The sequence below is a fragment of the Odontesthes bonariensis genome, chromosome 8 (genome assembly GCF_027942865.1).
Source record: "Odontesthes bonariensis isolate fOdoBon6 chromosome 8, fOdoBon6.hap1, whole genome shotgun sequence".
Classification (NCBI taxonomy): domain Eukaryota; kingdom Metazoa; phylum Chordata; class Actinopteri; order Atheriniformes; family Atherinopsidae; genus Odontesthes; species Odontesthes bonariensis.
Window position 1 is genome coordinate 17,288,900 of NC_134513.1, and position 288,358 is coordinate 17,577,257.

General features: G+C 39.4%; 3 protein-coding genes and 2 long non-coding RNA genes across 9 annotated transcripts; 4 read left to right on the forward strand and 1 right to left on the reverse strand.

Annotated features, from left to right (window-relative positions):
* Positions 1 to 4,971: 4,971 nt before the first annotated feature.
* On the forward strand, positions 4,972 to 32,833 carry podxl (podocalyxin-like). Of its 3 annotated transcripts, none has more exons than XM_075471970.1 (8): positions 4,972 to 5,417; positions 21,834 to 22,421; positions 24,537 to 24,751; positions 24,858 to 24,881; positions 27,252 to 27,384; positions 27,476 to 27,519; positions 27,610 to 27,729; positions 30,276 to 32,833. In XM_075471970.1, the coding sequence occupies exons 1-8, from the start codon at positions 5,375 to 5,377 to the stop codon at positions 30,462 to 30,464; spliced, it is 1,356 nt and encodes a 451-aa protein (XP_075328085.1). In that variant the 5' UTR covers positions 4,972 to 5,374; the 3' UTR covers positions 30,465 to 32,833. The 3 variants fall into 3 exon arrangements, with proteins under 3 accessions (XP_075328085.1, XP_075328087.1, XP_075328084.1); XM_075471972.1 differs by having other exon boundaries at positions 24,549 to 24,751; positions 30,273 to 32,833; XM_075471969.1 differs by having other exon boundaries at positions 4,973 to 5,417; positions 30,273 to 32,833.
* A 5,913-nt stretch (positions 32,834 to 38,746) lies between these two features.
* mkln1 (muskelin 1, intracellular mediator containing kelch motifs) lies at positions 38,747 to 68,247 on the reverse strand. 2 transcript variants are annotated; one of them, XM_075471968.1, is made up of 18 exons: positions 68,143 to 68,247; positions 67,065 to 67,134; positions 62,104 to 62,246; positions 60,763 to 60,851; positions 60,534 to 60,643; positions 57,380 to 57,572; positions 56,475 to 56,552; positions 56,112 to 56,177; positions 52,476 to 52,588; positions 51,849 to 52,061; positions 51,454 to 51,675; positions 50,073 to 50,202; positions 45,831 to 45,978; positions 44,879 to 44,993; positions 44,397 to 44,536; positions 42,185 to 42,287; positions 41,746 to 41,800; positions 38,747 to 39,628 (listed from the first exon to the last, which is right to left on the reverse strand). In XM_075471968.1, exons 1-18 carry the CDS (start codon positions 68,220 to 68,222, stop codon positions 39,507 to 39,509), a joined length of 2,190 nt encoding a protein of 729 aa, XP_075328083.1. In that variant the 5' UTR covers positions 68,223 to 68,247; the 3' UTR covers positions 38,747 to 39,506. The 2 variants fall into 2 exon arrangements, with proteins under 2 accessions (XP_075328083.1, XP_075328082.1); XM_075471967.1 differs by having other exon boundaries at positions 56,436 to 56,552.
* Positions 68,248 to 79,918: 11,671 nt separating this feature from the next.
* Positions 79,919 to 149,038, forward strand: LOC142385428 (uncharacterized). 2 transcript variants are annotated; one of them, XR_012770178.1, is made up of 4 exons: positions 79,919 to 80,292; positions 124,331 to 124,417; positions 147,410 to 147,636; positions 148,692 to 149,038. It is a non-coding gene; the product is annotated as an uncharacterized LOC142385428 (long non-coding RNA). The 2 variants fall into 2 exon arrangements; XR_012770177.1 differs by having other exon boundaries at positions 147,410 to 149,038.
* Positions 149,039 to 149,115: 77 nt separating this feature from the next.
* LOC142385429 (uncharacterized) lies at positions 149,116 to 152,136 on the forward strand. The gene is made up of 2 exons (XR_012770179.1): positions 149,116 to 149,646; positions 152,069 to 152,136. It is a non-coding gene; the product is annotated as an uncharacterized LOC142385429 (long non-coding RNA).
* A 44,658-nt stretch (positions 152,137 to 196,794) lies between these two features.
* net1 (neuroepithelial cell transforming 1) lies at positions 196,795 to 204,099 on the forward strand. The gene is made up of 9 exons (XM_075471973.1): positions 196,795 to 197,106; positions 199,861 to 199,968; positions 200,068 to 200,232; positions 200,749 to 200,811; positions 201,047 to 201,220; positions 201,326 to 201,583; positions 201,696 to 201,866; positions 202,109 to 202,295; positions 202,392 to 204,099. Exons 1-9 carry the CDS (start codon positions 197,014 to 197,016, stop codon positions 202,832 to 202,834), a joined length of 1,662 nt encoding a protein of 553 aa, XP_075328088.1. The 5' UTR covers positions 196,795 to 197,013; the 3' UTR covers positions 202,835 to 204,099.
* Positions 204,100 to 288,358: the final 84,259 nt, after the last annotated feature.

Consider the following 288,358-nt stretch of genomic DNA (forward strand, 5'->3'; position numbering starts at 1 on the left):
CCGGTTTGAGTCCTGCATCGGACGGCCCTTTGCTGCATGTCGTTCCCCCTCTCTCTGCCCCCTGCTTCCTGTCTCTCTGAACTTTCCTCTCCATTAAAGGCACAAAAGCCCACCCAAAATGTTTTTAATTTATTGTTTTTAATTAAAAAAATACGTTAATGCGCGATAAAATATTTATCGGCGTTAAATAATTAATATGTTAACGCGATAATAATGAGTTAACTTGCCCAGCCCTAAATAATAATTATAATGATAATGATATTAAGGGACGTATCAGGTACAGTGTGAATGATGGACAGGGGACGAAGATGTGATAGTCGATTTAGGTTTTATACTCTTTATGCCCTCAATACACCTCTTAGAAAAAAGGATGTAGGGAATGCTCCCCTTGCCAGTGTGACCCGGACACAGCTCAGCATAGGAGAAGAAAATAAAAGAGAGCATAACCAATCTAAATGTGTCAAAATGAGTTTGTTACCTGCATTTACGTGTATTTTTTAACTGATTATAAACAATGAAGAGAACACACAACAACATAGCTTTTGATAATAGTATGTGATGTTCTCCATCAATCATAAGATTTAATGAATCCAGAAATATATTTGTGTAGACAGCATTTACATGTGCAAAAGAAAATACCATTACTTGATCATGATCTCAAGTATCCTGTGAGAATCTGCTCTGCAAAATCAACAACAAGCTAGATCTCAGCTGGTTTATTTGAGATTTGGGGTGACATTGTTCAAATGAGATTTTCTTACGTGACATGGGATTCATTTTCTTTCCCAATGAAACTTTCACCAACGCTGCCTGAGCCAAAACTGCCCAAAAAATGACTCTCAGTTATAGATTGAAGTGCTCAGCAATACACAAAAAAATGTTTAAATGATTACAGGAGCATTTCTTAAAGTTGAGTCCACATTATTGCCCAGCACGACTTCATGGAGCTATGAGGGTAGTGTACAAATCCTTTCTATAAAATTCAACATTCTGGGGCTAATTATCACTGGAGTATTGCCCCTAAAAGTGACTACTACTGCATTTAAACCCTTTTTAAAATGAAAGATGTTGATGATAGCTGCATAAACGATGGTTTTGAAACACAAGATCTTTTTCATATAATAATGGAGTAGAACAATTTTTAACTGAAAACAACATGCAGATGTTTCACAGACTGATCTGTAAAGTAATACAAATATCTTTGTGCACGTCATTTGGAAATATTTATTTAAAAGTTAATAGAATGTGGGCTTGAGAAAAACAGTGGGAGGGACCTCTACTGTATGTATACACCCACGACAGAAGTATGAATGATCCAAATGAACATGTTCACAAACTGCGGTCACGAGATCACTGAGCAAAACTTTGACAGATCTGCCATTCAACCATAACTAATGACTTCATGATCATGTCTTTGAAGTCATGAGACTGAGGTCTCCAAAGCTTTTTAATAATGACTCCAAACTGTTCCAGTAGCAGGAAACACCCACGAAAAACTTCCACACCCTCGATCTTATCTCTTCTGACTATTTTTCCCCAGACTTCCCATCAACAAGAAGGGCAGTTTGAATTACGTCCCTGGAAACACAATGGCAGTCTGACGATTACAAAATCTTTGTTAAAAAGTGTGCATGTTTATAGCTGTTTTATAAAGCTTTTACAGAGGGATGTGGATGAGATTTAGTTACTCCCTCTCACTAAAAAGAGTCTTGGAGCCCAATCAATGGAGGCAAAGTAAAAGTGCACTGAAAGTAATTCCTATGGAAAATTATGAATATCCGTTGTCATGCCTACAAGGAACAAATGCAACTTTGTGGTTTCTGCTGGGCAGCAATCCTGCCAAACTGCCTGACTTTAATCCAAAGTGGAACACAATATCAGCTGGATCCATGTCTATTTCTAGTGTTAATGAAACTGTCATTGGAGGCTGATGTAAAAGGAACCAATGAATATTAATCACTTTGAACTCGTGCCGCACAAAATGCATGTAGAGTGACCGTCACAACTAGCCTGTCTATCTGTACAGTCATTTGAGAAACAGGAGTACATCCTCTTCCAATTCTAACTTAACTTAAAATGAACAACAGCACTGATACTTTACACAATGTTATAATATTTCTAACAAACAGTAGGTGTTGTAGATGAATGTGACTTATAGTGTAAATGTGCTTTTAGTGGTCATCTAGAATACAAAATGGCTTAGTGCAGTCATTTACCATTTAAGATGTATATGGGAAGCTTTATACGTGAGGAGAAGAATTTTTTATTCTTAATGCTGGGAAGCCAAAAGTGGAGAAATATGGTCTCTCTGCATTTTGGATTGAGAGAATTTTTGGGACAACCCAAAAATGAAGAATTACAGTAGTCAAATCTTTAAGTAACGTGAGCATAAGCATGTACTTGTGTTTCTGCATCACTCTGAGACAAGATATTGCTAATTGTGGCAATATTACGGATATGAAAGAAAGACAGATCCTGGTAAAAAAAAATAAAAATAACACCATGGTTTTCTAAGGGTAGTACTGGAAGCCAATGTAATGCTATTTCGAATAACTATGTAACGGTGTCTTCCCGACGCGCTGGGGTATAAAACAACAACTTCAGTTCTGTCTGTTCAGAGTCGTTTAGGTCTTTGTCTTTAAGACATGCTTCCTGTCTAACCAACTGATTTGTTTAATATGGTTTCATAGATAAGTATACCCGAGTGATAGAGCATAGTAATACAAATTTTAGTCCATGTTGTATAAAAATATTGCCTAATTGCAAGCATGTACAAAGTGAAAAAAATCGGACCAAGCACAAAACCCTGCTGATCTCCTCGACTATCTCTGGTGCAGGGGTGGAAAGTAACGAATTACATTTACTCACGTTACTGTAATTGAGTACTTTTCATGAGTAATTTGTAATTTTCTGAGTAATTTTTACTTTTATTCGAGTACATTTTGACCCAAGTACTTATACTTTGCTACATTTGAAACCCCTCACGTTACCGAGTAAAACAAATATTGATGGTGAAAAATGAAATGCGGGCGGAAATTTAAACAGCTGTCCCGGAACTGAAAGTCAATTGCGTGACCTTGCCTTGCGCGCGCCCTTTCCATTGTTAAATAATCTGGTGTGGTGGATCTGGTAGGCTACCTGCGCTTTGGAAGATGGCTGTTGCTAACCTAGACGTGGAGACTTTGGAGGAGGAAAGGTCCGAAGACGAAGAGGATACACATTCTGGAGGAGACGGAAGCCAGAAAAACCCGTGGCCAAATTTAGAAAAATTATTCGTTTTCAAACGCACGAAAGGCAATACTGTTATTATGCAGTACAAGATGTGCAATTTTGAGATGGGTAATTTTACTTTTACTCTGAGTAGAATTTAGGCAAAGTAAAGATACTTTTACTTAAAGCAATACTATGTAACATTTCTACCTTAAAATAACAGCTTGAAAAAAATTGTGGGGCTAGAATGAGTTTTAATATTACGATTGGCCTGTCTCCTATGCCCTTCAAGGGGTCTGAGTTGGAAAAACTGCGCTATGTAACTTTGCTGGACCGGCCCGGGAGCTGAGCGGAAGTACTTCGACTTGCTTTCTGGCACACCTACCGCAAAAACAAATAGATCCCTCTCACACTCCCAGGTACATTTGATTACTCTTACCTTCTCGGTCGACATAGCTTGCACCTTCTGACTCCTCGCCGGTTCGTCAACAAACGTGAAACGTGAAAGTGAAAGGGTGTTGTATTTACGACAGTGTAACCGTACATTACCTCCAAGCCTGTAGGGGGAGCTCCATAATGGGCTTTTTGAGAAGTTACATAGTATTGATATAATTACAATTTTTCAGTACTCTTTCCACCTCTGCTCTGGTGTAAGAGGAAGACTCATCGTTAAGGACAGTTAAGGACAGGCCAAGTGGGAAAATGATGTCTGTCAGATGGAGATGGAGAAAGTTTGGGTGTCTCGTTTGTAATCGTTGCCCAATGAAATGCGATTTGAACAGGGCTTGATTATTGTGACTGAAGTCTAGGCAAAAAGTTGGCTGTGTTCGAAACTGCATACTTCTCCTACTACTCCTACTACTCATACTGACTTTTTTTCCCGAATGCATACTAGATTCGCCGAAATGTTGGGTATGCATCATGAGGTTACTACTCATACTCAAACTACCCAAGATGCGGTGTAACGTGACGTCGCCGATCGTCATTTCCTGTCAAAACGGCAGTTTCAAGCTAGCTACAACGAGGGTAGGTTCACTTCTTGTTTTCAAAACAAAAGCACTGATTGTATCGTAATGGCTTTCCCTATGATAAAAGGCAACGGGTATTTTATTTTGTGACAATAACCGGAGGTTTGTTGCTCACTGCGGCTAGCTTTAGTAGCACCGAATTCGTCGGAACAAAATGGTAAATAGCCGGTATTTTGTCAGATTTTCAACATGTTGGGGATCTAAACGACTACTTTCTCGCCTGAAAATGTTTTAAATGTTGCTAAAGTTTACAGAGTTTAGAGCTTAAGTGAAACCAGCTTCAGGCCGACTGATTTCGGCTCAGGCAGGAGCGAAATGCATTGTGGGTAAACGCTCTGCATACTGTCTGATCGATGAGTATGCCATATGCAAGTATGTAGTATGCAGTTTCGAACACAGCCATAGTTCTAAAGCTCCATAGGGCACCCGAAAGCTAAATTATAAACTTCCGCCTCTGTTTGTTTTAAACTGTTGAAATCCAGATGGACAGAAGTTAGCTTAAAGACCCGCTGACTGTGTCATTCAAAGCAAGTCTTTCCTGAGATCAAACAACATCAGTCCTGATGTGACTTCATCCTTGAGTCACGGACCATTTTAGAAATGAATCAAAACTAAGGGAACACATTGTCTCATGGCTTCCTTTGTTATTCAAACTGTCCCAGCAGCAGTGAGTCCAGAGCGATGGGATTGGACTGGTCAGGGTCTGCCCCTGCGTTCTCATGATAAGGGAGGCAGGGGCAGTGCTACTGCTCTGCAAACAGCTGAACCCTTTGCAGGAGAGAGACGGGACTGACTGAGCACAATACAGCACGGACCCACTGTGGGAGAGAGACTGAGGAACAACAGTGCAGCCAAGGAGACCACAGAAACACTCTTGCCCCAAATCCCCAACTCTGCACAGACAGAGGAGAGAAAGAAGGCACAGAGACCGACAAAAGCATTCTTTGCTTTCAGTCTAGAAGAAAAAGGAAAGAAAAAAAAAAAACAATACATGGGCGGGATCATTTACTCTTAGATACAAAATCAAGACGAAAGCGTGAAATCAGTAAAACATCTCCCAATACAAATTGAGGGATTAAAGTGCTTCACTGCATGAAGGATAAATCCGTCTTGGAGAAGAAACAAGCAGAAACAGGATGAGAGCGACTCTGAGGATCACGTGGCTGCTACTTTCACTAGGTGAGGACTGTTTATGTCAAACACACGCACCTGGGATGAGAAACGCTATTTATTTGCTACTCTTGTTATTCAGCTGCTGGTGAGAATAATTGTGTATTTTTTTGCATTCTATCAGGTGAAATGTTCCCTAGTCTTTCTAAAAAGCTCACATGCAATGAAGTACATGTGTTCGTCTGTATCTGTACGTGTGCATCAGTTCTGAGAGGCAATGTTACTGAGGTAGAATGTGTGAGATGCAGCAACAGCTGTGCACAGATCTGAGGGAAAATACTGGATTGATTGATTGATTGATTTCTTTCTTTTTGTCAGCTTAGGGTGGTATCTTTTTATTTAGATAAACCGAGCTCATGTCGATGCGAAAGCAAAGCTTCCTGAAGTTAAATTCACCTTAAACAGATCTAAGTATAGCACTACTGCACGAATGTAAAAATCCTCAATTCAAATTCCCAATTTTGATGCCTCTCGATTGCTTTTTTGTTCTACAAAACTAACTAATAACTCTAAACTAGTGCTAGTGCAGGAGCACATTTCAAGGTAAATATACTTATTCTGCTGGTGAATGATAAATTACACATTTTTGTTGTTCATGCTCTGTTTTGTGTTGAATGGACTGGAATAGATTGTATAGTTTTCCCATCGTATGTTGTGTTAATATTGAGATAATAAAGAAAAAAATGCAATGATGTAACTGGTTGAGAATGCTGGGTGGGTTTCATTAAGAAATTTGGGGGTCTGAGGAGGGAGAGATGGGGCTGTCTAATCGTGCACCCTAATGGAAAAAGTTTTGAGAATTTCAATGACAGGGGCATTATTTGATAAGAAATCATTTTGTTTGATGAGTTTAAGAATAAATCCCTCAGATTTTGCAGTATCTTTCATTTTTGCTACTCAAAGTCTTGCATTTTAGATGTGCTATGCTTTATGTCTTGTCTCTGAAATTCTGAGTTTATAGTTGTAGCATGTTGTTAAAGTCATGTGTTATGGAAACAAACGGAAAAAAAACATACATATGAAAGTTAGTTTCAGTTTAATGCTGAAATTACAAGCAGCACAGTATGTTTCACACATTGTTTTGCATAGAAAAAAAGCACAAAATCCTTTCCGTTAAGAATAATGAACATTTACAGTTTAAGCTGAGCACAAATGCGGAATAGATACGGTGGCAAATCATTTTGCCGAATAAATGAATTGACAAATGAAATAAAAACATGTCAAAAGATCACAGTGCATGATTGATGGGGAAAAAAAATCTGGGAAAGAGCAAGTTCAGAAAATATCTAACCGAGTTAAAGCCAATTTGAATCGTTTTTTTTCCCCTCTTGGTGCCTTAAACTGTGTTAAAACAAATTTGTATATACCTTCAGCATCCGACATCCCATCTGCTTTCTCTCTTTGCCACTGTTCAGGATTCAGAGCTGAAATTTCTCTCCACAATCCCACAGCTGAGGGCTTTCAAATGCACCCCCCCTCCCTCCAAATACACACTGACATGCACGCACATAGTCAGCCAAGAGCTTTGCCCAGAGACATAAGCAGCCTGAATAATGAAGTGCACCCCCCCCCCCCCAACCCCCCCCCCCCCACACACACACACACACACACACACACACACACACTCTCCTCAATGGTTGAAAGGCAAAGAAAGTGTTTTTCTTTAATTATGCACCTGCTGTTCTCTCCCCAACTGCAGAAGGTGGATTCAGAGAGGAGGCCTTTATTTTTTGAGCGTGTGAAATAACATATGAAACAGCCCCACAAATTCCCTCTGAAGGTGGTCAGCACTTTCTTCTAAAAAACACAAGCCTCCCATGTTTCTGTGCGTGTGAATGCACATCTGTGCCTGTTTGTTTAACACTGTGATCCACGTTAACCAACCACAACACGATTATGAGGGAGTTTGCATTGTTTACTGTGTGTTCTATATCATTTTATTTTTCAAATTAACCTAAAAAATATTTCGGGTTCCCATTTTCTAAAAAGATTTTTGTTCTTTTTTTTTTTTTTGACATTATGGGTTTAGTCTGGGAAAAAGTGCAGTGGTGCAGATCCCGTATTCAATCCATCAAAAGACCACACGAAACCTGTTGATTATTTCTTAGAGGCTCAAAGATGCAAATGCTTAATGTTTATTTCAGCACAAAGGCATCTTATCTTACTCGGCGTTTTTTAAAAATTTTGTCTGAGCAGTTTTGTAAAATGCACAGAAAACACACGGCATTCAGTCTGCACCACTTTGCTTTGAACATTTTGGTTGTTCACATCATACATCCATCTCGAAAAACGCTCTGCAGGTATTTGCATAGATTAAAGATGACAAGTAGGTTCAAAGTACACTGTAACGAATTGCTGTATATTTACAACAGTATCCGACTGTATTTTACAATAATTGTTAAACACTGTTGAATATTCATCCCTCACATGTAAATTAACAGTTAAATCAGCCATTTAACAATAACAGTAGATAACTGTAATTTAACAGCATAAAACAGTATTTGGAATGAATTGCTGTCCAAATCCAAAATACGTTATTATACTGTTGAATAAATAACGGTAGATGCGCTGTAAAATTACTAAAACAGTGGCTGTGTTCGAAACTGCATACTACATCCTTGCATACGGCATACTGATCGATCAGACAGTATGCAGAGCGTTTACCCACAATGCATTTCGCTCCTGCCCGAGCCGAAATCAGCCGGCCTGAAGCTGGTTTCGCTTAAGCTCTAAACTCTGTAAACTTTAGCAACATTTGAAACATTTTCAGGCGAGAAAGTAGTCGTTTAGATCCCCAACGTGTTGAAAATCTGACAAAATACCGGCTATTTACAATTTTGTTACGACGAATTCGGCGCTACTAAAGCTAGCCGCAGTGAGCAACGCACTTCCGGTTATTTTCACAAAATAAAATACCCGTTGCCTTTTATCATAGGGAAAGCCATTAGGATACAATTGGTGCTTTTGTTTTGAAAACAGGAAGTGAACCTACCCTCGTTGTAGCTAGCTTGTAGTTGCCGTTTTGACAGGAAATGACGATCGGCGACGTCACGTTACGTTGCATCTTGGGTAGTTTCAGTATGAGTAGTAACCTCATGATGCATGCCCAAGATTTCAGCGAATCTAGTATGCATTCGGGAACTTTAAAAAAGTTTAAGTTAGTAGGAGTAGTAGGAGTAGTAGGTGAAGTAGGCGGTTTCGAACACAGCCACAGTTATCCTACCGTCATGTTGTGTAATCCAAAAAACGGTAATATACTGTTAAAATAAAAAACAGTAGTTGCACTGTAAAATAAGTCATTTCACAGGGAAATTCTTTACAGTGTAGCCTCAAATCAATTCCACAAATTGTGCAACTGAACTAATAAAGGTGACGTCACCTTTTATGATGAATAAATCAGATGCAACCTGGAGTTTAGGAGGAGGGTAGTGTCATTACTTATCAGTACCCTCCAGGACTTCCTAACCTCAACACAGACCGTTTTTTCTTAAATGTCTGCTGGTTCACAACTTGTACATTTCCTGCAAGATCACAGGCGGTTGAGGTTCCTGACCCGTCCGGACATCAGCGGCTGGGGGAGACTCTGACGTGTGGTGCCTGCAATGGCCAGTGCATGGGAGAGAAAGGAGAAACAATAGAGGGGGGAAAAACTTTATCAACATCCTGGCCCTCCAGGAGGGCGTGGTGGCAGAAGACGGCCTCATTTTTTATTTTAGACTCAGAATGCTGTTTACAAAGACTTCCACACTATTTCAAAGAGGGTTCACTCAGGGATCAGGATCTATTTTTTTTTTCAGACTTAAAAATGATTGTGTTAAAATTACGTCTGAAGTCATGCCATGATTCTTGTTCCAGAAAAACCAAAAAGGAATGCTGATGATTTTAACCTTTCCTTGAGTCATTACTGCAGTTTCCAGTGAACTTTGAGTTCACCCAATACAGTACGCTATTTTTTGATTGTGCTGCCGACACGTGCTGTCGTCCCACAATGCAATGGACAAAGCTGAAACTGGGTTTCACACAGAGCACATATTCAGGTTGATGCATTTATTTGTGGTATCTAATAAAAAATGTTTATCATGTGTAAAAACTTCTTAACATAAAGTTCCACTTGACCTAAGAATTCTTTCCAGACGTTTGAACTGCATCCAAAGTTGTTTTTTTTTTTCATTTCTTAAGGATTTGGTCGATAGAATATGGAGTTTGGTTTTGGTTGTATGTCTCTTTTTTTACTTTTTTCTCCTTCTGGGTTTTTTTGTCCCCGTGTTACAGCACTGAATGATAACATTTGGATGCCAATGCTTTTGTAAATCATCAACAAATTTCAAAATGATTCGCAGCTTGAAAATATTTGGACGTCTTAAGTAAGTTTGGATCATCTGCAAATTAATTTTGCAAAGTTCTAAAATCAACTGAACTGGAAAAAAATCAAAGTCTTACCAAGTATATTTGTCTAATTTCTAGTCAAAATATCTCATTACACTTAATATAAGACACAACTGCCTAACAAGTACTATTTCAGGCAGATATAGGGACTTGTTTGAAGACAATACATCTGGAATATCTTGTTAAATGAAAAAGTCTTGAAAACAAATTGTTTTGAGTCGGATTTCATATGAAACAAGCTTTTTTTGATATTTGAAGAGGTTTTTAAGCTAATTTCAAGATCACTTTTATCTCAAAAGTCCCAAATATCACATCTTATTTCAAGAAACCTTGACAAGCCGATTTTCACTAGTTCCACTGGCAGATTTTTTGGCTTATTTCAAGCAAAAACATCTTGTATTTGTTGTTTTTCTTGCTTATTTTTGGAGGGGCATTTTTTCCAGTGTGTAACCAGTTTGTTGGAACTTTGCTTATTTTTTAGATGTTAAAAGAGCTAAAGAGGTTGAAATACACAACTGTTTTTCCTTTGTGTCTGACTTCGAAGCCGTTTTACTGCGTAAAAAGAAAAAGTAAAAGATCACCAGCAAAGCCCTTCTTAGTCATAACACTTGGTTTTAAAACTTCAACCTTGAAAATCAAATAATATGCTCCCTATGAGGTACGATATGAGGAACTGTGTTTACTGTCCAGAGGTGATTGATCTTGTTTTTAAAGGCTAAGCATGGCTGGCAAACGGACACGTAAAGTTTCCTTTAGGGAGGAACCTCTGCTATTTACAAAACTTAGTATTTCATCACTGTCCAGAGCTTCAAACCAAGTCACTTGCCTTCACCTCTATTGTAACCCTGTACTCCCTCCATCCACCCAGCATGCCATGCTCCACACCCAGGTGTCCATTAATCAGTGCCGTGGCTGGTACTGTCATGGACCTACACTCACCTCCTCCCACTTGTTTTTTGCCTGTCTTCACATTTTCCTCCTGTCTCAGCACTCATTTCATCTGCCCCCTCACTTCTCAACCTTCAGAAAACACACCATACCGCTGTTCCATTAGTTATATAAAAAAAAAAGTGCATCTGTGCCCCCCCCCCCCCCCCCCCCCCCCATTCCCTTAAGGGATTGGTTTGGCTCTCATCCCTTAGGCATATTACACAGATACACTTTTTTTCTACTATTATTTAGTAGTTTTTTCTATAGCATATCAATACCATCAAATTTCCATTATCTATTATCATGTTTATTTTTTTTAATGATCATATTTGTATCATAATGAAACAATACAAAATGGTACCATTCATTTGTAGGTGTAGTTTCTTGAAGATGAAGCCACATACAGGATATCCCGCTCGGACCCAGAGGAAAAAAATACTTTAATTATTTATTTTTTATTTTTTAACCCCTTGTCCTGTCCAGCATTATGGCAGCAGAATTGTAATCTGAATACCGTTTATGCCAAACACATTTGCTATGCCAAGGGAAGCTTTATGAATGTAAAACGTTAATTCTAAGAAACATGCCTCAGTACTTTTTCATCATATGTCTCTTGTAGTGGGCATCTGGTGCTACTTAATCCCAGAATATAATGATTTAATATTGTATAGTTTCATTTGAACTTTTTGGTATCTGGGGGGCAAGAGGGTATCAGCGGGGGGTCGACTTGGACCCCCTGTTGCATGTTTCACTCATGACATGATGTGCAGAGAAGGCGGATCATTCCCTTCTTGAAAATGCATTATGCAACAGTGATCATTAATTGGTATTTGGCATGTCGTTAGTCACTTTACGGTCATGTTTGTGATTTGTTCACGAGCCATCTGTAAGACTTTTGATTCTGTGTGATTATTTGGTGAGGATGTGGCCGCTTGAAAAAAAAAAAAAGTCAATGTTTTGTCTCATAGATACTGAAGTAAACAGTGGTGGAATAAGTCTAGAACTGAGATTAATCGTAATAAGACAGTCAGTACTCTTCCATAGTATTTGTTCAATCGTGTTTTTTTTTCTCATCTCACTTAGGTGCATATCAGGCCATAAATTGACTAAGAAGCCCATCCCATGATAGCTATGGAGACACACAAGGTAGCAAAATCCACAGCCTGAACTGGTAGTCAGCCCTGATAGTTTGTCGAAAAGCGTTGGAAATCTTTACAAATTGAAAGCAGGTTCCACTGAATAACTGATAACTGATTGAGTGGGCTTTTTAATCAAAGGGACTCTCGCTTGATTTATCTCTTATTCCGTATAGAGATAATATATGATTTGCAGCTGCCCAGTGGTATGAATGGGAGAGATGGAGTGGGGTGTTGGACGTGGGGAAGGGAGGGGAGTGACACCACTTTAACATTGAACTTTTAACATTGAACTGTGTGACTTACAGCTTGTATAAACATACATACCAGTCTGGTTTCCAAGGGTAGGGAGTGTGTTGTTTGTAGATAATGTCTCAGTGTGTGTGAGTTCAGTCATTTCCATGTGGAAGCTAGATTTATAGCATCTCGAACCCCTCTTCACTTTCTCTCCCCCCCCCCCCATTCCTTCTCTCTCCACCCTTTCGCTTGCCTCACTTTTATTCTGGCAAGTGCTTTTACATTCACGGCTCCTCACCTCCCGCCGCTGAAGCTCACATTGTAAAGCAAGTATACCTCCCTTCCCATTCTCATCCACCAACCCCCCAGCGACCCACCACAGAGAGAAAGTTTAAATGCCTCTCTCTATAAAGGGAACTGGGGGCAGCCCTAAAGAGGCCCCCCCGTCTTCTGCGTGAGTTTGCATTTAGGGAGAAGCGCATCCTTGCGTGGCCACACGTGGGCCCAGGGAGGCCTTTGTGTGGCGTGCCACCAAGCTAACGGGGCACCCATGTCCCCGCAGTGCACTGGAGCAGCTACAATTATTTATTTACTCTCTTTTGTTTGGCATACGCATTTTCTTTTCAAGCAAAAACGTCTTGTATTTGTTGTTTTTCTTACTTATTTTTGGAGGGGCATTTTTTTCCAGTGTGCCACAGGAACAATTGTCACTCTTTGCGAGCACCATTTTCAAACTTTTGCCTTTCATGCCCATTTTATTCAGCTGGCGAGAAAAGGTGCAAGCCGGTTTTAGTCAAACGAGCTTGAGAATAAACGAGGAAAAGAAGTCGTAATTGTAAGGATAAAGCAGTGAATTCAAATAAATAAAAACTCAACAAAAAGATACACGTCAGCTCAAATAATTACACCTCCACCTTGATGCACAAGCATCAAGGAAGACCTCCAATTTTCAATTGGTGTGACTACAGCTGAAGCACACTTCTTTTCACCGTGGTTCGTGTACTGTAGCTCAAACCTGCTCTTCAGACAGATTTGCAACACTGAGTCAGTTGACTCATTTGCACCCTGCAACTGACTTCCCGCTGTTTTAGAATGCAGCAGAAATTCAAACAATTATGGTCTGAGGGAGGGAATCACTTGGGTCCTTAAAGGGGGCCTTGGAATAAGCAAAAGTGAATACTTTAGCTGGAAATATGAATTTCTTTTGCCATATTTTGCTAAATTTACTCCCAAAAAGTTAAAAGATTATTGTGATATTGTCAGGTTCGTCTCTGAAAATGTTGTAGAGTCGTCACCTTATTCTATTCTCTGAGATTACGTGTGATCATATTAATGAAATCGGTAACTCTGTTAAGATTAGAAGACTTTCGTTGTCATAATTGTTATCATGTCATCACAGTGTTAAATAGATGGTGTAGGTAATGGAGCGGTCGTGGTTAACAAGTTTAAAGCAGTAAATTGAGTTAAAACTGGGTTAAAGTCAGATGTTTTGTTGATCCATCCATCAGTGCTCACACCATCCTTTTTGGAGATTCTGTGGCTCATTTTTGCTGGTTTGTTGTTTTTTTTCATGCTTTTGCTCTCACCACCCGACTTCCCCCTTGGTTCACTTAGTTTTTAATGGCACCACTGGACCAGAGTCGATGTCATTTTTACTGAAACTTTATGCATAATCATACTTTTGCCGGTTATTGTTGAAATAGTGTTGTTTTGTAAGTAGAAACTAAAATTACATTTAACCTCCTGAACTGAAATGCTAAAGGATGATTTATTTTTCGACCAGGGCTTTTCAAATTCTGAGATGGTAAGCCTCTCCTCAGATAAAAGACACTCGCTGTACCTTTTCTCTTTCGCTAAAATTTCCAGAATTCCATCCTTTGAAAGGTCTGTTTTTAAAAGAAACTGGTGTTTCAAAGCATGTACAGGAGAACTTCCACCTTCCAAAGTGCCGGAAGGTTATGAAATCTTTTGATGACAAATGGAATCATAATTTCCTCACTTTCATTCACCGAGCCTCTCCTGAAGTTGTTTGGAGTCCCTTGGGAGGCCAGCCTTGCACTCAGATAGCAGTATTTGCTCAGTGCCTAAAACAGACCTGCTACCTTCCTTTTTTTAGCTGAACTTTTTTCCCAGTTCTCTCCATGTTGAAATCTGTTGGGTCTTGTTCCTTTTCAACATTTTCACAGGGTGACCAGTCTCCTGTGCCCACACTGCCTGGGTCACACTTTAAAAGCAGATTAAAAGCAGTCTCTTACGGGCAGACAAATCTGAGGGTATATACACTCTCAGAAAATAAAGTACAGAATTGAACCTTTAGGGGTACGATGGCTTGTCACTGGGGCAGTACCCTCAGAAGGTATAGTTTTGTACCCTTGTGGTTTGTACCTTACAGAGACCAATCTTGTACCTCTGGTGGCAATCTTGTACCCTTATACTGAAGTAGCCTAACACAGACTGTCTATTGCACCCCAGCATGTGGAAAAAAAGGTACATATATGTACCTTTTACCACTTGAGTACATATATGTACCTTTTGGACCCTCAAAAAGGTACATATATGTACCTTTAGGTCAAATAATTAACCCTAGGGGGTAAATTAGTATAGATTATACCTCAGGGGACAAAAAAGGACTCATACTGTACCCCTATTTCACTTGAAATGGTCTATTTCTTACTAGTGCCTCTAAACTCTGCTCTGTAAAGCACAAACTGCATCCCATCCTCCCTCCCCATCTATTGTTGAGCAATGTTTTTGCCCAAAGAAGCATGTTATAGGGCCACCCATGCATGGGCCATGACAATTATCTGCCATTTTCTCGAATGAACAGATCTCTGATGGACGTAATAGAACAACACTTTGGTTTAAAGGCAGTCAATGAAAGATTTTCACCAATGATAGAGGAGTCATCCAACAACAGTTTGACTGCTTGCCCTTCCACATGTCAAAAAATAGCAAAACACTAAACCCTACATTGTCCTGGAGTCTGAATGATACTCGATGTATGGAATATGACTTTGGGAGTAAATGAGCTGATAGCTGTGTCTGTGTCAGAGGAGCTTTTTTTCCCCCCCAACCATACTGCCCCATAGAGACGTGTTTGAGTCCTTACAAACAAAAGGAGTAAATAAATACATATACCAATATAATTTAGGGCTGGGCGAGTTAACTCGTTGTTATCGCGTTAACGCATTAATTATTTAACGCTGACAAATATTTTATCGTGCATTAGCGCAGGTTTTATTATTTATCTTATTATTGTAAAAGTTGCTCACAGGCTTTTATTTTGTAAAAGTCTGTTGCTGTCTGCTGCAGAACCAGAAAAGAAAGTAATCGGCAGATCCACCAAACATGGAGAAGGGTACAGAACTTTTAATCGGCCATTTTCATTTTAAAGTTCTTCCAGACGGCGGAGTCGACAGAACCAAAGTCATCTGTAAACACTGCCAAGTTGAATTGTCTTCTCAGCGTAGTAGTTCCAGTCTAAAATATCACTTAAAGGCAAAACACACAACTGATAGCAGCAAGTCATTCAAGGAAACAGACAGTGGAGCGAGGCTTCTACATAAAAACTACAGAAAGATGCTGATGTTAAAAGTGTGTTTGCACAACAAATGTTATGACACTTTCATTCATATGGCAGCACATTTAAAATAAAACTAAATACTAAAAGCTATACACTTCTTTTGAATTCATTTTTGGATTTTGCGTACTAATGCGATTAATCGCGATTAATCGTGGAAATCATGTGATTAATTAGATTCAAATTTTTAATCGTTGCCCAGCCATAATATAATTATAAATGACTAGGTACACATTATCATGAAAATCAGTGTCATGGAATTCAAAGAATATAAAGTCACAGTCCCACGCATGCTGTAGGACTGACAGGTAATATGTAGCTTTCGGTGGAACTGTTTGTTGTTTTAGAGACTTCTGGAGCACAGGTTTCCTCACAACCAAAAAATATTGACACTGGTCAAAGCTATAAATCAAACAAAGTCCCACATCAACTGAGATGTTTCCTGTCACTGAAGGGAGCTGAGAGGTAAGAAGAAGAGCCAGGGAATTGAGGAAAAAGTCAGTTCTCACACCCTCTGCTGTTTGACCCTCGCTGGGTACACCGGAGCACTAACAGGGTCCACACTCTGCTGTAGCATGCAATCAGCTGGCAGGAATGAGATCTACACATTCAGACTCATGGAGGTAGGAAGCAGACCGAGGTCAGGGAGTACAGAGAGCTGCGAGCCAAGAGGCTTTTATAAAGCAGGAAATATTTGAGGCAGACTGAGGCACTATTTTTTGCTTTCTGAATGTGCATAGCAAACAGTAACAGAAATTCCCCTCGTGAACTTGTGTATTCATTATACTGGAATGTACATAATTCACAAACATCTTCGGAAGCAGCATATTTCACATTCAACACTTAGTGATAATGAATTTAACTGTTTCATGGTCTTGGCCCCTTTAAGTGGCCGCAATGTTTGATGACGTTTTGTGTTTGGTTTAGCCATATTGTCAGCGATATTGAAGTTTTTACCTGTTCTGGACCTTGAATAAACAGCACAGTCAAGCGTGTGCATTCTGTGGAAAATCGCACCTTTCTGGTCTTTTCAATTTCCCACAATGCTTCATTTGATTACATATTAGTATAGTTACTTGTATTTTGTTTTGATTAGGACACTGTTATATTCTTTTTGTGATATCTAATTCCCACCATGGCATGATTTCACAAATAACCACCTGTTTGTTTTTTTTTTATTTTTATTTATTGACTCATTTCAATTTACGCGTCAATCGGTCACTATTGCACTGGAAAAAAATCAAAGTCTTACCAAGTATATTTGTCTCATTTCTAGTCAAAATATCTCATTACACTTAATATAAGACACAACTGCCTAACAAGCACTATTTCAGCCTGATATAGGGACTTGTTGGAAGACAATACATCCGGAATATCTTGTTAAATAAAAAAGTCTTGAAAACAAATTGTTTTGAGTCACATATCACATGAAACAAGCTTTTTGTTTTTACATTTGACGAGGTTTTTAAGCTAATTTCAAGATCACTTTTATCTCAAAAGTCCCAAATATCACATCTTATTTCAAGATATCTTGACAAGCCGATTTTCACTAGTTCCATTGGCAGATTTTTTTTGCTTATTTCAAGCAAAAACGTCTTGTATTTGTTGTTTTTCTTAATATTTTAGGAGGGGCATTTTTTCCAGTGTGCTCTACAACGCTGTAGATGAATATTGTAATATAGTAACATTTTATTCTGTTTTATTCTACATGGGCACATAATTTGCAATCAAAAGCTCTTAAAAATAAACAGTCCTTTCAGTCTAAGTATATGTTTAGAAAGAACAGTCAGTGAGTCCTGTGACATCTTTTACAGAAAACATATTTCTGTAAAAACTTACATTTCTAAGTGTCTCTGAACAAGATACTTAACTGTGAATGCTCACACCAGCATAGTAAAAAGGTCGCTAACTTTGACTGATGTGTGAATTTGTGTCAGGATGAGGATGAAATAATTGTAAAGCACTATAGACCATGATCTAAAAATGCCACCCTTTTATCTGCGTGCACCAAGAGTCAACTTCGTCTGTTTTTACCTTATTATGGCTAATGAATTAGCAAACTGTTGGCTGCTTAGACATAGAGTAAAATTTGCTATCCTTTGCAATCACGTTTAAAGATTTCCCTTTTAATTTTGTTACTCATTGCGAAATATCCAGCTTTTTAACAGCCCCATATGTGTCTGTGTTCATTAGCTAGTTGCTAACAGACGCAAAACTAGAGAGTTCCTCCATTTCAACTTTGTTTTTATATTGAGAACATTTTTATTCTTATTTTATCTTAGCAACTTTTGATAATGCTTCATCTGTAGAACTGGAGAGAACTGAGTTTAAGGTACTTATTTGGAAAAGGTGTTTCAATCTCCCCAAAATGCCACCTCCATCCTGTGTTTTTTTTTTTTTTTTTTTTTTTTTGCATATTTATTTTATATGATCTTATTCTATTTCATTTTTAATCCATTTTATTTTACTGCTCTTTTCAAATGAAAACGGGTGCTTTGTCTGCTATTAGATGCTGGCTAGGCAGTGAAGGGTGGGTACATGATAAAAAAAAAAAGGAAAATTAAGAAAAAATATAATTTGTAGACAAAATAAATCAGGGCCATTAGAGTTAACCAAAAGTGTAAAGTTGTGAGGTGAAACAAAAAGAGTGACCCGGAGGCTCAAGAGTTCATTTTGTGTACATTTGTCACTGCCAATGACGCTTTCCAACATTTGACCTATTGTTAAAAGAAAATATTGATATTGAAGAGCAGTTTTAAATGAGTTTAGAAATAGAAAAAATACTTTATTTATCCCCCAATGGGAGGAATTCAAATTTGACCAGGTTTACCAAGTCTCTGTAGATGTAGGAGTAGAAAAACACAGTATACCATAAGTTTCTTTGACAAAGTACAGCACCAGTACTGCAGATAGTATGCATGTGTGTTTAAATCTGTTTTTCTGGCAGATGTGTGGCAAGGAATGTGTGGGTGAGGTAAAAACAGCCTTGGTACTGATAAGAGCAGGGCTCTACGTGTGCTGTCGCCCGCTAAGAAACAGATGCATCAGTGACAGCTCGTGTCAGGCGAGGTCATGCCAAACCAGACATTGCATCTTGGAGTTCATGTATATACATACTTTTAAAAAGCAATTTTTTGCGAATGTATCTCGCATTTCTGGGTCAGTTGTTATTCGGATAGGAGCACAAAACAATCCAAATTTCTGGGAAGCCATGATACAAGTTGGAAGAACAAGATATGTAAGAATATCAGGGTACAAAAGGATTATCAAAAAGTAAAGTAAAACACATTTGAATACTTTGCTTAATAAAAGGGGCTCATCTGAGTGATGAACCTTCACACTCTTACTCTCTTAGTAATAGTATTGAGGGCAGCAGGCTGACGGCTGATAATTCATGTTTGTTAGAGACAGAGACAAAGCAGGCATGGCTCCACCAGCCTCCCCTTAAGCAGAACAGAGTTCTTATCTGCTAGTGCTGAATTCACATGCAATGCAAATTATGAATCTGATGGGAGGTTACTTGAAATCTTACTTCTCACATGTTCAAAATTTTTGATTCAAGCACATTTCATGTATTATCCTTTTTCTTGGCCCAAGCTTTTGAGGGTTTCTTTTATATCAGACAAAAAAAAGAAAAAGCAGTGTCAAGGATTTTTGGAAATATGTTTAACATAAATTGTTGTGAGTATTTATGAATTCAATGGCTGAATTTTTCCCCCCATGTTTTCATGTTAATTTTAGTTATGTACTAACAAATTTGCATCACCAACATGTGAAACTCCACACAGAAAGGCTCCCCTTCCACTGAGATTCAAATTGGGAACCACCTTCCTCTGGGCTAATCTTGAATTCATGTGTGTGTCACATACAAAGTAAATCGGTGAATGTGGCATGTAGTGTTAAAGCGCTTTGAGTGGTAAACTAGACTAGAAAAGCGCTATACAACTACAGTCCATTTACCATGTTTACGCAAACATTAGACACTTAAGAATTGGATGTGAAGAGGTATTAAATTATATTAATGAAATGTCATTTAGGATGGCTACGTCTGGGTAATGTGTCAGCTCACATGTACAACATGCTCAAGGGGTGGGGTCAGGCTATTGTTTTCAAGCCATTGAGTCTAGAGAGGATTGTTCATGGGGCACTCAAAACAGGCTGCAGTCATGGGTGTGGTGCCATCAAGTTCATTGTGTGCAGCATCCTGTCCTGCTCGTTATAAATAGAGAAACAGAAGAAGATGGAGAGTTGGGGCTACAGCTTATGGCTGTCTCAACGGCATGAAATCCAGGTGCAGAGATTGCATAGGTCACACCGCAGGGCTTTTGCATTACAGTCCACCTACAGACCCTAAAACAATTATCATCCAATGTGCAGTTTCAATATTCTAGCGTTTAATGTTTTGATATTGCCGTCCTACTACATGCCCGCTGGACCCTGTTCCTACTAATCTATTCCAGTCCATAGCTCCTACTGTAACTGCAGCGGTCACACATGTGATTAATGCTTCACTGACATCGGGCACATTTCCTACCACATTCAAGCAAGCTCGGGTTACATGGCCGCTCAAGAAACCTTCCCTCCCTCCAACTCACGTGGAGAACTATCGTCTGGTCTCTCTTCTGCCGTTTCTGTCTAAAACCATTGAAAGGGCGGTCTTTAAGCAGGTGATTACCTCTCACAACACAACCTCCTTGATCCAAACCAATCGGAGTTTAAAAGTGGACACTCCACTGAAACGGCTCTGTTGGCTGTGACAGAAGCCTTAAAAGAAGCCAGAGCAACAGCAAAATCATCAGTACTTATCCTGCTTGACTTATCGGCTGCGTTTGACACTGTCAACCATTGTATCCTTTTGTCCGTACTCTCCAGCATGGGCATCACAGGGAGAGCACACTCCTGGTTTGAATCATACCTCACTGGTCGGTCATTCAAAGTATCTTGGCTTGCTCCCACTTCTGCAGCGCAACACCTCGCCACAGGGGTCCCCCAAGGTTCCGTACTGGGACCTCTTCTCTTTGCCATATACACCACCTCACTGGGCCAGATCATCCGATCACATGGCTTCTCATACCAATGTTATGCTGACGATACCCAGCTCTATCTGTCATTCCCACCTGACGACCGCATGGTCTCATCACGAATCTCAGACTGTCTCTCTGACATATCGAAATGCATGAGAGCCCATCACCTGCAACTAAACCTCTCTAAAACTGAACTGCTTGTCTTCCCAGCCAAACCAACCATACACCACAGCAAGTGCATCCAAACTGAATCCCTATCTCTTGCTCCATCAAAGGTAGCTAGAAACTTGGGTGTCATGATTGATGACCAACTAACCTTTAAAGATCATGTTGCCTCCATTGCTGGATCGTGCCGCTTCGCATTGCCAAACATAAGAAAGATCAGGCCATCAAGAAACTCTTGAAGACCCAGCTCTTCAGAGAGCATCTCCTACCCTAACACTTATCCTGTACTTCCCTACCCCCTCTACTGCACTTTCTCTTTCTGTATTTCCCTCTATGCCTGCACTCTATCTCTACACTGTCAGCCATGTCACCTCTGACAGAGCTGACGAGTGGTTTCCTTCTATGTAGCTTATTGTTAGCTTTGATGTTATATCCTCATTTGTAAGTCGCTTTGGATAAAAGCGTCTGCTAAATGCATAAACATAAACATAAACATATTGAGATCTGCAGACGCAGAATTGTTTCCAGGAAAAATATTCAATAAACCAATATACATTTCATGTACCAAAAAGCAGAATGACAATGGTAGCATTTGCTGTGACTGATGGACATCGTAGCATTTACCTAGAAAGGTTTCAAACTGTTTTGTTGGAAGATTAAAATAGAAATTCAAGTAAATGATGGGGTGACATTCTTTAGACGACCAGAGACTCCTGTTAGCACTACCCCCATTTGATCAATGAAAAAAATGGCTCTTGTAGATTTTAAACTTTAAGATTTTTCATAAATATTTCAAATCAGTTTTATGATTTAATATTTTCCTTTGGGATTAATAGAGTCTTTACATTTAATTCAATTTTCATTTGAGTTGATGTTGAGTTTAAGAGGCTGTCTTTGCCATTGTTTAGTTTGTTCTCATCTCTCCTTCTTATCTGTGTGCTTATGGTCATGTTTTTTGTCTTTCTAGGCTTCCTGTTTGATAGCATCCATTCACAGAATGACACTGTTGCTATTGCCTTGACAACAGTCACGTCATCACCACCTCATAGCACAAGTGTAACTATTCCTAATGGGGTCAATTCAGACACAACAACTGGAGCAACACCTGTTGCAGCAACTACTATTGTTAGCACACCAAAGCTGGAACAAACAAAGCCAACTACTGCAGCCAGCGTGTTCACCACTCCACCATCAAGGACAACTGTGGCAAACAAGGAAGACCTGAGTGCATCGCACTCAACCATTGGTGGAAATTACCAACAAATTCCTTCTGCTACTACTGGTGGCCATCATTCTTTGACAAAAAAGGATTCTACTACTGCTAGTGCCAGCAAAGTAATCACAGACCACACACCACAGGCTACAACAGCAGCACTGGAATCTGTACCCACTAAAGCCCCTATGCCGTCTGTTACGCCACCAAAACACAATGGCAATTATGGGATTAATGATAATATAACCACAGTGGCTTCAACACTTACCCCTTCAATACAGCAAACAACCAGTAATTTCATCTCTACCGTTTCACCGACAAGCCAAGGAGATATCAAAACAGGTAAAGATTGTTCTTTGTCCACTCTATCTCCTGTATTCCATCATGAAAATAAGACTCAAGTAGCTGTGATTTGAACTTTTCCCACCTTTATTGCTTGGTAGCTTTTTGTATGTGTCTTGATAAGTAGAGTAATCTTTTTGTGGCCCTATGTGCAAAATGACTCACCGAAGCTTGGTTGCCAGGTCTATGGTTTTCTCGTAGAAGTGGACTACTTTTAAAGTGGCTAATTGAGTTTTATTTGTTCCCTGATCAAGTAGACTGTTTACTGTATCTTACATTTAAAATCACGTGAATAATATTAATCAATAATGCAAATGAAACCATTAACATACAGCAAATCCTACCTAGATGTCTATAGATCTTATACCTGTAGACAAACAAGATACCTACTTACAAATATAACGTGACCTGCTCCAATGCCCTCTGCTGACTTACACTTGGCTATTGAGTGCAACTTTGTAGCTAGCTCAAAAGGACTGACATGTTTTAAACAGTTTTCGGTTAAAGCCAGCATGCGCATTTATAAGATCAGTTTATGATCTATTTCTCGCGCTACCTTTTTTCCATGCCATCTGTGTGTTCTCACCAACAAAAGATTGGGATGATCAGATCAAAAAATACTTAAGATGACGACTTGGCAGAGTTTTATGAATATGGACAAAACCAAGCCACTATGGAGCACCATGACTTTGGCTGTCTGTACTGCTGCCTCTGCTCTATTTCATCAAAATCTCTTTACACAGACCCAGGGGTCTTCAACGTTTTTCAGGCCAGGGACCCCCAAACTGATGGAGAGTTGGAGCAGGGACCCCCCTACTATTTATATGGCATACAATTGTGTTTTATATTTAACGGGGCCTAGTGCCGTGTATAAACATGGCTACTCTGTTATTGTACATTCAATACTAAGCTATTCAAATAATACACAGGTTAATATATTCATGTTTTTATTTTAAACATGTGCAAGGTACAGGATGGCCGTGCCTCTGCCATTTATAAACAAACAAAGTGAATCCTCAAACCATCTGTGGATGGCACACGTTTGCACAAAATTTGTGAGAAAAAACTGTTTGAAAAAAAAAAGAAATGTTAAAAATAGTCTAATCAACCAAAGATTTCGCGACCCCCCTGCAGTACCTCTGCAGACCCCCTGTTGAAGACCTCTGCACTATGCAATTTGAGACAAAAAAAAGAGATGAATGTTATGAAACCACTCCTGCTGCATAATTAATCTCTCCATCATTTTGACAAACTGATATGCAAATTTCTGTCATGCAGTTCTTTATAGTCAAAGAACATATTTTTCACATTTTTGCCAGTCACGTTGCAATTTGATTGCAACTGCTACCGAATCATGATATGTTATAATTCCAATGAGATATCTAAAAATCAAATTTTGACTTTTCACAATTCTCGCTCTAGTTATCTCAGAGTCCCCTCTATTATCTTTGAATAACTCGAATTAGGTTTAACTAGATATTCTGGAACTGGAGTTATGACTACTCAAATCAATGCTGATATCTTTCATTTCCATGAAGTCCAAGACCAAATGTCATTACAGATATCTTGAACTAGAGCATAGGCTAGACAAACTGTTGTTGTAAATATCTATTGTTATTTCCAAGCTACAACAAGTGGGATGCAGGAGAGGTGGTTTGATTTTCAAACATGCTATGGCATGGCTGTCACTTTACCATTTTACCACCATATCAGAGCAGCCTGAGTCAAAATTTCAAGTTTGACGGGCTTTTTAGTGCTGTAGAACATGCACAGCGGAAGCGTCAGTACATTGCTCGGAAGGTTAGATTTGACCCTCTGTTTTAACTGTGATTGAAAAAACTTTTCATTGATCATTAAAAAACAAACATAAAAAAAAAAAAAAATAGCAAGTTTTTTTTCGAAAAGTCTTGGTTTAAAAGTCAAGCATAAGGTTAAGCATAGCCAATTTTTATTTAGCTTTTATCTCGAAGTGTCGCTGGACTAATTATTGCAGTATTGATTAAAGAAGTAGCTTATAACAGCACACCTTAACATGTCAAGCAATGGTCTCTATGAGGCTGATTGGCTTAGAGGGATCTGTATAAAAATAAACAATCATGTCATTCCTGATTAAAGGTATTTCGGCAGGTCCCACAACAACCCCTAAGTTGACTCCATCTTTAACCTCGAAGCCGTCTGTGATCCCAGGGACTGTAACCCCCAACCAGCCCAAGACAGGACCAACCACTGGAGAGCCTTCACATACCAAAGTTGAAGCTACTTCTCTGCCAAACATCAGCACCCCTACCACCGTCACAACCACCACGATGGCTCAGTTAAACAGTTTTTCGGTAAGAAATACTATCATGTTTGTCTGCCTTTACTTTTTGCAGTAACATTAAGAGACACCACAAATGAATCGTGTTTGATATACTTTTTTTTTTTTCCCTTTTGCAGTATTCTTTACAAAGTGGGCAAGAGGTAAGAGTTTGTCTTATTTAAAGGTGTGTATCTTTAAATCTTTAGAAAGCATTTGTACTTGCACCTACACACACAAGCGAAAATACAAAAAATTCTGGTTTTGACCCTCATCCAACCTTTGCTGTTGTCCTGTCGAAGGATGGCCAGCCCACAACCTTTCAACTCCTTTCTTTGGTGATACTTGGTGTTTGCATACTTGATACGACAAAACCAAGGCACAATAATGCAACATACAACTAGGCTGGCCCTCTACTTTAGACTGTTGTTTTTTTTTTTTTTTTTACGTCATTGTGCTACTTGATGTAGTAAGAATGGGTAATTGTACTTAGGCATGCTACAGACCATTATACCAAATCTTGTTGTAAGCAAGTGCAAGTGAATGGAAAACTCACAGCCCGAGACTACACACCCTCACTGGGTAATGTGAATCACAAGGTATCCCTTCCCTAAAACACAGTACTGTGCATAATTCTAGAGACATGTTATTTTGAAATATGCAACTACTAATGGATATATAGTATACGAGGCAAAAACACTGTTGTGACAAGCTTGAAAGTCAATATTTGGTATAAGCACAACAACACAGTCTACACCTTTTTCGACTAGCTTTCTTATAGTTCCTTGAAGTAGTCTTCAGGAATAGTTCTCCAGGCATCTTCTTAAGATGGCTGCCATTTTTAAACGATAAACAGCCCACCGTGCTGAGCTGTGCCAAGTTTTCAGCTTTCAGCATCTTATTGGAGTAAGAACACTATTTTCTGTCTGTCTGTTTTGCATTTTTTTGTCAATTTCACTAAAGGAATGGGGATACGTTGCTTTTGTTACAAGTGCAGACAGATACAATTTAAAATGTGTTCTTTGTAACTAAGTAAAATTTTATTTGTGTCGCCCCTTTCAAAATAAATGTCACGAAGTGTTTCACAATAACATTCTAGAACATAAAAACAAAACAAAAATGTTGTTAGGTGTAGACACAACACTGGTTCATCCCTTGAGTTGAAGTGCTTTTTTATTCTTGAATGATTCATTGGTCAGTGTATTGTGGTGGAACAAACAAACAAACAAAAAACATATTAATAGCCTAATCATCAGGCACAAGAAATGGACCAAAAATGAGTGAAAAGGCAGCCAATGTCTACAGAACTTTGAAAGACATTTAAAAAGCCTGGAGAACTACTGTAAAGACCACTTTAAAAGATTACAAGAAAGTCTGGCAGCAATGAAGCAAAAAAATAAACAACAAGGGGTGTCTAAAGAGAGTATACACTGATTGATCATAGGTTTTTACTTCTAAATGGAACCATGATTACAAAATTAACACAATGCTGTAATTGATAAGATGCAAAACTAGTGACTGAAACCATACCTCACAAGTGAAATATTGCTTATTATGTAGATGTTTGGTGCTGGGCCATTAGGGTATACCCTTCTGGGAAGTTATCTGTTACACAAGCTTAAAGGGATAGTTCGCCTCTTTTCGCATGAAGCTGTATGACATCCCATATTAGCAATATCATTTATGAACATTGACTTACCCCCCGCTGGGTCCTGTGAGCTGAGTTCCAGCCTCGTTTTGGCGTTGATGAAGGTAGTCTGGCTAGTTGGCTATGCTTTATTTTTGTGCCCCCAGCCAACTAGCCGGACTACCTTCGTCAACGCCAAAACGAGGCTGGAACTCGGCTCACAGGACGCAGCGGGGGGTAAGTCAATGTTCATAAATGATATTGCTAATATGGGATGTCATACAGCTTTATGTCAAAAGAGGCGAACTATCCCTTTAAGATCAAGTCCAGGAGCCAAAAGCATTCATGGTACATGTCTGGTTTTAACAAATGAAAATTGCTTAATTGGAAGGGATCCTTTGTAAATGTCTTTTGAGCTTTACTTTTGGCCTGTCTATAACCTAAGAGCTCACTGGCAATTATTCCCATTTTAAAACATGAAAATATTAATCTGACAATAATTTAGGGGGGGGGGGGGGGGCAGATCTTATCACAGGACAAGGGTCTAGTGAATTTCTAAGCATTTGGACTCTGAAGAAGAAAAAAAAAAGAAAAAAAATCAAGGATTCCAATGTTAGGGTGGAAAAACTGTCTTAGTGGAATCTTTTCCTGCCTTTCACTAGTTTCCTTTGTTCCCACACCTCTTTTATACACCCGCCCTCCTCTATGACTGCCTACGCAGTCTTCGATAATACATAAGAAATAATCAACACATTATCGTACAGGAAGAATTCACCCCCGGTTCAACCTTCCAGTCCTCAGTCTGGAAATGGAGCAGAAGCATTTCCTCTTGTATTAAAAAAAAAGAAGAAAGAAAATACATTACTTTTGAGCACAGGTATTTAAAGATGCATAATTTTGCCCTCAGACACAGGAAGAGAAAGAGCTGGTGAAGTTGTGCAAGCATCTAATGTCAAACTGGCAAGATGGAACCTGCCATCTGACATGGCAGCAACACAATAGCAAAGTACAATTTGTCAGTGTGGAGATAAATGGCACAGGTAAAGCAGCCTACACCATTTAGGAAGTAACAGTTCTCTGGTTAAATAACATTTCATTCTGCAAACACGTTTATTCTGATGTATCTGACAGTGAAGGCCAGCCTTGCAACCCAGTATTATGAAGAAATCACCAAGGTAAGGACTTGTACAGTTTACGAATATCATGTTTCAGGATTTGTGCAACAGGTCCGTTAGTGATAAGCTTCTCGTTTTGTCCATTTGTAGAAACCAACAGACAACAAAACCCTGATAGCTATCCTGGCCTCCTGTGGAGCCCTGCTCATTATGATTGTCATCCTTGCCGTCTGTGCCTCGCACCACCGCAAGCCGTTTAATGAGAACCAGGTAGGCGGACTTTCCTCATTCAGCAAAAAGGCACTATATTTTCTGTTGGGAATGCTTCAAAGTAAAAAAAACCCATTGCTGCAGCTTATTAACCTTGTTGACATAGTCCTTGTTTCCAATATAATTTCTATTATTATTAATGTGTAGCTCCAGTGATGGCAGTTTTCAGCAGTTTGCTACTTTTTTATTTTATTTTTTTATTATTTTTTGGGGCTTTTATGCCTTTAATGGACAGGACAGTTCAAGAGAGACAGGAAGCAGGGGGCAGAGAGAGGGGGAAAGACATGCAGCAAAGGGCCGTCCGATGCGGGATTCGAACCACGCAATTTGCTACTTTAAAATTTGAATAGAATTTAATCTAATATCACTTTATTATTTCTGATTGTTCTTTGAGTCACTTTCTCTGATGCAGTTTGCACACTCTAACACTTATATATAACATCTTGCTGCAAAAACTGAAGAACCTAAGATTGCTCAATAAGAAGAATATTCTCAGTCTCTTCTTGTACACAGGCTCAGCATTCCTGGTTCACTATCTGTAGTCCTGCACCACCTCCGCTTCCTCTCCCAGGAGGGAAACTGACAGTTGTTTCTTTTGTCTTGTTTACATTCAAGATTAGGTAATTGTTCCTACACCGTGCCAAAACGTGGTCCAGCAGTTCCCTGCACAAAGCCTCTTGTTACGCTTGATAAACCCAACAACTGCCGCGTCACCAGAGTATTTCTGGAAATGACAGGACTCTGAGTTGTATTGAAAGTCTGTACGGAGTGAAGACAAACAGAGGTATTAGTCCTCCATGGTGCTACTGTGCTGCTGACCACCTTCTCAGATACAAAAACTGTGCTCTGTTTGTCTTTTAGTTAATAATCCAATTGATTGTGGAGGCTTCCACCTCTATTTTCTCTAACTTCTTGCTTCACAGTACAGACACAATTGTATTTAAAGCACGGGAAAAAAAAAAATCAAAGAACATGATCCTCACAGTGCTGTCTGTTTTGTTTAGATGAGACTGGGTGTGGGTTTTCAAATTTGTATTTACTGTATCATATATATTTCACGATATGATACATCCATCCATCCATTTTCTATAGCCCCTGAATCCGTCGGTCGGGTCACAGGGGGGCTGGAGCCTATCCCAGCGCTCATCGGGCGAGAGGCGGGGTACACCCTGGACAAGCCGCCAGTCGATATGATATATATATATATATATATATATATATATATATATACGTAACATACAATGTATTCAAATAACATATCTCAAAGTTTGATTCAGACAAGCTTCTGTAAGAATGACTAGTAAATCAACTTTTCACTTACCATAATAATGAAGACAAAGTTGTCCATTACTTTGTCTAGAGACAAATTTGGTTAAGTTCTATGAGTTGGGATCATTTTATGACAAAAGATCATCCTCAGTTGGAGTTGTTAAACATCATTGGGTCATAAACTGAGATGATTGATAGAATGGGTAGAATAGTTATTTAGTTCAGTTCAATAGATTTCAATTTTATATAATCTATTGATTTTGGGGCTATTTACACATGGCTGCATGATGCTGTGGTGGTTTGCACCATCGATTCTCTCTGGGTACTCAGGCTTCCATTCACCGCCCAAAACATGCATGTTAGGTTAATTGGTGACTCTAAACTGACCCTAGGAGTGGATGCAAGCGTACATGGTTGTTTGTCTCGTTTGCCTCTGTGTGGCCCTGTGATGAATTGGAGAAATGTACAGGCTCCATCCCCCCCCCCGCAACCCTGAATTGGATTAAGTATGTATAGAAAATGGATAAACGGTTGGCTATTTCCAAAGACAGAAACACAGCTACTCTACAGTTGGATAAGAAAAAAAAAACTTCCTTTTATGAGTAATAAACCTCCAGTAGAACCAGATTAACAGGGGGTGAGCATCTGCCTCAACAAGTTGGTTTGAAGCACATAGCAAGGAAGAAAAAAATGGCTCGAGAAGTCTTTCTTTTTATTAGATCTCATTTAGAGGGGCCTTAAAAAGAAAGAAAACTCAAAAATATTGTCTGATAATTAGTTTTTTTCTATTCATATATATTTATATTATATTCGTTATGTTCATTACTTCAAAAGTAAGCACTACTCTGCAACCAGGATAGACAGGCTGCCTGTCACCCTGCTTCACCTCGATTTACTGTACTTCAGATAAAGCTATATTCATTTGGCTCAAGGTCAGTAGAAGTTGGCAATTCTCACAAAGCAAAGTCGTTACAAACAAAGTGTATTTGTTCTGTGAACTCAAAAAACTGGACCTGGCGACATAACACAATGGTTAAAATGCCTCTTTCTAAACTTTTTGACTGTGTTCTCGGCATCAAATGGTTTATATTTTGTAAATGAATACGAGTACGTCGGTGAAGAGTGAAGACACTGAAAAATTTGATTGATTTTTTGCAAATTTTCTTAAAATGCTCTTTTGCTGGGCCAGAATTTTGCAAATTTTGTAGCCCGCGTTCCAACTCGTGCAAGTTTTCTGAAACGTTTTAGAGACGTTATCCTCTTCGTCTCCACAGCAGCACTTGACGGAGGAACTACACACGGTGGAGAATGGATACCATGACAACCCCACTCTGGAGGTGATGGAGGTGCAGCCGGAGATGCAGGAAAAAAAGCTCGCGCTGAACGGCGAGTTCAACGACAGCTGGATTGTTCCCATCGACAACCTGATGAAGGACAGCCCCGATGAAGAGGACACCCACCTGTAGGACGGGGCAACATCCACACCAAAAAACCAACAAAACAATCCCCACAGTCATCTTTAAACTTCTTACTAAACCCACTTCACCCACAGAAGACTATACCACATAGAAATACAGCTTAGAGAACAGACCAGATGCCAAATAAATCTTTAGGACCTGCTCTGTTTAATGTATTTCTGCTGTTGTTTGGCACAACAGTCAAATACAGCGACCTGTTTGGCGATAATCTACTAAGTCAATCACCGATGCGTTTATATTTGATATGTATGACTATATCATTTATTACATCTATACTTCAAACTCAGAAAGTGCCTGAAGAGTATTGCACCTATTATTTTACTGCACTCAAGAAAGATTTGGATAGAGGCACCTGTAAATAGTAGTACTAGTAGTGCTTCATTCCAGATGCGAGCAAGGAGGGAGCCAGGTAATCTTGCAAATTGATCCTTTTTGCAGAATCATTTTATCTAGAGAAACAGAGGTGATATCAACTGCCTCAGAAGCCCTAGAATTACTTACTTAGGCAGAAGGCTTCAGGATGCTTTAAAAAAAAACCATCCAGGATATTTTTAAAATGGCTGCACTGCACATCTAATAAGGATGCTTCTTGTGACAAATGGGTTAACAAGAACACAGGAAATGATGAGCTAGTATTTAAAATGCAACATACTGACACAGACATGTGCAGAAAAGAAGTATTTCATGTGGTTGTCATGCTCGTTGGATGTGTTCATTAGATTAATATGTCAGCCAGGATCAGACACTTCACCTTTTACCTTTCATTTAACAAAGGGGATTTCATTTTGGCTGTCCAGTCAGGGAAATATCACTAATATTTCTTTAAAAAAAAAATACATAGATCACACCTTTTTGCAGGATAAAACGTCTTCAATTAGCATAAAGTTGCATTTTCAACCAGAGACCCATTTCTCACAACCAGTTTGTGAACTCACAAGGATCACAATCTGTGACAGCACTGTGAATCCTGCAGGTTTGTGCGGTCCACGCATATAAATGCTGTGCTTTAAAAACAAAACTAATATTCTTTATAATGAAAATATACATATATATCGATATGATATTCAAGAAAATAACACCACTGCTCAATTCAGTGTGAGCAAACTTTAGATAAAGATGCGGAAATGGCATTTACTTCTCTACTTGCACTACTGTCACATTGAATCGGAGCACATCCGGTTCATTTTCATAACATGTTCATGATAGGTTACCTAGTGTTGATGTTGAAAGCATTAATGTATAAGGAACAACTTCCTCCAGAACTCAAAGATCACACCTGCTTCTTTAAATAAAACCTTTTTTTCTGTTCAACATTAAAAAAAACTGTCATACAGTTCAGAAGTCAGGGAAATAAACTCTTAAACACTTAATTTACATTCAGCAAGGTCTCACAGCTACTATGAATTCAAAGGAGGGTAAATGAAACCGTTTGCAGTCGCAGGTTTTAATAGTTCTAATAGTTTCGACAGATTCTTTTTCAGTGTAACACATCACTCGGGAAATTTTGCAGCAACAATGAGATGCCGTTCCTGATCTGTGAGATAAATATGTTCAAGGACTACAACAACTAACAGAATGTAGTTGGCAACAACTACTTTCCGCATCTGGACAATACTTAAGTTGTGTAGCTTCCATGATGAATTTGAGAATAGTGGTGGCAGAGACGTATGACAAATTCACAATATCCATCTTTTACATAACCATTTATTAACTAAAACAACAAGGTGTGTAGGTAGTTGTTTGAAGGAGCACTGTACAAGATGAAGAATACTTGCTTTAGAAAAAAAGCTTTTACTTTCTCTCGTATTAATAGTCAATTAATTGAGAAAAATGATTGACAGGTTATCAAAACCAGTAATTAGCTGTAGTCTTATTATAGCCATGTTTCAATGCAACAAACTGGACACAAAGGGACTTCTAATGGTTTATTGTGTAATTGTAATTACCACTTGTACCACAGTTGCTGCTGCAGAGGAGTCTCAGTGTGGTGACGCCAGGTTTTCAGTTTTAAATTTGCAGAAGTTACCTGCGACCCATAAAACTGCGATGGACGCTTCCAACAGCCAACTCCTTCCTCTCCCAGGCTGGCTGAGACGCGGAACATCTGAGAGTCAACTCGTGTTTTAGTCTCGTTGTCCTGCACAATGTCATTATCAGTGATGGGGGGGGGGGGGGGGGAATAAAATCAATAGAGTAACAGAACAATAACAAGTTCTAAACACTTGGGACAATGAATAACACTGGAAATGTTTTCTGAAAGCAACAAAAATCTAACACTTTCCTGAGTCAAGGTGCCAAAAGGTGCTCCTGTTGGCTGGTCATTGAAAAGAAAAGAAAAAAACAAAACAAAAAACAAACAAACAAAAAAAAAAACAAGAAACCCACTGGATTGAAGTGTTTTTTGTTTTTTTGACATGGCCAACCTGTAAATAGATCAATGTTGTTTTCTAACCATTGCTGATGTTGAGAGGTCAAGTTATCTGCTTTTCTGAGATGTTGTGCGCAGAAACATTAATGGCAGCAACACAACACTTCTATTTTATTTTTTCTATTATTATTATTTGTGCTTTGTTCAGTCAATTTCCTTCCATTAAAAGAAATCAGTAAAGGACTTAATATACACTTTCTTTCACTTCTGCCAATATAAAAAGTGAATTCATTACCTTTGGCACTCCAGTCCAATCTATGATTGATGATGATTGATGATGATTTTGTTTGTTTTTTGTGTTTTAATTTCACGTGTCTGTCTAAAGTATCACTTCTATTATAGTTGTGCCATTTTCACCAAAGTATGTTATTAGTATTTCATGTATTTATGGTTTGTTTGCTGCTGAAGACAAACAACAGGGGTCTGACACACTGGAAGCTGTAAATCGTTGGCGGCGAAGGCCGTCGTGTTCTTGTATCTGTTCGGGTTTCCAAATAAAGGAAGCATTTTTTTTTTTCCACAAAACCTCCGCAGATTCCTTCATTAGCGTCTCTACATGGCCACCAGGAGGCAAAAGAAAAGACGGCACTTAAGCAATCTTGAACAAAATACAATCTTTATTCATTATATACATTAAATACAATGCAATACTACAAGGCTTTCTAAACATTCACTGTATCCAGAGTAGTGCTAACTGATCTGAGAGTACCAGCCTTGAAACTCCTGAGACCAACTCAGGGTTTGAAACAAGGTTGAGATAAAAAAAAAAACAGAAAAAAAAAGAGAAAAAAAACGGAGAATATTTACCCTAAAAACAAAAACAGTATTTGGCATTGTGTCTTTTTTTTTTTCAAACAAAAAGGTGCTTGGAATTAAATCTTGTGAAACACAGCATTTCTTCAGGCAAAAAGCAAAAACTCTGGCAAATGTGGTCTTAAACATGAACAGATTAACATAAATAATCACTCCTTGTTGAGTCTTTTTTCTTTTCTTTTTCCCCCTGCTATTTTGCTTTGCTCTAGTGATTTTTAAATAATTCATTATTTCGTCAGTATCAGAGCAATAAGGGGAAAAAAAAACATCAGCAGATACATGCTGCCATTAAAGCTCCATCAAAACACTTCAAAATGACCACATACCAGAATATACTTAACAGGTTTCACTTTCCTGTAGAAGTGACTTTAGGGAATCAATCGTCTGTAAGTAGTAGGGCACTTTACTTGCTCCTTGCTCATGCTTAAACATTAGTAATACTCGTTGTGGAAATGATGCAAAAATCATCTAAAGTGATGATGGGTGTTGCAAAAGAACAGCCACAATCACAGTAAACAACATTCTAAAAAAAAAAAAAAAAAAGGAATTTAAAATTTCATAGAATAGTGCACTTATTGGAACGTTCTTTATCACAAGGTAAATCTGCTAATTGTTCATTTAAATACAAGATAAATAGTTGGAAGAGAAAGTGAGCCATCTTGGCTGAACTCATTGGATATGGATTCCACACGCATCGAGTTTCGTTTTTCTTCTTCTGCACACTTGAATCCATTTGCTACAAATCCTGACATATTTTGTGAAGGTAGAAACAGGTTGAAATGATGGAAAATGATGTTTTTGGATGTTGCCAATCTTCTGTCTGCTACATATGTATGCACAACTTTGAGTGTTAGATGGTGGTTGACAATGGCAATAGTGGTCCATCTCTACCCAAAGGCTGTCTTAATAACACTGTGTGACCAAAGCTTTGAAATGGAAAAATAATGGACAGAGGGGTGTGAGCTCAAGATTGGCAAATTGCTATTCTGCAACTAGTGTAATGTTGCCAGGCAACCAGTAGAGTCCAATGTGACGGTAGGGATTATATCAGATGCTGATAGGTGGATTCAGTTCCCTCTGAAAAGAGCCGAGCTACCCAATCCTCAAAAGCAACCTGCTGGCAGAAGCTTCTTACTGTATATAGCATACATATTATTCTGGCTTCAATCCTCACAGCTAACTTCAACCAAGAAAAACAAGTCTGGTTTAGCCAACACACTGAGGAAAAAAGAAAATGAAAAAATTTTAAATGTACAAAAAAAGTGAAAAACAACAGTAGCTGATCATCTGAAGAAATGTCAAGATTAGAAACGGCACATTCTTTGTCTTAGAATCAAGGCGGTCTTCGCTCAGTTCATTTTCAGTTCTATTTTGCGTCAGTGGTTAAAGGTGGTTAAGAATTCCTGAAGTATTTCTGTTGTCCATTTACCAAATTGTGATACCACTGCCCAATCATAAGTGAAAAAGGTGCACGGTGGAAACGACATGTTATTGTTTTACTTAACAGAAAAAGGACCAAAATGTTTCATCTAATTTATAGATCTGTCATTGTTACTTTCCACATTGATATATATATATATATATATATATATATATATTTTTTTTTTTACAAAACAAGGAAAAGAGATTTGTCCTTTCCTGCTAAACTTAAATAACCCGCGGTTGCTTACGATCAACTGGGATTTGTTTTTCTGTAAAAACAGAACTTGATCTTTGATGCGATTATGATGTGAATACATGCATTCCATGCCATTCGCACTGAAGTCAAGTACCTACCGTTAGTCTAAAGTAGTCTTTCTACATCAGTAAACTGGGAGAGGAGGGGCACCCAGAAGACTGTTTTACCTCAAAACAGTCTCGGAATAGGGGGGGACTAATTTGTGATCCCTCTGGAACTTCTGAGAAGGGACATGCAGTGACGAACACAGGTTGCCGTTTGTTTATGCAAGCATTTACTTATTTATCTTTTTACTTATACAACTGGAAGCTAATTTGTTTCGTTTCTCTTCATGGTACTTCGAGATCCAGAATACGTCTCATCATAAAGTGATCCAGAACCATTTCAAAATGCTCAAAATGCTAGAGGACATGAGTGGAAAAAATAAAAAGTTAAATAAAAATATCAGTAAAAGCTATAGGTGACCATTTTCACCTTGGAACAGTAGAGCTCCGATGCCCGTTCTAAAAAAAAAAAAAAAAAAAAGAAATTCAAACTGTCGGGGTTTTGAACCACATCAAACTTAGGAAACCAATCCCAACAATTTTGGAGATGTTAGCATTTAGCGACACATTAACACTACGTGGCAACATCATTAACTGGAAGGCTCATTACTAGTGCGCACATCTGTTTCACTTCCACTCAGTGTTAACTCGGTGTCTTATAAAGGCTGTGTTCATACCTTTTTCTGTTATCCTTTTCTAGTGCAGCAGTGTGAATGCATCTCAGTGCTCATAAACTGCTGGCTCAGTTCATCGAGTCCCCCCTTCTCTGGTCCCCCCCCTGCCTTAGTGCATCTCCTGTTCTGCGGCGTCCATTTCGGTCGTTCTCATAAGCAGAGCGGGCAGCAGAAGTGCGTTGTTTTTTTTTTAAATATTCACAAATCTACAATAACACATTGGGCAAAAGAGTAAAGTTATATCCAAGCTATCTGAAAGAATAATGTACTTAAGAATAATTGGTTTTCGCAACACCAGCTGATCACGTTGCCTATTCTTTTCAGACATTTCTATAAATCTGATTGAACTGATGAAAAAGTGATAATAATGTCCGTTAACGGTTCCTGATGTTTTTGAGGAAACGGGACTAAAGATCATAACCTTGCTTGAAGTTTACACGTAGGTGTAGTCACAACTTTTAGCGTTTACCTTCACTATGGCCCTTTTGACCTTTTTAAATATGCGCACCAACAGTAATGGTAATGTGTATAAAATGGAACTAAAGAGAGCCTGAAAAAGCCTAGTCTTTTCTTTGAGTTGCAATTAGCTGATTTTAAGAAAACAATATTGGGCTCAAAGGACAGAGTTTTTAATGCAACTAACAAGCCAAATTATGAGCCAACTCTGCCGTTCTGTTAAACTGACTTAATGATCATTTGTGTGCCGAGGTTCTTCGAGGTCTTAGTTAGAGATTGTTTACCGATTTTGTACAAAACATACAGACTATACAAATTCGGGACAATAGTCAAAGCAGTCATGCCAGGGCTGATAAGTCCTGTAATGTTCCGATGGGTCACAGCTGTTAGTCAAGGATGCAAGTGATCACTACAACTATGCAAGGTCATCGGTTTGCTCCTGACTGAAAAATCAATAAAAAGACAATATCCACAAAGAACAAAGTGGGAATTTAAGAGAGCAACACGCACCAGTGGACTTGAATCCCAAACGTCTCAACACGAGTTGATGAACCACAGAGATAAACATGTTGGCTTAAAGTTCACAAACGAGAGGCGAGCAGGGACACGGGCCCATAGCCAAATTGCCATTGCCTCTGAGCAAGAGCCTTCATAGTTTCTTTTCTTTCCAGTCTCTATTCACCTTCAGTTGCGTCCAACCATTTAACCTCCTCCAGACTAAGGAAACTTTTTTTCTCTCCATTATTTCAGTAGGGTTTTAGATTCGGATTTAGACGCATGTGGGTGGCCTCCAGCTGAACTACAAAATCAGTAGTTTCGAACGGTTCCATTGGGATAAAATTTAAGTTACATGGCATCAGTACAAGAAAAACTAAATAAGAATGACCCACTAAACCAAATATGATGACCAAAGAAAAACCTTTCAACATCTGATTTCTGTGTAGTGATTCTCCAGGGAAAAGCAAATATAGCAATATAATCTGTTAATGTAGAGAATGAGATATATGTATATTTATGATATATGAATGCTTTGTTGTTTGTGCAACAAAAATTTAGGGTAAAAATCGTAAGCTGCTTCTGTGAAATGGACTTAAAAGTCTTTGTAATGACTTCGCTGATGATCTTTGAACAAGCATTTTTTTTTTATATTAAAATTTGTAAATAACATTGATAGATACACAATGAGACAAGCAAGTGTAATTTTTGTCATAATTTCATATTTGTGTAAAAATTTACATCCACACCAGTGCAGGGGAAATTCAGAGAGGATCAATAGAAAATAAAGTAGTTGTCAAATGCAGATGTACAATGAACTTGTCGCTGTAAGTATTGAATAACTTCAATTTTCTTTCCCTCTGATTTTTTTTTTAGGGTAGGAATGGGTATTGGAAGTCATGTTATGGACCAAACAATGAACAGAAAACTCAAAATACCAACAAATTAGATAAGCAAGATAGAAATTTCTGTTGTGGTCCAGTTTTTCTAAAAATTGAAAACAGAAAAATGAAAAAAAGAAATTGTATCTGAATGAAGCTGTATTGTTTTTTAAGATTAAAAGGTATTTTGTCGGCAGTTGAGACACTACGCTGAAAGACTGCGCGTTCCTCATTTGCAAATGATTCATTTGGAGAAAAAGAACATTTCAGGCTGCATCTCCTGAACTTAACTGTCTAATTCACAGACGTACTCAGGCGGATTTTATGGAGAAATAAGAGAACCAGAATAAATCAAACAAACTGAGGAAGTGCCTTGCCGAAAACCCAGCATAAAGACTTTTTTTTCTCTCTCTAGTAAATATTAAACTGGATAACCGATGCCAGCAGTCCATTACACACCCCCACAAACTACTTTAAATGTTTTTTTCCCCCCATCAGTAATGATGTTGAACCAGTTTTGATTAATCAGGACAGGAAAAGTCATGTTCCAGCACAGAATGTGTTCTGTCCAGGAAACTTCCTATATGTATATATACATAATCTGTACACAATTTATCCACTTTGAATGAAGTACAGTCCAATAATTACAGAGGAGAACAATTCAATTTCACCTTGTGTTAGCCAGTCCAATAGGGATAATAACCAAAATCAGAAATGCATCTTTAGAGATATATATATATATATTAAACTTTATCTCATAGCACTCAAACACTACAAAAGTGATAGCTGTGTTTTTGTCACAGTCACTATTAGGGGCATGTGTTACAGGAGCAAGCCAACCAAACCATCAAAACAGCAGCTGACAAGAAGCCAGACGTGTCCAAGAGTTTTGCGGTAGGGATGCTGAAGAAAAAAAAAGAAGAAAAAAAAAAAAAACCAAAAGAACAGAGGAGCTACAGAAACTGCCATCTTCAAGTAAGCTATTTTGAACTGGATTTTCAACAACTGGCTTTCAAACGTTGGTCAACTCGTCAACTGTCTTGGCCTAAAAGACACATGGATGGATACCCATCGTTGACTTTGTGGAAGTTTTTTTGCGCAAAAAAAAACCAAAAAAAAAAAAACCAGCACCCTAAAAGTGTCAATGAAAAAACAAAAAGCAAATGTGCAACATCCTCTTTTTTTTTGGCTTAGACTTTTCGCAGAAGAAAAATCGAGTTAAGATCAAAAGCAAGCCATTTTTTTTTTTTTTTGGCAGAGTTTAGAGGGGTTCCGACAAATCGTCATGAGCAAGAGGAAACCAAAAGAATATTGCATACATGCACCTCAGGCTGTGACACAATTTTACTCATTTCCTTCTAGCAGTGTTGCTTTCTAGGTTTCTGGACCTTCACTGTCGTGGTGACGCAGCCTGCGACACAAGCAGGTTGGTGTGGTAGAGGCGGGAAAAGTGTAATCCAACCAGTCGGATTTATGATTACAAAAATAACTAGTCCCACATTGTGTGTGCAGGTGTGTGTTCAACCAGTCTAGTGGGGTGAAGTGTTTCAGGTTTGAAGGGCTAGAGGGTGATGAGGTCTACCAGATTGCCCTTAGGTGGGGTCATGCTGTCCGGGAAGAAGTTGACCAGTGTGTCAAAGAGCTGCGTCCGCTGAGCATATGTCTGGTCTATGTCGGAGAAACCTGAGGAGAGGGAAAAAGCACCAAGTATGGAGAAAGGGAGAAAAATCAAAAGCAGAAAAAAAAAGAAGGATTGTATTTACATTAGGGCTGAGGCAACGATTAAAATGTTTAATCTAATTAATCACATGATTTCCCTGATTAATCACGATTAATCGCATTTGTACGCAAAAACCAAAAATGAATTCAAAAGTAGTGTATAGCTTTTAGCATTGAGTTTTATTTTAAATGTGCTGCCATATGAATGAAAGTGCCATAACATTTGTTGTGCAAACACACTTTTAACATCAGCATCTTTCTGTAGTTTTTATGTAGAAGCCTCGCTCCACTGTCTGTTTCCTTGAATGACTTGCTGCTATCAGTTGTGTGTTTTGCCTTTAAGTGATATTTTAGACTGGAACTACTACGCTGAGAAGACAATTCAACTTGGCTGTAAATGCAGGAGTTTTTTTTTTTTTTTTATTTATTTTGAAATACGTGCTTTTATGTTGAAACAAATAAAACAGGAAGTAGCGCCGGTTAGCTCCGTGAGCTTCACACAAAGACCGAGGAGCACCTGTAACGGTGATGTTACCTGCTAGTTTATTTTTATTTTATTACTCCATGCTTCGTGGTGTTTGCTGTAACTGTGTGAATGTGATGCATTCAACAGACTTTTACATCAAAAAAACCTGCGTTAATGCGCAATAAAATATTTATCGGCATTAAATAATTAACAAGTTAACGCGCCCAGCCCTAATTTACATATCTTTAAATCGACATATGTGATTACCATTTCATTCTGCCTACTTGTTGTCATAGACCAAACATTAAAAAAAAAAAAAGAATTGGTGGAGAGGAGCCACAAATGAACGGTTCTGTCACAAAATGCTAAAAAACACAAAAGCGAGGTTTAAAAAATGTTTTAAATTTAAAAAAAAAAAGATAATTAGGACTAAACTCAGCTGTCAACACGTAGAGCTGCTTGATAAATTAAATAAATTTGTGGACACATGTGAAGGGGAGTCCGTGGAGAATAATATTCCTTCTATTTTGGATTAACTCTTCTCAGAAAAGACCGATGTATTGATCCTACAACACCTGGCTCCACAAACACACTTTAAGTAGCTGCCATAACTCCATAAAATAAAATAAAATGTAATTGCAGGAAACTGGGTCTTTCAGGGCGTCCTTTCCATGGCACCCTAACTTGGCACTACCTGGATCCTTTAGGGTAGAACTTACAGAGCTGAACGTTTCTGGTTCTGCCAGGTTTCTTCCTGTAAATTTGAGGGGGTTTTCTGTCTACCGTCGCCTCATGCATGCTAAGGGCAGGAGATTGGATCAGATTGAAGTTTTGGTGAAATCAGCTGGTTTCCTTAGCTAGGCAACCTTTTTTCAATTTTTTTATTTATTTTAAAATTGGCTTTAAATTGTAACTTATATTTTATTATTTTATATGATTTTATTACAATAAATGGATTGTAATTGGCTTGAATTTAACTGCATCTTGGGAGTGTCCTGAGACGACTCTTGCGATTTTGCACTGCATAAAATCAAAATTAACCGTATTGAGCCGTATTGAAATAATCTTTTAGCTCCTTTAAAAAAAATAAAAATAAATAAAAAAAAATAAAAAAAAAATAATAAAAAGCCCCAGGAGTTTATGTCCGAATGCTGCTGTGGGAATTCACAGATGCTTCTTCTTCTGGTTGTTCTCCTCATTGCTCACAAGCTACTTATAAATGTATATATAAATCGCATATGAACTTGTAAACTGTAAATTTTAGCTGAAGTTGCCTTCATGTTCGACACGTTGTCTGTGTTCTGTTCACATAGGAGTCTCAGAAAACAAAAAAAAAAGGGAATTGAGTATTTATCAAAAATGAGAGTTGATACTTTGTGCATTTCAACAGTTCAACTCAACTTAAACTATAAAATAATTTAATCTTAGTGGCTAAAAATTTTGAATTTAACCTCCAAACTGAGGGAAACGCTCTGAAAAATGTTACAAAGATTTAAAAACTAAACAAGTATTCTACAAAGCAACTTATCGACACACTTAATTTAACCAAAACATTTTTCTACAACCTAAAACACAGTAGTTGTATTGTTTTTAGAAACGGTGATCAGGTTCTTACCCAGAGGGATGAAGTCAGAGCTAGACTTAAAGAGTGCCGATGGCAGGAGCTGAAACTGAGACGCAGCACAAACATCTGTATCACTTCAACATTCAACAGCGCTAAACAAAACAGGCAGATGAAGTTCCTACTGGAGTAGCTCCAGCACTCATCTGAATGCAGAACACTATCCTCATCACACATATGTCCGGACAGATTGGGAATAAAAATTACAGCTGCAGGTCTAACGTAAAGGCACTGATATATTACTCACATACCAAAACTTTTTCAACATTCCCAACAGTCTGAATTTCATTTACTGCCACCGCTTCAAGCAAATCAATCATGGAATGTTACAAATGTAACCGTATGTAACTGGATGGGTTAAAAGCGGAGGACAAATTTTGTGTGTATGCATGACCAATAAATCTTAATCTTAAGTGTAAGAGGAGTCCGGTACCTCTTTGGTCTCATCAGGATCTGTGTGGTCCACAGTGAGGGACAGGTCGTTCTGCAGGTACTTCAGTGCACTCAGCGGTTCTGACTGAGCTTTCTCCTCAAACCTGACAAACCAGAAATCAAATACTGGTAAAAAAAAATAAAAAATACATAGGAAAATAAGATTGTTGTTACAACTACTAACCACTAGAGGGAAACCGAAGCAAGGTAATTACACGACTACAGTTCCAGAGGAAGCAACCATTATTTTGGCATTAGTTTTGAATAAGGCGCTAAATTGAAATAACAAATAAAAAAAAAAAAAAAAAAGGGAAACAAAATTAATACTCAATGTGAAAACCCAAATGGTTTTACTGAACTGCATCATGTCTAGAATAACTATCTCTCTCTCTTTATATATATATATATTTAAAAACATATAAAAATAGGGCTGTCAAACGATTAAAATTTTTTATCTAATTAATCACAGGGTTGCTGTAAATTAATTTTGATTAATCCCATTTTTACATGACTGAAAAATTCACATTTTCTGTGCATTGTTGTTAGAACAGAAAGATAAATGACAAGAAGTGCATATAACATTTATTTTTTGATTAAAAAAAAGGATTTGTCATTCATAAAAAAAAAAAAAATTTATGAATGCAAAATTCAAAAGATAAATTTAATTCTGAACAATTTTGGCAACTTATTCATTGCTCTTTTTCTTTGAGGATAGGTGAATGGAACTTTTTTTGAACACGCACCTCTGCAAAATGACGCTCTTCTGTTTTCGGTTACGTTCCCAGTTTTTAGCGATGTGGTTTTAGCGTCATAGAGTTTGATGCTTTTTGTAAGCACCGTGCCGCTCGACGGTGGCCTGTAGAATGCGTCGAAAGTTGCCACTATCAAAACTTCTGCGATGCTCGTGTCCTCGACAATATTAAATCGGTCTACAGTCCTGGGCTATACATTGTGTCGGTCAGCTTCTCAAATGTTGTCTTACTTAATGCCCTTAATGTTCGGTAAGGGTGGTCTGACGCATGCCAGGCGGAACACCTGAAGTTGAAGCCCCAACAAATGAATGCCTGGCGTTAAGATGATACTTAAGGCTTTGAGGTGCTTTGGTGAAAGGAAAAGTCCTTCCTGCAGTGTGAGCAAACCACGTCTTTGCTTTTTTTAATACTCAAACTGTCCATCCAGAGGGCCAATGGGTTCTTTGGACTCCTTCATGTAGCTCGCGTTAGCCATGCTGTTTATGCGACAACGACTGAAGGCGGTAGGGACTGAATTGTGGGTAAAATAGGGCGGAAATGCGTTAATGCATTGTTTTTTTTATTGCGGTTAATTCCTGAAATTAGCATAACAACTATTAAACCCCTAAAATCAGTTTACAAGCCAGCAATAAAAATACTGGCAAAGAAGCCCAAATCATATCACATCTGTCCCCTCCTAAAACAGTACGAGCTACTAGACATTAGCCATCTATCAAAGCTATCAAACCTGACCCTCATATTCAAAATACAACACGGAGCTGCATCACCCCCACTCAAGAACGTACAGTAAGAACAACCAGAACAGTTCTTTAGGGAAATTGCACCATCCCAAAAAGAAAAAGTGCTTTTGCACAAAACTGCTTCTCATATGTAGCTATAAAAGAATGAAATGAACTCCCACAACACATAAAGTCCTGCATAAACATCAAAAATTTCACCAAACAAATTAAAATACACCTACTATTAAAACAGACGTGTTCCCACTGATAATTTAAAAACAAAAAAAAAAAGAAAAAAAAAAAGGCTTCTTAAAGATTTTTTTTAAATAAAAATATGAATCAAAATATATAGTTCGGAAATGAACAAATTAAAATGATTAAAATAGACCCACTGGTAATTAGGTTGTTTTTTAAAATAAAGTAAGGAGAAAAAAAAGATAATAATTGTACCCCATCCCCCTTTAAGGACTACAGATGGAAAATAGCACTCCTGCTAAATCCGATGTAACCATCTTGTTGTTGTTGTTCATGAAATGGCAATGATTTATGGTATTGCATGCTTTAAATAAACTCATTCAAATTAATCATCTCACGTTAACGTGTTCATTTTTGACAGCCCTAATAGATATATATACATATATAATATGCCTAATAATATACCTAAAATGCATAGAATACAGCCAGTGCCTCCAGCGATGACATAGTGAGGGCAGTGGCTGCATGAATTAAAGAAGTTACAGACCTATATTTTCTAATGAGGTATCTGCAGTGGCGGAGCAAGTACTCCTTAGAGGGCCGACACAGTTTAAGAGACCAGAAGTCATCCAAGCGCATCTTCGGAGAGCACGACTTCCCAGGGTTTCCACCAAACAGGTAGTGAACCTGGAAACATATAAGGCGTAATAAATACATTACAGATTCTACGTTTTGGTTAAAAAGAAAGAAAGAAAAAGAAAAAGGAAAACTTGAATTTGTGCCAACCATAGCTGAGGATCTCAATTTCTCAGAAATGGACATTTACAACTGTCTGAGGATATTTACCCATGGAGGTACTTCTAATATTGTGTTGACTAGAAGCCCGCAGAGTCAGGAGCTTAAATTAACAAATTTCAAGATTTTTCAACTTGACAGCAGGAAAAAGAAATCTAACCCCCCCAAAGTGTGTGTGTTTTTTTAAGTAAAACTATTTTTGACATGGAAAACTGTGAGAACTAAGTGTCTTACTTTGTGCATTTCATCATAGACCAGCTGGTGTGCAAAGCGTGGACATGGCTCCTCCTCCTGCAGAGTCTTGCTTGGGTTTTCCTTCACGGCCTGATCGTTCTTATAAACACATGACCTGGGGCAATTTCACAGACACAGAAACAAAGAAAAAGAGACGGCGGAGGAAGTACAATTTACATCAGTTACGGATAAACTCAATAATTCCTGAAGCCATCAAGAAAAAAACGCAAATTCATTCGTGGTTGTGCAAACACACACTTACACAAAATTTGTACCTCAATCTTAAATAGGATAATGACTAATATAATTCATGAGATAACTCTTTACCCGTACGGCCAAAGGCAAAAGCCAAACCCAATTCTAACCGTAGTCCAAATCTGAAAGAATGTCAAAGTAACAAAATGATCCCACTCCAAGGACTAAAAGTCAACTTGATCCTCACAAAGAACATGTTTACATAAGAGTCTCAGCAATCAGTTTCCCTGGACACAGAGTACACGGAACAGTTTACTGAAATCGATGTGTTGGAACAGCGAGGACTGCAGCAGAGCGGCACGTTCTTTAAAAAAAAAAAAAAAAAAAAAAAAAAAACACACGCCACCAAAACATAACACATGCACACGTGCGCACGCACGCCCGCATGTAAACACAAATTGTGAACAAGCAGTTTCCTGCTGTGTGTGTGTGTGGGGGGGGAAAATCAGGGATTACCAGCTGCACATGGAGAGCTCACAGAACGCTTTGTCTAGTGGTTCTTTGCAGTGCTGACATTTGTAGAAACATGTTCAGTGTAATCGGTGCGAGTGTCGCTCGGATGCGCTTAGATATCGCGGTGAAGATCTTTGCTACAGAAAGCTGGCGTGTAGAAAACAACTTCCTGTGAGTGTTGTTGTGGTTAAGGTCACAGAAACACCTCAAAAGGACAGAGCACGTGTTTATTTTTCAGTCTTACCAGTTATTGCGGGCGATGTCATAGATCCAGAAAGAGTTGCGCACGTTCTCCTCACGTTTATCCTTGTCTTTGCTCAGGCCTGAGAGGACGTGGATCTCATTGAGCTCGGGGTCAATGGTGGCTCTCTGGGTAAAGCCCGTCATTGGAACTGCACCCACAAAAGTAACAATTAATAACCCCGAAGGTCCGCTCACTGAAAAAAATATTTACTTTTCAAGCATGTCTGATTTGAAACGGAAATGATGCTATTTTAATTGCGCCAATCACCCATTCTAATTAACATTTAAAGAGATATCAACATACAGAAAAACGGTACACGAACTCCGGCATGAACTTGACTATTTCCATCAGTAACACTTCCATTTTCAACAAATTAAAGAAAAAGTAAAGCAGGGAGCAGTAGTGTTAGAGGCTACCAGAGGAGCCTACTTGATAACATAGCAACAAACCACCATAGCAACGAGGCCTGACAAATAGAAAGGGACTGAACAGCATGCAAATACAACTTAGTGTGAAGAGAAAAGAAAAGAGATTAGAAAAATAAAAAAAACTACAGAAAAGCAAAAAGGTAAAAGGAAAAGGAGATTTCTAGAAGCAACAGAGACTGCTTCATTAAGGAAGCTAAATCCCTTTGTACTGCGTGCAAGTAAATGGACAACATTTATATAGAGCTCTCCTAGACTACGCAGAACACTTTTACACTACAAGGATACATTCATCCATTCACATACACACATTCATACACAACTTCTTGGTCTATACATTCCAACAGGCTATGCAGTGCTTTTTCTCTATCATACACATGATCACACGCTGGTGAGCACATCAGGGGCAATGTGGGGTTCAAGTGTCTTGTAGGGGTGTAAGAAAATATCGATACACTTAAATATTGCAATATTTTATTTGACGATACCGTATTCAACGGCACTGTATCGATTTTTTTATTAACAATTAACATGCAAATATTCACGGTGTTTGTTCATTTTTGTGTTGCAGTTAAACCTCCGGCCGCTAGTTGGCAGCAGTCATTATGTCCTCCGCACCAAAGGAACAATGAAATCCCGCGAGCAGTGTTGCCAATTTAGCGACATTGTCGCTAGATTTAGCGACTTTTGGCCATCTCTGGCGACAAAAAAAATAATCTAGCGACTTAGCGACTTTCGGGCTCAATCTGGCTGAATCTAGCGACAATTTAACTTGTTTTGTGAGTGACAAATCAGTTGCCCCGCGACACCATTCAAGCCGAGACAGAAGCACTGCAGGACGGCGGCAACCCGGCATACCGTCATTTCCTGTCAAAACGTCACTTTCAAGCTAGCTACAACGAGGGTATGTTCACTTCCTGTTTTCAAAACAAAAGCACCTTTTTATCGTAATGGCTTTCCCTATGATAAAAGGCAATGGGTATTTTATTTTGTGAAAATAACCGTAAGTACGTTGCTCACTGCGGCTAGCTTTAGTAGCGCCGAATTCGTCGGAACAAAATTGTAAATAGCCGGTATTTTGGCAGGTTTTTAACACGTTGGGGATCTAAACGACTACTTTATGGCCTGAAAAGTTTCAAATGTTGCTAAAGTTTACAGAGTTCAGAGCTGAAATCAGCTTCAGGCCGGCTGATTTCGGCTCAGGCAGGAGCGAAAATATATATTATAGGCGTGGTTACGTCACTTATGACGTCATGACGCAATCTAGCGACATCTAGCGACTTTTCAGAGAGCCAATAGCGACTTCTTGTGATTTTTTTTTGGCAACACTGCCCGCGAGATCAGTTCTCACAAAAACATATAACAGTTCACCGGCGATGGCTGAGGACGAGAGGCTCCAGCCAGCTCCAGCAGCTTTTAAAGCTGATGTTTGGGCATATTTTGGTTTCAAAACAAAGGAAGGGACTTACGACTACGACAAGAGCCATGCGGCCTGCAAACTCTGCAACGCCAGAGTCAAGTACTCGGGCAATACTACACATTTGCGAGCACGTGTGGCGAGACACCGCGACAATGTAGCATTACAGGCTAACGTGAAACGAGTGGATCCTGCTCAAGATGTTAACTTTTCGAAACTACCAGCGACCTCAACTCGCGCAACCAAGATAACAGTCAGTACTGTCTTTTATTTGTCTTTAACTGTCAATAACGGTTTACATTTTTGGTTCATATTTTAAAGAACCCTACAAGCACTTTCATATTTGATTATATAGAGAGTATATGCTAATTTCTATGTGGTAACAGCCAGAAAAAGTGTTATGACATTTGAAGGTATAGAGACCACATTTTCTTTTGATAATCACTACTTTGAAATCAAAAACTCCTCTCACTGGTTGTGAACCTCTAAGCAGATATCTTAAAATATAACATTGTTTACATATTTTTTTCTTCAATCCTGCAAATGCTTGTGTTTCTTCAGCAAGCTGATGTTAAGCATGTAACAGCATTGTGTGTGCTATGTGCTACAGTTTTCTTACAATTCAATTCTTTCATAGAAACTCAATATATCGTTGTTCCTACAGTATCGCAATACATCGTATCGTTGCCCCTGTATCGTGATACGCATCGTGTCGCCAGATTCTTGCCAATACACACCCCTAGTGTCTTGCCCAAGGACACTGTTGACTGAATCTAACCATCAACCTTTCAATAGGCAGGCGTGTTTAATTTTTCTTGCAATAAGAAGCCAATGTGGAGTTGCTGCCTTGGTTTATCATAGAAATGAACTAAATACAATTATACTTGGTTTCCTGCTATTTAAGACTTTATTTCACATCATGAATCACGTCACTGTGATTTGTTTTCTTCTGGTGCAAAACAGGAAGGCAATGCAGCCATCAGCCACATATTTCATCAATTCAAATAGGTAAACATACTATAATAATACATCCTGATTCAGCAATTAAGGAGCCAAACTGATGACTCATCCAACTTCTACTTCACAAATACCAGGAGAGAACACTTTGTTTTTCCCCAATATGAAAAAGTAGCTTCAAATGTCAACTACAGATAGACCATTTGTGCCTTTGAATACTGACAAACAAATATAAACATAGTAGCCTAGAAATCTAGACGCCCTAGCGGCCGCAAATGGAATTTGCTCCGGGGCTAGTCTAGTCACTTGCGGTCGTTTTGCAACGTTCCAAATCAAAACTTGATCGAGCCGATCAAATCGTGAGGAGCGGGGTCGGAGGCCGGGCTACCTAGTGACGACAGAGGTGCGACGTTTCAATGTGTAGTTCCAGAGAGAGGTTTAAAAAAAAAAAAAAAAGTCCCAGAGAGAGGTGAACAATGGCTGCGCCCGGCGAACAGGCTTATATAACAGCTATATTGCCTTCCATTAGCTAGCTCTCTTTAGATTTATAGGGAAACAAAGTAAACTTACATCTGAGAGCAATCCCCAGTCAATTGCGAGCATGATGTCCCGAAGACGGCGGGCCGAACGGCAAAACCGGAAGTGCGTTGCTCACTGCGGCTAGCTTTAGTAGCGACAAATTCGTGGGAACAAAATTGTAAATAGCTGGTATTTTGTCAGATTTTCAACACCTTGGGGGTCTAAATGACTACTTTCTCGCCTGAAAATGTTTCAAATGTTGCTAAAGTTATATATTTACAGAGTTCATAGCTTAAGAGTAATCAGCTTTTCAGGTCATAGACTACAAACCACGATGTACATTCCGTCGCGTTGACTACATAAAACTTCTTCATCGCTCTGATTGGTTGTTGCGCCATCCTATTGCGTGGCGTTAAACTTGACAGACAGCCGTTTATCCCGCCCACACTGCTATCCAGCGTCACTAGACCCCTGTACAGCTTTTTGCTGTACGGGTCTGGCTTGCTAGGCTATAAACATAGTGGTACATAAACTAAACTTACAATGAGAAACAGTTCTGTTTGGGCTTCCTGCTTTCATGCTGCAAAGATTTTTCTTTTTTTTTTAGGCCTGCTTTATATCCATTTCGATTTGTATGACTTATATTCTTATCACCACATTACCAATTTGTCCAGATCCTCCTCTCCTCTAATTCTGACAGGGTAAACCAACGAGCGGAGCAGACTAAAGTCTATCTACAGAGGATTAAATGGAGCATTGGCTTAATGCCTGACCAATGAGATACAGATCTGTCAAAGCAGAAAATCTGTAGTCTCTTTTTTTTGTTCATTTTCATATCATTATTACAGTATAGTGTACCCGTTTAAGTTATCAAATACTAAAAATAAATAAATAAATAAATAAATTATAATAAAGTATTCTTACCCATCCCAGAGTCCTTCTTGGTGCCATCAGATATAATCTCTACATGGTCTCCATCGACATCATAACTGAAGAAATCATTGAGGTACGTCTTCGACCTCTGACCTCCAAACACATACAGGCAGCGGTTTTTCTGATGGTAAAAAAAAAAAAGAAATAACAATAAACTCAAGCCAGAAAATGAGTACAGATTAGCATATATTACCACCTCAGTGACAGCTTCCACCACCAGGCATCCTGAACCCAACCGCTCATCCACATCTGTGGCTGCTCCCACCACTAGCCCTCCTCAGTCCAGCTGCACCCCCACCCCCATCTGTATGATCAATAGCAACATCACTCCTGTTGCCATCCCTCTGCTACAACCTCTGTGTCTAACTATAGAGGAGGTTGGAGCTGAGCTCAGGAGACTTAAGCCTGGGAGGGCTTCAGGTGGAGTCTGCCCAAGGCTTCTGAGGGACTGTGCTGGTCAACTAGCAGTTCCTCTTCAGAGGCTTTTCTATATGAACCTTCAGATGGAAAACTTCTTCTCTCGTACCAGTGCAAAGATTAGGGCAACCGGTGGAGCTGAATGACTACTCTTTGACTTCTCCAGTGCCTTCAACACCATACGGCCTCCCATACTGACAGACAAGCTGCTCGGTATGGGTGTGTTCCCCTCCCTGACATCCTGGATTAAAGACTATTTGTCTGCCAGACCACAGTATGTCAGGATGGGGAGATGTGTTTCTGGAACACTGGAATGCAGTACTGGGGCTCCACACAGTACTGTTTTGGCTCCTTTTCTTTTCACCCTGTACACATAGAACTTTAGGTACAACTCGGAGTCCTGCCACATACAGAAGTATTCTGATGATCCGGCTGTTGTGGCATGTGTGCATGGTGGACAGGAGAGGGAGTACAGGGACCTTGTGGAGTCCTTCTATGGCTGGACCAAAAAGAACTGTTTGCTCCTGAACACTACCAAGACCAAAGAGCTGGTGGGGGACTTCCGGAGATCTAAAACCCTATACCAGTCATTCTGCATTGATGGAGGGGAGATAGAGACTGTTCAGACCAGCAAATACCTGGGGGTGTTGCTGGATAATAAACTGGAGTGGTCTGCCAGCATAGAAGCAGTGTACAGGAGGGGCCAGAGCAGTCAAAAACTGACAAAAAAATAAACTGACAAAAACTGTAGGTGCCTGGACAAACTGGTGAAAAAGGCTGGTTCTGTTGTAGGCAGAAGGCTGGACCATCTGTGCAGTCATTGTAAATATTTATAAAAAGATTTGAGCTACTTGACTAATTTGAATTTCCCCCATTGGGGGGTGAATAAAGTATTTTTCTATTATATTTTCCATTTCTATTCTATATTAGTTTTAATAAACATATCGAGACTCACCGTGTGGAAGAGCATACAATGGCCAATGCGAGACTGGACGTCCTCTGGCCCAGCATTACACGAGTCCTCCCGAAGGAGGTTCCATGTCCCTGCTTGGCAGTGGTAAGCGTATAAGCCGCTGAACTGTGGCTCTGATGTCCGGCTGTCCTCCATGCTACCATTACACGTCAGGATGCGCCCGCCAAATGTGTAAATCATGTGCTTTTCTGAGTCCATGCACATCTGCACGCAGAGCAGGAAGGAGAGGGCAAAAGTGACCAGAAACAGAAAAAAGGAAGTGATAAAGGTTGAAAAGAGGGTAAGGAGAAAGTTTAAAGGACAACATGAGTTTGCCATCGGGCTGGTTTCCCTGCCTATGAATAAGCGGGGTGCGAGAGGCTGAGCACTGAAACTACCTGATGGTCAAACACCAACTTTGGTCCTCCGTCAGCTGATGTATCCTCACTGAGTAGTGTCCAGGTGTTGGCGTCGATATCGTAACGGTAGAAGTCACTCTTCAGGGACTTGCTGTTCCTGACGCTGGAGTCCAGATAACGGCCCAGTGTGTAAATCTGACGTCGCTGCGAGTCGATGCACATCTTGTGACACGATCGAGCACTTGGACCATTCTGATTGGTATACAGGAGACAGGCTTACATAGCTGCTCTACGTATCATTAGTATCCAATGTTCCTCATCAAGTTGAATTTTGTGCACTGACATTAAAACAGTAACTGCGAATACGGTTTTGCAAAACAACTAATTATAGCAGTTCATGGAAAGTGCATATATAAAGCAAAAGTAAATAAATAAATAAAAAAAGTTTTAAAAACCTGCACTTTTCATGGGACTGAACCATTTTCTGTTTAACACCGAATATGCTTTCTGGTAACACACATGATTTCACATTTAAACTGCTGAACACTGTCAAATATTCGCTGCTACACACTTATGTCACTTCCATTTTCATGGAAAAAAATAATAATAACTCCAACATTATGATTTCCCTTTAGGACATTTCAATCTATTTTTCTGTCTCCTCACCTCTTTTTCAGTGTCTCTTGAGATACAGGCCCACTGGTTCTCTTGAACACTGTAAGCCCAGAAGTCTGCCAGATCCTGTGTGCCATCCCAGCCCCCAAACAAGTATACGGTTTCTGCAGGACAGATATACCAATAAGCACATCCTCAAACAATAACCATACAGCACTGAGACTTTTTTTCCATGTGCATTACGATTTGGAATAATTTGCTATTGATCATGCAAACTACAGCACCTCAACCACCCAATGCAAAATATATTGGGGCATTTCAGTGTCAATGCTATTCCTCTTCTTTTTTCTTTAAAATATATATTTTTTTTAAATTAATATCAGATACAAAATGGCACAAAAGTGTATATATATATATATATATTTATTAGGGCTGGGTGCGTTAACTCGTTATTATCGCATTAACTCGCTAATTATTCAACGCCGACACATATTTTATCGCACATTAACGCAGGTTTTATTACTTATTTCATCATTGTAAAAGTCTGTTGCTGTCTGCTGCGGAACCGGAAAGGCTCCACCAAACATGGAGAAGGGTGTGTATATATGTGTATATATATATATATATATATAAAAAAATAACTGTGACATCCAAAAACTGTAAAACACCTACCAAGGGAATTTTTTTGTATAAGTTATTGTTCAACTTAAACCTGTGCAGCATCTAATCTTAGAAGGACATAAAGAGCAAACGGCAAATAAGTCCTTGTTTGGGAATATATAGAATTCACATCAGACAAAAAAGGTGAGTCAGCCGCCATAGATGAAGCTGTGTTCACCATTTGTTACGTAAAGGTGTGGGGCTGGTGAGTAACACCTGCACGAAAATTGCAAAGGATGGCATACAAAGCCATGTACAAGTGTGCCTCAAACACACCTTTTAACTGTAATGTAAATGTAAATGTTCACGGGAACCTTCATGTTCAACCAAAGAATGGATATTTGAGTGAAATGATCACAGAGTTGGAGTGTACACGAGACATTCCATGTATTCCATTTGACATAATATTTGTGTATGAAATTGTACAATTAAATCAAACAACAGCAGAACCAATTTTTTTTTAAATATTCATTTTCAAGTTATATGTACAATAAATCAAAGGAAAAATGTATTTATTAAAAGCAATGACATGGCTTCCAGGAGCAAGGGTCTATAATATCACGGAATCGCCCAATTAAAACGGAATTTGACATAATTTCAAGATTCAAAAGATTCAAAAAGCTTTATTTATCCTGAGGGAAATTGCTGAAATGCTGTTTTTGTGCAGAAGAGGAAAACTGGACAGAGGACAGCAAACCTGGGTGGCACAACAAGCCCCCCTCCACAGACTAAGCCCCTCCCCCTTCAAAACAATGTAAGCATGCCGAAGCGGCTGCCCACGGCTCCGTCTTTGTCGTCGAAAAAAAACTCCGAAACTCAAACCCTTCAATACAGAGCCGAGCAATACCCAAATGACTTTTATGTGACAGGTGAACTGTTGTTCGGCAAATTTTCCAGCACTCGATTGACAATTGACAAGGTACTAACTCACAAGGACTAACCAGTCCTACAGCTTAAAGAGAAAGTTTTTTTTTTTTTTTTTTTTTTTTTAAACCTGGACCTTATTTGCAGCTGTATATACGTTCATTTACTCATGGATAACATGGTCCAGGTTTTTTAAAAAAAAAAAACTTTCCCTTTAAGTAACTTGTTTAAATTAAATTTGAAGAAGTTTAAAATGTTTGGTTGCTGTTTTATGACACGTCAACTAAAGTTTCATTACTTGCTGCTTGTTTTCGATGAATTGAGAAAAAAAAAATTCACCTTTAAATTTAGGTAAATTTCTATTTAATTTGTGTACATTTTCATGTATTGTGGTACAATTCCCTTGAATTCATAAGCTTGTCTCTGCTTTTTTGGGGTGGGGGTTGTTCAGGTCAAATACAGGCCACTCTAGCTCATGCAGAAGGAAAAAAGTGGGACACTGACTGTATCAAAGATTTGTGTAGACAGAAAAAAAAGGAGGCACAGTTCCTAAACAGTACAGGACAGACTATGGCAAATAGAGATAATAAATGTTTGGTGAGGCAGTTCCAGTGATCAGTAGAAACTGCATTCATTTCAGATCACAATATTTGTATGTAGTCCGAGTGCAAGAACGAAGACACCAGTACGTCCTAAATTTTGGGGATGGGACTATAAAAGTCTCGGGAGTGCAGAGGAATTAATCATGATCACTGCCTATGATAAATTAGTGCCAATATATAGTCTTGACACCATATATTTAATGGTTTGTTTTTAAAGCTGCCGCCATATCAGTATCACTCAAGCAAGTCCAGAGCATGAGTAAAAGCTATTTAAGAAGAGAAATAGCAAAAAATAAATAAATAAATGTTTTGTATCAAAATGGAATTTGGTAAAAAGGGACAAAAAAAGTTTCTGGGCAGGATTGAAGGTAAAGAAAACATGTGCAGTATATAGAAAAAAGAAAACTTCGAAACTGCTTCGATTTCCAAAATAACCGTTACGCAACCTGGAGCCAAGACCATGGGGTGGATGGAACAATTTCATCACTTGTCCTTTACCAGCAGGGTCAGTCATGACAACAGGGCTGACAAGTTGCCAAGTTTTTTTTCACCCTTTACAATGCATTAACTCACATTACACAGTTTGGCTGGCCTTTTCCCCAGCAGTGGGAAGATAAGGAAACTTCTCTATTCTACTAAAGTGAGCGCCTATCCCCATTCCCTTTATCAACAGACAAAAACAAACACTGAAGTCCAATCTCTTCATTCAGTTTAGCTAAATCTGAAAAGCTGCAAACTCTTGAAAAAACAAAATTTATTTACCATGACAAAAACGGCAAAAAAAGACGCACTAAAAAAACACCTACAAAGTCTTTACTTCTATACTATACAAAGGCGCAATGATCAAAATGCCTTTTTTTTCTGAAGTTCTCCACTGTTGTTATGAAATACATTAAATAAAGAATTCATTTTAGTCCAGCTTTTGCAGAGCAATTCTGTGTACATGCAACCTGAAAGTTGCTCTTTGAAGCCGTCTCTTCCCTGTGCATACGCAACAACGACAATAATAACGATGCTAATAATAAGAAGGAGATCCTGTGTAAGAATCAGTGAGAAAAAGAGGCAGAGCCAAACGAGACAATGAAATCTTTTGTCAACTTCATCTATCGACTAATCCAATCAAAACACAAAACAGAGGTCAGTGCGCAGTCTGAAACGCAGACCAAAGGGATGCGATGCTTTCTCCCAGCTCTGACAAAAGCTGCAGACACTGCATCACTCAACTTCCCTTCCACACATAGACAATGTAGCTTTTGTCTTACAAACAGCCAGTAGGGAAGTAGATCATAAGCAATGCTACCAAATAAATACACGAAATTTAGAAAAAATAGATATATATTTTTTTTAATTGTGTTGCTATCAAAACAAAAGGATGTAATGCATGTGTGGTTTGTTTTTAAATACAGAAATGCCCTCAAAATGGTTTTGAAGGAGAAAGGCTGGAGATGGGAGTGCACGGGAGGGGAGGGTTGATTTGATTAAATAGCAAGAGAGCATTTTGAGTTTGTGTAGGAGGATATGAGTCATGGCCAAGTCATAACACGAGCTGCGTAGGTCTCACCAGTTTGGACGTCAATGACCATTTGATGTCCCCCCCTCATCCCGGGCCTGTTGTCGTCACCGTCACCTGGAAATGGGAGAGGAGGGAGGAAGAAAGGATGGCCCATGAGAGAGGAATGGGTGGATGATGAAGGGGAAAATAAGGGAGTGGATGGTAGAAAAATGGGTGGAATAACAGAAGGAGAAGAGAGGTGGGAGGGAGGGAGGGAGGCAGCAAACAAAAGGAAAGCCCCGTGTTGTTTAAAGTCCGCAAAGCTTTCAAAGCTTACTGAAACGTTTCATTGACAGATAGGGAATACATCCCCGCTTAAATAGATGATCTCACTGTTAGCGTCGTCTCGGCTGATTTCTTGGTTGCTTGTACCTTTGTTGCATTTGGGGATGATCTGACTCCACCTGGGCTTGTACTCCTGCTGGCTGATATACTGGTTAAACAAACCATCTAGCGAGGGAAGAGAAGAATCAAATATTGGAAAACGATAAAAAAAAAATGAAATATGAACAATCACATTTTCCATCTGTGAAGAGTAAAGAATAAATCAACATGCGAGTAGGGCTGGGCGAGTTAACTCGCTATTAACGTGTTAATTATTTAACACCGATAAATATTTTATCACGTATTAACGCAGGTTTTATTTTGTAAAAGTCTGTTGCTGTCTGCTACGGAACCGGAAAAGAACGTAATTGGCGGATCCACACAGTTACAGCAAACACCACAAAGCATGGAGTAATAAAATTAAAATAAACTTGCAGGTAACATCACCGTTACAGGTGCTCCTCGGTCTCTGTGTGAAGATCACGGAGCTAACCGGTGCTACTTCCTGTATTGCTTGTTTCAACTTAAAAGCACGTATTTCAAAATAAATGTAAAAAAAAACTCCTGCATTTACAGCCAAGTTGAATTATCACCGTAGTAGTTCCAGTCTAATATATCACTTAAAGGCAAAACACACAACTGATAGCAGCAAGTCATTCAAGGAAACAGACAGTGGAGCGAGGCTTCTACATAAAAACTACAGAAAGATGCTGATGTTAAAAGTGTGTTTGCACAACAAATGTTATGGCACTTTCATTTATATGGCAGCACATTTAAAATAAAACTAAAAGCTATACACTACTTATGAATTCGTTTTTGGATTCTGCGTACAAATGCGATTAATCGTAATTAATCAGGGAAATCATGTGATTAATTAGATTAAAAATTTTAATCCTTGCCCAGACCTACATGCGAGCCAAAATTTTTGAAGAAATTCATGTCGAGTGCGATACCTCTCACAGCTTTGTCTATGAGCTCCTCACAGGCGTCGAAGTCTCCCTGCAGCACCAGTCGGTCGTGAAGGTGCGTGAGCATTGGGTGCTCCAATGCTATCCGAGTCTTCTTCTGCAGCGACTCAAAGGCCTCGGTGTAGTTATGCTGCCGGAAGTGCTTGAGGCAAAGGCGGATGGCTTCCTGTTCTCTGTACTGAAATGATACAATGGAGAAGCTCTCATATTCATATATATATATATATATATATATATATATATGCCGGCACGGTATATGTATTCGTACCGTCACAGTACGGGGGTCACGGTTCGGTACGCGCATTTCCACGCAGAATACACACGGTACGGAAGTTTTCTGAACGCGGAACTGTTATTTTGCAAGAGTTTCCTTCAGGACCCATTTAAACACTGCCACATGCAAGCTCTGATTGGTCCGTAGAGATATACGCTTTCGGACAGAGTAGTTATAAGAACGCATATATCAGAACTGTCCTACTCGAATTTCGTTCTGATAACTGTCCTTCCCCAGCGGAACTGTTTCAGTCTGCATTCGCACATGAATCGGGACCTGATAGGGACTGATGCGCCGCGCGCAGCCGTCCGCGTCAGTGACGTGTTAGCCGTTAGCCGTTTAGCGCCACATTCAACACCAAAACGGAACAAAACAAAACCCGAGAGAAGAAAAAACACCACAAAGAAGCTAATATGGAGAGCGGGGAGGCCACCGTGTTCATGGTCTGCATGATGGTGATATTAATCATGGACAATCACATCAGGCGTCTAACATCGAGGCTGGAAGAGCTCACAGAGAGAGTCAAGATCAAGCGGAGGCGATACTTCTTCGTTTCATGAAGGAAGAAAGGAGAGCAGCGCGCCGCAGACAAAGGAGACAACGTGTAAGTTTAACTTATTAAACACGCGCCGGTTCTGTCTGTGTGGTCTGATGAAACATTTCAGCCGTGATAGCATGACATGGGGCGTAGCTACCGACCACCACACACCTCCGTCAGGTGTGTTCTATAGAAACCATGAAAAGACCCGACCAATTACGTCTCCCAAATGTATTACAACAACCCCTGGATACGAATACATGCAGAGCAAAAAAAATTACCGAAGCAATTGGAATTTACATCGCATCTGCTATGCGCCCATATTCCACTGTAGAAGAGGCAGGATTCAGATATCTATTACATGTGCTCGAACCTCGCTACACGCCTCCTTCGGCACTGTACCGAAAATGTACTGAACCGTAGGGTCCGTACCGAGGTACGTACCGAACCGTGAGTTTTTTGTACCGTTCCACCCCTAATATATATATATATATATATATAAATCAGTCCACATGTATGTTTGAAACCACTGAGACACTAAATGTTATCGAATGTATTATAACTGTAGAGCAAATCTAGTCACGATAATAAATTTTGCTGGACGATAAATTGTCTCAGAAATTATTGCGGTAAGCGATAATATTGTCGTTCGGAGATCATTTTCATCTAATACAATGATAATGGTATAATAATGCAGGTACACCTTTTCAAAGAGAAATAAACTTTTATTTTTAAAGAATATTTAACACTAGAACACAATAAATGAACAAACAACCAAAAACAATAAATAGAACGGACTACAGTCTGTCAAATGTTGGCAGCATTCGTTGAAATGCTGGCTTTTCGACGATGCTAAAGGGCAGCATCTCGTTAGCAATGTGAGTGTAATCCATTTCGCACTGTCCTGTTTGTACTTCGTTTGTCGACTAAACGCCCCAGTGACTGTGCTCTGTCGGGAAGAGGAAGACGGCCCACTTGTTGTGTTTTTTTTCCCCAACTGGGAAAACTGCAGCGGATAATTGTGTTTTAGATGCATATGCATGTTTGTTGTGTTCCCGCTTTTAATTGCGACTGTTTTCCAACAAATGCGACACACCGACTCGCACACATTCAGTGGTTCACCACGGCCATTTGGTTTAAATCCGAAATGCTCCCACACTGCAGCTGTGGCGTTTGGCTTAGAAACCAATTCCATCTTTTTTGTCTTTATTAGGCGTAGCCTACTCGAACTCGCAACTAGCCTTCTCTCTGCCTAGTGCCTATTGGTATACTTCTCACGCGGCTCTTTAACTGCACTCTGTGCCTCCCCCCACACCATGCGAGTGACAAGTGACTGACATGAGGGTTCACTCATCGTTACTCTTAAGAACCCGAGAGGGAGAGAGAGGCTGTGTTCGAAACTGCATACTTCTCCTACTACTCATACTGACTTTTTTCCCAAATGCATACTAGATTCGCCGAAATGTTGGGTATGCATCATGAGGTTCCTACTCATACTACCCAAGATGCAACGTAACTTGACGTCGCCGATCGTCATTTCCTGTCAAAACGGCAGTTACAAGCTAGCTACAACGAGGGTAGGTTCACTTCCTGTTTTCAAAACAAAAGCACCAATGGTATGGTAATGGCTTTCCCTATGATAAAAGGCAACGGGTATTTTATTTTGTCAAAATAACCTGAAGTGCGTTAGCTCACTGCGGCTAGCTTTAGCAGCGCCGAATTCGTGGGAACAAAATTGTAAATAGCCGGTATTTTGTCAGATTTTCAACACGTTGGGGATCTAAACGACTACTTTCTCACCTGAAAATATTTCAAATGTTGCTAAAGTTTACAGAGTTTAGAGCTTAAGCGAAATCAGCTTCAGGCCGGCTGATTTCGGCTCGGGCAGGAGCGAAATGCATTGTGGGTAAACGCTCTGTCTGATCGATGAGTATGCCGTATTTTAATTATCATGCGATTAATTGATTTATTGATTATTGCGACAGGCCCATTTTCAAATATCACAGAATATTACGTAAAGGAGTAATCATCTCAGTTATCAGAAATTATTACAACCCTGTACAAATCAATGAGCTATAGCTGGATTTATATGACTTTCATGTGGATATAAGCTACAAATTTACAAAAAAAATAAAAAAGTGCAGCTTTAATATTTTTTCCAGAGGTTAAATGTCCTTGCTCGAATGTCGTGGAGCAAAGCATCTGAGCCTTGCTCTAGTTAAAATCTTAAAGGTACAATATGAAGAAGTCTGTAAAGTGGATTAGCCAGTTGTTGGCAGATTAATACATCCAGTTATAGATTAAGCTCTCCAGGCACCAGTTCTTACCTTGCTGTACCAGTTAAGGCAGGGCTGAACCACATCAGGGTCTTCAATACCATGCAGTTCAACGTACCATATGCTGAAGTTAAAACTCGGACCCCAAGACATCAGAGGCACTGAGGAAAACAAAAAAAAAAAAAATGAGAAAAGACGAAGTAGTAGAGGATTGATAAATACATAAATAAATACAAAATAAACTAATCGTAGATGTTTGTGTAACAGTGTCAGCTTTTACCTATTTTGACAAATCTGCAGGGAAACATTTGCTCGTCTATCTTGTGCTTTAACGTGAACGTCTCCTTGTTGTAGTCATTCTTAAGGCCACTATCAGATGAAGAGAGAGAAAAAAAAATAAATCAAAATGACACAGCCGTTTTCTGAATGACATTGCCAATTTGGAAAATGAAAACTATAAGCTGGTAGATTTTGGATATTGAACCAGCACCAAACTCCCATTTGTTGATCTCTACACTTTTCTTTTTTTTTTTTTTTTTTTTAAACAGACAAACTTTCATGGAACACAGATGATGAGCTTGATGGCGTAACTCAATTATTAGCATTTTCTTACAAGGATTTCAGGTAGAGGTGTACCAATCAAAACGCTGGTTGGTGCATTTTCAGAATAATTAACACTTCTGAATTGTGTTAAATTTTCAGAACCATTGGATATGTTTAAAAAATGTAAAGGAGAACATCAAACTCAGAATATGAGACGTCTATTAGAGCTTTGATCAATTGTGTAGAGTATATATATATATGTTTCATTTCTTAAAGTTCTAATGTTGCAGGTATGTTTAATTTTATAAACCTTCTGTAGAGAGCTATTTTGCCACTAAAAAGCATAACACCCCCCCCCCCCCCCCCAAAAAAAAACCCAAACATGTCTAAAAATTATTTTTTCATGATTAATAAATGATTTTTCTTTAATTTTTTTTTTAACTATCGCCTTTGACCCACCCTATTAACCCTTTACTGGATTTGTAAAATTCCATTAACTTACTTGTACCATTGGTTATGTCATAAAAGAACACTGATTTAACCATATCAGGTCTCTCTGCTGCCTCTGCGGTGATGTGTGATATATGCACTCAAAACAAGAGGCATAAGCTGGAAGATTATGGATATTAAAATTAAAACGATGAACTCACAAGTTGTTTTCGAAGTGCTTGATGAGGAAAAAAGTGTTACTAACAATTATACTGACACTGCCAACAACTGGATCGATTCAGAACATCTTTTGTTGAGGAACACACTGCAATGCATCACAGAGTTCCAAACAATCATTAATTTCTCCCTCAGAAAGACATATACAAGGAATTCTTTGCCGGCAGTTGTTGTTTCTCACATGCACGTGTCATAAATAATATTTTTATATATAGATACATAAAAACTGTCTAAGTTTTTAGAGTGTTTAGTGTTTTTTAGCTGTTCAATAAGGTGACTGCTGTGGGGAGGAAGCTGCTCCGGTACCTATTGGTCCTGGGCTGGAGGACTCCGAGGCTCCTGCCACACGGACGCAGTTCAATGTTCACACAAACAAGTTAAATTGGACTTGCATTAAGAAGGAACATCTCACCTGGACAAAAGTTCTGTCATGTTCTCTTCACTCATCCCACCAAACACCTTGAACTTCTTAAGGTTGCAGACGTGAGTCTTCTCATACTTCCCAAAGGTGATGCTCTGAACAATTGCCGGTCTTTCCAATTTCAAGATTAAAAACTGGGTAAAATAGAAATGGAGAGAAATATAGACATGAAGTAGACTGGAAAACAAAGACCAGAGTACATTTGCTGTGTGTGGAGCACTGTAGGACACTGCCTGTCTTTAGTGTGGTAGGAGTGCTGTCTAAGGCTTCGCTTGTTGCTACAAAGACTGTGGCAGAGAAAATCTGCTGCTTCAGGTGACTTGCATTACATTAAATCTATGAATGCTTATGCACGTTACCAATGCTTTACCAAGGCATGACATCAAAATACAAATCACCCACAGCTATTATACCCAACTGAGTAGGCGTCACAGGCCTGGAAAATGATTAAGTGCACACAAAATGCACACAAATCTAGATTTGTGCACTTAACCAAAAGTCCTCCATTCTACAATAGAATAGAAGAGTAACTGTGCAATCATGGAAAAAGTAGCGTTACTTGGATTAGAATTACAATCATCTTGCTGCCATCTCCAGTTGTCATGTCAACAATATGGCATATATTGTGATATCAGACCAAGGAGATAATGGAGCACAATCTGACATGACATGGAATAGAAAACTACTTTATTCATCCCCCAATGGGGGAAATTCAAGTTAGTAAAGTAGCTCAAAAAAATGTTTAATATTTACAATGATTGTATATTAACAACAACAATACAAATTCTAATAAAAATACTACTACTAACTAATAATAATAAAAAATGACTAAATACATTTTTTTTTTTTAATTAAAAAAAAATTTAAATTAAAAAAAATAAAATCAATCAATCAATTTGAGAAGCACTCAGCAGTCACTGTTAAAAAGCCTTATGGCTGTGGGAACAAAGGACCTTCTGAATAGACTAGAATGAATGAATGGACATAGTTCACACATTTAAGTTATAGTCGGAAAAGCTCATTTTGAGCACCTGTATTTGGGCAATAGGTGCAAATGTATAAAAAAAATAAAAATCTACAGTTATCAAAATACCTGCATTGGTCTGCGCAGGGCCTTAAAGTACCACTAGAAAACAGACACTTAATAAACCGCCTGAGACATTTTCTAATTACCTGATAAAATTGAGTTCATTAGATACATTTAGGTAGTCTATAGGTCTATGTGCTGAAAGCAGCTATATTTACATGAATCTTTCAAACTATCTCAGTCATAACATTATGACCACTGGCAGGTAAAGTGAGTAATGTAAATTCCTAACCTTCAAGTCAGGACAGACACACCTTCATTGTGAATGTGAAAAAAAAAAACGTAGAGAGGCAGTTTTAGGGGTGTCAGAGTTTATCAACCATTTGTGCACCTCTGAGCAGGAAAAGAAAGAAGAAGAAGAAGAAAAAGACAAACAGACTATGTGCAAGTCAGCAATGCGGAGCTCACAATCCAACCCACAACGTTACCTCACATAAGTACAGACTAATGAGGAATTGAGTTACCAGTGTTTGGCATATGGGAATACAGTAGTGGCCCTCCACCAGCAGGACAACAGTGGGCCCTGTAAAACATCCTTAGGAGTGTCTAAAAAAGAACCACAATAAGTCTGAGGTGTTCACCCAGCTTCCAAACTCAAGATATCAATCTGATGAGATTCAGAAAGTCCTCAACAAACAAGGTGCAAGATCTATTGCCAACATTACCGCGCCAGTCAATCCGGAACACCCTACGATGTGCTTTGTCTAGGCTCGAACTAATCCTCGTCAGATCTCTTAAGGTAGAATAAGGAGGACCTACACAATATAACAGGGCTATTCAAATGGCGGCCCGCGGGCCACATGTGGCCCAGAAGCATTACCCGAGTGGCCCAACTTGCGGTTCAGCCAAAAAAAGCAGAGAAAAACCATGAAAAACACAGTTTCCTAAAATGAGCTCAAAATTCCTACAATAGATCAGAAGGTGAATGCAACATTCCACGTAGCCTAGCAACACACAACCAACCCACAAGGCAGCGCGTTGTTTTGAAAGTTACTGATAGAACCATGTTTGCAACTCCACTCCAACTGAAAAAGTATATCTCTCTCAACCCTCAAACGAAAAATTGACGATGAAAACCGTCGTTTTAACCCTGCCTGGGCGGACAGATACCGTTTTATTTTACCACCAACTCCAAACGCCAAACCTATGTGTTTACTTTGCAATGACTCTGTTGCGGTACTTAAGGAGTATAATGTCCGGAGACACCACCTGGAAAAACACCCGACTTTCCGGGCAAACTTTCCCGAAGGATCTCAAATGAGGACCTCAAAAGTGCAAAGTTTAATTGCGTCGAACAACTTTGGTGCGGACATCGTTGATGAAGTGTAACATCTGCTATAAAAAATGTGCCCGTCAGACACTTCAAACATCACACACGTGATGATTTAAAACAATGTGGTGTGGTGTTGATTGTTAATTACCGTTATGACTTGTAATGGGTTTGTGCACGAAAATCCCTGATGGTTCTTTGTTAATTCAGTTAAATGCACCTTGTGATGTGCTACGGTAAGATATAACCAGAATGTTACTTTGAATTAATTTCAAAATAATGTGACCAAAATATTCTTTTTAGTATTTTAAAGTGAAAAATAGCATTGCTGTTACCTCAGGTTCTATTTATTTAGAGACGTTTCTAATGCACTTGTTGATGTTCCAATGTCAGATTATTTAATTTCAAAAGGGAAAACTATTTCATCACCATTGATGTTCACTTTTTGTTTTAATTCCCGGGTTATTTCAGGAGTGAGAGTTTTGCGAAAACCTCAGTTCATTTAAAAGTTTTGAAATGTGTTTTTACGCACTTTTTGAAGTGGCTGCGTTTTACAAAAATTTGAAGAGGAGAAATGATGAATAAACATCACGTTATTTCATTATATTTGTGTTGGTTTGAAATTTTTTGTCATTACCACCTCCTTACTGACCGCTGAAAATGTCCGGCCCAGCTTAAGGTCTCGTTTTAAAATCTGGCCCAACTGAATTTGTAACTGAATAGCCCTGGGTGGGTGTTCATAGTGTTACTGCTAAACTGTGTAGTCTAACAAGCCAATACATATCACTGTCTAGGTACCAACTTCATAATGCGCTAGGGCTGTCAAAGAATATTCTAAATTTAAATATATATTTTCATTTAGGTTTTAAAAACAGACATCCGGAGGTGAAAGTTTGCTTTGTGAGTGGGCGCACTGCATGACAGGTCCCAGGAGTCATACTGTCTGGCACAGCGTCACTGCTGAAAGTCGACTTACGTGAAGATGGCAGAAAGTTCAGAGCTGAACTCGACCGCAGGCGCAGAAAAAAGTGATTTTCACCCCCGAAAATATGAAAAGCATTGTCTGGAAATGCTTCGGATTTTGGTCGGTTGATGGAAAAAAAATTGCCGAGCCTCGAGACAAAGTCGTATGCAAGCTACGTAAGCTACAGTTAGCTTATCATTCGACCACCCGCAACATGAGGTTACATCTTGAAAATGTGTACCCCAAATGAGCATGGCATAATATATGAAACTCCCAACTTAACAGCCAAGTCTCGGCACATATTTTGCACCGCCCGCCACAAGCTAGCCGACCAATCACAACCCTTGCGGTCTCCGTGAGTCTCCGTCTCCTCGATGGATAGATAGGAATTTCGGCCGACGCACGCAAGCGACGGAAAGCGTCTCCGGGAGGGTTTCCGACGACAGAGGGGGCTCTCCATGGCCGGATGACTATAAATCAGGCTTTATTCAGCTGTTTAGCATTAGCAATTTGCCCTCTCCTCCTCAGTGGTAGTGGTTTCCAGCTGTAAGTAACTACTTTGCAAAGCTTAATTTAAAACAAAGCAAGTGTCAAACATTTTTCACATACTGAGATTAAAGCAGTAAACTGGAATCATCATAACAATTTGATTTTTTTTACGTAATTTGCTTAGAAAGGCCAGAGTTTTATCTATGATATTACAAACTTAGTTTAATTAAACGTACATTTCCCTACTCAAACTTTTGTCTTTTGTAGACAATGACAATAATATGGAAAGATCAGAGACGGAGTCAGAGCCAAGACAGCCTCCCATTGTCCACCCCAATATTGAAATGTAATATCTGCCCATGGGAAGGATCAGAGATCTGGGACTACACAAATGTAGCTGATGTGAGCGAAAATAGAAGACAGACAAGCCCCTATTTCTTTAGGAATTTTAAAGGGTATTTTTATCTAAATATCAAAAATGTAAAGAGTGCTAAATAAATATGTATTTCTAATACATATTTCAACTATAACTGTAATTTTGTCTGTCTCCCAACATACATCGGCATCTGGTTATTTCTAATACTCTAATTCCATTTTAAATCCCACAGATACCACTGCTGCTGGGATAAAGCTAACCCATCAATCCATTTTCTATACCCACTTAATCCAATTCAGGGTCACAGGGTGGCTGGAGTATGTCCCAGCTGTCATTCAATGAGAGGCAGGGTACACCCTGGACAGTTCGGCGGTCTATAATCGCTCACAGGGCCACACAGAGACCAACAACCATGCACACTCACTCCTAGGGTCAATTTAGAGACACCAATTAACCTAAATTGCAAGTTTTTGGGCCGGTGGGAGGAAGCCCGAGTACCTGGAAAGAACCCATGCATACATGGGGAGAACAAACTCCCCACAGAAAAGCCCCAGCTGGGATTCAAACCAGGAGCACTCTTGATGTGAGGCGATGGTGCTACCCAACATGCAGCCCTAAAACCAACGCTCTATGAAGATCACCTTTAGCAGCCTTTAAATTGTAGCCCTGTGTCCCTTTACATTTAGCCTGCAGACATTAACAGGCACGTAGCAGGAAACAGGTGCTCAACTCAAGGATAAGCTTATTTAAACAAAAGTAACCCTACCTGTGGAGGGTAGTTGCTCTCAGAAGACCACCGGGAAGACTGATCATTAGGTTTATCCACCAAGATATTCCTAATGAATGCACAAAAGAAGTACAGACTGTTTATAATGCAGAATCACATCACAGAAGCATCAAAATAGACATAACTGACTGATAAACAGATTTCTAACATTTTATTATTTCATACACCTAAACTAGCCATCAACAACAGAAAAAAAAAAATCATAATATTACTATTTCTGGAATTGATAAGCTTGTGCTAGACGGTTCACTTGGAATATATCAGCAGGTTTCCGGTAGCTAGTATACTGGAGTTGTTATTAGCCAGCTAAAGCTAAACTGTGCCTTGAGTGCTGAAACTGCAACAGGCGAAAGCCAACTATTTGTGACTTCACAATGCAACATTGCGTTACATAATGAGGGGAACTCCAACGTTTTGTCTCATAACGCTAGTTTCAAGTAGCCGGTAAACAAGCTGCTTAGCATAATTGCTACAGCAGAGCTATTTCGTTAGATAACTGCGGTTACCTCCATAAACGTGGACGTTTATTTTTCACATACAAGTGTACCGGAGTGCACAGAGTTATCAAACACGGTACAACCTTTAACGTCTCAAAAGACTAATTTTGATGCAAATCATCGCGGGCTACTAATTCAAATGATTGTCTTTTCAGACGAATACAGCTGCTGCTATGTTTTGTTTGCCTTACGAGATAATGCACCAATTCACTTATCTATGGTATGGCTTAACTCAATGCCACTTGAAATCAAATGCTCAAATTATTATATTATTGTATAACATTTACAGACACAAGTAAACACTGTCCTTTCGGATATTTAATATCAAACACGCTTATTTTGCCAAAATTCTTCGACTGACAAGCATCGCGTTCGGGTGGCCGCATACCCAAAACCAAACATCCCCAGTGCTAACGAAAAAGCTAGCACTAGCCGAGTCTGATGAGGTAGGCCACTCGGGCCGGCTCAACGATACTCTAGTGCACCGACGCGACAAGAGACCACCTGTAACCGCTGACACTAATGCATACGTCGACACAGCTGTTGTGCGCAGTACTCACTCAGGTAAATATGTAGAGGAGTAAGAGCTCCATTTAAAAACGCTGAAAGTGAGGACTCTGCTCTCAGGAACGACAGCCATCTTGTTGCAGAAAAATAACAAGTAACGAGCGGGCCCGGCTAGCAAAGAGTGAGCAGTGACCACCCTTAAAGAGACAGTGCACCTGTTTTGATTTGTTCTCACATGTCCGATTTAAGTAGTAAAAGTGTTATATCGGTAAAAACTTAGACTGTCCATTTCTATCATTCTGAAATATTCAGATATTTTTTTTTTTTTTTTTTACAAAAACGTATATATATATATATATATATATATATCTGTATTTTCATATATCTCTATGTAAAAACGCTCTACTACACTGGATGGAACATTTTTCAGTGGCAGTGGCAATGATGGTGGCAGCCTGAGCTGCCTTGGCTTTGCAGAGGCAGCTGCCACAGAATGCCGGGCTGCCACAGGCTTACCGCGACTGCTGCCGCTGTCTGTAGAAACCAACGCTGATTGCCCGCAAACGGGTTGTCATTACTTTCAGATGGTGATGTAGTTATTGGTTGCTCTTTGATAATACAAATTATAGACCCATAATACAAAGTCACTGCATTGTACTTGAGATGGAAACCATCACTCCCCTTTCTCACCATAGGCATTATTCTTTATACGTCTATGGATGTACTATATTACACACTTACAGGTCTCCAGCCCTCACACTTGACCCCGCCCCGTTACCTTTCTCATCCAATCACATAACCTCACATACATTCAATGCATCACTGATAGTCAACACTCACATAACATTTGAACAGGTAGACATTATAAGAAAAAAAATTCCATGAGGTCGCTAACATACATATAATATATACCCCTTATGTGTATATGTATACATATAGACACCCTATACGCACATATCTACCCATCCATCCATTGTCATCTGCATAACACTAGACCAGTAAATTGAGAGCTTCGCCCTCTTACTCAGCTCCCTCTTTTCCAAAACGAACCGGAGCAACGAACCTCCAATCTGTCTGTCCATCTCTCACCCCAATCTGCCATCACTCGTAAACAAGATCCCCAGATAGTTAAACTCCTCCGCTCGAGCCAGGATTTGAGCTTGCTGTCTCTCCACAGCCTGTGACTAGATGTCTAAGTCCTCATAGACCTCTGTGTGACGTAGATTGATCTACTTTGGGCAGCATTTCTGTGCCCCAATTAAACCCTCATTTATTCCCACCTATTTTCGTCATGTACATCTTTCAGGACATTATACCTGAAATGATACACTGATTGAGATTAGAAATTGAATTAAATTAAATGACACTTCACTATTATTATTATTATTACTATTATTGTGCTTTATAATCTTTGAATGGCGACCCTGTCCGGGGTGTACCCTGGCTCTTGCCCTATGACAGCTCAGATAGGAAGGAGCTGGACTAATCCAGTCTGGATGGATTTTTAATCATTTCGCTGTAATTGCTACACAACCTTTTGTTGCTTATCATGTTAGTTAATGATACCTTTTAGAGGTGCATAACCTTCTCTTTTTTTTAATTTGAAGCTGATACAGACACTTCACATACTTTTAAAACAAGATGACGTTGTGCCTCATATATCTGGATATTTGTATATGTTCATAAGACCAAAACGTGTTCTAGTGACTTAATTTGCCACTGTTTAATGGTAAGTTGATCCAAGTCAATGGGTAAATTGAAAAGACTGCTACCACTGGCACCACAGTTGCCTTCGCTTCCCACATCCCTTAAACTTTCTATCTCAGCCCTTGGTATTGTTTAAGCTGCTCATTTTCCTTATTTTTGATGTTTCCTAGGACAGCTACATCTATCACAACTTCTTTCTTCTGTAGTTAGTTAGTTAACCACCACAGTGTCTGATGGTTAGCCATCATCAGTTTATTAGTAAGGATCCGGAAGTCCCACAGGATCTTAGCTCTGTCATTCTCCACTACCTTTGGAGATATCCCCCTGTTTGACTTGGGGACTTCCAACTCACGCTCCATATAAATGTTTTCAACACTTTTTTATGACTTCCCATGTATTCCATACCTCCCTATATCTTGCTCTGCTATCATGTGCTGGACTGTCTCAGAGGCCTCTTTGCACATCCTGCGCCTGGTGTGGTAGACCATGGCTCCGTTGCTCTTGTGCTCAGCGCCTGTTCTTGTGCTACCAGGATTAGTGCCTCCATGCTGTCTGTCAACCCAGCCTTTCCAAATGACTTATAGGACTTCTCCACATCAGCTACTTCTTCAATCTGTCGATAGTACATGACGTGCAGAGGCTAATCCTACCATGATTTCAGCTGCCTGAGGCACTGACTTAGCTGTTCATCACCAGGGGTCATCTCCCTGAACTACCCTAGACCTTTGTTATTTTGTCCTGGATAATGGCTCTGATGTTAACCAGCTCCTTGCCTCCCTCCATCCACTGAGTGTACAGTCTCAAGGTGCTGCACATGGAGTGAACCCTCACTGCATTGTGAGGAGCCTTTTTTGTCATGATATCAGTGGCTTTTATTCCTCATTTGAACAGATTGTTATATCAGCAAAATATCTATGGACATGTGTTGATGGCTTTGTTCTTCTCATTAAACTGACTCTTCATGATATGCCTTACTCTTAAAAGATGAGTTACCTTTTTCAAAAGAAATGTATTGTTCTCTGTTAAAGGATAACTGCGGTATTTTCAACATTAAGCCTCTTTTCTGAGTCGTCTGCAATGTTTTAGAACCCCCATCACCGCTTTTTTGATGTTTACTGCTGTCTCCGGTATTTGCCTAATTTTGATTCTTCTCAACCTGCTTCAGAATGGCAAGTCATGTGCATGTCCAGAAAGGTCCATAAAAGCACAATAAACGTCCGTTTTCAAAATAATCAACTCACCGGAGTGGTTACTGGTGTGCACTGGTAATCCATATCAAATTTCGTTGCGAAAAGTTGCTTCTGTCGTTTTTTATTTGACATTTTGTAAGTCCCATTGAGTTCTATTGAAGACTGGATGTTCGTTGATATTACTCCGTCACCGAAACCATCAAGTGGTGTCGAGTATAGCAAGTCAGATTCAACTGCTGAGCGGAAGTTTATCCACGGCTGTGAGGTGGCTAAGAAAATAGTTCGAGCATGAACGAGCAGCCAAATAAAACACGACAGAAGCAACTTTTAGGGGTGTTTTGGTTTGAGGTTGAAAATTGGTTGTCTGTACACGGCATCCAACTACATACAGATCTGTTTACGGTGCTAATTGGTAACCTGGCAGAGGCAGAAGGCATACAAAATATAATCCTTCTACTTGGGAAAATGTTTATTTTTGGTTCAAAATGTAAGAATAGATTAAATATCAAAAGGTTTATGAATTATGTTAAACTATGTTGTAAAATTGAATGTGGGATGACATATGGAGGTAATAATGAAATGTATGGAAAATGATGGATTAAACTTATAGAAGGGGAACATTGGGAAAACTGAGTCAAAGAAAAAATAATAAACTAGCCTAAAAGGTAACTCAAAAAAGATAGATTTGCTATAAAATGTTTTTTTTGTTATAGTGATCATTTATTCTTTTACTTTAATGTTTTTTATTTTTACATTTATTTATTGTTTTGTATTATTATTATCATTATTTTATTATCCTTATCCTTTCTCATTATTTTTATCTGTACAATTTCTATAGTTTTAATCTTATGAGTGAAACAGCCCATGTAAATTGTGTTTTGATCTATGTTATAGACTTAATTAAAAAGGAAAAAAGGAAAAAGAAAAGAAAAGAAAAAGAAAAGAAAAGGATAAAGAAGAAAAAAGGTCCTCCATGGGGGGGGGGTTGAAAAAATTAAAAAAAAAAAAAAATACATAAAGACCTGGATGACTCAGAACTGTCTGCTTCTAAATTCAGACAAAACTGAAGTTGTTGTCTTTGGACCTGAGCGCTCTAGGGAGAAATTGTCTAGCTATATAGTTACTCTAGATGGTATTTCCTTAGCTTCTCGTACTACAGGGAGGAACCTTGGAGTTATTTTTGACCAGAATTTATCATTTGACTCTGGTTTCTAGGACTGCCTTCTTTCATCTTCGTAATATTGTTAAAATCAGGAACATCCTGTCTCAGAGTGATGCAGAAAAACTAGTCCATGTAATTGTTACTTCAAGATTGGACTACTGTAATTCTTTATTATTGGGCTGTCCTACATATTCTCTGAAAAGCCTTCAGTTGATCCAAAATGCTGCAGCCAGAGTTCTGATGAGAACTAACAGGAGAGATCATATTTATCCAGTTTTAGCTTCTCTCTGTTAAATTCAGAATAGAATTTAAGATTCTTCTCCTTACATATAAAGCTCTTAATGACCGAGCTCCATCATATCTTAAAGATCCCATTGTAAGATATTTTCCTAACAGAGCACTTCGCTCCCAAACTGCAGGTTTACTTGAGGTTCCCAGAGTTTCTAAAAGTAGAATGGGAGGCAGAGCCTTCAGTTATCAGGCCCCTAGCTTGTGGAATAAGCTGCCAGTAAATGTCCGGGAAGCAGACACCCTTTCCACTTTTAAGACCAGGCTTAAAACTTTCCTTTTTGATAAAGCTTATAGTTAGGGATGGCTCAGGTGATCCTGAAACATCCCGTAGTTAAGCTGCTATAGGCCCAGACTGCTGGGGGTTCTCATCTGTCACGCCTTTCCTCACTTTACTCTGTTCCCCCCCCCCCCCCTTTAATTTCTCAAATGATATTATGTACATGTGACGTTATTGTGGTCATTAACTCGGGTTTCCCTGTTCCAACAGGTATCCGTTGAATGGTGTTACGGTGTTACCGTCTTTTCTGTCTTCTCAAACCCCAGCTGGTGGAGGCGGATGGCCACCCTTCCTGAGTCTGGTTCTGCCAGAGGTTTCTTCCTGTTAAAAGGGAGTCGTTTCTCTCCACAGTCGCCTCAGGCACGCTCAGGACGGGAGATTGGACTGAAGACAAGTTTCGGTGCAATCTGTTGCTTTCCTTAGCTAGGAAATGGTTTTTGAATTGGCTCTATATGAATGAATTGGATTATTTTGAAAATTATTATGATTACAATGAATTGAACTCCAACTGGCTTGAATTGGACTTTATTATTTAAGTGCCTTGAGATGACATTTGTTGTAATTTGGCGCTATGTAAATAAACTGAATTGAATTGAACTATTACACCTGATATGCAAAATTTTACTTTGACAAGCAAAAAACTAAAATGATCCCTATCACTTCTGCCAGGTGTTTCTCCTTTTCAAAGCCAAGCAGAAATGAGGATTGGTTCTAAAGTAAATGGTCACATTGGAATAAAAGTCCATGATTACCCTAATTCAGAGGGTGGGTCAACTTACCCACCGGCTCATCTTACTCAACTCTGCTATGTTGTCATAACTGCACTGTTAGGCAGTAGAGTTTTGTCGCTGAAACTACAACTATGCAGTCCTTTTAAGGATGATCTCAGAACTTCACTTCATGTCGAGTCATCACTTGCTTAAAAGGTAGATGAATCATCTAGTGCAGGGTTTGTCAAAGTCAAAGACTATTGCTTATGGGATGTTCATGCTCATATAATCTGATATCATAGACAATGACAAAGCAAACCAAAACCAAATATTGCCGTTTGAGTTTCTACTACTAAACATAAACATATATACTAAACACTAAAAATATACTCCCTTTTGGTGACTGTTTTGTTTTATGTCACTGGAAAATTCAGTAAGCATCATCCAAAATAATTTATCTATGAACTGTCTCTCCAAAAAAATATCACACATTTGGATTATTCTATGTTAGGTCCTTTTGATTAATACAAATACTAATATTTTTCTTCACTTGTATTTACTGAGACTCCCCATAAACAGTTTGGAGCCTCCTTGGGGAGGCCCGTCTCTGACTTAATTGGCTGTTTATGTCTCTAAAGAGTTCACACAATGTTGTATTGTTTTCCTTCTAGGTTTATTGATGCCTTAATCTAACAGAAATAATATATGCTATTGATTTTACCATTATCTTAAGAAGTGATATGGCATTTTGTAGAAGCCCGTATGCCCTCATACTTAGTGTAGTTGATTTAAACATGACATAGAGAGTCTACAGCCATGCAAGCTTTACTGGTAAACTACTGACTGCCCCTAGTTCTACTCTCAACATAGCACAAACCTGCAGTTTTTCAGGAACCTTTGAAATCAGACTGAAACACAATAGTTAACCTTTTGAATATTTAACAGGAACCGAACAACTGAAAGGAGAGTTGAACCTTAGTCTCCAAAACAACTGGTGCAGCTTAGAGAGTGTCCTGACTTCTGTTTCCTACTGGTAAGGCCAAGACTTGCTTTTAATTACAGCATGGCTGCCTCACATACCCTGAGTTTTTATGGCACGTCATTTGTGCACATCCTCAGAAATGAATGCAATGTGTTTGACTGGATATAGGGTAATAGGGTTGGCAGAGGTAAAAATGGCGGAAGGTTTTGAAGACAATTGTAGCGCAAGTCTGCGATTCCTCGCATCTTTACAATATATCATTAAAATTGTACAGAGACAAACATGATCAGCAACTTCACTTTTCTGCCATGATCGTAAAATCAACAAAAAATGCTATTTTCTTCTATTGATGAAATGTTTATTGTTTACATCATGCAAACCCAGCAGCTCTATCCAGTCTGAGTCATCTGGTATGTCCCCTTGTGGAATCCTCCGTAAACAGGCGTACTATCACAGACAAATATATGAACAATTAGGCCCACGACGGAGCACATTGCTTTGTGATTAAAAAGCCAGTATATTCTTGGTTTTATAAATTAGCCATGTTCACATATCGGCTGTAGCTCAGGAGGAATAGCAGTCATCTGCCAGTTGGACGGTTGGTGGTTCGATTCCGGGCTTCCCCGGACCACATGTTGGGTGCTTGTCCACTGAACGCCACATTCAGCCTGTGTGTGATAAAGAAAAACATTAGACTAAAGCCTGATTTATGCTTCAGACGCAAAGCCTCTGACGCTCGGACGCATAGCCTCTGCGAGCGTCAAAATCTTGACCACTCCCCCACGCAGAGGCTCTGCGCACGTTCTCGTGCACCTCAAAAAAATCCTGACTACGCGACAGACGCACGCAGACCACCAACAAAAGTGCGCAGACAAAAGCGGCTGTGATTGGTCCTTGGTGTGCTTTTCCGGGTTTAACAAGTGTAGCAAACTCCCCAGTCTCTTCCCTGGTCTGGTTCAACGGGCGTACAGACAACCTACGTTTCCTCCTTCGTCTTTTCGCCAACTCCAATAGCAGAATCCTTTCTTCTTCAAGGTCGAGCAACTCCATATCCATCTCCGTAGTATCTTGCAGACGCGCCATTGTTGTTTTGACCAGGATCAGCGTGTCAGCGGAATATATACACTCCCCCCACCGAAGTTCTCGCGACTCGCGAGAGTCATGTTATGGTTGCAGAAGCATAACATGAAAAGTGGTTCGCGACCAGAGCAAAGCAACACGTCAAGACGATAGACGCAGAACTATAATCTACCCTTTAGATGTGCAGTATGAGAGTGTGTTAATGGGTGAATGTTGCTTGTAGTGTAAAAGTTCTTTGAGTGGTCAACTACACTAGAAAAGTGCTATATTAGTAAAAGTCTGTATCTGTTGGGACTTATAAACGCAAAAAAGATATCCTCATCAACCTGCATTGGTTCCTCTGTGGTAGGTCACACATGTCAAAATCTGTTTCTCTCGGCCCCTACATAAATACATCAAGCTAGCATCGCAGAATTAGCTGAGTGACAACAGAGAGAGAGCTGTGTTCCCTGATGCCAGTTTGCCCTAACACTCAAGTTTCACCTCTGTTACCACCAAGAGATGGGTACTCAAGTCACTGTGACTTGGACTCGAGTCGACTCGAGTCGCTGTTTTGATGACTTGTGACTTGACTTGACAAAAAATAAAAGACTTGAGACTCGACTCGGACTTGGAAGTTGAAGACTCGGCACTTGACTTGACTTGAGACACGACGACTTGAATGACTTGAGAGTTATTCAGTCCATGTTTTCAGTTTGAATATAAAATTAATAAATGAATAAAAAAAATAATATCGATTACCCGGTAGGAGCGCAGGCTGAGAATGGCGTCATGATTGGATCACTACCCTGTCAATCAGTCATGCCCTCTCTACATACCTTAAGTGTTTATTGGAGAGAATAAACTCATATCAGATATGCATCAACAGGTCAGCGGGAGGGGTACCGAGAATCGTTGTCTTCGGCTTTCGTAATTACCATTTTGACAGCAAAAGACGAACAGCACAGTGCAAGACATGCGGCATCAACATCTCGGACAGCCAGACGACAACTTCGAACTTTGTTCGTCATTTGATGATCCATTCTGACCAGTAAGTGCTTGTTATATTAACTAATATTATCCTGTTAGCCTAGTCGGTAGTTAGCTAATGTTAGCTTGATATGATACGGGGTGGACAGGTTGGACACATTGGCCAATGATGTTTACTGACAGTTACTTATATCTTGTCTTTTCACTTTATTAAGATCAGATTCTGCAGGTAAAATTGCAATAATAAGGTGACTTTGACTTGACTTGCCCAAGAAAAAATTACTTGGGACTTCCTTGAGACTTGGAAGCTAAGACTTGAGACTTACTTGAGACTTGCACATGTGTGACTTGGTCCCATCTCTATTACTACCTCCCTTGCTGGCTCAGAGATGTATCAGCCCCCCCCCCCCCCTCCCATATTTTCTTTGTACACCTGACACCGATGTGGAATTTAGGCACATCAGTCCCAGCTTGAAAGGCATTTGTAAAATGTCCAACGGGTAACTTAGAAATACCGTACAGGCCCAATTCAAGAAGAAGAAAAAAAGATGAAGTGTTGAACCTTCTGAGCTCAGTGAGATGTAGTAAACCACTTATAGCCAGCAGTGTTAGTTATGCTGGAAGTATACAGCACTAGATTCCATTTACAATGATCAGCTTTGGTTCAAATCATAGCGGATCTTTAAACCTCAGAAATTTCCCAGACGCAGTCTGTCCGTCCTTCAAACAACTAAATTAAAATTACTAAAACTGGGTCGATACTGGGCTTGTCCTCCTACATGTTGTGTGTATGGTGGTTGTGGGTAGACATTTGGTGGGAGACATTAAGGCAGTGTGGGCACGGTGTTTTGGAACTTCTTCCATGGAGGACATTTTGAGACTGGATGTTGAGCCACGGGGAAGATGGAACTGGGTTTAATACATATCGAACTGTATTGTGGGAAGCACTGCAAGCTGAGTGTCCTATGAAAATGGATCCAAAAGCATTAAAAGGGTGAGACACTGTTAGATACAGAGAATCCAGCAGCGTACGTTGCACGCCAATTGGAAAAAATGGAAACAAGAAATGGAAGAAGACATTGAAAAACACCCAGCGTTCAACTCATTGTTCAGAGACCTCATTCTAGAGGCTCTGCCCGACCCAGTTCGGGAGAGGCTGGAGGATGTGGTAGAATTGAAAACAATGACACATGCGGCATTCCGGGATAATGTGGTGCATGCAGTTGGAAAATACAGACAAAATGGACGAAAACGGAAGGAGCAGGATAAAAACATGCAAAGAAAACTTACACAGATGCAGTTGGGAGGACCAAAGGTAAAAGGTAAAACTTATCAGGTTCATTTACAGTTCCCTATCTAATGCGTGCATGGGTTTTTAACCTAATGACATCTGAATACATAACTGCTTTAGAAATCTGATCATTGGTCCTAATTTTGACAAATATGGTTTTGATTTCATATTTAACATTTAAACTAGAGTTTTCTTTTTTTCAAACAACACAGAATTATGGCTTTGTTTCTGTTTTTTTTAAAACCTGAACAGCTTCAAAGTGACACAATATACTGGACTGCATTAAAGATCGAAAAATAAAGTTCTAGATTTATTTACGAGCTTCTGTCGGGTGTTGAACTACTAGTCCAACAACCAAATCAAGACAATGACAGTCAACCAATGTCCAAGATTCAAGAATATCAGGCTAAGAAAATTAACCATGTTACACAACAACAGATAAAGGAGCTGACTGTGCTTTTTCAGTTTTCTAAACGTTCCGTATAAGTAACTATAAAACAACTGAGGAAATGAATGTGCAGGTATCAAACGAATCATTTGTTTCAGAGGCAAGATTATTACAGAAAAAATAATTATACATGCCGAATAACTTGTGAAAAAAGATAGTAGTCCTTTGAAGCCTTATTGGCTGCCCAGAATAAAATGAGTTTTGATAGTTTATGTAAAATCTTAGGGAACGTGTTGATTAATCTCTTCCAGTACTGATGACGGGACGTGAATGATAATGGCATTACCTTTAAGTGCACATCCAGCACTTGGCAGGACTTTTCTTCCACTTACTGCAAATTGAAGGGCACCAGTCAAGTTTCATTTGGATGCGAACACACACTGGAACACAAGTGGGAATGGTTTCGTTATTGTGTAACGTTGGCAAGTGTGGCTGCATATGATTTGAATTCGAGCATTGTTTTTAAAATTATGTCTGTTATAAAAGTCTCAAAGTTTGCAAGAGAACAATTCCAGTTTGAAAAATTCTAATGTTAGAATGAATGAAGTGAAATAGGGAACAACAAAGTAATACGCAGGCAAATGAGCCACAACAATAAAAATACAAAGACCAGAAGTTAATTACATTGACTAAATTTGGGGGTGGGTGGGGGCTCCTGGGATTCAAGACTTGTCTGAGAAAGAAAGATTGCTGAATTGGCAGCAAGGTCAAAGGTGTTTCAATAAGCTGAAGCCAGCTGACATGGTTCATATGAAGCCAACACCTGCCTGAACTAAGGTTAATGTGATGTGAGTGAAAATGAAACAGTACAAAACCTCAGAGTTTTGTCATCAATGAGCCTTTCACTAAATATAAAGACTATAAGGATGTAAAATAATTGTTAATACATGAATTAAATCCAAATCTGGTGCAGACTTTGCATGATGAGTCTGCCCCATATATGAGATCATCTGTAGTTCCCCACAGTGTTGGTCATTACAAGATGATGTCACATACAGCATGACCTCACAGAAAGAAAGAAAGAAAGAAAGAAAGAAAGAAAGAAAGAAAGAAAGAAAGAAAGAAAGAAAGAAAGAAACAAACAAACAAACAAACAAACAAAGATTAAAAAATCAAATTTACATTTTTAAAATAAAATAAAATAAAATAAAATAAAATAAAATAAAAAAAAATAAAAAAAAATTAAAAAATTATTTAAAATTTAAAAAAAAAAAAAAATTAAAAATAAATGAAAAAAAGAAAGAAAGAAATGCCCAACATAAAGTCACTATCATAATTTGATGTGTGTTTGAGGCTGTTGTGGCATATAGCTTATTGCATTCAAGTGAGGACCCGCATCTCAGCACCACAACCACTGAGCGATATTGCCATCATCAAGTTCCTCATCATAACACCATTATGTTGATAATCATAATCACACTTTTATTCTTTTTACTGAACATACAATCACTCACGGTCATCTTCAGCATATCATCACAGACCTAAACTGTCAAATTTGTCACAGTCGTTGTCATCGTTACCAGAATAGTTGTACTTTTCAGTATGATCGTCATCACTATTCCAGTAAAAAAAAAAAAAAAAAAACTCGGTAGAACACATGAAGGTGTGTTTCGATCTGCTGCTTTACTTCTTTTTTTTTTTTTTTTTTTTTACGAGGACCGCAGCATCTTTTTTTTTTTTTTTTTTTGTTCGGGAGGCGCGCCGCCCGCCATGAGCGCGCACCGAAGCGCCATCACATGGGAGGTCCCTTTAAGTTTCCACTGACTGAGGCCTAAGCGCGTGTCACATGGACATGATATAATGAAAAGACAGGAACACAGAGCCAGAGCACACTGAGTTCTTAGCTGATGTGGAAAGGAGAGGAGAAATGTACGCAGTCATCGCGCAGTCCGGGGGAGAGAGTCAGAGGGGGGCCGAGCCCAGCCGATCCTGACCGGGGTGGGCCGAGCCAGACTCATTGCGCCTCATCGGACGGGACATCTGCGTTCGCTGTTGCACCTGCCAGCAAAATGACACGCAATTAAAAAAGGAGGAGGAAAATGTCGCCCGAAAGAGTGCATATTTAGATCTGCGACAGAGGAGGAACACCTTTTAGCGTGAGTGAAGTTATTTCTCATTGCTCGGCTGATGTGGATCGGCTGTGTGTTGCTGCCGCAGGTGCGTTCCGAGCGCTTAGTGTTGTGCCTGCCGTAGCCTGCCGTATTCACATCTCTTTAGTTTTTTTTTTTTTTTTTTTTAAGTGTTTTGTTGGAGAAAGCGCAATTTACCCCCGCGGGTGAGATTCTTGATCATGAGCGCGCGTGTGTTCTCTCTCTGTGTGGTTGCCAGTGTCCGCATTCCAGGTGGTGTTGCGCACATAGAAATTGAAGTTGAAGTAAACAACTGGGAATATAAGGGTAGGACTGTGAAGCTCCGTGAAGGCTGCAGTTTTCATGTTCATACTACGTCGTTTTCAGGCTGGACTGGAAACATCCCGCCCCTTCTTCTAGAAAACCCAATCTGAAGCTCTGCGTCGAGATGACCAAAAAAAAAAAAAAAAAAAAACTCGTGAAGTTATTTAATTTTGGATGATATTAACCGCAAGTACACAATGAACCACGATGACTCATCTGAGAGACTTGTGTACTTAAAAAAAATCTCTTTCAGTAATACGAGTTTAATAATATGATATTTGAAAAAAAAAATGTTTAGTTCTCTAACTTGCGTGATGACGATTTACACAAACTATGAAAACGCGTCAAACCTGTCTGCGAGATAATCAATGAGAATGTGGCTTTTAAATAGCGGGCCTTGTTTGTTTTTATAAGCATTCGATATCCCTGCAGGATGCTTGGAAACGTGCCTCTGAGGTGCCGTCAGCGCCTTAATATTTAAATACTTGTCAGTGAGGACAACAAGAAAACCACCTGCCTGCGGCTGAGGCCATTGCGCAAAAACACACACACACACACACACACGCACGCACGCACACTCATTCCCTCTTTCTCTCTCACACGCACACACACACAGTGGCCAACATTTTGCTGATTCATAACAAGGCAGTCACATCTGTGTGTGTTATAGTGACACAGAGAGCTCAAACATCCTGGAATTTTGAACGCAGTCTCAACCAGTTTGGGGATGTAATACACTGTTTCAATGCAAATGGCTCTGGGGCAACTGGAGGAAGCACCAGTTGATATAAAACGTAGATGAATTGTAAAGACGGTTGAATTGATATAAAAAATATTCATCACTGAAATAAGCATAAAACAGTATGGTAGCATTAAAGTTTTGAGAAGTGAAAACCTGTCCTGCATTATTTTAGCCTGATAAGGACCTAGTAGTGACTACAAATGACTGACTGAATCCATATTGGATATATGGCACACGTAAACTGTTACAAAGAATTGCTGAAAACAACGAGTTGCTAATCTTTTAACAGGATTTGGTCAGTACTCGAGGGGGGGAAAAAACAGCTTGATTGTAGGAAAGATAACATTGCGGATCAAATAAGTGTTTGGTTCAAGCTTTGAGGACTTTTTCCATGTACTTTGGCAATAAACACAGGTTTAATAGTTTAAAAACAAGACAGGACAGGAAAAGTGGCTCCTTATCTGAAAGCTCATTGTTTTGCTGACTTGTCCATCCATCCCGAGCTCCTCCCTGCTCTGCTGCGTAGCCCTATAAAAGCATCGCGTGTCTTTGTTCTTTTTCGCATTCATAATTCGCACAGCTTGTTCGAGGGGCTGCCACCGGAAGGTAAACACATATTGTTTGCGAGAGCTCGCTTGAGGATAAAATAAAACTTCAGATTGCGTTAAGCTGCTTGCACAAAGGACAGGAGGTTGTTTTTTTTTTTTAAGGCGAAGGATCAGCAGTTTTCTATGTTACTACTGGACCTTGGATGTTTTTTTTTGCGTTTATCTAAATGTAAAATATGTGCCATCAGCTTGAAAATCCAGGACAGACATTACATAATAACAAAACAGAGGCATTGTAATGTACCACGAAGCAATAGCAAAGCTACATATCTTCCCAGAATGCATTACATCAAGAAATCAGTGACATGAAGTGATCCGTTAACACTTTGCGGGGATGCTTAATGTTATATCTGGTTCCTGCTTCGATGGAAACTTTGCTGTGTGCATTACTTCTGAATTTGCACATCCACCCCTGCTGCATAGTTTTTTGTTTTAGAAAGAATCAACATTTACATCTAAGACTTATGTGTCATGCCCTGTGCCCTGTCGAGTACAAACATGGTAGAACATACACTGTAAAGGATTGCTGTATATTTACGGTGGATTTACAACAGTATCTGACTGTATTTTGCAATAACTGTAAAATACCGTCGGATATTCATCCCTCACATGTAAATTAACAGTCAAATCAGCCATTTAACAATACCAGTAGATAACTGTAATTTAACAGCTTGAAACAGTATTTGTAATGAATTGCTGTCCAAATCCAAAATACGTTATTATACTGTTAAATAAATTACAGTAGATGCGCTGTAAAATGACTAAAACAACAGTTATCCTACCGTCATGTACTGTAATCCAAAAAAACAGTATTATACTGTTTGATAAATAACAGTAGTTGCACTGTAAAATAACCACAACACCTACCGTTATTCTACGGTCATATACTGTAATCTAAAAAACGGTGATATACTGTTAAAATAAATAACAGTAGTTGCACTGGCGTCCCTGCTGCCAGTATTTACTGTTATTTTACAGGGAAATTCTTTACAGTGCAGGATTTGTTTACCACTGGGACTTGAATGAGAATGAAATGTATAATAATCCAGCAGCATTAACCCTTAACCAGTTAATCCCGCTGTTTTTGGCCTTAGAAGGCAAGTGACAAGCCATCACGCTTTTATTGAAGCAAACTTTAACGGCTCTCAGCTGTCATTTCCTCTCTTGAGAGCATTACTTGGAGCACTGCAAATGCAAAGAGTTCCACAAAGTAGCTTGAATTTCAGATTAGATAAATGCTTGAAATGTCCGGAGTGTTTCAGAAGACCTCCAGACGCGATAACTCGGCCCGCCTGTTTCTGTGTGTTTGTGTTTATCCGTGCCTGTTTGTGGGCGCTCGCTGAAGACAGGCTTTACCAAACTGCGTCACAGATTGTGACATTTGTCAGATGTTTGTGCTTGTGCCTTTTTCTCGACAAATAGATGTATTTGATTCGGACGTGAATGAGCGTGTGTTGTTTTTCGACATTTCCCTTGCTATCTCGTGTAAATGGCTGACGCCGTTTACCCGTTTACGCAGCTAAACCATTCTCCCTCCATCTTTTCTCACTAAATCTCCGTCTCTCACTCTCCTTCTGAGCGCAGCTTCAGCACACTCTTTGCTATTTGCAGTCACAGCAGCAGAGGCTAATCGGAGAAATGAGCACATTACTTTTTTCCCCTTTGGTGTGCGTTTGCTGAATAATAGGAGTAAATGTTGCCTTTTTTTTCTTTTTTGTCTTTGAATTATGTGCCTAAGTGTGAGCGAAGCTCAAACAGCCAGCTGTGAACGTTGTATTTCCGCTGGGTTTATGTGGTCATAATTAGCAGCTCCCATGTGACTTAGTGCATGTGTGTGTGTGTGTGTGTTTGAGCTTATATGTCAGAGCACGCCTGTGAGCAGGGTGTGCTTGTGTTTACATGACTGCCGATCAAAAGGGGAAGTGACGCAGGAGGCAGAGGAGGGGTGAAAGCAGCAGACAGCATTACACTGCTGCAGAGGGAGAGAAAGAAAGAAAGAAAGAAAGAAAGAAAGAAAGAAAGAAAGAAAGAAAGAAAGGGGGAAGAGGCAGGAAAACCACAGACCGATAAAAGAGTGAGACAGGAACAAAGAAACTAATGAGCGATCGCTTTCTTGGTTACCGAGGGATAGTAACTCTGTCTTCACAGCCAGATCTGTTGTAAACAAACGTAGACATACAGTAAAAAATGACTCTGTGTTGGTGCAACAAAGCTGGGCGACTGCGCATTTGATTATGAAATGTGTTTACCTTGCCCTTAGTATAAAAGTAGTGACACAGGCTTTTGTTTGCCCAGAGCTTCGCCTGTTCTTGAAAAGAGCTTAACCTGCCTGGTGGCTATTCAAAGTGACCTCATCATTTATTTTGCTGGCTGGCCTCCCAGACTGGAGCAGACTAGAACTTTATTGGCACTTAAAAGACTTTCATAACTGCTTTGGTAATGGACACTCCTCAAATATTTCTTCAGCAAACTATGTGCTTTCTAAGGGACGGGAAATGGACATGGGAAGATGGGCTTTCAGAGCAGTTCACGAAAGGCCCAATGAGCCATCTGACAGGATGTATTATCTCTGAGAAGTAATGAAGGAGAAAAAAAAAATCAGCCAAGAATCAGCATTCTAAGCGATCAGCTTTACAGTGTACTGCCTACTCTGGCTGAAACTGAAACTGGACCTTACTATGGCTTTTTAATTCAAGGTAAACACAAGAAACTTGAGCTAAAGGAGAAAAAATAAATAAATAAAAAAGGACCAGACTCAGTGAATAATTCCCTATACTCCCTATATAGATCAGTGAGCAGTGCTGACCAACATGTCATTGGGGTCATCAGGTCGGAACCTTTCATCAGTGTTTCGTCTAGTTGGGCCCACGACACCTCCAGGAGGCTAGACAATGACCACTGGGGTCCCAGAGTCACTCCCCTAATGCCAGCCATCACTGCTCCTCACACCACAACAACCATCTTTTACAGCCACAAGCTACCTCAGCCTCTCACAAACTACCCACCAGTAACAGCGGGGTGGGGATGCAAACCCTGGTTCGGGTAGGGGGAGAAATAAAAGAGGTAAAGATAAGTAGGAATGGGATTCAAACCCTGGTTCGGGTAGGGGGTAATGAAAATATAGAGGGTTCCAGAGGTGGAGGCAGGACAAGACACACTAGCAGATTCAGCAGACAAACTCACCTAAACAGTCCTACAATCACTAAAAATGCCAGCAAAAAGAAAGCCATACAACACACTCAAAGCCAACTCACCCAACATGGCCGCCTGGTTTCAAAAGGCTCACATGGGCCACACCCTCCACTTAAATATCTTGAACTTCTTCTTTGCTTCTTCCAAAAGTCTGTTTACCCTAAGTACTGCCCCTGCTGGGCCCCCAACTGCTATTGCTTCTTCTAATCCAAATCCACTGACTGGACTTTACTGCCTCATCGGACACTTCCTTCACTATTTTCATATCATATTATAAGCAATGTCTGTGTTCCCAGGAGCCCAAAATGTTCAGTACACTCAAAAGAAACATACTTTGTAATTACTGTAAATTCCAGACTATAAGCCGCTACTTTTTTCCCAGGCTTATAGTACGTACAGTTATGGTACCTTATAGTACGGTGCGGCTAATATATGTTTTTTTTCGTTTTTTTAGCTCTCAGGCCATTGACAGATCAGTAAAAGCCCTTCACACTTGCTGCACAGGCAGGGAAAGTGATGAGTGGTAAAAAAAAGGGTGAACGAATGTCACCTTGCCGTCACAAGTTTTGTTGTCAAAGGCTTGTAGTCTTTCTTTACAGTAACCAACCCACATTGTCAGTAGGTTAGGTTCCATTGTCTTCTGTAGTCTCATACAAATCAGATGTTCAAAAAGTAGCTTATGGGGAGGATAAAAAAAATGTATGTATTAAATAGCATGTTGATGTTCTTTTTTATCCGTTTAAATTATAATTAAGGGGCGGTCGGTGGCGTAGTGGGTTAAGCAGGCGCCCCATGTACAGAGGCTACAGTCCTCGCTGCAGCTGGCCCCGGTTTGAGTCCCGCACCGGACGGACTTTTGCTGCATGTCTTCCCCATCTCTCTGCCCCCTGCTTCCTGTCTCTCTCCAACTGTCCTGTCCATTAAAGGCATAAAAAGCCCCCCAAAAAAAAATATATATAAAAAAATTAGAATTCAGATTATCTATATGGAGTTGATAATGAACTTAAGACCAAACTTTATTCTGTTTTGGATATCATATAGTAAGCAGTTGTACAGATGCCAAAAAAACCTTTTGTAGCGTCCCTACTTCCTAATAAAAAAATGGGCCAAAAATTGATAAGGGAATTGATAAAGAATCGGATTGATAAGCAGTATCAATCAATGTTCATCCCAACAACTTGCCTTAGGTTCTGCAAAATGGTTTTGTTTCTTATTCACCCATTCACATACACAGAGTATTTTATCGTCATATAAACACTCATATACAGAGGAATACACCAAGAGAAAAATGGGATTCATTATCTTTCACAATGACTCTTTAAATTGTGGAGGGGCTGTAGGCTGCAGGTCAAGCTGCCTATTGGTGGATGATTGCTCTAAGTTTTGAGCCAGTCAGGACCATGTAGTGTTTCCCATATATTGATTTATTTTATAGCAACACTGAAACTTTGCTCACCACAAACAATTTTTCCCCCTAATATTGTTGGCGCAGGTCGGTGACGTAGAAATAGCAGCGTCCATAGCAACCACCTTAACAACGGTACAAAATGTTTTATTGTTACGTTTTTTCAAGGAGATACTAAAATCTTCATCGAAACTTATAAACGAAAGATCGTCTACATTCTCTGAATGAATATTATGAAAATATTATGCATAGTTCTCGCTAGAAATGCCATCGAAATGCATACAAATGCAGATGCTTTCTTAAAATGTTATGTTGTTCAAAGAAAAAAGGTTGACAGTCGGCCATTTTCTTTTTTTAGCTGAGGGAAACTTGATAGTCACGTGACCTGGTTGCGAAGCCATGTAAATGAATAGGCCAAATAAAACGTGGTATTGTCACAATTTTGGGGACCACATTTTCCCTTGTGGACCAACGTAGCTATTACACGTTTTTCTGGGAGACTGGGTTGGCATTGGAGTAGCTGATGATACATTCAAGTGCTCCTTGTGAAATCAGAAATTGTTATTCAAACAACAATGTTTGTATGAAATGTGATGCCCCTGAATTGTGAATATCAGTACCAAATTGCTAAACGTAAGGTTTTGGTTGAGGTATATTTCCTAAGACCAATTTTATTTATTCATCTATTTTCTGTTTTCGTACTTTCATCCATGGCTGCTATGGTATGGCAACTTCTTAAGGTTTTTAACTGCATTGCTTGTCTTCTTTGAGGCATTTTAATAAAACTGTGAATAGAGCTGGCTTAGTCAAGGGTGAGTGACAGACTGCATTGTTAGGCAACCTTGAGGACAGAGAGTCAGTTGGCAGGGAGAATCTGTCCTGGCAAGAAGCTGCTTGGCATACAACCGCCTGCGAGGACATAAAATGAAACCTCAGCAGGGCATGGGTAATGGGGGAGAAAACTGGTTACATCTCTATTAGGAAAAAAAGATAGATAGACATGTTCTATTCTGTTTAGAAGGTAAGTTACAATCATCAGACTGGATTACTTCAATTAAAATTGCCGCCAATAATCATTTGATAACATTTAGATAATGTCTTTAAAATGGATTTATGGTTTTAAAAAGGCTGTTTATACAGAGAAAATCTGAAAAGGAAAATAATATTTTGGTGTAGCATCCATTTCTTAGTATAAAGTGCATTATTTAGGACTCTTAGGACATCACCCGTTTCGTCCTAGCTCCTTACGCACTTATTTATTTCCTAAATTGTCTTCCCATTTGTCTAGGTACCTAACTTACCGCACTTTCTTTAGCACTAGTTATGTTCTTAGCTGTTTGGTTTTGGAAGGAAATGCACTTATGATTTCTTGTGACCTGAAGTTCTTTTGCCTACCGATGTGGAACACACTTATTGTAAGTCGCTTTTGATAAAAGCGTCTGCAAAATGACCGTAATGTAATGTTATAGAAAGATAGAGACTAAGCATAATTTTAGTAAAAAATAATTGATTTCTCTCTACATCCTCTCCTTTGGCAGAGCAGTTTTTACGATCTCAGGTCTGACTTAACAAAGATGTCACAGAAGCAGTTTAGCCGGAAGAGGCTTCAAGTTTTCAAGGTTGTATATTTCTTGCTTAAATCCCTCCATCTCCAGCCTCCGCTTTTACGAACACATAAATCGAAGGCACTCTCTTCCTTTTTGCGTTGGATTTACATCCAAAATAAGGCCTTTGCATTGCAGAGCATGACTGTTCTGCTACCAGGGATTCACTGGATCAGAAATGAGAACTGATGAGGAGAGAAGATTTTAGCTGCGAAGATGATTCTGTGCCAGAAATCTCTGCAACTGCACGCAAGGCAAACCTCAGAGGACAGTTTAGACTATTTTTGATTTGTCTAGTAAAGACAATGCAGTTTACATTGTATGAAATAGTATTGGGCTAGTATAGACGTGTGAACTAATTAAAAAAATAAGTATACTGTAGGTCTAAAAACTTTGAAAATACTAAGGTTGGGGATATTGCGCAAAGGCCTCTATTTTAAAGACATTGATAGTTTTTAAAAGGCACAGATGTTGATAATTCCTATCAATGTCAGCTGAATTCCATTCCTCACTTTCAGCAAAATGTTTAGAATTTTATGCATTTCAAATGGCAGTTTAATTAGCAGAGATTGTATCTTCAACCAAGCTGCCAAAAACAAAGCCCACACACTCACAAACTTGTTTTCCTATCTTTGTGGCAATGCACCATTGACGTAATGCATTACTCTAAACCTTAATTCCAACCATAAAAGAAAGTTTCGACCCTCAAAAATACTTTTAAACATGTGGAGCCCACCATTTTGTCCCCATAAAACCACAAGTACAATGGCCTCAAAGTTTTTGAACCCCACAAATATAGAAAACAAGAACACAGACATTATCTCTGTTTATTTGCAGTCTTTTCCAGAACAATTGGTCATATTTTCCCCTCTCACAGTAAACTAATGGGCAACTTGGGCTCCCATACTTCTGACTAGAAATTAGATGTCCCGTGAGATACTTTAGAATTTTGTTTTATTGTTACAACAGTGCTAACAGCTATCTCCAGCAATTCATAGTGCGACAGTCAGCATAGTTACATGCACGGCGGAGTTGAGCCATGGTTGCAGCTCAGCTGTGCCATTTAACTGAACCACCTCCTCTCCAACTGTATACGTGCGTGTTAGCAGAACTGAGTTGCTGACTAAAGAATGTCAGACGCCATGATGCAGTGGACTGTGTGTGTAAACATTCAAGGCATTCTGCTGCTTCTAAATGTCTATGGGCGATTATCATACATGTAAACATAGCCAAAATCACCGCACAGGTATTGTCTTTTAGTCTTTGTCTATCTGAATGGTGATTTTGTCAGATGATGCTGCGATCATGAACTTTTATTAGAAAAGTATAGAGATGGGACCAAGTCACACATGTGCAAGTCTCAAGTAAGTCCCAAGTATTTTTTTTTTTGGACAAGTCAAGTCCTGTAATAGGGCAAGTCAAGTCAAAGTCAAGTCACCTTATTATTGCAATTTTACCTGCAGAATCTGATGTTAATAAAGTGAAAAGACAAGATATAAGTAACTGTCCCCCACCCCGTATCATATCAAGCTAACGTTAGCTAACGACCGACTAGGCTAACAGGATAATATTAGCTAATTTGATAAGCACTTACTGGTCAGAATGGATCTATAAATGACGATCAAAGTTCGAAGTTGTCGTCTGGCTGTCCGAGATGTTGATGCCGCATGTCTTACACTGTGCTGTTCGTCTTTTGCCATCAAAATGGTAATTACGAAAGCTGAAGACAGTGACTCTCGGTCCCCCTCCCGCTGGCATGTTGATCCTGCGCTCCTACCGGGTAATCGATATTATTTTTTTAATTATTAATTTTATATTCAAACTGAAAACATTAACTGAATAACTCTCAAGTCATTCAAGTCATCGTGTCTCAAGTCAAGTCAAGGGCCAAGTCTTTAACTTCCAATCCGAGTCGAGTCTCAAGTCTTTTCTTTTTTGTCAAGTCAAGTCACAAGTCATCAAAACAGCGACTCGAGTCGACTCGAGTCCCCATCTCTGCTAACAAGCGACTTTAAGAGTGCACCCCCACCCCCCCGAGGTGCCAGAACCTAGTTCAAGCACAAGTGAGGTCTTGGTTTCATTCTCTCTGCAGAGACTTGACCAATCATCACTTCAAACATAATTTGCACTTCCTCCTCGACTGTAATTGAAACATCCTTCTTATAGTTTGTTAACCAGACGGGAAGCTTTGTGTTGCATACGAGTGAAAATGAGAAAGACATTCTACAGCTCTCAGTCGTGCATGGATAAGCCTCGATATGCTTGAGAGTCGCTGTATGAGGGAGTCGGACACTCTCTTGTGATGGGGATTAATTGATAAGTAGTAATATAGGTTGGATCGCATCAAATTTAAGTCTGTCCAAAATAGCAGTTGTTTAATTTTGTGATCCTTTCTACGAGTGGGCTAGTTATTGAATCAGGATTTTAAATCAATGAAAACGTTTAAGCTTGGCAATGTTATGGAAATTACTGTTGGTTAATTCTGTATGTACTCTTAATGGGGACTTGCTTATTCTTACTCTGTTGTAAATTTAACCCTAATCCCTGATAGGGGACATTTTTGTCCACTTGGGGTGTACTTTCTCCTCTAATTTCACACTGGAGATAGTGATACTCATCATATTTGGTCCAGTTATGCATTTTTGACTATTTTATTAATTTATTTTAGTCTAATGCTGTATTCATTATAATGGATGTCTATGGGAGACGTTTCTGTAATCTGCCATTGCAGAAAAACTAAAAAGCTATAAAAACTGATGTTTTAGCTCATCAATGACATATCCCAGACCTAATAATCCCCCATAGAATATTTCACTTTGCACAGCATACATTGAAAATATAGCAGTTTTTGTGTGTGTTTTTTAACAGAAATTGGTGTTTACCTCATATATACTCGTATTTAAAGGGTTAATTTTTTTAAAATAATTGAAAACTTGGTGGTTATGATCAGAACTGAAGTGGAAGAAAAGATTTAAAAAAAAAATGGAAAAAAATATTAATATATGATGTTTTTAGGTCGTTTTAAAAGGGGACAAAAATGTCAATTTTTCAGAAATTAAGGAGTTTTTTTTTTAATCAGACATAGCAAAAAAAATGAAAGATCCCTAAAAATCAATGTTGTTGCTGATCATTGACATATCCCAGACCATAATTATCCCCGGATATAGAGGCGAACAATAAAACCAGGAGTTTAAATACAGAAGAGGTGAAGGAAGCAGAGCTGATGACCGGACTGAAGAAAGATTGAGGAAACAAGTGATGAAGGGAACAGAACCCTAACAAAAAGCAGAAAAAAACCCAACATGGAAAAAAATAAATAAATAAATACCAAAACAATATAGATCATTCACCCACAAACTGCCAAAATATAAACAGCATATTAAGTGTCCCACCAGGGACACAAACACTCTGGACCACTGTTACACTGTTTTTAAGAACTCATATAACTCTGTCCCTGGGACTCTCTGAACACTGCATGGTTCATCTTATCCCGACCTACAGGCAGAAGCTGAAATCTGCTAAGCCTGTGGTCAAGACGGTGAGGAGATGGACCAACAACGCCAAAGTGGAATTACAAGCCTGCTTTGACTGCACTGATTGGAGTGTTTTTGAGACTGCAGCCTCAGACCTGCATGAACTGACTGATACCGTGACATCTTACATCAGCTTTTGTGAGGACATGTGTGTGCCCACCAAAACCTTCCGCACATACAGCAACAACAAACCCTGGTTCACTGCAAAACTCAGGCAACTTCGTCAGGCCAAGGAGGAGGCCTACAGAAGTGGGGACAGAGTCCTGTACAACCAGGCCAGAAACATGCTGACAATGGAGGTGAAAGCAGCCAAGAGGAGCTACGCTGAAAAGATTAAAAACAGCCTTTCAGCCAACGATCCAGCGTCAGTGTGGAGAGGCCTGCAGTCCATCACCAACTACAGGAGACCATCCCCAAACACTGCAGCGAATCATCAACTGGCTGACGAGCTGAATGTGTTCTACTGCAGGTTTGACACATTCACACCTCTCCACCTCCCCCCCCCCATTGACATCACCTGCCACTCTGCCACCTCTCCCCTCTGGCCCCCCACCAGCACTCACGATCTGTGAAGAGGATGTTCTGTCAGTCTTTCACAGACAAAAGATCAGGAAGGCACCCGGCCCAGACGGTGTGTCACCTTCCTGCCTGAAGGTCTGCGCTGATCAACTGGCCCCCATCTTCACCCGGATCTTCAACAGATCCCTGGAGCTGTGCGAAGTCCCCTCATGCTTCAAACTCTCCACAATAATCCCGATCCCCAAGAAACCCACCATCACAGGACTGAACGACTACAGGCCTGTTGCCCTCACATCTGTAGTCATGAAGTCCTTCGAGAGACTGGTGTTGGGGTACCTGAAGGACATTACAGACCCCCTGCTGGACCCCCTGCAGTTCGCCTACCGAGCGAACAGGTCAGCGGATGATGCCGTTAACATGGGACTGCTCTACATCCTGCAACACCTCGACTCTGCAGGGACGTATGCCAGGATCCTGTTTGTCGACTTCAGTTCGGCGTTCAACACCATCGTCCCAGCCATCCTCCGCAACAAACTCACCCAGCTCACTGTGCCCTCCTCCACCTGTCAGTGGATTTCAAACTTCCTGACTGACAGGAAGCAGCAGGTGAGGCTGAGGAGCATCACATCCAGCACCCGGACCATCAGCACAGGTGCCCCCCAGGGGTGTGTACTCTCCCCACTGCTCTTCTCCCTTTACACCAACGACTGCACCTCAAGAGACCCGTCTGTTAAACTCCTGAAGTTTGCAGATGACACAACAGTCATCGGCCTCATCCGGGACGGTGATGAGTCTGCATACAGACGGGAGGTTGAACGGCTGGTCTGCTGGTGTGGTCAGAACAATCTGGAGCTGAACACGCTAAAAACAGTGGAGATGACAGTGGACTTTAGGAGAAGCCCCCCCACTCTGCCACCCATCACCATCACCAACAACGCAGTGTCTGCTGTGGAATCCTTCAGGTTTCTGGGCCCCACAATCTCTCAGGACCTGAAGTGGGAGACCAACACAGTCACTACCATCAAAAAGGCCCAGCAGAGGTTGTACTTCCTGCGGCAGCTCAGGAAGCTCAACCTACCTAAGGAGCTGCTGATCCAGTTTTACACCGCCATTGTTCAGTCTGTTCTCTGTTCATCCATCACTGTTTGGTTCGGATCAACCACCAAACAGGAAAAAAACAGACTGCAACGGACAATAAGGTCTGCAGAGAAGATTATTGGTGTCAGCCTGCCCTCCATCCAGGATCTGTACCTTTCCAGAGTCAGGAAACGGGCAGGTAACATCTCTGCAGACCCATCACACCCTGGACACAAACTGTTTAAACTCCTCCCTTCTGCAAGGTGCTACAGAACTCTGTACGCCAAAACAACAAGACACAGGAACAGTTTCTTCCCTCAGGCTGTCTCTGTGTTAAACAGCTAAAACCGGACTTCAGTGTTTCATCCTTGCACCATGCACCAATTTGCACTTCTGATTTAATCTTGTTCTATGTCTATTTTTTTGTCTATTTTTTTGTAATTGTTGCACTAAAGAGAGTGAGGTGTAACCGGAGTCAAATTCCTCGTGTGTGTCCACATACCTGGCAATAAAAAGCGATTCTGATTCTGATTCTGATTCTGATTCTGATCATGACCATCGTATAAATCTCAGAAGTTTTTGAAAAGAAGAAAAACACAATTTTCTTCCAAAAAAAAAAGTGTTTTCTCAATTCAGTGCTTTCTGTAGGTTTACTATTCAAGCTGTCGAAAGTGAATTTACTAAGATCTCATTAAATTGGGCTGAAATGTTTCTCAGCTTTTCCCTGATAGGCTGCCTATACCTGCATTTTTGAAAGTTGGATAAGTGAGGACTTTTTCTGAGAGCTAGAAGCTGCCGCAGCTCCACTAAGTAGGCCAAAGGCATAGGGGAGTGTCTCATGAACCAACACTGCTATGTTAATCCTTCTCCAGTGTCTTGTTCAGCCACAGATGGAAAGAGAATGAGGGAGAGAGAGCACTGAGGATGCCTCATGTATCCCATGGTGCTTGACGTCTGTGCATGACACCCAAAACCACAAAGCTGAAAAGGGGAAGCGTTCATTTCCAGACCACACTGACCTCTTTAACCACTTTAACCAGTGTACGGGCCAGCAGAGCCAGGGAATTTCTCCAGGGTAAGGGCTGACATCCAAGTCCTGTTTAAGGTCATGGAGGCCACAGGAAGTATAATCTGGTCACATTAAACAGTGGCAACAAAGCTTTGTCATCTGTTTGTTGCCTGGCATGCTTTCACCTCCTCCTCTCTTGACACTGTGTCGCAGTTATCATCCTTCAAGTCAAGTGAGATATATTCCCAGGCTGGGAGAATGGATGGTGACTCCAGGCCTGAAGGGAGAGGGGTTGGAGGCTGAAGAGGTGTTGAGGACCATAGAAACAGTTGTGAGTTTACAGGAAAACCAATCATTGGCTGTGTTCGAAACCGCCTACTACATACTACATACTTGCAAACGGCATACTCATCGATCAGACAGTATGCAGAGCGTTTACACACAATGCATTTCGCTCCTGCCCGAGACAAAATCAGCCGGCCTGAAGCTGATTTCGCTTAAGCTATAAACTCTGTAAATATATAAGTTTAGCAACATTTGAAACATTTTCAGGCGAGAAAGTAGTCATTTAGACCCCCAAGGTGTTGGAAACCTGCCAAAATACCGGCTATTTACAATTTTGTTCCCACGAATTCAGCTCTACTAAAGTTAGCCACAGTGAGCAACGCACTTCCGGTTATTTTCACAAAATAAAATACCCGTTGCCTTTTATCATAGGGAAAGCCATTACGATACAATTGGTGCTTTTGTTTTGAAAACAGGAAGTGAACCTACCCTCGTTGTAGCTAGCTTGAAACTGCCGTTTTGACAGGAAATGACGATCGGCGACGTGTCTTGGGTAGTTTGAGTATGAGTAGTAACCTAATGATGCATACCCAACATTTCGGCGAATCTAGTATGCATCCGGGAACTTAAAAAAAGTTAAAGTTATTATGAGTAGTAGGAGAAGTAGGCGGTTTCGAACACAGCCAATGCTAGTGACATGGCTGTGTTTACTCGTGGATTTATTTCTGCCTTTTTTTCTATCTGTTTGAGTAAGGTCTCTCATCTATCTTTGTCAAGCTTAGAGAGGAGATAGCACTGGTTTCCCCCGGTGACTACAACTAAACAGACCAGTGATACCAGTACCTTCTGCTGTAGGAAGTTTGATGATTATGTGGGGGTAACACAAGATCTTGTGTTCCTGCAAATTAAAAAAAACAGTATGCAGAATATTTGGTTTCTCAGAAAGTCCCGGAATGTGGGCAATGTGTTCTTGCTGATATTGTGATATAAACATACACAGATACATTCATTTTTTTAGTTTTTCTCAACCACTTCCTCTTGTACATGTCGATGAACGATACAACAACTCCCCCCTCCTTGTCGGCTTTTACGTCAGAGCGACTGGCCTAGATCATTGAAAACGGACCTGGAACACTTGTCATATAGTCTTTTTCCTTTGCCTCTCCCTGATGTCAGAGCAGAGCATGAGTTTTTTTGAGAAAAGGTTCTGTTGCCCTTTCTGAGACAATAGAAACTGCTTTTACCACTAATGCAAGTTTGTTTTTTTTTTCTCTTACAAGGCACTAATTTGTCCGAAAGTAAAACTGAGCTGGACTTCAGGAGATCTAGTACTTGTAATGCCCATCTTTCCGTCAGGGGACAGATGGTGTAGATAGTAACTGAGTGCAAATCCATGAACAGGAAACTGGACCAGAAACTCCAAATTAAAAGCTGGTCAGCTTGTTGCAAATCCTTCAGTGGCATTAGACTGTATTTTTCAGAGAAAAATGACATTTCTATGCTGTGGTCAGTCGGGGTTAAAAGACAACAGAGAGGCTGGCTCAGTCCTCATGGTAGAGCTGAACAATGTACTTGTAGCAGAGAAGGGGAGTCTGTTGCTAAATCTTCTTAATCATATTGGACAACCTCTCCCACCCTCTGCAGTGTTCTGGCCAGCCAGATGAGACCAAGTTCAACCAGAGACCAAGAATGACTAAATACGGTCTTGCATGGAACATTACAGGAGCCCCTTCCTTCCTGTTGACGTCAAATGCTGTAATTAATCTTTGCTGAATTTGTTATTATTTATCTGCTGGTAATGAAATTTTGTCTTCTAAAATGTTTTCATTGATTGAGAATAACTTTGAACAAAGCAAAATCCCTAGTAGGATTATTAAAGTTGCCCTTATTCTAGATTAATTTTTTAGAGTAGTGATTCTCAACATAAAAACAGCATTTACACTGGGGGGATGGTTCTATGTCGTTCTAACCAGCTACCCTATTATAAAGTGGGTCTTGAAAAGTTTAGGAACCACTGATTTAAAAAATGAGTATGTGCTCAGTCTGCAATAACATAGCATTTTGTATCAGTAAATACTAGCTTATAGACTCACAGACTGGTTTCCTGTCAAGAAATTGTGCTATACCCTCATACATGCATAGACTTGTGACTGCAGTGGTAAGCTTATGCTCATTCACTTTTCAGTTTGATGAGAAATTTGACTCCGCTGTCATCTGCTAATGAAACTAAGACATTCAATACACCAAAATACAGACTTTGTTCAAAATCTTACACACACAAGAAGTGTGTGTGTGTGTGTGTGTGTGTGTGTGTGTGTGTGTGTGTGTGTGTGTGTGTGTGTGGACGTGTGTGTGCGTCTGCATGAATGTGTTTGTGTCTATCTTGTCTCCGTCTCTCCACTCTCCCTTTCCAGCTAGCTCCTTCCCTGTTCCCACGGCAACACGTGGCTTTTGGTTACATAACAGCAGCACTCGCAGCACGTGTGTGATTGGATGTGTGTGCCCCGAAGGCTGCGCCTAGCTCTGAAAAATAAAGCACAAAACATGCAGCTGTCGGGTACCACTAGCCTTCAGGCTCATACAAATAATTCAAGGTAAACATAAGAAACTCGTGCTATAGAAAAAATGGACCAGACTCAGTGAATAATTCCCTATAATCCCTATATAACCAGTGAGCAGTGCTGATCAACATATCATTGGGGTCATCAGGTGGGAACGTCCTTTCATCAGTGTTTTGTGTAGTTGGGCCTACGACACCTCCAGTAGGCTAGACAGTGATCACTGGCGTCCCAGAGTCCCTCCCCTAATGCCAGCTGTCACTGCTCCTCACACCACAACAACCACCTTTTTTTTTTCACAACCACAAGCTACCTCAGCCTCTCACCAACTACACACCAGTCATAGCGGGGTGGGGATACAAACCCTGGTTCGGGTACGGGGTAGAAATTAGTGATGTGTGCCATACAGGCCAACAGCTACTATCGCTTCTTCTAATCCAAATCCACTGACTGGACTTTACTGTGTCATCTAAGACTTCCGTCACTATTTTCCTCACACTCTGTCCACTTACACCCAGCTCCCTCAACAATGAGACAACAGACTTTGAAACAAATCCTCTACATCCTACTTCCACTGGACACATCCTAACTTTCCATCCTTGCTGCTCTGCTTCTGCCCCCAACTCCATATACCTACACCACAAGACCACAAGACTATATCAGGCCTTGGATTTGTAGAGGCTATTTCCTGGGGAACAGCAAGCTTATCTCCTAAATCTACCTGCATCTCCCAATCACAACCACCCTCTATGCTGCCTTGTCTCCTTATTGTCTTATTAACTTTCTCCCCCTCTTGAACAAACTGAATTGCCACTCTCTTCACCTTAGACCCTCCTAAGTTTACCTGCCTTCGTTTATCTTCAATACCTGCAGCTAAGCTTCGTAATAATTGGTTATGTCACCACGTATATCGGCCTTGTGACAAACCTTACAACCTGACAAGATATGCCCTTGGTTGGGTTTGGAACCACCTTACTAACTAGCACATCTTTACTCCCAGCTAACAGGAGCTCTGTCCTAACTTGAGTACATTTAAACTCCTCTAATAGACGAGATACTGGGAACTGGAGTATGCCTTTCCCATACAGTGCCGCAGTACTTAAGTATCTAGGAATACCTAACCACTTCCTAATGTAAAAGCTAACTAATCGTTCCATTTTTTATGCAACAGATAATGGAATCTCATACACAGACAGTGGCCACATCAACCGAGGAAACAATCCAAACTGTAGACACCACAGCTTCAACTTTCCTGGAAGCCCTGATCTATCTATTCTATCCAGTCCCTCAGCAACATCTTTGCCCGCTCTCCATCATTAGTGTATGCCTGGTATCACCTGCCTAAACTCTTTACTGCCTTTTCCCTAATTATTGGAATTTTTTCTTCATCTATTACAAACTTTCTATCACTTAATTTCCCTCTACTTATTGAGATACTTCTAGACTTAGTAGGTTTGATTTTCACACCAGCCCACTTTAGATTTTTATTAAGTCTCTTAAGTATTCTCTTCATACATGGCACTGTTGTTGTCACCAACGTCATATCATCCATATAGGCCCTAATTGGTGTAAGGCGCATGCCATCCTGACGTCTCTCTCCACCGACAACCCACTTGGAAGCTCTATTAATTATCTCCATCGCCATTGTAAATGCTAATGGAGAAATCGTACACCCTGCCATAATGCCTATTTCTAGCCTCTGCCAACCTGTTGTGAAACCTGCTGTACTTAGGCACAGTCTAAGATCCTGAAAATATGCTCTTACTAAGTTAACAACTACTACAGGCACTCTAAAATAATCAAACACTTTCCAAATAAGGCTTTGTGGCAATGAACCAAATGCATTTGCAAGATCCATAAATATAACATGCAAGTCTTTTTTCTCAATCTTGGCTGTCTGAATCTGATGCCAAATCATGCTAGTGTGCATCAAACACCCTGGGAAAACCTGGTATTTCAGGTATTCCATAAATTATTAATGGTGTTAATACTGATTACACTACATAGACACCGTGATGTGAATATGTGTGTTCTCATTTTACCTCTCTGCAGTCTGTTTTATTTCCACTAGATGGGAACAATGTGCTAATAAAGGTTGCTTTTTATGGCTTATTTGGTTCAGGTAAGAGGTTATGATGATGTGTCACACATGATGGGTTGGGTGCTGTCAGTCTCTAACGGCTGATGGCACATTGTTGATTCTATTAGTCATAGTCAACACTCTTATAGTAGTTTCTACAAAGAGAAGTGTGGCTGCTCTATTCAATCAGTGTCATTGATGTTGGTGGTGGGATAAATTAGGATTAGTGTATGATTAAATCATGTGGTGGATGTGTGTGACGATGTCAATTGAATAACACACACTTTGAGTTGTACCCTCAGATCACCTCTAACACCATTAGGCAGGCCTTGGCAGGGGAGGCCAAGCTGCTGCTTATTTCAGTTAGAGCCATGTCAAGGAGCATTCCCATGCAGTGTGTTAGTTCTAATTGGGCTCATTTTATTCGTATAAGAGGGCTATACAAGGAATACATAAACACTGTGCTGCTGCTACTTGGGGTAGAGATGGTTAAAACAGATTTTGTGCTGTGTGTTTAGAAATCAATTATGCTTGGAAAAGATAAAGATGAAATTTGACTTCTATTTGCTGTTAAAGTGTTGAGACTAAATTTGCAGTAGTTGATGATGGGCCTCACAGAAACAGATGGGTGTGCAATATAACACAATGCAGTTGGTTAGCAAAAGCTGTTTTCCATGTTTTTACAATTCACTTTGCTTGTGTTCCATCGCCAGGTTCTGACTGCACCATGCTCAATAAAATCTGAGGACCTAGGTATCTGGTTACTATCTGGTGACATTATCATCTGTCATTACCTCTGCAAAAGCATTCACGGTTTGTGCCAGACATCTCATCATGCATTACGTGTAATAAGGGCTGGATTCAATGATAAATGAAAAGGAGGCAACCTTGAGAAATCTTGTATAACAAGCTAACAACAATGAAATAAGCACATTTTTGGAGCTTTCAAACATCTGATTTCTACATTAACCTTAACCTTGTTTAACTGAGGAGCTCAGATTAGACTACTGATATGAAACTCGATGCAAGAAAAAGTAAACATTTGATTAAATTACAAAAAGCTGGTGCACGATTAGAAAAAAAGGGGCATTCAGCAACAATAGAGGCATAATGAAAGATTCTGCTGAACAAAAGAGAACATGCACACGTACACACAGACAGTAAGAACCTATGTACTCGAAACCTACCTTATCTTTCTCAAGGTCGTTTAGGGTATCCCAGCTGACACTAGTCAAGGCGCAAGGCACACCATTGTTTTTGTGTGACATGCATTCACGCTTATGATAGCGTAAACACACAGATTCCACAATTAAAAAACTAACTTACTAACTTACTGCAGTACTTTGTGGTTTTATATATCAATGGTTGATGCCAAGGTCTGGCAAGAAACAATTTTCTTATATATGCAATTTAATCTTGCATTTTTTCTTATGCATAGGTGCAAGTGATGGTGAGTCTAATCTAACCAGCTTTATTGATTAAAAAAAACTTGTTCAGTCAGAGAGGATTAGAATCACTGACAGTGGAACACAAAAGGACAGGACAAATAAAGACAATAGACAGAAAACAGACAATGACAGGTATGTGTGTAAGGCGCACTGTGGTGCGTATAGATGAATGTGTGGAAATTTGTGTTGTGGTCTGTAAGTTATCTCCTTATCCACCGAAAAATAAAGCCTTCCAGCAGTCAGATATAAAGCAGTGATGTTGACCTTCGACACCTACTCAGCATCAACCAGTGACAGGTGTGGTGTGTTGGACCAGTGCTGTGCACCTCCACCAGTGATATAAGCCATGAACTAGTTGGTTGAGTTGGAATCATTGAGAATAAATAGTTTATTTTAGGGAGAGTAGCCATTTTGACCATTGCTTCTCTGCCCATAATGGACAGTGGTAAATTTAGCCAACGTTGAAGATCATCTCCTATTGTTTTTGATAATGGGGTAAAATTGAATCCAATCAGGTCTGATTGCCTGGAGGAAACTTTGATGCCTAATTAAGTGATGTGACCAGTATTTAGAGGGATGGCTGATATTTGAGCTGCTTCCTTCTTTTTAGTTTTGTGCAATTGAAGAATGGATGACTTCCATTCCAATTTATTGAGTAATCAGCAATTGTGGAGTTTAAATGAATCAGTTTAACTACTTCTTGAAGGGATCGTTGTTGTTTTTTAAAAAAAATAATAGAATGTCATCCGCATATAGATCGATCTTATGGTGCTCAAGAGATGTATGGATTCCTGTGATGTTGAGGTTCTGGTGGATAGCTGCTGCCAAGGGTTCAATGAATATAACAAAGAAAGAAGGAGAGAGTGGACATCCTTGCCGAGTTCCCCTGTGTAAAGTAAAGCTTTCCGATTTGATTCCATTGGTGGTCACCGTGGCTTAAGGTGTATTGTACAGGTTCTTAATCCAATTAATCAATGATTCTCCAAAGCCACATTTTTTTTTTCAACGTATTGAAGAGAAATTTTCAATTTACTCGGATAAATGCTTTTTCTGCATCAAAAGTGGCTATAATAGTATATTCCTGCTGTAAAGATGAATAATGAATTAAATCAAATAGTCTGCGTGTGTTGCTGGTCATTTGCCTTCCTTTAATAAAGCCGGTTTGGTCTTGATGGATAATGAAAGGGATGACTTTTTCAATCCTGTGGGCTAAAGTTTTGCTCATAATTTTAAGGTCTGCTTTAATAAGAGAAATAGGACGATAATTTGATGGAAGTGTTCGGTCTTTGTTGAATTTGGGGAGAGGTGAAATTAACTTAATTAATTCATATGTGTTGGGAATCTTGAGTTTTGTTTTATTTCAGCTATTGCTCTGATGAATTGAGGAGATAAGATGTTCCAGAAATGTTTGTAGAATTCAGCAGGGAAACTATCAGGTCCTGATTTGGCATGGAATTAAGTGCAAACAAAAGTTCCTTTTCTGTAAACGGCTCGTCTAGTCTAACAATTTGTTCTGTATTGAGTTGAGGGAGTTCAATTTAATCAAAGAAAGCATCAATGGTATCCTGTCCTGGGTCAGTTTCAGATGAGTATAGTTCAGCATAGAAATCTCTGAATATATTGTTCATTTCTTGTGGTAAATTTGTAGGTTTCCTTGCTGAGTCCTTAATAGTTGCTTTTTTTTTCTTTTTTGCATTTAATGTTTCAAGTTTTTTTTTTAATCTTTTGTTGTAATTTAAGTTCTTCTTGCTTTTCTTTCTTCTTTTATGAACAGAGTAGGATATAATTTTTCCTCGTAATACTGCCATACCAGTTTCCCAGAGTAGTTTAGATGATTTTGGAGATTTATTTATTTTTAGGAAGGATGCCCACTCTTTCTAAAAATAATCGCTGAATTCAAGGTCATTAAGAAAAGATTTGTTAAAACGGCATCTAGCGGTCTGCTTATGTAAATTTGGTTGAGTACAAGTAAAAGTTACTGGAGCATGGTTGCTAACTATTATAGAATACATTTTTTTAATTTCCTTTATTTACTGGAGTACTTTGGCCTAAATGTACCAAAAAACATGCATAGAAGAAAAGGAAAAGAAGCTGTACTCCTGCAGAAAACATCTCCAGTTTACATTGAACCAGAGTGCAGTAACTATCACATCAAATTGGTTCAGTCTGAGCAGCGGTGAAAACCTAACTTTTCTAAATTTTTTAATTTACTGTTGCTGCTCCAATAACTAAGCATATTTCTAAAACAAGTATTAATCATCTTCTATATCCCAGGCCAACTTTGGCATATTGGCAATAACTGCTATGTCAGCTGCCTTTGACTGAAAGGGAACTTTTGTGATTAGAATAGAATAGAAAAATACTTTATTTATCCCCCGATGGGGGAAATTCAAAAACCCCTTTGAATTAAAAAATATTTTCTTTCTATTTGTTTAAAGTAAGACTGCATTGTCTGACCCAGAGGCCGTATATAAAGATGGACACTGCGCTGCAATTTCTCCCCAAATTTTCCACATTAGTTTGAACATGGGTGTTGCCATTTTAAGCAGCTGACATCTGTCGCTATCCTATGTGACTGTCACATGTCTGAGGGCATGTCACAGCTCTAAAGGGGATATTCCAGTTATTATTCAAATTAGGTTGTGGAAAGTACCACTGAGTAGTTTGTGTCTTGCCGACAGCATTCAGGGCCGTCTGAGTTTGTAGAAGCAGAGATTGGTTATGACAGGGGAGCCAAACTAACTGCTACTCAGAATGATGATGGGAGATGAGTGGTTTATATATATATTTTTTTGCTATCTAAAACAATTCAAATGTGAAAGATTTTACAGCAGCTTGAGCAGATCCTATACTGTATTGTGGATTTTTACTTTGAGTCACTTTTCCATTAGACAGTTCTTTACTTTGACACTGCATTTTTTTTCACAGCAGAGCCTCCTTGTTGTACCTCAGACTGTGGTCTGTGTAGTACAATTTGATGGTCCAGATGGTCAGTGTTTTGTGATACCGTGTCGAAATATTAACCAATTCAGTGTAATAGTCTGAAGCAAAAGTGATGGTTTTCACTGCGAAAATAACAGGACTGGCTGAACATTTTATCACTATATTTCTATTATAACAGGAAATATAGGAAGTTTTTGTTTTAGAGGAACTATTTTATTTGGCCTCAACTCATTTATTAGTTATCATTAAAGGGACGCTATGTAATAAATTAAGTCATTTATTAGCTCAAATCAACATATTCATTCATAAGTTAGTTCTCATTGGTGTAAAATGATCTCTGTCAAAAATCTCACTTATCCTCCTGAGTGAAGAATAACTTGTTTGTATCTACATAGAGCAGGTAAGCTCTATGGAGGCTGCCATGTCCTTCCGGTCTATGAAAAACGACGAAGTGCCGAGAGGGACATAAAGCACTTCAAATTGCGATTTCCCCACCAGGCCTACAAGCGGAAATGACGTCATTGTGACGTCATTTCCGCCAAATGGCTTATTACAGCCGCTAATGCTAAATAGATTTTATTCCTTGGCACATATGTCTTTGTGTTCATTAGCTTTCTTTTTGTAAGTGCATCATCTTCTTCTTTTTATTATTATTCCTATGCTCCCCCTGGATATCTTCTTTTTGGCGTTATGCTCACATTTGTAAACTGTTATTTTGTTGATTTACTAATAAAGTTTAAAAAAAAAATGCTAAATAGATTTTATCTCGTAAATGATCCCACTAATAATGCATTGATTGTTACCAAACTTCTGCCGTAGTACACATAGGCTCTTAACTCACAAAACGAGGCATTAGAAAGTTTGTAAGTTTACCGGGAGTTTATTTACCGCTGCTAATGCTCCTATAGCTAACACAGGCTAATGCTAACGCTGCGTCAACGTCACTTCTGGTAACTCCCGGAATATGACTAATTGCATTGCTTGCACACCAAAGGAGATGTTATGTTATCTGTCATCTGTATTTATAGTGTTGTTGTGTGTGTATTGTGTAATCCTTTGTACTGTGTGTCTTGATTTCTTTTTGTTTGTATGGACCTTGAGTCTGAAGCTATAGCTTCTTGAATCTTGACACATTCCGCTTGCCGTAGTTCAAGAAGTTGCAGCGCACATTTGAAAACGTGAGGCGCTAGAGAGCAAATTCATTCAACTTTGCAAAATAAAATTGCACCACTAGATGGGGGAAGAAATTACATAGTGTCCCTTTAAGCTTCACTGGAATTCTAAATTTGATTGTTATCAGGTGGAGCAAAAGTTTCGGACAAAAGTTGACGACGCAATGGTTGATGGCTAAACACTTTTCTTCCTGGCGTGACATTTAATGCCTCCCAGGTAATGTTACACAAAGAGATATTTACATATCATTTGTGTATCTTTTGTATTACTTCCTTACTGAAGTGAGATGGAGGTGGTAGTGACCTATAAGCTATAACTGGCTGCCACCAGAAATATTTAATGATCAGGATGACACTGAGATGGGATGGCATTAGGTGGGTGGAAATTGAGGAAGAACAATGCCTGAATAAAGACAGGGAAAGTGAAATTGGCATGCCTGTACATTCAAGATTCAAGATAGTTTTATTTGTCACATACACAATCATACACGGTAAAATGTGCAGTGCAATTCTTCCTTGTCCTGCTACCAATAAAAAGATAATTAAAATGAAATATGAATAAAAATGAATAAAAAATATAAAATAAGAATAAAAGAAAATGTATAAGGTATCTGGAATATACTGTATCAACGGATAGATCATTAAACATTCATAAAAGTTTAGAGTCAAAAAGAAAGTAAACATCCCAAAATGCCTGGGTCTGTCTCTTGATGTTACTGTACAGTTAGCTCTCTAAATTGGCCCCCAGACCTGGCCTTGATCTACAGTTTTTCTCTGTGACTCAGTCCACCCAAAGAGGAACAAGCACTGACTTTTATGGTGTGTTTCCATAGCAACCCAAAGTGGGGTCAGTCACCAGTGAAGCATAAAGGAGCCATTTCCCTATGAATTGGACTTTATTGCCTCTATTTCTTGTTTTCTTCTCTGCAAAAAATTCAAGGGTGCCTCAAACTATGACAATGCTTATGATAAGTGAATGTAAAAAACATGGCAATTACTTTATGTAAGTTGACTGTTCTATGTCAAGAATAAAGGGAATTTTCAAAGTCCCTTAAAAACCCAAGGAAGCTGAAAGGCATATTGTGAACTTGTTGACAAAAGTTGCCTTTTTACAAATTTAAATGTGGGGAGAATGAGATAACTAAGCAATTTGTCATGATAGGGGAGGACCCAGGTGCAGAGACGACGGGAGGCAAAAATAAAATTAAAGGATTTATTCAACAAGGATAAACAAAAATCACAGCAAAGCTGGAGTTATAAAAAAAAAAAAACTAAACTGTAACCATATCATTCTTAGAGCATGTAATTAACCAAATGCGTTTTATAAACCAAAAACCTAACCAGACATCAACTGAAGACAAAATCAAACTTTCTTTTTTTTTTTTTTTTTTTTTTTTTTTAGAAAAGAATAGACATTTATTGTCATTGCACTCAAGTAATGTTTACATTCATGTAATTCATCCACTATGCCATCATCTTAGTGCCATTGTATGCATTAGAAAACACATCGTGCAAAATATAAAGCGTAGAGCATTTGTACAAGTTCGCATACACCTACCAGAAACATTCACTTTTCTGAGTTTGTTGTAATAATATCTCTCCGGTATGTTCTATTAGTATAACTACACACGTGCGACTAAAACAGCTTCTCCTTTATTTTCTTGGTTAACAGTGACAACTTCAGTCCTATTTCTCTTTTTTTTTTAATCTTACTTTTCTATGAAATGCAAATGCAAGCGTACCATTGGGGACATGTTTGTAAGCATTGATTCTAATTGGAACCCATGCAGATTAACACAGCTAAATATATTTTCAGGTATATATTTTAGAGTTTAATAGTAAAATGTTTACGAACTTGTGTAGGCTTTAAAAATTAAATATAGATTCCCACAAAGAATTACAAAGAAAAAAAAAGTCAAGCGACCGAAAAGCAAAACGGTGTACAGCAGGGCTGAAAACCGAAGCCTGAGGGCAGTTTCACGGTTCATTGACGATAAAAGTCAATGTACTTCAAAACAACTTCTCTATTGTTGCTTTAACTAATGAAGGCATTGCTCATGTGTTTTCATTAATAGGCTATACAGCAACCAAGCATATCTTGCATTATCTGATAATCTGTCATGCAAGGCATGCTTGCGAAGAGCCGCTGCAAGAAAGCAAATATGAATTCATATCAAAATCAAACTTTCTAAGTAGCTCAAGTTTAGAAAGCACTGGGTCAAACTGGAGACAAACTTGCCTCACTTGCTTGACAATCACATGCGAAGCTCTACCAAAATCTTCATCACTATAACCTAAACTGAAACTTCTATTCATGGACAACTATGAATCTGAAATGAAATTACCACTCCTTTATTGAGAGTATTTAATTGTATTCCTCTAAAGATGTTATTTTCTTGTCCACAGTCCAAAAAGAAAGACTTTTGTTTGAGGATACAATTTAATAGATTCAAGTAAGTGACAGTTGCAGAAACTTCCATTACACTGTGTCTGAATACCTCCCACCTAGCACGCTAAAGTGGCCTATGTTCAGACTGCATGTCAAATGTAACCCAAATTCGTTTTTTTTTTTTTGTTCTTGATCATATGTGATTTTTTTTTTTCAGGGCAATGTGAACAGCACAAGTCACATTGAATCCGATTTTTCAAATCCAATTTGGGCTACTTCAGCATGTGATCATTAATCGGATACATATCTTTTTCTTTTTTTGCAATGCGACCTCATTCTGTACCGTCAAATCGGAAATTCATGCCACCCCCACAGAATTCATACGACTTCTACATCACTCTTGATTGACGTTCATCAAAATTCTGCGCGGGCGGAGGATGATTCCTGCGTCTATTTCTTGCTCATGCGACAAACATGACGTGGTTCTTATTTTTTTGCACTTGTGGGTCGATTTAGTATGGTGAACTGTTGACACTAAAATCTGAACTTGGCCCCATTAAAAACAGTAATGAACTGTCAAATGAACATAGCCATAATATGCTGCATGTCCAAAGGGCAAGGAAGAGCAACATGGTGGATTTAACTGGCTCTTTTTTAGGTGATGAAAACCAAAATCTTTCTTTCACTGGATTCTACAATAATGCCTACACTTAAATATGATAACGATTATAACTATATTTCTGGTGACGGAGCCAATATATACTCTAAATTTTATATGACTGAAAATCTACCTTGAAAATATATCATAATGAATTACGTGTAAATGACGTAACGAATAAAACTAAATAAAGACCCAAATACACATGTATATATATATAAAAATATATATATAAAATATATATATATAATATATATATATATATATATATATTAATATAAAATATATTTTTATATATAAAAAAAATAATAATAAAATACATATATTTTAATATAAAAATATTTTATATATATACAGTGTGTTGATATTACTGTTCAAGTTTCAAGTTTTGTGTGTTATTCAGAGATTAGATTATGCCTCTATTGAAGACTTTGATTTCTTTTCCTGGGTGTCAGGTGATTTTGAAGAAATAGACTTGTGATGTAGGTCACTGTTTCATTTGTGAGAGTTTTTCAAAATGTCAATCTGGATGGTGGAATTAATACAAAAAGGATGAATGATTACATGGGCATTTGTGAGATATGGTCATAAGTATGTCTTGTTGGTTCAATGGATGCTGTATAAGGAAACCACGAGTTATACATTTTGAACTAATTCTTATGTTAAAATAAACATAGAATTACTAAAGTGTTTGCAACATCCTGTTACGAATCTTACAGTCATTGGTTGAAACATAAGGTGTTTGAATAAAGCAATCTTCTTTCTCTTTTAAATAGTTTGTCAATATATGATTTATGTGATGACCTGTTAGCCAATTGCTATTGTGAGAGTAGAACATGTAGCTTTTTTCTGACTCACTGCCTGCCCATCTGATCCACCCCCAGTCTACTGAACAAAGCTTGATCATTCATCCATAAATTACTGGTATATTGTCTGTGTCATCAGTAAAAACCTGTTAAACAGAAATACTACCCTTTCCATCCTCATTTGTTTGTTTAAGGATGCGTTCGTCATTTTTCTTGATCTGCCGTAAAACAAAAATAATCAGGTGTCCATATGAAGAGGATCCCTTTGCAATGTGTTCTCTATGTCTAAAAAAAAAAGATGGTTCATTTCCTGAACAATAAATTGTTCATCTATTGTGGACAAATAGTACATTCTCATCACTGCTCTGAGATTAAGTCTTCAAAACATTGAAGAGAATACCTTTTCCATACAACATGTTGACCGCATAGTCGCATAATGGATGGAAATTACTGTGAACAAAATGTTAAAAAAGTAAAGCGTACAGAGATTTCATACACTGTATTGTTATCTTTCTTTTAGTAATTTCAAATAATTAAAAAAGAACGTATTGGTCACCATTATTTATAAAAGACAAAGCATTTGAACAGTAGGAAATAACCGTACCAGTGGGTTTCAAATTGGCTCTCGCTAAGTTGAGAGTAAGATCTGCTAGTTGATGGGCTGGCCCAGTTTATATAGCCTGGCGTTCACTGGCTAGCTTGATTTTTGTGGTGTTAGTAGCTTCCACATATAGCTTCTGTTTGACTGGAAGCAAGCCATCCACCTTTTCAACAACTTGAAACTAGAGATGGGACCAAGTCACACATGTGCAAGTCTCAAGTTAGTCTCAAGTCTTAGCTTTCAAGTCTCAATAAGTCCCAAGTAATTTTTTCATGGGCAAGTCAAGTCACAAGTCATCAAAACAGCAACTCGAGTCGACTCAAGTCCAAGTCACAGTGACTTGAGTCCCCATCTCTGCTTGAAACACCTTTTTAGCCTTACCTCTGCTGTGTTCTCCACCCAGCCTGTGCTAACTTCTGCTCCGCTTTTTTAGCGTGATGCTCTGCAGATTCAAAGCAGAAAGTCTCAGTCATGGCACTGATGGTTGATTTTCTTTCATAATTTCATTAAAAAAATTCCAAAAAAGTTATGGACATATTTAAAAGGTTTGGAAAAAAATTGCAGAGTGGACTTCAATTGAGAAATAGTAGTCACTTTGTATTGAGAGCTGTCTCATCATTGCCTTTGTCAATATACTGAAAAAGTCCCACCCAGCAAAAAAAAAAAAAAAAGTTAAGAAGCTACCTCCTCTTGAATTTCCTGAGCGGTTCATTGAGAGGAATTCCTTGGAGTGCCCTTAGTACATTCACTGCATGCCTGTGGAAAATTTTCAGAGTAAGTGTATTCACTCCAAAATCCATTAATCAAGGTGGAGGGGCTGCATGGGGGTGTTATATCACTGTCACCTCACAGCAAGAAGGTTACTGGTACAAAGTTTGCATATTTTCCCTTTGCATGCGTGGGATCTTTCCAAGTACTTAGGCTTCTCCCACAGTCCAAAACCATGTATGTTAGGTAAATTGGGATTCTAGATTGACCTAAAGAGTGAGTGTGAGCATGCATGGTTATTTGTTTCATTGGTCTCCGTGTTGGCCCTGTGAGGGACTACCGACACCGTCTAAAGTGTGTCTTGCCTCAATAATACATTATTAATCCCCAAAGGGAATTTATGTTGCAGCGGTATTAAATGTTATTAAAGAGATGGTATTGTTATTAGGGCTGGGCAACGATTAAAATTTTCAATCTAATTAATCACATGATTTTCCTGATTAATCACATCTTAATCTTATTTGTACGCAAAATCCAAAAATTAATTCCAAAGTAGTGTATAGCTTTTAGCATTTAGTTTTATTTTAAATGTGCTGCCATATGAATGAAAGTGCCATAACGTTTGTTGTGCAAACACACTTTTAACATCAGCATCTTTATGTAGTTTTTATGTAGAAGCCTCGCTCCACTGTCTGTTTCCTTGAATGACTTGCTGCTATCAGTTGTGTGTTTTGCCTTTAAGTGATATTTTAGACTGGAACTACTACGGTGAGAAGACAATTACACTTGGCTGTAAATGCAGGAGTTTTTAAAAATGTATTTTGAAATACGTGCTTTTATGTTGAAACAAGTAAAACAGGAAGTAGCGCCGGTTAGCTCCGTGAGCTCAGTGTTGCAAATTTAGCGACTTTGTCACTAGATTTAGCGACTTTTGGCCATCTCTGGCGACAAAAAAAATAATCTAGCGACTTAGCGACTTTCGGGCTCAATCTGGCTCAATCTAGAGACAATTTAACTTGTTTTGTGAGTGACAAATCAGTTGCCCCGCGACACCATACAAGCCGAGACAGAAGCACTGCAGGACGGCGGCAACCCGGCATACCGTAATTTCCTGTCAAAACGGCAGTTTCAAGCTAGCTACAACGAGGGTAGGTTCACTTCCTGTTTTCAAAACAAAAGCACCAATTGTATCGTAATGGCTTTCCCTATGACAAAAGGCAACGGGTATTTTATTTTGTCAAAATAAGCGGAAGTGCGTTGCTCACTGCGGCTAGCTTTAGTAGCGCCGAATTCGTCGGAACAAAATTGTAAATAGCCGGTATTTTGGCAGGTTTTTAACACGTTGGGGATCTAAACGACTACTTTCTCGCCTGAAAAGTTTCAAATGTTGCTAAAGTTTACAGAGTTTAGAGCTGAAATCAGCTTCAGGCCGGCTGATTTCGGCTCAGGTAGGAGCGAAAATATATAATATGGGTGTGGTTACGTCACTTATGACGTCATGACGCAATCTAGCGACTTCTAGCGACTTTTCAGAGAGCCAATAGCGACTTCTTGTGATTTTTTTTTTGGCAACACTGCATGAGATTCAAACCGAGACCGAGGAGCACCTGTAACGGTGATGTTACCTGCTAGTTTATTTTTTGGTGATGTCTGGTTTATTTTTATTTTATCACTCCATGCTTTGTGGTGTTTACCGTAACTGTGTGAATGTGATGCATTCAACAGACTTTTACAATAATAAAACCTGCATTAATGCGCAATAAAATATTTATCTGCGTTAAAAAATTAACAAGTTAACGCGATAATAACGAGTTAACTCGCCCAGCCCTGATTGTTATAGATAGATAACAAAACAAAATATAAATCCGCTGACAAACATGTATAAAGTGGAAGTGGAGCAGAGAGGAAAGTGTGGTAGAAATTTTCTGGGGTTCCCATTAATGGGTTTGGGTGTTTTTGTAGCTTGGCACAACTTAGGTGATAGGTGCACACGCAGCATTTGCAGGTAACACTAGGGAACTCTGGCAGTAGACAACGGGGACAGAAACTCACAGCCAACAGTGCAACATCTCTGCAGTCTCTCTCTGTTATATTCCTGCTGTCTCTTGTAACAGATAATGTTTTTTAGTAGGGCTGGGCGAGTTAACTCGTTATTATCGCGTTAACTTGTTAATTAAATAACGCCGATAAATATTTTATCGCGCATGAAAGCAGGTTTTATTATTGTAAAAGTCTGTTGAGTGCATCACATTCACACAGTTACAGCTGTAACTCACTGAGCTAACCAGCGCTACTTCCTGTTTTAATTGTTTCAACATAAAAGCACGTATTCCAAAATAAATTAAAAAAAAACTACTGTAGTAGTTCCAGTCTAAAATATCACTTAAAGGCAAAATTATGATGAATGCACAGCTAATCAAAAAGTACTCAAGATTAAGAATTAAATGACTGGATATGATCATGCCACATCTACTTTAATTTGCTAAAGTTTCTGTTGTTAAGTTTGAGCCTGGGATGCTGTTAGAAAACATAGATAGATAGATAGATGGATACTTTATTAATCCCGAGGGACTTAATCCTGAGAATAAACATGCTTTCGTTCTAATTCTTACAGTCTAAAAGTGGATCTTTCATAACCGTCAATTTGAAACTTGTCCTCAGAACATCTCTAACGGTAGACCTCACTGAGCTCATAATTATAGATTAAACCACAGCAGCACCTCACTTGCTGTTGTGCTGAAAAAGTAGCTGAGCTGCGGATGTGTCAGTAATAAGACCAAATAAGCTCTATTTTGCTGTTTCCTTCTCTCTCTTAATGTGTCATCAATAGGCTTTTATGCGTAACTGTCCTTCTTTGATGTGTAAAAGAGCTCTCGTTTTGTTTCAGAGGACAGAGTGCTTACATGAAGGTTTTATTTCACTTTATGAGAATCAAGAATGTTGAAATTAGTAACGTCAACGTTTGAATTGAAACCATCGTGCAAAGAGTTTCACTTTAAGTCTGTGTTGAAGTAGTGCATGCACACACATTTATGTTAAGGGCCTCTCATCATTGAAAAAATCTCCACGAAGCACCAATGTTAGCCATGTTAAAAGTTGAATTAGCTTTTGGTACACATTGCTAAATAAAATGGTCAGTTTAGCCATTGACAAATTAATCATAATAATTAATCATAACTGGGCGAGTTAACTTGTTATTATCGCGTTAATTCGTTAATTATTAAATTTTTTATTGCAGATAAATATTTTAGCGCGCATTAATGCAGTTTTTTTTTTATCAAAAAAAAAATTACAAAATTTTTGGGTGGGCTTTCCTGCCTTTAATGGATAGGGGAGTTCAGAGAGACAGGGGGCAGAGAGAGGGGGAACGACATGCAGCACTGGGCTGTCCGATGTGGGACTCAAACCGGGGCCAGCTGCAGCGAGGACTATAGCCTCTTATACATGGGGCGACTGCTCAACCCACTACGCCACGGACCACCCCTGTTTTATTATTTATTTTATTTTGTAAAAGTCTGTTGCTGCCTGCTGAGGAACCGGAAAAGAAAGTAATTGGCGGATCCACCAAACATGGAGAAGGGTACGGAACGTTTACTCGGCCATTTTCATTTTAAAGTTCTTCCAGACGGCGGAGTCGACAGAACCAAAGTCATCTGTAAACACTGCCAAGCTGAATTGTCTTCTCAGCGTAGTAGTTCCAGTCTAAAATATCACTTAAAGGCAAAACACACAACTGATAGCAGCAAGTCATTCAAGGAAACAGACAGTGGAGCGAGGCTTCTACATAAAAACTACAGAAAGATGCTGATGTTAAAAGTGTGTTTGCACAACGAATGTTATGACACTTTCATTCATATGGCAGCACATTTAAAATAAAACTAAATGTTAAAAGCTATCCACTACTTTGGAATTAATTTTTGGATTTTGCGTACAAATGCGATTAATCGTGATTAATCAGGGAAATCATGTGATTAATTAGATTAAAATATTTAATCGTTGCCCAGCCCTAATCATAACGATCATGTATTATCATGAAAGACATTACATCTGATCCATTCCTCATGATCACATCATTAGTCAGCTCAATTATTAATGAATGAAACTTGAATGAAAAGCTTGATACTGGCGACAACCGTTTTATATGAATTACCAATATGGTGCCTTAAGAAAGAGGGCCCTGAGAAACTTTTAACTTAATAATACCTATTAAAGCTCCAATAATCAGACTGAAATTTCTCTAAACATCTTGATATTTTTTAGGGACTACATGTGGTGGATTTCAGATCCAAAAGAATTTTACATAAATTTGCACTTTTGTTTTCCTATATCCAATTTGGTTGACACGGTACAGATTACTTGTTCTTGGTAGCTGTAAATGGGATTTAAATCCGCTGTCATTCTGTGATAGCATCATTGCAAAGAAATGGAGATTTTATTTCCATTAGGGGTCATTTTAATTAGAAGAGAAGACTCAGTAGATATCAGAGATCAAAGCTTTTTGATCAGGGAGTTGATCAGGAGAGAGAGTCCAACTGGAGATGTGCATCAAAACTGAGAAACCTCAGACCCTTTCCTGTAAGCTCAGCCCTTTGTTTCGATTGTTTAAATGATTCGACAACACAGACCTTCACCACTCATAAAGTGATCAAGATTTGACCTCTGCTTTGACGTTGACTGTTAGGGCGGTTATGATGTGGCTTAGCTTGTTGTGGTGGTTTTCAGTTAAGAAGCTGAGCAAACCCTGCTCAGAATCTGCATGAAAAAACAGATTCTGCTGTTTCATATTCAATAACTGGTGTTCTCCCTCAAAGTGTTTGGTCAGCATATACTTTTACATCACTGTAGATAGAAGGTAGAATAATAGATTGAAATGCTTTGAGAGGAACCCTCATTCTTTATGGCTTTGTTGTTGTTGTTTTTTTTGTTTTGTTTTGTCTTTTTTGTGTCAGTGACATTTTGGGAACTTTAAAAGGCTTTTCTGCCTTTTTGTTGTCTTTTAATTTGAAAACTTATACATAGTTTCTGTTTTCATCCCCATTTTTCCAGCAGTCCTCTGGCTTGTTAATCAGATCTTCAGTAAATTGCAGACAGGTATTGAAGCAGGGACGTTGCTAGGCATACAGCTGTACAGGGGCACAGGCCCCCAGCCAGAACACCACCACCAACTCTGCCTTACTGTATACAGAAAATTAGCCTGTACTGGATGTAAATGAACATTTATTCAAATTTGCACGAACCTCAACAGGTTCAACAGAGCTATAGGCTATCTAAGCAAATAAAAACACTTTTTTGCCTGCGTGTGCCTTGTTGTCCGGTCCATATGAATATTGTTTAAGGTTAGAATGAGCTTGTTTACGTTAATGGCGAAAGCCAGGCGCCTTAGAGAGATTGGGCTTGAGCCACGTATGCATTGTATGATACAGAACGGTATAAAGGCTTGGCACAAACTGAGGTCAGAGGGAATTTCCGGACATTCTGAATGCACATGTCTCTGTGACGGTTTGTTCAATAAAATCAATAAAATGAGAGGCTGACTACGGCGGTTCCGACTCCTTTTTGTCCACAACATAATGGTGACCTCGACTTTGTGAGATTTGGCATCTGGAGCCCGGCAGAGCGAGTCCTCTGTGCCACAGGAGCCGAGATCAGCTGTGATAAGCCGGCCGGCAGGTGGGATTTTTTCCTAACCATTAAACAGCGGATTTCTGTTGGTGGTGTACAGGTGACAGCCATTTAGCTTTTCAATTCCTCCTTCTGTAGCTCATCAAACATAATCAAGTAAGTCTTTTACAAGAGGCGATATTACTAAAAAAACACAGTATGCACAGTGTTACAAATTTCAACAGATACAGAATAATGAACAATGTTTCAGTCCAGGTACTGAACATGTTTTAATCTTACTGTAGCACAGTCAATAAATACTTCTACAAAAAGTCAAAATCTTAAATTAAGAGTACCTGATATGGTCTGATAAGTTATCCCCCTGATTGAGTAGCCTTTTAAACTAGCCTACCCACATTTTACCCATTTATAATGCCTAAGATAGTTTAGTAAATAATCTATAATGGGCAGAATAGGATAGTGTCTCGCGTTAATTCATCTGCCATGAAACCAGACACTGTTTCAGCCTAAATGCAAACGTTGTGTATTTGGCGTAAGAAATCACAGTGGCCTATAGGGAGGCATGGGTGTGGACACAACAGAGACAACAGAGAAAACAAACCACTTACCTCCCTCCACTTCATTCTCAGTTCTCCTTGTTGCTTCTGACTCTCCTCTGTAAGAATTTCCTGATGTCCATGACCACAATGACGGCAATCCATCACTGTCTGTGAAGCTAAAACCTAGTTATAGCTTCACTCTAAACCCTAGAGAGACAAAAAAATGACAAGTAGAAGAAAATTACAGTTCTGGAGAATCTTCCCAACAAAAGCAAGGTGCAGCTTCATCCGGTACATAGCTGGCAAACCTGATAAATTTGGTATCAAGTTCTGGCTTGCTACTGATGTCGATACCAAATATATACTGTCGGAACAAAAATATACTGAATGCTGCGCCATATCTGGGCAAAGATGTGGTGTTGAAATTGGCTGAGCCGTTCATGGGGAAGGGGAGAAACATCACCACTGATAACTTCTTTACTTCTCTTGAACTTGCCAAGGCACCAAAGGCCCAGAAAACCATTTGTCATTGTCAGTCATTTTGACTGCTATGGTCATTCTAGTAGTTGCAGAACTCTGGTAGACCGAGTGTTGAACACTTACTCCATATGGAGTAAATGTTAAACTACCAATACTCCAGCCATACATACACTCTGCTGTTATGATCCTGGCTGAACATAATATACACGAGCATGTATTGACGGGAATGTGCATGAACTTGCAAGAACTGCATTTACAGTGTGCACAATGTTTTTATGTTAGGATGTTAATGAGTATATGAGGCAATAATGGCTTGGGGGTTGAGGCGTTGTTGTTTGAGTCTGACAGAGAAACTTCTGGTTCTCTCGCCTCCATCTATCTCTCTCCCTGTTTCTAGGGACTTCTGTTTTGCTAGTATTTATTTTTTTTTTCCTGATAGCAGGAACATCAAATGGTCAACAATCACCATATTTGTTACTGGTCTTCCCTTCCATCAAATCAGTGATTTGAGACGGTTTCAACCGTGAACAGCAGTGTGTAAACCTGCCCCTTGGGCTGCTTGCGGTAATGAATTGCCCCACCTCGCTGAAGGAACAACAAGTAGAGTAATAAAACTGACAGCTCTGAAACTTCTCTCTGTCTGTTGGTTATTGGTCCTCCTGATATATAAAAAACATGCATCAGCCAATAAGATCTTCATTTGTGGCTGCTACCATTTTTTTGGTAGGGTGCTTTTGGAGGATGCTCTCAGAGGTTATTCTGAGAAGAAACTTTGACTACGGGGACTTTCCTCATTCTTGAGCTCAGATTGCATTGAGGTGGTTCGTAGATCTTTTTTTTTCCCCCATCGCAAACTTAGCTCCACTTTGTCATACTTTTTTTGGAGGGCAATAATGACATCATTCAGGCACAGGTAATTACGTTTTCTCTGCTCTGCCTGTTTTCAAAAATATGTTTGAGTGTATTCACTTGAGTCTTGGATACATCATCTTTATTTGCCTTGTTGGTATGATTCATCCAGTCAGCCAGGTATACGCCTCAAAGGAACAGCCCACACACACACACAGTCTCATGCATAAGTACGTAAGTTGGTTGCTTAGAACTCTGTGTGTGTGTTTGTGGTTGGTGAGTGGGACTGCTATCTGTACGTCATGTTCCTCTTTTCATTCATGATCGCACAGCAAACAGCAAGCAACCCGCTGTCATTTCAAATACAGCGAGAAGACGAGGATGATTAATGGAAAGAGATTGGAGGAAAAAAGGAAGAACATCACGAGATGGAGTCTTTATTAGGTAAAAAAAAAAAAAAAAGCAGCCGTGAGTACTCTTTTGCTGTTTGTTCTTACGGCTGTGGCTGCTTTTAGGTTGTATTTAAAGTTCAAAGGGTCTTGACTGGAGCCGTACCGTGTTTTTCTGTTCCACTCAGGCAGCGTGGGGGCAAGGTTTTCAGCTCAAAGTGCACACGTGACTGGAGGATGGATCCTCCAATGTGTGCTGAGTTTTAATTTACCCTGAGCAAGTTTATCAACTTTGCTCAGCAGAGCAGCTCATGCAGTCAATACTATGTATATATGTATATATATGTGTATATATTTATATATATATATATATATATATATATATATATATATATATATATATATATATATATATATATATATATATATGTATATATAAAAACCTAAAAAGAAAGACTTTTTAAACGTGAATTTTTTGCTTTAAATGCTTTGGAGACATTATAGAAAAGTCAAATGTAGGTCGAAAAAATGCGGTAGAAATATCCAAAAATATGTTCCTTCGAAAAAACTGCTAAGCTGTCCTGTTAATTTGAGTTAATTTGAAGTACTTTTGTGTTTTGGTTTGTTCAAACATGGAGCGAGCACCTTATCTATCGCCCTGTCCGTCAAGACTATACAATGAAAGTCTTGCGTATCCTTTTGCAGATAATAAGAAGCAACACGTCATGGAGTCTTGGTATATGCTTGGACAGGTAGATGTTTTACTTCCTATTGAGACATAACTATATTTGGTGTGAATGGCCTCATCCAAATTCAGTCTATAGTATCACAGTGTTTCAGATTGGTGCCCATTTGTGCACTTTCTCACCTGTAAGGAATTCATATAATTCACAGAGAGGTACACAGTCGTGATGTAATATTGAGGCGTGACAGAAATGAGTTTGATTAAGAAAAAATTTCAATTCGGTTTACTTTTGCATCTTTTCGCGCCATCTTTGGCCATGGTTACATGAAGTGGGCACGATTGTCGGATTTGAAATTTCATCAGGCCACCATACATCCAATAGTGATGTGGAAGGAGGCAGTTGCCACTCTGACTAGCATTTTATTTATAACTTGCTATCTCAAGAAACCCTGGGTTAACATCTGGGGCTACTTTTACAAAGTTTTTGAGCGCCTATGTACACGTCACTTCTTTATCCGTAGCTGCTAACTGCGCCACCTGAAATTTCATGCATCAACACTATTTCCGTGGTAGTGCAACAAAACTTAAATGCCTCTCAGTTGCCTTGACGCTGTACTCATCTTTGACTTCCTCAACACCCTGAAATGAAAGTTAGAGCTTTTTTTTTTTCCTGTGTAGCACGTAGCAGTGAAAGTGACATTCATTAACTGTGAGGTTGCCGTATAGAAGAGGTATTGCAATTGCACTATGTTCAGTGGTAATTCTGACCTTAAATTTGGATGAATTGATAATCAGGTGATTGCTTTGTTTTAGTTTTAGAAGATTTAGTTGACTCAATCTCTTTCTGAAGTTTTGTACATCACCTTCATAATTGTCAATCCGATTGCCCATTTCAGTTTCTTTAGGAAAGGTCAGCTTTCCATCTCCTGTCCCATCACAATAACAAAGTCTTCATCTTCAGTAGTAATAACTGGTAATCCTGCAGATTCAATCCTAATTTTCTATAGCCTTCTCCTTGGCTAAAGATTTAATATTGGCTTAAGTAAGCAAACCTTTGAAGCGATTTCAGTATGATTTACCTTGAAATGTTACTTCAGGTATGTTGTCTTTTTCCAGTGATAGTTACTTTGCACAGCTAGTTTTTTTTCTCTTTACATCAAATTTCCCCATATGTTTGCTCCTCTTTGTCTCCCGGGTATTGAAATTTTGTCTTTTAGAGTTTTATGAGAGTGAACAAGAGCCAGTTGAACTGTCTTCCTGTGGGTAGATCAAATGTTCGCCTCTGACCCCCTTACCACACAAAGAAATGAATTCTTATTGGATTTCTTCCCAAACACTGTGTGTACTATGTGCAACAGATCCATCTCACAGGCCTCCAGGATGGTTTGGGGCGGCTGTAGCTCAGGAGGAAGAGCAGTCGCTCACCAATTGGAAGGTTGGTGGTTTGACTCCGGCTTCCCCGGGCCACATGTTGAAGCGTCCTTGGGCAGGACACTGAACCCACGTTGCCTACCGATGCATCCATTGGTGTATAAATGTGTGTGAATTAGGGCTGGGCGAGTTAACTCGTGTTAACGCATTAATTATTTAACGCCGATAAATATTTTATCGCGCATTAACGCAGGTTTTATTTTTTTAATTAAAAAAAAAATGTTTTTAATTGAAACAAAAAAAAAATATTGGCTTTTGTGCCTTTAATGGATAGGAAAGTTCAGAGAGACAGGAAGCAGGGAGAGGGGGAACGACACGCAGCACAGGGCCGTCTGATGTGATGTGAACCGGGGCCAGCTGCAGTGAGGACTATAGCCTCTTATACATGGGGCGCCTGCTCAACCCACTACGCCACGGACCACCCCTGTTTAATAGGCTTTTATTTTGTAAAAGTCTGTAGCTGTCGGCTGCGGAACCGGAAAAGAAAGTATTCGGCGGATCCACCAAACATGGAGAAGGATACGGAACTTTTACTCGGCCATTTTCATTTTAAAGTTCTTCCAGACGGCGGAGTCGACAGAACCAAAGTCATCTGTAAACACTGCCAAGTTGAATTGTCTTCTCAGCGTAGTAGTTCCAGTCTAAAATATCACTTAAAGGTAAAACACACAACTGATAGCAGCAAGTCATTCAAGGAAACAGACAGTGGAGCGAGTCTTCTACATAAAAATGCTGATGTTAAAAGTGTGTTTGCACAACAAATGTTATGGCACTTTCATTTATATGGCAGCACATTTAAAATAAAACTAAATGCTAAAAGCTATACAATACTTTTGAATGAATTTTTGGATTTTGCGTACAAATGCGATTAATCGTGAGTAATCAGGGAAATCATGTGATTAATTAGATAAAAAATTTTAATCGTTGCCCAGTCTTAGTGTGAATGAGTAGAATGTGGCATGTAGTGTTGAAGCGCTTTGAGTGGTTAGTTAGACTCGAAAAACGCTATACAAGTAAAGTCCATTTACCATTTTCATGTGAAAATTGTATGATAATATGAAACTATACACATTCAGATATTTACTCATTAGGGGAATGCACATGTGAACACATGTATGTGCTTTGACTGTGTTCCCATCCGTCAAAAACATCTGCTCTGATATGAGTATAAAGAGACAGGGTTGTAATGAAGATGAGAATTGACCCTTGTATTATTCTCATATCTTTTTTCTTAAACTACAGATTTAGTTCGGCATATTAAAGATCAAACTACTCTTTTTTTGTTTTTCCAAAACAACCACAAAAGGGTGAAAATGTATGAACGACAATAAGATGCTCACATCTGTGTCTGAGAGAGGGAATGTGTGTGTAATATCTAGTCAGAGGTTCAGAATTATGCCAGGAAGCACATTCTTTGGTAGCATCCACAAATTCTGTCAGACACCAGTTAGGAACACGATGTACGGCGCTCCGGATGCAGCAAAATAAGTGTCTTATTGGTACAGTTACATCATTAACGAAACTGTAGTGCCTTGTTTCGCATTTGTGGTGAGCAACGTGTTCCTCCAGCCATTTATTGCTGACTATTGCTGACATTGCTTGCTGCAATTGTGTAAATGCTGCAGCTGTAGCATTTCATTGATGGTTAAAAGTCACTTGATCTTTGACAGTTTCCCTCAGCCAGTAGGATGCTCTTCCTTTCTCCGCTGGCTGTGGACCCTGTGTGTCAATGCTAGGGGATATATGTCTCTGTGAGTCTGTAGGCAGCAAGAACAACACTACAACTGTGTTACTCTGCATCAAAAGTCTGCAGATTAGTCCCCTCAGTGTGGGAAACAAGCAGCCAGCAGTGGCCTGACATGGCTGACTTTACACTGACTTTACAATCCCATCAGTCTGTTAGTGCACGACTGAGTGATTTTTACGAATGTCACCGACACTGAAATTAAGTCCCACAGACTTCAACCAGCATTGTGTGAATATTAATAGGTAGTTTAGCAAGTTCATCTCAACGGCTGGTAGAACTGAACCTCCTTTCGGATGCTGTTCAGCAATTGCAGAGGTGGCAATTGAAACGAGAGCTCGCCAAAACATCACTGAATTAAAACATGACAGCATTTCTGAAAATAGCCCACATACACTACAATGTCCCCCTGACCTCACTCTCCCAAGACTAATTTCCTTGAAGAGAAGAGTTCTTTTCTCTCCCTAGTGCATGCTGGAGAATGACTAGGTCAGAGCGAACGTGTCAAAATACAAAGCTTGCTTTTGTTTTATGTCAAATTAATAAGCATGGGGAAATTTGGCATATCAATATCAGTGTTGGCATCCAAAGTGTTACAATTGTGGACTGCTCCCCAAAAAATACAGTTTGGAATGAATTGGACATTAATGTTCATGGCTTGCAGCCCTTCTGGAAAATGTTTAGAAATTGTCAGAGCTACAGTGCCTGTATGAAAACAGTTCAAAACTGAATTGCAATTAATGGTTTTTACATGCTAACATCAGCATGTATGCATTCTCATGGTAGCATTTAGCTTGAAACACCACTGCAGAGCAAACATAAGCTATACTACCATGTTCCTTTTAAAGAGAAGGGCCTTTCTCCTGGCAACTTTTCCAAACTAGCCATACTTCTTTTTTTTTTTTTTGGTTGACTCCGGTTTTTTGGTTTTTTGGTTATTTTTTTACCCCTTGCAACTTCAGTTAGCATTACGTGGTCTGACCTTGGGATGCACTTGCTGGGATGTCAACTTCAGGAAAGATTGGCAACTAATAATTCTTGATGGACGCCAGTTTCTTTTGAAATGTCTTTATATTCCTTCCCTGATTGATGTACAACAACAATTGCTTTTCTATGATCACTGTTGATAATTTGGTATTGTGGCAACACGTACCTGAATGCCGTCAACCATTCATTTTGGTAATTTTTTTTGTTGAATAAATAAGGACATGGTATAATGTGTTGTTAGTAGGGCTGGGCACGTTAACTCGTTATTATCGCGTTAACTTGTTAATTATTTAACGCCGATAAATATTTTATTGCGCATTAACGCAGGTTTTATTATTGTAAAAGTCTGTTGAATGCATCACATTCACAAAATTACAGAAAACACCACGAAGCATGGAGTAATAAAATAAAAATAAACTAGCAGGTAACATCACCGTTACAGGTGCTCCTCGGTCTCTGTGTGAAGCTCACGGAGCTAACCGGCGCTACTTCCTGTTTTACTTATTTCAACATAAAAGCACGTATTTCAAAATAAATTTTTAAAAAACTCCTGCATTTACAGCCAAGTTGAATTGTCTTAGTAGTTCCAGTCTAAAATATCCCTTAAAGGCAAAACACACAACTGATAGCAGCAAGTTATTCAAGGAAACAGACAGTGGAGCGAGGCTTCTACATAAAAACTACAGAAAGATGCTGATGTTAAAAGTGTGTTTTCACAACAAATGTTATGGCACTTTCATTTATATGGCAGCACATTTAAAATAAAACTAAATGCTAAAAGCTATACACTACTTTTGAATTCATTTTTGGATTTTGCGTACAAATGCGATTAATTAGGGGAATCATGTGATTAATTAGATTAAACATTTTAATCGTTGCCCAGCCCTAATTGTTAGAGATTTTATTTACCTAATTTCTAGACCCAGTAAAGATCATAGACTAATTTATGCTTTAGAATACTAGAACACATTAGAAGCTTATGGTAATTCAACTCCTTTTGATGTCCTTTGGAAAGATGCCAAACTCCAAGTTGCTCCTGAGGGCATCTTAGCTTCTTGTACGGCAGCTCTGCCACCGGTTTGTGAGGATGTGTGCGCAAAAGAATTTAGAGAAACTAATTGTGACGCCAACCTAACATGGGTTGAATGGTGCTAGATAAATACAGACCATTTATCATTAAACGGAAATAATTTTTACTGTTTATTTATATTTAATGTTCAGAAGCAACATGCTATGCACCGAGAAGTGCTTTGTATCATCTCATTTTTACCCTTAATATGAGCATCTTCAATACATTAAGAGCCACTGATACATGAGATACTCGAACAGGCAACAGAGAGCAGGTTAAAGGTCCCCTGCAGACTGAAACAGATCTTATGCCATGTAGGAATCAAGGTGGAAAGACATATCTCAGGGGCAGTAAAGAGATTATTCTGATGATCCGTTTACAACATCTATGTGCGTGTGTAATCATAGCTTCACTGCTCTCCTCTGTTTATTTATGATGATTGGTTTTTATGTAACATCTGTGTTTCAGTTTTGCTTCTCGGGCAGCAAGCACTGGCCGCGTGCCAGTCATCAAGGGCAGGCAGTAAAGAGATGCTGTCCATTACAAAGTGACTTCTTATGTAACATTCGCTCTCTCTCTCTCGTTCTCTCTCTGTCTCTTTCTACGCAGGCTCCTTTGGAATTTAATGTATGCAGCAGAAGCCTATGGACTTTAAATCAACAACAGGATTGAGAAGACGCCCTACTCTCAAAAAAGGTTTGAATTTCTCTCAATTTTATACGTGCGCGTGAGTCTGTATGTGTGTGTGTGTGTGTGTGCGTCTACTATGGATTTATCGTGGACGTATTTCCAATTTACAAACACATTCAAGATCCAAGGTGAAATGTTTAGAGTTCATATCCTTTTGCTTCTCTTTGGACCAAATTGTTTACCTGGCTGTGAAATTAAAGGAATGTGTGTGTGTGGGCGAACAGCATGATCCTACCAGTTTTTTAAGGCTGTGTGTGTGCATTTGTGAGTGTGTGAGTGCATTTATGTGTGTGTGTGTGTGTGTGTGTGTGTGTGTGTGTCTCTTGCACTCATACCACTCCCTCTCAATATGAACTTTGTCTCCAAACCGGTACATGTGGCCTTTACAGCTTCACCTTATGAAATTCGTACTGTTGTTCTTTGAGTCCCTTTTACATATGAGGTACATAACATTAATGGCTTCATCAATTTGTTAAAGAGCAAGCTGGACAACCACCTGGTTTAAATGGGGGCCTTTCTGTCTGGGGTTCTGTCTTTGCACTTAAGGGTTCTCTCCAGGTACTTTGGCGTCCTTCCACTTTCCAAAAACATGTATGTTAGGTTACTTGGTAACTCTAAACCAGAGATGGGACCAAGTCACACATGTGCAAGTCTCAAGTAAGTCCCAAGTAATTTTTTCTTGGGCAAGTCAAAGTCAAGTCACCTTATTATTGCAATTTTACCTGCAGAATCTGATCTTAATAAAGTGAAAAGACAAGATATAAGTAACTGTGAGTAAACATCATTGGCCAATGTGTCCAACCTGTCCACCCCGTATCATATCAAGCTAACGTTAGCTAACTACCGACTAGGCTAACAGGATAATATTAGCTAATTTGACAAGCACTTACTGGTCAGAATGGATCTTTAAATGACGAACAAAGTTCGAAGTTGTCGTCTGGCTGTCCGAGATGTTAATGCCGCATGTCTTACACTGTGCTGTTCGTCTTTTGCCGTCAAAATGGTAATTACGAAAGCTGAAGACAGTGACCAGTGTTGTGCATGAACGAGTTCAAAAGAACGCGTTCATTGAACACGCTCATTTTTTCGTGAACGTTGAACTGAACGCAACACATTTTTTAATAAAGAACTTGAACGTGAATTAGTTCACATTATGTGTCATGAACGGCAGACATCACTGTAAATGAACGTTGGAATTTGTTTTCCATTGAAAACTGAGTGACATCTGTTTTCTCTTTTGAAACACAACGAGAGAAAGTTCCTCCCTCCTGTATCATGCTGGTGCCGCTTAAATCATGTATCACCAGACAGAAATGGTTTTGACATTGGGTGCGCGATGCATTGCGGGCAACGTAGTGTCCGGCTGAGAATAGTTGAATAACATGCTGGCTTCCGCACGACTTTACCCGTGATGAATTGCAGCAGAGCGGGGTAGGCATAACAACGCCGCGTAGCAGGCAACGACGAGAGCGCGGAGGGCTGGAGGAGCGAGCGAGCGAGCGAGAGAGAGAGAGAGAGAGAGAGAGAGAGAGAGAGAGAGAGAGAGAGAGAGAGAGAGAGAGAGCGCTGCAATTTAAAAAAAAAAGGCTCGTGGAAGTGATGGCACGGAGACAGACACCGATTCTCCTTATGAACATTTAAAACAATTGTACACTCTTGCAAACCAAGACCCCGACGGCATTGCATATTGTATATTCTTTTTTTTAATTAAATGCTGGTAGATTTCATTGCACTAAGTACAGAACTGGTCTACCTTGTCTGTACTGCTGCAAGTTTCATCACCTGGTAAGAAACCCACAATTGCAGTGTCATGAGCAAATGTCTACAACGAGCAGTTTCAAAGAACATATAGTGATTTCTAGCTTGTAGTGTGAAAAAAAGTATTTATTTGAATATCTCACGTAAAAAGTAAAATGAACTGAACTTTGAACTAGTTCAGAATTAAAATTGTGAACTTTGAACGTGAACTGTTCACTTTGAGCATGTATGAACTGAACTTGAACTAGTTCAGAAAAGCTGTGAACTGGCACAACACTGACAGTGACTCTCGGTGCCCCTCCCGCTGACATGTTGATCCTGCGCTCCTACCGGGTAATCGATATTATTTTTTTAATTATTAATTTTATATTCAAACTGAAAACATTAACTGAATAACTCTCAAGTCAAGTCAAGTGCCGAGTCTTCAACTTCCAAGTCCGAGTCGAGTCTCAAGTCTTTTCTTTTTTGTCAAGTCAAGTCACAAGTCATCAAAACAGCGACTCGAGTCGACTCGAGTCCAGGTCACAGTGACTCGAGTCCCCATCTCTGCTCTAAACTGACCTCAGGAATGAGCGTGCATGTTTGCTTGTCTGCGTTTTGCGTCGGTCCTGCAATGGACTGGCGATCTGTCCGGGACGTAACTTACCTTTTGCTCAATGGCAGCAGGAATAGGCAAAATGAATACAAAATTTGGAAGCTGAAGAAGCTGCTCAATCCCTCAAATACATATGTGGCAGATTACAGTGTGTGAATAGCATTCCTTTTATGTTTTCATATAGTGGCTTGTAGTTTGAGATGTAATGACAAGCAGTGACATTTGTGAGGAACTTAGTTTACACTGCTCTCTCTCTCTGTCTCTCGCTCTGAAGATACCTTGCTTCCTGAATTTCATTTATAGATAAGGATAACTACACTGTAAAGAATTTCCCTCTAGAATTTTTACAGTGCAACTGCTGTTATTTATTTTAACAGTATAATACTGTTTTTTGGATTACAGTACATGACGGTAGGATAACTGTGTTTTAGTAATTTTACAGCGCATCTACCGTAATTTATTTAACAATATAATAACGTATTTTGGATTTGGACATCAATTCATTCCAAATACTGTTTTATGCTGTTAAATTACAGTTATCTACAGGTATTGTTAACACTAGAACTACCACGGAGGGGTCAATTGACCTTTTTACCTAAAAGACCAACAAGAGGGTCATTTGACCCTTTGGATCCCCTGCGGACACTCCTTTTGTTGTGGAAATGTGGGTTGAGTGCTGTATCTCTGCATCTTCGTTCCTTGGAGAGGAGCTTCTTTCACCACAAAATTCTTGAGGGAAATGAAGCAGTAGTCCACATGCACTGGTATTTATCCATCTAACAATTGCGATAGATAACCAATTGGGATAGATCAGCAAGGTACATTCATTTGAAAATTGTACTAAATGTAAGCTGATTGTGTTAACTGTAGGATACTTGTACATTGCCATTTGCAAGGATGTACTAAATGATTGAGACATGTACAAAAGCATTTGAAATTTGATGAAAGCAATGATAAATGCCATTCTGTTGTGAGGAACTGCAAATTAGTTTTGGGATTTGTCCATGTTTTGAGAATGACATCTCAGTTTCAAGAAATGAGCCAAACCAATGGAGAAAAACTGTAACACACTGTCCGCCAAACTGTGCTATCTGTCTTTGCTGCTGATATCTTCATTGCTTCGTTGCTATTTACCTGTGGTGATTTTGGAGGCTAACAGCCCTTGGAAGAAGCTGTCTGTCCCTGTTTGTCTTGGCTGTTACCACTGTAAGGTGTGACCCCCTCACCCCTCACCCCACACACGGCCCCTAACAGCCTCATTACCATAACAAAATGAGTGATTAGTGTATTCGGTAAAAGCCGCGGGTCAAATGACCCCTCTCTGGTACTTCTAGGTAGGCAGAAAAATCCTGGTAGTTGTAGTGGCTGATTTAACTGCTAATTTACATGTGAGGGATGAATATTCAACAGTATTTTACAATTATTGTCAAATACAGTCGGATACTGTTGTAAATCCACCTTAAATATACAGCAATTCGCTACAGTGTACATAAACTATTTTTTTATTTTTATTTTTTATCAAATGCAAGACAAAAATATGAAGTGTATACAGGAAGATAAGTAATTTTCTTTTTTCTTTACCCAAACAACTTAAGAACTTGTGTACAAACCACCCTCCCCTCCCCTAGGTCTTTTACATGTTGTAGGATTTCACAGATAAGTAAATAGTTAAATAAAGACAAAAACAACAACAATTAAGAGCGCTAAGGATAATTAAAATAAATACATAAATAAATAATAAAGAAAGGAGGTAGACAAATAAATACTATAATAATAATAACACTATGTAATAATAATAATAATAATAATAATAATAATAATAATAATAATAATAAAAATACATAGGAATAATACTAATAATAATAACATAAACAAATACAAACGACTAAATAAATGATACAACGTGCTAATACTGATCTTTACATATACAACGTGAGTATTATTGGCTGCTTACTCCCCCCTTACCGGGAAAAACCAACTGTCACATAAACTATTTGAGAAGTGAGGGGAGGTGGCTGTGTTGTTGAGTCAGAGTTGAGTCAGAACTGGTATGACGACACTTTTGAAAGTGTTGCACGATGAATGACAGTGCACTCTCTCACTCACACACACACACACACACATATTCACACATACTATTTTCCAGTCTGACAGACGCACATGTATTCTGCTCTGAAGGGGAAGAGGACAGAGGGAAGCACAGAGGCAGTAGGCACCTTCCAGCTTTTTTTCTCTCATGACTGTTGTTGAGTTATTGGAGTGGGTGTCATTCACTTTCTTATTAGTGTGGCATGTGGGGCATTATTTCGCTATATTTAAGAAAACATTTGCTCCAGAAATCAGAAATCTTTAATGAGGACCATATTAAAGTAATTTTAGGATCTGAAGACTTGATTTACTTTGATCAACTTTGTGTTAAAAGATTTTGATTGAAAGAAGAAGTTAACTGTTAACATTATTTGTTAGAACAGATCTTCAAACTAGCAAGTCGTACATTAGCAGTCTGGTTATGTTGAAGCGCTGGAAGCTGTTGGTGAAAGTAAAGTAGAGATGGTAGTTTACTACAGTAAAAGATCACTTCACAATGACTTGAGGCTAAATGTCTCTCATGTGGAAAAAGTAAGTGCAACCTGTTTCAATGCTGAGGGTTTATATGTCAGGGCATTTAAAGAAAACAATTTTCTAGTTCCAGTTGAATAACCCTTCCCAAATCATTGCTGATGTCTTTCCTGCTGGACATTGTGTTAACACTCTCGAAAAACTTGAGAACGACAAACTGCCAAAACTTCTTCTTTTCTTACACGCGGTTACACTCGATCAGTCAAGTACATTTCATTAGAAGCCCCTGGCTGCTATTTACTCTGCTTCGTCTTGTTGAAGCAGTAAGGATGTGCTCAGTTTTTTTACACTCACCTTTAGCATTATTGGCTTCATTTTTGTTTGATAAATATTATGGCTGGGCAACGATTAACATTTTTAATCTAATTAATCACATGATTTCCCTGATTAATCACGATTAATCGCATTTGTACGCAAAATCCAAAAATTAATTCAAAAGTAGTGTATAGCTTTTAGCATTTAGTTTTATTTTAAATGTACTGCCATATGAATGAAAGTGCCATAACATTTGTTGTGCAAACACACTTTTAACATCAGCATCTTTATGTAGTTTTTATGTGGAAGCCTCGCTCCACTGTTTGTTTCCTTGAATGACTTGCTGCTATCAGTTGTGTGTTTTGCCTTTAAGTGATATTTTAGACTGGAACTACTACGGTGAGAAGACAATTCAACTTGGCAGTGTTTACAGATGACTTTAGTTCTGTCGACTCCGCCGTCTGGAAGAACTTTAAAATGAAAATGGCCGAGTAAAAGTTCCGTACCCTTCTCCATGTTTGATGGATCCGCCGAATACTTTCTTTTCCGGTTCCACAGCAGACAGCAACAGACTTTTACAAAATAAAAGCCTGTGAGCAACAGACTTTTACAATAATAAAATAAATAATAAAACAGGGGTGGTCTGTGACGTAGTGAGTTGAGCAGCCACCCCGTGTACAAGAGGCTATAGTCCTCGTTGCAGCTGGTCCCGGTTCGAGTTCCGCATCGGACGGCCCTGCGCTGCGTGTCGTTCCCCCTCTCTCAGCCACATTTTTTTTAATTAAAAAAATAAAAAATGTAATTAAAAAATAAATAAATAATAACTAAATAAAACCAGCGTTAATGCGTGATAAAGTATTTATCGGCGTTAAGTATTTAACGAGTTAACGCGATAATAACGAGTTAACTCGCCCAGCCCTAATAAATATCTTATGTGTATTTAATCAAAACCACCCAAGTCCAGAGTGCTGGACCACAGACTATCCCTCTTGATTTTTTGGCCACTGGGTTAGCTCCTGCATTAGACCCATGTGACACAAAATTCAACATCAGGAGGTCCCCTCATAAGAACAAAGAAAAAAAAAGAGTGCAGACAAAGTAAATGGAGCAGAAGAAGAATGTCGTCATCAATGATTGTTTTGAGAAAAGACTCTCCATCAGATTTGCCATCATCCACACACCATTGAAAAAGCACAAGGACTGTAAACCGATAAGATATCCATGCGTGGAAAGCTTTTGTCGTTTTGCTGGTGCTACTGGAATCTCTCCAGTATTTGTGAATTGCTGAGAGGGCTATAGGTGTGGCAGTGTTGTACCTTTGCCCTGCGCTGCAAGGACATGAAATTCAGAGTCGTTTTTATCTCCACTTACAAAAGCAACCGTGCAGTTGACATCTTTTTCAAAATGTAAAGACAAGTAGGGACTATTCGGTCAACGCTGATACATTTGGTTTGAGTTCGCCTGTGTGTGTGTTTTTATCAATGTGCGCGTGGGAACAAAGGCCTCATTCCATCAGATGGTAAATCTCTGTGGGGGGTAAACTAGAGTTCAGCCTCATTAGCAAGCTACCCACTCGTCACTCAGGTCACACGTGTGCAGCGTCTTTCTCCAGCAGACACACATATACACGGTCGTTAAGGTCCAACCCAGCTGCGTATGAGTCTGAATGTGTGCTCGTGGCCATAGATCATGCTCTTTAATTGGAGATAGAGCTTCTGTTTTCCTACTCTCACCTTTCTTGAGCAGCTGTATTTATGCTTCCAGCTGTGTTCCAGATATTTCTGAAAACGTGCGGGAAACAGATCACTGTAGCTGGTCAAAAGGACAATTCACCACAAAAACACAGTTGAAACTGAGTTTTAGAAGTAATTCTGGGGTGATATTGAGCCGACAAATCACTCTGTTTTATGAAAGATGTTGTCATTTTGCTAAAGATGTTTGTAGTATATGGATTAATCTAGATATAATGTAGGCTTTGAGGCTATGACCCTAGTCATAATCACTTTAGCAACTGATTAGTGAAGTAAGGAATTGAAGTAAAGTAAACCGTAAAAGATTTAATCTGTCAATGAGATTTAGCAGAAAGTGATATTTACAACTAAATATCAATTAAAACAAAATCTTTTAGCAAGCGGTCAGATCCTTGATATTAAGGAGGCATTAGAAGGAAATATGGGCTGCTATTTGGTGTGGTTGTTAGCAAGAAGATGCCGGGTTCAAATCTCAACTGGGGCCTTTCTGCGTGGAGTTTGCATTTTCTTTACATGCATGAGTTGGTTCGTTCTGACCATCCATCTGTGTTTGCCTTGTTGTCAATGTGTTTGCCCTGTGATGGACTGGCGACCCTTTCCAGGGTGTACCCTGCCTTTCCCCTGAAGGAAGCTGGGTTAGGCTCTAACCCCACTACAATCACGAGTAGGATAAAGTGGGTATGAAAAATGAATGAATAAATGAATAGGAAGATACTTCCACTTTTATCAATTCTAGGGCCGGGCAACGATTCAAATTTTGAATCTAATTAATCACATGATTTCACTGATTAATCACATTTGTACGCAAAATCCAAAAATTAATTCAAAAGTAGTGTATAGCTTTTAGCATTTAGTTTTATTTTAAATGTACTGCCTTATGAATGAAAGTGCCATAACATTTGTTGTGCAAACACACTTTTGCACAAGTTTTGTGTGTGTGTGTCAATTGTGTGTATTGCCTTTAAGTGATATTTTAGACTGGAACTACTACGCTGATAAGACATGCAGGAGTTTTTTTAAAATTTATTTTGAAATACGTGCTTTTATCTTGAAACAAGTAAAACAGGAAGTAGCGCCGGTTAGCTCCGTGAGCTTCACACCGAGACCGAGGAGCACTTGTAGCGGTGATGTTACCTGCTAGTTTATTTTTATCTTATTACTCCATGCTTCGTGGTTTTTGCTGTAACTGTGTGAATGTGATGCATTCAACAGACTTTTACAATAATAAAACCTGCGTTAATACGCGATAAAATATTTATCGGCGTTAAATAATTAACAAGTTAACGCGATAATAACGAGTTAACTCGCCCAGCCCTAATCAATTAATTTTTCATTTTACATTTGTTGATAGACAAATGAGTATCCAGCATATACCAGGAGGTCTTGTAATGCATAAGTACATTTTTATGATAAATATTCGATCCAATATTTGTTCAAACATGTGCTTTCAAATTTGGGACTCACCTCTACAGTACTACCTCCATTACCAGCAGCACTCCAACTAATATTGCTCCAAACCCTGACTTGTTTTTTAAAGCTAAATCCACCTTGCAAAGAAGTTATTTGAAAAACATCCATTTAGTGCCTGTGCCCATCCTGTTGAGGGTCACAAGGGGCTGGAGCCTATCGCTTCTATCAAAGAGGCCAGGCTAGCACAAAATGCATTTCCCATGCATCCTGTCTTAATGTTAAAACAAGCGAAGCTAGTTGGCTGAAGCCACAAAAATAAAGCGTTTTGCCTCTCAAAACAATATGCGTTCAAAAGAGTAATACATTTGCATCACCAAATCGTCCCTCCAGAAAAAGTCAGACCTCACAATCGCTTGGCGCTATTTTCTTTCCCTTCATATCAATGCGTGCTGCCGCCTGCCGACAGCCGCACCTGTTACGGTGTTTACTGCTCGGAAGCAGGGGACTGCTCGGTCTGCACAGTTTACACAGCACGCAGTGATACGAAAGGAGAGAGAAAATAGTGTCAAGCGATTGTGAGGTCTAACTTTTTCTGGCTAACGATTTTGTGATGCAAATGTATTACTCTTTTGAACACATATTGTTTTGATAAGCAAAACACTTTATTTTTGTGCCCCCAGCCAACTAGCCGAACTACCTTTGTCAACGCCAAAACGAGGCTGGAACTCGGCTCACAGGACGCAGCGGGGGGTAAGAAAATGTTCATTAATGATATTGCTAATATGGGATGTCACACAGCTTCATGTCAAAAGAGGCGAACTATCCCTTTAAACGGGTTGAAATTAAAATAATTAAAAAATTGATTAGAAATTACCTTCTTTAGTGTAGCCAAACAGCTTTAAAAGTATATATTGTACAAATTTGAAACCTATCAGAACCCAGAAAAAAAAACGTAGCCTTTCGGGGAAACGGCCAATAACTTGAGCTTCCAGTTTAGTCAATGAATAATTACTATCCAGGCCAAGAATGCATGTGATTAATCAATACTCCTCAGACCGCCAATTGAAACCAGAGCTTTTGAAATCAAGTATTGCACCTTGCCTCTAGATTTTGCAAATAAATCGGTTTGTAGAGACTATTCTTTTCATTAACAAGTGTTCCGATCTCAGTTTGGAAATTAATCTGACTGTGAATGAGGCTCATACCTCACAGGGAGGGCATGGGAGCCACATCCGCTTTCCCACAATGCCTTGTGTGTACAGAGAGGCGGGAGGGTGAGCAAACTGCTCTTTGCCTTTGGCATTGCCATGGAGACGAATGCTCCTTATATGGAGTCCCTCAGCTGTTCTCATTCTCCTGCTGTTTACCATTCAGTTCATATGTCTTAGGCAAACGGAATGTAATTTAGAGCCGGGAGGAACTAGGACTGAGCAGAGATGGTTTATGCGTGGTCCTACTGTTTCACAGACCACAAATGGCAGAGCAAGACAGCAACACTGTCAGAGTTGTTGGTTCATTTATGTGTGCAATCAAACACACAGTGCTAACTCATATCCCACTTTCTCCTGGTATTCCCTCTCATCCTTCCGGCATTGATGGGACCCTGTCCAGCTGCCTGAGAAAAAAGAGAGCACTGGGCACGCACACACCGGCACACAAAGTTGCCTTAGGGTGCAAAGTATGCATCCTGTAGTCAAGGAAATGCTGACAGAGAAACGGAATGACAGATTCTCCTAGGATAGATACACAAACACATACACACTATTGTACTCACTCACAAATATCGTCACACCTACTTTAAGCACAGCAGATCCATACTCCACTGGCATGTGGGTGTGTGCTTCCTCTAATTCGCTCACATTTTTTTAAAAACTTGTTTCAAGGAGACACACCCACTTTGTTTTGTAGGACAGAACACACGCATACACGCAGAGAAAAAGGAGTGCGCACAATAACTGTCACAATACAGAATACTGTGAGTCAGGAACTACCACTTGAAGCGGCTGCCCAGTTTGAAGATGGCGTAAGGTCGGAAGATTTTTGCTCACAAATCCAAATCATACGGGAAAATTGGGTCAAGACAAAGAAAGGATGAAACATATATTACACCTAACAAAAGTGATGGTAAGTTAACAGGAACTACAATAGTTTTTTCTTTTGCGTAACACAGAATTGATGCTGTTGATGTTTGACTTGCTGCTTGTTGCTGAGTGCCTGTGTAAGTGGGAGTGTCTGAGTGCTCACCACTGCCTCGTGTTTGCTTATGCTACCGGTGTGCATGGCCCCATGAACTCACATGAGTGAAAGACAACAAGATCTGCTGGGCTCAGATACACCTCTACTGATAAGAACAATTAACCTACCTCCTCTTAGAATTGCTCTGTTTTTATCCGACAAATGCCAGGTACACAGCACAATAGTGGATGTTGTCAGACAAGCAGAAGCTGTGTGTGTGTGGGTGTGTGTGTGCATGTGGAGACTAGGGCTGTGTTCGAAACCGCATACATACTACATACTTGCAAACTGCATACTTCCATTCTGCATACGGCATACTGATCGATCAGACGGTATGCAGAGCGTTTACCCACAATGCATTTCGCTCCTGCCCGAGCCAAAATCAGCCGGCCTGAAGCTGATTTCGCTTAAGCTCTAAACTCTGTAAACTTTAGCAACATTTGAAACATTTTCAGGCGAGAAAATAGTCGTTTAGATCCCCAACGTGTTGAAAACCTGCCAAAATACCGGCTATTTACAATTTTGTTCCGGCGAATTCGGCGCTACTAAAGCTAGCCGCAGTGAGCAACGCACTTCCGGTTATTTTCACAAAATAAAATACCCGTTGCCTTTTATCATAGGGAAAGCCATTACAATACAATTGGTGCTTTTGTTTTGAAAACAGGAAGTGAACCTACCCTTGTTGTAGCTAGCTTGAAACTGCCGTTTTGACAGGAAATGACGATCGGCGACGTCACGTTACGTTGCATCTTGGGTAGTTTGAGTATGAGTAGTAACCTCATGATGCATGCCCAACATTTCGGCCAATCTAGTATGCATCCGGGAACTTCTCGCTTACTCAAACTCGCTTATTAACTCAAAAAGTTAGTATGAGTAGTGGGAGTAGTAGGAGAAGTATGCGGTTTCGAACACAGCCTAGGAGAAGAAGACAAGTCTGGAAATCTTGACAAAATGCCAAATGCCAGCAAAGAGTACAACATCATCCAGTGTTTGCTACTGTATCTGTATTAGATCCATGTATGAAGTTACTGTGTAAGTGTAATTTTGTTGTACATGTATGACCAAAAGCCAGTTTGCGAAACACCGGGGATTAGCATGTCCAGTCCCCCACCTTTGCCTGCTGGCCAGCTCACAAGACACCTGACTTCGAATTTCTTACCCAAGAGTGATGGGCCTATGCGTAGATGGTTTCCTGATTCTTCTTCAGGCTGAGTTGAACTGGACCACCAGGTACTTGCCAGCAAGTCTCCCCTCCGGGCCTTGCGCCAAAGGAAAATGGGTTTACGGAAGGTGGCTGGGCTCAGCCTTAGAGATAGGGTGAGGAGCTTGACCATTCGGAAGGAGTTCAGAGTAGTTAGGATGCATCTGGTTAGGATGTATCCTGGTTGCCTCTCTTTGGAGGTTTTCCAGGCACGTCCAACTGGGAGGAGGCCCCGCGGCAGACCCAGAACTCGTTAGAGGGATTATATATCCCTTCTGGCCTGGGAATGCATTGTTATCCCCCTAGCAGGAGCCGGAGAGTGTTGCTGAGGAGAGGGATGTCTGGGTTTATCTCCTGAAACTGTTGTCTCCGCAACCTGACTTTGGATAAGCGGAAGACAATGGCTGACCAAATGGATGCAAGAAAATTATTACAGCCTCTGCCAATTACATATATTGGTTCCAGGGTCATCGGGATAAAACCAAATGAAACTGTTGAGATGAAATGCAGTGGTAACCACATTAGGTTTAAGAAAGAAAAGGCCCTGAAGTTGATCGTTGAGGGACATAACAACTTATTTTCGAGCTTGGTCAAATTTTAGGCTGTATTTTCAAAGACCTTTCCATAAATAATGCAAGTTTAGTTGATTGATCAAGTAATCTGTAAGTTAAATGATTGGAAAATCAGTTTCCAACTACTTCATCAGTTGACTGATAGGGCTTGTCATGTAACATGCAAAAGATTTTGTTGAGCCTTTAAGGATTATATGTTTTTTTTTCTATCTTCTATGTAGCTTTGACAGTTTATTCATATTCACTGCTATGTAGATCACTTTAATGCAGTTGTTTTTTTTTTAAGCCACCATCTGGAAGCCCTCAAAAGAACTATAGTTTAATCAAACTATGGTGTTAGGTACTGTTACGTCAAAGGAAATAATGATAATAACAACAAACTAAATATTTTGAATGTAGTGTGATTAGTGGACTGGATATTGTCTCAGCTATCCTTTTGCTCATCTATTACAGTCACATTTGAAACAGTTACATGTATTTTTATGCTAGTCTCTTTGTCTTTTGCATCTACTTTCAAGTACGTTTTTCTTTTTGATACTCTGGTGCATATGTCAAACAGAACAGATACAATAAATCAGACAGCTTAGCTAATCATTTCTCGGCAGAAACTGCATTTGTTGGGTTTAAGATGACTAAGTAGAGATTGAAACAAGGGTGTAAACACTAGTATTTTGCTTTCATTTCATCCAAACCATCAAAAAGGGAAATTCCATTTGCATCCGATTAGCTTCTGTAATTTTGATGCAGTTATCAACCTGCCCAACCATAATTTCTTTTGTTGAATCAGCCAAGCCAGACCAAGGCAAGACATTGGATCAAAAACATGTTTCTACCAACCTGGGCAAAATCTGACACATAACCATTTGGCATAATTTCCTTGCAACAATAATATCAAGCCTCACTTGCTTATTTTCAATTGGATAATTTATAGAAAGCCGTCTGGGTCACAGAAGAGTGTTTTTATGTGTTGTAGTGGGTAGGTTAAAATGCTGTGAGACAACGTCTGATTCTCCAGCTCTCAGTGCTGGAATCTCATCCTGCTGGTTCATATATATTCAAGATTCAGAGTTAATTCTATTATCATTATTCAATCAGAGGCAGTGCAACAAAATTCATGAGGCTGTCCTCAATATGCTGCTTGCACAAAAACAAAAGCCAAATGAAAATAATTATGATTTGCCAAAAAAAATACCAACATGAATTATTATGAATTCAGTAGTCTCACAACCTGAGGAAAGACACTCCTATTGACTCTGATGCTTTGTTATGCTGTGGACTCTACTATGACATTGTACGTCATTGATGCTTAGAGATACTTGGCAGTGATGCTCTGGCAAGTTTTAGTCACCATTTTCTGTGGAAGTTTGCAAAAGTGTGGCATGGGAGTCTAGCCTTTTAAAGGCCGTGCAGACCGAAGTGTCACCGTAAGAGGCGGGGCTATCGGCAGGTGGCAGCACGCAGTGATACGAAGGGAGAGAAAATAGCGCCAAGCGATTGTAAGGTCTGACTTTTTCCTGGAGAACGATTTTGTGATGCAAATTTATTACTCTTTTGAACGCAAATTGTTTTGAGAAGCAAAAAGGCTTTATTTTTTAAACCCCAGGCAACTTGCCGGACTACTTTTGTCACAGTATGCAGTAGGGGATAAGTCGATGTTCAAAAACGATATTGCTAGTGTGGGATGTTATACAGCTTCATGTCAAAAGAGGCGAACTATCCCTTTAAGACTAAAACAACACTTTATGAGCTTTCTTGACCATGGTGGAGATGTGTGATGAACATGACATTTTTTTTTTTGTGATATTCTTTTCTACAAAAGCTGGTCAAAAGGCCTTTGCTCTTCACGAATCTGAAGGAACATCATTGTAAAGCCATTTCAATGGCTCCAGTTCCCACTTGCTCAAATGCACTTGAGATCATTTGAAACCAATCCAACAGGGTGAAGACTTGGCAAATGCTATTTCTGTCATTAAGATGAGATTATTTTACGATCAAACAGGGTTGGCAATGTAGGTCACTGGCAGGCAAAAACCAGGCAGAATAAAGGCGTTAACAGCATAGCTGGATTAGCTAGCAGGCAAATTTAATATCAGTTCTAGATCTGCAGTATTTGTTTACACAAAAATAACCCATTCTCTCTACTGTTATTGATAGAGGCAAACTTTGACATGACTGTGGGTTATGTGTTAACATAGAGTAGAATCCGAGGTGTACTTGTAGAATCCTAAAAGGCATATTATTTTGTGTTTTCTCTATCCATGCACAATAAAGCTGAGCACAATAGCAATGACGTGACCATATCAAAATTGCATGATGAAGGGATCTCTTGGGTTGGCACTCTTCTCTCTTGGATAATGGGGCATACGTTAACTGCCCTACTTCTGGACAAGGACAGCTGTTGTCTGTATGGCTGATCCAAACCCTAATGTCGATAGGCTCACAAAGTCTTACAAGTTTCCTTATGTACATTAAAATACTTCTTGTTGCTTTAATAATTTCTTAGGTTGACAGTGGCTGTAATTATTCCTCTCTAGCCAAATCTGTCACCATTGTCAGCAAACATGATATTGGTGAATTATTAAAACCACAGTTCCTGTTTCCATGAAGCAAGACGAGCCCTTTTGATTAACTTACATGCAACACACCCACATTTCTTAAATTAGACACAGGGTTGGGGTTAGGTTGTGATGTTTGACACCAGTGCAGACTAACACTTCCTCAAGTACAATGGACGTCACAAGAAAGTAAAACCAGTTGATTGCTAGTGTGTGTAATTTGAATGACTCAGTGTGATGGATGAACAGTTTATTGCTGGCAGAACAAAGGTTTCTCAGCATGTCAGTGGTTTCTTTGTACCTCTTTCTTTGTTTTTTCGAGTTTCGTTAATAGGGCTAAAAGGTCACAGATAGTTGTTCCAGAAAATCAGGTTTAATTAGTCACGTATCAGAATGTATTTGTGGGTTAATTTATTACCATGCTACCTGCAGTAAAGTACGTGGGATTTAAGGGCCATTGTGTATCAATGTCATTAATTTGAAAAAGAAAATTGGTCAGCTGCGTCGACTTTATGAAGTAAACGAGCAGGTTTGTGGAGGTAAGAAGATTGAATTGGTTTTAACTTTTTTTTTTTCCCAAGCTCTTTTTTTTATATTACTCTCCAAATTTACTATCCCAGCTCAAAAGAATGCCTGAAACATTCCACAAACCGTTTAACTACTGTTTCACCACAGGCTGGTGGTTTTGCTCATAGCTTGATATCATAAACCACGAGGGACGCGCGACCTTGAAACCACATTTGCACTCCATATGGTACTTTTGGGTACCAGTGTGTGTTCACAGAGCATTTCAGCTAAGAAAAAAATCTAGTTTGATCTCACTTGGGGCCTTTTCAGTTGTTTTGGTCAGCACAAGTTTCTATGAAGATTGTTTAAAAGAAGTCAGGGGAGGCAAGTAGCCCTTAGGTTACACAAACTGTTAAGAAAGATTAAACCAATGAGGTACGCATCACTTACCCAAACAATCCATGGTAAACAACCATGACAGTAGTTGTGTACACAGAGCTTTGCAATGGTGTAGCATCTCAGCTGTCCGTGGTTTTGATTTAAAATGAGATATATGGGTGATGGTCTGAGGGCTGGTTAGCACCAAGAGAATTCCAGGTTCAATTCAGCTGGGGCCTTTCACTGCGGAGTTTGCATGTTCTCCCCGTGTATACGTGTGTTCTCTCCAGGTACTCCAGCTTCGTAAAGGCCATCCTACAGTTGGATTAAACGGGTATAGAAAATGGACGGTAATGGTCTGCCTTTATAGAAAGCCTTTTTAAACTTATGTTCTACAAAGTACATTATTGGGTGTTTCCTCATTAAGTCATTTACACAGCAGTGCTACTCGTACACACACCATTTTTTTCTCTATCATACGCATGGACAGACAGATGAGGATATTGGGGGCAGTGTTGGATTTAGTGTCTCTACATCCTTGGTGGATGACTATGTTGTTCAGACGTGCACAGACGTGATCACAGAGCTCAATGGATTTTTGATAAATACCTTGCTGGGACCTATCGAAGCAAAAAATCCAATTGTACAATTAAAGACTAAAATTGCAGTAGATGAAATTGGGAAATCTGGACTGAGTTTTAAGTCAACATGCCACTGATACCGAACAAGTCCAAACGAATCCAAACAAGGTGTGAGTATTTGAAAGACTCCTTCCTTAATCCCGGGTCCATTTAAAGGAAACTACTCCACTGTGCAAACATTTTTCAAATCATTTTGCATGAAAATATTTTAAAAAAACAGGGCTGGTCTGAGCAGAGTTGTGAAGACCGATGCTCATATCCTACTTTTTCTCCCTCTCAACTGCTATGAAAAGCAGAAAAGGGTGAGGTACGGTAGGTGTGGACCCACCCATCATACTTTTCAATGGTTCAGTGACTTTTCCAAACTTGTTTAACAGTGTTAGTTAATGCGGGAATTTGTTTAATACTTGAGGCTTTTCCCCAAACCACCACTTTAGTCACTTGAAAAAATGCTTCTCCAAAAATAAGTAAAAAAAACAACAAATACAAGACGTTTTTGCTTGAAATAAGCAAAAAATCTGCCAATGGAACTAGTGAAAATCGGCTTGTCAAGATTGTCTAGAATAAAATGTGATATTTAGGACTTTTGAGTTAAAAGTGATCTTGAAATTAGCTTAAAAATCTCTTCAAATGAAAAAAAAAAGCTTGTGTCATGTGAAATCCGACTCAAAACAAGATGTTTTCAAGACTTTTTCACTTAACAAGATATTCAAGATGTATTGTATTAAAGCAAGTCCCTATATCTTGCTGAAATGGTACTTGTTAGGAAATTGTGTCTCATATCAGGTGTAATGAGATACTCAATGAGAAAAAATATACTTGGTAAGATTTAGATTTTCTCCAGTGGTCCTAATACATACACTGGCAAAAATAAGTAAGAAAAACAACAAATACAAGACGTTTTTGCTTCAATCAATCAATCAATCAATCTTTATTTATATAGCGCATTTCATACCACAGGCAACTCAATGTGCTTGAAATGAGCAAAAAAAAATCTGCCAATGGAACTAGTGAATATCGGCTTGTCAAGATTTCTTGAAATAAGATGTGATATTTAGGACTTTTGAGATAAAATAATCTTTAAATTAGCTTAAAAACCTCTTCAAATGTCAAAAAAAGCTTGTTTCATATGATGTGTGACTCAAAACAACAAGACTTTTTCATTTAACAAGATATTCCAGATGTATTGTCTTCAAACAAGTCCCTATATCTGGCTGAAATAGTACTTGTTAGGCAGTTGTGTCTTATATTAAGTGTAATGAGATATTTTGACAAGAAATGAGACAAATATACTTGGTAAGACTTTGATTTTTTTCCAGTGTATCATAACATGTGAAAAACCTGATTGTCTTTAAAAAAGATATTGAATACTGAAGTACTGCGAGGACTTTTTGAGAGTCATTTGCACACGGACTGTTTACACTCCTGCCAGCAAGACCACAACGGGAATCTTACTTGAGAGTGGATTTTTTTAGAGGCACAATCACATTTACTGACACACTGTTTCACGCTGCTCGTTCTAGGAAGCTGTCATGTCACAGAGCCAAGAGGGAAGTTGAAAATTCACAAAGTGTCTTGTGGTTACTGCTTTAGCTGAATTACTGTTGTGAGCGTATTGTGTATGTGTACGTGCAGCCAAATTCATCACTTGGCTGTTCTATGTCTAGCAGGAAAGTCAGATTGTTAGTTACAAGATGAGGTTGTTTTGGTCCCACATCACCAATAATGGTTGCCTTTGTTCTTTATTGTCTGTGTGTGTGTGTGTGTGTGTGTGTGTGTGTGTACCTGCATGAATTTACTCTGAGTCATCACTTTTTTGGCCTGCAGAGAAGTGTGTTTGACTCAAAAAAACAACTGCAGTGCAATCCAGAAAGGTCTCAGGGGACTTTTAAGAGTGTGACTGTGTGTGTGTGTGTGTGTGTGTGTGTCTGAGCTGGTAGGAACTTTTGAGGATGAGTGGGTGCTCTTATTGGAAAAGAAATGACTAAACTGGCTTACTGAAAGTGGGTGATGTGTCATGATTATGTCAGCCCCTCAACCTCGTGATCCCACCATGTTCACACTCTTGACATTGGCCTTGTTTTTACTTTGAACTACTTAGATTGTCATCATGACAGCGTACTCAGCCGGCACCAAAGTTTATACCTCTACAATAAACCACTCTATCCATCAATGTATCCAGCTGACATGAGCATAGACTGACCATTTTTACATCCCTCCATTCATGTTTCCTACTCCTTCTTTCTTCCTGGCAGTGTCTTTCTCCATTGAAGATGTGAAAATCCCTCCCTCCCCCCCCCCTCCCTTCTGTTTTTTTTATGGCATGTTTTCCAGTTAACTTCAGATCTATGAGCAGCTACGTGCTGCTATTTTTATTCAGCTTCCAATTGGCCTGTTAAGATTGTTTATCTGTGTCCAGTGAAGAAGGACTGTCAGCCAGGCTAGTTGGCCACCACAGCACGGGGAGGGGAGCAGAGCTGAGATCTGTTCCCGGAACTCAGCCCAAACAAAGCCAGATGTTTGAAATTCTCCAGAAGGAGAGGTTTTTTCTGTTTTTTTCCCCTGTGTTCTTTCCAGGATGGAATATGCAATGAGGAAAAACACATCGGCCAAGTGGGTTTTCTGGAAACGCAGGAACTTTGCGCCCTATTTGATGATGGGGATTTGTTTTTCTTAACAGAACTAATGGCCTGTGGGCTGGAGCATTTATCCAGTAGATAGTATCCATTTTAGATTTGATTAGTGCCGGTCATGCGTTTTGTCTTTCATCTTGCAGGTGCCTGCTTATTGGCATTTCGCTGCCACTGATGCTTTTCCCAACTTGCACTATGGGCCTGAAAATGAAAAAAAAAAAAAATCCTTATATTGATTCCATTTTTTTAAGCAAGGCAGTGTATGTAAAGCAATCTGAGATGTTGATCGCTGTTTGCTGGTCCTTCAGCTTAAAGGGGAACTGCGGTATTTTCAACATTAAGCCTCTTTTCTGAGTCGTCTGCAATGTTTTAGAACCCCCCTCACCGCTTTTTTGATGTTTACTGCTGTCTCCGGTATTTGCCTAATTTTGATTCTTCTCAACCTGCTTCAGAACGGCAAGTCATGCGCATGTCATGAAAGGTCCATAAACGCACAATAAACGTCCGTTTTCAAAATAATCAACTCACCGGAGTGGTTACTGGTGTGCACTGGTAATCCATATCAAATTTCGTGGAGAAAAGTTGCTTCTGTCATCCAGTGATTTTTGACTTCAGAAAAACTTCTTTATTACACTGAAATGTATCTGTGCAATGCATTCACATTTTCCACACAAAACTTAAAGTACTGTATAAGTAAAAAAAATTTCTGACTTGCTTACAAGCAATGGCTTTTATTAGGGCTGGGCGAGTTAACTCGTTATTATCGCGTTAACTTGTTAATTATTTAACGCCGATAAATATTTTATCGCGCATTAACGCAGGTTTTATTTTTGTAAAAGTCTGTTGCTGTCTGCTGCGGAACCAGAAAAGAAAGTAATCGGCGGAACCACCAAACATGGAGAAGGGTATGGAACTTTACTCGGCCATTTTCATTTTAAAGTTGGACATCACTGCTACAGGTGCTCCTCAGTCTCTGTGTGAAGCTCACGGAGCTAACCGGCGCTACTTCCTGTTTTAGTTGTTTCAACATAGAAGCACGTATTTCAAAATAAATTTAAAAAAAAACTCCTGCATTTACAGCCAAGTTGAATTGTCTTATAGTAGTAGTAGTTGTAGTAGTTCCAGTCTAAAATGTCACTTAAAGGCAAAACACACAACTGATAGCAGCAAGTCATTCAAGGAAACAGACAGTGGAGCGAGGCTTCTACACAAAAACTACAGAAAGATGCTGATGTTAAAAGTGTGTTTGCACAACAAATGTTATGGCACTTTCATTCAAATGGCAGCACATTTAAAATAAAACTAAATGCTAAAAGCTATACACTACTTTTGAATTCATTTTTGGATTTTGCGTACAAATGCGATTAATCGTGATTAATCAGGGAAATCATGTGATTAATTAGAAAAAAAAAATGTAATCGTTGCCCAGCCCTGCTTAGAATTAAGTGCTTGATCAAAATTCATCTACAGTTCCCAAAAATACCACAGGTGCTTCAATGACGTCTTTATTCAAAGCTGCCCACGATGAGATTCGCTTGTGAAAGAAATTTTACATGAGACTGTCAGGGTAGCAGTTGAAGCATATGTGCTTGTGGGCTACATATTACGTACTTGGGCTCCGGGAAAATATATATTTTGTAGTGTTTTTGTATTTGTGTTCTTGCCAATTCTGATAGCACACCACCAGTTATCCACTAGTTATTCACCAGCACGAAATTTTCAAAGTTGAAATTCTGACTTTGAATTTCAACTGCTGTGTGACTCAAAATCTGTAAAACAATACTGCTGGATCTATCCAGCATATTTGCCGTCCCATGTCAGTGTCAAGTCACTCCCCTTTTCCTGAAACCGTTAAGTATGAACAATAAAATGGCTAACAGGGGGTGGTTTCTTGACGGGAAAGGAGAATTAGTTTAATGCCGGTGGCCCTGAGGTTCTTGATCTATTTGACAGGCTGCCAGCCAGGGGAGAAGTCCACTGGGAGAAATTAGAGTAGACACGGAAACAGTAGGTGACTAAGGTTTTGTAATACAGTATATGGAATTAGTTCTCACTTACAGGAACAATTTATTTCCCCTGAACTACAGTGTATACCTTCTTAGGTAACAAATGGTATTTGATATTCATCACGTTCATTGTAAATGAAAAGTACTCGGATGTTAGTGCCTAAACTGGAGACTTGAGACTTCCAATTCATGAGAAATAGTTGAACTTTTCTCTTGTTTCTCACACTTGCTATCAATACTAAACTGATAATAGATGATTACAGCTGACCTCATTGTCACTGCAATCACCCCATAATGTAATTGTCAGCTTTAAGTTACGCTAAAAGCAGGTTGTTTTTTTCCCCCAGTTTATTAAATTACAATTTGGGGGTGTCAAGTGTAAGAGAGCAGTTGCATGTTTAATAGTAATCATCATATCCTACATGAAAATTTATCTAAAGACTTAAAGACTGTCGAGTCGCTAGTAGGAAGGAAGACCAAAGTTTATCCCAACTGTTAAAAAAAAAAAACGCTTTCACATTTCCAGTCCCACTACACAATGAAAATCTGAAGTGTGACTTTTTGGGTAATCGTGACTATCTCAGTTAACAGCTTCAGAAAAAATAAAATAAAAACAGCTCTGATGTGATACTTTATTTTCTCTAGATTTGGGATGAATTTCTGTGGAAGTTATCATTCTTGGACCCAACAAAATATGCATTTCTACCAGCAACTCACCAACACTTTTGTTTTTTTTTTTTACCTGAGGATGTAATTATGCAAATTGTGTGCCCTGTGGTGCCACGTGTGTGACTAGTGGCCAAAACATCTTGTGCATCTGTTTGATTAATGCTGTTCTCCTTCTTAGATACACCTTCCTCTCCATTCGTTCATTCATTCATCTAATCATTTTCTCTGAATCATTCCCATTTCAATCCGTTCGTCAAGGAGGGATCGGAATGTGAGTGATTCAGAGAAAATTAATTGAATTTAAGTCCTTTTTACCTTTTTAACGACTAAAATTTTTAATCTAATTAATCACATTTATTAATGTGATTAATAAATGAATGAAAGTGCCATAACATTTGTTGTGCAAACACACTTTTAACATCAGCATCTTTATGTAGTTTTTATGTAGAAGCCTCGCTCCACTGTCTGTTTCCTTGAATGACTTGCTGCTATCAGTTGTGTGTTTTGCCTTTAAGTGATATTTTAGACTGGAACTACTACGCTGAGAAGGCAATTCAACTTGGCAGTGTTTACAGATGACTTTGGTTCTGTCGACTCCGCCGTCTGGAAGAACTTTAAAATGAAAATGGCCGAGTAAAAGTTCCGTACCCTTCTCCATGTTTGGTGGATTACTTTCTTTTCCGGTTCCGCAGCAGACAGCAACAGACTTTTACAAAATAAAAGCCTGTGAGCAACAGACTTGTACATAAATAAAATAAATAATAAAACAAGGTCCGTGGCGTAGTGGGTTGAGCAGGCGCCCCATGTACAAGAGGCTTTAGTCCTCGCTGCAGCTGGCCCCGTTTCGAGTCCCGCATCGGACGGCCCTGTGCTGCGTGTCGTTCCCCCTCTCTCTGCCCCCAATTTTCTTTTTTTTAATTTAAAAAAAATAATTCATTCATTTCAGAAAATAAGATAAAATGTAAATAAATAAATAAAACCTGCGTTAATGCGCAATAAAATATTTATCGGTGTTAAATAATTAACGAGTAAACGCGACAATAACGAGTTAACCCGCCCAGCCCTGGGCCTTTTATGTCAGAGGCTTATTTACTGGTTTATAGGAGTATTGTACCATGACTCAGCAAAGCTGCAGCCAGGGGGCAAGAAAATAAATCTTACTATAACTTGCAATCATCACCATTTAACGTAATTTCAACCTCTCTCCTTGCAGGCACAGAGGCAGCATGGAGAGGCAGACAGATAGCCAGAAGGATGGAGGGGAAGGGAGGATGACATCACTGTCAGCTGTGGGAGCCTCGGCCTGCTGCTCATGTCAGTGGTGTGTCTGTATGTCACTTCCTGGGAGAAAATTAAACAGGAAGCCAGAGCGAGAGCCTGGCCTCACCTCCACAAGGAAGCCTTTCTCCCGCAAGAACTAAAGGAGAAGTGTGTGTGGGGGTATGTGTGCCCCTTACTCACCCAGGCTTTCACACTGTATAGGGTTGGTGTTAGCTCAGAATGTGCATCAGCATATGCTGCTGTTTGCATTTTTATTTGTGTTCAAATCTTACAGTTTTAAACCTTTTTAATAGCTTGTGATTGCTTCTTGTTTTGACAGTGGTGTTCTAAAGGTAGTTACATTGGTGACAGTATGGAGACAAAAGCAAAATTGTCCACCCTGATCGAGTCAGAATTTATTTTCCCACACAAGAGAGTTAGCTGTTTGGGGAAAGGCACAGTTTTAAGAGAAAATTCTGGTTTACAGACGACAGGATTACAACTTTCCAAATTTCTAAACATTCATCACAAAATCAGAAACTGTTGCTACCGTTGTTGCTTTGATATGAACATTTTAAAATAGTTTGGTGGGGTTTTGCGCTATGATTTTCTTTTGTGTAAAGTTTGTAAAGTGGCTGATCGACTGCTTTTAATGATGGTCTTTATGCAATTTTCTCTGAAAAGGCTGAATTTATTCATCCAAGTGAGCTACACACACTGAATGACCTAAGCATGTACGTACGGCCAGTTTGTCATTATGACGAGTTTATGATATTAAAATGTTTTGATGGTTTTGAACAAAAACAAATGAGAGAAAACCAATTTTAGAAAGTGAGTTTAGAGAAGCAAACGAGATATTGAAAGTGTGCATTCTTCATTCCACTGTGAAAATAACAGCCGTGTTGGACTGCAATCTGCTCTTTGTCTGAATTACATCATAAATCCTTTTTGTGTAATGTGCCATTTACTTCATGCTTTTGGCCTTGGCCTTTGTCCTACCTAACCTGGTGCATCAGAGTTGGTGGCTTTTGCTTTAAGAGTGCTTTAGTAACAAGTATTGAATGGGACCATTTAGACGTAACGTTGCCCTCATGTGCCTAAATGTAGAATTACAGGATTCAGGCTGTGAGATTAAACCACATGTGATAGCTTGACAACATATTAGCCTATGTCTTGAATTTTAGCTCCTGATTTATGCAGCTATGAGATAATGTTCAACATTCTCTCCTTTCTAGAGCACCTGTTATCCTTAACCAACTATACTGCGTCATTAAAACCACAATAAAAAATTGGCAACCTGCATTTGCTGATTGTGGCGTCCTCAAAGTCTCAGATCATCTGACACACAACTTTCAGACACATGTAAGTGCCACTGAGACAATGTAATGCATGTATTTGGTTTCTTTCTAGCTTTGTTGTCATGACGACCTGGTCAGTTACGTAAGTGCTGGGCGCAGGTTCTCACAAACGGGCGCTGTACAGAGGTCTTTGTGCTGTGACACGAGATACCACACACACAAACTCACACTCACACACAAACACGTTTAAATACTGTCAATGTTTGTACAGTCTTGGGGCTGCTCGTTTGTCACAATAAAGTGAGTTTGACAAGCCATGTAATCCGGTCTAGCTTTAAAAAGTTATTTTTCATTAAGCAATTGTGAAAGAATTGCCCGCTGGGTTACACACTTTGCACTGTATATAGAGCTTATTTTTCAGTTTTGTATTTTATATTATCAAAACTCCAACAATTAAAGAAATCCTGCTTATTTGAATAGATTTTATTCCAATTTATCATTAGCTAACCACATCCATTTAGAAATAATGGTTGTTTCTTCTTTGTACCCTAATTAAGTTCATTTGTGTCATAAATTTGTAGTTTTTAACAAACATTTGACATTTTTTCTAATGCTGCTATGTAGACACTTTTCTTCTGCACAGAAACATAATTTGAATGGGTTTATGTTCTTTTTTTTTATTCTTTTTTTTTGGCCTTTTTTATGCCTTTAATCGACAGGACAGTTGAAGAGAGACAGGAAGCAGAGAGAGGGGGAATGACATGCAGCAAAGGGCAGTCTGATGCAGGACTTGACCCGGGGCCAGCTGCAGCGAGGACTGTAGCCTCTGTACATGGGGCGCCTGCTCAACCCACTACGCCACTGACCACCCCATGGGTTTCTGTGTTCTAAGGTAAGCTGCACTACTACAGTTTGGGGAGTTTCAGGTTCAAGCTGTATAGTATTTTCACTCCTTGGAGCGTCTGAACGCCGCATTGCATGTGAATGTATATATGTATTGTAAAGAGCTGCAAGAGGTCAACAAGACTAGAAATGGGTCATAAGCTTATCATTCGATTTATACTTTACAAAGTGATAGTAGATCATAAGCCTAGCATCCATTTTCACCCGCTATCCAAGACAGGTCACGGAGGCAACAGGTAGAGAGAAACCCAAACAATCCTCTACTCATCTGCACTTTCCAGCTTCTCCTGGGGGATTCAGAGGCGTTCCCACATAGAATTCCTCCAGCAAGTCCAGGGCCTCCTCCCAATAGGACGTGCCCGGAAGACTACCAAAGGGAGGTGACCAGGAGGTATCATAAACCGATGCCCGAACAACCTCAGCTTCCTCCTTTTAATACTAAGGAGCAGCGGCTCTACTCCGAGTTCCCCCTAGATAGCCGAGCTCTTCACCCTATCTAAGGCTGAGCCCAGCCACCCCCTTCGTTCTTTTGATCACTATGATTTTTGTAAAAATAGGTAAGGGTAGGAACAAAGATGGACCAGTAAATTGAAAGCTTTGCCTTCCGGGTCAGCTCCCTCTTTACCATAATGGAATGGAGCAGTGCCCTCATTACAGCTGACGAAGCCCATATTCGTCTGTTCATCCCTCGCTCCAACCTGCCAATCTCTCATGGACAAAATCCCAAGATACTTAAACTCTTCAGTCTGAGGGTTGTCCCCAACCCAGAGAGAGCATTCCACCTTTTTCCGATTGTGAACCACGGCCTTAGATTTGGAAGAGCTGACTTTCATCCCGGCTGCTTCACACTCGGCTGCTTCACACTCAGCTGCACACTGCTCCAGCACGTGCTGAAGGTCTTGGCTTAAAGAAGCCAACAAAACTATATCATCTGCGAAAAGCAGAGATACGACCCTGAGGTTCCCAAACCACATGCCCTACTCTCCCCGACTATGCCTTGAGATCCTGTCAATGAAAATCACAAACACGATCAATGACAAGGGGCAGCCCTGGTGGAGTGCAACACGCACTGTAAACAAGTTTGACTTAGTGCCAAGGATGCGGACACAGCTCTCGTTTTGGTTATACATGGACTTATAAAAGTGACTCCGATACACCATACTCCCTCAACACCCTGGTCAAACTGTTACGATCCTTTCAGTAACAAAGGTAAAGATCTGGTCCAGTGTTCCACGACCTGGGCAAATACCACACTGTTCCTCCTGAATCCGAGGTTCGGCAATTGGTCGGAGCCTCCTCTCCAACACTTTGGAGTAAACTTTACCGGGGAGGCTAAGTAGTGTGATCCCCCTGTAGTTGGAACATACTCTCCAGTCCCCTCTCTTGTCCTGGAAATATGACGTCTTTCTTTGTATCTTAAAGGGATAGTTCACCTCTTTTGAGATGAAGCTGTATGACATCCCATACTAGCAATATTATTTATGAACATTTTCTTACCCCCCGCTGCGTCCTGTGAGTTCCAGCTGAGTTTTGGCGTTGACGAAGGTAGTCCGGCTAGTTGGTTGGGGCCACAAAAATAAAGCGTTTTGCCCTTCAAAACAATATGTGTTCAAAAGAGTAATACATTTGCATCACAACAACACGGCAGCAGCTTGAAGCTGGGGGCGCGAATGTCTGCGGTGTGGAGGTATTTTAAAGTGGATGACAAAAACGTTGCAAACTGTGAGATATGCAAACTTGGGATTTCAAGAGGTGGCAAGGACATGGCTAACATCCTTGATGGGAACAGGAACAGGCTCAAACCTGACAAGTTAGAGATGTTGGTTTTCATCAAGAAAAACATACATTTCCTTCTCTGAAGCCAGAGGAGGAGAGTAGGAATTAGGAGTGCAGTTCCAAAAAGCACATTACTGGCCTTACTTTATAACACTGTGGGACTTTTATTTGCTTATTTGTTCACATGCCTGCCAGGTATTTCAAGTCGAGCTGCTGCTCATTTTTACATTAGACATTGTTGCACTAAACTACAATGTGAAGAATTTGTTTATTACTTGATTACTTTTTTTGTTCAAGCTACCTCACAGAAGTGCTCTGTTTATAAGTGTTAAATGATAAAACAAGTGAATAAAATAAAATATCCAGGACATCCTGCATCTGTTTCTTCGCCGTTCTTTATCGGCAGATACTCAAAATCAAATGACTCGGACTCGGGGGCAAAAAAACCTGATCGGGACATCCCTAGTTCAGATATGTGACACTGAATGTAACTAACTGTACCTGTAAGACAGGTACAGTTAGTTACATTCAGTGTCACATATCTTTAGCTCAGAGAAGTTATATCTCTGATGTCAAAGGTTTGTACAATACACTCACAAATGCTAATACAAGAACATTCATTCATTCATGTACAGCGGATTTCCACTCTGTTGTCATGCGGACTTCTGTCATCTTCAACGCGGTATTGAAGGCAGCGAGGCTGTGAGTATTAAACATGGTTTGAAACAAAGTGAGTATTAATCCTTTCTCACTATACGTTTGTGATGTCAAAAGTAGCATCATGCATGTATGTAGTTGACGACAGCTGCTTTGAATTTCTCCTTATACATGCATCAGTGTCGTGCGCTGTCAGCTTTTCTCGTTGCGATGTCTATTCTGTTTGAATTCATCCCTGCTGCTGTAGGCACATTTTCACACGCCAGCTGTACATGACACTGTGCTGCTATGACAACAGCATTTATGCTTAATGCAGACTATCTCCAAATAATAGGTGCTGTTACCCCCCCCCCCCCTCTTTTCTTTGACAGAGTGACATGTGGCCATGTTGCAGGAGACTAAGACTGAACTAATCAAGCTAATAGTGTTTGTGAGACACGACTAAATGACTTTTCATGGTGCTGTAGTCGTGATTATTATTGCTAGGCGCTTTTGAAGAGAATAGGTCTTCCTATATACAGTGTCAATTGCTTGTTTTTATTGTATTGAATCAAAACTGCAACAACTGTGTTTCAATGGTGGCTGAAACTATGAGCCAAATACAATTTGAAAAGGCTATGAGTAACATTTGGCAGGGAAATATATTTTATTACCGAGTTGTTTTAATGCGACACCTTGAGCAACCTGTTACTTTATAAAATTGGATTTTTAAATGCAAGATGTATGGAGCATATGAAATATTGTACAATGCTTTCTAGAAGATTAGATTCTGCACAGAAGTACCAGTTCAGAGCTTGGTTTCTCTAAATAAGAGAAACATTTGTTGAACGCTCCAGTCATTCATCTGAAAATACCAGAGCTTTTTAAACGTCTGAATTAATTGTGCATAAACAAAATAGATATGACAAAACAATTTTCAGATGGAAAGAAAAAAAAAACACTCATTTCCTTTTAACAGGAAGAAACCTCTGGCAGAACCAGACTCCGGAAGGGTGGCCTTCCGCCTGAACCAGCTGCGGTTTGAGAGGACAGTGTGACCGTTGAGTATGATGGACTCAGTGACACAGAAGTAAAGGGTAATGGGTTTATTACAATTTGAAGTGAAGAGATGAGTTCAGGAACTTTTGAGAAGGATCCAACCGTGGCCAGCAGGGGTAACAACGACTTGGTGAGATGGATAATCTAAACAGAGAGTTGGATTAGTCAGAATTCAAACCAGGTAAATGTAAATGTAGTTTATTTATACAGCCCTTTACAGACAATCATACGATGTACCAAAAATGCTTTACAGCAGGTAATAAATAAAGAGAAGAATAAGTAAAAACAAATAAAATCAATAAAAGAACAGTGAAAGCAATAAAATAAGATTAAAGTGTCATCATACTACTGGGTATTAAAAGCAATCCTAAATAAGTAGGTTTTTAGCCTAGATTTGAAGAGGCCCAGGTCAGAAATAAGACGCAGCTTATTCCAGAGCCTGGGGGCAACGACAGAAAAGGCTCGGTCACCCCAGGGTTTGTATTCTGACCTGGGCACTTCCAGCAAAAAGTGATTTGTTGACCTCAGAGCTCTACCAGGATTTCAGACTGTTAAAAGCTCAGATAAATATGATGGGGCGAGGCCGTTAAGAGCTTTAAAAACAAACAAAAGTTTCAAATCAATTCTATAAAGGACAGGAAGCCAATGGAGGGAGTTAAGAACAGGAGTGATGTGCACACGTCTGTTAGTGTTGGTTAAAAGACAGGCAGCAGCGTTTTGCACAAGTTGAAGGCGACTGAGAAAAGACTGGGAGACGCCGACATAAAGTGCATTGCAATAGTCTGACCTTGAACTTATTAGGACATGGATGGCTTTCCCAAGGTCATGACGACTTAAAAATATTTTAACTTTGGCCAGGAGACGTAACTGGAAAAAACTAGTCCTGACGACATTGTTAATTTGTTTGTCCAACCTCAGATGACAGTCAAAGGACCTAAGCTTTGAAGACAAGGTTCCAAAGCCAGCCGTCACAGTATCCCCAAACACAATGCATTCAGTTTTGTCATCATTTAAATGAAAAAAATTTTGGGCCAACCACTGCTTAATATCAGCAATACAATTAAACAAAGAACATTGTGCAATGTTACTATTTGGCTTCATTGGTAGATACATTTTTAAATCGTCTGCATAACAGTGGAAAGAAAGGTTGTGCCTGGCTTTAATTGACCAAAGTGGTAGCATGTACAATGAGAAGAGGATAGGGCCAAGGATAGATCCTTGAGGGACTCCACAGAGGAAAAGTCACCAACCATAATGGAGAAGGTTCTACTGGACAAGTAAGACGCAAACCACTTCAATGCAGTGCTGTGGATGCCAACACAATTACTTAGACGTGACAGGGGGACTGCATGGTCCACCGTGTCAAAGGCTGCTGTGAGATCAAGCAGCACTAAGACAACAGGGCACTTGGCATCCACAGACAGAGCAATATCGTTGTGCACCTTTAACAGTGCAGACTCAGTGCTGTGACGAGACCTGAACCCAGATTGGAATTTCTCAAAAACAGAGTTATCCTCAAGAAAGGACTGTAATTGTATAAAAACAACTTTTTCTAAAAATCTTAGTGGGCAGACCTGTGGCTCCTGGCTTGCATAAATGAGAACAAGTTGTGACAGGGCAGATATAGCGGAAGACAGGGGCCTTCAAATCCTATTTCCTTCTGGAGGAATCAGGTCAAAAAGTCAGGTACATATCAAACAACAGTCAGAAGTCACAATACTCCAGGAATGAAACAGAACAGGATCTGTTCATCAAAGGATAGATCCTTGTCAAAAATAACTCCAAGGTTCCCCACTGTTTTACTAGAAGCCAAGAAAATGCCATCTCGAGTAACTATATAACGAGATAGTTTCTCCCTCATGCAAACAGGTCCAAAGGCAAACAACTTACATTTTGTCTAAATTTAGGAGCAGAAAATTCTGAGTCACCCAGGTCTTTATGACACGCTTCTAGTCTAAACAACTGATTGGCTTAATCTGGTTTTATAGATGGGTATAGCCGAATATCAGTACAGCAATGTAAATTTATGCCATGCTGTCCAATAAGGTTACCTAATGGAAGCATGTTTACAAAATCAAACTGGAAGCTCTCAGATAGATGTGACTTAAACCAGCCAAATGCAGTTAATTTAATCTCAATAATGAACCTAATTTGATCAGGGTTAAATTAAGTCGGCTTCAAACTTTGTTTAAACCCTAGAAGTACACTTTGTCTTTTTCTTCAGTAAGTAAAGAAAATGCTGATGCTGCTTTTAGTTCTGTGGCTGTGCCGTCTTAAAAATGTTTGTACAGTAAGGATTACAAACAAAGTTTCATGTATTCCCTGTACATGACAATAAATCTTATCTTAATCTTAATTATGTGGTTTCCAAAAAAACAACAGGCAGATTGAAAATACAGCTGATTGTCAACCAGTGTTGCCATTGCGTTTAACGGGTTAACTGAAATTGTGTTAAGCTTAAGTTAGCTTAATTGGTGAAAACAAAACTAAAGCTAGGTTTTTGAAAGTCTAGAAATGACAGTTGTAACCAGCTCAGAATATTTCTTTCATTTAAAACATTTCAAATATGTTACGGCCTTAGCTTAACTATTTATTTGTATTTTTTTTTATTTAATTAAAGACAGAATTACTAATGATCTCACCAACATAACAGCTGATAATGCAATTAAGTTTCTACAGCAAGATATGTCAGAAATGTAGAGAGTCAAGAAATATAGAAGTCATAGAAACAAATTATTACATCTGTGTCATCAGTCCATTCCACCAGTTTCACTAGAAAGGAACAAATACGTATTTGATATACTGTAAATACAAAGTGGCAAATGTGCTGTGTGATGAAAACATTTAACAAAATCAAATCAAATCAAATCAAATTTATTTGTATAGCACATTTCATGTACAGAACAATTCAAAGTGCTTCACATAAAATAAAAGCATTGCAGCAGGGAGTGGAAGCAGCATTAAAAATACATAAAAGATTATAAAGAGAAACAAATAAAATAATTTAAATGGATTTAAAAACAAGCAACAGTCCAGATAAGTTCAAAGATAGCGTGCAGATTTCATGAATAGACACATGAGAAAAGAAATGTCTTTAACCTGGATTTAAAAATGTCTACATCTGGTGAAAGTTTAATCTCCACTGGCAGTTTGTTCCACTTGTTTGCAGCATAACAGCTAAATGCTGCTTCTCCATGTTTAGTCTGGACTCTGGACTGGACCAGCTGACCTGAGTCCTTGGATCTAAGAGCTCTGCTGGGTTTATGTTCTCTGAACATATCACAGATGTATTTTGGGCCTAAACCGTTCTGGGATTTGTAAACCATCAGTGGGCTTTTAAAATCTATTCTGTGACTGACTGGAAGCCAGTGTAAAGATTTTAAAGCTGCTGTGATGTGTTCAGATCTCTTAGTCCGGGTTAAAACTCCAGCAGCAGCGTTCTGGATGAGCTGCAGATGTTTAATGCTCTTAGAACAATGTAATGTTATGATTAAATTCAGTACCCATGTTGCTGCGTGTCATCAGATAAAGGATCTCAGAAATCCTTTATGTTGCATCATTCACCTATATTGATTGATAAAAATTGATAAAACAAATCTACTCCCACTAAGAGATGATGTACTCTGTTTACAACCAGATGCTGTCACGGGTTGAAGGAAGGAAGGAGGACCCAGGTGCGGACTCAGAGCGAGAGCTAGGAGGCGAAATAAAAGAAACTATTCTTAAACAAAGCCAGAAATACAAAAAACAAAATACCAACCAACCAGAAAAAGACAAGACTTTACTAGAACTGGAACAACTACTACAGTGAGGATAGAAAAATAGATAGTAATTGAACAGAAAAATAGTTTATTCATCCCCCGTGGGGGGGGGGGGTTCAAAAATGCTGAATGGATTTTTTGTGGATCAAAAATGGATCCGACAAATGCTGAGAACGAACCGGGAGACGAAATACTGCAGGGAGAGTGATTGGTGAGTAGGTGCAGCTGAGGATAAGTGAACACAGGTGAAGGGAGTGGAGCTGATGACTGGCAGCAGGGAACTGAGGAAAGAGGTGAGAAAACTGAGACCAGACAAAAACACAATACACAGATCATGACAGTTACAACCTGGCTCTGCCACAGCCACGAACTCTATCTTTTTATGAGCTGTCTACAAGGAGGTCAAATTTATTGTTACAGTTCTTTTAAGATATTAACAACAAAGCAAAGAACCTCAGCTTAGAAAATTGAAAACTGAAAGTCTTGGTGCTTTTGGTCCAATTTGATTTCAGTGATCCTGGTCTGCTGGGAGGTAAGTCTCATTCATTCACTTTTTTTTACCCAACCATCTATCCACCTTTTTTAATTTTCTGTACACATTTAATCCAATTCAAGGTTACGGGGCCCTGGAACTTATCCAAGCATTCATTGGGGTAGGGTACACCATGGACAGATCTCCAGTCCATCAGTCCAGTCTTTTAAGTTTGTTGTAAATAAAATATTTACCCAACGTTCTTTGTAAAGAAAATGTAAGTTTAAAAGGAAGAAATTGCACTTTTTCTCATCAATATACTCGGGACATGGTAAAAATAATTTGTTTTAATTTTAGCAAATTGAACTGAAAAATAACTTCTCTCGTGCAATAAAGTTTTTAAACTCTTTGACTCGTTCACACTACATGTCTGAACAAATAAGTAAGCCATCAAGTCTATGGCACTATTTAGCCTTTATTTATTTTTCAATCAGGGAAATGATAATAAGTTCATCTCACCGCTGCAGCTGTGGTTACAGAACATCTTCCCCAAGAAGCTGGTTTCACATGGTGGTTTAGATGTGTTCCCGTTGTCTAGCACCATTTGAAATCAGTGTTCTTGGGGACAGCAGGACAGCTCTGGCAGTGACTGAGCCTCAGGAAGACGAGCACAGAACTTTCCATGCCCGTTTTATCTCCACCAAAAGATAACTGATTTCCTCTGGTGCTTAGAGCCCTCTGCAGCCTTCTAGCACCATTTGAAATCGGTTATGACACTGTGGATCACTTCATCTGTGAGTCGTCACCAAATATAGGAAACTGGAGGAAAGACTTTGAAGGTTGCCATTTATTGGAATCTGTGATGGATTGCAACATGATTTATAATAAATGAGTTTCCCTTGTATGTTGTGTAAGAGTGATTTCATAATCTTGCTTTTGCATTCCCAACTATACGTTGACATTACTAGAAGCTATGTCATTTATAGTGACCTGAAAAAGTCTTTTAGTCATATTATGGATCCATTTCTGACAACGGAAAAAATCATTTTTGGCTGTGTTCGAAACCGCATACGTTATTTAAATTTTTTTTTTTTTTAAGTTCCCTGATGCATACTAGAGTTGCCGAACTGTTGGATGTGCATCATAAGGTTACTACTCACTCAAACTACCCAAGATGCAACGTAACGTGACGTCGCCGATCGTCATTTCCTGTCAAAACAGCAGTTTCACGCTAGCTAAACGAGGGTAGGTTCACTTCCTGTTTTCAAAATAAAAGCACCAATTTTATCGTAATGGCTTTCCCTATGACAAAAGGCAACGGGTATTTTATTTTGTGAAAATAACCGGAAGTGCGTTGCTCACTACGGCTAGCTTTAGTAGCGCCGAATTTGTCGGAACAAAATTGTAAATAGCCGGTATTTTGTCAGGTTTTCAACACGTTGGGGATCTAAACGACTACTTCCTCACCTGAAAATGTTGCTAATTTTTAGAGCTTAAGCGAAATCGGCTTCAGGCCGGCTGATTTTTGGCTCGGGCAGGAGTGAAATGCATTGTGGGTAAACGCTCTGCATACTGTCTGATCGATGAGTATGCGGTTTCGAACACAACCTTTCTGTGGTTTGAATCATGTTGAAAGTGAGAGTAAAAGGTTGAGTAAAGAGATGCCAAAGGCAAGAGGACTAGTTATGCGTTATTCCTTTCGGTTTTAATTTTATTTAAAGGCAAACACATCATTTTTTTTTTTGTCTTTTAATTAATCAGTACGTTTGCAAGTTTTACAGAAACGTAATAATTTAGATCAGGGATCAGTTATTACATCATGCATGTAGTGCAAAAAATGTAAATGACTTTACAATTATTAAAAGCTTTATACCTTCACACAATCTTCATTTGACGGACTACCAAAAATAAAGAGGTTTAATCTATTAGGCAGTAGTTTGCTGTCAAGACAATCCTTCTCCCTTTCCAAAAAAAGATGACGGGAGGAGAAAAATTCTTAAAAGTGAGCTCGGTGTCAGGTCATGATGACATTGTGGCAACATGTCAGACAAATGCATTAACATATTTTCTCTGTTACTGTTGATGTTACATCAGTATTTAGTAATATAAATTTAGGATAGAGTTTTGATGGCGTGTGTCTCAGTCTAATGTGGGGCTTAAAAATCTGTCATTTGGGTGAGATGTAATGAAAGCTTTCGGACAAAAGTTCCTTAATGCAAAAGGTAAGCTTTCCTTGAGTTGTGTCTTTCTATTCCAGTGAAATTACTTTGAAATGAAAAGTGACATTGTCATTCTTGAAAGGAGAAACGCGACTACCTTAAAATACAGCTCTGAAAGCAGAGTAAGATGATGGGTTTCATCAAGCTATTTTGATATATTTTATCTTGGCATATTGTGTCATTTCTACATGTAATGCTTTAGGCCTCAAGGTTTAACAAAAAGCCAAATTGTTCAAAGTTTAAAAAATTTGGACCATCTGAACTAGGGTTGCCAACCGTCCCTTGAAAAAACGGAATCATCCCGTATTTAGAAACAAATGACCGCGTCCCATATTGAGCTGAAAAGGGACGCACTTTGTCCCGTATTATCGTGAGAATCAAAAATGATCCATAAAATGTCAGTGGAATAAATGAGTAACACAGCGCTTTATATGAAAATGTAAGGTAAACTTGCTCCCTGGCCCTCTCCTGCTCTGTGACCAATGAGCTGACAGCACATTCATAAAGGAATACGACAATACGGAATCCCGCTCATCTCGGTTGCCGAGCTGCGAAGAAGATGGCGGTCAAAGTAGCGTTGAGTTGCGCATGCAAAATTGCATTGAGTTAAGTTGTGCATTAAGTTCTATTTTTAAATATGTTTACAAGTTTGTTTGCACTTTTGTTATTGTCTATCAATTGTTTTATATTTATTTATACAGTTTTAAGTTTAAGACAGATTTCTGTTTAAGAAAGATATTTATTTTAATTCAGTTTATTTTGTAATAAAAGTACATTTCTGGTTAAACATTTTTTTTTTTTTTTTCATGCGTTTTATATCCTTCAAAAATATGCATTTAATTCAATTCAGGATCGAGTCAAATAGTTAAATCATTTCACTTACGAAAAAAGAGCCAAAAAAAAATCGCCACGCCAGGAAGGGTGAAGGCAATCGGGTCGGCCGTTCCTGCCAATGAGGTGTCCCTTACTTAGTTTTTAACCCTAATCTGAACTATTCAAGAGGTTTTCACTTTGTCAAGAAAGCTGAATGGCTTTGGGTTATGTAAGTATTTTTTTTTTTTTTTCCAGTACTGCTCATAAAAAGTGATAATTTTGATCCATCGAGTGAACTTAAATGAATGGGAAGATCGATTGAACATTAAAACTGATTAAATAACTAGAGCTTATTTGGTAGAAAGGGGATGACTTTTTTTTTTTTTTTTTTGTTTTAAATCCCAAGAAGAGGCTAGAGTATAAAACGTGTGTTTTTATTTCAGTCTTTCGTTGCATATAGTTACAGATGGCAGAAATGCTTTGTCCTAAAATGAACAGATATGAGATCAGACTTTAGTTGAGATATAGTATTAAATTGTCATCAAGGTAAAAACAGTTTGAGGAATCTCAAATTCCAAACCTGTGTTCTTTGCAGTTCTTTCTGTACACAGATCTATATGTCATCTTCAGTGTCATGAGTGTCCAAACTTAATTTATCATCAGCTGGTCAGTCTTGTGTAAGAGCAATTAAGATATTGTTTTTTTTTTGTTTGTTTGTTTTTCATAGCAATGGCTATCTGGAGTAAAACAATTAATTAAATGTGTAACACAATACTATAACAACATATAGCTATTTGAGTTTTTGATGAATGTTTTTTCACAACCTAGTGTTTACATATTCTTTCTATCGCTATAATTACTGTTACTTAAAATATATCTCAAATTTCCCATGAGTTTGATGACAGGCCACAAAGGTTCCTGGCTAAAGTGTAGCCATTGAGATGTTATAGGTTAGCTTTCCTTGCTTTTCAATGAAAACGATTCTAAAAGTAGTTGATAGATCCCAAATGTTAAAAATTGCATTGAACCTCTGTTTCAGTAAATAGTGTAATAAATGAAATTATTTCCATGCTTAGTTTCTAGGCCTGCCCTGTTGTGTTGAACTGAGTTTACACATCCAGAGCTATAGAGTAATAGCGTATAGCGTCACTACACTGGCCCCGCCCTTTAAGCGCAAACACGTAGCAAGGACCTTCTTCCACCCTTCTGTCATTGGTTGATTTATTTTTTTGGATTTCCGCCTTGTTCAAAAATAGTCACGAGCGTCTTCTATTGTTGTTAAATATATTGTTGCTGTTTAATTAACGCTTAATTTAAATCTAAAGTACATTAATGTTCAAATGGGTGAAAATCCAAGGATTTGTGAGAAACTGAGTAATTATTTTCAAGCTGGCGAGGAAGAGTTCCCCCTGGAGAGCACGAGACTGTCAGTCCCCTTACAGAACGTTCATAAACGGCCCAGAAAATTCTGTCACTCCATAGTACTATATAAAGTTCAGTTAACAATAGTTTCCATACTTTAAACTGGGCAAGTTGCCGACTAAATTTCTCTTAACGGGGATTTCTTTCTATAAACGAACGTGTAAAGAGCCAAACAAGATATAAGTGGCTTAAATAAATCCTATTGCAATTTTACGAAGGTTTAAAGCGCAGATATTTTCTTCTGTGCCATAACGCCACATGATGGTAGCAACGGGCCACTCCGGGAACGGCACAGTGTTCCTCTCCTTTCCCCATTTTTCTGGTTTTGTTTGAAGTACGTCTTCGTTTAAAGTACTTCTAAGTGATAGGCCACTCGTAATACCAACATTTTTGGCTCAGACTGGACACAGAATAGATTTTTACCATCCCTGATGCTTCTTTTAACTTTTTTTTTTTTTAATTTAATCTCTTAGAAATAAGCAAATGCCCATCGGGTTTTTTTTTTTTTTTTTTTTTTTTTTTAAATTTTTTTTTCTAAAGTTAAAACGCAGTTCTTCCCATCTGTTCTACTGTGTAAGAATGTCCTGATTATGTGTTGCTTAAAAAACATAGTCAAAAGATTTATCAGTGTATTATTTAAGCAAAAGCCCTATAAATGAACTTGTTCACCCTTTTTTTTTGTTTTTAAAAAAGCTGATTAGATTCAGTTAGTTGGTGCATCTCATTCTTGTTGTGCAACTTTGTTTTTTCTCTGACAGTTTAATATTTTCAAGCTCTACTGGTATGTATGACTTTAGAGATGAGAATATAATGGATTGCTTTACATGTACAATTCTGGATAGAAGCAACATTCACGTCTCATTGTTTTTCCTCTACAAAATCTTAAATTTATGCTCCAAAAGTGTGCCAAAATCAGCAAAGCTTGATTATATCCATACAAGACCTTTCACTGTGTAAGTGAAATGGACTAGCAGGGGATGTAGTTGTTAGCAGTGTGTTTTGGGATGATTAACTTTCCATGTTGTGTGCCAAAGAGCCCCAACCCTGCCTGATGCCTACAGACAAACATGGGAAAACATCACCTAATATCTGACCCGAATAACAACGTTTGTGGAGCAAAAAAATTAGAAATATTGAGCGAGAGAAACTGGTAATGAATGTCAGTCAGTAAAATTAGAAAAAAAAAAAAAGTGACTTGCTTTATCGGAAACAACAGAGAAGAACACATGGATGCTGTTGGGGTCAGCAGAGGGTCAGTTTAGTTTCAGAGTTACCAGGCTTTAACAAACAAGGGCAGGGCTTACAGGGATACTAAAGGAATGACTCATTGTCCACTTTGCCTTCAAAACATGTGACCAGGTACAGGAAGATAAAGTACCTTTGTCTCCTTGCTGGTGGCAGTGACAAACGTGTACTGATTTAAATCGCATCCATACGGTCGCCGACACTATTGGGTTTAAAAGAAAAAGCTCAACGTGAGGGAAACCTGATCTTAGATACTGCAAGTCAACATCCAATGAGTCATGATTTGTAGGAACTTTTCATGACCTGATCTTTTCAGCAAGATATTCACACACACAATACAATCACTTAGACCTCAGATTATCTGTGTTTCAGCTCTTTAGTCGTTACTTATCTGCCCATAGTCGGCTTACAACCAGTAAGCAGGTATTTGGTTTCACTCACAAAAGACACTTTAAAAGGATACAGAGCTCTCGTAAATGACACCCCACCATTTAATTGATGTGTTTTTGTTTCTGTGTACCTATCTTTGATCATGTGAATGTATCATGCATGGCAGTGTACACTTGGTTTATTTTGCTTGCTTATCTTATTTATATTGGATGACTCCTGAATCTTTCGCCTGTATAAATTTAAATCTGATTTTGAACTCGGATATGTATGTGAGCCGTATGTTTGTTTTTGTCGTGTGTATTTCTTTTTTGTCTTTTGAAAATTAAATAAATATATATATATATATATATAAAAAAGATACAGAGCTGCTGTTGCAGTTGTGCCGGACCTGCCTCATAAGAGGATCTCACAGATAACTTGGCTTTAAGTTTTTTTTTTAAGTCTCGTTGGTTAATGTATTTTGAAGCGTTCATGTGATTTTACAAAAAAAAAATCACTTTTTGTAACATCTTAAAAATGAATTGAATTGAAAGAGTTTCCTCCAAAAGCAGAGTCTCGATCGATTCCTGTAACCGGCGTTAATTCTTAGTAAAGTCCGTTCACCAGTTGAAAGCCCAGCTGTGTGTATTCGTCCACCACTTCCATCTCCTTTCCCATATTTTTTTTTTTTTTTTTTTTTTTTTTTTTTTTAGCATCCTTAAGTAAAAATATTAAAGTGTTTGTGTATATTGATGTAGCCAAATTCCTTGTAAAGATGCAAAGTGGCAACGTGCATCAGCAATTGTAATTGAGAATCGGCTCATCAAGACTATGTGCAAACTCTTAGTTGCTTAAAGCATTTGCAGACTGCACCTCTGCGCCAATAAAATTCTGATATAACTATTCAATTCATTTTTATTTACATAGCGCCAAATACAACAAATGTCTTCTCAAGGCACTTAAATAATAAAGTCCAATTCAAGCCAATTGGAGTTCAATTCATTGTAATCATAATTATTTATAAAAATAATCCAATTCATTCACATAGAGCCAATTCAAAAACAATTTCATAGCTAAGGAAAGCAACAGATTGCACCGAAACTTGTCTTCAGTCCAATATCCCGGTAATTATTGATGAAGATATTCAAGTTTAATGTGTTATCTTAAAAACTGACACAAAAATTTCTCCAGATGGAGGACTGAAGAAAAATAAAAATTTTAAAATGAAAAATGCCGTACTTGTCACATTTGTAAGCACTTGTAGCATCTTTCAGTTGCTGTTTGAGAAAATGGTGATCTCTTATCAATATTTGGACTGTGGAAAGGAACGACTCCCTTTTTAACAGGAAGAAACCTCTGGCAGAACCAGACTCAGGAAGGGTGGCCATCCGCCTCCACCAGCTGGGGTCTGAGAGGACAGAAAAGAGGGGAAAAACCCTGTAACACCATTCAAAGGATACCTGTTGGAACAAAGAAACACAAGTTAATGACCACAATAATGTCACATGTACATAATATCATTTGAGAAATTAAACGGGGGGAAAAAGAGAGTAAAGTGAGGAAAGGTGTGACAGATGAGGCCCCCCAGCAGTCTAAGCCTATAGCAGCTTAACTATGGGATGTTTCAGGATCACCTGAGCCATCCCTAACTATAAGCTCTATCAAAAAGGAACGTTTTAAGCCTGGTCTTAAAAGTGGAAAGGGTGTCTGCTTCCCGGACATACCGGCAGCTGGTTCCACAAGAGAGGGGCCTGATAACTGAATGCTGTGTCTCCCATTCTGCTTTTAGAAACTCTGGGAACCTCAAGTAAACCTGCAGTTTGGGAACGAAGTGCTCTGTTAGGAAAATATCTTATGAGATCTTTAAGATATGATGGAGCTCGATCATTAAGAGCTTTATATGTAAGGAGACACAACTACAGTGTCATCAGACATTACCACTATTCAGGTAACTTAAAGACCGCAATTGTGCAGTGAATTTGGCTATACTTACATATATGATGATTTCTGTGATATGATGATTTATCACTGGGGAAGTATTTTCTGTCCTTGTGGGGATGAAGGTGATAAAAGTCATGGCACCGATGTATTCTCTATGTGATTCAAAGAGTGCATTTCAGTCTATGGCCTCAAAGCACCCCTTCAGAATTTCTTGAGCTTCCTGAGACTATCTCCTGAGACAAAGTCTTCGTGATCACTGGGTACCACTGAACAATGGAGGACAAGTATAGGAAGACAAGCATAGGAGCTGAATGCATCTCTTCTTTTTGAAAAGGATAAAGTCAAATGCTTTAATTTCTTTGGTTGGGCTATTGACAAGTTTTTGGGAAAGTTGGAAGTGTAGCAGTGAGGGAGATGTGGTTCAAACATTCAGAGATTGGTATGAATGCGTTGGGGTGTTGTTTTTGTTACTTGGCAACAACTGTGCTGATGATGACTCAGGCAGCAGCTCCAGTGGCACAGGGTAAGCCATTCACTCCTACTAGAACAACACAGGTGAACTCCCTCTGTAGATAATAGGAACGGAAACTTGCAGTTTCATTGTCACAAATGCAAATCTTCCCCTTTACAGTGACATGCCCAGGATTACACATTTGTTGTTAAAACAATACTATGTAACATTTCTACCTGAAAAAAATTGTGGGGCTAGAATGAGATTTAATATTACGATTGGCCTGTCTCCTATGCCCTTCGGGGGTCTGAGTTGGAATAACTGCGCTATGTAACTTTGCTGGAGCGGCCCGGGAGCTGAGCGGAAGTACTTCGACTTGCTTTCTGGCACACCTACCGCAAAAACAAATAGACCCCTCTCACGCTCCCAGGTACATTTGATTACTCTTACCTTCTCGGTCGACATAGCTTGCACCTTCTGACTCCTCGGCGGTTCATCAACAAACGTAAAAGCGAAAGGGTGTTTTATTTACGACAGTGTAACCGTACATTACCTCCAAGCCTGTAGGGGGAGCTCCATAGTGGGCTTTTTGAGAAGTTACATTGTATTGCTTTAACCAGGGATTGGTGTCTATCTCCCTTTAGCCATTATATTATATTTATATTCAACATCCACTGTGTTTTGTTTTTTTTCCTCAACTCATCAATGATTCTGGGTTTTTTTCTGTTGGTGATCACATTTGCTAATGAAAAAAAAAAATCAGGTGCATGCTACTTCAAAATATCTTTATTCTGGTCAGCTGTTGCAGTTTCCCATCTTCAGTGACATTCCCAGCATGTTTTCTGTGTGAGAAACTGGCCACCTTTGTTCACCACCTTGATGGTGGTATGCTAAAATCGTAGCGTGTTGGCTTGTTTGTGTCCCAACTTAGTGAGAACAATACTTGTCATATTTCTAAAGCATGTCATGAACCACAGTGTTTATTTTCTCTGGAAGCAGAGCCTTGGCCTTACTGTCAAGGGAAAGCCACGCAGTCCTACCCTGCGTCTCTTTTAAATTAATCAGAAACCTGTTCTGCCGATGCCATATTTATTTTTGGTTGAGATTCACATTCAGCCACATTCTCAGGTAGCACCTCAAATGGGGTGTTGTGTGTGGAGACAATGTAAAATGTTTTGTCTTAGCCTTGAAAGCTTTGACACTAACTGGCTCTGTCACATAATAGTTTGTGGGAAGACCAGGTCCTGTGCAACATCAGGGTAAACCGCACTTCCCAGATCTATTTTGGGTGTAATCATTATCCTCATCATTCGTTAATCCGATGGTTATATTTAATTTGCTTGTTGGAAGTGATCAGAACAAAACATTCAGAAGTTTCAGACTTATAAGCCACTGAAAGGAAATTCAAACATGAGCAGCTTTCACATTTGCACTGAAATGTCCTAAACATTGTAAAATCACTGGAACGGGTGAGACAAATTGGAAAGGTGTAAACAAATATTGTGGAGCATTTGTGAGCGTTTGTTAATTGGAATTTGTTCATTGGAGTTTGCCCTTTCTGCTGACCTGTAGGCTGTTTTCCACTCGTTATGGGTGCCAATCCAATCCACTTTTTTTATAAAGCACAGGTTAAATAAACACAAAGGTTTCCAAAGTGCTGTACAATAAAATAAATACAATAAAACATAATAAATAGACTGTCCACCCCACCCCCAAATAAAATATCTGGAAGGCATCAAGGCACACATATTACTATTGTGCATACTTATTATTCTCCCGTTTCCATAACGAACGAATTCAGAGCGTAACTAGTCCCGTACGTTTGGTCCGACCGGGATAAAGTATAAAAAGAATAGTATGCTTGTATTTTTCTCTCATTACTCGAAAATTGGGAAAAACTGGGCATTTTAGCCCATTGGAAATGCATTAAAATGTATATCTAATGGGACAAAGAATGCTCTATTTGGAGGCCTCAAAACTCAGCCATACTTTATCATAGAGACATCATTCAAAGTTTAAACGGGTCATGAAAGACTCAACTTTAGCTGAACTCAAGGGTTTGTTGATATCTTTAATAGTTTTGACACAATAGCAGTTTAAGTTTTAGGAAAAATCAGGACTCCTCTCACTCTGCTGTCCTCACTTTACTTTGACGAGCTTGAAATTCATACCAGAATAACTCAAACAAACCCTTCTCTCACGTTCAAAATGTCTGCTGCACCTAGACAAATTATACTTCAAAATGTAGGTGTTTTTGTCCTCTTTTACTCAATTACACCGTCATAATGAAGTCACTTACAACACACATGCTGGCGTTAGGGCGCACATACTCACATTTTGCAATTATTCAGAATTCATCAGAAGTTTCCTGCTATGGTGGAAAAATACATATACATGCAGTACTCATGTCAACACAATACTGAGTGTCTTCTTCTTCTATTTTCAATGTGTTGTAAAGGAAAGAGCAATTTGCACCGCATCACTTCTGTATCACGCGCTGCCTCCTGCGTGCTCGCGACAGCTGTTCTCCTGCATCTTGTTGCTAACATTTCCAGCCGAGAGAGTGAATCGCCAGCAGAAAGCCTCCTCTTGAGATGTGCTGTGTGAACAGCAACTGAAGGGAAAAAAAAAGACCAAATTGTGTGGACTTCCTACTGAACATCTCTGGTTTTCACGTATATAATAATACGTATATGATAAAGGCCTGAAACTTCTCACCAACTAGTTGGAACTAAAGAAGCCTTTTGGATCCATGAAGAATTGTCTTCAAAAACTCAGGAACAAAGTCCACTTGCTTTCTATTCAAACTCCTAACATTTTATCATCTTAAAACTTTACTTAATCTAGATAATGCATCGCATTAGAAAAGGAAGTGAGGTGGTCACAACCCCATTTAGTTGCAGATGATGTTAGTGCATTTGCATTTCTCTGGGACATTTTTCAAGGATAAAATGAGAAGAATTCATGTTACTTCATACGAGTGCACGTTGCCTTTTCTAAAAGATTGCAAATTGTCACCCGAGTGGCCAAAAGGAAGACTAAAAGTATGTAGGAGTAGTATGATGACACTTTTATCTTTTTTGATTTTGTTGTATTTTATTGCTCTCACTGTTCTTTTGTTTTTATTTGTTTTTACTTATTCTTCTCTTTATTCATTACCTGCTGTAAAGCACTTTACAGACAATCCTTACGATGTACCAAAGGGCTGTATAAATAAAATACATTTTACATTTACATTTAAAACTTTTACAGAGCAAACTGTCTCTGAGGTAATTTAACAACAGTTTTGACAGTTTAAAGTCAGAACAACACCTGTAGCGACCTCTGACACCCCACTTGCCACCGGGACACCCAGGGAGCTTCTCGTTTTCCTTCTTTCTGCAGCTATTGTTGTTATTGCGCAACACATGCTGTTTAGCCAAACACCTTACAGTAGCAGTCGTCCTGACATTTTCATCATGGGTGGTCCAAGAAGACACTGAATCTAAGCTGGCCCATGGTGGAACTCTGAAGGCTACGGAAGCCCAGAGCTGACGTGGTACGTATAAACTTCTTTTTTTTTTTTTGATAGTTTTCTCGAGATAACGAGATAATTATGTCGTCCAGGGAGGCTTCCTCCCACCGCCCAAAAGAAATGCATGTCAGGTTAGAAGATTACTCTAAATTGACCCTGGGAGTGAATGTGAGCGTGGATGGTTGTTTGTCTCTGTGTCCCTATGATGGACTGGTGACCTGTCCAGGGTGTACCACGCCTCTCACCCAATGACAGCTGGGATAGGCTCCAGCCCCCCCTGCATTGGATTGGTCTAGAAAATTGATCGATGGTTATCCACAGCATCCAAACCAATTCCTCTGAGATGGTCAAACCTGCCTTCGCTGAATGATGTTCGGGAGTAGTGCATAGCTTTCTTAACATACCTTTCCTGTTGTGATTGGAAGGTACGGAAGCCCTAAACGGCCATAGACGCATACATTTTATTCCATCCGTTTTCCCGTGATAACGAGATAATTTTCCTCCGTTTTCCCGTGATAACGGGATAATTAATTCGAGATCTCGAGAAAACAATAATCGTTTTCTCGAGATAACGAGATACTGATTGTTTTCGAGGCCACTTTTTCTCCCCAGTCCGCCCCTGTGTATATGCATTTCTGGCAAAGGTGTACCCATTTTTACCCCCCTTTCATTGAAAACTGAATAAAGTAGCCTATGTGGAGAGTTTGTGTAACAATTCTGCTTGTGAAAATGCACAAAGCAAATCCCGCTGGTGTGACAAGCATTTGAAGAATGGAATCAGGTTTAACACACACCAATCATGCCGATATCGTTTTCTCGAGATAATGAGTTATTTATCTCGAGAAAACGAGATAACGGCACCTCTCGTGCATCATTCGGTAACAATGGAGAAGGCCTGGGCCCCTCAGCTGGTCACTGATGAAGTTGACTATACAGGATCACTTAGGTGTAAACGCCTATTGAGCTGCAGTCGAGCCAGCCGTCTCCGGCTACTTTATTCAGTTTTCAATGAAAGGGGGGTGAAAATGGGTACACCTTTGCCAGAAATACATATAAACAGGGGCGGACTGGGGAGAAAAAGTGGCCTCGAGAACCATCGGTAAATTAACTCGTTATCTCGAGAAAACCATCAGAAAAAAGTTTATATGTACCACGTCCGTTCTGCACATTGCATTTCAGAAACATCCTTTGTCAGTACCATATTTTTACATGGAAATGCAACTTGACCTGACTTTGTGAAATTAGGATGACCATTGGGCTTCGGGGAGCTTAATCCAGGGTAGAATATGTGAAAAGATGCAAAAAAAAAGTGGTGCAGCTGCCTGCAGTGCTGACTGCAGAAAGACAGTTGGTGTGTGTGTGTGCAGTATGATTGGAATGACTCACTCTTTTGAGCAGCACTCGCCGGACACACACACACAGAACAAGTGTTTCTGAGCAGCTCAGCATTCTCCGGATGCTGATACCTTTTTTAGTCCTATCATCTAAGGTCCCCAACCCCCCCAAGAAATAAATCTTTAGTATTACCAACTATTTCAAGTATTACCTTTTATGACCTAAATTCACTTAGAAAAAGATAGATGAGCAATATTGTTTTTTTTTTCTTCACCACATTGTCACGCTTGCTTGGTGTGATTCAATTCAATTCTTTATTTCAGACCCAGGGGGATCCATATCACACATAAAAAACATCACAAAACATCAAAAATAGTTATGATGATTCACTTTTGCTGTATAGTTACTTTAAACAGGCTCCACTCCAAATCCAGAAATTAGCAGTCTGTTAAGACAGAGAAGACCGTCTTTTCTGTCCTCTCAAACCCCAGCTGGTGGAGGCGGATGGCCACCCTTCCTGGTTCTGGTTCTGCCAGAGGTTTCTTCCTGTTCAAAGGGAGTCGTTTCTCTCCACAGTCGCCTCAGCCACGCTCAGGACGGGAGATTGGACTGAAGACAAGTTTCGGTGCAATCTGTTGGTTTCCTTAGCTAGGAAATTGTTTTTGAATTGGCTCTATATGAATGAATTGGATTATTTTATAAATAATTATGATTACAATGAATTGAATTCCAATTGGCTTGAATTGGACTTTATTATTTAAGTGCCTTGAGATGACATTTGTTGTATTTGGCGCTATATAAATAAAAATTAATTGAATTGTTACTGCATACCCCCACCACCAATACAAAAGATTCATGCTTCAAATTTTAAGTTTTGTCAAGCCCAAGAATTTTAATGCAGAACTATCCGTTGCTGTTAGAGGAATCCTACAAAAAAACAATATCAACATAAAAGATAAATAATCACTTGGAGGAAAAAAATTCAATGGCCTGTTGCGTGATCCCACAAATGTACCATTTAGGGCATACCCTAAAATCTATTTCTCAGGTGGAACGGGAATTTGTTAAACCAATGGCAAATCCACATTTGTGGAATGATTATCATTCTGTTACTTTTGAAACATTGTTTTCTGGTCCGGGCAGCCTCATTCTGACTTATAGGTCTGTCCCTCTGTGTTAATATTTTAATTCTGTGCTCCTTTTTATAGCCCTGGACCACACAATTTTAATAGTAACTGTAACTGTGGTTGCTTAGCCTTGTATGGCAGTCTGAGGCACACTTTTCATACCAAGTAATACCTTGTGAGCTTTAATAAAGATACTATTTATTGTTGGCTCAAGGCACCTCTTAAGCACTGCTTTGATGTTTTTCTTCTCTTTGTGTAACCATCCATTCACTGAGCATGTGTTGTGTAATTGTCCTCGCTGTGGCCTTATTCAGCTTGACCCCACAAAGACACTTTAATAATCACACGAGTTGAAAATAAGTCGTTTGACATGGGAGAGATTTCCAGTTTTCATGGCTGGTTTGGTGGGGACCAGCCACAAGTCCCAAAAAAGGTAAAAAGCTACCCTCTGACAGTCCCAGTCAAATTATATGACTCCTCCTTTAAATGTCACAGGGGTCTTGGGACACAGCTTGGTGTTTATTGAGGCTTCTTTGGGGAAGGGAACTGTGAACATGTTCCCTTTCTCTGACTGGGGAGATTTTCTTATGTCAGCCCTGTTCTTAACTGCAGCTGCATCATGTTGAGGCTGTGGTAGGTATTGGCAGGGAAAAGTTTTCTCGGGACACCACTTCTCTGAGTAATATTCCTCCATATCACCTCATTAATACTTTGAACTTTTGAATTTTGAACTTTACTCAGCTTTTGGCGTGAACAATGGGTCAAAATGAACTCCATTGGTGATTTAAATCTGTCTTTTCAGCAATATTTCCAGGAGAAAAAAAAAGATCTATTGTCATCCTCAACTCTACAGGTCACTACGAAGAGGAAGCTCCTTCACTTTTCTCACTCCTGGACTGCAATGGGACTTTAATTTGGTGAGCATATATCCTCCAGAAACTAACTCTGCTGTCCCATAACTTGCCCACCTGCTTTACTTCATAGGGTCAATCGTATGTATACAGTGTATGCGTGTGTATGTGTATTAGGACATATAATCATAGTATGCGATTGTGTGTCTCTACACATGTTCCAGCACTTGCTTTTGGAAAACCTTTGGTTAACTCTAGACATGACATGCAATCTAGGACTCCACTTGTGTGTTTTCACTTTAAATCTTGCCCCTAGGTTTTCAACAAAGTCTCTGAAACTGTAGCACTGCTCATTGTCATAGAGCAAAGAAATCCTTACTGTAGAGCAGAATCATAAAAGGCCACTAAACACGCCTTCAACAAAACAGAGGGATACCGCCAAAGGTAGTGTTCATCGTGCTCTCCTAAGATGGAGAATCCTGGGCCACAAGTTAAAGCAATACAATGTAACTTCTCAAAAAGCCCATTATGGAGCTCCCCCTACAGGCTGTTCCGAGAGCAACTCTAGTCCGGTCTCTTGCTTTGTCGGCCTCTCTCTTTCTCTTCCTTGCTTCATCAGTCAACGTCTTCTTCTGTTTCTTCTGTGCCTCTTCCATGATGATTGTACTGACAATGTTGCGCTAGCTTAGCCTTATACCTGGGAGCGTGAGAGCGGTCTATTTGTTTTTGCGGTAGGTGTGACAGAAAGCAAGTCGAAGTACTTCCGCTCAGCTCCCGGGCCGGTCCAGCAAAGTTGCATAGCGCAGTTATTCCAATACGAGACAGGCCAATCGTAATATTAAAACTCATTCAAGCCGCACAATTTTTTTTCAAGCTGTTATTTTAAGGTAGAAATGTTACATAGTATTACTTTAAGTTTCACTATTTGATTTGATTTGTAGCACAGCATCCCGGGTTGTACAGTATATCTTAAATTCTGGGAGTAGCTTGAAAATTGCAGACCAGAATCAAACTACAAAAGTGTTTCTTTTATTCCCATTAGCAGAGAGGGATACATTTCTGTAGTTAATCACTCAGCATGAGTTTTGGCAGTTATTCTGCATTGGTAATTCAAAAGGACCAGGTGGGCAAAATGTAGTCGGACATGGTTTAAGAATTGTTGCTCATTTCCACTTTTGTCGGTTTCATGCTGGGAATATTTAAGAAGACGTTAATATTTTGGCCTGAAACTTGGATATTTTGGGTCCACATCTGTCAATCTTTGGTGAACAGTTGTTGGAATGTATTCATTGTATTTGCATACCCAGATAGCAAAACTCTTTTGGCCCATATCTGGCCCACACCTGACATGTTCATCCGGCCCACATACAGCATGGAATGATGGAACTTGGGCGGTCCACTCACGTTTGCCAAAAGTGGGCCACAACCAAGCCATCACAATAAGACGTCTACTAAAAACAGACCAAATAAACCAGCACTCAACCGGATGTGGGCCACTGTGCATTTTAATTCTGTCCAGAACTGGTTTACACTCTATGACCTTGAATAACCTTCACACTTAGGGAGTCACAACCATGATAAAATGGTATGTCAAATATGAAAACATAGAATAATGGTCTGAATTTGTGGCTACATGCCATTATGGTACCCCCAGATACTGTTTGAATGGTGGCGTGCAGCGGTCCAGTCTTGTTGAGACTCATCTTGGGGTCTAAGATGAGGAAACCTACTGAAGAAATGACCAAACACGAGAAAAAGCTGGTGTGATTTTTATTTTTTTATTTTTATAACTTGAAAAATAAGATGGCAGAACAAAACAAAATCCAGGCCAAAGGAACAGAGTTGTTAACCTACAAAAATCCAAATCCGTCTTGTGGCCCTTTAAGAAATACACAAGAGAACAAATTTAGTTGACTCAGTAAAGCATTACTGTGGTTATTGTATATGGTGGCAGTGAAGTGCAAAACACAAAACCTCATCAGGGGACCAAACAAAAAAGGCCCATTGAAATGATAGTTATATATTATATTATTGTGTCGATGTCTTTCAAAACTTCAACTTCAAAATCTAGTCTGTTTTTAATTACAATTAATCTGAAGATATAGTTGATATTACGCCTGATCACTGACCCAATATCTGCTTGCTCAACCTTGCTCGGATTATGAGTTCTCATTGAATTGAATGGTATTATATTCTCTTCTGCTCTGAGACATTTACAAGACTCTAGAAAAAAAATGTATTATTGTTTTAGTCTGACCAAAACCAGACTTTTGAAATCGATGTAAACATGTTCGTCTGGCCGCAGTGTATGAAATTGAGTTTCTCAAAACCAGAATAGCATCCCCTGGTAATGTGATTGAGGTTCGAGTCAATCTGCACATATATGCTCAACTAAACTCTGATGAGCCTAGGTTTTATAAACATGCATCTATACATATTTTTGTGTAAATCATATGTGTACATTAATACAGCCCATATTTCAATAGAGCTCCTTTTGTCAGATAGTAAAATGCTTTATGAATTGTGATTGAAAACATGGCCATTAAGACAATGTGTTTCCATTCAAGAACAGTCTATTCCTGTAAATCACATTGGCAGCACTTGAGCGATCTTGAAGAATTTTTCCTATTTCTTTAATCTCGTGTACTACTTTAAGGATATATTGATGGTTTCAGCAAATGCAATAATATTCTTTAGAGAGGTTAGCTTCAAGGTCTGTTTAATATATGTAGGGATTTCTCTGTGCTCAACTTTCGGTGCACTCACCAGCCTTGTTTTATTTTTTTGTGCTATCAGTGGACTGAAATTGATCAAAGTTGCTTTACATTCCAGGCCAGTTTTCACCTAAATACGTCTCCATCTCATACCTTATCTAACGGCTTTGGTGACTGTTGCAACATGGCTACCACATAGCTGAAACAAGGCCTGCTCACTCTAAAAAAAAAAAAAAAAAAAAAAAAAAAAAAATCCCTCGTCAGGTAGACCCACTGAGATTGTCAAATAAGACCAAAAGGCTGGAGAAAGAAGTCCCCCCCCCACTGCTAAAAGGAACATTACAGCCCACAGAGATTTGCTTTCTTTAACAGACTGGTCCACTTGCGATTTACAGTTAGCCTCAAAAGAAACAAGGTGATAAGAAACAGAAAGAGCAAACAGATTAGATGGAGAGCAGCATGAGCGGTGTGAAGGCATTCCAAGGTTTACAGCTGCCTGAAAAACAATCCTTCACTCATCTGAAGGCAGAGGAGGGAGGAAGGTCAGTGGCTCTTTATCTCATGCCAGCCTGCTGCCTTTGATTCAGAAACATGGCACACTTAATTCATCCCCCAAAACCATGTGGAACATGTTAGTGCACTCTTTCAGTTTAATCCCCCACCCCCCATTTTTTTCTGTTATTTATAATTCTTTCAAATAGTTGGCAATAAGAAAAATGCTAGAAATCTCTTTGTCTAAATGCCTCTTTAATCTCAACTCTACCATTAAAGCTTCAAGGTTTTTCAGAGTTTAGCTTGCTTTGAAGTGTTTTTTTTTTTTTCTTTTTCATACCTTTGTCAGGGGAAGGGTTTGGTGTGGTTTAAAGTACACTGGCTTCCCAGGCCCTTAGCAGGTGAGGCAAGCATTTCCTGGGCGCATTTACCGAATACATGAGGCACAATGCCTCAAGGAGCTGTTTCTCATGAAGAAAATGGGAGTCAGGTTTCCAGCAAAATGCCAAGGTGGAGGAGATCAAACTGACTTGTCTAGTGGAATGTGACGGTAATTAACAATGATGTGAATTGCACATTGAGCAACAAGTTCAGGCAGCCAGAGACGTCAGCTTTTAAGAATAGACTGTCTCATAAGGAGCATTCCAGCTTTAATCAGATGATGCAATTTAATGTGGTTGCCAAATGAAGACTATAGTTAGGCAAGCAATGATACTAATTCAAACAAAAATGGTACCTGGATATCAGTATTAATGTTCTCCCATTGTTGAGTTTTATTTTCACTTGAAGCTTTAGTTTGACATTATAGAAAGCATACTTTTGTTGCCATTACATTACATTACGGTCATTTTGCAGACGCTTTTATCCAAAGCGACTTACAATAAGTGTGTTCCACATCGGTAGGCAAAAGAACTTCAGGTCACAAGAAATCATAAGTGCATTTCCTTCCAAAACGAAACAGCTAAGAGCATTACTAGTGCTAGAGTAGGTGCAGTAAGTTAGGTACCTAGACAAATGGGAAGACAATTTAGAAAACAAAGACAATTTAGGAAACGAATAAGTGCGTAAGAAGCTAGGACGAAACGGGTGATGTCCTAAGAGGGTGGATCAGGGTAGTGTTTCCTGAAGAATGCAATCCTACAACAACAGAACAATGTTTTGCTAGAACGTCATTTTTTTTTATAGTAGCTGAGTAATATGATCGTGCTGATTTACTCGGGAAAGGCCTCTGATGAAAAGACGAGATCCCTTGAGGGCTATAACGAAATGTGTTTCACACAAAGTCATTTTGACAAATTACAATTAGCAATTTAATAATCTGAAGTTTGAAGTCTTTTCTTCTGCCCTATTTTGGATTGGTATTGGCTGATTTCGCACTTTTGTAGCAAATCTATCGAATTGCTGGAGGGCTGGGTAGTCCACTAAATGCTGGGTCGGTTTTTTACTCCTCAGCCCTTCTATATGCAAAGCACTGGAAGTTACTCCTGACGGCAGCCAAGCCACTTGTAGGCCAACCCTAGTCTCGTATAAAGAGTTTTACAACCTAAACCAACAACTCAGACATGAAAAGAATTAGATTGATCAATTTTACCGGTCGATAAGCCGGTAATATATAGCTGGCAGCTCACTATCGGTCCCAATTTCTGTTGCTGGCTCCCTACTGCCCAGACAAAAATGATAAATTATTAAAATTGTCTTGATTATTTGAAACTGTTAGCTAGGACAGCCTGTAGGATATAGGGTCTTGCCATCCCTTGAATTTGTCATAGCTTATGGGCTTGTCCGCTGGGAGGTAATTACTGGATGTAACTCCAGTTCTGTGAGAACATTGTAGCCCTTAGAGCACTGAGGGCAAATGCATTTAAAGAACAACTGGGAATTTATGCTCCAGTAACAAGTGAAACAACACATTTCTAGTCATTTGTGAGATTAGTCTTTCTTTGTTTCTTTTAACTGAGAAAACTGTGCATTGTGTATGTTCTTGTTACTCTTCCCCAATGCGAGAACGGTTTTGTACGTTCTAATGGGATCAGGCTGAAGCTAGGCACGTATTAGCATTTCAACTGCCCCATGACCCACTAAATGAACTTCCTGCGACTCGCCGAGGCTAAAGTTGTGCTTTTCCTGTTGTTCCTGTCGACAGCTTCTTACAAAGACATCAAGAGAGTGAATGCTACAAATTTGCTGAATTTGAACTGAAATATTTAGTTTTATATTGTTGTTTTTGTTTAGTTTAAACAATTTGTTTCTAAATCCTCCAACCCTTGCATTAGTTTAAAATTTTACATTGAAATATGACAGTTTTCATGCTGACATTAGGAATATATGTATGCGTATTGATATATATATTTTCACTATTTGGCAAAATATAACTTTGTTTGATAAAAGCAAATCAATTACTGTAAGAATATGGCCACGGAACTCAGGCAGCTCCAAACTTCACTGTCACTGTGCTCATAGCCACCCTGTAGAGTAGTCGGACTGACTTATTGACGAGGGCTGCGTACTTTGTCAACAGACCAACTCATGGCGTTACTATCATTTACATGTGATTGAGATAGAACCGAAAAGTAAGTTGTAGGGGATGACAGTTGCACCACCCAGCTTGCTTCTATGCCTCCACCTCATAAAAAATATCAATGTTTCCATCAGAACTGCCGTAGACCTAAGGCTATGACGAAGATGATTCTTCTTTTCGTCTGTTTTCCCACTTTTCTTCCCCCTCCTCCAGCTGTCTGTTCATTAAATACCTTTTAATAATACTTACTTCTTTTCACTGACGCCTCAGAATGTAGAAGTTCACAATTGCGTTGGCTAGTTTGTTATGGCTACTTCTTATTCTAGAACGGGGGCCAGAATGAGCTGTTTGACAGGTCAAAGGACTGATTTTTCTTCATCAAACCCATGATGTCATGGTAATATTAGACTGTAAATTCATTTTTGCCATGACGGGCAAAGAACCTCTCCCACACACAGCACAATTCATCATTCTCTGAAAGTGTTGAAATTTGTGTGTAGTAATAGCAGTTCTGCATTATGTCTGTTTCCATCGCTCCCTACATGAGTAACAATGTAACCTGCTACAGTTTCTGTTTCTATGTAAGCTGCTACAGTGTATTCAATGGAGAAAGGGGTGGAATATAAGAATATTTACTCTGATCCCATCCCAGCTTTTGAAAATGTTGCTGCTTACACTCTCTGCTTTCATATTCGAGCTGCTGACTGAGGAATTACCAGGGGTGGCAGGGAAAGGCCTGCCAATTTTCCCCAGTGTGTCTGTTTTTGCACAGAGATTACTCCTGTGTCATTTTAATCTCATGAGTAAGACCTAAGTTTAAGGCAATATTTAACTTGGAAGGAGTTTTCGCGCACACACATCACACAAACAGTGAGCCTCTGACGTCAGCTGATCTCAGATCTATACACCAAGACCACAAGCAAGGCTTTTTAGTGTTTTCTTAAATATTTTCATAATGTTTGGAAAAAGTTTAAACTGGGGCTGGGCAACGATTACATTTTTATTTTTATTTTTTGGGGCTTTTTATGCCTTTAATGATTGGACAGTTGGAGAGAGACAGGAAGCAGGGGGCAGAGAGAGGGGGAAGACATGCAGCAAAGGGCCATCCGGTGCAGGACTCGAACCGGGGCCAGCTGCGGCGAGGACTGTAGCCTCTGTAGATGGGGCGGCTGCTTAACCCACTACGCCACCGACCGCCCCAACGATTAAAATTTTTAATCTAATTAATCACATGATTTCCCTGATTAATCACGATTAATCGCATTTGTACGCAAAATCCAAAAATGAATTCAAAAGTAGTGTATAGCTTTTAGCATTTAGTTTTATTTTAAATGTGCTGCCATATGAATGAAAGTGCCATAACATTTGTTGTGCAAACACACTTTTAACATCAGCATTTTTATGTAGAAGCCTCGCTCCACTGTCTGTTTCCTTGAATGACTTGCTGCTATCAGTTGTGTGTTTTGCCTTTAAGTGATATTTTAGACTGGAACTACTACGGTGAGAAGACAATTCAACTTGGCAGTGTTTACAGATGACTTTGGTTCTGTCGACTCCGCCGTCTGGAAGAACTTTAAAATGAAAATGGCCGAGTAAAAATTCCGTACCCTTCTCCATGTTTGGTGGATCTGCCAATTACTTTCTTTTCCGGTTCCGCAGCAGACAGGAACAGACTTTTACAAAATAAAAGCCTGTGAGCAACAGACTTTTACAATAATAAAACAAATGATAAAACAAGGGCGGTCTGTGACGTAGTGGGTTGAGCAGGCGCCCCATGTACAAGAGGCTATAGTCCTCGCTGCAGCTGGCCCCGGTTCAAGTCCCGCATCGGACGGCCCTGTGCTGCGTGTTGTTCCCCCTCTCTCTGCCCCCCAAAATGTTTGTTTGAAAAAAAAAAAAAAAAAAAACTCCAAGGAAAAGTCAGACCTCACATTCGCTTGGCGCTATTTCTCTCTCCCTTTGTATCACTACGGGCTGTGTAAACTGTGCAGACCAAAGTGCAGACCGAGCAGTCCCCTGCTTCCGAGCAGTAAGCACCGTAACAGGTGCGGCTATCGCTAGGTGCCTGAACGCATCGATATGAAGGGAGGCAAAAATAGCGCCAAGCGATATGAGGTCTGACTTTTTCTGGAGGGACGATTTTGTGATGCAAATGTATTACTCTTTTGAACGCATATTGTTTTAAGAAGCAAAACACTTTATTTTTTAAACCCCAGCCAACTAGCCGGACTACCTTCGTCAACGCCTGGAACTCAATGAAGTCAATGTTTATAAATGATATTGCTAATATGGGATGTCATACAGCTTCATGTCAAAAGAGGCGAACTATCCCTTTAAGCCTTAATTAATGCTTAATAAAAACACTTAATACTGTGCAGTATTCGCTGTATGTTTTTTGAAAAAATGTATTGTTATTGTTACCATATTGTTATAAGCTACTATGCGAGTGCGAGCCACCAATTAGAGCTTGAGTAGCCGCGCAATGAGCATCTCTGGTGTATGCCAATGGGAGGAGACACAACAGAGGTGTCTGTCGTCGCTGCTTTTTCTTTTTTTGCTTGGAATTGGTCTGGTTCATACAGTTTGGCTTTATTCAGTGTCTCGACAGTTTAAGTAACTTTATCTAATTTGTGTTTTTATTGTGAGCTTAACTAAAACTACAGAAGAAAGTCCATGCTGTGCTCAGCTGTGCCTCAGAGTGAAAGTCTGTTGACTAGAACTGAGTTACGCAACCTTTTTGTTGTTTGAAGCTCTGTTCACAGCCTCCTATTGAGATACAACCAACTCTGAACACTGAGACTGTAGGATTCATTGTTACATTGAGCTAACACTCAGACACGGTAATAACTGCAGTGCATGCAGGGAGAAGATATTGAAAGTGTTAAGTTGAACTTGTTGAGCAGATGGCTGTTTTTTTTGAGATGTGGGAAAACAAACAACTCGCCCATCCCTGACCATTATATGTCCAATTTGTTCCTCCTCCCCTCACTGATCAATCAGGGCTTCAATCTTTTGTTCTTTGTGCCCAGCCACAAGCACTTGGGCCTCCATCGTTAATGGAGCATAGTAACAGAGCCCCAGGGGTCTCAGAGGCCACCGGTGCTCTTTAATGCATTTACAACGGGCTAGACTTCTGTTCTCACCTCTTAATTTACTCTTCCTCTTTGACTGACTCACCAGCCGCATGCATGTGTGCCCTGCTGGCCAATTAACCTTTTTGTGTTCCAGGTTGGACCTTCAGCAGTCTATTGTGTAGCTTTACAAAAGAACCACAAGGGAAATGAAAATAGTTGGTCCACATTATCAACAAAGAAGTAGCTGTAAATATTTCTACTTGTTGGTCTTTTGTTTGTGTTTAGAGCAGAGATGGGGACTCAAGTCGACGTGAGGTGCTGTTTTGATGACTTGTGACTTGACTTGACATAAAATAAAAGACTTGAGACTCGACTCGGACTTGGAAGTTAAAGACTCGGCACTTGACTTGACTTGAGACACGATGACTTGAATGACTTGAGTGTTAAGCATCTAGCATAACTTTGAACTTTGTTTGTCATTTGAAGATCCATTCTGACCAGTAAGTGCATGTCAAATTAGCTAATATTATCCTGTTAGCCTAGTCGGTAGTTAGCTAACGTTAGCTTGATGTGATACGGGGTGGACAGGTTGGACACATTGGCCAATGATGTTTACTGACAGTTACTTATATCTTGTCTTTTCACTTTATTAAGATCGGATTCTGCAGGTAAAATTGCAATAATAAGGTGACTTGACTTGACTTGCCCAAGAAAAAATTACTTGGGACTTACTTGAGACTTGAAAGCTAAGACTTGAGACTTACTTGAGACTTGCACATGTGTGACTTGGTCTCATCTCTGGTTTAGAGGGATGTACTATAGTTCTAACAAACTCTATTACTGTAGCAGAAGTATACGTTTTAAACTACGAAACCTTGAGGGTCACAATCTGAAATGCAGGAGTCGCAGGTATTTATCTCTAGCTAAAGTCAACATTTCTAGGAACAAAACACCTGCAGTCTGCATTCTAATTTTCAATGAGGCTGCTGCGCTTGAGGCTACAAGAGCTATTATGGTTCACTGTTTCCTTACAAAAACTCACAATTGCTGACTGGAAGGTCTCACACTCTCAACCTGACAGCAAAAAACTCGTAGAAAAAAAAGGGTTTGATTGATTAAATATGTTTTTACCTGACCCAAAGCCAGATGGCAACTCTTTCTCCGCTCTCCAATCAAAACTAACACATTTTCAGCTTACACACACGTACATATTACACTTATTATACTTTTTCAATTCCTATATATAGATGTCCTTAACTGTAGAGTTTAGTAGCCCCCTGGAATTGTTGTGAAAAAAAAAAAAAAAAAAACTAGAGGTAGACGGGATGCTTTTTTTTTTTTTAACTCAAGATGCACATTATTTTGACTGTATCAATATGTTTGCTCAAACTGACAGTGGTGATACAATGCTCAATGTAAATGTGACATTGATTTCTATTCCAATGTGCCTTACCTCCCAATAAAAATATTACAAAAAAAAAAAAAAAATGATGAGAAGCTCCAATACAGCCTGTTGAATATAGTGTAGCCATGTCCTCATGCTGTTGTAGTTACAGGCTTGTCTGTTACCACCGCTGTAGGATGTAGATAAGTAAGATTAAACATGAAAGTACCGGCAGTGGGAAAGAATTTCATCATTTTGCTTTGATGGGTGTACAAAATTAAAAAAAAAAAAAAGACACCCATTTAAATTGTCTACCTTTGGTGTAAAAACACCTGAACCTTCTAATCTAATGTGATAGACAGTAGCTGGAGTGGGGAGATAGTAGATGAGTAAGGGCGGAATGGGGGGTCTTTCATGTCCAGATCACATCATGAATCATAATGATGTTAGATATAAAACATTGTGTTTCTATGATAATACCCTACCTGTTTATCTCTCCACAGAAGCGGAAGCACGGGGAGAAGGGTGACAGTGATGCAGTCAGCCCCAGCAGCTGTGACCTTAAGGTAGAACGCTTACGACTAAACACTAAGCTCACATCATCAGGTAGTCGGTTTTATTGCTGGCGGCTAAGAATATCTTTCAGAACTGATGAAAGGTTATTCTTTTTGTTTGTTATCAAATTACTAGACTAAAATGGGCCTAGGTACTCTGTTCATGCATCTTTTTGTTAAAAAGGTCATCATAAGGTGCAGTAACACAGCCCAGTTCTGCTGCTCAAGGCTGCTGTCATTCAAATATTTTGCTGTTACTTATGTTATTAAACGCATAAGCAATTGTGATTTAAAAAAAAAAAATCAGCAAATTAAGCCACAAAATGTTTAATGACCTATTCAATTCAGCTGTGTGAAAAGATAGAAGTGTGTGTGTGTGTGTGTGTGTGTGTGTGTGTGTTTAAAAAAAAAAAAAAAAAAAAAAAAAATTTAAGTGTATGGAGTTTTTATCTTCTAAAATTTTATATGAACTGAACAGTTCAGATGCCCTTGAAATGAAATTCGGCCCTATTCCATAACAGTCAGTGGGGTAACATGGCATTGTAAGGATCTGATTATTGGCTAAATTACAATAAGATTGAGTTTTTAAGTTCATGTAGACACCTTTAATCGGACAAGAATTTGGATCGGATTACTCGCGATCGGATTGAGACCCCGAGATAACTCGGTTGAGAGTCAAATTCAACGTGCTTGTAGACGGTGAAGCACGTGGTGAATTAGACTTTGTGTTCTGCGCATGCTGGAGATTTTTTTTTTTCCGGGGTCGTGAACCAGAAGTCAGAAGAGACGATATTACTGTTGTTGGCGCCGTTGTGCATCCCGTTTGTGCAATAAGCAGCTCATCACAGAAGAAATGTAGAGGGGCGTAGCTTCATCTTCCTCTTCGTTCGTCATTTTCTCAAATACCTGAGTTTGTTGTTGTTGTTATTGGTGGTTTAAGAGGTCAACCGGAAGTGGCTCTATTAGCAACAGTTGAAATGGGTACAGCGCCACCTATCGTATCGGAGTATGACATGCTTTGTGCCTCTGATCCGATTCATTCACCGCCATATATCCAAGGATAATTACCCTAGATCAAATAAGGAGCAACTCAGTCTAATTGTAATTTAGACAATAATCCGATCCTTTCAGTGCCATGTAACCCCACTGACTGTAGTACTGCTCATTTGAAGGTAATACAGTTACCAATACGGATACTTTTTCTACCTCAGCCGTATTTTTGTGCAAGCTCAGCATATATTAACAAGCTACTTTTTTGCTGAATTTCCTGCTGCTCTATATCAAATCCAAAACCAGCCGAGTGCTAACTTTTGCGCAACTGACTTGCATGCGGAAGCCTCAATTACGTTATTACTTAATTACTTATTACTGAGAGGCACACAGGAAGCCAACTTTGCCAAATGAAGGAATTTTTTTTTATCTTTCAGTTTCCTATCTTTGGCTCCAGAAGTTGTTCCTACAGGGCATGTAGGCCTAGTCTGGGTATTTCCATTATCGATGACACTAGACACCCTGTGTTGTTTAACTGTAAACTTGATGTTTTATTTTATCTGTTAAATTGTCTGAAGCCTGTGCTTGTTGTTTACTCAGAGCATTTTATCAAATGACTAAGGCTATCACAGGAAGTCGCCTAGATAAAAACTGGTGTTTGTTTTTTTGAAGAGCCAGATACAGTCTTCATAGTTGCACTAACCAGTTCCACAACCCATTTAGATCTGAAGGTGCGGTTGGATATTGAACATTGTGCAAGTGAATGATAAGTGCCATAAACTTTACACAGGCACGCTGGACTCGCTGCAGTTGTCTTCCTAAACAGTAGGCAACACTACTGAGGAAATGGCACGGTCTTACTGCAGCACTGGCTTTTGAAGAAATTGTGTCCAAAAGTACAAAATGCATACATGAATGTTACTACATAGTTTTGACTGATATTTAATTTTATTTTTTTTTAATTTTTTTATTGATGTTTTTCTAACGTTTGCAAAAGTTGTGCCTTCTTGAGTTTTGATGGGTTGTACAGATGCATTTGGAAACCGTTTGCACAATCATCCCCCGCTGCTCCTCGGTTTTTCAGATCCACTCATAAATAAGCCACAAACAGAACTTAAAGTTTTGCTTTAAATGCTGATATTTTTATTCATTTATTTTTCTGGAAAACGCTGAAAATTCAGATCTTAAAACTTTCCATATCTCTGCTTCTGTGAGAGAGTAGAAAGTTTTGGGAGGTTAATTCTTTAGCTTTTACTGTCAGAGGTTTACACTGTCCTTACGTTTATCAGTATTTAAAAAAAAAAAAAATTAAAAAAAGGAGTTGTTAAAAGGACGATGCAATTGCTCAAGTCAAATCAAGCTTCAAAGATAAAAGCATCCGTCTGTTGCGTCAGGTCTAAATGTGTAGTCTAGTGTGTAGGCTTGACAGGCAGGGCAGACCAGATTCCAAAATGTAAGACGTTTTTCGTCTGGGTGTTTAAAAAAAAGTGCACTTACTCATAGGCACACAAAGAAAGGTCTGGTATTTATGTGTCAGAGGTTCTTGTTATAACTAAACACCTTTAAGCTTCCGGGCACATTTCACTTCTCTACCAGCCACGCAAGACTCCTAAATGTGGATATCTGAATAGAAGTCTCCGATATGCGCAGGTTGCTTTGCATGTTATCTTTTTCTTTTTTTTCATATTTGGCCATTAAACTCCTCTCACGCTGAGCGAAGCATAAATTTACCAAACCAATGACAATCGACCCATTCACACCCGCTTCAGATGAATTTGCAGACACATAACCCTGAACGTCTGTAACCAGTTTGATCACTTTCTCTGATTTAGCAAAACAGAACTGATAGTGTCATTGATAGTCCCACGGGCCACTCCTTGATTCAAATCAGCGCAAGCTTTTTGTTGAATTTCTTTTTCTCATTAAGCCAGTTCCGGTGCAGACGAAACCCTGAACACCCCCCCCAGACACATCCAAACACACTAGTATCTGTTTCATCAATGACAAAATAGTAGTTTTGTAGGTGTTCCTAATGGTAATTTAGAGTTTGTCATTCCCTGAAAAATTCCTCCAGTACTTAGAGGTTTAAACTAATTTTGTATCCAACAGAATGTATGGATGCATACAGATACCTGCTGTACTTATGTGCTCCTAGTCACGTCTGCTATTCTTAATGCGTCTTGAAGAGAAAACTGCGATTTTCACAGCGATCACATGCTGCTTCCTGCGCATGCTAGACAGCCATTTCCTGCATGCCCATCCTCACATTTCCAGCCAGGAGAGTGAGAAAGAGCAGCCTCTTGATGCTCTCCCTTGGCCCTTGAGCTATAGTTTAATTTTTCAAGAAAAACAAACATTTAGAACCCGCTGTGACATTTAAGTCTCAGATTTCTGGCAAGGATAGGAGGTGGAATCAGCAAGGGATCACAGTTTGAACAAGGCAGAGATCTACTCCATTCGATATTTACCTGTCATGCGATTCTAGAAAATGCCAGAAAGAAACTATTACCTCATATTTCAAGTATCAATCTCGCTGTGGCATAGTCTGACAATCCTAGTCCATGGAAAAAAGTGCACCGGTGAACCCCAGCAGATCTGCCAACAGCTTTTCTAAAGAATGGAATCAACTATTCAGCCTGCAGACCAGACTGAAATGCCAGATTTGAGATGCCAGATTCACGAGTCACATTTAATTGTTTTTTTAAAAAAAAAAATGGAGTTTAGGTTCATCTGACTCAAACAACATAACAACCTTATGTGGGCAGCTGATGGTGACACTTAACTTAATGGCACTTAGTGTCACTTCCATGATTGAAAGTGAAACTTTACTTAAGTTGACATTCAATTAGATACATATCTGTACTATATATATATATATATATATATATATATATATATATATATATATATATATACACATTATAGTACGGATACACACATTTGTGTATAATATGTGTGGCAACTTTATTAGGTACACCTTGCCTTCAGAACTACCTTAATTCTTTGGGCATACTTTCAACAAGGTGTTGGACACGTTCCTCAGAGATTTTGGTCCATATTGACATGATAGCATCACGCAGTTGCTCCAGATTTGTCGGCTGCACATCAATGTACGAATATCCCGTTCCACCACATCCCAAAGGTGCTCTGTGGGATTGAGATCTGGTGACTGTGGCGGCCATTGGAGTACAGTGAACTCATTGTCATGTCGAAGAAATCAATTTGAGATGATATGAGCTTTGTGACATGGTGCATTATCCTGCTGGAAGTAGTCTTAAGAAGATGGGTACACTGTGGTCATAAAGCGATGGACATGGTCAGCAATAATGCTTAGGTAGTCTGCGGCATTTAAATTGGTAGCCCCAAAGAGTGACAAGCAAATATCCCCCACATCATTCACCAACACCACCAGCCTGAACCATTGATACAAGGCAGGATGGATCCATGCTTTCGTGTTGAAATTCTGACCCTACCATCTCAATGTCAGTTGCAATCGAGACTCGTCAGAGGCAGGCAACGTTTTTCCAATCTTTTATTGTCCAATTTTGGTGAGCCTGTGCGAATTGTGGTCTCACTTTCCAAGTCTTAGCTTACAGGGGTGGCACCCGGTGCGGTCTTCTGCTGCTGTAGCCCATCTTCTTAAATGTTCGATGTTCCTATCATCTCGAACCAGTTTGCCCATTCTCCTCTGACCTCTCGCATCAACAAGGAATTTCCATCCACACAACTGCCGCTCACTGGATATTTCCTTTTTTTTCGGACCATTCTCTGTAAACCCTAGAGATGGTTGTGCGTGAAAATCCCAGTAGATCAGCAGATTATGAGATACTCAGACCAGCCCATCTGGCACCAGATGCCATGCCACGCTCAAAGTCACTTAGATCCCCTTTTCTTCCCCACTCTGATGCTCGGTTTGAACTTCAGCAAGTTGTCTTGACCACCTCTACATGCCTAAATGTGTTGAGTGGCAGATTAGCAGGTGTACTTAAATGGATAGTTCGCCTCTTTTGACATGAAGCTGTATGACATCCCATATTAGCAATATCATTTATGAACATTGTTGCATCCTGTGAGCAAAGTTCCGGCCTTGTTTTGGCGTTGTCGAAGGTAGTCCTGCTAGTTGGCTAGGGTCCCGAAAATAAAGCGTCTTGCTTCTCAAAACAATATGCGTTCAAAAGAGTAATACATTTGCATCACAAAATCATTCATTCAGAAAAAGTCAGAGAAAATAGTGCCAAGCGATTGTGAGGTCTGACTTTTTCTGGCTGGACGATTTTGTGATGCACATGTATTACTCTTTTGAACGCATATTGTTTTGAGAAGCAAGACGCTTTATTTTCGGGACCCTAGCAAACTAGCCGGACAACCGTCGTCAACGCCAAAACGAGTCTGGAACTCGGCTCACAGGACGCAGCGGGGGGTAAGTCAATGTTCATAAATGATGTCATACACCTTCATGTAAAAAGAGGCGAACTATCCCTTTAAGGTGTACTACTCAGTTTCATTTTTGAGTTAAAAGGAATAGTTCATCTTGCCCGATCCTGCCTTCAGATCATAATGAACTGCCTTTTACCAGAAGAAAGAATGTTGTAACAGAAGGAGATGGAAAATGATACTTTGTCTGGTTTGAGCAATAGGTTTAGCTGGAATTTCCTGACTGTGGTGGAGCAAGAAAATGAAACTTTTTCCCACTTAAATTTCAAACAAAAAGGTAAACTACACTAAAGCTGAATAGAATAAACAGAAATATTGGTGGACAAAAATCAATATAAATCAGTTCATGAGGTGTGCTTCGCCATGTTTTCCTTTTTTAACGAAGTGCCGTCGTCCTGTCTGTTAGTGTTTCAGTGTTCCTGTGTTTTGTAGCAACCAGGAGTGCTTTGGGTGTGAACGCTGACTAAACAAAAACAACCTGAGGATATTGGTCTGGAACTATGATCTGAATTGCTGATAAGATCACACCACATCTTTTGTCTTGTTTTTTTTTTTTTTTCATTTAAACTGTAGTTGAATGGACGTATTTAAAGTTTCTTGCAATCGGAAAAGAAACTGAGTAAATCAAAGTACTGTCATGGAATTAATTTTTGAGATTTATGAGCACTGTCTTTTACATTCAGACTGCCTGTAGCAGATGTAACTATTGACTTAATTTCAGAATATTACAACATTTCAGTGAAATATGACATGCACAAATGGATCGGATTATTGGCTTACAATACAATTACAATAAGACTGAGTTGCTCTTTATTTGAGCAAGGGTAATTATCCTTGGATATATGGCAGTGAACTGATGTTTTATCCTCTTGATGTCTGTGTATAGACATGGATGTCAAGTTATTTCTTTCCTCTAGATGCAAGTAAAACAAAAGAAACTCCTGAACAACCATTGGCACTTGGATCAGTTGTATCCCCTCATAGTTTACATTTCATACATCATGTGAGCCAAGGGGCTGAGACCTTAACTAGGGCTGGGCGAGTTAACTCGTTATTATCGCGTTAACTCGTTAATTACTTAATGCCGAAAAATTTTTTTTAATGCGCATTAACGCAGGTTTTATTTTTTTTATCATTTTTTTTTATTTAAAAAAAAAGAATATATATATATATATATATATATAAATAAATAAAATGTATAAAAAAAAATGTTTTGGGGGCTTTTGTGCCTTTAATGTATAGGAAAGTTTAGAGAGACAGGAAGCAGGGGGCAGAGAGAGGGGGAACGACATGCAGCACAGGGCCGTTCAATACGGGACTCGAACCTGCTGCAGCGAGGACTATAGCTGCTTGTACATGGGCGTCTGCTCAACCCACTATGCCACAAACCACATGTTTTATTAATTTTTTTATTTTGTAAAAGTCTGTTGCTGTCTGCTGCGGAACCGGAAAAGAAAGTAATTGGCGATTGGCAATTTCATGCATAGACACATGAGAAAAGAAATGTCTTTAACCTGGATTTAAAAAGGTCTACATTTGGTGAAAGTTTAATCTCCACTGGCAGTTTGTTCCACTTGTTTGCAGCATAACAGCTAAATGCTGCTTCTCCATGTTTAGTCTGGACTCTGGACTGGACCAGCTGACCTGAGTCCTTGGATCTAAGAGCTCTGCTAGGTTTATATTCTCTGAACACATCACAGATGTATTTTGGGCCTAAACCGTTCTGGGATTTGTAAACCATCAGCAGGCTTTTAAAATCTATTCTGTGACTGAATGGAAGCCAGTGTAAAGATTTTAAAGCTGCTGTGATGTGTTCAGATCTCTTAGTCCGGGTTAAAACTCCAGCAGCAGCGTTCAGGATGAGCTGCAGATGTTTAATGCTCTTTTTGGGAAGTCCAGTTAAAAGAGCGTTACAGTAATGGAGTCTACTGGAGATGAATGCATGGATGAGTTTCTCCTGGTCTTTTTGGGAGAGGAAACCTTTAATTCTGATGTTTCTGAGATGGTAAAAAGCTGCCGTGGTGACAGCTTTGATGTGGCTGCTGAAAGTCAGATCTGAGTCTATCAGCACTCCGAGGTTACCAACTTGTTCAGTGATTGTAAGGGCCCGAGTCTCAAGATATTTACCAACGCTGACCCTCTTCTCTTTGCTACCAAACAGAATGATCTCAGTTTTGTCTTCATTTAATTGCAGAAAATTCTCTCTCATATCCAGGTGTTTACTTCCTCCAGACACTGACACAGTACGTCAGCTGGGCTGCAGTCGTCCGGTGACAGAGACGCATTGATATATAGATAACAAGAAGAAATTGAAATCAAAATTCCTGTTGAATTAAAAGCTGAATTCAGCCCATTTTAGTGTCGTCGGCTTGTTGTATTATTAACACTACGCATGCTTCTCTGTGGTCAGGAGTTTTGAAGTAATAATGCGATCACACACCATGAGGGATCTGCAGTAGTCAAACACTGTGTGCTATTTTGTCAGAGTTAACTTCCAAATTGTCTGACTGATCTTTGTCAAGAAGGTCCAGTACAGATTTCTCTTTCATTTCTAATGTTACAATATGAGACAGGTTGGAAGCTCCTGGTGCTTCAACAGTTTTGCTCTGCTGGTTGTTGAATTGACCCTGAAGTTTTTCTCCCCAGCTTTTCACGTTAGAGATTGTCATGATATTGCATGCTGGAAGCATGGAAGAGACACGGGTGTTCCTGCCAACGTTCAACCCATTTCTGCTTCGTTTACTGTGCTAAAGCAGACTGTACGTTTTCATCATGGTCCCCTTGCTTGCCGTCTGTTAGTTTGTTGTTTTCCTCTGTCACTATGTTTTGGCTCTCATGTCCATTCACCCCATCTATTGTCCTCTCATTAGTCTCTTTCATATATGCCTTTTTCAATCCAGGACTGATGCCTTCTTTGCACATCGAGTCATGAAGTATTTCAAAAGTGCTTTGTAAAACATGTTCAGACATGGCTTCTAATATAAATTTCCCTCTCATGACTAAATAAAACCACAAGAATAAGTTTCATTTTATGCACATAAATGTCACTTACACTGAAAAAAACAACTCATAAGATTTACTTAAAAAACCCTTTGTAAGTATTTGCACTCAAATGATTTAAGTTATATTTAATGCTGCAATATCAAGTAATGCTCACTTGCCAGTTTCAAGTAAATTTTACTTAGCATAAAACATAACAGTTTTGAAGATATTAAGTAACATTTACTTAAAGGGACACTATGTAATAAATTAAGTCATTTATTAGCTCAAATCAACATATTCATTCATAAGTTAGTTCTCATTGGTGTAAAATGATCTCTGTCAAAAATCTCACTTATCCTCCTGAGTGAAGAATAACTTGTCTGTATCTACATAGAGCAGGTAAGCTCTATGGAGGCTGCCATGTCCTTCCGCTCTATGAAAAATGACGAAGTGCCAAGAGGGACATAAAACACTTCGAATCGCGATTTCCCCACCAGGCCTACAAGCAGAAATGACGTCATTGTGACGTCATTTCCGCCAAATGGCTTATTACAGCTGCTAATGCTAAATTGATTTTATTCCTTGGCACATATGTCTTTGTGTTCATTAGCTTTCTTTTTGTAAGTGCATCATCTTCTTCTTTTTATTATTATTCCTATGCTCCCCCTGGATATCTTCTTTTTGGCGTTATGCTCACATTTGTAAACTGTTATTTTGTTGATTTACTAATAAAGTTTAAAAAAAAAAAAAAAAATGCTAAATAGATTTTATCTCGTAAATGATCCCACTAATAATGCATTGATTGTTACCAAACTTCTGCTGTAGTACACATAGGCTCTTAGCTCACAAAACGAGGCATTAGAAAGTTTGTAAGTTTACCGGGAGTTTATTTATCGCCGCTAATGCTCCTATTGCTAACACAGGCTAATGCTAACGCTGCGTCAACGTCACTTCCGGTAACTCCCGGAATATGACTAATTGCATTGCTTGCACACCAAAGGAGATGTTATGTTATCTGACATGTTATCTGTCATCTGTATTCATAGTGTTGTTGTATGTGTGTTATATAATCCTTTGTACTATGTGTCTTGATTTCTTTTTGTTTTTATGGACCTTGAGTCTGAAGCTATAGCTTCTTGAATCTTGACACATTCCGCTTGCCGTAGTTCAAGAAGTTGCAACGCACATTTGAAAACGTGAGGCGCTAGAGAGCAAATTCATTCAACTTTGCAAAATAAAATTGCACCACTAGATGGGGGAAGAAATTACATAGTGTCCCTTTAAGTACATCTAAGCTTTAAGTTATATTTATTTAAACAAATGAAGTAAAGTCTTCTTGTTTTTCATAGGCAGGAACATCATTTTACTCTAAATTTTATATATCTGTAGTATTTGCTGTTATGAAGTAACTTAGTAGATTTTAACGATACACTTTCAGAGTAAAATTTATGTAGTATTTCTAAGTTTATGTACATACAACTATTAAACATTTAATTTACATGAGGAAACCTAAGTGAAACTTACTCTTCCCCCATAATGTATTACGTTAATAAAATGTTTCATTTTACTTAAGAAGCTCTAGTTCTTACTGAATCTTAAAAATACAAGGTAGATATGATGACAGTTACTCTAATAGAGTTTACTTCACCAAAAAGTCACTTTTTTCAGTGTAGACTGATAAATAATGATACTACTATGTACTCCATATCTGAAAAAGATAACACTGTTCATTACCATTTTGAAAGCAGCAAAATGTTCAGAAGGAATGTACTTGTGAAGTATCCACAGATATAACAGAAGCAATCGTTTTCGCCCAAAATGTGGTTCAACCTTCTTAATTCAGTTTGTTTAGTTTTATTTATCACAACAAATGTCATCTCACTGGAAAAAATCTAAATCTTACCATTTGTCTCATTGAGTATCTCATTACACTTGATATAAGACACAACTGCCTAACAAGTACCATTTCAGCCAGATATAGGGACTTGCTTTAATACAATACATCTTGAATATCTTGTTAAGTGAAAAAGTCTTGAAAACAAATTGTTTTGAGTCACACATCATATGAAACAAGTTTTTTTTTTAGGCTAATTTCAAGATCACTTTTATCTCAAAAGTCCTAAATATCACATCTTATTTCAAGAAATCTTGACAAGTCGATTTTCACTAGTTCCATTGGCAGATTTCTTTTGCTTATTTCAAGCAAAAACGTCTTGTATTTGTTGTTTTTTTAACTTATTTTTGGAGGGGCATTTTTTCCAGTGTACTCTGTTCATCCCCATTTTGAAAGCAGCTAAATATTCAGAAGGAATGTCCTTGTGTGTCTCTCTTTTGGACACTGAAGTATCCACAGAAATAACAGAACCAATCTTTTTCACCCAAAATGTGGTTCAACCTTCTTAAATCAGTTTGTTTAGTTTCATTTATGTCAAGCCAGATCACAACAAATGTCACCTCAAGGCACATGAAAGAGCCAATTCAATTCGGTGATAATCAAGTTCATTGTAATCCAATCATAGTCCAATTAAATCAAATTGATTTAAATCCAAATGAGTTCAGTTCAGCTATAGATACTACTAGCTCTATCAGCAGAGGGCAGCAGCACCTTCACTGTCCTCTTGTTGCTTTAATTCACTTCATACTCAGCAGTGCTTTTTTTTTTGACTGAAGCTTCCTGCCCAATACTTCCCCCAGAGCTGTAATTAGGCTCCGTATGTTCTAAACTCACTGCAGCTGATTTGGAAGTTAAGTTGAGCTCAGCTGCGTCGGGCCTCAGGGCCCCAGTCTGTACCTGGCACGAAATAGGTTAGACAGCAGTGAAAATCCACTGCTCATTGTATTACTCATTCTACACCAGCGCCCTGCAGTCAGACTGAACGTGTCTGTGTGCTCTTCGAGCGTAAGTTGTGCTCCAGCTGCAGCTTCGTGGACACGCAGGCCCAGCCATGTTGTGTTTAGATTTTATGGTGTCTGAGCCAGACGTACAGCTGACTCAACCCCCGCCGTTACCCGCGTCCTGCAGTGACAGGACTGCACACGCCGTCTTCTGCAGCCACGCACAGTCTACACACAGACTTCATCCTAGACTATGACTCCTGAATCTGCATTGTTTTTCACTTTGCTGTTCCGTTTCACTCAAATCGAAAAAAAATAAGTAAAAAAATAAAACAGCAAATACGTTTTTCAAAGACATTTTTGCTTGAAATAAGCAAAAAAATCTGCTAATGGAACTAGTGAAAATCGGCTTGTCAAGATTTCCTTAAATAAGATGTGATATTTAGGACTTTTGAGATAAGAAGTGATCTTGAAATTAGCTTAAAAACCTCTTCAAATGTGAAAAAAAGCTAGTTTCATATGATATGTGAATCAAAACTATTTGTTTTCAAGACTTTTTCATTTAACAAGATATTGCAGATGTCTTCAAACAAGCCCCTATGTCTTGCCGAAATAGCACTTGTTAGGCAGTTTTGTCTTTATATTAAGTGTAATGAGATATTTTACTAGAAATGAGACAAATATACTTAGATTTTTTTCCAGTGCATGGTCACTTTTTGTTCTTAGACTAAGGTCGTTTGATTGATGAGCCCATCCCCACTTTGCTTTGAGGCCCTTTTGATTAAATAATCCAGACTGTCCAGAGTGTCCTGTTGGCCTTCAACGGATGAAGGCTCCTTCAACACACCCAAAGAACAAGGTGTTGATACACCCATACACCTCAATCCGCATCTGTGATTTGTCACTGCACATATGCACACATGTTGGAGCAGCAACATAAAACCTGTGTCTTGTTTCACGCCTCCATGTTGACCCAGGAGGATGTGTCGCAGCTCCGAACAGGCTGGTCCATTTGCCAAAAAACACACTAACATTTTGACACCCTGCCTGCGTAGCAGCACTTCCCCATTAGCTGCTCCATCAGATTTAACACCTTACTGTGTACTGTGCATTTGTGCAACAGCTGTTTGGGTGTGTAGGCTTTGGGTGTGGTTGTCCTTGAGTCGTGTGTACATTTGCCTGTATGCTTCAGTTTCTGCTTTTTGGTGCAGATCCTGCTTTTGGCTCCTTTCCATTTAGTCTGTTGTCTTTATCGAAACTGGCAAACATGTTGGTTTGCCACTCTTTCCACTGGACCAATCAACATATGTGCACCCCCGCCCCAATGAGACTCAATACACAGGTTTCAGTTTAAACATCTGGCTGAGTATGCAACACTGCCCCTGCTATTGATATTCTAATTGATCACCTCCCCCAGGACAGTTGATGAGACTGTTAAGAGCTCTGTTTCGAGCAGAGAATAGAGAGTTTTGCTCGAGAGCAAACTGCTTTGATTAACTGGCTAAAAAATAAATGGCTAAGTCATTATTTCTAAGTACTTTGTTTGATCTAAGTATATTAGCTAGAAAGAATCATTCAAATTACATTTGCCTGATGCGATCATTCACGTTATAGCAATAGAAAAATAAATAAAAAAACAAAGGAAAGCATAAAGGCAGGGACTATATTTTAGTAAATTGTGTCACTCCTGTAATTATTTTCCTCTCCTCGTCTGAAATTGTAGCAAATCACACGTCACTTTGCATCCTCTTACGGCTGTTCTTTGGTAGTCGAACCTGAATCTTACAAATCATTCCCATTGCATTTTTCCATTAAATGTGTGAATGGAAAAAAAAAAAGGTATGTATATGCATCTAAAGCAAAAGTTTAGCATTGGTCAAGCATGCTTCAACTTGTTCCCTGGAAAAAAAAACATTTCATTTTAGACAAGTCCAGTTCTCTGTAGCCCTCATCTGCTTTGTGTTTTTTTAAACCACACTTACAAGTAAGATCTGCCCACAACCTTTAAAAATTCTCACTACTGTTTCCACTAAGACAATGGATCAACAAAGCATGTGGGCACCTTTTTCTTCCAATGTCCGAGCCTTCCTCGGCTGCACTCCCTGGAACTGAGCAGGCTCCTCCCTCAGACTCTGATCCAAGCTATAAAGCCCTCCCTCGCTCAGTCTGTCTCAGACCAAAGTTTAGAAAGTGTGTGTAAGGGCAGTTTTTGAGAGAGCCCTGTCCCAAAAGGGCAGACAGTAGATAGGGGGAAGGTGTGTTTTATTTATTTAGATTAGTTTGCTCTCAAACTACACTGGGGTTTTCATCAATTTTTTTCTCTCTTATGTGGATTACTTGGAGCTAACTCACCAGGATTAAAAGGAAACTGTGTTTTTACTGAAAGCTATGGTGGCTTACGATGAACATGGTAGTTTGGTGCCCATCAAACGGACTCTGCAAGTGATAGACTACCAGAACCAAGCCAACAAAGAGTCAGAGGTAAGAAACTAAAACAAGCCTGCAATGGTTAATATTACAGCCGTGGGGTAAATGTTTGACTGGAACTCCTTTCAGTGAAGTCATATCTAAGTGTCATGTGTCAGATTGGGAGTGAATCAGTGACTATTCCTGGTTTTATCACACTTAGGCACACAGTGTTTGTGAGTGTGTGAGATTAGACTTTGAACTTTGTGCCTGGACACTTAGAACAATGTTGGATTTTTTTTTTTTTTTTTTTGTGAAAATGAATCACTGGATTACGTTTTACCTCTTTGAACTTCCAAACTTTGCTTATTCCCTGTCTGTTCTTAAACATTCATCCCTGCAGGCAGCTCAGCCTTCATGGGATATAGAGAGATCAGGAAATTCAGCATATTCAAAGGATCACAAATAGAGAAACAGCAGGGGGGGGCTGTATTCTCAGTCAGTAGCCCCCTGCATCTGAAAGTACTACTTTGCTTTCAACCTTTGACATTTAAAGGCAAACCATGTTATCTCTGCTGCAAATCTATAGCAAAGCAGCCTGAAAGCATTCCCCACCCAATTATAGGGACACACAGGTGTTGAAACCCAGGTGTGCACTCTGTGGTGGTAAAAGTCTCTTTTTCAAGCGCTTCCTTCCCATTTTCGAAGAACACAGAAGAGAACATGTGGTTTCATTGCCAGTAAATTGCTTTGCAAAGGGGAAGTTCATAGACAATTCACGAAGTGAGTCTTTTAACAGAATTGCTCAATTTAAAACAGTTTAGCTTTACACATTTCCTTTTCTTTTTCTTTTTTTTTGCAATCCTCCGGGATTTCCGGTACTTTATGATCACCGCAGCTCCTTGAATTGTAATCTGTCTGTTCTGTTTGCCTATCAGAGACATACCTTGACTTTTCAGCTTACGACGTACACAGTGTTTAGATCAAAAGATCAAAAAAATGTTGGTTTTGGTGTTGGAATATTGAATGCGTTACATATACTTTTTATCTAGCTTGAGCGACATGGTTTCATTGACCTTTGTGGCTTCCTGAATCCAGCCTTAATCTCTAAAACTCCAGTGAGACTGGCAGGAATAGCAACTTTCTCTGCCTATCAGCACTGTTTCACTTTACAGCTGATAAACAAAGAGCAGGACTATAGTGACCCTTTGTTATTCTGGGGCCACTCCACAAAGGACAGGAAGGGCATAATGGCCAGCATGCCTTTCCAATAACTACTTTGCGACACCCCCCCCCCCCCCCCCCCTTACATACACACACACACATCATTGCTGCTTACTGACTTTACTTTGTCTGGTATGAACAGACTATGAACAATTAAATTTTTTTGTCAGATATATTAGAAAGTCTTGTCTCACACACACAAAAAAAAAACTGTCCTCACACGTGGACTGAAGTCAAAGTAGCGTCACATGGCATCTCTTTGCTGGCCCCAGCCATTAGCAGGCTTGATAAGTTCTCAAGATTGTCTGTGGAGATCCCGACCACAACAGACTGAATCAGCCACAACCCCACCAGACTGAGTGGATCTGTTCCACAGCTGTGTCTGCAGTGCCCGCAGCCTCAATGGCAGCACTGTTTCCCATATTCGCTGAGCCAAGGCAAAATCCCACTTGGCCTGAGTCAGGCGAAAAACCAACGCGGCTTGTAGCAATGTTGTGCTCCATCAAATAAGGAAACCGTCATAAGTATGAAGTCTTTAAAATTGTGATTTATTTATTTATTTATTTTTTTGCTGGGAGTGCAGTCTCTTGAAAATGCTGAATTGCACCTGTGGACTTCCCATGTTTCATGTCTTTGAGGCGGCTCTGCTGGATGAAATCATTACTGCACATCTCAAACGCTTTGATTCTCTCAGCCAGTTGTTGTTGGAGCAAAGCCAAGCAGCCCCTGCTTTTTCTCGCAGCCTCGGGGCTGGGTGAGGAGTGGGGGCTGTGGGTGGGGGAATCACCTGGCCCAGGTGTAGGGCTGCTCTCACGCAAGGCTTGTTGAAGAGCCTGTCTCAACTCGCAGCCATAAACTTAACGGTGGTGCCCCCCCCCCCCCCGCAACATTACACTATGTAAACACCTGAGATGGGGTTGGTCCACTGTGTTTATGATGGCTGCTTGTTTTTTCTGAACCACAGAGGTGGTCTGTTTCACTGAACAGTACTAACACACTGCCACATTGTCTCATACTGGTCTCTCGAGCAATGGCAGTCAAAGGGCTGGAGCCATCAGGAAGCCCTTATCACAGATCTACTCTGGAGTGGAGATGTAGCTGTTGTCAGGCCAAATAGTAGCAGGATGAGTGTAGTGAGGGGAATTGAACAGCTGAGAGGCATGGTCCCGTGCATTCCTGGCATTTCTCCAAACCCCCTCCCCAGCAAGTCAGAAAGGGTCTTTGTGCTCAGTGGGCTGGCCCAGTTCAAGACTCTTCACATGATGGAGCCAACAGCTGCTTGGGCTTGGAGCCGCTTCCTCCCCCGTATCTGCGTGTCCACTGGTCCGCCAGTCTGTCTGCCTGCAGCTCGACCTAGGCTCCAGCTACTTCTCTTTCCTCGCCCCAGAGCTGGGAGTGGAGTACATTATGAAGATTAATGGCATGACTTGATGTGTTTTGTCAAAAGGGAGTGCCTGGACTTACTGCCGAGGTCTTACAGTTGGCGTTACTGATTCACTCCGAGCCGCTTCACTTCACGAGTGCAAAGACTCAACTTTGACGTAAGCTGCAATTAAACGATTGCCTGACTAACCTCTCCTTCCGTTTGTTTTTCTGCTTTTTCAGGAACCCAGCAACAAGCGTGTCCGTCCTCTCGGCAGGGTGACGTCACTAGCAAACCTCATCTCTCCGGTTAAGAATGGGGCCGTCCGGCGCTTTGGCCAAACCATCCAGGTAAGCACTTGTGACATCCTAGAAAGAAGGCAACTCCTCAAAGCAAAGGACATCTGTCAACATGTCTGACATGTGGTGCTTCCTTTCTTCTGTACGCAGGCCTCTTTCCGGGGTGATGCCAAGACGCCGGGCGTGCCCCAGAAGCCTTGCAGCAAGGCAGCAGCCCCCACACCGCCTAAAAGAAGGAACAGCACCCTGTGGTCGGAGACCTTGGACATCCACCAGAAGGGAACTTTCTCTACCAAAGAGATCAAGCGGCAGGAGGTGAGTGTCAGCACTGAGAAATGTAAATACAGTAGAGGAGGGTAGAGCATAGTGAGGTTACTAGGGGCCAAACCATACACAAATGACTGCTCAGAAATCCAGACGGTAAAGAATTTTACGTGTCTACCAGGCGAGTCTCACAAGTTCCTGTAGTATTTTTGTCAGACTGATTAAATATGGCTAACAGACATCCAGGTCTCATTTCCTCGTCTCTATAAACTCACATAAACCTGACAAGCCTGCAAACTCCTGCCTGAGCCTCCCTATTTGTCCTGCATATTTTGTATACTTAGCCAACTGTCTAAATCATTCAACCTTGCACAGTTTGAAACGCAAAGGGCAAGAAAGGAAGAGACGAAGCAGCCAGAGATCTCAAAGTTGACCTCAGTCATTTATTTCTACTGCAGTTCTACATTTAGTCTAATACCTAATGCTTACAATAATGTGATGACAAACATGATTCGTGGGTTTAGCTAAATTAATATCTTTCTGTGCCTCCCCCTTTCTCTTCCTCAGGCCATATTTGAGCTGTCTCGTGGAGAACAGGACCTGATTGAGGACCTCCAGCTCGCACGCAAGGTTTGTACTTTTAAAAGCTCTAAGGCAGTGGGGAGTACATCTAAAAGCAAACAGATTAAATCAATGTCTGGCAGGCACTCCACACAAGCCCAGCCAATAGCTATAAAAAGACAGGAATTGTTCCTCTGTCTTTCTCTTGTACCCCTAAAGCTGTTCACCAAGCTAAATGTAGCAGCCGCCCTTCTTCGCCTGCCTGAGTGTTATTTGACCGTTGGGACTTTGCTCTCCTCCACAGGCATATCATGACCCTATGCTGAAGCTCTCTATCATGTCAGAGGAGGAGCTCACCCACATCTTTGGCAATCTTGATGCCTACATCCCTCTGCATGAAGACCTGTTGGCCCAGCTCTCTAAAGCCACAGGGCCAGATGGGACTGTGGGCCAAATAGGACAGATTGTTGTAAACTGGGTAAGTGGCTTTTAACAGGGTCACTGGGCAACAGTGATTCTTTTAAAACATTGTGTTGAGAGTAGAATATGCCATGAGTTTAAAGTATCCTTTCTTCTTCTACAGCTGCCCAGACTCAATGCCTACAAGGAGTACTGCAGCAACCAACTGGCGGCCAAAGCACTGCTGGACCAGAAGAAACAGGACCGGCGGGTGCAAGACTTCCTGCAGCGTTGCCTTGAGTCTCCCTTCAGTCGGAAGCTGGACCTGTGGAGTTTCTTGGACATCCCACGGTCTCGCTTAGTCAAGTACCCCCTGCTGCTCAAAGAGATCCTAAAACACACTCCGTTGGAACACCCTGATGCTGGCAGCCTGGAGGAAGCGGTGAGTACAGGACACGAACATTGTTTAACATAACCCAACGCCATCAACTAACTATTCTAACGGTGATCATAAGCTGTTACTCAAATGCAGATTGTCATGGTTGTGTGTTTAGATCACCATCATTCAAGGTGTTCTATCTGACATCAATATGAGGAAAGGAGAATCTGAGTGCCAGTACTACATTGAGAAGCTGGAATATCTTGATGACAGACAGAGGGACCCTCGCTTTGAGCAGTGCAAGAGCCTACTGTGTCACGGAGAGCTGCGAAACAAAAGCGGAACGGTGAGCATAACATTTCCATCTCCTCAACACATTGCCCATTTTACTGAAGGCACACATCAACATAAGGCCCAAATAAGGTAGTCAGACCTGCCTTCCTGATCTACACAACAAACTACGATTTAACTATATCAGGTTGAATTTCAGTACAAGCATCATCCTTAGCGGCCATTTAATAGTTGTGTATGATATGATATCGGAGAGTTCTGGTTTTAATGATTTTTCTGGGTTTTGACTGCTTTCAGAAGCTACATGTGTTCCTGTTCACTGAGCTGTTGGTCCTGACCCGCCCTGTCACCAGAAACGAGCGCCAGTGTTTCCAAGTTTACCGGCAGCCAATCCCTGTGCAGGATCTAGTGTTGGAAGACCTGCAGGATGGTGATGTTAGAATGGGCGGCTCCTTCAGAGGTGCTTTCAGCAACGCAGACAAAGGTAAGACTCGTGTCACGATGTTTATAGCAGTAGCTCATGAGAATGATTCTTTTCATCCCATATTCATGACTCCTTTTTTTTCTGCTTCATCCGCAGCCAAGAACATTTTCCGTGTGCGTTCCCAAGACCCGAGTCAGGCACAGTCCCACACACTGCAGGTCAACGACATCTTCCACAAGCAGCAGTGGCTCAACTGCCTCCGCAGCGCCGTTTCTGTCTACCGTCCTCTCAGCGAGCCCTCGACCCCAAGCCCACCCCCAAGCAACGCCGGCTCCAAGCGCCGCCCTTCCTCCGCCTCTGCCATCATCCACATGGAAGAGCCAGATGAGAACTGCCCACAGCCAACCTCTCAGTCTGCCCCCAGCTCACCATGCAACATCACAACCCCCAGCCCCACTTCAATGTCCCCTTCGTCTCGTTCATCATCTTCATCATCATCATCATCGTTATCACCACTCTTCTCATCCACATCCCAAAAAACCAAAAAGGACAAGAAGTCTCTGTGTTCTCTTGGGAAAAGAAAAGAGACAATGGTGTGAATTGAAGCACCGGAGGAAATGGACTCCTGAGCGGACTTTTTTTTTTTGTACATAAAACAACACAGAGAAGTGTGGGACTTGTATTTATGTGTGTCTGTGTGCGTGCGTATTATTACAACAGTGTTCTGTGTTACTGTCCTCTTCGGCAGCTATTTACCTAGTTCCTCCATACAAGTGCTTCCCACAGAGATGCAGTATTCTGGAGAACATGCACAACTTTTGCCGGCTCTATAAGGGACGCACAGCAAGAAACAAACGGAGGATTCACAGGTGAAGATGCGTCATGAGTTTGTTGATTTTCTTGAAGAAAGAAGTGGAGCACCAAATCCTGTTTACTATTAATTTGATATTTAAGCATTATTTTAAACCTGTTTTTTGGGGAGTTAATGAAAGTTTTACATTTTTATATCAGAAAATGTAAAAAAAATAATTTTTTTTAAGGTATTATAAAGCAGCACTGTTTAAGCTCTTGAGGAAAGTCTTTTTTTTTTTTTTTTTTTTTTTTTTTTTTTTTGAGGAAAAAAGAGAAAGGAAGTGATTTCCTCCAGAGGATGAGACGTACCACACAAAGCTATAAATGAATCTGAGGACATGTCTTATTTTGATACATTCCTTAAATGTCAGGTTATGAAACCTGGACACTGTTGTATTTACAGAGGCATTAATTTAAATCCAGAAAAGACGAGATGTTAACTTTTCACTAAGAAGCGCAGTGATCGCAATTTATCAGATGTTGAGATCCTATCAGAAGAGATGAGTTTTGTTTTTAAGGCAAAATTTTGAACTGAGCCATGTCTTTTTTTTTTTTTTTTTTTTTTTTTTCTTCCCCAAGATGACATTTATCACTTTTCAGTGAAGCATCTTGCATGGGGCTTTAGTTGTGGACATTGCTCGGATCAGTGGAGCATGGATCTATCGTTCGGGACAGGATGGTGAAAAGTGAAAGACTACCAAGAGAAAGTTGTTGAATGGTGAAGAGAACAGAGACACAATGGATAAAGATGGGTTTTGGCACTGAAATTGATTGTCAGGGCAAGATATGTAACATTAGCTGCTCTGGCTGATGTAACATCTTGCTCAAGGTTGTTTAAGTGGTTTTGATGGAAAAAGTATGTAGGGGAAGGTAGAAGAAAATGGTTTCTGTATGTGTATACAAGATGTTTTGGTTATTGAGATGGACACAAAAGAGAAAGTGGCAACATTGTTGCCAAAAACTTCATGTAATTAAAAGAACAATAAAGATCTGTGTAAGATTTGCAACTGAACTCTCGATGTAATGTCTTTATTATTGAATCTAATTTGACATCTCAAGAATATCGGGAAAGTGCTTTTTTGCTGAGTTGAATGGCAGAATTGATACCACTCATGTTTGAATGCTAATATGAAGCTACTGCCAGCAGCTGGTTAATCTTGCTCTTTATTAAGAAAGGAAACGTAAATAGAAGTGCAGGGCAGGCTCTGTCTGAAGGTGATAAAATCTTACTTGCTAACAAATTTATCTATGTGGTCTATTCAATATGAATGTGAGGAACAAATGAGCCCCATGAGCTGTCACCTTACCGTGGTGGGGGGGTTTGCGTGCCCCAATGAGTCATGGGAGCAATGTTGCCCAGGGCATTAAGCCCGTGGTAGGGTCACCCAAGGCAAACAGATCCTAGATGAGGGACCAGACAAAGAACAGCTCATAAAACCCCCTATGAAGAATGAAATTATTGGACGAAACGCTCCTTTGCCTGGACGTGGGTTACCGGGACCTCCCCCTGGAGCCAGGGGTGAGGCCCGGCAGCGAGCGCCTGGTGGCCAGGCCTGTGCCCCTGGGCTCGGTCGGGCACAGCCCGAAGATATGACGTGGGTCTGCTTCAGACAGGCTCACCACCCGTGGGAGGGGCCAAGGGGGTCGGGTGCAATGAGAGCTGGGTGGCAGCCGAAGGCGGAGACCTTGGCGGTCTGATCCTTGGCTACTGAAGCTGGCCCTTGGGACCAGGCGGTCGTGGCGGCCATCCCCGAACCCACTGGTGGACACCAGAGGGGAGAGAAGCCGTCAAGTTGAAGAAGGAGTCCTATCGGGCCTTTTTGGCCAGTGGGACTCTGGAAGCAGCTGATGGGTACCGACAGGCCAAGCGGAACGCAGCCTATGCGGTTGCTGAGGCAAAAACTCTGGTCTGGGAGGAGTTCGGTGAGGCCATGGAGAACGACTTCCGGGCAGCCTCGAAGAGATTCTGGTCCACCATCCGGCGGCTCAGGGGGGGAAGCGGTGCACCGTCAACACCGTGTATGGTGAAGGCGGGGCTCTGCTGACCTCAACTATGGACGTCGTGAGTCGGTGGGGGGAATACTTCGAGGGCCTCCTCAATCCTACCGACACGCCTTCCGATGAGGAAGGCGTGTCAAGTTGGGGAACTAGGACATGGGGCCTCCCACTTTCTGGGGGTGAGGTTACCAAGGTGGTCAAAAAGCTCCTCGGTGGCAAGCTGCTCCCACTGGAGCGGTTCACAGCCGAGTGTGAAGCGGCTGGGATGAGAATCAGCACCTCCAAATCTGAGACCATGGTCCTCGGCCGGAAAAGGGTGGAATGGGCTTTCCGGGTCTGGAATGAGATCCTTCCCCAAGTGGAGGAGTTAAAGTATCTCGGGGTCTTGTTCACGAGTGAGAGACGAATGGAGCAGGAGATTGATAGACAGAGCTGAGCCAGAAGGCGAAGCTCTCGATTTACCGCTCAATCTATGTTCCTACCCTCACCTATGGTCACGAGCTGTGGGTAGTGACCGAAAGAACGAGATCGCAAATACAAGCGGCCGAAATGAGTTTCCTCCGCAGGGTGTCTGGGCTCTCCCTTAGAGATAGGGTGAGAAGCTCGGTCATCCGGGAGGGGCTCGGAGTAGAACCGCTGCTCCTCCGCATCGAGAGGAGTCAGATGAGGTGGCTCGGGCATCTGGTTAGGATGCCTCCTGGACGCCTCCCCGGTGAGGTGTTCCGGGCCCGTCCCACTGGGAGGAGGCCCCGGGGAAGACCCAGGACACGTTGGAGAGACTATGTCTCTCGGCTGGCCTGGGGACACCTCGGGGTCCCCCCAGAAGAGCTGGAGGAAGTGGCCGGGGACAGGGACGTCTGGGTTTCTCTTCTTAAGCTGCTGCCCCCTTCTCCGACCCCTGGAGAAGCGGAAGATGATGGATGGATGGATGGATGGATGGAACAAAGTAGGGAAATATTGAAATGTTCACTGGCTTTGAGTTTTACACAGTGTGTCATTCACTTTCCTTTAGATGTAAAATGAGCTCTTTTTTGGATACTTTTGCACACAACCACGGGTAACCAATATTTTTAAACATAACACAACAGCAGCATTTTCAACCTAAACTAAATTAACTGACAGCAACTGTTTAAGTTAAACTAAGATAGTTGCTGCTTATCTCTTGCAAAACTAAGCTATCCAGTCATGGGCTGGTCAGATATTTTATTTGTATATGAAAATTTAGATAATATGGGGATATTTTCCTCTCTCTTGTATCTCTATTTCTATAATAATTTCTTAAACAATAGTAAGCTCATCATCATCGGAAAAAGTTGTATGACTGTGACACTGAATAGCCGAGTGCCTATTTCAAGCAAGAGACATCTATTTGTATGTGCTTCATTCAACCACACAGCTTGATCCATGTATTTGCTAACAGAGACATTTCCATCACAAAAATAGTTGGGACTGTGATATCCCTGCCTGGTTACTGTGTGATAGGACTGATTTTTTTTCTATGAGCAGAAACTTCTCTTTTCGTCAGTTTAATAGTTTTGGAGCCTCAACGGCAATGGTTTTCTAGAGCTTTTTAAAATATTTAACAAACAGATTTAATATAAAGCTTGGAGGATATATAGGCTTCTCCCTATATTTCCTGTCTGTCAACGCTGTCTGTTCTTGTCAACAAAGGCTAAAAATGCCCGCAGTAAAAAAACACATCTTTTCGGCCCAACTAACTCTTAAAGAAGATAAGTAAATCTCATAGAAAAATCCACCCATTATATTTCAAATAACTAGTAAAAACTGTGTGTCACTATTTCTATACATCACCAGTTTTAATTTGTTATTCACTGAATTCAAACTTACCATCTAAAAAACCCAGTCTACATCATGTCTTGAAGGCAATGAATATGCTGAATAAGCATCTGACCCAAACAGCTGGAAGGTTCATAGTAACTGGCACTATAAAGTTAGACCGTTAAGTCCTCCAGGCTTACAGAAATGCAATCCAATCATTTACCAAAGATCTCCACATCCTTAAAAGGTTCTTTGCAGATGGTCAGGGACATAATCGGATGACAAATTGACATCCTTTGTTGCTATTGCAAAGATTTTATGAGTTGTCCTTTACTGTCTAATGCAGTATATCCCAAACCTTATCATTTACTGTTGTTAACAGACGATAAGCACTATTTGCTTCATATGTGGGTGATCTGAATATTTTGGCTCAATGGTGTGATTCACATGATTCATCTCACATTACATCTAAACCCATCTTTTAGCCACTTCTTTCTTCCTTTCTATCCTTGTCTGTGAATGCTGACAACATTTCACACTGAAGAAGTATCTTCAGATTATTGTAAGATTATTACAAAACTTCACAGATCTGAGCACATTACCAACTGTCTGTTGTTATATTAGATTGAAATGCAGCACAAACAGAAATAATAACTGCACATGTGAAAATAACTTGAACCTAGTTCACCCATAATCCACTATTCAAGGCCGTTTAGACTACATAGTGTTTATAAAACTAAAGAACTAACTTTTAATCTAATTTCAGTCTGTGTGGCAACTCTAAAAGCAGAACAACAAGTTGTAGATTCATTTAAAAGCAATTCCTCACAATTTAAGATTGTAAGTTAACAAAGACAACCAAAAACTAAAAGAGCTATTGACTGGACACTGTAGTATAAAAAGTCCAATCAACGTAAGCCAACCTTTTGTGTATTTTTAGTTTGCGCATCATCCAAACACATAAAAACCATGGAGCCAAGGAGTGTCTCACAGTGTTGATGAAAAAGCAAATGAATTAACAGCTGTTGACTTTTGGATGCAATAAGACGCAAAAGATGAATATGGTTCGCTGAATTTGATCTTAATAGGGTTAACAATTTGCATGTTTCAAAAGGCAAACCAGATGGAAGCGGTCAATGGCCAAGTTTCATGCTCATGAAAAATGAAAGCTTGGATTGATCCATAGTTTTCAGCAAGTGTGATGTGTAGTGCAACATTTTTGTATCCCACTTGATGTAGTCACAGAGTATTTAAGTCTCTTTCAATTTTTTTTTCACCCCACAACAAAAAAAGTGTGAGCTGTTGAAAGTCTTGGTCTAATTAGTGTTACTTATTGCTTCTAAACCATGCACAACATCGAGCTGCAAGAACAATGCAGTTAGCAAGAAGCTGGAGAACAGAGTGATATGTACAATACACCAGATATCTTTTCTCAGGGATTGGATTAGACAGTCTTGAACTGAATTAGAAACAAATGCTAAAGAAAGTTTTTTTTTATTTTTTATTCTCCCTTCATGTAAAGTAGCTGTTATGCAGAATCTGTCTTAATTACTTAGATTTTTTTCACAATATCTGTGTATTCACCACAATGCGGTGAATATAGTCAATACAATTTAGTCTTAATGTTAAAATAGGCTAAATGGTTAATTAGTAGCTTCATATGAATTTACAGAAATGATGATGGAATCAATCCTAATATGGAAAATTGTGTCTATTTCTTTTTCTAATTAGATATTAATCTGGTTTTATCCAATACCGAAAGTTAGAAAGACACACACAAGTGTTGTTGCATTGTCCATCAAACCTTTACTGCTCGGAGAAGTTTATCTGGGACAAAAGCCGGTCTAAACTTAAGAATATGAGAACTGATGGCCTTGCCAGCAAAGGAAATTGTTGACTCAAAGGTCAACATTCAACCATTTCGTTGACAAAAATAGTCTGGTAAAACAACAATGGAGAGACATGTACATGATTGAAGGCAAGCAAACCAAGCAACAGCACGTTCCATGGAGTTCAATGGAGCTCTGCAGCTTGTAAAAGGTCCGCTGTTAGTACTGGTGGCTCCATGTGGGAGAGGCATTTATTTATTCATGGTTCATGCGTGGTAAAAAGGCCACACAATCCCTCACAGAGTGCCAATAATGAAACAGAGCTACACAGAGATAAATATGCAGGCACATGACAAGGCTCTCTGTGTATTCTCAGCACATCCCTTTTTATTAGTAATGGATTTGGAGTAAGAAAGAACAGACTTTTTGTCAGTTTACCGAAGTGAAAACCAACAACAAAACCGAGAGAAATTCTAACTGTCAAAGAAGTACCTGAGGGCAACCTTGCTAGACTGCAGGTCACAAAGGTTCACTAAAGCCTTCCATAAAAATCTGAACTCAATGTTTATGTCAAAATACTCCCTGTTCTGCTCACCCTGAAAGACCAGGAGCTTGTTTAGTCATCACTCACAAGCAGCCGAAAGGGGCTGTCAGCTCAATGTGCTTTTCTGTTTGACAAATATCACCTTGTGTTAGGGATTTCCTTTTGCTTCGGGACAATACTTTAGAGATAGGGCAAGACCAAAACATGGAGTAACAATCAATGCCTCACTAAAATATCTACTCTGTTGGTGAGGCTTTACGTAAAACAGAAGGAAAGTAGAAAGTGTAGTTATCTATTGATTTTTAAACTATAGCGTGCAGAACATTTGGGATAAACGTCAATAAATCAACATGTGATGTATTAGTAGATGCACTTTCAAGCAACTTTTATTCTGACCCTAGAGCCCAGCTATTAATCTATTCATTGTTAGATGCCCAATTTTATTTTGTCAGAGTCAGAAGGCAGAGATGGGACCAAGTCACACATGTGCAAGTCTCAAATAAGTCTCAAGTCTTAGCTTTCAAGTCTCAAGTAGGCCTAAGTCCCAAGTAATTTTTTCTTGGGCAAGTCATATCAAAGTCAAGTCACCTTATTATTGCAATATTATTGCAAATTTTACCTGCAGAATCTGATCTTAATAAAGTGAAAAGACAAGATATAAGTAACTGTCAGTAAACATCATTGGCCAATGTGTCCAACCTGTCCACCCCGTAGCATATCAAGCTAACGTTAGCTAACTACCGACTAGGCTAACAGGATAATATTAGCTAATTTGACAAGCACTTACTGGTCAGAATGGATCTTTAAATGATGAACAAAGTTCGAAGTTATGCTAGATGCTTAACACTCAAGTCATTCAAGTCATTCAAGTCATCGTGTCTCAAGTCAAGTCAAGTGCCGAGTCTTTAACTTCCAATCCAAGTCGAGTCTCAAGTGTTTTATTTTAAGTCAAGTCAAAAGTCACAAGTCATCAAAACAGCGACTCGAGTCGACTTGAGTCCAAGTCACAGTGACTTGAGTCCCCATCTCTGTCAGAGGGAACATAAAACAAAAGGCTCCGCTATGCCTGAATATTCTCTCTTGAATTCTGCAGCTTCAGTCACTTAAAATTTAGACAAGTTATGCCACAATAGTTGCCTGGCTGACGCGTCCACAATCTCGATGAGATGGTGGTCTGGGAACTAGGTGTGCATTTTCTCGTATTTGAGGCATGGTTTACGAATGCCTAGAGGCGTTTATTGGGCGCTACGAATGTCTATCAAATGACGTCAGGTTCTTCCCATGCTGCTTTGATTCATAGCCAATTGTATCACTTATACCAGATGACGACAGAAATCCGACGAGGAAGAAGAAAAAAAAGTAAAATAAAAGTAAACTTGCGCTCTAAGCTACTTAAATTGACAATAAAGTAGGCCTATATGCTATATTCTACATGAATTTTTATGTTGTAGAGTTGTGAATTTATTTTAATAATGGAGAAATTGAGCAGCCTTGCTTTGTTGTCTACAGTAGTGGATCAACCCTCATCTTACTTTGAAGCTCCCAGCTCCCAGAAGTGACGTCGACGCAGCTTTAGCAGCAGAAAAGCTATCAGGCTTGTGTTGATAATAATAAACTCCTGGACTATGTACAAACTTCCAAATGCATCGTTTTGTGAGTACAGACCATATTTGTACTACTGTAGAAGTTTGGTGTCATGGCATGTGATTTTAGTGTGGTAATTTTGGAGATACTGCCAGGTTCCATTAGCGCTTGTACTAAGCTATTCGGGATAACTCAGTAACTCAGCTGATGTTCAGCCAATATCGGAAAAACTTCGGGTGGGCTACTTGGCTGGATGTCACGGTTCAAATGACCCTAGGGTGAATCTACTCCGAAACACTTTCTAAGGCTGCATCGAACGGTAACGATGTGTCCGCTGCCATGTTGGATTAACACTCTACAAGCTTCGGTGTAGCGCATAGACGTCGTCATTGTCTTGCTGCCCCCCCCCGTTCTGTGATTGGTTCCCAAACTCTGGCAAATATAAGGGCGGTGGTTTCCAGGCTGACTTTGCAGTGAGAATGAAATCGAGCGCAAAGCAGCATGGGAATTCCCAGGCTACCACAATAGGTGGATTAATGTAATGTTTCATTATTGTCCAGAGACCAGAAGCATTCAAAGAGGTACAGCTTTAGGACAGACTTGGTAAGGTTGTACTTGCTAGAATGAAATAAATGTAAAAAAACAATCAGCTAACAGACCAAACGCTGCAAGCTAACCAACCTCTGCGCAAGCAGACTGTTCCAGTTGAAAGCAAATGTGGAACACATGTTTACAAGTGTGTGTCTGTGCTTGATATTCGGCGAAATGGTATTGATCCTTCAAGATATTGCATTTTGTGTCACAGGGAGAACCGAGCTTTTTTTAAATTTCCGTTAAAGAGGCCCAAGGCTTTGGAGATATGAGCTAGCCAGACTTCTACTTGGATGTCAGTAATTCATAACTTTCCTGGGTTTTTCATGTTGTGAGTCTGGGGGAGCGAGTAATCATTCTTTATATGCTGACGCTGGCAGAGGTAAAGTGCAGCGGACAGCAGAAATGCTTTGAAGTTACATTGTCTGCCAAAAGTGGTATATAACTTACAAACAAGATGGTTATCAAACAACTGAAGTGAAAGCAGACACGAATCATATTTGGAATTGTAGGAATGTCAACCGTATTATTAAACTTTTCCCTCAGTCATGAGAGAGCCGTCATACAGAAAAATGCTCCAAATGTCATGAATTTATAGATTGGGTGAAGTCAAAAATAGCAACTTGGCAACTTCCTTACTTGCTCCACTGTATTGACCCACTCTGTCAGCTTTGAAGACTCCTTGAGTGTTTGCTTTGTTCTGTCACGGGATTGTTTATTGAACTGTCCTCCTATCCAAGCGTCTCAACATTCAAAAAGAAATAAACTCATTAAGTAAAAGCAAAACTAGGAATCTAAGATAATAGTTGTTACTCTGTTGCCAGTTTCTCACTGCTGCACAACCCATAAATGGGCTTGTGATTTTCCAGTGTAGACATCGGTTCATTTTCCATGAGAGGCTCTGGCAACTTCCTGGCTCAGGACCCGGTACAGTATGAGTTCCACAATTACTCCTTCATGGGTCTAGAGGGAGTATAGCAGTACCATTCCTAGGTAAGAAACTGTAGTTAATAAACATTTATGGATGACATCTTTGAACAAATCAGCCAAGTGTCAAAGTTATCAATGAGCTTCTTCTTGTGGTATCACTTCCTTTTTTTTTTTAATGTAGAATAAACTCTAAAATATGATGGCTTAAAATGTAAAAATAAATCAAAAAGCATCCGATCCACTTTCTGGCATTCCATGTATTTTTTTTGTCCCGTTTGTGCAGCAACATAAACGATTATGTAATGATTTGATCTGTTGATTAGAATATCAATCTGCACAATCTGCACTCGGCTCCACAGCTCAAATCCTGGGATTTGGCCAGGAAGAAGCAGAAACAGGCAGAGAAGAAGAAGTAAAGGAGGAGGGGGAGGAGGAGGAGGAGGAGGAACAAAAGAGAACAAACACAATATTCCCTTCTGTTAAAAAGTTAGGGATATATAATAAAATGCACATAACCAGAACTGTAAAGATGTCCAGTTCACCTCAACCAAAAAATAGTCCAATACTAACTAGCTGGAAGAGGACGAACGAGACAAAGACTAGCTGGAAGAGGATATCAACAATTATCCTTGCGGGATCAGATATTCTTCGGTACACAAATTGATTCCCCCTCCATGCTTAAAGCGAGTAGCCTAGTTGAGCTATAACCACAGCACAAATTGAGAATGCATTTAGTGTGCATGTTCTAAGGTAATCTGTAGCCACAGTTGTATTATGTGATTGCTGCTGCTTGTGCTTTTTTGTTTGTTTGTTTGTTTGTTTGTGTGTTTGTTCTCTGCTTGTCTGCCTTAAGGTGCTCCTGGTGCTTCTAAGGTTGGATTCCCCACAAAAGCCGTGGATTGTCTTCAGTTTTGTTTTTACAGGTGCAGCAGATGGTTGTCTGATTTTTCATTGTTTTTGTCTCTTCATATTTCTGTTCTTTCTTTTTTTTCTCCTTCTTCGCTCTCCCTCTCTCTCTGTCCCCCGGTCCGGTTCGGCACTATCACGTGTTAGGTATTGTAACAAAAATAAATAAATAAATAAGGAGTTGATGGGCATCAAGGGGAGCTTTACATTCATAAAGCTTCCATTGGCATAGCAAATGTGTTTGGCATAAACGGTATTCAGATTACAATTCTGCTGCCATAATGCTGGACAGGACAAGGGGTTAAAAAAAAAAAAAAAAAGTGTGTATGTTCTAACTTGAACTACTAGTACAAAACACAGAAGTACCCTCCAAGAACCAAGCTCCGGCCCATGCGAGACCGAGCTTTCTGTGCTGTGGCACCACGTCTGTGGAACTTCCTGCCCAGCCACCTAAGGACCCCACAGACCATGGACTCTTTTAAAAAAACATCTTAAGAGCTTTCTTTTTAAAGAGGCTTTTAATCTATCTTAAGTACCCTTTTTTTTTTTTTAATTGTTCATGTTGTTTTGTTCCTTTTTACTGATTGTAGCAGGTTTTTTTCTTAAAATGAAAAGTGCGATATAAATAAAATGCATTATTATCATTATTAAAAAAAGAAGCATTTTTTCCATACATGTTGAACTTTTTATGAAAACACATCTAAAGTAAGATCAGAACAAATGACAACGGTTAACATTCCAAAAATGTTATACATGTAAATGCTTGGAAAGGCATAGCGTGCAGCGCATATTCGGATTAAACCTGGCCCATTTTTTGTCATCATATACCCGTGTCTTGTTATAAAATCAAACTAATTACAGGTTTCAGTTTACGGCTGCAGTAGGAGCATCTTGTCAGACTCTCTGCCAACTCTTGATACACCTTTTACCACGGCATCAATATATGATGTAAGGGGGAAATCCATGTGTTTAGAAAGCTGTGTTTGCATGAGATGACAGATATGAGGATTCTGCCTCATAAAAGGGGGATTTGGAAAGTGAATTAGGTATGTTTTGAGTGACAGATACTTTGTTTACAAAGTATCTTGAGACTAAAAAATTGTTTTGGCAGGGTATTCTTATCTGATAAAACTGTCTCTCATTTTTCTAAAGTTTACTGAACCACAATACTGCAATAAGCTGATACCACACTATCTTTTGTGATTTTAAACTTTTCCCACACACACTCATCATGATTCCAAATGTAACATGTATTTTCAAGTTTTTCATTTCGATGTTCCAATACTTAGTGATGTAATATAGACAAGAAACATACAATGACATAATACTTTTTTATATCTGAAAATTGAAAATACAAAGTACCACTTTGTAATAGTTTGAGAGAGAAAGAAAACTTGTTTAAATACCAGTGTGGAGGTTAGATATTCATTTTGAAAGATTTCCAAGGGGGTATTCATGCCTCGCTCAAGACCACACAGATAAGTATCAAAGTTCTTTGACTTTAGAGGAACTCTGTGGGAGACGCTTGCTCGACGCTGTGTGGTCTTCCCAAAAATCAGGCGCCGATTATCATAATTATGAGAACAGTTCAGTACTGATCCCTCACCCTCATCCTGTGGACACAACTGTTTTTAGAAATTCAGGGAGGGGAGACACAGCACAGACTCGAGACAAAGGTGATTCATGTCAGTTAAAATCTTACCCTGGAGGTTTTGTGTGCTATCTTGATACCTACATCTCTTTGGAACTCTGTGTGTTGAACAACAACAGTAAAAGGACATGGCTGAAAAACATCACTGAATGCACGGGTTCCTTTGGGCCTTCGAGCAGCTGAAAAAGACACGATTCTGTGCCTGCGTTGGTTTTCTCTGGGTGCACATTCTTCGGTCTAGATGTAAATTTGTCCATTTCACATCTGGTACACACTGGAAAAAAATCTAAATCTTACCAAGTATATTTTTCTCATTGAGTATCTCATTACACTTGATATAAGACACAATTGCCTAACAAGTACCATTTCAGCCAGATATAGGGACTTGTTTTGATACAATACATCTTGAATTTCTTGTTAAATGAAAAAATCTTGAAAACAAATTGTTTTGAGTCATATTTCACATGAAACAAGCTTTTTTTTTTCATTTGAAGAGGTTTTCAAGCTAATTTCAAGATCACTTTTAACTCAAAAGTCCGGCGGCCGACACGTGCAAACGCGCTGCAAACGGCGAAACAAATCCAACAGTAAAACGCTGCTAGAGAAAAATGCGGCCATCACAAAAACGACCGAAGCACATGCGCTGCAAACCGCAAAAGAGAAAAACGCTCCAAACATCAAAACACAACGGAAGTTCGCCAAGCCACTAGGGTGTCTCGACCTGTGGGACAGGGGATCGACTGTGGGAGATCTACCATATTAATGAAAGAGAAGAAAGTCAAAAGGTACGTTGTCATTTATGTCTTTTTTAAACACTTGGCCGTAATCTTTTACCTTACTATAGAAGAGCAGCGGAGTTATGTCGCTATAATAAGGTAAAAGATTACGGCCAAGTGTTTAAAAAAGACATGAGGACAACGTACCTTTTGACTTTCTTCTCTTTCATTAATATGGTAGATCTCCCAAAGTCGATCCCCTATCCCACAGGTCTGGAAGAACTTTAAAATGAATATGGCCGAGTAAAAGTTCCGTACCCTTCTCCATATTTGGTGGATCTGCTGATTACTTTCTTTTCTGGTTCCGCAGCAGACAGCAACAGACTTTTACAATAATAAAATAAAGAATAAAACAGGGGTGGTCCGTGCCGTAGTGGGTTGAGCAGGCACTCCATGTACAAGAGGCTATAGTCCTCGCTGCAGCTGGCCCCGGTTCAAGTCCCACATCGGACAGCGCTGTGCTGCGTGTTGTTCCCCCTCTCTCTACCCCCTGCTTCCTGTCTCTCTGAACTTTCCTATCCATTAAAGGCACAAAAGCCCCCTAAAATTGTTTTTTTTTTTTTTTTGTTAAACTGCGTTAATGTGCGATAAAATATTTATTGTTGTTAAATAATTAACGAATTAACGCGATAATAACGTTAGTTAACATTAATATAAATTCTTTGCAACCCTCTAATTTGAGGATTAGCTTTATTTTCACAGTGATTTTTTTTCCTTTCTAAATTGAAATCTAAAAAGAATTCCACACTACACCACATGCATACCGGATTTATATCCATTTTAACCATCCATTTCCAACATAAGCACTGTCAGAATCCATAGATCCACGGGAAGAAACAAAGAACACAAAGAGTGTGTTGGAGGCCCAGTTTCCCATCCAACCCACTCTCCCACTCCTCAGAAGTACACAACAGTAGACTTGTTAGACAAAACAGTGGAGCAGCAGTGGTGAAACGGGGTACATTGTTGTGGGACAGTCCCATGTGGCTCAACTCTCCACCCACAATTTGCCTGCTTACACTGGCCTTCTCTGTAAGGATCATAATTAAGTAATTGGAACGTTAAGGCCAGATTGAAAGCGCTGAATAATGATGATAAATAATGATAATTAAACCTTTCTCAAGGCTTTGCCTAAATTAGATTAAAAAATATTCAAATCATAGTTGAAATCTGTCTGATAGACATGGACCAACCAAATCATTAGCATGCTTTTTTTTTCTGTCTTTGCCAACCATTTCAATGCAGTATAAGCAAAAAGCCAAAAGAGCAAAAACGGTTAATTGATACTGGCCAGTCCTGCAAAACCCTGAATTATACTTGGAAACAAATTTAAGATTCTTGCTATTTAACAGAGATGAGACCAAGTCACACATGTGCAAGTCTCAAGTAAGTCTCAAGTCTTAGCTTTCAAGTCTCAAGTAAGTCCCAAGTAATTTTTTCTTGGGCAAGTCAAGTCAAGTCAAAGTCAAGTCACCTTATTATTGCAATTTTATCTGCAGAATCTGATCTTAATAAAGTGAAGAGACAAGATATAAGTAACTGTCAGTAAACATCATTGGCCAATGTGTCCAACCTGTCCACCCCGCATCACATCAAGCTAACGTTAGCTAACTACCGACTAGGCTAACAGGATAATATTAGCTAATTTGACAAGCACTTACTGGTCAGAATGGATCTTCAAATGACGAACAAAGTTTGAAGTTATGCTAGATGCTTAACACTCAAGTCATTCAAGTCATCGTGTCTCAAGTCAAGTCAAGTGCCGAGTCTTTAACTTCCAAGTCCGAGTCGAGTCTCAAGTCTTTTATTTTTTGTCAAGACAAGTCACAAGTCATCAAAACAGCAACTTGAGTCCAAGTCACAGTGACTCAAGTCCCCATCTCTACTATTTAATGTACCCCACACAGAGACTATGTTTTTGTTAAAGTTTGACAAGAAAGTCAAAGTGCTATGAGTGGGCAGGTTTGAATAGGATCAAGCAGTATAAAGTCATTGTTTAGGTCAGGACAAAGTCAGTGTAGCAGTTCATGAAAAGGTGAAAGTTACTGGGGTTGATGGACTTTTTTCATTAGCATTGCTCAATGGCAGTGGATGTAGTGTGGGTGTCTTAGTTTTATGTGTATTTTTATGGTGTATTTATTCAAACATTGAGACCCTTCTCTGAAACCAGGCTCAAATCTTTCCTAAGTGTGATATACTTGATTGATCCTGATTTCCCTCTTCCAAATTCCCATCTCAGAGTTTCCAAATCAGGTCGAATAAAGGCAGCATATCAATATTGTGAATCTCAACTGCACTTCCCCCCGGTGACATAATTATGAACTGATAGCGGCTGGATGTGAATTTATCTGAGAGATAAATGTGTTCATCCGTTGTGAGGAATCAACTTTGCATTAGACTTAATAAAACAGCCGAGATAAAGATCTGAGCGGTATTAAATGTCAATGTCACTCCCTACAACCGTCCCTCTCCTTTATCCCATCTTGACATCCTTTTAACAGTAATGTGAGGTGAGTAAGATTGGTTTAAAGTCTGTGATACACCCTCCAACAAAGCAAGCAAGCACTCCTCCAGACAAACAATGAGATCTGCTCAACTGTGACCACTGATCTTCCACAACGCTCGTAGCACACAAATGTCTGAAGGCCTCTCAGTAGACAGAACTAATCCTCTGTGACCCTATATTGTCTGAATGGGGCCTTCTTTTCTCTTCAAGACTTTTTTGAGGAGGCCATGTCAGTGCAAAGGAGCAACAAGTGCTAAAGCAAATATTTTCAAAGGTCAGCAACATACAAAATGCTGGTATTACCAATTTAACTTGAAACTCTTAAGCAAATCACAGACCAAGGGTTTGCATAAACTCAGCCTATCACTCCTCAATTACTCACCCTGACATCCCTCTGTCACCTATATTCTGGGTGTAATAAGAACTACATTTGATAGTTCAAAACAGCCAAAATAGTTGACCTAGAATGTATGATTCTAGAAAAATATATTTTTTTAAAAGATCATTTGAACAGTGAATGTGAGATATACTACTAAAAAGAAAGGCCGTTTCTTCAATAATTTGCACAGTAACTTTTTTTTAAAAACAAATAAGTTACCAGGACAAGAGTCAGAAAAAAACTTGAAACTTTTCTTTGGTACCAGTCAAGTACTGATTACCAGAAAACAAGTTTACACAGCAGACTGAAAAACCTTTCTGCCATAGATCAGGATAGCTGAGACGCGCTAACACATCTGAGGAGTAAAACATTTTCATATCTAGACTCTCTGAATTTGCTTTCGGATACACCTTATGTAGCTGTGCACCAAAGGAATTTTCCGGAATGTGGGAACACTGTTTGCGAGCTGTGGCTACAGGCCTGCAATGTAGGTGTAAAATACCACCTGTCATTCAGCTGCTTGTGAAAGCACTGATCGGAAATCCAAAAAAAACCCGCCTCTCATGTCACAGCAACATCTACAGAGACATTTATGATGTTTTCAATCAGCATTGTCCTGCCCTGTCAGTTGGAAGTGAATTCACAGCAAATTCTCAACTGCTTGCCCACATTTTACAAAAAAAAAGAAAGAAAGAACAAAAAGGAATGCTTCTCCTTTCTGGGCGACAGACAACTGGTGGGAAAACTGGTGGCAAATCACTCACTCAAAGACCTAAAGCATCTGTGCTAATAAAATCTGTCCGTTAGTGACACAGGTGCAGAGAGCTTGGGTTCATCTGCCCGGCTGCAATTCTAAAAGTCACAGGTAAACAAGTGAGAGTTGACTTTTATCAAATCAAATTGATTTATATAGCACATTTCATGTACAAACAAATCAAAGTGCTTTACATAAAATAAAAGCATTGCAGCAGGGAGTGGAAGAAGCATTAAAAAATAAAAAATAAAAATAAAAAATACATAAAAGAATATAAAGAGAAACAAATAAAATCACTTAAATTAATTTAAAAATAAGCAACAGTCCAGATAAGTTAAAAGATATCGTGCAGATTTCATGCATAGACACATGAGAAAAGAAATGTTTTTAACCTGGATTTAAAAATGTCTCCATTTGGTGAAAGTTTAATCTCCACTGGCAGTTTGTTCCACTTGTTTGCAGCATAACAGCTAAATGCTGCTTCTCCATGTTCAGTCTGGACTCTGGACTGGACCAGCTGACCTGAGTCCTTGGATCTCAGAGCTCTGCTGGGTTTATATTCTCTGAACATATCACAGATGTATTTTGGGCCTAAACCGTTCTGGGATTTGTAAACCATCAGCAGGCTTTTAAAATCTATTCTGTGACTGACTGGAAGCCAGTGTAAAGATTTTAAAACTGGTGTGATGTGTTCAGATCTCTTAGTCCGGGTTAAAACTCCAGCAGCAGCGTTCTGGATGAGCTGCAGATGTTTAATGCTCTTTTTGGGAAGTCCAGTTAAAAGAGCATTACAGTAATGGAGTCTACTGGAGATGAATGCATGGATGAGTTTCTCCTGGTCTTTTTGGGAGAGGAAACCTTTAACCTTTTAAATGGAAATATGAGCATGAATGGTATTTTGACAGTGTAGAAAAGTAGATGTCAGGCTTTTTTTCAGTTTCATGGTGACTTTCCATACACCTGTCATTGAGACGGACAGAAAATGGTCAAACAAAATCAAGTGGATATATATTCTATCACTGCACTGATCTCAGAAATCAGACCATGACCCATTGGCCTCATAAAAACATGCGACTGCACCTTCTGCTGTCATCATTTGCTTCTTTGACTGAGTTTATCTGTGTGTGGGTGTGCGTAAAAACAAAAGGCGTCAGTCACACCCACACTGTTTCATTCTCTCTGAGTGGACATATTGATTACATACTATACATTCTGCTTGGTCAAAGAGACCCACCTCATACTTTGCTCATACGTACTCATTTTGCCATGAGAAAACACACGCAGTTTGGAGTGTGATCAGTTGTTTTCTTGAGCTTTTTGTGTTGATTTGTTTGGATCTCGTTGGATTTCTGCCTTCAACCTTTGGACTCTAGACATTTTCATGTATGAACACTGGGAAATGACTGGGAAAATGAGGTCCGGACATTCTCCACTGTTTAGTGTTCATGTACACAGAACTGTGTCTTGAGTCTTGAGCCACCACTAATTTCAATAAATGTTGCCAGTGATGCAGCAATGCATTAAAAACCTTTGGAAATACAGTTTAAAAGTGTGAACAATTCTAACAAGCTTGAAAGTCAGCATTTGGTGTCACCACTTTTAATTTTTTAACACAGTCTTGAGGCTGTTAAGCAAGTTTTCTTTTCTTAAAGGACATTCCAAAGCTCTTCTTTGGATACTGACTGGCTTTTTTTCCATTCTCTGTCAAAATGATTTCACTCTGCTCCGAAAATCATTTGGCCTTCTCTTCTTTAAAACTGGCATCATCGTAACCACTCTTTCCCAGGGATTACTTTGACAAACAGTAAAACAGTTTTTCCTTTTTCACAAGGACATCCCTTTCAGATACCTTTAATCTGCTGTAGATAGTTTTTAAGCCTGCGACATCTTCTTTTGTCCTTCACCTCTCCAGTTTTCTCACATTTCTGAAGGACACACTACTCACCATGCTGAGATAATTCAAGATTTCAGCTAATTGCTCTTTGGGAATCACCCTGTTGGTGGAAATATACTATTCTATGTATGTCACGCTATGTTTTCTTTAAATCATTTTCACTGTAGATGTTGAAAATGATATAGGAAGAAATTTGCCACACTAATAACAAAATGTCTAAAGTAGGGCTGGGCAAGTTAACACGTTATTATCGCGTTAACGCATTAATTATTTAACGCCGATAAATATTTTATCGCACATTAACGCATGTTTTTTTATTATTATTTTTTAAATATATTTATTTATTTTTATTTAAAATAACTGTGGCCTCTTGTACATGGGATGGCTGCTCTCCCACTATGCCACGGACCACCCCTTTTTTATCATTTGTTTTATTATTGTAAAAGTCTGTTGCTCACAGGCTTTTATTTTGTAAAAGTCTGTTGCTGTCTGCTGCGGAACCGGAAAAGAAAGTAATTGGCAGATCCACCAAACATGGAGAAGGGTACGGAACTTTAACTCTGCCATTTTCATTTTAAAGTTCTTCCAGACGGCGGAGTCGACAGAACCAAAGTCATCTGTAAACACAGCCAAGTTGAATTGTCTTCTCAGCGTAGTAGTTCCAGTCTAAAATATCACTTAAAGGCAAAACACACAACTGATAGCAGCAAGTCATTCAAGGAAACAGACAGTGGAGCGAGGCTTCTACATAAAAACTACAGAAAGATGCTGATGTTAAAAGTGTGTTTACACAACAAATGTTATGGCACTTTCATTCATATGGCAGCACATTTAAAATAAAACTAAATGCTAAAAGCTATACACTACTTTTGGGATTTTGCGTACAAATGCGATTAATCAGGGAAATCATGTGATTAATTAGATTAAAAATTTGAATCGTTGCCCAGCCTTAGTCTAAAGACAACTTAAAAACGATACATTTAATTGGGTGCTTGAAAGAGAAAGGGTGGCTATTTGTGTTACAAAGGCTTTGAGGACTTTTTTCTTAACCTTTCTGATTAACCTAACTAAGTTAGGTTCAGTTACAGAGGTGTCAAGTAACGAAGTACAAATACTTCGTTACTGTACTTAAGTACACTTTTTAGGTATCTGTACTTTACTCCATTACTTAATTTTCTGCCTACTTCTTACTTCTACTCATTACATTTTTACACAAGTATCTGTACTTTCTATTCCTTACATTTTCAAAACAAACAGCCTCGTTACTCTTGGCTTCAGTTTTTTTTTTTTTTTTAACTCTTAGCTTCAGTTTAATGTTTATGTATTTCACGTCATGTGCGCCATTCACACCTAGTGAGAACGAGTGTAATTGGATGAATCATATAACGCAAACACTCATTGGTTAGGCTATTCGTCAAATTAAATCGTCATTCGTCAGGAGCGAGCAGGTGTTCTACAACTAACTGCAAACGCGAAGCTGCCACGCAAAATGTCCGATTCAGAAAAAGATTCAGAAAAAGATGGCGAAATGTCTGCAAGGTCGGACACAGGCGAGAGCGTATCGGGAGATGGAGACGGAGACCAACAAGACCTTCCTCATCCTTGGCCCTATCCTTTTTCAAAATAGTCAGGTGCAAAAATGACTCAATGTAATGTGCAATGTAAACTCTGCACACCCAAGACCCACATAATTTTGGCGTTCAAGAACTCTCCCTCCAATTTGAAAAAACATGTAGAGGTAAAAGATAAGCTTATTCTTTGTTACCACCGAACTGTGAACCGATAATTGATATATTTTGCTGCAGCTTGGCTAGCATAGGAACATGCCAAGACATGACCGGTTAGCAGCTAACAATTGTCAAAGGTGTTAGCCTTGCCTCTGATATTTTCGGAATAACAACTGGCATAGTTATATATTTTTTCAGGCAGTAAGGCTTTTTTTGTTTTTTTGATGGGACTGAGTTCCAATAAAGTTTGAGAAAGAACATGCTCCTTGAGTGACTTTGTCTTTGACAGTAATGGTTTTATGATTGTTGTCTTGGGCCACATGTAGAACTAATCAGTTTTCAAATTAAGCTTGCAATTCATATAGTGGCATCTACCTTTTTGAGTGTGGGTTTTAAAAAAAAAAATATTTAAAGGTTACTTTATACTTTTATACTTTAAGTAGGTTTTGGAGCACATACTTTTTCACTTTTACTTAAGTAAAAAAGTCAAGTTGATACTTCAACTTTTATCAAAGTGTTTTTAAACTGCAGTATCTATACTTCTACTTAAGTAACAAATGTGTGTACTTTTGACACCACTGTTCAGTTATGAGCATGTCTTAACACACTATGCCGTGATAAGAGGCAGCGAGGTCACCACTGACTCCTTCAGTCTGGCCCCACCTGAGTGGGTGCACTCTTCCAGTCCGTTGCATGTAAACTTTCTGCAAACCACCTGGTCTTCATCCACCTCCTTAGGGAAGACACCGTATTAGTCATTCAATCGTTCGTACTGAATTACTCATACCTTCACTCCCTTGCTCTTATAACACACTCGAAAACTTCTTTGTTTGAGACAAACCCACCTCTGACTTTGCAGCAGAAGCAGATCCCTGGATATAAACACACCTCTCGCCTGCGGGGATGAGCAGGAACAGAGCCAGACACTCATCCCTCCAGTGACACAGAGGGAACTTCACTGAAATGCATCAACAACAATTCGCCACGAAAACACTGAGGTAACACCTACAAAAATAAGTCACGCACATAATAAAGGCAAAGCCAGATCAAAATGCTACGCCACAAGCAAAGATATCAGATTCCCAAAAGGCTTACACAAACCTGGTATAATGACAAACAATGACAGATAGTATGCCTATAATATCTGCGCAGCATTCAGGTTGGTCTGACCTACATTATATAACTTGGAATGCTGATTTTTTTCCACCCTTTAGATTGACAAGCTGCCTTTTCTCATTTGAATAAAATGATCAGGTTCTTATCTCTGTCACGTTAATGGCCTCTACAACCAAAGAAGGCATGTACAGTAAGTGTTTTCTCCTCACTAGCTGCACTTGGTCTGTCTACTGTCTATTTGCATGGCAGGCACAGCAAACACAAGAGCAAGGTCTTACATAGCTTATTCTGAGTAAAATTGACACCTTTCATGTGGGTGACCTGGGTTCAAATCCCCTGCACGAAAGGTACTGCCTCCAGTAGGGGTCCTTAGGCAAGACCCCCTTACCATACCAGTGTAAGTTGCTTTGGATAAAAGTGTGTGCCATAAACACAAACAAATCAGTTGTGCCTTTGTGGTGGCAAGCCACACCCTACCACAATTTGGTTTTCTTTAATTCACTTTGTAATTATTACTTTGAATATTCTTTAATTGTATAATGTGTTGTAGTTTGTTACATTATTGCCTTGCAAGGTTTGTATGGCGTGCACACATATTAACACTGCAAGGTAAATTCAGTTTTATGTTGTATTAATACTTTCTTTCTTTGTTGGAGTTACCTGGGTTTGGTGTTTGGGTTCCTCTTCCTGATGGGCAAAAGGCACAGCTACAGGCTGAGATGCATGAAGTACTGCTGATGGCCTGATTGGACTGAACCAATGCTTCATGTCAAGTGGGGTAAACTGAAGGGGGTGTTTAGATGTATCTCAGTGGGATTGTGTCAGTAGTTATGTGGCAGCCTTTTTGTTTCCCCCCTATTGTGTGTGAATGGTTTAGCTAAACAGTAATTAAGGGCCCTTAGGTGTCCGAGTCAGAGTCCGAGATGTTTTTTGACTTTAGTATCTTGAGTTGACCTCTTTTATTGGCATGCCGGGCAGCGGGCCTTGTTTTTGTGGAGGAAATAAACCATTATACTCCAACTTGTATAAAAACTGTTTATTACTTCTCTTGAACTCCGTTATGTAAACACAAGTGTTGTGTCTTGTAAATTCTGGGTAATAGTTCAATTCAAGGGGATGCAGATATGCCCCATACTTGATGGATCAATTTGGAGAGCGCAAAAAGTTAGCTTGACTTAACGTGTCTGAAAAGCAAGTTTTGATATAATATGACTTGTGTGGTTCAAATAATAATGATAAATCAATGTCTTCATATTGAAGTTGTCTTTCAAATTTGATTACAGTTTCAGTTTTTAAGTAAGACAAGTAAAGTCATCAAAAAAAAGAAAGTGCATCTTCTTTCAATTACATGTTTTTTATTATCAGAACATGATTATGTGGTTCTTGCCGGGTCTTAAAATCAGATAAATACGCCCCAGATGAACAGTGACTGAATATGTTACACTGTATCATTACAGTGCGTGCGAAACTAAGTACACCCCGTTTCTATAAGAAATAAGAGGATAAGCAGAGACCAGATGCTACTAATCAAATAAATACCTGGTAAGGACCAGATGATCTCTATTATGTCCTGATAAGTAAAACCTTAGAAGTGAAAGAGAGCGTACTTTCACATGAATAAATACCACGATTTTACTGTGGTTCACTTAAGCCAATGAAATGAAATGAGCTGCCTTACAAAACATCAGAGTTATGAGGTATGTGTTTAAAAATCCAAGCAGCTTTTCTTTGTTTGCCTCATTCCTTGTTTTTGGAGGCTGACATCACAGAGAAGTTCAAAGCATTTGCGAGGTGAACTCATCAACCTGCGCTGACTCTAACCATCACACCTGGCTCATGTTGCATCTCTGATTCGATGCTCCTTGGATGTCAGCCAAGAAGCCTCTTTTTATGTCACTTGGATGGTTCTGGGACAGGTTTTAACAGAAGTCTCCTTTGTCTCCCATCAGGCTCACCTAGTCCTCTATCTCTCTGAAGTGACAGAACGGGTGACGAGGTAAGTACCGGGAGGAAGATAAAAAGCCAGAGATTAGCTTGAAAGGAAATTAGGCATCCTGTGGTGCACCAGACACATCAACATGTGAGGGAGTGGGGGTGGAGGGCTGAAAAGACAGGAAATGTAAGAAATGAACAATAACCCTTTCATTATTTTATCATTGGACATCAAAACTGTCAACTAGCCCAAACCAGCATTATTATAAGAGCACCTAACAGTGTCATAGGGGTGCATTTTGTTATTATCTAAGCGATACATAAGTTTAAGAAATGATTGACAGTCATGGGTGATATTCCAACAGTCAGACATAGCAGTTTGAATCCACTCTATGAACCTGTCGTTATGGATATGAGACAAAGGTTTCGGTGCAATCTGTTGGTTTTCTTAGCTATTGTTTTTGAATTGGCTCTATGTGAATGAATTGGATTATTTTATAAATAATTATGATTACAATGAATTGAATTCCAATTGGCTTGAATTGGACTTTATTATTTAAGTGCCTTGAAATGACATTTGTTGTATTTGGCGCAATATAAATAAAAATGAATTGAATTGAAAATTGAATTAAATGACATAGTCATGTGATTTATTGATATGTTGTTTTTTAGTTAAACTGTAGCCTGGCTGACGCGTCCACATCTCTATGAGATGGTGGTCTGGGAACTAGGTGTGCATTTTCTCGTATTTGAGGCGTGGTTTACGAATGCCTAGAGCCGTTTATTGGGCGCTACGAATGTCTATCAAATGGCGTCTGGTTCTTCCCATGCTGCTTTGCGCGCGATTCATAGCCAATTGTATCACTTATACCAGATGACGTATGTAGAGCGACAGAAATTCGACGAGGAAGAAGAAGAAAAAAAAGTAAAATAAAAGTAAACTTGCGTTCTAAGCTACTTAAAACACTTTCTAAGGCTGCATCGAACGGTAACGTTGTGTCCGCTGCCATGTTGGATTAACACTCTACAAGCTTCGGTATCGCTCATAGACGTCGTCATCGTCTTGCTGCCCCCCCCCCCCGTTCTGTGATTGGTTCCCTAACTCAGGCAAAAATAAGGGCGGTAGTTTCCAGGCTGCCTTTGCAGTGTGAATGAAATCGCGAGCAAAGCAGCATAGGAATTCCCAGGCTAGGTAAACTGTCCAGTTTATGCCATTTCCTGCTTTCAAAAACAGCAGTGGGTAGAGACAAAGCAACATAAAGCGAGCAAAATAAGACAATTAACAGTAGAACTATAAAATTCAATGTAATAATACCTTCAATTTCTTAAACGGTCAGTCACAGTATTAGTTGAAATATAAAACTGAATCCACCTCTGCACCAAGGTCTGAGTTTCGAACCAAATTCATGATTCAAAGCTATCCTTGGAGTCATGTTCATTTTGAAGTTGTACATTAAAAATCTTGGTGGAAATGGCTAAATGTAAAAATAGAGAATCCCTCACTTTCTCAAGCTAAACTGATTATGCAAAGTTTTGTTTCTAGTTACCAAGCACTACTTTGCCCATAGCACCTTCTGCAATGCAGATGGAGATACAAACTGGAACACTGAGATTTAACCCAGCTACAGTTTAGAGCAATTACTACATCCATCTTCATATACCTATGAATGGGTAAGGTTTTTTTTTTTATGCCTTTTTTATGAGCTAATCAACACCACCTGATCCAAAAAAAAAACTCTGCTAAGCAGCATTGTAAACCTGGCCCAGTACACAACCCTGGCTTCAGCACAGCTTTATTATAACTGAGTAATCTATGTTTTTTATGAACTTGTTTTCCTACTAACATTGTCTTTTTACAGGTTTTAAAGTAGGCTTCATGGGGGATAATGCAATTTACACTCAGCAGCCAGAACAGAGACCTGTAGTGTACCAGGTATGTGATTGAGTTACACAGAGCAGCAACACTACCACAGCATCCCTGTTGTGTTTACAAGGCATACATGCTCAGTATCTACAAATACTTGAATCAAATCCATCCGGCTTGGGTTCCAAAATGTCATTCGCAGTTGCCTTGATAGCACATTGCAGGAACTCATACCTAAGTAAGCTGTTTTGGCAATTATCAAGCGGAAACATTCAGGAAAAACGAGCACAGTGAGAATTCCTCATCAGTCTAATGACAATGACCTTCCATCTACCCTGAACACCAGCATGGAGTCATTAATAAAATGTTCAGTGGGGGTAAACTTTTCTCATAGATGCCTGAAGGATTCACATAAAATTCTCTGGTTTATATACATACTGTGCTGTTTTTCATTAAATGGTCATTAGATGAAGTCATGGCTAATGGCTGTTATTATCTGTAATCATTAAAAGGTAGTCATTGTTAATTTCCTCTGTTTCTTAAGCAACATATGTAGAAAATCGGCTGCACTGAATGGGTTTTTGGAGAGGGGGGTAAGAGAAAAATAGATGAAGAAAATAGGATAAATTCACTGAATAGCGGTTCACAAAATTTTCACCAGTAAGTCTATAATATCAAGATGAATTTCATTCATCCATCCATCCATTTTCTACATGCACTTAATCCAGTTTAGGTTTGGGAGGGGAGGGGCTATCCCGTCCCAAACGGGATAGCTTGTGATTCAAGTTGAATCACAACTTGAATAACCTTGAATCACAAGGTTATCTGAAAAAATGTGCTTATATCTTGTCACTGGCCTTTCTGTGTGGAGTCTGCATGTTCTTCCCGTGTATGTGTGGGTTCTCTCCGGGTACTCCGGCTTCCTCCCACTATCCAAAAACATGCATGTTAGGTTAATTGGTGTCTCTAAAATTGTCCCTAGGAGTGAGTATTAGCCTGTGTGTGGTTTTTCGTCTCATTTGTGTCTGTGTGGCCCTGTGATGGACTGGCAACCTGTCCAGGGTGTACCCCGCCTCTCGCCCGATGGGATAGGCTCCCGGCTCCCTGCGACCCGACCGATGGATTAAGCGGGTATAAAAAATGGATGGATTAATGGATCTTGTCACTGTAGTAATAGCTGCTAGTCACTTCTGCATGAATGTGATTAGATGTTGATAGTTCACTGTAGCCCAAAGGATAATGGCCAGCCGTGGCTCAGTGGTTAGAGTCGGTCGTCAAATAACCGGAAGGTTGGCAGGTTCGATTCTTACTCTCGCCACTCAGAAAAAGATTGGTGGAACTGACAGCTGGAGGGGTGTCAGTCTCAACATCTATGTAAGAGTGCTCTAGTTGATGGAAACAGAGAGTGTGCTAATTCATGCTTTATCCATCCATCCATTTTCTATACCCGCTTAATCCAATTAGGGTTCTTGGGGGAACTGGAGCCTATCCCAGCTGCCATTGGGCGTAGGCAGGGTTCACCCTGGACAGGTCACAATATCATCACAAGGCGAGAGAATCCAAACCCCACGCAGAAAGTCTCCAGTTGGGAATTGATTTCAGGTGACACTTCTTACCACCGCATAACAGTGTGGTCCCATTCTATCCTTCAGAGATTTATTCACAGTTGCTTTAGATTTGCACCACATTCAAAGTCAAAAACTTGTGATGCTCAGTTTCCTTTGCTCATTCTGCCTTAGCTAGTCATTTCAGACACTTTTTTATTTTGAAAATCCCATAAATTTTCTGAAGCCGGTTGCAGTGTTTGAAGATTTAATTGATTTGAGTCACCAAAAAACAAACTTTGGAATGCCATGAGCAACCTCAATGGCTTACTTATTAGCAGTGTCACTACGTATTTTTCCTTGAAACATTAGCCGAGAGCACTACCTGAAACTACAAGTGCTACTTTAGGAGTTGCACTGTTCTGTTGTCTTCTTTGTCGTCTCTACTTTTCCCCATAACCTCCATTGTGAGTTGTTTTTGACCTCTTTTGTCACAAACTGCTAGCAGTCGAGCAGTGAGTGATCGGTGAAGCTGATCTGTAAGTCGTTGCAGCTGTAAGTCACTGTAAGATTATCCTCAGTGTTGTGGATATGACCACCGTGAGAAAAGCGAGGGGAAAACTCCCTTTTCCCTCTCAGCCCTATCCTCAGTAAATGGGAGTTGTAGTAAGGTGTTGTAAGCTGGTTCAGCCCTGCAGCAGTGGCTGGCATATCTGTTAGAGTAAAAAGGCAAAATGTAGGCCCATTGTTCAGCTGATAAGGACTTATTATCTTCTATTTTGGCAAGGTGATGTAGTGCATTGCGTTATTACTGGACAAGTTGTGAAAATATTTGACGCAGCTTTGACACAGCTTCAGTCAATCCAAGAGAGATATGGTGTCTACAACCAGACTTTATCACCTCAAAGTGTTGCGTAAGACTTACTTGCTATCTTGTTTAACACAGAACGACCCCAATGTCTTTTCAGTCTGGAACATGTGTCATCAATTGTTCCGCAGTTATGAAATTCGCAAAGCGGATGCTTGTTATCCAAAAGGTGAAAGGTTGGTAAACTGATGTTTAATGTCTTTTCTGTAAATCTGCATTACCAACTGATACACTGTGGTAAATGATGCCTCTGGTCAAAACCATGCCACATTGTTTCCTTTATGCTGTATCTACATCCAGTACTATTTCTGCCTAATTGGGTCAGAATGATTTTTCTCATAAATCCCATTGGATTGTGAACTACTGTCCTAAAAAGTGTAGAGTTTGGTATTTTTGGTTTGCCATGGACCAAAGGGTTACAAAGTAACACTAAGCCCTAAAGACTATTTGAATATGGAGTTATTTCAGAAGGATCACCAGCACACTTAACTGGAGTGAATATAGCTATTTAAATCATTAACAAAGAAACATTTATTGACTTAATATTTAAGTCGATGTTGATTCTTTTTTAACTGAAGCTTAGTGGAGTCAAAGATATTTTAAAGCCAGCACCTAGTTATTGTCAGTGGCACTGCACTGTCAGGCACTTGCTCATTATTATGTCTCAGATCATATTCCCACTAGGTCCATCTTTTATAAAAAGGCCATGGTTTTCTCCTTTAAAAACCAAAACTAGGAGGGTCAACCCCCTTTCTGAAAAATGAGCAAATGCAGTTTTTGCAAACAACCCACCTTGTGTTGCAATTTTTTTATGGTTAACACTGAATTACTTAGGATCTAACTGTTGTAGCATTGGACCATGTGATTCTCCACCACAGTCTTGTTAATGCTTTAGGAGGTTCCGGGAGTGAAAAGTCCCCAACTTGTTCTCCAATCCATACGCCCTTATGGATAAATTTGTTCTTGCCCTAAAATATGACCCATATGAGCGACCTCTAAATAGGCTCCCCTACAAGGTAGCATATCTGAAAACTAAACCAATATAAAAGACATTTGTTACTTCCTCAAATGCAGTGTGAGTGTTCCCACATTGGCGCAATTTTTGGACTAATTTGGAATTCCCCCCACTAGAGAACGAATAAAGTATTTTTCTATTCTATTCTTAGAGAACAACGTATCACAACTGTTTTTTCACTTCCAGGTTCAGTTTAGAATAAAGCATTACTTGGTTTGGGCTATAAAATGAAAGAACATGATAAAGGTTTGAAGAAAATATAGCGAGTGTACATACTTTCTACGACTCTAGCATTACCTCTATGGATGCCATTTTTACACCTCACATCAAATTGCTTATATGACCACATGATATTTCCAATAGCTGTGTGTAGAAGTCACAACCAAATGGACTTCTGGTAGGCTACCTCACATTTGTTTAATCGCTTATACTAAAACTAGCCTATAGATAAATAGATCAATAAAAAAAGTGAAGTATAAACTAAACCAATTCAATAGCCACAACAGATACCACACCGACTTAATGCAAAGTTCTACATTTAACTATCTGTTGTTGCCAACTTTGTCACTAGACCGAGGGAATTTCATCATGTCTTCAACATGCCTTGTTGAAAATGCAGCTACTCTTTGAGTAGCATCAGTTTAGTACTTGCATTCAGGTTACTCCAGGTCACATGATACCTGTTGGAATGTGTGAGATCCAGGTAAGAAGAACTGTGATGTATCAATCAGTTGTGCAACCAGAGAGAGCTACACACATCCTAACAGATCAGCTGACAGCACAAAAAAAATATGTTTTTCTTGATGCAATGCTGAAGGTGAATCAGACAACCCTATCTTTGTTTTTCTCTTTGTGAGGATAACAAGTATCGAAAAAGTCATTAGTGTAATTAGTTTGACACAAAAAACAAAAATCAACAATATGAGCTAAAAAAAGTCATCTTTGACAATACTCGGCATGAACTGTACCCAATACATAGAAAGTGATAAGAGAACAGGTTACACAGCTCAACAGTTAAACTACATAAGAAATTTGAAGACCTTTCTAACAACCAAGGTGGTTGTTAAACTACCCTCCTCTGGATACTCTCCCTAATTTATGTACCATGTTTTACAAAAACTTTAAATTGATTTTTTTCTATCTTTGATATAGATAAATACATTTAGGAAAACTTTTTCATATCACAAAATAGATTGATAAATGAGAAATTCATAATATAGGGACAAGTTGAAAGCTCCATGTTGAAGGACAGAGATGCATATTTGGGGTATTTTAATGTTTACAGAATTAGAAGACATTTTGAATGAATAATTCTACTGATAAAAACAGACAATGTACTTGTATTACATTTAGCAAACGTTTGTCTACTCTGGTCTGTGCTTTATACTATCACTTTCAGTTTGTTATCTATTTTGAAAGGTAAAAAAAAAACCTCATATGAAATTATAAAGGACTCAAACTGGCTTGAAGGATTTTTGTTACAGTAGAATTACAGTTCAGCATGGCTGCTATGCTTCAGAGACAGACTACGTGTAGGCCCTGCCTGCATGGTCAGTGATGTGTCAATAGTTTCATGCTGGTCTGATATTTTTATTCCTGGGAATGTCGTTGGTTAATGCTGTGGGAGCTTTTCTCAGAAACCAAAAGGGCACCATTTGCTTGGATATAAACATTTGAATGACAAACTTTAACCATGAAACAGCAGTCGATGGAAAATGTCCACAGTGATGGAAACATGTGCGTCACTGATAGCTATAGTTAACATAAAAACATAGGATACATACATTTAGGGGGAGTGAACCATAAGGTTGAAGTCCTTTGCAGGTGAGAATTGTGTCCCTGAGCTGTGTGAAAATGATAAAAAAAATAAAAAATAAAATGTAAAAATTAAATTGTGAAAAATTGGGATGGTGGCAGAACAGTTCTGACAGAATATTTCCAAGCCAGTGTTTACCAAGTATGTGTTTGTCTTTTTTTTTCATTTTTATTTATTTTTTAAATTTAAATTTTTTTTAAAATTTGTTTGTCTTTTATTTAACAAGATAATCGCTTATCATAAGTTTAAATTGACGAATAAAGATTTCTTTGGCTATCTCCAAATTCGTGACTTTATAAGAACTGATCAAAAAGGAAGTTGGAAGTTACCGTCTATGTCTCCGGTTGAGGAAATGTGTCGTGCCAATCAGCCATTAGGTAAAATCATTTCAAGGGTGTATACAGCACTCATGTCAACTTTAACTAAATCTGGTATGGATGCTTCCAGAATCACATGGGAAAAGGGTTTGGGTATATCTATTGAGAGGCAGTTATGGAATGATTTGTGCAGGGGGGGTCTCACCTCTGCTCTGAATGCTCGATTTAGACTAGTACAATTCAATTTTTCACATCAGTTATGTATCACCCCACAAGAATTACATAGATATAATTCTAATATATCACATCTTTGTTTTAGATGTGGCATGGAGGAAGGAATGCCCCCCCCCCCCCCCCCCCTCCCAGCCCCTCTTGTCATTTGGTTGTTGTTTTATTGTTGTGAGTGTATTTTACTTTAAGTATGTCTTATTATTTGAATTGTGTCTTATTGTGATTTTTGTGATGTCATTATTAAAAATTAAAAATAAAATATTCCAAAAAAAAAACCCAAGTTAATCGCTAATAACAAAGAATATGAAATGATAAATCTAAAACTGTAGGAAGTACAACAATTCTTTTATATGTGGAGGAAAACACTCAGATTTGTATGGCATTGCTTTACCTAAAAAGCAATACTTTTACTAAGTGTTCTGTATATGCTCTTAAAGTATATTCATACACATTATACACTGCAATGTATACTGAATGTTTATTTACAATGAACATGATTGGATATACAAAAATAAGTTGGGCTTCTCCAACCTACTTTATCAAGACATTTTTATCAAATGAAACGAAACCCTCACAAAACCTGTGCTGCTATCAACAAGGAGCTAAAAAAAAGAAGGTCATTTTCACACCACTAGCATTACAAATCCAAAATATGAACTTCAACTATCAGATTGTAAGCGGAAACAAAAAAAGCACAAGCCTTTAAAATGAATATTTCCAAAAGGGAAATTCTTTATTAGCTAGATCCCACTAAAAGATCATTTACACTCATGGTGTCACTTGTGTCGTATAAATCTTTATGACCCAAAATATTCCCAGATAAGTAGTGGTGTGAGTCACACTGATGCAAAAGACCCGAAGACATAACAAGACAGAGAGACAGAAACAGGGTGACACATTGGGGCCAAGCCCTCTGTATCACCACATGAAATCACCACATCTAACCATGTTTCATTATTTTATTTGCACTCAGTGGGCACATTCCTGAATGTGTCCAATCCTCAAAATAAACTTACATAGTTCTCCTCCACTTATTCCAACACTTTGAAATATCAGTATGTTCATGCTGAGTTAAAAAAAAAATGTATGGACCTCTCCATCCATATCCTGGATGCTCAAAACTGTTAACACAATATGCTAAACCACACCACAAAACCTCATATATATAACAATATAATGGAGCATGACAATTTGGTTTTTTGAAAGTTATAGTTTCTAACTTTGTGTGCGTCATATCTGCAAGCCTGTGTCCACTTTTCAACCACAGCTGCAGCTGAGGTGGATTATTCAGTGGCAGTAACTGCTATACAGATTTCTACGGTCTAGGGCATAATAAGGATAGTTAGGGTTTACGAGTATACGGAAAGTACATGTCTTAGTCTGTACTCTATAACACATTTTGAATAATTGCCAAGTTCAGCTGGCCTTCTTGTGTGAACATTTGAAACATTCAATAACTGTGATAGCTGTGCTCAGCACAACTTTACCGCTGTTTGAGCGAGGAAGTGTGGGGAGCTTAGCGAGCGTCAAAGAAGAGCGCCGGGGCTTTCAGCTCACATGCTCATACCCGATCTTCATCTATAAGGAAACTCAAACCTGCAACCTTTTTTTTTCTTTTTTTTTTTAAATCTCTTTTTATTAAACACAAAACAGAGTTACATTCTTGGCTTAAGATACAGATTTTTGTTCTTTGAAACATTTCAAATTACACCCCCCACCCCTTAGAACCTCTGTGCGTCTTCCCACATGGTCAATCAGCAGTAAAGTAACAAAACAGAGAGTAACAAAACAACAATAACAATGTATATGCATATATGTACACACATTCCTACCATACAAAAAAAGAAAAAAAAAGGCTCACACGTTATGTTTGATATCTGTAGGTCTCGGCCATCAGATCTCAATGCTTTACTCTTAGGGGCTCTCAGGAAGTGTCTTGAGCTTTTCAAAATATTTTATTAATGGGTTCCAAATATCATAAAAACGGTCATTGGACCCTCTTGATGTGTATTTTATCTTTTCTAATTTTAGATACAACATTAGATCAGACATCCATACAGATAATTTTGGTGGGCAGGAAGATTTCCAGTGTAAACGAATTAGTCTCCTAGCTATCAACGTTGAAAATGCTATTATATCTTTGAACCTAGAGATACTTATACTATCAGGTGGCATGGTTCCGAAAATTGAGGTATACATATTAGGCTGACATTCTATTCCTATTACTTCAGATATTATTTTATAGACTCCAAACCAAAATGAGTTCAAGGATGGACATGACCAAAACATATGTGTTAAAGTTCCAGAGGCACTATGGCATCTACTACAGTTTTCATCCACATTGTCAAATATCTTTGCCAGTCAAGCTTTAGAGTAATGCATCCTGTGTAACATTTTACACAGGATGCATTAGGTTGTAACCTGCAACCTTTTAAGCGTTTGAAAGACGTAAAGAGCAGTTGTTGTTATTGCTCGCAGTAAACATTCATAAAAACCGGTTCATGGGTTAGAAAACTGGTTCATGGAGATAAATATCTGTGTTGGTGAGCTCATGTCTCAGTCAACAAAGCATCTATTGTCAAGTTTGTCTTGACAATATACTGATTATGGGCTTGTTGTTTAACTGTGTTAAGAAGTCAATGAAGTTCACACACACATGAATTGTAAAAACATTGAGAGCCCAGAAGAAAGAACTGGGAGTTCAAACATGGAAGCTAAAAGCCACATACAAGGACATGATATTTGTTTATTGACCCTTATGACCACATGTTGCTCATGGTCATAGCGTATGTCCAACAATGTGCACAATAACTGGAGGGAGTTAATGACATGGTTTTTCTCTTATCTTCCTATCTTTTCAAGGCTTTTATCATAGACTCTATCAAGCATGAGAACTGTTTGGCAATGCCTCATCAAAAACATTCACAGGTTGCCATGTACACAAAAAGTAAAAACATTGCGCAAAAGTTTGATGCTATTTAGATGTTCAGTCATATCCATCTCTCAATTCCTTGTCAGGGAGTTGTTTCAGCCGACGTTGCACAATGAGATTCACAGTTGAAAAGATTCAAGCAATTTAAACAAACCTTAACAATCACAATATATATATTCTGTTTTTTAAACAAGCTGCTTCTAGGCCAAGATACTGATCCTGTGGCAGCTGCTGGATACATTACTCTTCCCTCTCTCACTCTTTTCCATCAGACAAAACAAAGTAGTTCCCTTGATTAAAGCACTTCCTGTCTGACTAGCCCATAGGATCAAGGCACTCGGTGATAGCTTGAGTATCGTTTTACCCCCACTGGTCTGAGTCGAGGATGCCTCATGGACCCCCCGGTGAAGTTGCCTGCTGAAATCTGAGAGGTGGCTGTTATTCGGCTCTCTCAATCAAGGAATGCAGTGAGTAGGAGGAAATGTGCATTCATGTAAGATTAAGTTACATTTGATTTTTTTTTAATATCAGATTGAACAGCTTTGTTATCTCTTGGAAATGTTTGCAGAATTAAAGGAATAGTTCAACGTTTTATCTGTTGTGGTTAACAACAAACAAATTATCATTATCATGTCACTGAACTAAAGTAAATTAAAGTAGATATAAGTAAGAAATGTATGTGCATTTTGCATTAACTGCTTTACATTTCAAAACCTATGTAACACACATCTGCATTTTTCTATAGTTTAACAAAATTCTATGATAATGTTTTTTATCCCTCATACCTGATTTAAAACACAACTTAATTTCTGAAAAGGGACATTTTTTGTCCCCTTTTAAAACGACCTAAAAACATCATATGTTAATATTTTTTTCCGCTTTTTTTCATAGATCTTTTATTCCACTTCAGTTCTGATCATAACTACCAAGTTTTCAATTATTTAAAAAAATTTAACCCTTTAAATATTGGTTTATATGACGTAAACGCCAATTTCTGTAAAAAAAACAAACAAACACAAAAACTGCTATATTTTCAATATATAGAATGCAAAGTGGAATTGTTGAGCGGGGATAATTATGGTCTGGGATATGTCAATGATCAGCAACAACATTGATTTTTAGGGATTTTTAATTTTTTGCTATGTCTGATTTAAAAAAAAAACTCCTTAATTTCTGAAAAGGGACATTTTTTTCCCCTTTTAAAACAAACATTCACACTATGAAAAATTGCATTGTATATGATGTGTGTTTGAAATTCCAAAAAATACTGGACCAAATATGATGAGTATCACTATTTCCAGTGTGAAATTAGAGGAGAACGTACACCCCAAGTGGACAAAAATGTCCCCTATCGGGGATTAGGGTTAACTATCCCCGTGACAGTTGTATTTAAGTTTTATACCTATGAGGTCAATTGTGCTCCTACTTACATATAAATATGTTGCACATTATGTAAGACTTGTGTAACAGCAGACCTTCCTCTCCCCTGATGGTCTTAATTAAAGTCTGTGGAGGAGTGTGGCAGATGTCTTGCATTGTTTTTCCCTCTGAGTCAGCAGTGACCTGTCCCTCCGTCTGCCGGCTAGACAAAAGGACGTTTATCTCAAGTCGGCAGAAGATCCCAAGCCTGGCGAGGTGAAAGTTGACCCGTCTGGTTTAGGCTCAGGTACCATGAAGCAATTAAACAGATTTCTGATCCTGGTCATCTTGGATAAGCAGAACAAATTGTGATCCTAGCATGAGTAAAATCATAACAGGAAAAAGGCCCAACTCAAAGACGACAGACTAAAGACCATTTGGCAGTTACAGACTAAAAAGAAGACAGCAAACGTCATCTCGTTTGGTTCAGGACCTTGCTTTTCAGTCAGGTTTTAATCACTTTTCTTAAGTCTTTGGTTTATTACTGCTATTTGAGATGCTCACAGGAGGCACCGATTTTCACAACTATATACTTGCAAGTGAGAATGCATCAGCACATTTGAGGAGGTAATAAGATGATCATGGAGCTCTCTTGCAGCATATTCAACCCAACCTCCATTAATGAGTCTTTCCATGGTTGGTATTTTTTAACCCTGGCAAGGACCAACTGCACCAAGTGAAAGCCAAAAACAGAGCCAAGTCAAACACTGGTTTGTACTTGAGGTTGAGACCAAGTGCTTGCTGGAACTATCATAAGCCTGTACCTTCCATGTCATCATACTGCTGTTACTGACTGGTTTAAATGTACAAGTGGTGGTGTGGTTTGTTGATTTAGTTTGGCAAAAAGGAGAGTGCATACTGTGCTATGCCTACTCTGACATCAGCACACTGGGTTGACGGCTAAACCTGTTATTTTGTTCTTTTTGTCCATGACATACAGAATGAAAACACTCGAACACACATTTCTTTTTCCCTGGCAGTTTGCCCTCTGATAAAGAATAATATGATAATGAGAAATTATAATAATAAAACATCCCAGTTTTTCTTCATGGGTGAAACAACCTTCAGCCAGTGCGGGGTCATGTCAAACCCAAACAGATGAAAAACCTTTAGGGTTCGTCTCTGTGTGGTGCACAGGGACCTACTGTATAATGGTGAAGTTCAAAAGCTGCTGGAAAAATCAAATTTCATTGCAGTGCCTAGAGTCAGCTTTGGTAGCAAAACCTTCATCACATCAGCAGATGACATTGACTGGAATTTACCCAACATTCAATATCAGCTTTAGAGTGCAACGAGGAAACAAATATTGTTCTTTAACCCGGTCACAGGACATGGTGTTACATGAAAGCAGGGCCAAAGTCTGGGATGAACATGTGCCTGCAGGTTGCTTTGGCCTGCTGTATATTGAACTTTGTAAAATCATTTTTTTTATTGTGATCTCTGCTGCCAAGTACTTGGATCATGTGCTCTAAGAAAAAGAGAGCCCTCCATCTAAACATATTTTTGTCCATTCCTTGTGAGTAGCTGTGAATCTCTGAGTTTTATTTTCAGTAAAAATCTAACGAATCAATATTACTGTATGAACAAGTGGTCAAATGACTGTATGTAAGCGTGGTGGCCACACAGTCGGTAACCCCACACACCAACACTTTTTCATTTTTGAGTTTACATATACACGTTCATTGTAGCACAAATATATAGGTTGTTTGTTTTCATTTGATGATATTAAAATACATTAGTTCTATTTGTAGCGCGCACATTTAGTTAGCTTTTGTATGTTTAATTTTGTCAAATATTTAATTTGTTGTGCTTTCTTTTGTTGGTGCTGTGGGGGAGTACCTTGGACTGGGCTGAAACAAAGCACTCTCCAATCCCAGATTGATTGGGTGATACCATCTAGAGTTCCATGGGGGAAGACTATGGAGTCTTCATTTGAATTTTTGCATTAGTTCTCTTTGCTTTTGTGATTTGCTTTTTGTTTAGTTATTGGTCATTTAAGTTGATTCTTCAGCTAACTGTGTTTCGTTACTTTTGTTAGTTAAATTTGTGTAGATGTTTCCCTTCCTCAGTTCGTCACTATGGTCTGATCAGCCAATATTTAAGTCCCCTTTGTTTGTTGTGTGTCGGTCAGTTTGGTTTGTTTTTGAACCGTTAGCTTAAGGTTATGTTAAAATCTTGATTTTTGGCTTTGAGTTTAGTTTCCTCATTTGACCTCTTTTAAGGGCCCTGCAACTATTATTTGAAGTTTGTTATTTTTGGAGAATAAACCTATTTTTCTTGAAAATCATTTCTGTGTCCTCGTGCTTGACCGGCTCGGTCCCTCACAGTAAGAAATAACTCAATTTGATGGACACACCACAATTATCCCATACTTTACTCAAACTCATAGTTTTGGTTTGCAGGCCTTTGACACTTTAGTCAACATACTCTCTAGCGGCAGACAGCTCTGATAAACGCTATCTACACAGCAGAACGTTTCCAACTTGCTGGTAGACACACAGGAATGTCCACAAGCTAACTAGACAAGTTTCTTTTAATAGCCGTTGGAAACTAATGGCGCTTTTCCACTAGCTCGCTTCGGCTCGGCGCACTATTGCGTGTTTCCACTAGCACGCCGTACCTGCAACCAGGACGATTTTCCGTATCACCTCGGCCCTGCTTCCAAGCGGGCCAAAGCGTTACTAAAACGTGACGTCAGCCGACTCCCTTCCACTGATTAGGCGATGAGTGTCGTCACTGGAAGCGTCATAACGCGGATGATAAAAGCTAGCGTTAGCAACCGTTAGCTTACCTCCAAACGTCGTCTTTTTGAAGCTCGTGACAAAACTCTCCGGTACTTTTCAATACTGTTTTGTCTGGCGGCCAGAAGTCTTCTCTGGCTCTCTGCTCTTGCCTGCTGTGCGACAAAAAGCCACAGGGTGAGCAGCAACACGCACAGCCGTGTTACCACGACCCCGCCCACGTCGAGAAGGCACGAAGTATACTCGTTTGTAATGGAAACACAACCAACCCGAGCCGTAGGCCGAGCAAGTGGAAAAGCGCCATAACAGAAATCAGAAACCACATGAAATTTTTTTAAATGCCAATAGTTGCCAATAGGGCAAATATGTTGGCCATGTCAACAGTAAGCTGATTAATGAGTATTCCAAATTTAGTGATTAAAAACTGTTAACCCTCATACCTGATTTAAAACAAAACTTAATTTCTGAAAAGGGACATTTTCGTCCCCTTTTAAAACAACTTAAAAACATCATATGTTAATATTTTTTTCCGCTTTTTTTTCTCATAGATGTTTTATTCCACTTCAGTTCTGATCATAACTACCAAGTTTTCAATTATTTTCAAAAAATTAACCCTTTAGATGCCAATTTTAGCCCAAATTTTAAGCCTTTCGGTGCCAGTATTTTCAAAACATGGAATGCAAAGTGGAATTACTGAGTAGGGATAATTATAGACCAAATATGATGAGTATCGCTATTTCCAGTGTGAAATTAGAGGAGAAAGTACACCCCAAATGGACAAAAATGTCCCCTATCAGGGATTAGGGTTAAGCAAATTAGAAAAGATTCCAGGGGGGGGATGGTATATCCTCAAATGTATCAAGCTGTGCCTCTGAAGAACATTGCTGACTAAATAAAATTGTGAGTGCTCGGAAACGTGGCATCAGCACAGAGGGAACATGTCAGAGGGTAGATTGTTATTGTAAGTATTAGGGCTTTTTTCAGGATAAATTTAAGGAAGCGTATTTAATTCTAAAATGGTCTGTGGATCAGCTGTAACCATGACTCAGGTATCCCATAAAAACAGGTACAGATACAGGTTTCAGTGGTCTCAGAGGACAAGGTGTAACTCTCAACCACTTCTCAGGATGGGAAACAACCGCTTAGGTTGAGGTAAGTGAAAAAAAGTCATATTTACTGATCAATCCAATTATAATATTTACGGCAATAACACAAATGAGCATTTAAGAAATCATGCAAGAGATAGAATGGATAACACAATGGCTCCAACCCACACTTAATATGACTTTGGGAATATCACATCTGGATTTTTTTTCTGGAGCTGGACAACTCTAGAGAAGGGTACATACAACTCAAGGACAATTCAAAGCTTTGTGAAAATAACTTTAAGACCAAGATAAAGGCTGTGACTGTCTTAGATTATCCTCGACCATCATGTGGCATCACTCCTATCTGAACAGTTGTGGGGGCACACGAAGACCAAGAAAGCCATACATTCCTGACATCGCAAGAGACTTTTTGAAAAACATTGTCAGATCATGCTGCAACAGGTTAGCAACTAAAATATCAGGGAAATACACTGAAAAAAAGTGACTTTTTGGTGAAATAAACTCTATTAGAGTAACTGTCATCATTTCTACCTTGTATTTTTAAGATTCAGTAAGAACTACAGTTTCTTAAGTAAAATGAAACATTTTATTAACGTAATACATGAATTATGGGGGAAGAGTAAGTTTCACTTAGGTTTCCTCATATAATTTAAATGTTTAATAGTTGTATGCACATAAACCTAGAAATACTACATAAACTTTACTCTGAAAGTGTATCGTTAAAATCTACTAAGTTACTTCATAACAGCAAATACTACAGATTTATCAAATTTACTTAAAATTTTGAGTAAAATGATGTTCCTGCCTATGAAAAACAAGTAGACTTTACTTCATTTGTTTAAATAAATAGAACTTAAAACTTAGATGTAATTAAGTAAATGTTACTTAATATCTTCAAAACTGCTATGTAAAATTTACTGGCAAGTGAGCATTACTTGATATTACAGCATTAAATGTAACTTAAATCATTTCAGTGCAAATACTTACAAAGGGTTTTTTAAGTAAATCTTATGGGTTATTTTTTTCAGTGTACATGGCCATTTTTAGGAGATAAAATAACTAAAATTGTTAATCTGGAATTATTGTTTGTACTGTTAAACCTAGGCATGAATATATATATAAAAAAAAAGGAAAACAGAATCCAGTGATCTCAGACCACTCTGAAAAATATACTTTTGACTGGAAGCTTTTTTTTTCTCGTGGCTGCTACCTCCACATTTGTTATCAGCTAATCTCCAGTAATCCTCTTAAAAAACTGGAACTACATTGCTTTGGACATATTCCCTCAATACAGCACCATTCAGGCAAAAATAAACCTCTCACCTCATCTGCTGACTATAGTGTTACAAATGACAGTGCTCTCTTTAAAAAGCAGGTTACGTCACCCTGGAACTGTTTCTTGTTCTTTCATCAAACCACACTGCTTGTATTTGGCTGGTGTCTAACAACAATGATCTCCTAAAGGACAGGGTGTTCAACAGATACCCACATAAGTGCTATCTACATGTGAGTTCACTCTGTCTAAATGGAGAGGCTGTCCTGTGTCACTCCTCTGTCACCAAGCAGGATGTGTCACCCCTCCCTGGTTTCTGCCGCTTATCTTCTCCCTGTTGTTCCGCTGTCTGGCACTGCACAAGTGACCCACTGGTAAAATTGTCTCCTGCAAGTATCTTGAGTTCACAGTGCTGGTACACTCATCCCAACTGAATGCGTTTGCAGATATAGTACAATAGGTATTGTGAGGAGATGAAGGTAAAACGTAAAACCTGTTTGTCACCTGTGATTATCTGTCAAGTTAAAATCCGAGTTTCAACAAATGAAGGTTACTCTCATGAATAAATATCTTTTTTAAGGCGAGACACTACAGGTGATTAGGGTAATATATTAAAATAACAGATATCACCATGAAACCTCCTCAGTTGATTACTTATACAAGTATGAAAAAAAAGTTTTACTAATATTAAGTTTTAGAAATGTGTATGTTTAATTATGCAAATTAGGCACGATCTCATTAAATATGCGCACATTTGCATTTATTTCTGGAAGATAAATCTGAACATATGTTAAAGTCAGATGCAAAATTCCTTTTTCATTTTGTTTGCATACAAAATGAAAAGAAAATTACAGAGGGATTTCAGGATATCTGCTTTCATTTCCTAGGATATCAAAATATACTGCCCATAGCCTAAAAACATCAATTTTTGCCATATTTTGTGATTATAATGTCACATAAATCAGGCCAGGAATGATTTATCAACAAATCCTTCTGTAAATATCTTCAGAATACTGCTAAGTGTATAACTGGAAAGTTTGGTGTTAGTAGGTGCTCCATAGACTGAGATATTGATACTGGAAAAATACAAAAAACTGATTTTGAGAAAACGGCATTTAAAGATTTAAATAGGGGAATTCATTTTGGTAAATTTGGGCGAAACGTACTGCCGAGAGTAAACTAAATGTGATGAAATAAACATTTTAATTTATGTTTTCTTTATAGCAGGTTGAAAGAACACATATTGAAGAAGTAGACTGCCCCAAAATCTAAAAATTGACCACTGCATGAAAAATCCCTGTTTTTGCCTGCCGTGTCTCGCCTTAATGCAATCATAAAGGGCCAGTAACCAAACTTACACAGTATTTACACATTCTTGTTTGGAAGGAATTTAATGAACCAGGGAAAGCAGTTATGCCCAACATCTTGCATCATTATAAGGACTCTTTGAAGTCAAGTTTGAGATAGCGGTAATCAAGATCATATCAGCTTGGGCAATACAAATGTAACAAAGAGTGCAGTACAAACAAGGTCTCTGAGGCAATTAATCAATACTGAATTGTTGGAGTGTTCCCAAAAAAATCTATGACTTGACATTGAAAGTTCCTGGAAACTGAGCTTGGGCTTCCTATGTGGTGGTGAGTGGCTGTCAGCCCTTAATTTACCTGTTCGGTCCTGGTGAGCCTGGCTAATTGGTGGGGAGAGTTTCCCCTTTGCACGTTTCCTGCTAAGCCAGGCAAGCTGCTGTTTTGTCCAGATACTGTTCAGTTTGTTTCTTTGCTCAGCTCAGTTTTGCCTTTGTTAATGTAAATTTTGTTTGCCAAGTTTAGTGTTGATTTACTATTGGTTTAGTTGTGTTTCAGTCCTTTTGCTTAGTCCCTGTTTCAGTGGCATTTTTACTTCAGTAATTCTAATCTGTGGTTCATCCAACTGGTTTAATTATATATTTGTTCATTGGTTAGGTCATTCCTTGTGTTGCCTTATTTTAGTCAGCTTTTGATTATTTTCCATTAGCTTTTCTATTTTAGGAGCAGAGTGTTGGATTATGGGGAGGCTCAATACTCAATATACAAAGTCCCTTCACGTTGTTGCATGAGTAGAAGCACTGGGACTCTGGTATTGATTGCACCATGTGATATGAGGATTGCTGCGTAGCACCAGTGGTGAACAGTGGTATTACCCCTGGGAACCCCTCAGTGTAGTCTGCCTCTGCTTCCTCTCTTCATAGGTTTGAGAGTAATTTGTTTTATTTCCATTAGCAGCTCCAGCCCAGGTTGATTTAATTTATTTGGAATAAAAAATCTTGATTTTATTGTGAAAGTGCATCTCTGCCTCCTCCACTGTCTGTTTCCTTGAATGACTTGCTGGTATCAGTTGTGTGTTTTGCCTTTAAGTGATATTTTAGACTGGAACTACTACGCTGAGAAGACAATTCAACTTGGTAGTGTTTACAGATGACTTTGGTTCTGTCGACTCCGCCGTCTGGAAGAACTTTAAAATGAAAATGGCCGAGTAAAAGTTCCGTACCCTTCTCCATGTTTGGTGGATCCGCCGATTACTTTCTTTTCCTGTTCCACAGCAGACAGCAACAGATTTTACAATAATAATAAAAAAATATATATACATATTTTTTTAAACTGCGTTAATGCGCGATAAAATATTTATCGGCGTTAAATAATTAACGAGTTAACGCGATAATAACGAGTTAACTCGCCCAGCCCTAAGTGTAATAGAACATAACATTTGTCAATTCTAAAAGGAATGCTTAAATGCCTGTTTTTGAGTTACTACCTTTTTAGGTCCAATAAAGCTGAATGTTAGGAAACAAAAATACTTGTAGGTTACTTTATTTAGCGTATTAGGAATTTGTCACTTTGTGTTTGAAAAGAAAAAAAATAAAGCTCCAAAGGTACACACAAGCGACATATCAACATTGGATGAAAAAAATAATTACTTCAGCGTTCACCAAGTAGCATGCCATGTGTGGCCTGTCAGCTTTACTAGAAGAAAGGGGGCTGTCCTCAGTGCTGGGAACTGAATGTGCTGGGGATCATTCACGGCTGTCAACAATGAAAATTCAGATCTGGAAGCCATCAGTGAAGCCAGTCTAGCAGGTCCACAGCAGAGGTGAGCAGAATTTCCCCACCTTATCAGCTGTTTTTAAAAGGCTCAACCATCAGTTTTTAACTCATTTTGTGCCCCTCAGGTTAAATACTCTTTAGCTGTTACCTCAGTTAGCAAAAGTTTGTAACATTGCGTTATTTGAGTCGAAGCGTACTGAAAATTTGAAAGTGACTGACCAAAAAAATATATATATATGTTTCCTCTTAAAGACATGATAAACTGCCCAAGTGCAGGAGCAATTTAAACACTGGGGAAAAACAGATTTGCACGTGTGACCTGAGTTAATGGGCTGAAGAGGACTTTGCAGATCCAGGGTTCTACGTTCACTTTTGCATGGTTTTAAATGACAATTGGGCCAATTAAAATGTCTAAAAAGGCTTAATGTGTACAACAGATTTTAAAAGCAGGCTGGTCAGAGGTCACGGTGAAGAATCCTCTACAGTAGATTAAAGTGTGTTTGTGTCAACATGGCCTTTGATGTGGTAACAGTATGACTCCTGCTGGGTTTAAGCCACAGGGGAGTCAGAGAGGGCAAGCAACAGCTGGAAGTGTCATCAGGAGGCTCAATGTAACCACACCGCTGCTCGACACAGCCACAGTGTACAGTGTGCTGCTCAGTGCATGAAATTGTATGCCAGTGTTTTCATTGTAACACGATTAAGACAGGATTCCAGTCATAGTTGTTGCCAGGTAAACACATCTGTTGACTTATCTCTGAAAAAGTCAACACGGTGAGATTGCTGTGACAAAGCTGGAATACTCATCACTTTTTTTTTTTTTTTTTCCCCAAGTGGACGCAAATACAACTACAATGGAGTGCAGCCCATTTTTAAAACCCATTTTCATTCCCTGGCTTTTAACCCCGCATGAGACTCGTGAGTTTCTGTTAATGTTTTAATATTGTTATTGTTTATTATTGTTTTTACATTGTTCTTATGTTTTATGCCTTATATTTCGTGTTGTTACTCATGTACAGCACTTTGTTTCAGCCACGGCTGTTTTAAAGGGCTTTATAAATAAAGTGAGTGAGTGAGTGAGAGTGAGTGCTGGGTGTGCACATCTATTTCCTAATATGTTTGCCTAACCAACCGCTTAATCTGTCATGTCTTGCTCAAGTTTCCTGGGTATATTTAGTTGCACGGTGTAATCATTAGAAAAGATTGGCAGAAGAAAGTGGTCCATGATTTTATCATTTTAACAAAAATGAACACCAATTAGATTTAATTAGATTTAATGAGATAGTTTTGCTGCGTGTTACACAAATAACCCCAATTTACTTTTAGAAAAATCCCAATGATGAGGAAGCAATTAAAGTCCTCAATGGGTATTGCGAACTAATGAAAACCATTAAGTCAAGTTATGGAATCCAGGATGAGGACGTCATTGTGTTGGAGCATCTCATAGCTTCATCAGTATGATTATTCTACTGAAAAAAAAAAAAAATTGAAAGAAAATTAAAACTTGAGAAGTGGTCTTCTAAGTTATGATCACGTTAAGGCTCTAGCATGGTTGCTGCGTCTGCTCGCGCGAGCGGTGTTGATGACGTCACGATTTCGTGCCGGCTATATGCGGTGGCGCAAGTAGTTGCAATTTTCTCCGTCACAGAGGTGGCGCTGCTACGTGAAGGTTACCGCTACTCTACAACCACGAAAGTCGAGAAGAAAACAATGCCGCTGTCAAGAGCAGGAACACTGACATCAATGCTACTGCTGCAGTATCTGGATAATTTAAATTTTTTAATTCAGTTAAAAGAGGTGAAGGTCTGAAGCCCCCGGCATCACCACTTGGAGTCTCTGCCCTCTTCTTTGCCTTCACGTATCTGTCCCGTAGCTTCTTCCACACATTCTTACAGAACTCTCCCTCTTTCCCCAAAGTTCTGCCAATCTCTGTCCACGAGTTTTGGGAGATTACGTTGGTCCCTGTGCTGTTTCACTGCAGTTTCATACAGCTGCCTGTACAAACGCACCTCCTGACTGAGCCTGGTCTCACATCGGTCCATCCAGTTTGTCGTTGTCGGCGCAGCCAAGTTACAAAAATCGACTGGTGCACGACACCGCGCTGCGCCGTATTTTCAAGGCAAGCGCCAGGCCTGAAACGTCATTTTGACGTCACGGGTCGCCACCGCCGTGAGCGACGCGTCAACTGTAAATCAAGCTTTAGTCATCAAACATTCTCTGTTCTGTTTAATAAATGTGAAAGATCGGGGAGGTCTGTGGCGTAGTGGGTACAGTAGACGCCCCATGTACAGAGGCTATAGTCCTCGCTGCAGTTCGAATCCCACATTGGACGGCCCTTTGCTGCGTGTTATTCCCCCTCTATCTGCTTCTTGTCTCTCTCCACTGTCCTATACAATAAAGGCATAAAAAGCCCCAAAAAATATATATTAAAAAAAAAACAGCTGATGGCAGCAAAGATTTAAAAAAAATAAATGTGAAATATCAAAAGCATACAAAAGACACAAAAAAAACAACAACATGCAAATGTAACTTGGTAAACTTACAGTAAAGTCACCTGCAGTATGTTTCTGTTTTATCATCTGTGCCATTTTCAAAGTTAGGGTTTTCACTCATCCACTTTTCTAATTGTTCCAGGTATATAAATTGAATTATAGAAAAGAGTGGTGTTCACCTTTAACAAATCGACGAAAACAAAGCACCTTATTTTGCTGGGCCGCCATTGTCAATAACTGTTACTGTTCGTTGCAACCCAAAGGGCGTATTCCTTGTGTGTTTGTGTTCTCATGGAGCATTAACAAAAAAAAAACATGGTTTAAAGCCTCTGAAGACAGAGAGCAAACTGAAGCAAGCTAAATATTTGCATTGATAGAACTCAGTGATGCGCAAAGTCCTCAGCTTTGTTAGAACAGATGACCTAATTCTGGTAGTCTTTCAGTAGGCGTGCGGTAACTATGTTATAATTCAGTATTTCAAGAGATTAAGTTGGTGGGAAATGTAAGCTGAACGAGTGAAATATCAGGTTGGTGTTTTTGGATTTTCATTTTTTTATAAACTTTTAATTTTTTTTCCCCATTTCATATGAAATCTTTAAGAAAGTGCCTTTGTGTTCGGGTGGAAAGTTTCAGTGTGTAACCCAACCTATTGGTGCAGCATGTATGAAGTCACATGTTTGTTTGTGTAAACAGAGTGCAGTCAGAAAGCATATCACTTATGGTGGTAGTTATGTATGCCTTTTGCCTCTTTCTCGTGGGAAAAAATGATAATAGATGACGCACATAAATTTACATTACATTACATTTTTTATGTACATTACATTACATAAAAAACTACACACATACTCTAATCCCAACTCTCAACAGCCCCACAGTGGAGGAGATGATGTCATTTACCTGTGGTGCCTTTGGGTGACAAAGCCTCTTTTGTGCCTGTGCTAACACAAACACATGCTCACTTTTCATCCTGAGCTCAACTCACGTGAGCGGGGCAGATTCAATTGAATGCACATGTGTTTTCCCCCTGCAGGGGCAAGCAGGGTATTTGTCATTTGTTTGCTGTCTCATTCATCAAGCCTGCAGAACGGTGAGAGTCGTTTCTCTCACTTTGTAAGCCAAGTTAACAAGACACATCGGGGCTGGGTCACGACGGGGTCGACAGGTTTTTCTTTTTCTTCAGACGTTCAAAGAATTTGGGTTGCTTAATGAGACATCTGTCCGCCTGCCCCACCGTAAGAGAACGTAAAATCTGGAGTTTGAGAGCACATGTGCACACAAATGTAGCATTGGATATAAATGTGAAGCACGCAGAGAACAGATGAGTACTTTGTTCTTCTCTCGAGTTCAGTTCTGTTAATGATTAGTGACCAAGATAAAAGTTACTTTTAAATTCGTCCAAGCAGCAGGTATCAGTTTTCTTTTCTTTTTTTATACGAGAATCAATCAAATGACTGTATGATATGAAACGTAGAGAAAAACCTAGCAAGAAATATCTCCAACCTTGCAGTTCACCTACAGTGTGAAGCACTTCAGAATGTTCAACTCGTTGTTTTTTGAGCCAACAGCTTTAGCCTTTCTGCCAGTTGTGTGAAGTCTATCCAACTCATTCCATTGCCATCATCAGCAATGTAGTCATCACATTTTGAGAAATTAAAAATGTTTTGGCTGCAGCACCAGCTGCTCTGATCACTGCATCCCCAATACTATGGCATTCACCCGTCTACTGTTTATTTGGGGCAGTTATTTATTGACAAATTTACTGAGGATATGACCATAATGCATATTTACTTTTACATCTACACAACTATTTTCCAAACAAAATGTAATGTGTATTCAAGGAGATGCTGTTCTGGACTAATATCAGTTGTCACTTAAATGTTTTTTTTAGTTTTTTTTTTATAACTGATCACCAGAGATTGGCTTGTTCTCAAGCTTTGTTAAGTAATCTGTAATTGAGTTGGTTTTGTGTGTTTGGTTGTTGCATTTCGCACCCCTGTCCACTGTCAGATATCAGCACCGTAAATGGTAAATGAAATGTAATTGTATAGCGCTTTTCTAGTCTCACTGACCACTCAAAGCACTTCAACACTACATGCCACATTCACCCATTCACTCACACTATTGGCGCGTTTCCACTAGCTCGCTTCGGCGCGCTATTGCGTGTTTCCACTAGCACGCAGTACCTGCAACCGGGTAGACTTTCGGTATCACCTCAGCCCTGGTTCCAAGCACGTTACTAAAACGTGACGTCAGCCGAATGCCTTCCACTTGATTGCCCGATGAGTGTCGTCACTGGAAGCGTCATAACCACGTGACGACCGACTAGAATGTAAATACATAATACATACATAAAGACTCAAGACAAGACTCCAAATTTTACTGCTTCAGTTTGTACTGCTACGAGATGGCTTATGATTATTATTAATTAATTGAATTCCAATTGGCTTGAATTGGACTTACTATCTAAGTGCCTTGAGATGACATTTGTTGTATTTGGCGCTATATAAATAAAAATGAATTGAATTGAATTGAATTGAAATCCACTCCTTGGTTGGTCGAGGAGGTCCGGATTTGTACGTTGCTCGGCGCCATGTAAATGACGTCTCGGAGGTTTCGCGCAGCCGTGTTACGACGCCCACGTCGAGGAGGCACGAAGTGATACTCGGTTGTAATGGAAACACAACTATTACCACGTGCTTTCTACTCATTCGCACGCATTTATACAAGGAGGGCTCAGTGTCTTGCCAAAGGACTCTTCGACATGTGGCCCGGGGAAGCTGGAGTCGAACCACCACCCTTCCGATTTCTTGGCGACTGTTCTTCCTCCCACAGCCGCGTGTCAGGTGGCTGTAGCCCAGGAGGTGATGCATTTCTGCTGTTTTTCTACAGTTTTTCAACTGTTTTTCAAGTGCACTCTCAGACTTTTCCCTTAAATCTTAAGACCTGAATTAGTCAATCTTTTTTGTTGGACAATTAGAGAGAGTGAACACGGGTCAGGGGGCCATGGTTTTGGAGTCAAGGTTTGCCACTAACCAGTTCAACATGGACATTCTTCAGTTAAGCAAAATGTAGTGCTAAAGAAAATAAACAAAATGAAAAGGTGTAAAACGCTACAATCTAGCATTAGCTAGAGTTGCCATGAGGAAATGAGGTTTGATATGTTTTAGATTGTGAAAGCTTGCTCTTCTCCTGTCCCAATTTTGAGTAGCTGCTATCTTGACGAGCATATCAGTCCCCCTTTTGTTCTTCTCAAAGTGAGGGCACCCGTGACCGCTAAATACTCAAGCTCATGGTGGAGAAAAATCATAGTGATAAGAAATCAAAGATTGGAAAAACTGTGCTGTGTTGTAATTGTTTGATTTTTTTAAAGGTTCAAGGTTATAACCTTTCTATATCAACTGATTATCGGTATGTGATTATGAGAGCCTTCATGTAAGTCGTGCTTTATTGCCTGTTTTAAAGAATCTTGTAATTAAAAAGTATATAATTAATTATCAATACTACTTTCTTACTACCTGATTGATTTAGATTTTTTATTTTCTTCTATATCCTGTTGATTATTGTGCTCAGGAAAAGAAAGCAAATGATCTTGTTGGTCGTTCTTGGAAGTCACAGCAGTGCTGTAAAATAAAGAAAAGAAGAACAGAGTGACACCTGCCCCCTATCGAACTGTGTCATAATAAAACAGATTACAGCCCTAAAGTGAGACTGTGTGGCTGCACGTACAACTTGCCTACACCAGGATACGCACGTTTACCTGAGAGGGTAAAAAGCTGTAAGCATTTCAACAAAGCAAAAGGTTGAACAGATGACCTAATTGGTTGAAAATTGGTTTGTAATCCTCCTTGAGCCTTAGATACAAACACCAAAGTGTTGTGAAAAGTTGAAGTTGACACTCTGTGACGTGTCATTTGTGTATCTTTTTAGAATATTCTTTTAAACCTGGCAATACGCATGCTTTACAAAAAAAAGCAAACCATGATACCAACACATGCATGATTACAGTCAATTCAATCACCATATACAACCAATACACCTTCTAACAAGTAGTTTGTGCACATGATGTGCACAAAGAATGTTTTATTTCTGTGGTTTAAAAAAAAAAATCAAATGAAAATGTATGGCGATCACTATAAAAAATACGAATGATGTTCTTTCAAACAGGTGACATCAGGAGTTGTAGTGAAGTGGTAGTAATCAATGTAGCAAAAGTTGAGGTGAGAAATTAAAGTTTTATTGAGCACAGAGTACACTAGATGATATAAATGAGTCAGCGATTCTGTTTATGCAGGTGATGTCTTCTTTTAAACGGGGATGATGTCAGGGGGCTCTTGTTGTTTTGTTGGTGGTTCATTAGTGCAGCGTTGCACTGGCCACAGTACCTCTTTTTCCTCCTACTCCATGTGAGCCAGCAGGTCAAGGTTTAGAGTAGCTGAAAGGCATGAGCTCATGTAAACAGAGACTCCACATATTGTGTATATTATCCTGAGCTAGAGTAAGGAGGGTTTGGTCTTAACACTGAAAAGGAAAGACCAGAAACTCTACCCCCCTCTTTTTGTTTGAGAGAAGGTTAAAAGCTCTATAAAGCTTGGCTGGGTCTTATAAACCCTTGACAAAATTAAACCTGACTATTATTATTAAAATAATAAAAAGAAGAGCTATCATTGTTCTTTTTCTGAAAACAAAAACAAAAAACAAGGCTTCTGCAGGTGAACATTTTCAGAATCTTACATTCACTCAGAAATGTTGTTGAATAGATTCCCAAGTACAGGAAAGCCGTTAGACTATTTCAGTGTAGGCAAGCTTTTCCTGTTTTTCATGATTATATTGTATTGTATGAAGGAAATAACAAATATATTTAAGATTCTCACCATATGTAATAGCTTTTTTTCCCTCATAGTCAACTCCATACCAACAAAAAAAAGGCATTATTTGAAAACTACTTCTCGTGTAAAGAATGCTTCTCACCACACTTTTTTACTTTGAAAGTATGAGGACTCCCAAGTAAGGTGTCAATATTGAGCAGAAACTCACCTGTATGCTGTCATCCTCTTATCTCTGACTGGGAAATATGTCAAACATAAAAACTTTAAAATGGCCCCACAGTTATATGTGATATTCTGCCCGTTACAATGAATCAAAGTAGTAAGTGTATTGTTAGTATAGTCTCTCACAATGACAAATCTGCAAAGACTCCTTTTCTACTGTGGTTTGGATTTTTTAGGAAATCCAGGATGTGACTCTATGGGATTAACAAATTGAGGCAAGTGCATTTTTGATGCACACACGCAAATATACAAAGAAAAACAAACAAACAAATCTGACGGAAAGTTAACTGAGATATTAGCCCTTTGGTATCTCTTGATGTCATCCACAGTTCGCCTACACTCTTTGGTTTGTTTGACAAAATCTCAGATTTGCTCAGTTTTTGAACTTTGTTTGGGGTTGCTGAGAAAGTTGCTCTTGAACTCTGATTTGGACCCAACAACCAGATACAATATGTGCCAGATGTGGTCACAGTGATGCACTGATGATGCAGTATGATTTCACTAAAGCAGTGAAATCTTATTTACACCTAATAGTTTGTTTAATTATTTTCCATGAAAAAAGATTTATGAACATTTAGTCTGAGGTGTAACCCTTCTGCCACAACTGGTATTTTACCTTGACTGAACGGGGGCACCTGCAGAAACATCAGCACAACAAAAGGCTAAGAAAGTAGGGCAGCAACGTCTCCTAAAACAGTAAAAGAAGTGTGACTGATAAGGAGCTGTGTAACACTGATACACTGTTGGTTTATATACAGCCACGATAAAAGCCTGCTGTAAATCTTATTCTACATTGATAAGTTTCAAGAAAGGTAACCATTAAAATGTACCTAAATAAAACATCCTTTTTTGTAACAGCACAAGCAATATTTGATTGTACTCTCATTGCAGTGCACATTTTGTCACACATTTGTGCGGTTTTCAAAGATATGTTTGCAGCGGGTGGTTGTAGTAGCAGGCCCTGCTGTGATAAGCTGCAGGCTAATCGTCAAGCGCGTTTTTATGCACTTGGTTCACAGCAGGCTACTATTGACAGAGGCTGAGCCCTTCGGAAATGAAAAGCTCATTTGAAGCCACCTGATGAAGCTGCATTCCTGCCTAATCCAGAGGAGATCTGCACAGTATAAGGCCCCCAGTACTCCCTTGGCAGGGCAGAAACAAACAGAGACAGGGAGGACCAAGGCAGAGGTAAGCGCCTGAGCTGAAGGGCCATTCATTAGTCTTGTTTAGATATACAGTGCATACTGAAGAGTACATATCCAGAACCTTCCCCTAGAAAAAGAAAAACTCTCATTTCTATTTTGATGACCATGTATGTTTCATATTGTCCATTAGAACCACGAGGGCAGCACAGTGCCCAGTTTTTCTCACATTCACATTTACAAATCAAATTAGCAATCATTTCTGGCAGTAATTACCATATCATTTTTGTTCTGTGACTTAAGGCTCTTTGTGGATGGGCCTTGCTCAAGCATAGCCTACATTTCTTCAATCAGATTAGAACCTTGGAAGTTTTGAAAATGAATCGATGGCTTGGGCTAATTTTTGCGTTTCTTGCGACTTTCAAAAGCAGTTTTCTTTGGTGTACAGTAGTGGGTTGCTGGAAGAGAGTCCAACCAGAGTGGCATACCATTGGTGTAATGATTTGCTTGGATTGACTGGTTTCCCTCTAACATGCACTGGCAGGACAAAGCACACCCGACTTCATTCATCTCGACTCTTTCGTCAAGAAAACTATTCTCTTTTACAGACTGCGGCAAGCTGATACATGCACAATGGACATTACCTAGCAACGATAACCATGGCAAAGCATAAGACTGCTTGACTTTAATAGCTGTCATTGTTGTCATCTGTGAATTCAAAACGGGATCTAAATGCAAGCAAAGGAGCTAACAGGTAGGTTGAAAAACAAAAAGACTTGTTCTTTCCCGTAGGCAACATAGGCAGTGGCCTAGGGCACTTTATCAAGGTGTCACGGCTCCTAGAGCTACAAAGAGGAGGACTCAAAAGCGGAACACCAAGAAACCCCATTTGTGTTAAAATAAGATCATTTCAAACAATGTTTTTTGGTGAGACTGAGGATTGGGGAGGATGTACAGGTGATTTGTAAGAGTCTCTAAGAGAGAGTAGAGATAAATCCAGAGAATTATCCAATATGGCAAATTATTTAAAGGGTTTCTCCTTACTGTTGCAGATGGCAGTTAGATCCTTGAGGGGAGGCATTGGCAGTGATGCGGTGATACTGGAGCCATAGGAGGGTGAGCAGGCATGTGGGTACCTGAGATGAGTTATCCACAGGAGAATGTCCACAGGAACTGGCACGAGGGAAACAGACATGTAGAGATGTATGATGGTAACACTGGAACTACCATTACAATTGCAAAAGAGACCATGTTGAAAACACACACCTCTATCTCGGGAAACAAGCTAGAAGTAGGGACAATCAAGACAGCCATAAGAATGGCAACAGAACTATCACGGGCAGTAAAATGGGACAAGACAAATAAAGCAGAAGACTCAAAGAGCTACTGAAACTAAATAAATGGAAGAATTGAAATCCAGCATCATGCATGTGTTGATTTCTTTCATCAAACTTTATTGTTGTGAACAAATGTCACTGTAAAGTGGCTTTAATAATGCTATAATAATGTTTTTTATGCTTCACATAGACACAGAACCTTATAAATGACCTAATGACTGTCTTTATCTGACAACATTGTTAAAAAAAACATGTGCAAACTTCGGGGTGGTCGGTTGGGTTGTGCAGGCGCCCCTAGAGTCTACAGTCATTGCTGCAGTCAGCCCCAGTTTGAATACCTCATTGGGCAGTCCTTTACTGCATGTCATTCCCCCTCTCTCTGCCACCTGCTTCCTGTCTCTCTTCAACTGTCCTTTCCATTAAAGGCATAAAAAGCCCCCCAAAAAAACAAAAAAACATGCACACTTGCAAATAGCTCCTGCCAAAATTCCTTTTGTTCTCACATACTTGACCATCAGAAAAGATAGGTTTGTTGAGATAGTCCCCTGTCTAGACAAATAAACAGGAACCACTCATGATTATAAGCTGAGAATTTTTCAACAAATTGCTCATACTTCTTTTTTGTTTAAGGCCAAGTTCAGTGAACCACGATTCAGACACTGATTCAGAGTGTAGTCAAAGGCGCCGCCCTAATGGCTCTGACACTAGATCCTTCCTTTTATCTGTTGGGCTCATTCTTTCCATCTCAGACAAGCCTAACAACGTTTCTCCTGCTGCCTGCGATGTTGACACAGCAAAGACTGCCTTTGATTTTCTGTCAAAGTCTGTCAAAAGACAACACACAGACTAAAGACAGTGGGGAAGGGGAGAGGATCGGGGGGAAGGATGAGAGCTGCAAGAACTTCTGGAGGGTCTATGGGAGGGCTGATGGAGATAGAGACAAGAGGAGGAAAATTTAGGGGATAATGTGTGCTTTAGACTGATACCTGATCTCCCCTCTCTGTAGCTTATTTCTCTTGTCGACATGGTTCAAATGGCCAGGCAGGCTGCGCAGTTGAACATGAAGCCACCCAAGCAGCAGTTATGCAGCAAAGCCCAGAGTACAGCTTGATTCATCTGTCTTAAACAAAGTCAGGGGGAGAAGAATGAGCCTTTTAAAATCCTTAAAGCCTTTAATAAACATAAAACTATGTAAACTGTCAATGAAGCTCTCTCCAATATGCAGATCTCAACTTTAACCAGAGAACTAGTGTACACTGACCAGGTCATATGTTTCTTAAAACGGAAACATTTATTGGCAACGCAGCTTACCTTCCACTGTGTCACAAATGTCCGTATTCTAGAGCCTTTACTAAGTCTTACTAAGTAAATGTGTATGTCAGATCTTAAAATACGATAACCAATACCACTTTTTTTCTTCGAACAAGACTATCTCCTTGAATCTTCTCTGTTCAAGTCAAACACATTAGATTGACTGTGGGATACTCTTTTGTAATACAGGTCCACAATTAGACTTGTAGTTAAATACAGTTAAGTACGGAAGCCCAGAGCGGACGTGGTACGTATAAACTTTTTTTGATGGCTTTCTCGAGATAACAAGATAATTATGTCGTTATCTTGAGAAAACAATGATCGTTTTCTTGAGATAACGAGTTAATTTACAGATGGTTTTTCGAGGCCACTTTTTCTCCCAAGTCCGCCCCTGTTTATATGTGTTTATATGTATCTCTGGCAAAGGTGTACCCATCCCCCCGCCCCCCCCCCCCCTTTATTGAAAACTGAATAAAGTAGCCAATAAATCAAACACGGAATGTGGAGCGTTTGTGTAACAATTCTGCTTGTGAAAATGCACAAAGCAAATGCCCGCTGGTGTGACAAGCACTTCGTTATCTCGAGAAAACGATAACGGCACCTCTCGTGCATCATTCGGTAACCATGGAAACGGCCTGGTCCCCTCAGATGAAGTCGACTTTATCAGCAGGATCACTGAGGTGTAAACCGCTATTGAACTGCAGTCGAGCCAGCCGTCTCCTTAAATGACGCGGGCTGATATGAAAGTTATCTCTACAAGACAAACAAATTGAACACATAAAACACATATAAACTGGGGAGGAAAAGTGGCCTCGAAAACCATCGGTAAATTAACTCGTTATCTCGAGAAAACCATCAATAAAAAGTTTATACGTACCACGGCCGCTCTGGGCTTCCGTAGTTAAAGCCACTGAAGGGACGCTGGTAAAAATACATGAAATAAATTTTCATGTATTTTTTCCTCATGCTCTCATACTTAGTATTTCAAAAGCCACTTTGTCAAAGTCAAACTCCAACTGTTAATAAGACCTGTTGTCAAGCATGTTGATTAACATCCTAAAGTTGAACCAAAATGATTGACACCTGTGCTTCTAAGCTGGGTTCATTTTTCATTGTAAACTGCTGATATTGGATTGCTATTATTCATAAGTCACTCTCAACTGCGTAAGTGTACTGTCATTGCTGAGTATGCTGACCCAAAAGAAGAGTGTGAAATCTGAAAGTAGCTCGGTATGGAGCTTTGGGAAAAACTATGTCAGCGTTTTTCACTAAGCCCTGTCTGAAAACCTCACTGGCTCCTGCACCTACGGGGCTGTTGTACAACCTTTACGCTCACCAGAGTGCTCAAATGCACACACTCTCTGTGGAACCATGTGATGAGGAAGCCTTTGAGGAAGCTGTGGGGGGGGGTATTGTGAACAAGGGAAAGCCTATTTTGGAAAGTCATCCACCACGGGACTTAATTAGCACTTCATTGAAAGGCTGGAGCATGGGTCGGCGTGTGCTCACTCCCTTCCTGTGTTTCCTGAGGAAAACCTGAAGTGAGTTGACTGTGCACCACAGCAGTTCAGGCCTTTCCTCTGAAGGCACTTCACTCAGCCTGGAGGGCTTTTTTCTTTGCCCCCCCTCCCCCCCTTCTTGTTCTTGGGTTATAAGGCCCTCAGACAGTTGTGTTTGGCTTAACTGCCTGTCCTCATTCAGTCTTGCTCTCTAATTTCCTCCAGGCTGTCATAAAAGTAGCCCACATTTGGCTGACGGATGTAGTGGGCCTTTGTCTCTCTTCTGTGCCAAAAACCCCATTTGTTTGAGTTCCACTCATATGTCTCAAATAATGACTGTGCTGACTGCCCGTCATTTCTGTTCACTCTTTCTGTGATATTATTTTGTCTGGCAATTTGATGGATTCAGATGGAATTTATCCAGATGTGATTTTGCTTGCATCAAAAGTACAATTTTAGCACATAAAATCTCTAACCTTGGATCTTGAAGTTCCATGTTACACAACACTTGTTCCAATCAAATGCTGCAGAACAGAGACAACATGGCATTAACAGATAACTGCAGTTCTGCAAATGGCCTCTTGGTGTAGGCCCAAAAGTGAGGCCATCCATTTTCTATACCTGCTTAAAGGGATAGTTCGCCTCTTTTGACATGAAGCTGTATGACATCCCATATTACCAATATCATTTATGAACATTGACTTACCCCCTGCTGCGTCCTGTGAGCCGAGTTCCAGCCTCGTTTTGGTGTTGACGAAGGTAGTCCGGCTAATTGGCTAGGGCTTAAAAAATAAAACATGCGTTCAAAAGAGTAATACATTTGCATCACAAAATCGTTCATCCAGAAAAAGTCAGACCTCACAATCGCTTGGAGCTATTTTTTTCTCCCTTCATATCAATGCGTTCAGCCACCTAACGATAGCCGCACCTGTTACGGTGTTTACTGCTCGGAAGCAGGGGACTGCTCAGTCTGCACTTCAGTCTGAACAGTTTACACAGCTAGTGATATGAAGGTAGAGATGCGATTGTTTTAAGAATCCTATTATCACCAGAAAGAAACTTACAGGATTGCTAAAACATAGAGAACATTTTGAAATACTAATTCTAATTCCAGTTTCAACGCTGGCGTATTTTTATACTCCCACATATTAATATGAAAATAAAGTACGATTCACTTGGGTCACAATTTCTCAGGCCAGTATTTTATGAATGGATACACTGGCAATGCAAAGGTGCATATTCTGACGTAACATTTGTATAATGGAATTGGTGAGCAATTGTTCATCTTTGTATACTTTATGTACTACTCAAAAAACATTCATGCTCATGTGACTAGTCCCTAGGGATGGGAATTGATAAGATTTTTACGATTCCAATTCCATTTTCGATTCTGCTTAACGATTCGGTTCTTTATCGGTTCCTTTATCAATTCTCATTTGGAGAAAAATGACAACAAGCCGGTTGATTGACTTAAATACTGTACAATACTTGCACTCTCTATATCACTATCAATAAAAGCCAAAAGTAACCACAGTGAAAATCCAATCTATACAATATGTGATAACCTAACAGAGATGGGACCAAGTCACACATGTGCAAGTCTCACGTAAGTCTCAAGTCTTAGCTTTCAAGTCTCAAGTATGTCCCAAGTAATTTTTTCTTGGTCAGGTCAAAGTCAAGTCACCTTATTATTGCAATTTTACCTGCAGAATCTGATCTTGATAAAGTGAAAAGACAAGATATAAGTAACTGTCAGTAAACATCATTGGCCAGTGTGTCCAACCTGTCCACCCCGTATCATATCAAGCTAACGTTAGCTAACTACCGACTAGGCTAACAGGATAATATTAGCTAATATGACAAGCACTTACTGGTCAGAATGGATCTTCAAATGACGAACAAAGTTCGAAGTTATGCTAGATGCTTAACACTCAAGTCATTCAAGTCATCATGTCTCAAGTCAAGTCAAGTGCCGAGTTTTTAACTTCCAAGTCCGAGTCGAGTCTCAAATCTTTTATTTTATGTCAAGTCAAGTCACAAGTCATCAGAACACCGACTCGAGTCGACTTGAGTCCAAGTCACAGTGACTTGAGTCCCCATCTCTTTAACCTAAACACCAGTAATTTAACTGAGCAATTCAATGTGATGGAAAAGTAACACATAGAATAGAATAGAATATAAAAATACTTTATTTATCCCCCAGTGGGGTAAATTCAAAAAGCCATTGGACACATTCGGCTACAGCAAGCTATTGTTTTCGAGTAGCAAACTGTTCAGAATTTCACGTTTCTCTCAACACTTAAACCTCTTCTATAAATCTGTCTTCAAGGGAATAGTTGCCAGGCTAGAAGTCTTTATGGCTTCATGTGTTTTGTTACACAGATCTGTTTTTGTTTTAGTCTGCCTAAGATGGTTGCCACAGTAGTAGTTAGCATCAATCGCAGGAGTTTAACCATTTGCATAAAAAACAAACAAATGACTAAAAAAGTTTCAAACCAGTTTAAGTTAGGCTGGAGTCTATCCCAAAATAAAAAACTGAATTAATTTTTTTGTCATGTGAGGAAAAGCAGTTTTTGGTCTTTTGGTCTTCCCACGTTTCAGTTTTATGCTCCTAAAATCTGGAACAGCCTTCCAGAAGATGTGAGACAGGCCTCAACTCTGACAATGTTTAAATCCAGGCTGAAAACAGTTCTGTTTAGCTGTGCATATGACACCTGAAAGTATTTTATCTGTACTCTTCACTTTTAAATTAATCAATTAATGATTATTTTTAATGTTTTTTTTCATTTATTTGTACTTATTTAAAAAAAAAATTTAATTAATTAATTTATTTTTTAATGATTTTATTGCCTTCTTGTGATATTATGTAGCTGTAAAGCACTTTGAATTATATATTGAATCTATAAATAAAATTGCCTTGCCTTTCCTTTAAGGGTCACAGTGGTGACTTGTTAGATCTCATGGAGTAATAATCAGATATAAATCCCCTGCCCAAAACCTGAACAAAAACACACAGAACCAAACCAAATTATGCCATTTTTTTTTATCATACAGAACTTTTCTCTGGAATATTTCCACTAAAACTGCAAATGGGGAGCAAATAGGTAAAGCTGAGCATTCTCCGTTTTGACAGAAAAGTTCCAAACAGTTCTTTTTTCTTGGACCAATGCACAAATAACCAGAGCATGAGCACAACTTCTGAATACAGGGCAAAGTACGCTTTCAAAAATCATATCCTGAGGATCAAGAATGGGCTTAATACAAGTAGACAACAGCTAACTTCCTTTTCTGCCTCAGAAGTGGACATAGAGCTGAGAGAAGACAAATCTGCTCTTGGATTTGGTTCTAGGAGGGTACATTTGAGTTCATCTATCCAGAAGTCTGAGGCATGTTTACACTCGCATATCCAGCTCCTTGCAGAGCAGCCTGTAGCCCTCCTGTCTGTGCTGAGTTTTTCCAGACCCTTACCACTTTGCATTATGCCACTGTCTTTGTCTCTCCTTTTTTTACAGCCTGGCATGTGTTTGGCAGCTTTAATCTGGCCAAGCTCAGAAACCATATGTGTTTTTTAGGATTCTCCTTCTTTCTTCCTGTCTGCAGGAAGCCTGTGTGCCTTCGATGTCAGTGGATCAGCCTCTTCAGTGGGGTGGTTAGACTTCTGCCCCCCCTCTGACCTGCCAACTGCACACTTGGACTGTCTAACCCCTCTATAACCACAAGCACACACACATTTGTTCACTCATCAGGGATCACCACCTTTAATTTTTTGGGAGTGTTTGTGTATTTTAAGTCTCTTAGTAGCCTGGAGGGGGTGCGTTACAGGTTGTTGTCCCAAATTTAAACCTCTCACCTTTACCTTCACACTTCACCTCACATTGCCTGTGCTCACTAATTCACAGGGATATAATGAAGAGCAATTACCTCGGATTTAGCCATAACACGAAAGGGTACCACTTGCCAAACAAGGTTGGGGAATAATGACAGGATACAGCAGAAGCAAGGCTCAGTGTATTTTCATTTTACTGGCAGCTCTTCGATGTAAATAGAATGATTAACTGTCATGAGACCCTGTTTCAGTCAGGACATCTGAGCAGTGTTTAAGAAAGTTTGTCACTGAGGTGCTTGGGAGAAGTAAAAGCTTCATATCACTTTTTTTTTTAATCTTATATCTTATTTACGAGAGTTTTCAGTTTAAAGGGATAGTTCACCTCTTTTGACATGAAGCTGTATGACATCCCATATTAGAAATATCATTTATGAACATTTTCTTACCCCCTGCTGCGTCCTGTGAGCAGAGTTCCAGCCTCGTTTTGGTGTTGACGAAGGTAGTCCGGCTAGTTGGCTGGGGCCACAAAATAAAGCGTTTTGCTTCTCAAAACAATATGCGTTCAAAAGAGTAATACATTTGCATCACAAAATCATTCATCCAGAAAAAGTCAGACCTCACAATCGCTTGGCGCTATTTCTCTACCTTTGTATCACTACGGGCTGTGTAGACTGTTCAGACCCAGCAGTCCCCTGCTTCCGAGCAGCAAACACCGTAACAGGTGCGGCTATCGCTAGGTGGCTGAACGCATTGATATGAAGGGAGGCAAAAATAGCGCCAAGCGATTGTGAGGTCTGACTTTTTCTGGAGGGATATTTTGTGATGCAAATGTATCACTCTTTTGAACACATATTGTTTTGAGAAGCAAGACGCTTCATTTTCGCAACCCTAGCAAACTAGCCGGAATACCTTCGTCAACGCCAAAACTCAGCTGGAACTCGGCTCACAGGACGCAGCGGGGGGTAAGTCAATGTTCATAAATGATATTGCTAATATGGGATGTCATACAGCTTCATGTCAAAAGAGGCGAACTATCCCTTTAAATTGACTTTTTAGTTTACAGTCTGGAATCTTTATTTTTGGCATGTTATCACATGTTTTTATGTGATGCAAGTCATTCCTGGGTGCCTGAGCTCTATACAATTTTTAAAAGAAATATATAATCACAGTGAGGTTACTTTATCATAAACAATGTTGGCAGTCTGATCCATCATGACAGGAATAATGCTAATATTAAATCTACTCCTGTGTTTTTCTGTATCCGCTATTGCTAATGTTAGCTGGCAAAGCATACTGCCATCTCCCATATTGAAATGTAACAAGTTGTCATGCTAGTTTCTACTTTCCTACTAAAGACATAGTGCTGACTTCAGGATATGGAGTAATAAGGATGTCTTCTTTCAGTTTTCTTTCTTTCTTCTTTTTTTGTAGGGTTACCACAAAATTTAGGGACGTGTTTGAATCAAAAGTGTCTTACAAAGTGGGGCACCAGCTAGTTTGTAAATTAGCACATGATAATTTACAAGCTAAATACAAGCTAATTTTCGATTCTGAGCTAGGTCAGGTATTGTATCCAGGATTTTTTTTTATTATTATTGTTGTTGTTTACAGCCTTAGCAGAGATCTGCAGTCTCAGACTGCTACTGTTTTTTAGTTTATCTGCCTAGAGACAGAATTAATTGTCTGACTAATAAAATGAGAAAGAACAGGTGACTTCAATTCCAGCTGGAAGACCTGGAGATATGTTTTATTTTTAAAAAATGTGCTCCTGACATTTTAGTGCATTCTAGTGAATGTAAAAGGTTAAACCTTTCAGCAAAATTCTTGGTGTGAGTGACAAACTACTAGCTCATGATACTGATGTGCAGCAATACAATGTCTCTACTACTTGCCCGAAATTACATGAACTTTTGATTCAAGTTCATGAGGCATATCAAATCTCCATAACTTGATATACCCCAGTTGCACCAACTGGACCTTTTGTAGCAGGTTTAACATAACTTCTCACTTTCCCAATTAGAGTTCAAATTCACATAGGTCTGTTGAATGATTGTCTGGGAATGTTAATGGAATCCTTAAAAAAAAAAAAGAAAAAAAAAAGGAAGAAATGTCAGATTCATTCACCTGTCTCAAGCTTGATGTTGACGACAACTTGAAAATCTCTATGGCTGTGTTCGAAACCGCATACTACATACTACACACTACACACTACATACTTCATACTTGCAATCTGCATACTTCCATTCTGCATACGGCATGCTGATCGATCAGACAGTATGCAGAGCGTTTACCGACAATGCATTTCACTCCTGCCCGAGCCGACATCAGCCGGCCTGAAGCTGATTTCAATTAAGCTCTAAACTCTGTAAACTTTAGCAACATTTGAAATATTTTCAGGTGAGAAAGTAGTCGTTTAGATCCCCAACATGTTGAAAATCTGACAAAATACCGGCTGTTTACAATTTTGTTCCGACGAATTCGGCGCTACTAAAGCTAACCGCAGTGAGCAACGCACTTCCGGTTATTTTCACAAAATAAAATACCCGTTGCCTTTTATCATAGGGAAAGCCATTACGATACAATTGGTGAACTTACCCTCGTTGTAGCTAGTTTGAAACTGCCGTTTTGACAGAAAATGACGATCGGCGACGTCACGTTACGTTGCATCTTGGGTAGTTTGAGTATGAGTAGCAACCTCATGATGCATACCCAACATTTCGGCGAATCTAGTATGCATCCGGGAACCTAAAAAAAGTTAAAGTTAGGATGAGTAGTAGGAGTAGTAGGAGAAGTATGCGGTTTTGAACACAGCCTATGTACTTTCGTGTACAGCATCGCTTCAAAGAGCTGGTTCAGATCCAGCTGATTCTGATATATATTTTCAAATAATGACCACATTCTTGCTTTTGATCTCGTCACATCTCAGTGATTGTCAGGGTCCCAGTCACAGTAATTCCTGTGTGTCACAATTGAATTTTTGTGTGTGTTAATGTGTGTAAAACTGTGCCTCTGCTGCTGCTGATTTCAGCTCCTTTATGCACTCCTCTTTGTTTTTCTTTCTCTCCAGCACACCCTGTATAAACACAGTTCGCACTAATAAGCCTGACACAGCCCAGTTTGACTGGTCTTTCATTTCCTCCTTCACTCTCTCTCACTCACACACACACATAAAAGTTCAGGGGTTATTTAATTGTGCTCATTTCTGATCCATGCAGCAGACATGTTTAAAGGCTTTGGAGGCTCGTTGGGAGGATTGGATTTTCATTTCTTTCTTACTTCTGCTAATGGACACACATTTTTGGAACATCGTGTACTCAACACACACACTCTCACTATACATGCTCCCCTTTCATCTCGTGCAACGGTTATGTGCCACACCACAACCACTGCTCGGAACTTTCTCTTCTTTTTTACTAACCATTCTTTTTCCACATCAGCTTCCAGTTAAGTGCAGTGGCACATAACTACATTCCCATCTCTCCACTACCCAGTTGAGCCCCTTCTTCACAAAATACTCTCGCCAGTTTAACGATGTTCACCCTTGATTGTCATGTGACCAAAGAAAAGCCAATGCTAACCTTTGGCTCTGAAAAACACAAGAAAACACGGTCCAGCAACACATAACATGCATGTATCATGGGAATTATTTATGCAGTAGCACATAAATAAGATGCCGACTTCATGAATTTATCATCTGATCTTTTCATTCAACAACATAATATTGTCTGATGCTGATATATTTGCTTACTTAGGTTACTAATGCAATTCTATGCGTAATTTTACACATGAAGTGTTCAAACTACTTAGTTTTTTTTTTCATTTAAATAGTGCACACCCCATCCAAGTCAGTGGTTAAACTAACCAGTTTGATCTGTGAATGCAATCTATAATCTGACCTTAGTCGATGTTACCTTGTTTGATATTTGCTTTTAGAATTTATTCACAAACTTTATCTGAACTAGTGATATACAGAATTTATGGGGTCACAGAGTGTCACATCTTAGGTGACATCATAAAAATCTACTTTGTGATGCAACAACACCTAAACTAGAAACCCATGCGCTGAAAGGTCAAGTTTTATTAAGATTTGGAAAATTGAATACACCAAGCCTGGTTTATATAACCTAACAAGGCACATGTCTCATTATGATCCAATGTTGGCAGGCGAGCCTTATTACATGGTGGTAAAGATCTACAAAGAGTGTTTACAACATTTGCTATGTACCAAATAAGTTCTTGCATCTTTTCCAACTGGCTCTACCAAAACCACTTCCAATCCCATAGTATTTTAAAGTTGAGTCAAGAGAAGTTTATTCTTAAACCACATTCAGAATAGAATTTAAGATTCTTCTCCTCCCATCTAAAGCTCTTAATGACCGAGCTCCATCACATCTTAAAGATCTCATTGTAAGATATTTTCCTAACAGAGCACTTCGATCCCAAACTGCAGGTTTACTTGAGGTTCCCAGAGTTTCTAAAAGTAGAATGGGAGGCAGAGCCTTCAGTTATCAGGACCCTCTCTTGTGGAATAAGCTGCCAGTAAATGTCCGGGAAGCAGACACCCTTTCCACTTTTAAGACCAGGCTTAAAACTTTCCTTTTTGATAAAGCTTATAGTTAGGGATGGCTCAGGTGATCCTGAAACATCCCATAGTTAAGCTGCTATAGGCCCAGACTGCTGGGGGGCCTCATCTGTCACACCTTTCCTCACTTTACTCTCTTTTTCCCCCGTTTAATTTCTCAAATTATATTATGTCCATGTGACATTATTGTAGTCATTAACTTGTGTTTCCCTGTTCCAACAGATATCCTTAGAATGGTGTTACAGTGGGTTTTTCCCCTCTTTTCTGTCCTCTCAGACCCCAGCTGGTGGAGGCGGATGGCCACCCTTCCTGAGTCTGGTTCTGCCAGAGGTTTCTTCCTGTTAAAAGGGAGTTGTTCCTTTCCACAGTCGCCTCAGGCACGCTCAGGACGGGAGATTGGACTGAAGACAAGTTTTGGTGCAATCTGTTGGTTTCCTTAGCTAGGAAATTGTTTTTGAATTGGCTCTGTATGAATTAATTGGATTATTTTGAAATTAATTACGATTACGAATTGGACGAATTATATTATTTAAGTGCCTTGAGATGACATTGATGTAATTTAGCGCTATATAAATAAACTGAATTGAATTGAATTTAAAATTAGCACTGTATAATCAAGTGAATTGCTACTCCACCACAGAGCAGAGCTTTGTCACCTTTGACTTCTGTCTTTTTTGTTAAGCATAGCAAAGCGAAAGGTCCAACAACTACACCAACAAAACTAAAAGCAGTCCATAACTCATTTAAGAGGCTGCAATAAAAAGCGCTAACATGTAGATGTATGTTTGTAAAGCCCCAACACAGAGAGGCTCCAGAGGTTGCAATGTACTTTCACTGAAAAAGCAGCCACTTTTGAGGAACGAATGGTTTAAAATGTTATGGGATGCTGATGCGAGCTGCAAAATTTAGGGTGATTAGTTTAAGCAGGATCATCTCTAGAAGTGACATTTCAATTAATGCACTGTAGTCTCGTTCATTTTCAGTGGAAGTCTAAAGAATACCAGCTTTAACCAGTTCATCAACTGTTTAGTCGTGTATACTTCAAAATGGGAATTTTATCTTTCTGTGACTTTCTTTCTTTCATCCTTTTTTTATACTTGTATTAAGTCGTGAACATTGCATAAGTGTATGAAAAACTGAAACTTCTAATTTCCTCACATTAAATTCATTGTGGCTACAAAAAACCTTTGTTTAGAACTCTTTGTTCCAATATTTTAGCTCCCCGCCAGCACCATAAAACAAATGAATTATACATCAGAAATTTCTATACCCTACTTGTGCCTGCATATTCATGGTCATGAAAGTACATTTCTGTGTGTTCTCCACATCAGTGTTGTTCTAAGACTGATGTTAAACTCTAGACAGAGGTGGAAGGGTCTGAAGCAACACTGAATAGCCTTCTTTGTCTCATAGCCTCAGACCCTGACTAGCATCATGTTTCTAATGGCTTCAGCTGGAAGTAAGAGTGTGCTGACGTAACAAGTGAAATTAAACGTCTCGCCAAAGCAGATGTTGGGCAGAGGCTAGCTGTGAGGACATGTGAGGGGAAAAAGGAAGAAATGGGTGATTTAGCTTTTGCCCGAATAGACAATTTAGACAATAATGAAGAGAAAATTAAGCTGTAAAGTGTGTGTTTGTGCACACATGTACTGCTTAATGCATAACACACAGGGCTGAGGATACTTATGCCAGACAACTGAATGGTTATCAATAAAACATCTATAAACCATTAAAAATAGTCAATAAAAGACATCTTAGTGTTTGTCAGCATTATGAAGATAGACAGTTTTTGATTAGGTTTAGTCATCACAAATATTGGAAAAGGGTTCAGCATTAAAAATTCTTGGTTAGAGTTGGATCCATTCTCACAGTTTGGACAGCCCAATCTTATCTAAAACATTACAATACAAATCAGTTTCTGCTAGAATGAATGAATCTCCAGCGCTTTCACTGAAATGAATGTGCTGCCACTACTGCCAGGTGCAGGTCCTGGCAAATAACCTAATACACTCTAAAAGACAGAAACATTGCAGTCAGTGGTGTAAAAACTTGTCACTTTCCATAAAACTACTAATTTTTAACACTAATCAGTACATTAAAATGTATTTCTGTGAGATCAGATTGTAATTTTCAAAGTGACACATCCTAAACTCAAAATCAATCACTTCATCAACTTATGCAACTGACAGAGTTACAAAATGGTGGTTCGGGAAACAAATTACTCTGATGACATAAACAACATCAGATATCCGACATCAACTTAAATTGTGATATGGAGAAAGAATCTAAGGGGAATTAAGGCAGACAGCACAAGTCTAGAAATTCATGGTTAATCCGCCAAAATGAAAATGCTCCTATTTTTTCTCTTTCTTTTTTTTTTTTGAAGCTTGGCTTCACAGATTCAAAGAGAGAGAAAACAGAGAAAGTGTGTGTGTGTGTGTGTGTGTGTGTGTGTGTGTGTGTGTGCGTGTGTGTGTGCGTGTGTGTGTGTGTGTGTGTGTGTGTGTGTGTGAGTAGTGAACGCACCTTGAGCATGTGTAATATATTAGGTGCTAAATTCTGGATCAAAGGCCCTGGATAGCAATGGATCTGTCTGCAGTTTGTCACTGTTTCCGTCCAGACAACGGAGATTGTAAAGCTGCTGTAAAGGCCTGTTGAACCAGGGGAGTCTTCCAAGCAATGGGATGTTGGGAAAACCAGGAGACAGCCAGCTGTTTTCCATCTTTAACGTATGGAGCTGATGGAAAGAAGGGAGATTGAGCTGTGGAAATACAAGATCAGACAGAGTGAGGGTGTGAGGCCAGGGAGGAAAATAAGTTGCAGCAGGCATTTGGTAGCAAGAAGCTGGTAGAAAAGGGTCAACGTCAACAATAGACAACAAGGAATTCATAACTTTTACTTTTTACTTTGAAACAAGAAGCTGAACAGATAGCAAACTGTCAAAAAGATTTAGGGCGGTCTGAGAAAAAATGCAAAGAGTAAAGAGTTCCAGGGGAGATTTTAAAACTACTGCTGCAGTCAGCAAGATCCAGTACACAGCAGAACTGTTAATCTCCCACTTGGCCAAGTTTTGGTCAATTTTGGTCCAATTTTTACTGTAGTGGTAAGCAAAAAAGTAAGTTTTCTCCAAAAGAAAATTGATAGCAAAGGCTTAAGTACATTTACCAAAGAAAAATGCACTTTCAAAATAATTAGGTTTACAGTGTCTGTTGAAATAATGCAGGTGAAATGGTCTCTGGATAAACACAGTCTACATACGGTTGCTGCTTGATTTCTTGAGTACCAACCAAGTCAGTGCTTGATCCTCCTTTAGGCTTAGGCAACACTTCTTCTTCTTCTTCTTTCTCAAAGGGCCTCTCCCTTTATGTATGTATATTTATGTTTTATGCCGGGTGCCCTTACTGATGCAACCCTCACCATTTATCCAGGCTCGGGACCGGCACTAGGAATACACTGGCTTGTGCTCTCCATTGGTTGGGCGCTCACACACAATTAAGCTAACATGCATGTTTTTTGGGGGTGGGAGGAAGCCAGAGTACCCGGTGCGAACCTGGAGCATACACAGGGAGAGCATGCAAACAGCCCCAGTCGGGAACTGAACCTGGAATCCTGTTGCAGTGAGTAGACGGTGCTAACCACTACACCACTGTGCAGCCTAGGCTTTGGCAACACAATGCCTGAAAAAGCTAAAGGGCAGTTTCAAGCCAAGATGTCATTGGGGTCTAGTAGAAGACATTTTTTTAGGGACCAAGCAGTGAAACTGCAAGGACCCTAATGTATCTGTAGGAGTTCTTCTTATTCTTTGCAAAAGGTGCTCGAAAACTCATGAAATTTTGCATGCACCACCTGCCAGTCGACGACATGAAAGAATCTGGACTTTATTTTTTTGGGAGTCGCTCATTGACTCTGTAGCGCCCCCTACGATACTTAAAAATGGTGCCCGCACTGGGGTTTGTTTCACGTGGAACGACGAAATTCGGTACACTCATTCATCATGCCCAGACGCACAAAAAAGTCTGTTGCTGCCATGGTCCCACGTCCACAGGAAGGCGGCCATTTTGGATGTAAGGTGCTTTTTAGTGCCATTTTTGCCCGATTCCACGCCTTGCATATGATCGAACTCCTCCTACATATTAAATGGTAACAGCTTCAAACTTGGCCAGGTTACTCTTAAGACATGGGGGGGAAAATCATGGAGAAACTTTTCCAAACTCTGAACGGTGTGGGCGTGGCCAGGCAGTGAAAATCGTGTGATGGCGTTTGTGATTTGAAAGCCTTATCATCATCGCAAAGTCATGAAACTTGGCACACACGTCCACCCTGTCGACCTCGTACGTATGTAAAGGGTATCGTGTGTGGGTGGAGCAAAATGGCTCAGTGGCGCCCCCTAGAAATTTTCAAAAACCCCTCCACATTGGGGTTATTATGTGCTCGTACGTACGCAGAGGGTATCGTGCGTGTGGGCAGAGCTGCGCGATTACGGCGTCCAGCGCATGCCCCAACGTGCGCAAATCTCGGTCCCGCTCAAGGCTGCTTGCAGCTTTCTAGTTCTTTTTCTACTTTTTAATTTTTACTTAGAGAAAGTTTGACAGCTTCTGGCTCATTCCTGATTGGTCAGAGACTGTGACATCACTGTCATCAACAGACATCTCTGTTGTGAGGTAGTCCAACCCTTGCTGGAGAAAGTCACGTGACTTTATTCTATTACCATTGCGTTTAGGGGCTCCATTTTTTAAGTATGCACAAGTGTTCAAATATGGTCACTTGTGCTACAGAGGGTTAAGTACCATTCCCTTAAAGCATGGCATGCTTACTTTAATGGGAATATTTATTTATTTATTTTTCTATTTTCAATAAAGTGTGAAACTAGCAACTGAAACAGTAAACTCTTTAGGAAAATGTCTATTGGGGTAAAGAATCAAGCGAGAAGTAGATTTATTTTCTCATATACTTTTGAAAGCTGGAGATTTAAAGCGCAAATGGATTGGTTTTACTTTTCAGACCTTGATGTTCCTTCCAGCCATGTGGTATACAAACTAGGGCTGGGCGAGTTAACTCGTTATTATGGCGTTAACGCATTGATTATTTAACGCCGATAAATATTTTATCGTGCATTGACGCATGTTTTTTTTTTTATATATATATATTTTTTTCCGTTAAATTAAAAAAAAAAATTGAGGGCTTTTGTGCCTTTAATGGGGCCAAGAGAGGGGGAACGACACGCAGCACAGGGCCGTCCGATGCGGGACTCGAACCGGGGCCGGCTGCAGAGAGGACTATAGCCTCTTGTACATTGGGGCACCTTCTCACCCACTACTCCACAAACCACCCTTGTTTTATCATTTGTTTTATTATAATAAAAGTCTGTTGCTCACAGGCATTTATTTTGTAAAAGTCTGTTGCTGTCTGCTGCGGAACCGGAAAAGGATTTTGCGTACAAATGCGATTAATCGTGTTTAATCAGGGAAATCAGGTGATTAATTAGATAAAAAATTTTAATCGTTGCCCAGCCCTAATACAAACTATAGTTGGCAGTAGTAAAATCTATTGTAAACTGTTGTACCTAATCTGTTGTTGTACTGTGTTAAAGATCTCTCTTTAATTGGAATTTTTCAAGCCTTTTTTAAATTGATTACTTACGCAGTTAAGGTTATCTAACAGTTCTATTTGTGTGGAAATATCTGTTTTCGTGTTAGTCTGAACAAAGCAGTCCATGCATTCACATTTGATGGTTTAGTGCAAAGCTGGAAATTTGTTAAGATTAATTGCCCTACACAGCAGTCAGAGCAGAGCAAGCAGACATTGGCTTTGTCACAGTCTCTGCAGAGGGATTATATAACCAGCGTAACAGAAGATGATGTGGTTGGCAGAAAAAACAATGTCTGTCACTGCAGAGGTGTAATCTAATCTCATCTCCTTTGATAATTATTATGAGCACGAAAGTATGGGACCTCTTACTGCATTCTTGACGCATCAGATCTGTGGCAGGTTTGTTGCATAAGGTAAACCTCATAATTAAAAGTGGTTTGTTGGATTGCAACAGGTTTAAACATGTCACTTCCATGTATGTTACTTCATCAAAAGAAAAAACTACACCGTAAATCCTCTTGGAATTTCACATATCATTAAAAAGTGATGTCGTACAAATCTTTGAATATCTGTATATCTTGTCCCATTGCCCACAAAAAAAAATAGTTATTTGAAGAATAAGAAAACTGATAAACAACAAAATTGACCAAAGCTCTTTTTCAAACTTCTATTGATGTGTGCCCAGACAGATTTGCTAATATTCACTTTACATCCTCATTCCATTTAGGTTTGCAGTGGATGTCAGCTGCGCTTTGTCTGCAACTCTCTGACAAGCTGTCAAACATCCAGCCACTGACCTGCTTTATAATAATTTACCCTTTGACCTTTTATCACAGGCCCTGGACAACCCACCTGCCTACCACCCCCACCACACACCTTAATTTAGGTGGCCCGTACAAAGTGCCGTCAAAATATCTCCGTCAACAGTTTCTTCTTTGTGGATGAACTTCCCTGGAATTGATCGACTTCAAGGACACTGAAGGACTAGCTGTCTCGTAAAATTTTCATGGAGGGTATTCTTTTAGAAAGTTGACACTTGCTAATAAACCTGCTGCACCCTTTAAAAGAGCCAGCTGGCAAAACTCCCTATCTTCGCTTTCTTCAGGTTCATTACGTCATAGATTTGATCGTAGATCTGCCCCCCACTGTGTGAGCATAGACATTTAAACATTGGCTAGAAGTGCATTTGTAATTAAAAAAAAATTCAATAAGGGCATCAATGCACTTACCTGAATCTGAAACATATTTAACTTGTCTTGATGAATTATGCCATGATTCCTAAGCCTCTCTTGTAACTTTATCATCTTGTAGATATTTCAATTTGAGATTGGCCTGTGAATAAATAAACATTCCGATAAGTAAGCTTAGACACAAGGTTGCATACTGGCATTTCAAAGCACCACTAAGCCAAGGACACTGCCTCAAAATCCAAGTCACTTTCTAGAAAACTGGCAAAACAACTCAAATTAAAACGTGTTTCCATCCCCTGCTGTAGCCATTAGTAGTTGGACGCATCGACATGCACAGCTGGTAGCATTACATTTCTAATGAGGATGGAGGTGCAACGTGATAAATTGTTCAAAAGTGCCAATAACACTTCAAAAATGCAAAGAGTGTGAAAATGTGATGCAAATCCAACATTGCAGCTTGGTTTTACTTGTTCTCCTCCTTGCTTAGTACAGATTTTATTTTTATGTCTGCTATCAATTTAATCTCTCCTCTGGAAAGCAATTAAAGGGATAGTTCGCCTCTTTTGACATGAAGCTGTATGACATCCCATATTAGCAATATCATTTATGAACATTGACTTACCCCCTGCTGCGTCCTGTGAGCCGAGTTCCAGCCTCGTTTTGGCGTTGACGAAGGTAGTCCGGCTAGTTGGCTGGGGTCCCGAAAATAAAGCGTCTTGCTTCTCAAAACAATATGTGTTCAAAAGAGTAATACATTTGGATCACAAAATCGTCCCTCCAGAAAAAGTCAGACCTCACAATCGCTTGGCACTATTTTTGCCTCCCTTCATATCGTTTTGAGAAGCAAGACGCTTTATTTTCGGGACCATAGCAAACTAGCCGGACTACCTTCGTCAACGCCAAAACGAGGCTGGAACTCGGCTCACAGGACGCAGGAGGGGGTAAGTCAATGTTCATAAAATATTGCTAATATGGGATGTCATACAGCTTCATGTCAAAAGAGGCGAACTATCCCTTTAATGTTTGGTCCACCGATATATTAAAAGTTTCATGATATGCTGGAAAGCACATCATGCCTATTTCACCTAATATTAGAGCATGCACAAGATAGTATACGATAGATAAGATTATAGGACAGGGGAAAAAAAGGAGAAAAAAACATCAAGAGGACAAATGACTGGTAAGTGTAATACTGTCATCATAATTATCAGATCTCAGCCAGCTGATTTTGAAAGTATGCATGTAACAGAGTTCTCTCAACCACCACTATCAAATCCAAGAATGAGGGGTATATGTTTTGGAAGAATGTGTTCATCCTTCCAAAAGAGTTGGCAAATCTATGACAAGGACTACATGTGCTCCCTCTCTTATTACATGTGTCTGCTTTCAAAGCGTTAGGCCCCTGCTTTCAGACAGTCAGCACCCAGCTTCTTGATGGAAAACCGTGGTCTTTTCACGTCATTAGCTCATATTTTGGCTGAACAAATCCCAATATCTTTCACCGCAGCGACAATTGCATTAGCAGACCGCCAGCACCGCCACAATGCAAGGAATCCAGACATTACCCAATATCCTGAGAGAGTCCGAGGGGATACGTGCTGCTCAATTACAGACATGCCAACACACAGTGTGGCTGCTCAACAGGTCTGCTGTTTACCTCCACAGGGACATTTGTAAAGACAGACATGAATGACACATGTCTTATTAGGCTGTGATCAAATGTGGGAATTTACTTTAAGTTTCTTTGCATATACCTAGACGTAAAAAACTGTAAAAACAATCATCTGTACCTAGAAGAACAGAACTTCAGTTTATGCCAATGGCCAAAATCACAGTGAACAATTGCTGTGTTTGAAGCTGAAGTATTCAATATTCTTAGACAGACAGAAACACCTGCCAGGCAAACACAGTTGCATATATAACAGCATGAGGCATGTCTATCAAATGTTTAAAAAGACAAAGATGAAACAGTCAAGAGCAATTCCAGGAGACTGACCTCCAGGCCAAGGCAAAAATCTGCAGAAAAATACTGTGTATTTTGTTAGTTGCTACACTGCGGTATTGAGATGGGTTTTCTTTTATGTCACCATGAAATATGATGTGTGAAAGGGCATTTTTCTGAAACCCATATTTGTGGATTAGCTGCAACATTTCTTCTAATGCATACAGCGTGTGTGAAAATGCAAGAGCGAATGACCTCCACCATTCTTTCTGATGTGTGACCGAGCTGCCTTGACCCTCTCGAGGCTGATTTATGATCGGAAGTTTTTGTCCATTTTTGTAGCTCCAAGCCCATGCAGTGTGTAGGACTATGAGAATTCCTCCAAAGCAGAGGCAAAAGACTTAGGTTTGCTTGCATTTATCCAACAAGCCAGGTAGGTTATACTGGTTGAATGCAGAGTGGTTTATTATTGACTTGAATTGGAAATGGTTTCATCATTTTTTAATTTTAATTTTTTTTTTTTATTTATTAAATATGTATTTGTTTGTTTATTTAGTAATTTGTTATTATTATTATTATTATTATTATTATTATTATTATTATTATTATTATTATTATTTAGTAGTAGTATTTTTACTAGACTTGGTATTATTATTGTTGTTGTTAATATACAATCATTGTAAATATATATAATTTTTTTGAGCTACTTGACTAATTTGAATTTTCCCCATTGGGGGATGAATAAAATATTTTTCTATTCTATTCTCTATTCTATCAGAAAAAAATAGCATGGAAATCTATCAAAAAGTACCAATAACCTAGCTTGACTACGTCATACTCACGATTCTAGTCAGAATGTGAGTCTGATACCGCTCAATAGAGGCGTGTTTCAACCGAACCAGGAGAAAAATGCCTCTTCGCTCAATTGGATAGACCTACAACCAATCAGAGCAACGTAGTATGTGACGTAGATTAAGCAACACACACTTGTTGTAGGAAGGACGGCAAAAACATCTTTTCTGTCGATAAAAGCCTTTATCGCGTTCCTCTGTTCGTCTTTCAAAATGAATGCAATGTGGAGATCCTGTAGAACAGACTCAATGGCAGAATCTACACACCCTAGCTCTCCAGCGGCAGCCGTGTTCAGCTCTTTAGTGACGTAGTCGATAATGTCCCTGTTGATCATCTGTCCATCATCGTATAAAGCCCGCCCTGGCAATCTGATTGGTCCGACCAATTCTTGGTCGGGCATAATGATTTCCCAACTGAGCAGAGCCAGACCGAACTTCCCGACCAAAACATTTATGGGCGGGGCTAAGTTCGGCTGGCACCCAGACTACCAATAACCATGGAAAATAAGAAAAAAACATTTTTTTTGTGTGTTTTTTAACACTACTTCTATAATAATTGTGGCCTATGTTTCAGGATGCTTGACATTTTTTTTAAAAAAGCCTCAAAGCATGCATACACGCAAACACGGTATTGGACTACAACTGGGTTAACAGGCGGCTTCGCTGATGTGGACAATTTCCAGGAATCACACTTGTCCCCTTCCCTGCCCTCTTATCCTTTACAGATTTTCCAGTTTTTGCTGCACGCCTGGAAAGTGTGAGTAAGCGTTTCCTGTGGAAAACTATACTTTCAACATATAAACTGGCTTCTGCGACCTCTGCGCTGCTAACAGAGATATTAGCAACAGTAGGACTGTGGATATGTGAAAAAAGGAGAAAAAAACTGCTGCATCAACAGTGGGATGATAGGTCTACATTTAGCTGTCGTCTGTGTTTTAATAGAGAAGAAGCAGTGTGTGTGTGTGTGTGTGTGTGTGTGTGTGTGTGTGTGTGTGTGTGTGTGTGTGTGTGTGTGTGTGTGTGCGCGCGCGTGTGTGTGTGTGTGGCAGTGGCAGGTGAGGGTTTCTTCGGCTTGAGGGCAAAGGTCAATGTTCTGAGGAAACTGCACAAGGTCTGCACTATAAAAGAGATATTTATGGGGCCTTTAGCTTGAGTGAAGTATTAGCTTACAACTTAAAGCTAAAAAGTGCAATTAGGACTTATGTGTGTATATATGCTTACTTGGATATATGACAAAATAGGATAAAAGAAAAGTTATCCCAGCAGATGTCACAGATAAATCATGCAGAACAATAATGTGCAACATTTCTAAGTACAAAATCTTTCAAATTCTTATTTCAAAACTTTCTATTAGCTTGAATTAGACTCTATTATGTGAAAGTCTCTCGGTGACTCTCCAGCTGATACTACACTGTCTGCAGCACAGGAATAAATTACAGTATACAAGACTTGTGGAATGCTGACATCCTCCTGACTGGTCTGACAAAAACTTGCCAATTCTGTGAAATTGCAGACAGACAAAATAATTCCTTGGACAAAAAGCACCACTTACTTTGAATGAAAACAAAGTGCTATTATAGTCTATGAGAACTGGACTTTATTGTAAAATCTGAGACAGTCCTCATGCCAAAATATTTAAAAAGAGCATCTGCTGGTGGCAGGGATCAAACACAGCAGCGTCAATTCAGCCAAACAGACCCGGCGGCAGAGACAAGCTATTGGACGGGCATTTAAATGAGTAGGGGGGCCCCCTAGTGGGGGGTCTGGGGGTCCTCCCCCAGAAAATTTGGTATTTCTTAGATGCAATTTTCTGCATTTTAACCGAATTGTGGGCCCCGTTTCAGCCCAATAAGGAACTGTCCTTTTGTTACTAAATATGTGACGATTCCATTATTTCAAGGGACAGTTGGCAACTCGTTTAGGCAGCCCTGGCAAACACATCACGCTTCCTTTAAAGTAGGCATTCGGAGACATCTCGAATAGCCTGCACAGTTTAATCCACTCTGTATAATCATCGGTGCATAAATTGAACGCAAAGCCCAGATCACGTTTGCCCCTTTCTAGTGGCCATTAATACTAATACACACAACGAGCAAACAGGAGCGCAACAACAACAGCAACGCCCACGCACGGCCACAGTAAATTTAGACTGGCGTTGAGCCGACATCAGAACGCATTTGAACATGTAGTTCAGGGTCGGACTGGGAAAAAAAATCAGCCCCCCCCCCTCAGTATTAATTAGTATCTCCAATCTAATTAAATAAAAATAAAAAACGAGCACAGACCGCTCAGTCAATGGCATGTACCCATAGAAAAAATACACACCCAACACACAACCTGACTATCGGCTAACAACCATGATCAGTAACCTACACAAACCCAGACACATAATGGCTTGGCGGCCAGCAATCGGATAAACCAATGAAGTGAATCAATCCTGTGAAAGAATGAAAACAAGTGAATGAAACCTGCACTCACCCATTATGAAGTTAACTCTGCCAGCCCCTCCATAACCTGCTCAGCCAACTCCTTGACGTCGGGTATGGTTGGTAACGTTACGGCGGCTAGCATTAGCAACTAGGCTGCTAGGCTTGCTAAATCGGTAAGCATTAGGCTACTGAAGAAAGCTAGTCTTTTTAGCTACGTTATATTATCATCTTTCTTCTCGGCTATAACCTTTGTTTACGGCCACTGGCCCTAACCTGACGCGTTAGCTTAGCTGTCAAATCACCGGATGTTTTTACCGGAAGTACTGGCGCACACACAAAAGCTCTCTCCAGACATATCTTTCTTTCATTCCGCCCAGATGAAATTTAATGCCACCCAGATGAAATTTAATGCCACTTCGAAAATCAGAGAAATTTAAGATATTTTAAGACCTTAAAAAATGTATTTTTTATTTAAGACTTTTAGATCGTGTCCCCTCATGCACTGCAGTGTTTGAGGCAATCTCCGGTCAAACGTCAAAGTGAACCCAGGAGGGGCACACCGGCGTGGATGGGGGGGCAATGCCCGCGAGTGCCCCCCCGTGGCGCCGGCGCTGCAGCCAAAGCTAAGGTATGGTAAGGTCACTACAGTCACATGACTACAGTATCAATAAATCAATAAATATACAATAATCACCACAAAAGTCTGCTATGTAGCTTATCTGTGTGCAAATGCAGTCTCACTCACATAGCCGCTAACATAACAATGGACTCGTCTCTGTCTCCCTGTTAGCATTAGCATTAGCATTAGTGGCGGAGTTGCTGAAGTGGACAGCCTCGTTAACAGCCTTCACTAACTGGTCCTCCTCCCTCCGCCGCTGGGGCAACATTGGACCCATCATCATCTGCCCTTTTTTTTTTTTGGTGATAAATAAATCTAAAGTTTTCTGCTTTCTTTTCATTAATTAGCAAACAACAAATCCCGCTAATAACATCAGCTTTGACCTCCGGGCTCCGTCATCTTGTGGGAGGGAGGGGGGGCTGGGAGATATTTCAAAAGGGAAGATGATACTTAGATCAATTGATTATGTTGTTCAGAATTTCATTTGTAGTTAATTTATATGTATTAAATAATAGAATAATCAATACAAATTGACGCAGAGTAATTCCATAAATTCATTTTCTTTAAAAAAGACAAAAAGAAAAATTAACATTTACATTTTCCCCTGGAGCCAAGGTGTGGCAGCTGCCATACCTTGGCTCCATTCCTTGCCAATTGACGCCCATGATCAAACACCAGACCAGTTGTGTAACTTCCCTTAGCCAGGCGGAGACGTCTGCTGTGGTGCTTGGTCCAACCAAACAAGAACTAGCATTGTTTTGGAGCTTTAGGTTTATCATTTGACTTACTTCCGTTTAGTTTTTTTGGTGCCAGAAGTGGTGTGCCAGGGATGAGAGGTCATTATAGAAGCAGCTCATTCGCTTAATAATGCATAACCTCAAACCTGGACACAATTTCAACCAGCGAGTTACATAAAAATTTTCCTCTGCAGAATTGTCATTAAGTGTGGATTTTATTTGGCTGTAAACACATTTATTCCTGCTGTAAAGCTGGTCGTTTTAACACTGCCGTCAATGGAGGTCAAATGGATTATGCAACCAGACTCAGTTGGCTGTTAAAGGATATGCATACTCTGTCTTTTGACTACCTAATTTTTCAGTTGTAGTCGCTGCCACCAGATAAAACCACAATTATTAAACTAATAATTAAGCAAACAGAGTTATTGGCTTCGAATGACAAATCACAGTTTTTATCAGTTTTTTCATGTATAATTATACCCTTTCGTTTTTAACCATAGGCTCACATTTTCTCCCAGTTGTTTGTTCCGTTTAATTGTGACTCAACCACAGGAATACAGTCTATCAAATAAACAAGATTTAAAGTGTATCTCCAAAGAACTGGATGACCCAAATACTCAAACCCAGACAATGCCGCACATAACTGCATCCAGATATGTTTTGGATTTGCAAGAGGACAAACTACTCAAACTATTATCAGACATGTGAAAGCCTGCTTGATACTGCAGCTGTTTGTGTGACACTTTGCTGTTGGCTGTACTTAAAGACTTAGTTATAATTAAATATAATTAAATTATTCATTACCTCCTCTTTTCACTGTGCTCTTTAACTATCAGTATAAACACATGAAACAGTTACATAAGTAGTCAATCTCAAATGCCAGTCCAAAACAAAAAGGCATGTGGGGTTTGAAAGCACAAGCAAACTGCCACAGGTGTAAACCGGGCTGATATGTTCAGACCTATCTCAGCTTTTCTTTGAACTACTATTAAAGCTTATAAAGCAGGCGGAACTTAATGCTGCAGGATTATTTATGGAATTAATTTTGAATAATTGTGTTGCTGCTTTTGGCGCACAACTTATCCAGAGACAGAGACGCAGCTTCAATAAATACAAAGAGAGTTCAGTGAAAGGTGCATATATGTAGATAATGCGTTCAATACATCACTGCTGCATGGTTTATAATCTATAGCCATGTTCTGGGCGCATGTTCACTGACTCGTTAGATTCAGTCTATGCCTGACACAGAAAAAGAAGCAGTCAATTCTTGAAAAAAACTGATCAATACGCTTAATTTCAGAAAATAATGCCAGTTTTACAGTTTAAAATAAATGATATCAAGAGTGTGCCAAGCTCACCACTAGTATTTAAGGAGGAAGTATGGGTTCTCAAAGTTAGTCTAACATATTCCATTGCTTGTAGTAGTGTGTTTAACCTAAATTCTTCTGCAGGGTACAACGTAGTTAGACATGGTCCGCTAATAAAAGAGGATGACACTACATGTTAGAGGCTGTATTTTACCATTTCTTATAATCATGATGATCATTTGAGTAATTATTTTTCATTGGTCCACACATGCCAGCCCTAAACAGCAGGACTGTTCTCTGCGTATTTTGTCCATGACATGTTGGTGTCACTTTCAGAGCCTCCATGTCAGACTTTAACTTGTGCCACAAGTGTTTTGTCAAGGCTGATGAATCGGAGCCCGAGACGATAACTATCCAAAACTTCTGCAGAGTCATTTGGTGTGGGAGTTAATGCTGAATAAACACTTTCTCATTGCACTCAGAGGCTAGTTGATAGTGAGTAGTTTTTTGAGCAGTATAAAATGGCCTTTGGTTAGGTGTATCATAGCAAGATTTCAAAGCAGGCTCACCTGGATAAACTTGTTTAACCCTCATACCTGATTTAAAACACAACTTAATTTTTGAAAAGGGGCAATTTTGTCCCCTTTTAAAACGACCTAAAAAGTCTAATGCGATGTCTATGGGAGTCGTTTCTGTAATCTGCCACTGCAGAAAAACTAAAAAGCTGTAAAAACTGATGTTGTAGCTCATCAATGACGTATCGCAGACCTAATAATCCCCCATAGAATATTTCACTTTGCACTGCATACATTGAAAATATAGCAGTTTTTGTGTGTGTTTTTTTTAACAGAAATTGGTGTTTTTCTCATATAAACCAGTATTTAAAGGGTTAATTTTTTTTAAATAATTGAAAACTTGGTGGTTATGATCAGAACTGAAGTGGAAGAAAAGATTTATGAAAAAAAAAGTGGAAAAAAATATTAACATAAGGTATTTTGGGGATCATTTTAGAAGGGGATTTTGAAAATACTGGCACCGAAAGGCTTAAAATTTGGGCTAAAAAGTTCAAATTGGCATCTAAACGGTTAATTTTTTGAAAATAATTGACTGAAGTAGAATAAAAGATTTATGAAAAAAAATTAATATATGATGTTTTTAGGTTTTTTTCTACACAATGAAAAATTGCATTGTATATGATGTGTGTTTGAAATTCCAAAAAATAGTCAAAAATGCACAACTGGACCAAATATGATGAGTATCACTATTTCCAGTGTGAAATTAGAGGAGAAAGTACACCCCAAGTGGACAAAAATGTCCCCTATCAGGGATTAGGGTTAAGGATACCATAGAGTTGTAATATATAATTTAATTTAGTCCACTGTATTTAAAATAAAAACAAATATACATTTACCTTTGCAAATGCAAAAAAGGTAAAAGTATGTTGAAAACTAGTGGCTTTCAATGGGAGTAATAATAATAACAAGTAATAACTTGAGCTGCTTTTTAACTTTTTAATCTTTTATTGAAAAAGAATGGAGCCGTGTAGTTGTTTTTTTTTAGCACTGATACATGATACATAACACCTTATGCAAGTTAAGGAACATGTTGCGCCTTTGCAGAGGTATTTACAACCAAAGCACACGCCTTCTCCACCCCGTTTCCCAGCGCTAGCATACAATACTTGTCTGCTGCTAAAGGCAGTGTGACAGCATTCTCCACCTTTGTCACTGTACACTCCCTGTGTGACAGTGCTGTGATGTGAAGGGACAAATTAATAGCTGTCAGGTTGATGTGTGCAGTCTGAAAACACAACACTACCCTCAGAACATCCTGTACTGTTCTTTGCACTGGGGAGTGAGCCTCCATTATCTTGCACAGACCGACAGTACACAGGAGTTTTGTCAGATTAAAGGGATAGTTTGCCTCTTTTGACATGAAGCTGTATGACATCCCATACTAGCAATATTGTTTATGAACATTTTCTTACCCCCCGCTGCGTACTGTGAGCCGAGTTCCGGCCTCGCATATCACCTTCACAGCACGCAGTGATACGAAGGGAGAGAAAATAGTGCCAAGCGATTGTGAGGTCTGACTTTTTCTGGATGAACGATTTTGTGATGCAAATGTTTTACTCTTTTGAACGCATATTGTTTTGAGAAGCAAGACGCTTTATTTTCGGGACCATAGCAAACTAGCCGGACTACCTTCGTCAACGCCAAAACGAGGCTGGAACTCGGCTCACAGGACGCAACAGGGGTAAGTCAATGTTCATAAATGATATTGCTAATATGGGATGTCATACAGCTTCATGTCAAAAGAGGCGAACTATCCCTTTAAAGTCATGGAAACACACTGTAAAATGTCAAAACTAAGCCCTCAAAGATATGTAGTCCTGATGGTTTATGTTTACAGCCTTAAATCACAGAAACGCAAGCAAATCATGAATAACTAATATAACGAACAGTTACATTACATTTTCTTGGCCCCACCACCAAATCACCAAGGGGGGGTTTAAGAAGTTTGGACAATTATTTCATATTAATTTATTTGCCATCATCCTAAAACCCCCCCAGAGTAAGACCTATGAATTAAAAGGACTGAAAGTCAATACTCTAAGGCCCGTATTTCTTTTGAGCATAAGCCGAAACATGAATACTAGTACCTAAGATATCCATCAAGAGTAAGGAAATACCAATCATTAACAACTTGCCTTGGGTTGCACCTCATCTCCAAAATAAAGGTAATTCAAGAAACAATCATGTTAGAACACTGCAATACTTTTTTTTCAACAATTTTGAAGGCCAGTGGTTTGTAGTATTGCATAGACTGTTTAAAAGTTATACAGCCAATTTGCCTTCATTGAGCTGTCAGACATTTGTTTGCTTTTGATGGACTGCAAAAGGGAGCAACCTCAGTGGAACTGTGCAAACAGAGAGATGTTATGCATTCTGTTTAGATGCTCGGCCTCTTATTTCTCAGGGTTAGCAAATCTGCTGAAAGCCAAAGGGGTGTAACTTCACCTGCAGGTATAGAGTCCATACAGGTTTGACAGAAAAGTCAAAGTAACAGCCAGGGAGCATTTAGAGTATGTTCCCCATTGCTGCTTCCTCGATGCTTGACGCTACATTTACCCAGCAGACTGCAAGTCAGCCAATAGTTAACATTTTTGGACTCTGACTCATTCAGTTGGATTGGAGTGGATGTATTTTCAGACATAATCTAAACAGAAAGAATCTTGGGTAATTAGCTGGCCATCTTCAACATGCACACACCAACTTCATTCATTTTGAATGTGTAGATCTGTTGATTTTTAGTTTTGAGAGACATGTCCATACTGAACTGTATATAGGAGGGAGAATTAAGCCAGTTTTTTTTTTGTGTGTGTGGCAGTCCAAGCAATCATGAACTGCCCTGGAACACAGGGCATACACGTGCGTCAGCGGCTTAAAAGCAAAGACTGCGAGGGAAAGCGTCTGGGAAGGAAACTGCTTACTTCATTTGCACTTAAGCAACCACATTTGAGATTGGGCAACTCTGTAACTGGGGACTCCCTTCAGAAACTACAACCAGATGGCTTGGTCATCTGGCTGCTTTTGTGTCACCATACGTGTGTGTGCGTGTATGTGTGTGTGTGTGTGTGTGTGCTAAAGTGTATATAACCTCTGGTGCTATGATCCAGACAGATGTGAATACTACTCAGTCAGACCAAAGCAGTCTTTTTGAAGATAAGTGTAGGTGCAGAGCAGGGGTGGAGGCCTGTCTCAGAAGCTGAAAACAATTAGGAAGTCTTACATTTTAACTGTGTAATCAATAAATAGTTATAATTAAAATGTTAATCCTCCAACTTTATTTTCACCAACTTCTTTTAGGGGCTTTCCTCCTCCTGGTGTAATATAAAATGTGTTCATTCTTTGGGTTCGTGTCGTTTGTTTATCTCAGTGCTTTGCGGGAAGTGTTGTAATGGCTACTCCTGCGGAATTTATGACAAAATAGAGTTTTGTCAGATATTAGCATCTACCCTCAAAACCAGGCTTTTTTTGTTACTCATGATAAGGTTCTAAGAGGTCAGAGAGTGTCTCACAGTCTTAAGAGAGAGATTCACGTAAATGCATCACTTGTGAGCTATTTAGTACACATCATAAAGCTAAAAATAGGGCTACTATGGAAATTCTGTGGAAGACTGAATGTTCCTTTTTCACGTGTCAACCCCCATTTGTATTTTGCTTTTAAGCAGCAAAATAATTCACATGGGCAGAAATATAGAAAAGTACCTATTGGGCCTATTGATTTATTGTTCGGTTGTATCGATTTGTACCAGTTAAATTGTAAATGGAGTGCATTTATGTAGTGTTTTTCAGGTCTAGTTGACCATTCAAAGCCCTATTACACTACAAGCCGCATTCACCCATTTACACAGATTCATACAACCCTTCTTAGTTTAGTCTACAGGCTTCGCAATGCTTTTTCTTTGTCCACACACTCTGCTACAGACGAACACATTGGAGAAGCCAGGGATCAAACAATTGATCTTCCACTTGGCTACCTGTAAAGAACCTGGGAGCTCATGACCAAGACGTGGAGAACCGTGTACACCACTCTTGAATTCAGAACTTTAAAAAAAAATTATAACAATAAATCAGGAAACGTCCCACTTCCAAACTTGTGAGTACCACAGGATGAATTTGAGATTAAAAAAAGTTTCAAAATTCACATGCAGAGTTCCAGGTATATTAAAATATATAGATACATATCTATCTATCAATAAATCTACCCATCTGCCAGGATATTTATCAATTAAATACATCATTATGGAAATAGTGGCGAACAAAAATGTCTACAAATCTGACAGATTAGATATTTATTGGATATATCAATAGATTGATAGAGTAGAAATATAAATATATATATATACAGTATATAAATATATCTATGATGCCTGATCTTGCACTTAACTGAATCATTAAACACTATATAAAACTAGAAAAGAAGCAATCAGTGGATGGATGGATTAATCGGTTTAGCGATCATTAAATCATGAAATGTTCAAACATTCGAGGAATCAAACAGCAGTGGTACTTCTATCAAAGAACGTCAAAATAACATCAAAATAGTACACCGTAACAAAAAAAATGAACATTTAAGCTGGACAGTATCTGTAACTGTATTTTTGAGGAAAATTAAATCTGAGGTTAACGCAGGACAGACAATTCTGCTATCTTAAGAGAATTATCACTTATGTCATAATGTTTATTATTATGTAGCGAAGAGACAATAGACCGCTGTCAGCTGTTTTGTGTTCCAATACCCTGTCTAACTGGAATGTATTGTTGGGGGATGAATCACTCCTTATTCTGTCAAGAAACCAAAACAATGTTTTGGGATCTTTTTTTTTTTTGGTTGTTTTTTTATTTTTTTATTCTGGCTTGACAGAACCAAACAAAATACCTCTGAAATGGAAACCTCCACATGGCTTGATTCTTAATGGCAGACCTCCCCTTGCCTAATGACTACATAAATGCAGGCACCAAAGAAAGAGGCTGCTATTAAGACTCATTGGTAAAATCTTCCTTTTAAAATTCATGTTCATGAATGTTACCTTTTCTGCATTCTTTAAAGGGTATGTGAATCAGGGTAGTAATACACAAAATGACTCTTTTTATGGTTATGATTCTGACATAGCTGTATGATCAAACAACAGCTGCCTTGTAAGATACATCAGCTCATGGAGATTAATCCAAATGGTCTGCGTCTGGGCTTTTTATGGTGTTGCATTTTTGATATAAAAGCTTATGATGTTGTCGAGATTTGGATATCGCTTGCCAATGAGTCTTTAACTCTGACTGTTCTGGTGCTCAAGTAAAGAACATATATAGGACTTGTAGTCAACGTTGTTGTTAAATATCTGTCGTCTTTGAGTCTGATCCAGCGGAACTCAGCCAGAGAGAAAAGTTCTGATCAGCAGCTAAATATCTCCATCTGCCCCTGATATCAATCTTGCAGACCAACTCAAACATATCACCGACATGAAAGTAGGCACAGAGACAGATCAACTGAAACCATTCTGTGAAATCCAGACTTGTGACATATTTTCAAAACCTCTCTTTAAATGAGTTTCAATATTCAATATTATGGGAGATATGCAGGCCCTCTCTCACGAAACGAAAGATGCTATTCCAACACAAAGTTCCTAAACTCATTTTTTTAGGACATGGTCTTGATTTACTTTTCTTTGTTACTAATTGTTCTTTCTCACTCAGGCAATTCT

Excerpts from the sequence above, each read along its gene's own strand:
- mkln1 (XM_075471967.1), bottom strand. The coding sequence starts at position 68,222 with ATGGCTGTCGTTCCTGAGAGCAGAGTCCTCACTTTCAGCGTTTTTAAA. Across the intron at positions 56,178-56,435 it reads CAGCCGAGACGACGCTAACA|GTGACGGTGACGACAACAGG; the intron begins GTGAGATCATCT and ends TCCCATTTCCAG. Across the intron at positions 51,676-51,848 it reads AGTTGGTGTTTGACCATCAG|ATGTGCATGGACTCAGAAAA; the intron begins GTAGTTTCAGTG and ends CTCTGCGTGCAG.
- podxl (XM_075471969.1), top strand. The coding sequence starts at position 5,375 with ATGAGAGCGACTCTGAGGATCACGTGGCTGCTACTTTCACTAG. Across the intron at positions 22,422-24,536 it reads CCAAGGAGATATCAAAACAG|GTATTTCGGCAGGTCCCACA; the intron begins GTAAAGATTGTT and ends TCCTGATTAAAG. Across the intron at positions 27,385-27,475 it reads TGTGGAGATAAATGGCACAG|TGAAGGCCAGCCTTGCAACC; the intron begins GTAAAGCAGCCT and ends TGTATCTGACAG.
- net1 (XM_075471973.1), top strand. The coding sequence starts at position 197,014 with ATGGTGGCTTACGATGAACATGGTAGTTTGGTGCCCATCAAACGGACT. Across the intron at positions 201,221-201,325 it reads GACAGATTGTTGTAAACTGG|CTGCCCAGACTCAATGCCTA; the intron begins GTAAGTGGCTTT and ends CTTCTTCTACAG. Across the intron at positions 201,867-202,108 it reads TGCGAAACAAAAGCGGAACG|AAGCTACATGTGTTCCTGTT; the intron begins GTGAGCATAACA and ends GACTGCTTTCAG.